Source organism: Lissotriton helveticus, chromosome 7 (genome assembly GCF_964261635.1).
Source record: "Lissotriton helveticus chromosome 7, aLisHel1.1, whole genome shotgun sequence".
In the NCBI taxonomy this organism is placed as follows: Eukaryota; Metazoa; Chordata; class Amphibia; order Caudata; family Salamandridae; genus Lissotriton; species Lissotriton helveticus.
The window spans coordinates 51,048,807-51,300,291 of NC_136068.1; the positions used below are offsets into that span (position 1 = coordinate 51,048,807).

A 251,485-nucleotide genomic window follows, 5' to 3' on the forward strand; every position below is an offset into this window, starting at 1 on the left:
AGTGTGAGCAGCGTACATAAATGTGCCTGCTGTCACTGCAGTCTGGAAAAAAACGGACTGCCTGTGCCAGGGCACAAAACATAGCCCGATAGAGACCCATTTCGAGGCCCCTTTAAAAAACTGCAGGTGCTCAGCACCGGTGAGACCCGGCCCACTTAAAGCCTGAGTGTAGGTACTCACTATCCCAGAGTACGCGTTTCCTATTGAAAGTGCTGTTACTCACGCATTAAAACCGTTGGTCCTTTTCGGAGAAGTGTCCATAATCGCCCTTCAAAATTGCAGATACTGAGTACCTGCCGTGCCTGTCCATTTAAAGCACTGAAAATGACTCTAAATATGGCAGTACTTCCTGCCAACTAAGAGACAGGACACATATCAAAACATCACCTACAAGTTTCAGTTTCAATTGAAAGCATGGCGGTTTACAAAATTCTGCATTATATAATGAGCAATTAATGCCACAATATAGATGTTCTTTACAACGCAGGGTCGTAACGTAAGGTATTATTGTATGGAAGGTAGAGTATGGAGTGAAAGCGGCTGGGCAGTGGGTGTGGAATGGGAGTGGTTGTTCATCTCCTTGTGCATCTCGGCCACGCTTGCGCTCCTTTCCGTTTAGGTCTGGCTAATTTTGGAGAGTCAGAAACATCATTACCACGGCTGCTTCCCCCACCTCCTGCTTGGGAGCCTCGCTACAACCTGCGGGAGGAGAGAAAAAAAAGGATTGATCTTGGAGTGGAGGGGACGGGTAAACAAGGCAGAGGGAGACAGTCTGAACATAAATTAAAGAACAGTGTCCCGCTAATGGTGTGCAGGTGCTGGCAAGGAAAAAAAACTATGATGTCGGAGGGGTGGTGGGGCGGGTAGACAATCATGGGAAGCACGCCTAACATACTTTAAAGAACAGCGTCCCGTGAGTAGTGTGCGCGTTGTAAAGAAAAAAAAGCACGTCGTGCCTGCCAGCACGAGAAACTCAATAAAGAAAATAGTGCTTAAACACTTAAGAACAGGTATCGTGTAACAACCAAAGTAAAGGGGTCAGTAGCCATGGAAGGTTACAGATGAAGACAAGGCGGTAGTAAGGAGGGACTAACAAGCCTCTTTACAAATCAGACGCCAACATTTCGGAAAGACACTGACACAAGCCAATGACAAACATGGGCGGAGAGTTGGCGTAGCTTCTCTTCCATACTCTAGTACAGCAGTCTCACTGAGCCGAGACCTAAAACATGAGATTAATGTGCCTTATAATGCAGACATCACAGTGTTGCATTTGTGTACCCAGGAACTGTAGTCTTGTTTTTTTTGCAAACATCATAGTGAGACTTGGACACAGGCCTCCAGGGTCAGTTTAAATTAAGTTATTTTTAGGTGGAGCATTCGAGACCTCTTGTATATACTTTAGTATATATTTATAGGTGTATGTACTTTGTGGGCTCTGGAGATCAGCCCTAGGATTTGTTTGCTTCCGCACTTATTTTTTTGTTCAACTGCCTCTATTTAACTGCCTGGATAGAAAACTACCAGCAGAGGTCATTAAAATACCATGATTGCTTTCTGCTTGTTCAACTGCATTTATTTAACTGTCTTAATAGACAACTACCAGCAGAGGTCAGTAAAGTACCAGAACCGCCTTCTGTTGAGGGACTTTCTTTTTTTTCTTTTCTGGCAACTGTCTCTGTTCAACTGTCTTGATAGAAAACGACCAGCAGAGGTCAGTAAAATACCAGAATCACTTTAGCATTCTCTAGATTCCAGTTCATAGAAATTGTCTTCCATGAGCACCCGTAAACAATAATATTTTTTTTAAATCTTGTATTTTCAGTGATATGACCACCAAAGGCCCTGATTTTATACTAAAAACAGAGCTTTGGACTATACCGTTTCCTCACTGAAAGGCAATATTTATCTCCATGTGTTCCCATACCTGGCATGTCACCAAGTTTGATGCTTAGTTTCCCTCCATGTTAAAGAACAGTAGATGTTTCAGCACCCAGGCATAGTTAAATACATATAAGGTCCCATAGGCGAGACCGATTGCATTGAAAATGCTTGTTTTATTGAGCACTCAGAAGCAAACTTCTGCCTTCCTTTATAGATGTGAATAACAGATGTCACCATTACACAATGTATTAATATCCAATGTACTGACATCTGAAGAATGTAAGGCTGAGTGGCCTAGGCTGAATTTGAAGTTGAGAATTGCTGGTCACCTCATGTCTCAGCGATGAGTGTTTAAGTGACAGAGCCACCTTAACCCAAGTCTATGCACAGCCTGGCCTCACAGAGGCGCGTCTGAACAAGCCCCACAATGCTCGTTAGGCGGAAGGCTCGCCGTGATCTGGGACACATGTCTCAGAGACTTGTTGACCCCGCCCAGTGTGGAGTGTATGCACAGCCTTCAAAGTATTCTGTAAGTGCATTTTTTCACACGTTATACAATAAGACGATGAGTGTCAGAATGCACATAAAAAGACAACTGAATAAACTACTGGTCCCCAACATAGGAGCTGTGGATTCACAGTGCTGTTTGTGCGCAGGTCTCTGGTTCTGTGTGTGAGCTACTTCGTAGGTTGGCCTCACAGCACTCACTGTGGCCCCGATTCACAGAACTAACTTAAGACAAAATCCTAAACGTACTACTTTTGGTATTCACAGAAGTTAGGATTTTGTCTTAAGTTGGTCTTAAGTCTGTCTTAAGTTTGTCTTAAGACAAAATCCTAACTTCTGTGAATACCAAACGTAGTAAGTTTATGATTTTGTCTTAAGTTAGTTCTGTGAATCGGGCCCATATTTGTGAATGTCACTGCTAAATCCTGACTTTGGAGCGCTGTTGCTGTGTGGCCTCGCAGTACTCAATATGTCACAGTACTATTATCTTATATTTCCAGTTATTTATATAGCGCTTCATGCCAGATAATGGGAACTGACACACTTGGAATTAAGTAAAATTGCCCAGAATCACAAAGTGTTGTCTGACAGGGAAGCCAGGATTTGATTTTAGGGCTAATGGGTTGGCCCTCAGACCATAATGCGCCCATAATCCCAAGAAGTTAACATGACAGTGATTAAGTAAAAAGTCTCCTAAAGTTCTCTAAGAAAAAAATCAAGAGAGCAAGTAACATTACATGGCTTTCCTATTTTTTTTTAATACATTTTTATTAGGAGATATGACATGTACAAAGAATCATACAATAAAAAAGAAATATAAGCAACATTACATGGCTTTCAATGCACTTACGTTTTTGGCTAACTGTGTGGTGCTCTTGCTGTGCGCTTCCAGCTGGAATAGCGTGCTTATGTTATGAATCACTTTATAATGATTATCACTAAGTGAAAGGCTGTGGATTGATTTCCACTGTGCGTCTGGGCAGTGCTTAATTTGAGCCGGTGGTTTCCGGTGCTCGTCACCGGCACTTACTTGTCAGAACCGAGGCCTTGTGACAGTCTGCCACAAGGTGGCACTGTCTGGCTAATTTAGAGAAGACCACAACAACAGTTCATTATTAACTCAATATACATTAAAAATGATTATTACTTGCCACCCAAGCCGCTCTTATAGCTTTGTGGGCCTGAACTAGTCTGAACTGTCATACTTGTAGGAGTGTTAATGTTAGTTTTTGTGTTGTAACTATCATTGGCGGCGCTGGCAGGGTCAATGTGTGGTACAAGGTGCAGTGGCCTCCTGATAAGAGCCCAGGCATACATTTTTTTTTACAAATTAAGCAATGGTCTGGGTCTGTTTCTGGTTAGTCTCACCTCCATGTTAAGAAACAGAGGGGCATATTATCAAGGGATTTATCTCCGCTTTTTTGGCTTTAAAAGCCAAGAAATCTGAGGTAAAATTATCTCCCTATCAGCAACAGGGTGCTAACACGCAAATTCGTATGTTAGCACCTTTTTTCTCTACGCTTCGCCTTGCATCTCTAATGAGCTGCAAAGGGGGCGTTCCAAAGAACAATAATAGGAGAAATGTTGTTAAGCGACATTTCTCCTATTATCAAGGATTTCCCTAACCCTGTTAGTGATAAAAAAGCAGCGCTAACCGCGGTTAGTGCTGCTTTTTTTACACCTGGTATTTTCCTGACTTAGCCATGATATCCTATGGAAGGTGGATATCATGGCTAAGTTTGTGAACCCCTATCATCAAGCTAACACCAAACTTCGAGAGATTATCGTTGGTTTTCCAGCGATAATCTCTCATTTGGCAGTTAGCGTGAGGATTTTTATCACTTCTGAGATAAACCTTGCTAATAGCAAGTTGTTATCTCTGCGATAATTTCCGGCGATGCTTAGCGTTAAAAAATTTGTTGCTAAGCCTCGTTAGCGATAAATATCGCTAATCGTTGGTAATATGCCCCAGACTTTCTCTCGTGTAAAAGGTTGCACCAGTTCTGTAGGCCCTGAGCCATGACTGCAAACACCGCCTTGCCCAGAAGGAGACGAGAGCTGCCTTGTTCCAAATGCGCACTCTCAAGTTTACACTGAAACTACTTTGAAGTATTAGCGCTTGGAAGACTCAGGAGCAGCTTCAGTGACGTCAGCAGGATGTTCTTTAGAAATCCGCCGCACAGCACACTTTCAACTGTAGGTTTGTTGGCATGGACACAAGACTAGTACGTGCTGGGCAAATATCCGCCCAAGAGCACACAGAGGGACCTGCAAAGAATGTGTCTGCAGAAGAAACGCGCTGATAATGAGAAGTGAGTTCAGGACAGACACAGCAGCATCTCACCGCAGCCCCCCAGCATCTCACCGCAGCCCTCCAGCATCTCACCGCAGCCCTCCAGCATCTCAACGCAGCCCTCCAGGATCTCACCGCAGCCCTCCAGCATCTCACCGCAGCCCTCCAGCATCTCACCGCAGCCCTCCTGCATCTCACCGCAGCCCTCCAGCATCTCACCGCAGCCCTCCAGCATCTCACCACAGCCCTCCAGCATCTCACCGCAGCCCTCCAGCATCTCACCGCAGCCCTCCATCATCTCACCGCAGCCCTCCAGCATCTCACCGCAGCTCTCCAGCATCTCACCGCAGCCCTCCTGCATCTCACCGCAGCCCCCCGCATCTCACCGCAGCCCTCCAGCATCTCACCGCAGCCCTCCTGCATCTCACCGCAGCCCTCCAGCATCTCACCGCAGCCCTCCAGCATCTCACCACAGCCCTCCAGCATCTCACCGCAGCCCTCCAGCATCTCACCGCAGCCCTCCATCATCTCACCGCAGCCCTCCAGCATCTCACCGCAGCTCTCCAGCATCTCACTGCAGCCCTCCTGCATCTCACTGCAGCCCTCCTGCATCTCACTGCAGCCCTCCAGCATCTGACCGCAGCTCTCCAGCATCTCACTGCAGCCCTCCAGCATCTCACGGCAGCCCTCCAGCATCTCACCTCAGCCCTCCATCATCTCACTGCAGCACTCCATCATCTCACCGCAGCCCTCCAGCATCTCACTGCTGCCCTCCAGCATCTCACCGCAGCCCTCCAGCATCTCACCGCAGCCCTCCAGCATCTCACCGCAGCCCTCCAGCATCTCACCGCAGCCCTCCAGCATCTCACCGCAGCCCTCCAGCATCTCACCACAGCCCTCCAGCATCTCACCGCAGCCCTCCAGCATCTCACCGCAGCCCTCCATCATCTCACCGCAGCCCTCCAGCATCTCACCGCAGCTCTCCAGCATCTCACTGCAGCCCTCCATCATCTCACCGCAGCCCTCCATCATCTCACCGCAGCTCTCCAGCATCTCACCGCAGCTCTCCAGCATCTCACCGCAGCCCTCCAGCATCTCACTGCAGCCCTCCAGAATCTCACTGCAGCCCTCCAGCATCTCACCGCAGCCCTCCAGCATCTCACCGCAGCCCTCCATCATCTCACTGCAGCCCTCCAGCATCTCACTGCAGCCCTCCAGCATCTCACTGCAGCCGTCCAGCATCTCACCGCAGCCCTCCTGCATCTCACTGCAGCCCTCCTGCATCTCACTGCAGCCCTCCAGCATCTGACCGCAGCTCTCCAGCATCTCACTGCAGCCCTCCAGCATCTCACGGCAGCCCTCCAGCATCTCACCTCAGCCCTCCATCATCTCACTGCAGCACTCCATCATCTCACCGCAGCCCTCCAGCATCTCACTGCTGCCCTCCAGCATCTCACCGCAGCCCTCCAGCATCTCACCGCAGCCCTCCAGCATCTCACCGCAGCCCTCCAGCATCTCACCGCAGCCCTCCAGCATCTCACCGCAGCCCTCCAGCATCTCACCGCAGCCCTCCAGCATCTCACCACAGCTCCCCAGCATCTCACCACAGCCCTCCAGCATCTCACCGCAGCTCTCCAGCATCTCACCGCAGCCCTCCAGCATATCACCGCAGCTCTCCAGCATCTCACTGCAGCCCTCCATCATCTCACGGCAGCCCTCCAGCATCTCACCGCAGCCCTCCAGCATCTCATCGCAGCCCTCCAGCATCTCACTGCAGCCCTCCAGCATCTCACCACAGCTCTCCAGCATCTCACCGCAGCCCTCCAGCATCTCACCGCAGCCTTCCAGCATCTGACCGCAGCCCTCCAGCATCTCCCCGCAGCCCTCCAGCATCTCCCCACAGCCCCCAGCATCTCCCCACAGCCCCCCAGCATCTCACCGCAGCCCTCCAGCATCTCACCGCAGCCCTCCAGCATCTCACCGCAGCCCTCCAGCATCTCACTGCAGCCCTCCAGAATCTCACCGCAGCCCTCCAGCATCTCACCACAGCTATCCAGCATCTCACCTCAGCCCTCCTGCATCTCACCGCAGCTCTCCAGCATCTCACTGCAGCCCTCCAGCATCTCACCTCAGCCCTCCAGCATCTCACCGCAGCCCTCCAGCATCTCACCGCAGCCCTCCAGCATCTCACTGCTGCCCTCCAGCATCTCACCTCAGCCCTCCAGCATCTCACCGCAGCCCTCCAGCATTTCACCGCAGCCCTCCAGCATCTCACCGCAGCCCTCCAGCATCTCACCGCAGCCCTCCAGCATCTCACCTCAGCCCTCCATCATCTCACTGCAGCACTCCATCATCTCACCACAGCCCTCCAGCATCTCACCGCAGCTCTCCAGCATCTCATTGTAGCCCTCCAGCATCTCACTGCAGCTCTCCAGCATCTCACCGCAGCCCTCCAGCATCTAACCGCAGCCCTCCAGCATCTCACCGCAGCTGTCCAGCATCTCACCGCAGCCCTCCAGCATCTCACCGCAGCTCTTCAGCATCTCACCGCAGCCCTCCAGCATCTCACCGCAGCCTTCCAGCATCTCACCGCAGCCCTCCAGCATCTCACCGCAGCCCTCCAGCATCTCACCGCAGCTCTTCAGCATCTCACCGCAGCCCTCCAGCATCTCACCGCAGCCTTCCAGCATCTCACCGCAGCTCTTCAGCATCTCACCGCAGCCCTCCAGCATCTCACCGCAGCCTTCCAGCATCTCACCGCAGCTCTTCAGCATCTCACCGCAGCCCTCGCCCCCAAGCAACGTCAGACAGAGATGCACGGTACATAAAGGTGGCAGGACACAGGGTGTATGAACAGGGCAAAATACTGACTATATTATTAATATTATAAACAAGGTGTTGTGTTGTTGTTCAACTAACACAATAAAGGAAGCCAGAAATGAAAGTAGATTTACCTCTCAGCCATGAACTACTTTTCAGAGAGATGTACACTTGTGCCAGCTGCAGTCACTCACAGTGAAGAGAGCCAACGGCTGAAGTGGGCTGAACTGTTGCTCCATGTTACATAATGTGGTGGGTGGAAGCAACGTTTGATTGGCGCTTCACTAGACCAACAGATGAAGGCTGACCAAAATCCCCTGTATGAACAAATATATCTATGTGTTTTAATTAGGAGTTGTTTTTTAAAATATGAGGCTGGCAAGATAGCTAAAGCTGTCTTCAGGCCAGACCTAAAAAGGGTCTCAATGAACAAGCTTGGTGTTGTCTCCAAGGGTCTCATCCCACGAGGTGCCCCACCCTGGGAGGTAACGACACATGTGGTGAATACCAATACTGCCAGGTGTGATATGTACCTACTGTGCAAGAATTACAATATTTCTGGTTTTGGTTCTCAGAATGGAGGCTAAAGTGCAAAAGGATGCACCTTCCGCTGTGCCAAAGGGCACATTCATAGAATATGTGCTCTTCGTGTGTACAGTTAACCACCAGGTTTACCTGCCATTAATAGCAACTCACACCTTTGGGGTGCACAAGGTGCACACTCTTGTGATCTGTATTTGGGCAGAAACTCCGGTTTCCACTGACATAGGGATTGGCACAGGCCCTGGAATTAGTACTTAATTTGATCCGGTTGTTTATGGTGCTCAGAACCAGCACTTAGTTGGTTTCCAGTGCTCTGCACTTAATTGTCAACACTACACTTATGACACTCTGCCACATGGTGGCGCTGCTCATCTAATTTAGAGAGTAGCGGAACAACAGTTATTTATGAATACAATAGACATACAAAGTTACTAATAACTGCCTCCCCAGCCATCCCTTTAGCTTTGGAGACCTGGAATAAATTGAACTGTCACACTTGCAGGCGAGAGAGATGGTTAGTAGATGTTTTGGTACTGCTATTGGTAGCGATGACAGGGGAAAAAGTTGGTGCAAGCTGGCTTGACCTCCTGGTCGGGTCCCTGGAACTTATTATTTTACATACCAAGCACTGCCAGGAATGACCCTCTAATTGTGAGGGATTCCTGCCCAGAAGTCTGTGGCCACCTGGCTTTGGACTTCTTTTTCAGGGTGTCTCTTTATTGATCAGCAGGAGGGGGCTCAATGCATGATTGGTGTGTTGAAACAAGTGTGCATGTTTAAAGGGTACATTCACAACAAATGACATTACCCTGAGTATTCCTCAACAACTTGCCATGCAGTGTTGGTGGCATCGTGATAGGCCATTAACAAGAATCTCACAGCTCAAGAGGCTGGAGGGGGTCCTGCTGCCACAGAGGACGTAAAGGGGAAGGTCCTTCTAGGCAACTGCTACAGATCTGTGAATTATGATTGGCAGAGAGAGTGGGAGCATTGATGTCTCATTTAGCACTTAAAGACTTGCCAGAAGTCCAGGGCAGGTTCACTTGTGTAGTGCCATCTGATGCTAGTCTGTATTACCATGAACGTATCCCACTTCTGACACCCCTCGCCGGCCCTGCCAGAAGTGGTCCCCAAGGCCTGGAACCATCTTGCATGGGGTGCTGCAGCCAAGGCTTCTTTGCCACGGATGTATGACGGTACGACGTGGGCTATTACCACGCGTACCATTACAACGCGTGTTTTACAATGCAAGTCGTTACCACGACTTGCGCTGTAGGGTGTGGACTTAGGAAGAGTTTAATTTACTATTCCAACACCAGTCCCCGTGGATAGTAGGGAAGGTGTTGGAATAGTAAATTAACTATTACTTGTCCTTGAGCGCCCTCCAACGCAAGTCGTGGTTACGACTTGCGTTGTAAGAGATGCGTCGTAATGGTAGCGCGGGGTAACATCCGCGTCGTAAAGGATGTTCCCCTTTTGCCACCTGTCACAGTCTGTGGACCCCCTCCTTGGCATTGTATATTTTCCTTCCAGATCTGCGTCTACTATCCATTTTTCGATCTCGCCGATAGACCACTGTAGCTGTCTGGTGAGGCCACATGTTGTCACACACCACACACTCACACATCACATGATACACATACATTCGTTTAAGTGCAGTTTGTTATACAGATGCTCCTAGAGGATCATCAGGCACATGCATCAATATTGCTTTTTGCGATTTCTCAATTGCGAAAAATAAGGAATCGCAATTAAGGAATCGCAAAATGCAATGCATCAGGAAATCACTGAAAAAAATGCGATTTCTTAATATTCCTTAATTGCGATTCGCAAATTGCGAGTTGCAATTAAGGAATACCTCCACATTTATTCCTATGGGCCAAGAGGCCCATAGGAATAAATGAGAAGACATTCTCAATTTGCGATTAGCAATTAGCGAATCGCAAATTTAGAATGCGATTTCAAGGGTACAGGGGTGTCCAAAGGACACCCTGTTGCAGCCCTGAAATCAATCTATGCACAAATGTTGTGCACACACATGCCCTAAGGGCATGTGTGTGCACAACATGAAACTTTGAAAAAGGCACAAAAGTGCATTTTTCGAAGTTTTCGCAAATTACCATGAGGTTCAACGTCATGGTAATTTGCTCCCCCTAATTGCGAAATCGCAATTTTTTAAAGTTTCATGCATTGCATTTAAGGAATCGCAAAATGCGATTCCTTAAATGCAATCGCAATTTGAGAATTTGCAAATATTTGAGAATTCTCAAATTGCGAGGGCCTTCACCCTTCATGCATTCCAAAAGCAGATTTTTCGATCGCAAAATCCTTTGATGCATGTGCCTGCAAGTGAAGTTTCTCCTCTGCACTGTTCCTCAGTGTTCCACACTACAAGAGCTGCTGTCTCAGGAGGTTCTCCGTGATCCCCATTGCCCTGAGCTAAAGTCTAGGAGCTTTGCTACCACAACCAACTGGCCTGCTCGCCAGCAGCCACCAACCACCAACCGGAGACCCCCTATCCGCCATTGGCTAACATTGGGTCTCAGCACCCTGCACCCGGCCGCCCTAGTACCGCTGAGGGCGTAACAAGAGTGCATTATTGACCCTGGGGGACCACTGAGTCTACCCCCAGAACCTCAACACCCACTACCTAATACTTACCCTAAAATCGATAATACTATATTCCTCCATAGGATAACATTGACTGTTTTTCTTGGAAGTGTTTCTAAGTGTGGAGTTTGAAAAACTAAAGGAATTATTTAAAATTGTACTGTTGAACAAAACCGATTTTTTTTACCTGTTTACAGGAAATGTCCCTGAGTAGTATCTAGGTATCGTACTCTGTGTGAGAAAAGTTATCCAAAAAGTAACTTACCTGGGGGCCGATTCACAGAACTAATTTGAGACAAAATCCTAAACTTACTACATTTGGTATTCACAGAAGGCATTTAGTAGTAGTAAAGTTAGGATTTTGTCTTAAGTTAGGATTTTGTCTTAAATTAGGATTTTGTCTTAAAACCAAAACTTAAGACAAACTTAAGTTTAATTTAAGACAAAATCCTAATTTAAAACACATTTCTAATTTAAGACAAAATCCTAACTTTACTACTGCTAAATGTCTTCTGTGAATACCAAAAGTAGTAAATTCAGGATTTTGTCTCAGATTAGTTCTGTGAATCAGCCCCCTGGTATTTTACTGAAAAGCCCATTCAAATCTATGTATTGTATTTCTCTGCAACCACACTGTAAGTCAAAACAAAGTGCATATGCAATTACAATTCAAACTGTTTACAAACGGCATTACTACTGTAAATTATTTATTGCTTACCTGTGCCCGGCTTGCTTGGTTCTAGAAAATAAAATAACTAAAAGAATATTTTTATACAAAAGCAATTGGTCTGAAGTTCAGTCTTTGAGTGTATGAATTCATTTGCAGACTGAGGGGTCGATTCCGATCCGGTAAAATGCGCTCCGAATCGTCGTACGGAGCGTTTTTTCCCCGTACGATTCGTACCCGTAAACGTCCCGTACGTACGACGAAGTACGATCCGTACCAGGAGCCGAACTCCGTACGAGTCGTACAGGACTCCGTACGACTCAAATCTCCGTACGAGTCCCACTCGGAACCCGCTGTACACGACATCACTACTGTTCGCGGCTGGTTTTTACGACCCAGCAAGTACGATTCGTGTCGGGTACGCACCGTACGACCCTTTTCCTACGGGAGCCGAAAACAGTCGTAAACGCAGAGTTTGCGCCGAAACAGGTACGGAACGCCCCCCCGGGTACGGCACGTACCCCCCATGATCGCAGGGGTACGCGCCGTACCCCTGTGATCATGCGGGGTACGTGCCGTACACCCAGCGTACGTGGGGTACGCACCGTACCCCATGTACGGTGGGTGTACGGCACGTACCCCATGTACGCTGGGTGTACGGCACGTACCCCGCATGATCACAGGGGTACGGCGCGTACCCCTGCGATCATGGGGGGTGCGCGCCGTACGGTGTGTAGGTGATCGTGCGCTTTTCCGTACGAATCGACGTGTACCGTACGAATCGCGTCCGGGTCGGCTGATCGGGATCGGAATCGTCCGGTCGTACGGCGTCCGTACAAGTCGTACGGAAACGGCTCCGGATACGAATCGTACGGACGGGGATTTTACCGGATCGGAATCGGCACCTGAGTGTGTAAAACAAATGCTTAACACTGTCCTCTGATACTGCCTTACTACCCGAACACACTACCACAAATAGAGAGTGAGGTGTATCTAACTTTATCTCTGCCTACCTTTAGGGTTCCACTGGACTCTGTGCACACTGTACCTCACTTTGGTACAGTATATACAGAGTCAGCTTCTTACAAAATTGTCTTTGTTCCTCTGGGTTAAGGAGAAGCTCGGAGAACTGGGACTTGGGAATGCACTTTTTTTCACTCAAAACTGCGGATATCAGCTGAGCAGTATTCGCTGAAACCAGAAGCCGCCGAGGGATTGGATAGAACAGCACCAAACACACTGCAGTGCACACGAGGCGGAGCGCTCATCCCATATGACTAGAATGGAACAGGGGGATGCTGCTCTCCTGCTAACATGCCTGACCATTCTTCATCTTCATCCTCGGAGGGGACATCAACATAGCTGCCAAGGTTTCACATTGCTTATATGTGACATTGCCAGAATTTCAGCGTAGTTATGAGTGACATTAAACGACTATGAGGGACACTTGCTCACAAGCAAAATGAATCAATAATGACAGGGGAAACATTTAAATATTAGAAATATTATCACCCATTTGAGCTTTGAGAAACACTCAAAAAATCTTAAAACTGCTGCAAAGCACCAGGGAACTAAGGACACTGCAGGATGGATGAGTGTGTGTACCAAGTTTGCGACACATCTCACATTAGTGTCCTTTTTCTTTTCAAACACTTTTATTAGGAATGTAAGTGACTGGTTTGGAAGGGGGACCTGGGCTTAGGGTGTACCCCTCTGAGCCACTATCATTACAGCAGATTGCAGTATAGCGTATCACAAGTGACTGGAACTTCCATGAGGTCACGGTCAACTATGAGCCAAACAGGCAGGTCTGTTTAGGGCTTCCTTTTGCAGCTGCTGGCCTGCTACTATGCTCCCCTTCTTCACTACAGGGTCTGATGGGAGCATGTAGGCTTTACCGCATGTTGGAAATTTTGTGGTCTCATGGCAAGACAGTTGAGGAAGTCTGTCTGGAGGGGAGTGGGTAGTATTATGTTTTTTTTGTCACATTCCTGCCATCCGGACGGAAAATGGGACCGCCCGCCATATGTGCGGCGGTCCCGTGGGGGACATTAGGATGCGCCCACCACACTGGCAGGCGCATCATGCATTTTTAACATTGCGGCGGGTGGGCTTTCAGCAGCACCCACAGCACTGGTAAAAATGCATGTTGTGCATGTGCATTCACAAATTGACAGGCACCGTGTGGTACCTGCTGCATTGTGCAGGCAAATGCAGGGGGGTACCCCAATGTGCACCCCCCCTCCCCTAACTACCTGGGGGACCGCAACAGGTCCACAATTGTAGACTCCGCATGGAAAGGCTTCTCTCCGTCTGCATACTAATATGGAGGGCGGTGTCTAGCAGACACCGCCACTATATTAAACTTTTTAACACCTGGGCAACTCGTCGACCGGGCAGAAAAGCGGCGGACCGTCTTCCCATCCGCCAGGGTCCCCCCAGCCATACTAATATGACGAGGGAAATGGGAGGCGGGCAGGGTAGGATGTAGGGCGGATCGTCACCGCCATGCGGGCAATGGCGATCCGCCCTACCTCCTAATGAACCCCTTAGTCTGTACCTCACATACCACTGACTGTGGGCGGTAAGGACGATGGGCTGGAGCGCTTGCGCCCTTGACCCTTCGTAGTGATTATTCTTTTACAGGTAAATGGTGCAATATACGTTTCTCACCTGGAACCATAGAGGCCTTAATGTGCCCATCAAATGCTACAAAGTCCATTCTCACTGATACGGTGGGGAGCACAGATGGTGTTCCTACAGAAAACTCACTTTACTTGCAAGGAAGAAGCCAAATTGCAGTGTCGCTGGAGGGGCTAGGTGTACTCCAAAACATATTTAGCTTTTACAAGGGTGTCTCTGGTGTGGGTGAGGGCTGAAGTCTCATTAATGGTAGAGGACAACCTGATTGATCCTGATGGCAGATATGTTTTACTCTATGGTAAACTTGATGGGTTGCAATTAAGGGCGGGCGAGATCTCTGCTCCGCCAGTTGAGTGTGCAGAGATTTCCCTGCTCTGCGCTCCTCTGGGAACGCGGTGTAGGGCAAAACTCTGACTCCGCAGCGGAGCGGAGTTAGCCAGCTCTCTCACCCTGCTAAATTTGCTCCCCACCTCCACCTTCCTAAAAAATAATACTTTTTGTGTATGATGTATGCTAGTAGATGTGTTAAAAATATATATTTGTAATGTATGTTTAATTTTTTTAAAATAATGAATGTTATGTTCTTTAATTTTTGCGTCATTTAATTCCGTAGCGGGTTGTTGGTTTATAGGGGAATAGGATGGAATCTAATTTAATTATAGTAAATATTAGTTTTTATGAATTAATAATTATTTTTAATTTAATTTTGCGTTTTAGTTCTATAGCGGGTTGTGGGTTTATAGGGGGGGAAGATATTTAATTGTAATTAAGTAAATATGTATTTTTATTTATATTTATTGATAATTACTTCATTGTTAATTAATTATTAATTGGTAATTATTTTTTATTAATCAATAATTACGTTTTAATTAATTGATTAATTGATAATTATGTTAATTGTTTTAATTTATTATTTGGAGTGGGTTGTGGGTTATCGCGGAAGAAGGTGGGAAGTAATTTAATTGTATTTAAGTAAATATGTATTTATATTTATATGTATTGATAATTAATTATTTGTTAATTAATTATTAATTGGTAATACATTTTTATTAATTGGTAATTCTTTTTATTTTATTACATTTTTGGTATTAAAAATTAAATGGTTGTTAATTATTAATAGGTAATTAATTTGTAATAAAGATCATTTATTGGAATTTATAATTAATTCATTATTAAATACTAGCTTACCCGTCGCGCGTTGCTGCGATCTCCTTAGAAAGGAAATTCAAGGAAAGTCGTCATGATAACATTCAATTTACATTGTGTCATTTTTATTGAAACATTCATTTTAATATGGAAAACATTTCAAAGTGTCGTTTTAATTCTATTTATTTATTTAAGTACTTGTGGATACACGATTTTTTGTTTTTCCGTCTGGTGCGTACATCAGTATTCGAAAGATTATGAGGGCCCTGGGGGGGGCGATATTTAAAAAAAATGTATGCCAGAAACCTTCGCGGGAGTGTACTCAACAACATCCCAAAGTTTCCTGGCGATCATATGAATGGTGTTTTAACTCTATTTATTTATTCGAGTGCTTGTGGATACACAATGTTTTGCTTTTCCGTCTTGTGCGTACATCAGTATTCGAAAGATTATGAGGGCCCTGGGGGGCCGATATTTAAAATAAAATTATGCCAGAAACTTTCGCAGGAGTGTACTCAACAACTTCCCAAAGTTTCATGGCAATCATATGAATGGTGTCTTAATTGTAATAATTTTTTCGAGTGCTTGTGGATACACGATTTTTTGTTTTTCCGTCTGGTGCGTACATCAGTATTCGAAAGATTATGAGGGCACTGGGGGGCCGATATTTAAAAAAAAATTATGCCAGAAACTTTCGCAGGAGTGTACTCAACAACTTCCCAAAGTTTCATGGCGATGGGATGAATGGTGTAGTAATGCATATGCCAGAAACCTTCGCGGGAGTGTACTCAACAACTTCCCAAAGTTTCATGGCGATCAGATGAATGGTGTAGTAATGCATAAAAGCCAAACAGACAGACAGACAGACCAACAGACATACATTTGTTTTTATATATATAGATTTTGTAATTGGTAATTCATTTTTATACATTTTAAATTGGCATTGATAATTAATGTATTCTTACTTCAATATTAAATCATTACTTTCCCTACTGTTGCTCTCTCTGGAGTGGGAATAGTCACTTTTACCCTCCTGCTGTCCAACGCTTTCCCTACTGTTGCACTCTCTGGAGTGGGAATAGTAATGTTTACCCTCCCGCTATCCAACGCTTTCCCTACTGTTGCACTCTCTGGAGTGGGAATAGTAATTTTTACCCTTCCAGTATCCAACGCTTTCCCTCCTGTTGCACTCTCTGGAGTGGGAATAGTAGTTTTTACCCTCCCGCTATCCAACGCTTTCCCTACTGTTGCACTCTTTGGAGTGCGAATAGTCATTTTTACCCTCCCGCTACCCAACGCTTTCCCTACTGTTGCACTCTCTAGAGTGGGAATAGTAATTTTTACTCTTCCGCTATCCAATCCTTTCCCTACTATTGCACTCTCTGGAGTGGGAATAGTAATTTTTACCCTCCCGCTATCGAACACTTTCCCTACTGTTGCACTCTTTGGAGTGGGAAGAGTAATTTTTACCCTCCCGCTATCCAACTCTTTCCCTACTGTTGCACTCTCTGGAATGGGAATAGTAATTTTTACCCTCCCGCTATCCAACACTTTCCCTACTGTTGCATTCTCTGGAGTGGGAATAGTAATTTTTATTCTCCCGCTATCTAACGAACGCTTTCCCTACTGTTGAACTCCCTGGAGTGGGAATAGTAATTTTTACCCTCCCGCTATCCAATGCTTTCCCTACTGTTGCACTCTCTGGAGTTGGAAGAGTAATTTTTACCCTCCCGCTATCCAACTCTTTCCCTACTGTTGCACTCTCTGGAGTAGGAATAGTAATTTTAAACCCCTGCTATCCAATGCTTTCCCTACTGTTGCATTCTCTGGAGTGGAAATAGTAATTTTTTCCTTCCCGCTATCCAACACTTTCCCTACTGTTGCATTCTCTGGAGTGGAAATAGTAATTTTTACTCTCCCGCTATCCAAGGCTTTCCCTACTGTTGCACTCCCTGGAGTGGGAATAGTCATTTTTACCCTCCCGCTATCCAATGCTTTCCCTACTGTTGCACTCTCTGGAGTGGGAAGCGTAATTTTTACCCTCCCGCTATCCAACGCTTTCCCTACTGTTGCACTCTCTGGAGTGGGAATAGTAAGTTTTACCCTCCCGCTATCCAACGCTTTCCCTACTGGTGCACTCTCTGGAGTGGGAATCGTAATTGTTACCCCTATGCTATCCAACGATTTCCCTACTGTTACACTCATTGGAGTGGGAATAGTAATTTTTACCCCTAAGCTATCCAACGCTTTCCCTACTGTTGCACTCATTGGAGTGGGAATAGTAATTTTTACCCCTTCCCTATCCAACGCTTTCCCTACTGTTGCACTCTCTGGAGTGGGAATAGTAATTTTTACCTCTACGCTATCCAACGGTTTCACTACTGTTGCACTCATTATTAATTAACATAAAATGATTACTTTAACTATTTTAATTATTATATAATATTTATTTGTATATTACATAATATGTTTATTTATATATATGTCAATATAATTTTAATAATGTTCTAAATATTTTATGATTAAGATTAATAATATTGTATAATATTATATTAACAAGTACATTGAGTACTACTGAGTAGGCACTTGTAATACCTCCTAAGTACAGCGGTAGAAACAGTATTGAACAAGTAAAAAGGCATTTGTCTATTTGGATTCCTCTTTCTTTTTTCTCCAGCCTCAGAGGAACACTGGGATTTCTCCATGTGTACAAGAGACTCTTTCATTGTTAGACCTGTCCTACCTGTATTTGACACAATCTATGACCTACAAATTCTAAGTTGCTGTCGGGACATGCTCACTCTCAACCTAGTTGGGATACCTCTGCTCTATGTGGGTGCCATGTTGTTTTGTGTGTGGCACTTGTTTTGGGAGGGTTCTGACAGTTTGAGGCCTATATACGTTCCCAGGACTGTGTTTGGTAAACAGCCACCAGAGCCTTGTGGTCATCAAATACCACACACATTTGTGTCTATTTTATTTAAGCAGGTGTACATAGTGTTGGCATTACATCTTGTGGCCACTTCAAAGCACTGGGAAGGGATAGACAGAGTCAAGATAGGTAGATTGCCAGACTTTGGGTAGAATAATGGATCGTGATTATGCACTTCAACAGTGAGGTCTAGGTGGACATCAAGTGAGAAATCCAGGTCTATGCGGGGATGTCAGATAATTCTGGAAGGGTGTCGGGAGAATAGAGCCCTATCCCTCTGATGTGGGTGGGGGAAAGTATGGAGGTTTCCCTGTGAAAGCAGAAGGGTATTTAAGGCAAATCTGAAAATATAGAATTTGATCTCTTTCTAAGATTAGGAATAATGAGAATATTATCTTGATGCCGAATGCCAACCAGTAACTATTGTTTCAGTACTTTGAGATTCCCCTTATACCTCTTCATTGGTGGATTTGTGGATTTAGGTCACGCGCTGTAGCTTGGTGAAGAGTCGGCTCACCAGCACTAGTCCCCCAGACTTGGATCACAGGGGTCTTCCGGCTGGTTGAACTGTGGGTGCAGGCACTCGGAGAGGACCAGTGAAGAGTCAGGGAGTCCGTGCAGATGAGCTATCCTGCACCATATCTTTAATAACTGACCACTCAATAGCAGGATGACTGTCTTACACAAATACTGTTAGGGAGGTCTAAATAATGCTCATTGCAGCCGGGCTGGAGAAACCTAAGTGCCCATGTGTGTTTTGGTCGGCCTGAGAGGGTCAGCCAAACCCACATGAGCACTTAGGGAGTGCACATAGCACTTCTCCTCCCCACTCTCATGCCTCAGTCCCGGCCCTCCCTACAACACTGGCTCAGAGCCGGCAAATACAAAGTAAAACAATGCAAGAGCATTGTTCTATTTTTCCTTTGCTGGCTCTGAGCCAGGCAGTGAGGCGATGCTCCTCCGCCATTGTGGAGGAGCCGCTGCTGCAGTGTATAGGATATGGTGGTGTGTGTGGGATACTTCATGTATGGCAGTGTGGTAGGTATGCTAATGTGTAGCAGTGTAGAAGATATTGTGTTGTGTGTTGGGATATTTCACGGGTAGCAGTGTGGTAGATATGCTAATGTGTAGCAGTGTTGAGGATAGCATGTTGTGTACTGGGATATTTCATGTGCAGCAGTGTGGTAATTATTTTGTTTTGCAGCAGTGTGGCAGATACGTCATTGTCTGGGAGTATATGGGATATGCCGTTGTGTAGCATTGTTGCAGTATATCTTTGGTTAGCGGTATGAGAGGTATTGCGTCACGTAGCAGTGGGTGTGATACGTCCAGTATACCACTTTGTGAGATATGTAATAGAAGCCGTGTGGCAGGTGGGCCATTAAGTATCAGTGTGGGACTGATGTTACTGTACAGCAGTGAAGGATATGCTTTCATATAGTACTGCTTGGACATGTCTTCGTGGAGCAGTGTCTCGGATATGTCATTGTGATGCAGTGTGGGTGATAGGTTACAGTGTAGCAGTGTGAGATTTATGCCATTTTGTAGAGATTTTGTAGCAATATGAGATATGATACTGTGCAGCAGTGTGAGAGATGTGACATTGTATACACTCTGCAGGTGGGAAACCAAAAGGCGGCTTTTAGACCGGTGCAATGCAGATGCAGTAACAAAAGAGGCACAGCAACCTGAGAACACGAGTAGATGAATAGGCAACTTACCCACTCATCCTACCATCCCCCGCACAGTATGTATGTGGTATTTGTACAGCAGGAGCCTAGATAAAAGGCTCACTCATCTGTCCATCCTCCCTTACTCACCTGTATGACTGTCCTAAGAAGAAAATGCCCCCCTTTTACCCGAATGCCCTCCCCAAGAAGGACCTTCCCTCTCACTCTACTACTATCTGCCCTTTCCAAGAAGGACCTGCCCTCTCACCTAGCTTCACTTTCCGAGAAGGGCCAGTTCTTTCGCTCACCTGTCTGGCCTCCACAAGAAGGCCCGCCCTCTCACCCACCTGTGTGGCCGTCCCATGAAGGACATGAGCTCTGATTCACCAGTATTTCCTCTCCAAAAAGGACCTGCCCTTTCGCTCACCTATCTGCCCTCACAGAGAAGGACCTGCCCTTTCAGCCACCTGCCTGACCTCACAGAAAAGAATCAGCACTCTCAACTGTGCGGCCTCAAAGAGAAGACCCTGGCCTCTCACTCACCTGTGTGGCCTCACAAAGAAGGACCTGACCTCTCACTCACCTGTCTGCCCTCACAGAGAATGACCTGCCCTCTGACTCACTTGTCTGGCCTCACAGAGAAGGATCTGGCCTCTCACTCACCCGTCTGCCCTCACAGAGAAGGATCTGGCCTCTCACTCACCCGTCTGCCCTCACAGAGAATGACCTGCCCTCTGACTCACTTGTCTGGCCTCACAGAGAAGGATCTGGCCTCTCACTCACCCGTCTGCCCTCACAGAGAAGGATCTGGCCTCTCACTCACCCGTCTGCCCTCACAGAGAAGGCCCTGCCCTCTCACCCACCTGTGTGGCCGTCCCACGAAGAACATGCCCTCTGACTCACCAGTCTTTCCTCTCAGCACTACATTTCAGTTTTTGATCCTGACCCCATGAGGAATCATTGGGTGATGAGAAGTAAATTACTGCAAGTTTTGAATCCAGAAACAGATTTAGATAAATAGGTTTGATGCACATCTTCATAAGCATATATATGACTATGGATGGAAAGGTGGAAAGCATACAGATAGTTTGGGATGCTGCTAAATCTTTTTAGAGGAGCTATCAATGGCTATTTAGGAAAACTAAAGACAGAAAAAGCAATGTCAAGGGTATTGTGTTTGTTTGCCAAATAAGATGAAAGAGAACCGATGAATAATTATAAGAGGAACATTTCTTACGCAAAGAGTTTTGGGAATTCTGCTCAATACTACCAGTAAAATTCAAATTTGGCATACGCTTTGTTGCTGCTAATCAAGGTTGAGGCCGATTGAACAACCCTGGAAGCCCCCCACTGAAATGTTGGGATAAATGCATAAAGTGATTATCAAAGATTAACAGAGCCAAATTTAAGGTAGGGTCATGGAAAGTCAGAAGTTGTTACAGAAGTGTTTGAAGACAAAGAAAAAGTGCAGGTAAACTAGGAGGGGAGGAAAAGAGGAAAAGAAAAGAAGAAAGGATGAAAAATGACGGGTGGTGGAAGAAAGACATACGCAAAAATAGTCAGGAAAGGGAAAAAAAGAATGTAGTATGTGAGATTGTGGTAAAGGGAGATGCAGATTGCAGCAAAGGATTTAGAGTGGAGGAAAGGTAAAGGGGAAGTGCAGAGAAGAAATGGTATTCAGTGTGAAGAAATAGATAGGAATTAGCAAACTGAGGACAAGTGCCAGGTAGATGGTATGAGAGAGGAACAAGACATAGGAGATCATGAAACTGTGAGAATAAAAGTGGAGGGGAAGGAAAGGACTTAAAGAAGGACTTTTGGAGGGTATGTGAAAGGAAGGTCAGAGAAGGGGACTAGAGAGGAAAATAAGAAATATTGCTGAAGAGGAAGTTATAGAGAATGACAAAGAGATGCATGCAGAGGCAAAGTTTACTAATGAAGGACAGTGGTGAAGAGACTGGAAGAGATGAGGGAGAAGCAGGACAAAGGGATGGAGGAAGACACAAGCGAGAGAAGTAAGAACTATGGTTAGATATAGGAGGTAGTAATAGAGAGAGGCAAAGAGAAAATAATTATGATAAACGATAGATGAGAAAAGAGAAAAAGAAGAGAGGCAATGAAGAGGGGGAAGAGTGAGCAATATACAAAGAGGGAGATGTGAGAGATACAGAAGATAAAAAAGTAGATAGAATCCTGCTAGTCTCTGGAAGTTGGGTGAACAGATAATGAGTGATAAGTACAGACATGGATGGAGATGTTTGGATGATGCTCTTACGGAGATGCAGGGGTCTCCCCATGAGTGACATGCAGGAGCAGGCAGCCGATGAGCAGACTGACCCACATCTTCCAATAACCGGTCCTTCTTTGCAGGTTTCCTAAGTCTAGAAGGGCATTCGCCCCTGGTTCCTCTCGAGGTCTTTCAAGATGACAGAGACAGAATCATGCCAGCTGCTGCCCTCCTGTCTCTACCTCCTGAGCTCTGTGGTCACTGCCTTCTCAGCCTCCCTCTGAGGTCCACCAGTTCTCTCCACTGCTGGCCTTTTATGTTTGTCTCTGAACCAATGGTTTACCTCTGATCCCTCCCTTCTCTCTCAGACTGCTCTTTCCTCCTGCCAAATGTAATTTTCTCATCCATTTTGGCATCTGGCAGATACATCTAAAGTGAGCCCAGCGAGTATCGCAAATGCTGCAATTCGAAATTGAAATTGATATTTTACCTGTTTTTTTATTTAATGTGTGAATGAATCGGATGTTTTGTACCCTTTTGGGAGGCTGAATTGGAGAATACTCTGGAACACAATCCTCGTGTTTTTAACTTATTTTAGATTCTACTACTATTTTTCTAAAGGTTGTGTTTTGTTTCCCCTGCGACCCCCCCCCCGTCCACCCCAGTCAAGAGCGGACTGTTTGTTGTGGAGGGAGGTCACAGGACAAATCTTACTTTCACCCATAACCCACTTCCGGGTTGTGCCACACGCCACCGCCATTTTGGGGAAAGGGACGCTCTAGTTGTTGCGTTTGCCTCCCAAAGCGGGCACCTCAAAGGGAGGCTGTGGTGCTCACGTGTGGCAGATACATCTAAAGGAGCCCAGCGAGTATCGCAACTGCTGCAATTCGAAATTGAAATTGATATTTTACCTGTTATTTTATTTAATGTGTGAATGAATCGGATGTTTTGTACACTATTGGGAATTGGAGAATACTCTGGAACACAATCCTCGTGTTTTTAACTTATTTTAGATTCTGCTACTATTTTTCTAAAGGTTGTGTTTTGTTCTCCAGTTACCGCTCTAAGTGTACTGGGGATGCTCAGACGTGAGTCCCAGGCACTCCACACCACTGGAATCAAGCTAGCCGGGCTGAAGAGAGGTGTTACCTCGAAACCGGGCCGGTCCTCGGATGCTTGATTCCGTTCTGGGAAGGACATGGCTTTTGTAGTTCGGACTGGGCTGTTCCCATGGGGCACAGGGTCAGCGCTGATTTGCATATCGCCATTGTCTAACCCAGGGTGGTGTGGAGTGGAAAAACGATGGATTTGGGCCCAGATCTTTGGACTGGGGTGAATGTGTGACATTGATCCACATTCTGTCCATCATTGTTGTGTTTGCAGTTACCGCTCTAAGTGTACTGGGGATGCTCAGACGTGAGTCCCAGGCACTCCACACCACTGGAATCAAGCTAGCCGGGCTGAAGAGAGGTGTTACCTCGAAACCAGGCCGGTCCTCGGATGCTTGTTTCCGTTCTGGGAAGGACATGGCTTTTGTAGTTCGGACTGGACTGTTCCCATGGGGCACAGGGTCAGCGCTGATTTGCATATCGCCATTGTCTAACCCAGGGTGGTGTGGAGTGGAAAAACGATGGATTTGGGCCCAGATCTTTGGACTGGGGTGAATGTGTGACATTGATCCACATTCTGTCCATCATTGTTGTGTTTGCAGTCACCGCTCTAAGTGTACTGGGGATGCTCAGACGTGAGTCCCAGGCACTCCACACCACTGGAATCAAGCTAGCCGGGCTGAAGAGAGGTGTTACCTCGAAACCGGGCCGGTCCTCGGATGCTTGTTTCCGTTCTGGGAAGGACATGGCTTTTGTAGTTCGGACTGAACTGTTCCCATGGGGCACAGGGTCAGCGCTGATTTGCATATCGTCATTGTCTAACCCAGGGTGGTGTGGAGTGGAAAAACGATGGATTTGGGCCCAGGTCTTTGGACTGGGGTGAATGTGTGACATTGATCCACATTCTGTCCATCATTGTTGTGTTTGCAGTTACCGCTCTAAGTGTACTGGGGATGCTCAGACGTGAGTCCCAGGCACTCCACACCACTGGAATCAAGCTAGCCGGGCTGAAGAGAGGTGTTACCTCGAAACCGGGCCGGTCCTCGGATGCTTGTTTCCGTTCTGGGAAGGACATGGCTTTTGTAGTTCGGACTGGACTGTTCCCATGGGGCACAGGGTAAGCGCTGATTTGCATATCGCCATTGTCTAACCCAGGGTGGTGTGGAGTGGAAAAACGATGGATTTGGGCCCAGATCTTTGGACTGGGGTGAATGTGTGACATTGATCCACATTCTGTCCATCATTGTTGTGTTTGCAGTTACCGCTCTAAGTGTACTGGGGATGCTCAGACGTGAGTCCCAGGCACTCCACACCACTGGAATCAAGCTAGCCGGGCTGAAGAGAGGTGTTGCCTCGAAACCGGGCCGGTCCTCGGATGCTTGTTTCCGTTCTGGGAAGGACATGGCTTTTGTAGTTCGGACTGGACTGTTCCCATGGGGCACAGGGTCAGCGCTGATTTGCATATCGCCATTGTCTAACCCAGGGTGGTGTGGAGTGGAAAAACGATGGATTTGGGCCCAGATCTTTGGACTGGGGTGAATGTGTGACATTGATCCACATTCTGTCCATCATTGTTGTGTTTGCAGTTACCGCTCTAAGTGTACTGGGGATGCTCAGACGTGAGTCCCAGGCACTCCACACCACTGGAATCAAGCTAGCCGGGCTGAAGAGAGGTGTTACCTCGAAACCGGGCCGGTCCTCGGATGCTTGTTTCCGTTCTGGGAAGGACATGGCTTTTGTAGTTCGGACTGGACTGTTCCCATGGGGCACAGGGTCAGCGCTGATTTGCATATCGCCATTGTCTAACCCAGGGTGGTGTGGAGTGGAAAAACGATGGATTTGGGCCCAGATCTTTGGACTGGGGTGAATGTGTGACATTGATCCACATTCTGTCCATCATTGTTGTGTTTGCAGTTACCGCTCTAAGTGTACTGGGGATGCTCAGACGTGAGTCCCAGGCACTCCACACCACTGGAATCAAGCTAGCCGGGCTGAAGAGAGGTGTTACCTCGAAACCGGGCCGGTCCTCGGATGCTTGTTTCCGTTCTGGGAAGGACATGGCTTTTGTAGTTCGGACTGGACTGTTCCCATGGAGCACAGGGTCAGCGCTGATTTGCATATCGCCATTGTCTAACCCAGGGTGGTGTGGAGTGGAAAAACAATGGATTTGGGCCCAGATCTTTGGACTGGGGTGAATGTGTGACATTGATCCACATTCTGTCCATCATTGTTGTGTTTGCAGTTACCGCTCTAAGTGTACTGGGGATGCTCAGACGTGAGTCCCAGGCACTCCACACCACTGGAATCAAGCTAGCCGGGCTGAAGAGAGGTGTTACCTCGAAACCGGGCCGGTCCTCTGATGCTTGTTTCCGTTCTGGGAAGGACATGGCTTTTGTAGTTCGGACTGGACTGTTCCCATGGGGCACAGGGTCAGCGCTGATTTGCATATCGCCATTGTCTAACCCAGGGTGGTGTGGAGTGGAAAAACGATGGATTTGGGCCCAGATCTTTGGACTGGGGTGAATGTGTGACATTGATCCACATTCTGTCCATCATTGTTGTGTTTGCAGACTCCACTGTGTTGGTCCGACCACTTTTTAGTGAGCTTTTCGCTCGCGGTCCCTTGTCCTTCACATAAATGGAGTGACAGCGCAAAAAAACCCAATTAGAAACTGGAAAGATTTAGACATGGCTAAACGTAATCATTTTCTTATTGTTAATGCTCCTACCTTTAAAAATATTCTTGCCCGTGACCTGGTGGCCTTTCAATGCTGGATTCATTCAGCATTGGATACCTGTCTTCTGGTTTCATCTAGGAAATTAAACAACCACCGCCCTCCCGCCCGCTGGTTTTCTGAAGAATTAAAAAGAGAAAAAAACAAATGCAAAAACATGGAAAGATGATGGCGTAAGACCTATGAACCTGATGCTAAAGCTGCCTATTTGTCAGCAAAAAGGGCGTATCATTCCCACTGTAGGTCTGTACGTGCCAATTTTGTCTCTTCTACTATTACAAGGAGTAACAACTGCCCTAAAACCCACTTCAAGATGGTCACAGATCTTGCAGGTGCAGCTACTGCGCAGGCTCCCCCCAGTCTAAATACAATGCAATGCGAGGATCTTGCCCAGTTTTTTCTTAATAAAGTGGAAACAATATACTCTGCACTGGGAGGTAACATCCCTCCGCCTAACCCTCTGTCTGCCTTGATTTTTGATCAATCTAGCCCCCTGCGCGACTGTCCAATTACCCTTGTTTCTGACCGGGGAAATTTACTCAACACCTGGTCACTCCTTGACATGACCATGCTTAAACTACTCCTTAATAAGATTCATTCTGGATCCCCGCTTGATACCCTTCCCATCTCTGTACTACAACAGCTTGAACAGCCAGCCCTTCAACGCATTCTGGAACTTCCTAATGCATCCCTTATGGAGTCTTCCGTCCCTGCTAACTGAAAGCACGCTATGGTGGTTCCTCTATTGAAAAAAACGAATACAGACCCGGCTCTTCCCTCCAACTATCGACCTATTTCTTTGCTTCCCGCCCTCTCTAAAGTTTTAGAGAGACATATCAACATCCAGTTATCTCAGTATGTCAAAACTAATGAGCTTCTCCATCCCTCCCAATCCGGTTTTAGTACCGGCTATTCGACTGAGACGACACTTCTAGGTGTTACGGAACTGCTTCGCAGGAACATGGATGCAGGCGATACGGTGGCCTTGGTACTATTGGACTTGAGCGCAGCCTTTGATACGGTTTCCCATGCCGTACTAATACAATCCCTCCAATCCATAGGAGTAACGGCCGCCGCTCTAAATTGGCTGACTTCATTTCTCACAAACCGTACATTTCAGGTTTTTTCATCTACTGCCAATTCCAAGGTCCACTCATCACCTTATGGGGTCCCACAGGGTTCGATTCTTAGTCCCCTGTTATTTAACATTTATGTTAGACCCCTATCTACTATTGTTGAGGAGTCTGGATTGTCGATTTTCCTTATGCCGAAGACACCCAGATTGTCTTCTCTCTTTCAGCAGGGAAGACCACAGAGCCCTCAGCCCTTAGGATAGGTTTAAACAAGGTGGCGTCTTGGATGAATGCAAATCTTTTAAAATTGAATGGTGAAAAAACGGAGGTGTTGGTCCTGGGCAAGGAGAAAGGACTCTGGGGCCCTCTACATTGGCCGACAGAAATGGGTCCTCTTCCTCAGCCCTCCTCACAGGTCCGCAACCTTGGCTTTATCATTGATGAATCTCTATCCATGCGTCAACAGGTCACCAAGGTGTGCGGCCACCTGCTTTACCATCTTGAGATGGCTGAGGAAGATTGTATGGATGCTGCCTGTCCCTACCCAGAGAACCGTAGTCCAGGCCCTTGTCACTTCAAGGCTGGACTACGGTAACATCCTTTACCTGGGAGCTAATAAAGATGTCATGCTCAAGTTGCAGCGCGTGCAAAACATGGCCGCAAGATTATTGTGCCAGGCCTCCAGTTTCTCCTCTGCCTCCAGTCTGCTGAACAAGCTACATTGGCTCTCAGTCGAAAAATGGACCAGGTTTAAGGCTTTAACCTATATGTTCCGTATTAAGCACAATAGAGCCCCCCGCTATCCTAAACACCTAGCTCACCCCTATGTACTCTCCCGCACTCTCCGGTCTGCCACTCAAGCTAAATTCCAGGTCCCCAAGATAAGACTTTCCCGTACGGGCGGTCGGTCCTTTTCATACTCGGGCCCTGTATTATGGAATGCTCTTCCTCTTTCTCTACGCATGCAATCCGACCTCCTCCTGTTTCGAAAGTCACTTAACCCCTTCCATGCGGCCGCGATTCTGCGCCTGTGCTGCCAAATCGCAAGTGGGCGGATTCCTGACGGCCCCCAGCCGTCATCAGCACACGAGCGCCCTAGTGCATGACGGCTGGGGGCCGTCATCAGCATGCAAGGGGTTAAAACCTGGCTATTTGGCCAGTAGATTGTTTTTACTCTGCTGCTCCTTTGATAGTGCCGGGAAACCCTTGTTGGGTAGCTGTTGCGCTCATACAAATTTAATAATAAAATAAAATAAAATAAATAAATCTGTCCCGAGTGTTGACTTCGATTTAGGATTGTGATTTATTCTAAAAACAAATATTTTGCCTGCACTAATCCCTGTCCTTCGATGAGGAAGCCTTGCACTGCTTTTGTTGGCAAAGTGGGAACATTCCCGTTAGGACAAAGTTGCTCAATCAGCCAGGCTTTAATGTCATCCTACTGGGCATAGGTTCAGGATGGGCCATTCCTTTTCTTTCCCTTTGATTCGCAGCTTTATCGAAGCAAGATAGGCCCTCGGGCAGGGACGCGCCTTATGTGGTTGCGATCTACATCTTCATTGATTCATCTGGGATCTGAGGTGTTAAATCCTGTTATCCACCTTTGGAACCCGGCAGAGTATGGCACTAGGATGCACCATATCTAATATTAAGTTTACAAAGTGAGCATTTTGAGGCCTTTCCAGCTGTGGCCATTGCTGCAAGAGTGCCTGCGAGAAAATGGTGAGAGGTTACAGTATGAGAAGTTTGCACAATGGCTCTCAGGGCCTCCTCTAGACTTACTAGCTAATTAAACTATGTCCCCATCACCAACGTGTTTGTCTTACAAAACGATGCATTCAATTTTGCTTTCACAACTTCACACATGCTAGAACTCACATTTCATCCTGAGTGCCCTGTACACATAGCAGGGATCCTGGACATATTACTACTCTCAAATGCTGACCTCTTGGGTGGCTTTGACACTGTCAGTTACAAGGTACCAATTGATGTCATTTCCTCTTCCATCAAAGTACTGTGCATACAGCTCCAGCGCAAAACAAGACTAAAGGAAAATAACATTTTGTTATTTGGGTGCTCCAGCTCTCTTTGCAACATGGTCTCATTTGAGTCCATTTGCTGCTATTGGCATAACTATTAGGCAGGTGCATACATTGCCATTAATGTAGCAAAAGCCCAGTCAAACATTGGACAAGGGACATTGACTTCACCAGCAAAACGGTGAAATACAATCTCCAAGAAATATCTTGTGTCACTGATTTTGTTTACCACTTGTATCTGCCCACAGCTAGACATCATAAGATTCTCATGCATCAGTGGTACGGGCTCCTCTACAGATGGCAGCAAGTCACACTTCAGCTTGTCAAACAGTTTCAATGGACTAAGCCTTGATAGTGACTATGCTACCATCATACACCTAGGTTTCTAAGGGCCATATGTATCAAGCAAATTCGCATTCGCAAAGGCCGAAATTCGCAGAATTTCGGCCTTTGCGAAAGCTAATTTGTTAAATAGTATGTATGAAATATTTTTGCAGCAAAATAAGGAATCGCAAAATTTGCCATCCCTTATTTTGCGATTGCACTTAAGGAGTCGCAAATTTTGCGATTCCTTAAATGCAATGTATCAAAAGAAAAAATAATTCAAAAATGCCCATAAGGATTCACAAATTACCACCAACTTCTAGTTGGTGGTAAGTTGCAAATTCTTTAAAAAAAACCATTTTTTTAAAATCCAAAGGTGCCATATGACGCTCATACATGCCCTTAGGGCATGTATGTGTGCCATATGCCCCCACATGTCATTTTCAGGGGTGCAGCAGGGTGTTCTTGAGACACCCCTGCACCCTTGAAAATATTCCTAAATTGCGATTAGCAAATTGCTAATCGTAAATTGCCCCTTCATTCCTATGGGCCTCCAGGCCCGTAGAAATGAATGGGAAATTTGCGATTAGCAATTTGCTAATCGCAATTTAGGAATGTTAAGGAATCGCTAAAAAGAAGCGATTTCCTACATACATACCATTTTGAGATTTCTAAATAGCGATTCCTTAAAAATCGCTATTTAGAATTCGCAAAACGGAACCATGATACATATGGTCCTAACTACCTAGGTGTCGAAGCAGACCAGTCTGTGAATTTGAGCAGATGAGGAGCCTACCAGTGCCCAGGACTCCTCCCCCTAGCTTACCGTTCAACAGCAACACGCTTTAAGCACACACTGTAATTTGGCTGCATGGAAAAGCCTGGACATGGAGCGTAGCAGGATCTTTCAGCTTACTTTTGATTTTGAAGTCGAGAGAGACCTGAACGTGGGTGGAGGATATTCAAACAATAAGGGGCTCATTAGTATGTCGGGCGGAAAGCCTCCGGCCAACACCGCATTGGAATCAGGACCGACCGACTTGCTGTCGGAGGTTCCAACCACCAGATTACGATTCAACAGAACACTGTTCGGTTTGTGTCCCATTGTTCCCTATGGGAGTTCGGGATCCGCCCACAACACAAGCTCCTATGGTGAAATGGGCTGTTTGCGAAAAACACTACACCTTGTCGCAGGCATCCCACGGTGCCTGCCACACACTGAGGGTTTTACAGGTGGGCGGTTTAGGTACCCACTCCAGCATTAACCGACGGCCATGGGAGTGAGGGGACCCTGCCAGGGCCCCCAAAGTCACTTTCTGACTACCTCTCTGTGTCGGACAGGCCAACGTGGAAAAGCTGTTGGAAATCGACATCGTAATCCCGAGGGTGTAAACGCCGTCCATAGGGGTGTACAATGCGATTCTGACTAACACAAATATTCCACGAGTCGCTCACAACTGATTCGGAATGACTGCGTGATTTACATTCTGACTGCGAACAACATAATTGGGCGGTTGGAATGGAAACTGACCTAGTCGGTCAGTAGGGCTCCAACGCAATCGAGGAGATTCCGACTGTCGGGAGGGGGCTTTCTGCCCGACATCGTTATCGGCCCCCATGTTTGCCAGTTGTCACTTACTACCAAGAGGAGGGACATCAGAGTAATTTTGGGAATCAACACTTTTGTGTTGCCACAGAACAAGATGTCTCCTAAGGCATTACTCAGCTTAAATCTCCAAGATGCTAAAATTACCTTGTCAGATCCAATAGAACAACTGGTACCAGGGAATCAATGTGCACGTGGAAAGCCAACAGTGATATGATTAATCGCTGTGATAATACACAGGTGGCAGATCATTGATAATTTCTTAAAGGTCACATCTGAATGAGCTGATGCTGATGGGAGAGGAATGAAGCAATCTACTGTACTGTTGGTGCAGACAGACCCACACCGGTCAAATAAAGGTTCCCTCATAGAAGATAGAGACGAGCAATGCCTAGAAACAGACCCGAAGGTCTTGGCCCCATAGGCATGCCCGCCTATGTTTTCATCTTCATCCTTGCGTACCGCACCCTCGGCTCCCCACATACCCGTCGACCGGGTCGGAAATATCACCAGTTATTAGATTCGCCCATCACCCCTATACAGCCCTGAAGAGTCACAGATATCCCCCTGTTGCCGAAACACGTGTCGGCTGGCCTTTTATGTTCAGAAAAAGAAAAAAAGCATCATAAACAAGGTGTTTGTTATACTACCGGTGTCAACTTTATTTTGTAAATCTCGCAGTACCAATACTGTCTATTCTTACAAGTGTGCACAGTACCTGCTAAATAAATGTTCAGTGTAGTCTGGACTTCAACAGTACTGAAGGCAGACAAGAGATGGAAGAGGATCAGAGGGTAAAGGTCACATTGGTCTGCTGTGAAAGGGGTGTTCTCTTGCCTACACATGAACTCCCTTCAGTTACCTTCAATGCTGCCACAGTGTGTGCCCCCTCACCCTAACCACATTCTTCCACACTGCCACCTGATGTCCCAGTGAGTATGTCTTACACAGTACAATCTTATAGTAATATAATGTCTGTGGAAATAGGATCGCTGGGCATAGAATGGCAGTGTGGTGGCACCATCTGCCTCCTTTAGTGTTCACCCCTCCTTCGCTGGTGCCTGGGGCGGGGCACTGGAACCTCTTATGTTGCTAGGTCTTAGGTATTCCTTCTGGATGCTGTGGGTTTCTTGGCCTCTGATGCTGCTGGGCCTCGCTGGCTTTTCTTTGAGGGTTGCTCCCCTCTCTCTCCTCTTTACTACATCGCTTCTCACTTCACAGTCTGCTCGGGGGGTTCTCGCAGGCCGACTCCTGGCCTAGCTGGTTATCACCAGTGAATCTCAGGGATTATATGAATCTTCCTTCTACAGCTCATGGACAAAGACACTGTGCAGGACTTGGCATGCAGAAAGAACTGATCTCCCAGCCTGACTCTAGGAGAGCAAAACAGAAAGCAAGAGCATCAACATAATAACTAAATTCAGGAAAGACCTGAAAACAATACTCTTCCCCAACAACTAAAATCGAAAGAAGCGTCAGCAACGAACAACGTCTATTAGCATTTACAGCGCGGGGACACACTTGCTGGTGTAACCAGGCGCTTTACAAAATACTAATAAATAAATAAATAAGGAGGGGGAGGGGGCCTGAATTACACAGTTCCTGAGATCTTCCCAGATGTTTGGCAGAACTCACCTCCCATATTCCTTCAGAACATCTGGATCAAACTCTCTACCTTACTTTATTACATCAACTACAGGCTGCAGTCAGTGCAATCAAGTATCACAGAAAACCAAGTAACAGACCACCTCCCACTCGTATAGAAACCAGACAAATCAGCGATTGACAAGAACGCTGACCAATCACAAGTTGAATAGTCTCATGTACCTTCAACGCTTCCTGTCATTCAGTGACCTCCAGTCAACACACTCCTTCTTCAGTCACTAATGAAGATGACATCATACACCTGATAGACTGTAAGATCACACTAGTCCACACACACCAACACTCTGCAACCACAGTGTTGTGCAGCTGTGCTCCCTGGCGAGTCCACAAATTCATGTCCAAACAGGTGTGGGAGATGACACAAATAAAATGAGTGTTTAGATAACAGCGTGGTAAATTACATAATGACATCTAAAATAACTTAACCATGTCGAATATGAGCAAAAATGTGCATGGTGGCAAAGATTTTTTTAAGCTAACCTTTATCCATAAGCAAATAATCCTTAAAGTTGTACCATTGAATTGTTATGAAAAACACATAGAAATGTCATCACTGCCATTTGAACACTTGGAGACAGATTCATGAAAGAAAAATCGTCTTGCAAAGGGCCAGATTCGCAGCGAGCGCAATTTTTGCATTTGGGATTCATCATCCCAAATGCAAAAATCGCTATTTGCGAAATCGCATATTTGCGAGGATTTGCATTTAAGGAATCTCTATTTGAGATTCCTTAAATGCAATTCATTAACCATTTTTAAATTGCGAATTCGCAATTTTTGGTCGCTATTTACCACGAAGTCTGACTTCGTGGTAAATAGCGAAAAAATAGAAAAAAGCACTTTAGTGCATTTTTCTTAATTGCATGTTACACACACACATGTCCTTTGGACATGTGTGTGCGCAACACCTGTGTAAATGTGCATTTCAGGGGTGCTACAGGGTGTCCTTTGGACACCCCTGGCACCCTTGAACTCGCATCCTTATTTGCGATTAGCAAATTGCTAGTCGCAAATTAGGAATAACTCCCCATTCATTCCTATGGGCCTTTAGGCCCATAGGAACGAATGGGGAGTTATTCCTTATTTGCGATTAGCAATTTGCTAATCACAAATAAGGAAGCTGTAGGAATCGCAATAAATATTGCGATTCCTACATGAATCTCGTTTTGCGAGTCTGTAATAGCGATTCCTTATGAATCGCTATTAAAGACTCGCAAAACGGGTCTTTGATGAATCTAGCTGAATATATAATATTAATTCACAAATGTAATAATAGTATTAGGAATGGTAGTTTTATTGTTAGACGTAATTCTATAAATGATCTCAGAAAAAAAATGTCAGTGTAAAGCCCGGCTAAGATGTAAACTTTTTATACAGATTATATTGTTATACTGTGACATTGTACATTGTTAACAGTTACCTTAAAATTTATTTTTCTTCTGAAAATGTTCCCAGTTTGCTGTTTAAAATGTTTACTGATATTAAAATTGTTGATTGACATGAAAGGTTATCATGTTTCTCAACCATGTTTTACAATGATAAGATACTCATGCTTTTAAGGTTTTGAGGCATCATGTAGCATGAAACATATTTAATCAATGCAGAGAAGGGAAATAGGTCAGCCGTCCTTAACCATTGGTGCTAGTGTGTGTCCATCACACATTATCCACTTCACGTTGATCGTCCATTGGTTGGCTTCAGTGTCATAATTATAAGTAACAAGGACCCCCTGAAAATTGGATCAAGCTCCTGGGTCAGGGTAAATAGACTATTGAAAATAACACACCCAGGCAAGCAACCTAGATGAACAGTGTGATGAGACCCAGACAACTGAAAATGACATAGAACAGCAAAATAGTATCTGTTTTTAGAAAATTCTTAACGTTTTAATAATTATCATATACATATGAATAAAAAAGTTTTACATACAAAATATTTATGCATAATAAAAGTACATTGCATGGACAACAAATTACATTAAAAAATATATATATTAAAAAATGGTGCAAATGAGGTAATGACGAATTCTTCTCTACGCGTTTCGACAACAAGTGTCTTCGCCAGGAAATTACCATCAAGGGGATTTTAAAACAATCTACAATGAAGATAAACATTATAAGAAACATGTTCCAAAATACTATTTTTTTTACATTTCAGTAAATATGGTTATCTGGGAACAACATTCACATTGCTATGGAGGATATATTCAAACCGTTTCTGTGCACCTGCGAACTGCTATATTTATAGGGTAAGATGGAAGCGAAGGAAAATGAGGAGGATAAAACAGAGAAAGAAGAATACGGAGATTTCAGACTGAAACGTGTGTGGCATAATAAAGTCTCTGAGCAAAAGGGATGGAAAAGCTATTGTGCCACGATCATATGGCATATATCTAGGTTAATAGACTAATCACACTGTTCATCTAGGTTGCTTGCCTGGGTGTGTTAGTTTCAATTGGCTTCAGTGTCAGTCATGAGGGATGGCCTTTAGCTTGATTACATCTGCTCAGGATTGGTAGAGCTGTTGTGAATTCAAGCAGCATATGTACATCAAAGGAGTTTGCTTGCACAGCCTGGTGCACAGCAGTCCACGTGAGGCATGTGGCAGGTGTGGAAGGTATCACACTCTGCCACACCCACAAACATGGGTAAAGAGTAGAGCAGCATCAAGCTGCTGCACCACATGGGGGTACTTTATGGAGAATAATGGGAGTAACATCTTCGGCGGACCAGAGAAAGGGTCCAGCAAAACTGATTACACACAATTTTGTAAGCTCTGCTGCATTAGTGACAAGTGTTGAATCAGGGCCCAAATGTACACACATGGTCATTATATTTTAAGCAAACTCCTACTGATATCTACACCCAAGCTTCGACCTACTCACGCATTCACCCTCTGCCATTCATTCATTATTTACTCACTCATACAAGGATACCCTCTCTATCTAACCCATTTGTTCCCCCACTCACTCATTCACATATTCATTCAGCCATGCACTCTCATTCTGCACTCAGTTATCTATCCATGCACTTACGCCACCATTTATTCCATGTACTCGCCGGGTTATACATTGACCATTGATGACCATTAATGCTTGGGCCATGATTGTTATTGCCACATCATCAAGGTTCATTATAGCCTGGGCCACCCTGATGTTCATTACTGTCTTTGCCCATTGATGTTTGAGTCATTGATGTTCCTTACTTCCTGGGTCTATTGTTGTTTGTTGCTGCCTAGGCTCATTGATGTTCATTGCTGCCTGGATATGGTGTTGTTCATTGCTCCTTGTTCTTTATTGCTGGCTTGGCACACTGTTGTTCATTGCTGCCTGGGCCCATTGTTGTTCATGCTGCCTAGGTCCATTGTTGTTTAGTGCTGCCTGGGCTCATTGTTGTTCATTGCTGCCTGGGCCCATTGTTGTTCATTGCTGCCTGGGCCCATTGTTGTTCATGCTGCCTAGGTCCATTGTTGTTTAGTGCTGCCTGGGCTCATTGTTGTTCATTGCTGCCTGTGCCTGTTATATTGTTCATTGCTGTCTGGGCCCATTGTTGTTCATTCTGCCTGCGCTCATTGTTGTTCATTCTGCCTGCGCTCATTGTTGTTCATTGCTCCTTGACCCTGTTGTTGTTCATTGCTGCCTGGGACCATTGATGCTCATTCCTGCCTGGGCCCATTGTTGTTCATTGCTGCCTGGGCCCATTGTTTTTCATTGCTCCCTGGGCCCGTTGTTGTTCATTGCTCCCTGGGACCATTGATGCTCATTACTGCCTGGGCACATTGATGTTCTTTGCGACCTGGGCCTGTTTATGCCCATTACTGCCTGTTGATGTTGAGGCTCTTTACTTCCTGCAGTCTTTAATATTGCCTGGGTCCATTGATGCTCATTAATCCCAGAGGCCAGTCTTTCTGCATGAATGTGTGATCAATGTCAATGTGTTCTTGGATATTGTGCACCTGAAAAAAACTGATGAATGGCAGCAGCGGATAGTGACCTTTGAAAGTGGTGGGGCTTATTACCTGCCAGGAGTTCATACTATTTTTTCAAAATTTGCCTCACTCCGACTCACCTGTTCTCACATTTATTCTCTTACCCAACACTCACTGTAACTTACATCCTCTCACTTGCTCTTTCTCACTCATACTCACTGCCCCTCACTGTTACACACAAAAATACTCATACTCACTGGATCTTGTTCTCACTCACAAACAGACTTACACACACTCAGTGACCCAGGGCCCATGTGCACCTGCCCCTGTTGAAGCATTGATAGCTCCACCCCTGACTCACTTCCACTCCCTTTCACAATCAAGCACTCACTCTTTTTAACACACTCATACTAATTCACTCACTCCCTTGTACTCACTTTCATTTATTCATACACTCAAACTCAGATTCTCACTCGCTTTCACTTTAATTAACATTCACAGACACATTTACACACATACTTTAAGTATATCCAATTTGCTATGAATATTTCACAAACTCACAAACACATGAACAAAGAAACCACATTTTTATTTACTTACAATGCTTCCTTTACCACAGAGTAGGAATCTTCTGCTGGACACGAGAAGCAGCAAGTCATGATTCCGTATGAGTTCTAGCCAGGGCCCCAAGGGCAGGTTTGAAAAGGGAAAGACCCACTATATTTCCTCTCCTGGCTTCTTGATAGGACTGGAATCACAACCCTGTGGTGTGCAATGACAGTGCCCTGTCAGACACATTTTAGCAGATATACTCTGCTGCCTGAGGCATGTGCAGTATATCTGCTTGAAAATATGGGGCCCGATTCACAGAATTAACTTAAGACAAAATCCTAAACTTACTACTTTTGGTATTCACAGAGGGCATTTAGTAGTAGAAAAGTTAGGATTGTATCTTGAGTCTGTGTTAATTCTGTGTTAAGTCTGTCTTAAGTTTGTCTTAAGTTTGTCTTAAGTCTATCTTAAGTTTGTCTTAAGTCAAACTTAAGACAAAATCCTAACTTTCCTACTACTAAATGCCTTCTGTGAATACCAAAAGTAGTAAGTTTAGGATTTTGTCTTAAGTTAGTTCTGTGAATCGGCCCCCTGGATTGTGCCTGTGTGAGGGAACTGTAGTTGAACTACACCCCTTAGACATGCACAATTCAGACATCACCTACAGAGAGTTGTGTTTTACCAGCACTCTGTAGGTGGATCATACCTCAGGGCTCTCGTCTCTCTCCTCCTCCTTCTCCTTTTATCAGGAGCCTGGAGATGAGGCCAAGAGGGCTGACCTGTGCACTGGCAGTGTTCATGAAAACCACTGCTAAATTAAATAATTTACAGTGTTGGAGAAGTAAGTTGCAGAATGTGGGGTCTCACAGGAGGCGTGGGGCTGCACACTGGAACCCCTAACAAGGAGCCGCCACTGATGAATGAATGAACATATGTATAAACGTTTTTTAAAGTCAACAAATGAAAGACTAAAGCCTTGATTTAGATCATAGCGGACGTTTTACTCCCTCACAAAGGTGATGGACTTTCAATCCGCAGAAAAATAAATCTCATTGTATCCTATGGGATTTACTTTTCTGCTGACAGAGTAACCCATCTGCCAAGATCTAAACCAGGCTTAAGTTGGCACAGGTAGTAACAATGTAGGGAGAAAAGTCCTTGCTCATTTGGGCCATTTATTTGTTTGTTTAGAGAAAATGAATTCCCATTTTACTGGTTTGCGTCTCTAAAAAAATAGGTTGCTACGGGACTGCTTTAAACATGGCAGCCAGTTATTTAACTTACACAGCTTCTTATGGGTGCTACTGGATGTACGTTGTTACAACGCATGCTTTTACTACGCATGCCTTTACAACGCAGGTTTTTCAACGCAAGTCGTTACAACGACTTGCGTTCGGGGGTGCTGGATAGTGAATAGTTTAATTTACTATTCCAACTCCAGTCCCTGTGGATAGTAGGGAAGGTGTTGGATACTAAATTAAACTATTACCTATCCTAGAGCGCCCCCAGCGCAATTTGTTGTAATGACTTGCGTTGAAAAACCTGCGTTGTAAAGGCACTGCGTGGTAAAAGTTGAGTCGTAAAGGATGTTTCCCGTGCTACTGCAGAAGGGGCTCCTCTCACAGCACAGAGATTCCTATCAAGCAGGCAGGTATATATCCAGTACTCTGCCACAGTGGCATAGGCCATGGCCGCCACTCGCCCACTCCACCCACTAGTAAGGCCTTTCAGGGTCCTAATAACTCCCTTTGTACACTAAAGAGACAGAAACCAGAGTGACCCCTATTATCCCAAAGCTTTCGATGTCCACGTGTAGGCTCTCTTGCTGAGTGCCAGCTTCCTCACTGACACACTGTGTGAGCTTGGAACTATGGGGATCTGGTAAACCTCAGAGAGGTGAACAGAGGGACATGGGGACACCGCCCTTAGCACACCATTAAAACGATGTTAAGGAGTGCACGCGTCAAAGGTTACTTATTCAGCTTGGTGGAATGCCATATGCTTTCATCATAGACTCGATACTAATTATGTTTCTCCTATCTCCCTAGCAATTAAAAGAGACATATTGTGGATCTTTCTTACTAATTATGTGTCCACTATATCTTCCACAATCTCCTCCACTGTTACTCAGGCAAATAAGTCAGATGATGTTCGCAAACCACCTTAATTAATTCTTGTCTTTTTTTTCTCTAGTTATTCCCAAACATTACTGTTACATTTAAATTCACATTTGCTTGTACTCTTACCTCCTAAGCATTTCTCCGCATACAGTGTATATACTTAAGACTATTTTTTTTACTCTGTTTATTGCTGAAATTCCATGTATCATTTTTATTTCAACCACCTTTCTTTTTTCCCTTTCCCTATTTCAGATTTTATTGTTTATTGAATCCAATTTTTTGTGCATCTTTTGTATGTATTTTTCAAGTTTCCTGTATATTTTATATTGATTGGATGCCTTGCTTTCCTTATTTCTTTGTTATGCTTGGTTTCAATAAACTTGAACTTAAAACAAAAGGAGTGCACAGAGCCCAAATCACATTGATATAAAGTGCTTTGAAGTCTTGTTTTTGAAAGGCCTGCCCAGTGCTCTGCGGTTTCCGATTCAGTGCACAGATCTGTCAACGTGAGGACTTTCCTTCTCTTTCCTGAGAAGCATTAAAAGCTCCTCTAATCCATGCCATCTTCAACATACAAACTGTCCTGGGACAGGAGCCAGGGCAGGCCCCGGATACAGGAACAAATGAACACTAGGAAGGAAATGGAATGAGAGAGAACAGAGCACCATTGTGGCCCTAGTCCATGGAGCAAGAAATGTGCACTGTGTTGCCTCACCAAAATGTACTCTTTTCATGTGGGTCTGTGATTTCCATCCACCTGTTGTCCATGGTTGTGTGTGCTTAGAAGCAAGTGGTTGAACTTTATTAATGGCTCGCATTGGATAATGTGAAAGTAAAACGAGTTTTATCCTGCCAAATATCTTTGCAGTGTATTAAGGGTATGCACGTTCAAATGAACTGCTAGCCCAAGGCTTGGCCTCAGGGCCCTTTATCTTAGTACATGCTCTGTGCTGCCCCTTGTTCATGTCTTAGTGGGAGCTTTGTGCACCATTTGCTGCGGTTTTCCATTAAATCGCTGTGGGATTGTACTGCATCCTTATGGGTCATTGGTTAGTGATGTAGTGTGATACTGGCCTGGTCCATGAAGGCAGTAATACTGCATGAGATGAGTTCTGAGTCGCGATTCTAATGTAGTGTGCTGCTGGCCCAGGCCTTGAAGGCGTCACTGCATGCGCTGAGTTCTGAGTCGCGATACTAGTGTAGTCTGCTACTGGCCCAGGCCTTGAAGGCATCACGGCATGCTCTGAGTTCTGAGTCGTGATACCAAAGTAGTGTGCTGCTGGCCCAGGCCTTGAAGGCATCACTGCATGCACTAAGTTCTGAGTCGCGATACTAAAGTAGTGTGCTACTGGCCCAGGACTTGAGGCATCACTGCATGCGCTGAGTTCTGAGTCGCGATACTAGTGTAGTATGCTACTGGCCCAGGCCTAGAAGGCATTACTGCATGCGCTGAGCTCTGAGTCGCGATACTAGTGTAGTGTGCTGCTGGCCCAGGCCTTGAAGGCATCACTGCATGCACTAAGTTCTGAGTCGCGATACTAAAGTAGTGTGCTACTGGCCCAGGCCTTGAAGGCATCACTGCATGCACTAAGTTCTGAGTCGCGATACTAAAGTAGTGTGCTACTGGCCCAGGACTTGAGGCATCACTGCATGCGCTGAGTTCTGAGTCGCGATACTAAAGTAGTGTGCTACTGGCCCAGGACTTGAGGCATCACTGCATGCGCTGAGTTCTGAGTCGCGATACTAAAGTAGTGTGCTACTGGCCCAGGACTTTAAGGCATCACTGTATGCGCTGAGTTCTGAGTCGCGATTTTAATGTAGTGTGCTACTGGCCCAGGCCTTGAAGGAATCACTACATGCGCTGAGTTCTGAGTCGCAATACTAAAGTAGTGTGCTACTGGCCCAGGCCTTGAAGGCATCACTGAAGGCATCACTGCATGCGCTGAGTTCTAAGTTGCGATACTAATGTCGTGTGCTGCTGGCCCAGGCCTTGAAGGCATCACGGCATGCGCTGAGTTCTGAATCGCGATACTAATGTAGTGCGCTACTAGCCCAGGCCTTGAAGGCGTCACTGCATGCCCTGAGTTCTGAGTCGCGATACTAATGTGGTGTGCTGCTGGCCCAGGCCTTGAAGGCATCACTGCATGCGCTGAGTTCTAAGTTGCGATACTAATGTCGTGTGCTACTAGCCCAGGCCTTGAAGGCGTCACTGCATGCCCTGAGTTCTGAGTCGCGATACTAATGTGGTGTGCTGCTGGCCCAGGCCTTGAAGGCATCACTGCATGCGCTAAGTTCTGAGTCGCGATTCTAATGTAGTGTGCTACTGGCCCAGGCCTTGAAGGCGTCACTGCATGCGCTAAGTTCTGAGTCCCGATTCTAATGTAGTGTGCTGCTGGCCCAGGCCTTGAAGGCATCACTGCATGCGCTAAGTTCTGAGTCGCGATTCTAATGTAGTGTGCTACTAGCCCAGGCCTTGAAGGCGTCACTTCATGCGCTGAGTTCTGAGTCACGATTCTAATGTAGTGTGCTACTGGCCCAGGCCTTGAAGGGATCACGGCATGCGCTGAGTTCTGAGTCGCGATTCTAATGTAGTGTGCTACTGGCCCAGGCCTTGAAGGCGTCACTGCATGCGCTGAGTTCTGAGTCGCGATTCTAGTGTAGTGTGCTGCTGGCCCAGGCCTTGAAGCCATTACTGCATGCGCTGAGTTCTCAGTCACGCTTCTAACGTAGTGTGCTACTGGCCCAGGCCTTGAAGGCCTCACTGCAGACGCTGAGCTCTGAGTCATGATACTAAAGTAGCGTGCTGCTGGCCCAGGCCAAGAAGGTATCACTGCATGCACTGAGCTCTTAGTCATGATACTAATGCAGTGTGCTGCTCGGTCAGGCCTTGAACGCATCACTGCATGCACTGAGGAGTGAGTCGCGATTCTAATGAAGTGTGATACTGGCCCAGTTCTTGAATACATCACTGCATGCCACAAGCTCTAAGTCGCGATGGCAGTGTAGTGTGCTGTCTGCCCAGTCCTCCAAGGCATCACGGCATGTGGTTAGGTCTGAGTTGTAATACTAATAACGTGTGCTGCTGACAGTGGTGTCGGTTTGTGGCATTGGACCCAAATGTGGCAGCACTGTGTGCTCTTGGTCATCTCAACATTGATCTATCTATCTTCATGGAGTGGTACAGTAAACTCTCTAACAGACATTGACATCAACATGATGACCCCTTTCCCCACCCTCTGACCCTCAACAGCTTTAGATGACAGACCATAGACGGTAGTGGAACACTGCAGGACCCCTGTTTAGTTTTTGTTCTGACCACTGCCTTCAGGGACCTTGGCACCAGGGTAGCAAGGTCAGTGCCTGTGAACCCAGGGGCAAGCCAGAGGTAGAAGCTGGTACATTGACTTCCCAGCTCAGTGTTGCGTTATAAATCATGGAACCTCCCACCACCCACCCATCAACGCCATTCTGTGAAAGTCGTGGTGAAATCAAAAGAGAACAAACATATGGGAATCTCTGTGTGATGTGTGCTGAGAGAAAATGCAGAGACAGCTGGTGCTACCTGACATGTCAAGAACCCGTAGTACAAGAAGGGTACAAAGTTCCCTAGGGAAGGTGAAGAAAACGAAGAAGAGAGGTGAGAGTGTATAGCGTAAAAAAGGGGAAATTCCCTTTTGGAACTAAAACCCTCACACACCTAGCAAGCTAGATGTCATGCTTCATCATATGGGTTCTGCTCCTCGTCAGACTGGCGCTGCAATGTCTGACGGGCACCCGTAAAGGGGCTCTTTACCGGAGATCTTTTGTTCCAGCCATATGGTGCATGTGTGTAAGGGGCCATTGAAGGTGTAGTCGTGAGAAAGTGGTGAGCTAAAAAAGGTGGGTCAGTCCACAATAAACTTTATTGATGTGGCTGACGAACAACAACCCGCTCAGATTCACACACCTGCAAAGAATACACACCCAAAATAATGTTTTTATTAAATGTACTAGGGGGAATGGACCCGTCTAATAATCCGGTGAGACACCTGAGGGTGACTTTGGCAAGCTGGCATCCTAATGAGAGGCAGGAGCACCCAGGGGCATGGCGTATGACATGGCAAGCTGTATGTTTTTGTTTCCAGTGCTCCAGAGGCCTGGAAGCAGGGGTCAGCGGGAGCCTGAGGCTGCATTAGCAGGACTGGAGCTCACACAGCAGACCTGTGGGTGAGATTGGTAAGGTGGCATTCTTATGAGAGGCAGGGGCTGCCAGGGGCTGCTCTACTCTTCACCCATGTTTGTGGGCGTGGCAGAGCGTGATGCCTTTCCACAAGTGCCACTTGCCTCACATGGGCTGCTGTGTGTCAGGCTGTGCATGCGAAATCCTTTGTTGTACATGAGCTGTTTGAACTTCACAACAGCTCTACCAATCCCGAGCAGATGTAATCAAGGTAAAGGCCGTACTTCATGACTGACACCGAAGCCAACCAATGGAGGATCAATGTGAACTGGATAATGTGTGATGGACACCCACTAGCGCCAATGGTTAAGGACGGCTGACCTATTTTCCTTCTCTGCATTGATTAAAATGTTTCAAGCACTGACTGCAGCCTGTAGTTGATGTAATAATGTAAGGTAGAGAGTTTGATCCGGATGTTCTGAAGGAATATGGGAGGTGAGTTCTGCCAAACACCTGGGAAGATCTCAAGAGCTGTGTAATTCGGCGGTCTGGGATGGACTTCTGCATGGGACTTGAACTACCAATATTTCTTGCTAGAGGGTGCCCCCGCAAACATTTTAAAATTTGGAAGAGATGGGCGGACTATAGGGGATTGTAACTCGACCCGCCGACAGATGAGGCATCCGAGGTACCTGTCTGACACGGAATGTTGACAGTGGTTGTAGGGTGCGGGCCGGACTCAGTGCACGGTAACTGGTTATGTGATTATTGAATTGAGATGGCATATACGCAATCGGGGGGTGGGGGGTAGGGGTTATGTGTTGATGTAAAAGTCTACGGCATTATTGTAACTTCACTGATGTGTGTGGCAGTCTCCGGGGTACGGAGCTATGCGTTATATGTGACCTGTGACAAATAAAATCTGTTTAAAAAAAAAAAAGTGTAATTCAGGCCTCCTTATTTCAAGCTTCAGTTGATGCTCTTGCTTTCTGTTTTGTTCTCCTAGAGTCAGGCTGGGAGATCAGTTCTTTCTGCATGCCAAGTCCTGCACAGTTCCCTTGTCCATGAACTGTAGAAGTAAGATTAATATAATCCCTGAGAATCACTGGTGGGAGGGGATTCCCTGATAACCAGCTAGGCCAGGATTCGGCCTGCGAGAACCTCCCGAGCAGACTGTGAAGTGAGAAGCGATGTATTAAAGAGGAGAGAGAGGGGAGTAAACCTCAAAGAAGAGCCAGCGAGGCCCAGCAGCATCAGAGGCCAAGAACCCCACAGCATTCAGAAGGAATACCTAGGACCTAGCAACATAAGCGGATCCAGCGCCTCTCCCCAGGCACCAGCGAAGGAGGGGTGAACACTCAAGGAGGCAGATTGGTGCCACCACATTGCCATTCTATGCCCCGTGCTCTTATTTCCACACACATCATTATTACTTATAAGATTGTACTGTGTAAGACATACTTACTGGGACATCAGGTGGAAGTGTGGAAGAATGTGGTTAGAGTGAGGGGGCACACACTGTGGCAGCATTGAAGGTAACTGAAGGGAGTTCATGTGTGGGCAAGAGAACAACTCTTTCACTGCAGACCAACCTGACCTCTACCCTCTGATCCTCTTTCATCTATAGTCTGCATTCAGTACTGTTGAAGTCCAGACTACACTGAACATTTTCTTGACCGGTGTGGGTCTGTCTGCACCAATAGTACAGTGGTTTGCTTCATTCCTCTCCCATCAGCATCAGCTCATTCAGATGTGAACTTTCAGATATGACCAATGATCTGCCAACTGTGCATTTTGCCAGTGATCTATCCTATCACTGTTGGATTTCCATGTGTACGTTGAGTCCCTGGTACCAGTTGTTTCATTGGATCTGACAAGGTAATTTTATCATCTTGGAGATTTAAGCTGGGTAATGCCTTTAGAGACATCTGGTTCGTGGAGTACTGTTCTGTGGCAACACAAAAGTGTTTGTTCCCGAAATTTCTCTTATGTCCCTCCTCTTGGTAGTAGGTGACAACTGGTGAAAATGGAGGCCGATTACGATGTCGAGTGGAAAGCCTCCTCCCGACAGTTGGAATCTACAGAGCCCTTCCGACCGACTAGGTCGGTTTCCATTCCAACCGCCCAATAATGATGTTCGCGGTCAGAATGTAAACTGTCCAATCATTCCGAATCGGTTCCGAGCGACTCGCAGAAAATTTGTGTTGGTCGGAAACAAACCGTACACCGCTATAGACAGCGTCTACGCCCTCGGGATTACAATATCGATTTCCAACCGCCTTTCCACTTCGGCCTGTCCGACACAGAAAGGCAGTCAGAAAGTGACTTTTGGGGCACCTGGCAGGGCCCCCTTGCCCCTGCGGCCTACGGGTAATGGCCAAGTGGGTATCTAAGCGGCCCACCTGTAAAACCCTGTAATGTGTGGCAGGCACCGTGGAGTGCCTGCAACTGCAAGCAGGGTTTTCCACAAAAACCCCATTTCCCCATAGGAGCCTGTGTTGTTTGGCAGAACACAAGCTTCAATAGGGAACAATGTGACTCCAACCGAACAGTGTTCTGTTGCATCGTAATCCAGTGGTCGGAACCACCAACCGCAAGTCGGTCGGTCCCGATTCAGATTTGGTGTGGGTGGAGGCTTTCCGCCCAACATCATAATGAGCCCCTTAGTGTTTGAATATCCCTCACTCACATTCAAGTCTCTCTCGACTTCAAAATCAAAATTAAGCTGAAAAATCCTGCTCCGCTCCATGTCCAGGCTTTTCCATGCAGCCAAATTACTCTGTGTGCCTAAAGCATGTTACTGTAATGTTGTAGGGTAAACTAGTGGGAGTGGGAGGAGGCGTGGGCACTGGTAGGCTCCTCATCTGCTCAAATTCACAGGCTGGTCTCCTGGGACACCTAGGTAGGTGGAAACCTAGGTGCATGATGATAACATAGTCACTATCAAGGCTTAAGCCATTGAAACTGTTTGACAGGTTGAGGTGTCACCTGATGTCATCTGTAGAAGAGTTCATACCACTGATTCATTAGAATCGTATGATGTCTAGCTGTGGGCAGATACAAGTGGTAAACATAATCAGTGACACGAGATATGCCTTGGAGATTGTATTTCACCATTTTGCTGGTGAAGTCACAGTCCCTTGTCATATGTTTGGCATGGCTGTTGCTACATTAATGGCAATGTATGCACCTGCCTAATAGTTATGCCAGTTTGTAGCAAATGGACTCAAATGAGGACATGTTGCAAAGAGAGGTGGAGTACCCACATAACAACGTTTTATTTTCCAAATTGTTTTGCGCTGGAGCTGTATGCGCAGTACTTTGATGGAAGAGGAAATGACATCAATTAGAACCTTGTAACTGACAGTGTCAAAGCCACCCAAGAGGTCAACGATTGAGAGTAGTAATATGTCTAGGAACCCTTCTATGTGTACTGGGCACTCAGGATTGAATATGAGTTCTACCATGTGTGTAGGTGTGAAAGCAAAAATTAATGCATTATTTTGCAAGACAGACAAGTGGTGATGGGGACATAGTTTAATTGGCTAGTAAGTCTAGAGAAGGCCCTGAGAGCCATTGTTCAAACTTCTCAAACTCTAACCTATCACCATTTTCTCACAGGCACTCTTGCAGTATTGGCCACAGCTGGGAAGGCCTCAGAATGCTCCCTTTGTAAACTCAATAGTAGATCGCAACCTGCCCGAGGGCCTAGCTGGCTTTGTTAATGTTGTGAATCAATGGGAAAGAAGAGGAATAGAAAATCCTGAACCTATGCCCAGTATGATGACATTCAAGCCTGACCGAAGAGCAACTTTGTCTTAACGGAAATTCTCCCTCTGCCAACGAAAGCAGTGCAAGGCTTCCTCATCGAAGGACAGGGATTAGTGCAGGCCGTGACGCCCAACATTTGTTTTTAGAATAAATTAAGCTTGGTCAATCTTTCGCAATCCTAAATTGATGTCAACACCCGGGGCAGATGCCAAAAATTGAAGAGAAAATTACATTTGGCAGGACAAAAGAGTAGGCTGAGAGGGGAGGGAGGGACCAGAGATCTTGCATTGGTTAAGAGACAACCATAAAAGGCCAGCAGTGGAGAGAACTGGTGGACCACAGAGGGAGGCTGAGAAGGCTGTGACCACTGAGCTCAGGTGGAAGAGACAAAAGGATAGCAGCTGGCATGATTCTGTCTCTGTCATCTTGAAAGATCTTGAGAGGAGCTAGGGGTGGATTCCCTTCTAGACTTGGGAAACCTGCAAAGAAGGACCGGTTATTGGAGGATGTGGGTCAGTCTGCTCATCGGCTGCCTGCTCCTGCATGTCACTCAAGGGGAAACCCCTCCATCTCCGTAAGAGCCTCATCCAAAAACCTCCATCCATGTCTTTGCTTATCACTCATTATCTGTTCACCCAACTTCCAGAGACTAGCAGGATTCTGTCTACTTTTTTCTCTTCTGTCTTTCTCACATCTCCCTCTCTGTATATTGCTCACTCTTCCCCCTCTTTATTGCCTCTCTTCTTTTCCGCTTGCTCGTCTATCTTTCATCACAATTATTTTCTCTTTGCCTCTCTCTATTACTACTTCTTATTTTTAGCAATGGTTCTTACTTCTCTCGCTTGTGTCTTCCTCCATCCTTTTGCCTCTCCCTCATCTCTTCCAGTCTCTTCAACACTGTCCTCCCTCAGTAAATGTTTCCTCTGCATGCATCTCTTTCTCATTCTCTATAAGTTCCTCTTAAGCAATATGTCTTATTTTCCTCTCTATTCCCCTTCTCAATCCTTCCTTTCACATACCCTCTAAAAGTTCATCTTTAAGTCCTTTCCTTCCCCTCCGCTTTTATTCTCACAGTTTCATGATCTCATATGTCTTTTTCCTCTCTCATACCATATACCGGTCACTTGTCCTAAGTTTGCTCATTCCTATCTATTTCTTCACACTGAATACCATTTCTTCTCTGCACTTTCCCCTTACCTTTCCTCTACTCGAAATCCCTTGCTGCAATCTGCATCTCCCTTTACCACAATCTCACATTATACATTTTTTTTCCGATTCCTGACTATTTTTGCGTATGTCTTTCTTAGACCACCCGTCATTCTTGGTCTCTTTCATCTTTTCTTTTCCTCTTTTTCTCCCCTCCTAGTTTACCTGCACTTTTTCTTTGTCTTCAAACACTCCTGGTACCCTTCTATGAGAACTACAGACTTTTCTATGACCCTACCTTCAATTTGGCACTGTTAATCTTTGATAATCACTTTCTGTATTCATCCCAAAATTTCGGTGCTGAGCTTCCAGCATTATTCAATCAGCCTCCTACCTTGATTAGCAGCAACAAAGCGTATGCCAAATTTGAATATTTACTGGTAGCATTGGGCAGAATTCCTCAAAATATTTGTGGGAGAATTTTTCGTCTTATAATTATTCATCAGTTCTCTTTCATCCTATTTGACAAAAAAACACTAAAAAACCTTGGCATTGCTTCTTCTGTCTTTAGTTTTCCAAAATATCTAAAGATAGCGCCTCTAAAATATATATGTATATATAAGCTTATGAAGATTTGCATCAAAACCTATTTATCTAAATCTGTTTCTGGATTTAAAACATGCAGTAACTTTCTTCTCATCACCTAATGATTCCTCATGGGTTCAGAATCCAAAACTGAAATGTAGTGCTGAGCACGGGCACGGTCAATGGCTCCTCAAACACAGCGGGTCTCAAGCACTGGTGAGGTACATCTTTTATTTCAATTACACCTGCATGGGAATTTGGTGGGAGAGGTCCATGCTCTTTTTCCATAGGACCTTTCTCAATCTTCTGAGAGATGTAATGCAGTTGGCATTTCTTTGAGGACTAAACTGATTTAATTGGGTAATTTTTCTGAAAATGACACTTTTGCTCAAAGAGCAGGTCTTTTTAAAAACAAATAAAAGTACACTCCAGACCTGAAGATAGTCAAGGTAGGTGCTTACTCTATCATTAGAAGAGAGATAGATCTTAAAAAATCCAGTCAAGACAATAATACCAATGAAACCTCCACCTTCAGACATCCATGGTTGTAGTTTGGTGTTCAGAGAATCCCACTTTCTTTGTTTGAGGAATTAAGAGGCCAGATGTACTAATATTCTGGTCGCAAAAAGTGGATGCAAACTGTTTATCAACCTTTTGCAACAAGAATTTTATTTTGTGACACAACCAATGGGTTGGTTGCCTAAATAGGAAACCACAAATAGTCGCTGAATGATCTGCCTATTAAATATTCATGAGGCAGGTCGCAATTTGTGACTCTTTGATTTGCTGCAATTAGAGGGAGGATGGCCTGCAAAGGACGGAAGTATATTATCCCTGTCTTTGAATTTCAAAATGGAAACCATTTTTTTTTTAAAGCAGTTCCAATTCCTGAAACGAAACAGGGCTACATTTACAAATAAAAAGATTTATATTAGATAAAACTTTAGGGAGAGTTGGCAGTGGTTCCCTGGACCACTGCCTACTCCCCCAGAAGCTGATTCCCAAAGGGGAAGGAGTACAAACGTGACCGCTTCCCCTTTGTGAATCAGTTACCACTCCAGCTTGATAGATGGTAATTGATCAATGGTTTGAAAATGGAATTACCATAAGAAAAAACCATTGGCACATAGATTTCCAAACCACAGTTCGGAAGGGACGCCCAAAAAGTGCCCCTTTCAAATGTATTTAGTAGATATGAAAGGGTTTTTGAGGTCAAAAACCCTGTATTTTACTGAATGCATGGTTTGTCGGACCGCAAAAACTCTTTGTACATCTGGCCACATGTCTCTTAATACCCAACTAACTGCTAATTCAGTCTTATAGTCTAGCTATTCTTTACTACACTGTAGCCCTCTCCTTGTGTGTTCACATTATGAGCTAGTAGGTTTCCAACAATATCTGCATTTCTATTTCTCTAAACCCTTTGGCCGCGGGGGTTATTCCCCCGCTGTGCTGGGGGGCGGGGGGCGCGCACAGAGCCCGGTGCTGATGACGAGCTCAGCTCGTCATCAGCCACGGTGCTCGTGTGCTGATGACGAGCTGAGCTCGTCACGGCCACACCCGTTTCCTTAGAACGCTCAGCACAGCGGGGGCGTTATCCCCGTGTGTGACCGTTCTAACGGCCATGACGAGCTCAGCTCGTCATGAGCACACGAGAACCGTGGCTGAGGGGTTAAGGATCACTGATAACTAAATCAGTTCATTGTTAGAGATGGCATAAAAGAACTTACTGGTGGAACTTCCTTTACATTGTGGTCATTCGGCTGTTTTTCGTCTCCAGAAACTATGCGGTGGTGGTTCCAGCTGTGCTGTTGTATCCCTCCTCGGAGAAAGTATGCGTTTACGTCAGTGAGCCCAGTAAATGCACCGTGGAGGTCAACATGACATCCAACGGCAAGGATGATATACCACTGATGAAGAGAGTTTCCAGCCTGGAACCCTGGGAATGTGTCAGCTTCCAGGTAAAGAGACTTGTTTAAGAGCGATTTAAAGGCTGATTGGCTCAGGTTCTCTCTAGGCAGGGTGTGTGTGAAAGTCAAGAAAGGATTTAAGCAGGTATACACATTTGTTGACTCAGAAGAACATGTCAACTTTTTTCTGCAAATAAATATATTGTGAAGTGCAACCTTTATTGATGGTAGGCTTGGAAGAACCTGAGTGAGTGCCTTTCCACCCATGCTTGTAGTGGAGTTAGACAGGTGATTTGGAGGGCAGGTCCTTCTTGAGGGGGGCAAAGAGGTGAGTGAGCGGGCAGTTACTTCTTGAGGGGGGCAAAGAGGTGAATGAGTGCAGTTCCTTCTTGGGGAGATCAGACAGCTAGGTGAGGGAGAGGATAGGTCCTTATAGTCATGCTTGTAGTGGTGCTAGTCTCACCTTATTCCTTGATGGATTCATATTAGTCCCAGTCTTATCCTATACGAATGGATGTATGACGGTACAACGCGGGCTATTACCACGCGTACCGTTACAAAGCATGTTTTACAACGCAAGACGTTACCACGACTTGCGCTGTAGGGTGCGGACTTAGGAATAGTTTAATTTACTATTCCAACACCAGTCCCCGTGGATAGTAGGGAAGGTGTTGGAATAGTAAATTAACTATTCCTTGTCCTTGAGTGCCCTCCAGCTCAAGTCGTGGTTACGACTTGCGTTGTAAGAGACGCGTCGTAATGGATGTTAGTACCACCTTCATATGTTGGAGTTTTTCCCTACATAGATCAACAAATACTGCTGCAGTTTCCATCCATGCTTTACTTGGCTAGAAATTGGTTCAACCGTAGTCCTATATAAAGCGCCTGGTTAGTTTCATTGTCGGCATGGATAGGGCAGCATTAGTTCCACACTATTGGATCGGAGTTAGCCCCGCAATAGTTTTGCAGAGTTAGTTTCATTCCGGTTGTGCATGTTTGCAGTTACCTTACCAGTAGTTCTGTATTTATTGGTATTGGTTCCATATTAAATGTGGATGAATTAGCATTAAGTCCACACTAGACCTGTTTCAATTGTAGTCAGTGATTTCCTATAGTTGCATAGTCTCGAGCTAATTTCCTCCCAGTTCAGTTTCATTTGAAGTTAGATCCACTCTGGTGCTTTCTGGACTTGTTTTAAATCTACACAGTCTGCAGTGCACACCTTTTTGGTTCCACAAGCTAATCTGCATGAAGAGAATACATGGGTTATTTCTACCATGAATTACTTCCCAGATAGAAAGTGAGATTGTCTTTGTTTTCAGCCTGTCCACCCTGTCTCCTGACCAGGTACCATCACCCACCAAAGGTACTGAGGAAGTGGTGTCAATTTCGCTGTCATTGGATTGTGCCGGGAGCAAGCTCATTTCAGAAAAAAAGGAGGTTCTACTCAGGACGTCCCGGAACGTCACCGTGATACAGACGGATAAGCCCATGTACAAGCCAGGACAGACCGGTGAGTAAGAGGCCAGATACATGTCTGTGAGGGCGGACAGGTGAGTGAGAGGTCAGATCCTTCTCTGTGAGGGTGGACAGGTGAGTGAGAGGCCAGGTCCTTCTCTGTGAGGCCAGACAGGTGAGTGAGACGCCATGCCCTCCTCTGTGAGGCCAGATAGGCGATTAAGAAGGCATGCGCTTTTTTGTGAGGGCAGACGAGTTGAGTGCGAGAGCAGATCTTTCTCTGGGAGGCCAGCCAGGTGAGTGCGAGAGCAGGTCCTTCTCTGTGACAGAAGACAGGTGGGTGAGAGGCTAGATCTTTCTCTGTGAGGCCACACAGGTGAGTGAGAGGCCAGGTCCTTCTCTGTGAGTCCAGACAGGTGAGTGAGAGGCCCAGTCCTTCTCTGTGAGTCCAGACAGGTGAGTGAGAGGCCCAGGTCCTTCTCTGTGAGTCCAGACAGGTGAGTGAGAGGCCAGGTCCTTCTCTGTGAGTCCAGACAGGTGAGTAAGAGCCCCGGTCCTTCTCTGTGAGAGAAGACAGGTGAGTGAGAGGCCAGGTCCTTCTCTGTGAGTCCAGACAGGTGAGTGAGAGCCCCGGTCCTTCTCTGTGAGAGAAGACAGGTGAGTGAGAGCCCCGGCCCTTCTCTGTGAGAGAAGACAGGTGAGTGAGAGCCCCGGTCCTTCTCTGTGAGAGAAGACAGGTGAGTGAGAGGCCAGGTCCTTCTCTGTGAGTCCAGACAGGTGAGTGAGAGGCCCAGTCCTTCTCTGTGAGTCCAGACAGGTGAGTGAGAGGCCCAGGTCCTTCTCTGTGAGTCCAGACAGGTGAGTGAGAGGCCAGGTCCTTCTCTGTGAGTCCAGACAGGTGAGTGAGAGCCCCGGTCCTTCTCTGTGAGAGAAGACAGGTGAGTGAGAGCCCCGGTCCTTCTCTGTGAGAGAAGACAGGTGAGTGAGAGGCCAGGTCCTTCTCTGTGAGTCCAGACAGGTGAGTGAGAGCCCCGGTCCTTCTCTGTGAGAGAAGACAGGTGAGTGAGAGGCCAGGTCCTTCTCTGTGAGTCCAGACAGGTGAGTGAGAGCCCCGGTCCTTCTCTGTGAGAGGAGACAGGTGAGTGAGAGGCCAGGTCCTTCTCTGTGAGTCCAGACAGGTGAGTGAGAGGCCCAGTCCTTCTCTGTGAGTCCAGACAGGTGAGTGAGAGGCCAGGTCCTTCTCTGTGAGTCCAGACAGGTGAGTGAGAGCCCCGGTCCTTCTCTGTGAGAGAAGACAGGTGAGTGAGAGGCCCGGTCCTTCTCTGTGAGTTCAAATAGGTGAGCAAAAGGGCAGGCCTTTTTTGGAGAGGGAAAAGTGGTGAGTCAGAGGGCATGTCCTTCATGAGACGGCCACACAGGTGGGTGAGAGGGCAGGGCCTTCTTGGGGAGGCCAGACAGGTGAGCAAAAGAACTGGCTCTTCTCGGAAAGTGAAGATAGGTGAGAGAGAAGGTCCTCCTTGTGGAGGGCGCACAGCTGAGTGAGAGGGCAGGTCCTCCTTGTGGAGGGCGCACAGCTGAGTGAGAGGGCAGGTCCTCCTTGTGGAGGGCGCACAGCTGAGTGAGAGGGAAGGTCCTTTTTGGACAGGGCAGGTAGTTGAGGGACTGGTCCTTCTTGGGGAGGGCATTTGGGTAAGAGGGGGGCATTTTCTTCTTAGGACAGTCATACAGGTGAGTAAGGGAGGATGGACAGATGAGTGAGCCTTTTATCTAGGATCCTGCTGTACACATACCACATACATACTGTGCGGGGGATGGTAGGATGAGTGGGTAAGTTGCCTATTCATCTACTCGTGTTCTCAGGTTGCTGTGCCTCTTTTGTTACTGCATCTGCATTGCACCAGTCTAAAAGCGGCCTTTTGGTTTCTCACCTGCAGAGTGTATAGAATGTCACATCTCACACTGCTGCACAGTATCATATCCCATATTGCTACAAAATCTCTACAAAATGGCATAAATCTCACACTGCTACACAGTAACCTATCACTCACACTGCATCACAATAACATATCCGAGACACTGCTCCACGAAGACATGTCCCAAGCAGTACTGTATGAAAGCATATCCTTCACTGCTCTACAGTAAAGTCAGTCCCACACTGATACTTAATGACCCGCCTGCCACACGGCTTCTATTACATATCTCACATAGTGGTATACTGGACGTATCACACCCACTGCTACGTGATGCAATATCTCTCATACCGCTAACCAAAGATACACTGCAACATTGCTACACAACGGCATATCTCATATACTCCCAAACAATGACACATCTGCCACACGGCTTCTATTACATATCTCACAAGTGGTATACTGGACGTATCACACCCACTGCTACGTGATGCAATACCTCTCATACTGCTAACCAAAGATACACTGCAACATTGCTACAGAACGGCATATCTCATATACTCACAAACAATGACATATCTGCCACACTGCTGCAAAACAAAATAATTACCACACTACTGCACATAAAATATCCCAGCACACAACATGCTATCCTCAACACTGCTATACATTTGCATATTTGCCACACTGCTACACATGAAATATCCCAACATAACACCATATCCACCACACTGCTGCACAATAGCATATCTACCACACTGCTGCACAATAGCATATCTACCACACTGCTGCACAATAGCATATCTACCACACTGCTGCACAATAGCATATCTACCACACTGCTGCACAATAGCATATCCACCACACTGCTGCACAATAGCATATCTACCACACTGCTGCACAATAGCATATCTACCACACTGCCACGCTCGAAATATCCCAACACAAAGCACAATATCCTCTACACTGGTACACATTAGCATACCTACCTCACTGCCATACATGAAGTATCCCACACACACCACCATATCCTCCACACTGCAGCAGCGGCTCCTCCACAATGGCGGAGGAGCATCGCCTCACTGCCTGGCTCAGAGCCAGCAAATGAAAAATAAAACAATGCTTTTGCATTGTTTTATTTTGTACTTGCCGGCTCTGAGCCAGTGTTGTAGGGAGGACCAGGGCTGAGGCATGGGAGTGGGGAGCAGTGCTATGTGCACTCCCTAAGTGCTCATGTGGGTTTGGCTGACCCTCTCAGGCCGACCAAAACAAACATTTGCACTTAGGTTTCTCCAGCCCGGCTGCACTGAGCATTATTAACACCTCCCTAGCAGCATTTGTGTAAGACAGTCATCCTGCTATTGAGTGGTCAGTTATTAAAGGTATGGTGCAGGATAGTTCATCATCTGCACGGACTCCCCGACTCTTCACTGGTGACTTTCTCAGCTCCTCTCCGAGTGCCTGCACCCACAGTTCAACCAGCCGGAAGACCCCTGTGATCCAAGTCTGTGGGACTAGTACTGTTGAGCCGACTCTTCACCAAGCTACAGCGCGTGACCTAAATCCACAAATCCACCAATGAAGAGGTATAAGTGGAATCTCAAAGTACTGAAACAATAGTTACTGGTTGGCATTTGGCATCAAGATAATATTCTAATTATTCCTAATCTTAGAAAGAGATCAAATTCTATATTTTCAAAGAAGCCTTAAACATTCTTCCGCTTTCACAAGGAAACCTCCATACCTTCCCCCACCCACATAAGAGGGACAGGCTCAATTCTCCTGACACCCTTCCAGACTTATCTGACATCTCCGCATAGACCTGGATTTCTCACTTGATGTCCACCTAGACCTCACTGTTGAAGTGCATAATCACGATCCATTGTTCTACCCAAAGTCTGGCAATCTACCTATCTTGACTCTGTCCATCCCTTCCTAGTGCTCTGAAGTGGCCACAAGATGGAATGCCAACACTATTTCAACCTGCTTAAATAAAATAGTCACTGATGTGTGTGGTATATGACGACTACAAGGCTCTGGTGGCTGGTTGCCAAACACATGTAGAGGCCTCAAACTGTCAGCCCCCCCCCCCCCCCAAAACAAGTGCCGCACACAAAACAACATGGCACCCACAGAGGGCAGAGGTATCCCAACTAGGTTGAGTGTGAGCATGTTCCTACAGCAACTTAGAATTTGTAGGTCATAGATTGTGTTGAATACAGGTAGGACAGGTCGAACAATGAAAGAGTCTCTTGTACACATGGAGAAATCCCAGTGTTTCTCTGAGGCTGGAGAAAAAATGAAAGAGTCATCCAAATAGACAGGTGCCTTTTTACTTGGTCAATACTGTTTCTCCCGCTGTACTTAGGAGGTATTAAAAGTGCCTACTCAGTAGTACTCAATGTACTCACCTTGGAAGGATGGAAGGTTGATTCGTCCTTGGCAGGATTTGAACTCTTGGCCTCAAACTTTCCGCATGTTACTGCAGCTGGATCCCTGTGCTTTCTCACTGGATATTCAAGGCCATGGACCTGGTCCACCACTGGGTCAGAGGATCATGAGGCAGATTCAAAGAGGGGCATTGTAAGGGGCAGTGCACAGTCATGTGTGTCTGGCAAATCCTTGACCCATTCATGAAACCAATCAGCACCACTTCTGGACAGCTGGGCGCCAGATCTTCCTGGTTTCTCATAAGGCTCGCTCCTTCAGTCGGGCCTCCACACAAGTCTCCATTACCCGGCTATATGCTCTGCCTCTCTTGGCCATGAATTCTCCTGTCCACACCATAGCGTTGAGATCTTCATCCTCCAAGCTGGAGCAGCAGCTTCTGCCATCTCTTCTGGTCCTAGGCTTAGAGGTTTAGAGAAACCAGTAATGACCGCACGAATGAGACATCTTTTAAGGACTTTAAGATATAGAAACCATTTTTTGGGATACTCCAAAGCAGGGTGCTGTCTCGAAATGCATCTCATTGCATATCAGCAAAGTTTAACATACAGGAAGATAAATGTAACAAAGTTGGTACTTATTCACAAACCAAATGTCCTCGTATAATTAGTAGTACTACTCACGTTCTACAAAATGTTATCCACTCTGGGAAATTGGGTTACTGGTTGAGGGGGGTGAAACCCTACTCGAGCAGCAAAGACAATCATTGTCATTGTCAGGGTGAGGCACAGGCAAACCCCAAATCAGCATGTGCTCAACACTCTGGTAGCTTGGCGCAGAGCAGTCAGGCTTTACTTTGAGGAAATGTGTCAAGTATTTATACAGCACTTTTAACAGTAATAAAGTGAAAACACAACACAAGAAAAATCGTACACGAATGTAGAAAGACAGAGTAACATTGAATAAGTAAAACAAGGCCTAAACGACAAAAATCTAATCAGTAGAACCAGAGTTATGAATTTCTAAAGATTTAAGTGAACAATTGCACCAAAAAGCACAAAGCGACACTCGCGGCTATCTGGTCATTCAAGACCGGGAGAAAGTCACAAGTTCAGGCTGATCACTACAGTGCGCTGGTCAGACACAAGGGCCAGAGTAGGACAGCTGAAAAGTTAGTTTTTCAGCCCAGCACCAAGAGTCCTGGTCACGGAGGAGAGAGCAGGGAAGTGATGCAGATTATCATTGCTGTAGCGAAAAGAGCAGGCTTGGTATTGCAGAAGTTCGTTGCTGTAGCACGCAGATATTTTTGTAATCGGAAGTGGCCACCAGGGATTCGTGTTGGTGCTTCATGTGAGCAGTCGGTGCTGTAGCATGAAGGGTTGGACTGACGGATCTGGCACGCCAGGCAGTTCGAGTGACAAGGATTCAGCGCAAACGGAAGAGCCCAAAAACCTCAATTCAGCCTCTCTGAGGCCACACCAAGGGTCCAGGACCTGAGGGTCACCAGTTGGGGGGCCAATGACTTGCTCCAGATGTATATGGGTGCTGGTTAAGGTGGATGGGATCCTCTTATGTCCTTGTGGCTCAGAATAGAAGGCCAGCAGACTAGCCTTTATAGTCACTCTGGGAGTCCCGGTTTCAAGTGCAGGTCCAAATCCCACTGACTCACCCGCAGGGCTGCAGGGCATCAGGGCAGAAATCCAGCAAGGCAGTAGTCCAGCAAGGCAACAGTCCAGTAGGGCAACACTCCAGCCGGTGGTATTGCTTTCAGCAGCACAACAATCCTTCTTCCTGGCCGATTATCCACATGTCCAGAAATGACTAAAAAGTTCGTGTCTGAGGTCTCATATTTATACCAGGTACCTACTTTGAAGTTGGGGAAGCTTCTAGAGGTTCCCTCCTCCCCCCATGAGGTTTCTGGCATACCCTACCTCCCTGTCCTTCCCAAGGCATGTCTGGGGTCACAATAGACTAGTGACAAGCTCTTTGTGAGAGTGCCTAGGCAGAGCCATTGTGATGTGCAAGTCTGGCAGGTGACAGCTCCTCCCCCTCGTTAACTCAGAGCGGCCCATCCTGCCAGTACCTATCTTCCCTTTGTCTCACTGTTTGAGAGCATTACACAAAGACCAACTGCCGGCTACACTCAGTCATGTGACCCAGGATCAGACTGCAGGCACTAAATGGTTAGAACAAGCGAATACCAACTTTCTAAACGAATTACAACAACAAAATTAACTTTTAGAAAGTTAACTGTTCAAGGGGTTTCGCCCGAATACCTACAGCTAGGAAAAGTCCTAACAATATTACATTAATCGTGGCCAACAGTTAAACTGGTTTTATTGCTTCCCTTCCAAACAGGTTGTGTATCCTTTCAAGTTTTGTTCTACAAACAATAAAATGAACGGTCTGAGTGATGTCACTTCTTTGAGCAATTCCCAAAAGCGCTCACATTTACGTTTTTTACACTGACTCAAAAATCTATTGAGTTACATCCTTTAAAACGACTAAATGAATAGTAAATAAATACTACAGACCATAGAATTCATTGAAGTCTGACTAAGTGAAAAGCAGCAGTTCAAATGATAGCTAGTTAATTTTTTTTTTGTAATATTGTTAGGCCCTTTCTAGCTGTCGGTATTTGGGCCAATCCCCTTGAACAGTTAACTTTCTAAAAGAGGAATTTTCAGGATTGTGATTAAAAATCCGACTTTACTATTAAAGAGGGTTCTTAATTATAATTCTTTAGACACCAAGCTCGATCGGTCCACCTGATCCCAATTGGAAGTTAAAGCTTACTAAATGTAATAAGGCAATTCTGATATTATCCTATGGGAGAGGTAGGCCTTGCTGTAGTGAAATACGAATGTGAGAGTTTTTCACTATTAGCACATTTAAAACTTACAAGTACTTGCCAAAAGTTTTAAATATACTGCACACTGCCCTCTAGGCTGTCGAGGGCCTACCATAGTACTAAATGATATGTATTAAAAAGGAAGGTTTGGGCCTGGGAAAAGGGTTTATTTTGCCAGCTCAACATGGCAGTTAAAAACACACAGCGGCTGCAATAGTAGGCCTGAGGAATGTTTAAAGGGCTACTTAAGTGGGTGGCACAATAAGTGTTGCAGACCCAATAGTAGCATTTAATTTACGGGCTCTGGCCACAGGTAGTACCACTTTACTGGGGAAATTGGCAAGTTCTTAAAAGCCAATTCTACCATGTTTAAATGAGAGAGCACAGGCACTTTAGCACGGCTTAGCAGTGGTAAAGAGTGCAGAGCTCTAAAGCCAAAATGAATTGAGCAAAAATAGGGGGAGTGAAGGCAAAAAGTTTGGGGCTGACCCTGCAGAAAGGGCCAAGTCCAACATCCAGTAACCTACGCGGAGAGGTCTCTGCCTTTTCTACCTGTTATGTGTGAAGATCTCTGCCCTAAATGTAGAGATCTTCACACACTTAGGTATACCTTTTAGCAGTGCCTGTGGGATGGACATGTAGTGTTGGTTACAACATGGGTTTTAATTACTATTAACCCCTTCGCTGCGGGGGTAATTCCCCCGCTGTAATGAGGGGCGGGGGCGCGCACAGCGCCCCCATGCTCATGACGAGCTCAGCTCATCATGAGGTGTGGCGCTCCGGTGCTCATGATGAGCTGAGCTCGTCACGGCCGCAAACGTTTTCGTGGAACGTTCAGCAGAGCAGGGGAATTATCCCCGCGTGTGAGCGTTCCAGGGCTCATGATGAGCTCAGCTCGTCATGAGCACAGGAGCACCGTGCCTCATGACGAGCTGAGCTCGTCATGAGCATGCAAGGTGTTAAAGAGGAGGGGTTTTGGAAGATTGAAGAGGCATTACGAGAGGTCTAGGGGAGGGTTTAAGGAGTGACATGCACCCACCCACACGAGAGAAAGGACGTTGCTATCACACACTGCATTTCAAAAATGACTGCATTCAAAAAGGACTCGAAATAGTAATGAATGTACCCCAGATCAAACCTGGAGTACATGCAGCCCCACACACGGCCAATGACTATTACTGCAATACCCCCCAATAGAAAATAATACAGATAGGGAGTTAAAATAGAACCCCTTAGGAATTCATTATTTTTTAAAATGAATTTTTGAAAATTAATTGAAATTTATTAAACTTGAAATAGTTAAATATTGAATTCAAAATTAACAAATTAGTGCTGTTGCACTTATTTAAAGAAGCCCAACTTTTAATAAATATATAACATGATTTACATTAACTTTTAAGATAAAAAATATATTTTTTTTAAGTTCAATAAATATTTATACATTTCTCTATACTTTACCGTGGGGAGCAGTCTGCCACATAAAGGAGGTCTCTGCCAAGTGTGCAAAATGTCAAATATGGCGACAAAGTCACAAATAATAGAGAGCATACCATGTGGTAGACTCATAAGCGCCAGTGCTGGCAATTAAGTGCTGGTGCTGAGCCCCGGAAACCACTGGCTCAAATTAAGCACTGTCAGTAATGGACTGTGAGCCCCGTCATTGTATAATCCTACGTGCCCCCCTACTATATGTGAACCAGGAACACTCTCCCTGAGCGATCACATGTATATCTTCCCAAAAACTCAATGCGACTTTCTATGACATGTTGATGGAAAGTCCCAGGGCTCTGTCCATCAGGGCATCACTCTCTGTGCCGCCAGGTCTTCGCTATCCTCAGCAGCCTTCAGTTCCGTTTCCTGTCCCCACAGGTCTGGGAGCTTATAGTGCCCTATAGGATTCTCCTACATGGTCTCCTGTCCACCTGGGATATTTGCACAGATCCTCTTCAAGTTCTTCTTGTGTGGAGGACCCTGGAAATAACCATCCTATTTCTAAGTGAGCAAATTTATATTGCAAGATTCCACCCAAAATAAACAGAGATTGCACGAGAGGAGGACATTGTGATAGAGAATAAAGCCACAGCCCATAAGAGTCAGAATTGATGGAGGTATGAGGCCAATAGACCAGGTACACTCAGGCCTTAATTTTTAATAAATAAATGAATAAACACATATGTAAATGCCTACAGGGCCAGAGAGGCCTTTTATTTTACCAGCCTTTTCCACCGGGACGTTGGAGCCCTTTTATATCTTATGTAAAAGCACTAAGCACCATAACACTAGCCTTTGTTTGCCCTGGAAATGAATACAAATGTTAGCTTTTATGCATGTTTTCCTAAATTTTACAGTTCAGAAAGCACCCTTTTTATATATACAGATATTTAAATTTGATTTTATATAAATAAAAGTTTTCCATAATTTGTTCTGATCTAAAATCCTCTTTCTTTCACAGCTTTTGCCAATACTCTTTTTAATGGGCTAAGACATGCAAACAGCAATACTGCATGCCTGCCTCTCCATGCCTGTGCTTGCAAGCACTACCGTACTAAACCCTGTCCTATTGGTTTTGCCAGTGCTTGTTAGGTTTGCATTATGGTCCGCTTTGTACTTATTTTTTCATGACTTCCCTTGCAGTGAAATTCCGGATAGTCACCCTCGACAAGAACTTCTTGGCTGCAACTGACAAGGTGAGTGATGTGTCTGCGGTGGGTTTATTTGTACAACCGGGTGCAGGAGGCCGCGTGGTCCGGTACAGCTCGCATCATACCTACTGCTGACGTCAGGTACGGAGTACCCTTCCATTGTCTTAGAGTAAAAAGGAAATCCCTATTGAGTGCACCACTGTAGAGCAATATGGATTTATTTTGAATATTTATAAAGCACATGGTTACCCGAAGGCGTCCTATCGCTAGGGGATGTATGACGTTACTACGCGATCAAAATGATCGCGGTACATCACAACGCAGCTTTTACAACGCAAGTCGTTACCACGACTTGTGCTGTAGGGTGCTGGACTTAGGAATAGTATGATTTACTATTCCAACTCCAGCCTACGTACAGTAGGGAAGGTGTTGGAATAGAAAATCACACTATTCCTTAGTCTAGAGCACCCCCCAGTGCAAGTCGTGGTAACGACTTGCGTTGTAAAATCTGCGTTGTGAAGGTATTGCGGTGTTTTGACCGTGTAGTAAAGGTTGTTTCCCATCGCTGGGGAAGGACCGAGGAACAGTTCAGCACGATGGCGGGGGGAACTGCTTCGCTTAATACGGAGAACCCTCTGCTGGGTCTACCATAGATATCTTGCCAGTGGGCCATTTCACACGTGAGGGTGAAAAGTTATCATTCAACGTTTGCACTGGTGAATGGTAAGGGTCACCGCCCTCCTTTGAGGGAGGGAAAGCGAAAGTGCCTGTGAGAGACAGGAAGTGGGAAAAAGAGGGTTTGGTGTACGCTAGAGAGGGGAACATAGCCGCGGCCCATGCAGGTAAGAGCAGCAGGTGGGGGGGGGGGATTTCGACCGACGATGACGAGGTAAAATTATTTATTTATTTAATATTCCCTCGCAGGGGAATAAAGAGCAAGGTAGTGAGTACAGCTGTGGAGAGTCACAAACAAAGCAGCAATTTTCAGTTAGTTAATCCAAAGCATTTCAATAGTAATGACAACTAGCAGGATTGTTAATAATCTAAATATTATTGAAACGTTTCCATGTGGTATCCAAACATTCTCTATCGCGCCAGAGGGATGTACCACGATATTTAACAAATATTCGGAAGATAATAATTTAAAAAGAAATAAAAGATTGGGTCAACATTTAAATGTGGTTATTTATAGGTAATATGCAACACAAATTATGGTAGGTGATATAAGGCGGTATTGGGTGGCGAAGACCACTTCGCGTTGCGCTATCTTGGCTGACCGCCAATCCTCACCCGAGAGCCCCACAGGTTCTCTCTCCATGCTCTCCAGAGAGCCTCAGAGGAGTCAGGGGTATGGATTACAAGTAGTCTTAGAATTGAGAAATGTTGTGTGCGCTGACATCACCAGACAGTAATTTCGAACTAAGTGGATTCAAATTATTTGCCTGTAATGTGCCGATAGTGCGCGGCATAATTGGAGGTACATGGTGCTCGTGCATGTGCTTATGCACGTGGTGCATAGCCTGAAGATGTGCAAAGGAGTTCATTGTATTGCCAGGTACAATATAACTTTTAAAATTTTGTATTATGTGAATATGTAAACACAAATATAGAAAAAGCTAAAACAAAATCATATATATTTGTTTTAACTCAACGTTTATGTTTCATATTTCTTGATTAGATGTCATAGTGAAGTGGCTATATGACACCTTTTACTCTTTAGGCTCAATAGAATCCAAGATGTGAGCACCCATCAAAAGTTGGATAGTCATTAGTGGGAAGCCATAGTCTAAGTGATTTTAGCAAAATTGCAAACTATAGGGGGAAATGTAATTTCCTTATAAAATGCTCTGGTTGCCAATTTGTTGTTTCATACACGTTGTCCTCTCCTTCTCTTACAGTACCCTGAAATTGAGATGCGGGTGAGTATTGCAATTCCTAAATCCTAGCCGATTTCTCCATGGGTCTTTTAGAGCAGACCAGCTTTACTTCGGGGTGATACAGCCGCTAAGTCTGGACTTTAGAGTGCTTGCCCTTGTGTTCCGTGTGAAGTCCCTTACCTAAAAAATGGTGGATTGATTAATATTCTTCCTAGATCAATGTGCTTTTTTCATCTTTCAAGTGAACTCTATTTGCTCTATGTGGTCTCTCTACTTCATGGTGTTCTATAGCCCCAGTAACCTGGATCTAAGTTCCCTTTCCTTCCCAGGGCGCTATAATGTGACTTGGTTTCAGATGGGGAGGTGAATTTCCAACTCTGCGCAATCCAAGATCAGCGATAAACACTGCATCTGAACAATTTCCCCCTGAAAAATTCTGGCCGGTCAAACCTGGTATAACTTACTAGTAGAAAACCAAGAAACAAGCAGTGAATTCTTATACAAGTGGAATTCAATACGGAAAACACAAATTCCACAATTCCTTATAATAAGAGGTATGTGCTGCACCTGCTAAATGCCCCACCCAATGGCAACGGTGTTCATTGGGTGTTGGAAATACCCCACCCTTTCTCCTGATCAAGGACTTGGGGCCTCATTTATGGAATTTTGGCGTAGGGCCTCCCCATGCCAAAGTGAAAGTGAAAGTCCATTCCTGTCCTTTCTGCTTGTACTGGTGCCTTTTGGGAGCGTAGCGCCAAAGTAGGCACACTTGCTCCATTGCAGGCAGGATTGTTTTTGTACAGGAAGGGGCACGTTCCTACATAAAAACAATCCTCAGAGGTGTCTTTCAATGTGTGCTTCACAATGCAGCACTTATAGAAAGAGGAAAAAATGAGGAGAAATAAACAATTTCTCCTCGTTATGCTTCACCTCAGGAGGTGTACCGATTTGACACTTCCCCAGGTTTGCATCACTTTGTCAATCTGCAGCAACTTCAAATTCCATGGGTGTTGGGTGGGAAAACCTACTGCAATGCCCATGAATGCCTCCCAGGTGCAGAGTAAGGTGACTCAGCAATTTGGCTAGTATCGCTTTACACATGATTTATGAGACCAGTCAAAGCTATGCAGGGTTGCTTTGCTTGGCTCATAAATCTTTATGGGAGCCCTGAATCCCTCATGTCCCACTTTACATGCTGCAAAAGTGAAGCAGGGCTCTCATAAATAAGCCCCTTGGTGTTTAGACTCATGCACCAGGATCTACTTTCCAGGTCCAGTCAATAAACCTAATTTCTCACTGTTTAGTTTGATCATGAAGTGTTTGTTTTGAGCCTTTTAGACAAGAGCTCACCCTCCCTGACAAATGACTCCCTCAGGAGAAAAGGGCTTGCTATCAGGCTGTTTTGATTCTTTCCATATTTTGAATATCTGGATACCTTCCTGAACCTGACTTAGGGGCCCTATGTATGAAGCTCGAATGGGTTCGCAAACGCCGAAATTCGCAGAATTTCGGCATTTGCGAACTCATTTTCGCTAAATGGTATGTATGTAGCAAATTTGAGTGCAAAATAAGGATTCGCAAATTTGCGATTCCTTATTTTGCGATTGCCTTTAAGGAATCGCAAATTTTGTGATTCCTTAAATGCAATGTATGAAGCACCCAAGTTGTGCGATTTCTCATTAAAAAATCGCAATTTACCACCAACTTGAAGTTGGTGGTAATTTGCGATTTCTTTCACAAAAGCACTTTTTTGCATTTGTGAAGGTGCCATGTGGCCCTTAGGGCATGTATGTGCGCCATATGCACACACATGTGAATTTCGGGGTTGCATCAGGGTGTCCTTATGACACCCTTGCACCCTTGAAATTATTCTCAATTTGCGATTCTCAAATTGCGAATCGCAAATTGAGAATAACTTCACATTCATTCCTATGGGCCTCCTGGCCCATAGAAATGAATGGGAAATTATTCCTTAATTGCGATTCGCAATTTGCTAATCGCAATTTAGGAATTTTAAGAAATCGCAAAAAAAATGTGATTTTCTACATACATACCCATTTGCAAATCTCAAATAGCGATTTCTAAAAAATCGCTATTTGAGATTCGCAAATCTCGATGTTGATACATCTGCCCCTAAGTGTGCAGTTGTTCGATCAATGGCCTCTCTGTCCGAAGGCTTTATTGCTGACCTTGTTGAAACTGCTCCTTTTGTCTGCTTCAGGACTCCAAAGGCAACCGGATTGGCCAATGGCTGAACGCTGTTCCTGAACAGGGCATCTTAGATCTCTCCCACCCACTGTCCTCTGAGCCCCCCTATGGAACATACACCATCAAATGCAAGGAACCCAGAGGGGAGCAGCCCTTTGAGGTCATGGAATATGGTAAGAGTTCAAGAAGAGGGGTGAGTGATGTGTTTGTAAATATATCTGCTGAGTTTCCATGTCTCACCCACAGCGGTCAGAGCATGACTAATACACTATAATGTTATGTATGGATGGCATAGAGAGTGCCATTACCATGAATAACTGGGGGCCATATTATCAAGAACAGGCTCTGGTGTTAACGTGGGCTTCTATGGGAATTCACTAGGGCATATTATCAAGCCCATTATCGCCGCTTTAGCGACAGTTTCCTGCCGATAAAGCGGCAATAATTTTATCGCCTGTACTTGATAATATGCCCCAGGATTCTATTTCTAGCAGTTCACTGCTATGGTGCGGTAATAGCGGGTAACATTACTTTCTACTTATTGTTACTAAGTCATAAAAGAACTTCAGGCTGCTGTGTCTGAACCCCTGAGAGGCTGTCAGAGCAGCCCTGGAATGCAGGGGCACCGCCTTTCGAGGAGAGGGAGGGAAGGCACAAGAAGTGGTGGGGATGGGTGGCAGGCAGCCAGATATAATAATATTTCTTTTATTTGGGGCAGAGGAAGAGGCCATGTTGGCACCTCCATTACTCCTTTGCTCCTGCATAGCAGTTGAAAGCAGAAGCAGATGATTTTTGGGCCATACATAACATAAAATTAGAGCTGGGTAAAAACTGAAAAAAGGGATGTTTTTGCCTCAGGCTTTTGAGTGACATCATCGACAACTTGAGCTTCGCTCTTGATCTCTGCCTGATGTCATTCAGAACCCCTCAGTGAAAAACATCCCCGTTATATACTGTGACCAATCTATAATTCTACATATTGCATTTTTGTAGCAATTTTTCTTACACTTTAGTATATATATATTTTTCAAAACAAGCTAATGTTGGCCATTGACAAAAAAGCTTCCCAATTTTCTCTGTTTCAAAGGACGTGGACAGCCTAGGAAGGTAAAAGTGAGCTGGTGACACCAACTCTGTGGTTTTGCTGAACTCCACTAGTCCTTATAAAAGCCCTTTTGTGACCATGAAGTAAATAACTTTTAATCTATTCGAGAAAAAAAATGAAAAATGTGTATGCAGCTAGGACTGCAGTTATCTGGGTGAGGGTTATAGGTGGAAATACAAAACCGTCTGGTTTCCATTTAAGGTGTCACATGATTATTTTCTGAAAGCTACAGTGAAAAGCCCTGGACAGAATCACCCCAAATCTGATATCAAACTAGTTCACAGCCCAGCCCTTCTTTCTGGTTTGGTGAAACTCCATCTAGTGTGTTTTTTTTAAATTTTTGCAATAAAATGAAATAAAGACACTTGGACAGTTTTGTTTCCAATAAAATTCATATCCCAAATGTGAGTCAGATTCAGTGTCTGCTGAAACTAAAACTCTTTTTGCCAAGTCAGCCTTTTGGTGGTTTATCAGTCAAAAGGCTGACTTGGCAGTCTCAACCCTGTGGCCAATGGGAACAGTCCGGCCGGAACTGCCAGGCCAGGTCCTCCTTGGACTGGAAACAAGCACCCTAGGACCAATTTCGGGTTTTCAGCCCTCATCAGCCAGGATAGCTTGACTCTAGTGATATGAAGAGCACGGGACCCACGTCTGGGCATACCCACCCCACTCGGGGGGACATTGCAAAAAGAACAATTGATGGACAGAATGCAGAAGAATGTTATACATTCACACCAGCATTCTATCCATCATTTGTTTGTGTAGTACTTTCACCCTACGTGGGATGAGTATGCCCAGAAGTGGGTCCTGTGCTCACTGCACCACTGGATTAAAGCTAGCCTGGCTGATGTAGGGTAATGCCCTGAAACCGGTCCCAGGATGCTTGTTTCCGGTCCAGGATAGGACCTGGATTGGCAGTTCAGTATGGGCTGTTCCATTGAGGCACAGGGTCAAGACTGACTTGCATGTGGCTGGGTCTAAAGTGGGGTGGCACGGTGAGCAAAAGAACAATGGATTTAACCCAGATCTTTTGACTGGGGTGAATGTATGATTTATTCAGCATTCCGTCCATCATTTGTTTGCGAAGCACTCTTCACCATCAGTGGGATTGGTATGTCCAGGTGTGGATTCCTTGCTCACTGTGCCACTGGATTCAAGCTACCCTGGCTGATGAAGGGTAATACCCAGAAACCCGTCCCAGGATGCTTGTTTCCAGTTTAGGGAGGACCTGGCTTGGCAGTATGGTCTGGGCTGTTCCCATGAGGCACAGGGTAAAGATTGATTTGCATGTGGCTGGGTCTGGCATGAAGAACAAAAGAACCATGGATTTAACCCAGATCTCTTGACTGGGGGTGAATGTATGATTTATTCAGCATTCCGGCCATCATTTGTTTGCGTAGCACTTATAGTTGTGAAAAAGCACTGTGCTCAGACCCCCTGCTCCGGAGCCCACGGGTCACACTCGTCCTTCATGGTCATGGTGCTCTGACACAGTGCTGGCCGGTAATGCTCTGTGCCTAGCCCCCGCTCTCACTGAACATGGCCTTCAGTTTGGCCATGCCTTGAGGGCTCTGCGCAAAGGTCATGGCCATCGGCCACACCCTAGGTCCATTTTGCATCGTGTCAGGCATTTGGCCGGGATGTATGACGTTACAACGCATACTTTTACAACGCCTACCTTTACATCACAAGTTTTACAAGCATACCATTACAACGCATAATGCTTTTGGGTGCTGGATAGTGAATAGTTTAATTTACTATTCCAACACCAGTCCCCGTGGATAGTAGGGAAGGTGTTGGATAGTACATTAAACCTGTTCCCTATCCTAGAGCGCCCCCCCAGCGCTATGCTTTGTAATGGTTTGCGTTGTAAAAGTTGCGTTGTAATGGTAGTTCGTTATAAAAGTTTCGTTGTAAAGGCTGTATACCATTTGGCCGTGGCCTGCAACCAGCCCGCTTGTTTTCAGAGCCTGTTGGTCCTGATCATCTGTCTTCTCCAAATAGCCTTTGGCCACACCCTGTAATTTCTCTCCGGGTGTCATAATCTACATGAGACACCACCCAAAGCAGGCACCAGGAAATTAAATTATACATAATTAGTTGCATGTAGGCAAAGGCCTCCATGCATTCTAGGAAGAGGGTAAGAGATGCCTTTGCTAACATTGCTTTTGAGGTTTAAAACTTTGCTTCAACTTGGTTGGTTTGATTTTTGAAGTGTAAAGAATGTACTCACTCTGAAAGGTAGCTAGCAGCTCTGCAGCTGCTTGCAACACAGAGGCAGATTTACTTCCCACAACACAACACAGCTCAGCAACATTCTGTGCTGCGATGCATGAAAGGGAGACAGCAGAAATGTGCCATATTTAAAAAAATATTCCTACTGTCTCCTAATGATAGTGCACTGTGTTGCCTAGAGCCAATGTAGGCACCCTTGCACCCTACACTATAGGCTGGATTGCTTTTGTGCAGGATGGGGCACCTTCCTGCTCAAAAACAATTCTTAGAGGCATTTTTCTCATTCTAAGTGTGCTACAAAATGCAGCACACATTGAAAGAGGAAGTAATGAGGAGAAATAAATACATTTGTTACACCTCACTGGGGAATGTGTACCATTTGAAGCAGTGGCAGGTTCACTAGATTGTGCCAAAGTTCATAGATGCGTGGGAACACCCATTATCCACCCACAAAACACCTTCTCAACTAAAAGTAACATAAGGCAGCACTATGCACTGCGCTGTGTTGTGTTACTTGGCATTCACTAAAGCACACAAAGCTAGAAAAGTGACTTTGCATGGCTTACTAAATACCAAAAACGGTTTGCGTCTGGGCTGCACCTCAAAAGTGATGCAACCCTGATGCAAAATCTTAGTAAATCTGTCCATAATCTGTAGCTTTTGGAGTATATAAAAGATAATCTAGTTAAGCGAGATCTTCAAATACTCTGGTGCTGGTACTTTCAGATCATGAACATGTGTGCTACCCACTTCCTCTTTGCTGGTAATAATACTAAAGGACCAGCTGAAGCTTTGCACATCTGCCTCACTTCTGCTGCTAACCTTACAGGTGTGGCTGTCTTAACCAGCTGCTAGTCCATAGATGTAGACTAAGGTCTTGGGTTAGAGTTCGGCCTGGGTTGGAGTTCAGCAGATGGGTTAATCCATCGCAGTTTTGACGGATATCCCCGCTCTATTACAAGTGCCATTGGATATAATGCTGAGATTAATCAGCCTGGAGGGCACCGCTTTCAAATAGCTAGTCTTTATTGTAAAAACAAGATCTTTCCAAGTTTTTTTGGCTGTTTCTCGGCCAGAGACCCATACCCTTCTATCACGATTTCCTCAGGGTTCTGCACTAAGGGCCTTATGTATCAAAATCCTCTTTTGCGATTCTCAAATAGCGATTGTTTGCAAATCGCTATTTGAGAATCGCAAAATGCTATGTATGTAGGATATGCAATACATTTTGTGAATACTACATATTCCTTAATTGTGAATCTCAAATTGCGATTCGCAATTAAGAAATACCTTCCCATTCCTTCCTATAGGCCTAGAGGCCCATAGGAATGAATGGGAAAACATTCCCAATTTGCGATTCGCAATTTGCGAATCGCAAATTGAGAATGCAATTTCAAGGGTGCAAGGGTGTCAAAAGGACGCCATGTTGCACCCCTGAAATAGGCATGGGTGCACATGTGGCGCACATACATGCCCTAAGGGCATGTATGTGCTTCACATTGCACTTTAAAAAATGCGAAAAAGCGCATTTTTCAAAGAAATCGCAAATTACCACCACTTGAAGTTGGTGGTAATTTGCGATTCCTTAAGGCCAAATTGCACTTTTTTGGTGCTTCTTACATTGCATTTAAATGCAATCGCAAAATAAGGAATCGCACGCAGATTTGCCTTCATACATACCAATTAGCAAAATTGCGAACGCAAAAGCCGAAATTCTGCAAATTTCGGCATTTGCGATTGCAACTTTGCTTGATACATCTGCCCCCACATGCATCAAGCATTTTTGTAGTCGCAAACGGTGCGATTCCTTAAAATCGGCCGTTTGCGAATGCAAAAGTGCTTTTTGGGATGCATGAAGCAATTTTAGAATTCGTAACATGTTTGCGAGTTCTAAAATTGCGGGTGCTTTTAAGAAGTCGCAGATGTGCGATTTCTTAAAAGCAATGCATCATTAAATTTAAAACTGTAAAATCGCAATTAGGGTGCCAAATTTACCGAGTGGTTGAACCACTCGGTAAATTTGGAAAAAGTGTTTAAAAAGCTGAAAATGTTTTTTTTTCAACATTCATGTTTCACACACACAGGTCCTGGGGACATGTGTGTGTGAAACATGATGCGAAAAATACATTTCAGGGGTGCATGGGGGGGTCCTTTGGACCCCCCCCCTGCACCCATGAAATTTTCTAAGTGCCACTCGCAATTTGCATTGACTCCTATGGGCCTTTTGGCCCATAGGAATCAATGGGAATTGCGAAAATTAACTTAAGGATTCGGTATTTATTTGGGATTCGGTAAAAATTGCGATTTTTACCGAATCACAAATGAATACCGAAAATAATGATGCATAGCATTTTGCACTTCTTAATTTGCGATTCCTTAATTTTTCGCAAATTAAGAAGTGCAAAATGTCACAATGATGCATGTAGGGGATGGTCCTTAGGCCTTTGTTATTCAATGTTTATGTGCGTCCATAGGCAGATATGGAGGAAAGGTGTGGTCTTACACTCTAGTCGTACGCCGATGACACCCAAATTACTTTCTTATTGACTTCCCATCAGAAACACCACACTGAGTCAATTAAGTATGGTCTCATGCTGGTTGTGCATATGGATAACAATCTGCCTAAACTGAATGGAGACAAAACTGAGGTTCTGATCATGGGAAGATATCCACAACTATGTCTATTTGTCTATGTGTCCCCAAGCAGCCATAGTTACATTATCCTACTTTGCAGTCATGAAGTGGGTGAAAACATTTAGTTGGATCATTCCTCATTCTGCAATGAGGGCACTAGTTCTGGCTCTTATTCTTTCCAGATTGGATTATGGTAATGTTTTGTACCTGGGTGTGGACAAGGCAGCTATCCATCACCTTCAAGTGGTACAGAACGCGCGGATAGGCTTCTCACTCACTCTTCTAGAAGGACCGCGGCATCCCCCTTTCGGCGGGAGTTATATTGGTTACCAATAGGAAAAAGAATCCAATTAAAAGCTCTTCTATATTTTTAAAACTAAGGCAGAGTTTAGCTCCAAATATATGCAAGAGCTGGTATCCTTGTATATTCCTTCTCAAAACTTGAGATCCGCTAACCAGAGACAATACTGCAAACCTAGAATAAATTGGGTAAGATCAGGCGTTTGCTCTATTGCGTACCTAGGTCCAAAACTGTGGAATGCCTTGCTACAGTGCATGAGGAATTGTACCTCATTAATGCAGTTCGGCAAATTCTTAAATATATGGGGCCTCATTTATGAGAAATAACGCATCGCTGCGTGAAAGCAGCGATGCGTCACTTCTCAGTGCGCACTCCTTGCGACATACCTGATGCGTCATATTGAATGTATGACGCATCACGTCGCAAGGAGGTACAGATACGTCAGTATTTCTGACGTATCTGTAAGCGCAAATGTGAGGAATTGCTGGAGTGTGTCACAAAAGTGACGCAAGTCCAGCAGTGTGTCCTTTCACATGGGGCAAGCTCCATGTGAAAGGGCTTGCGTCAGTCATACGCCTGCTGTGAGGCAGGTGCAAGATTTTGACGCAACGGCGTCCTAGAAGTGACTGCGTCACTTCTACGAGGCTCTTTGCGGGGGAACGCACCCCCTGCATACATTATACCTGACGCAGGTATAATGTAGCGCAGGGGTTTATAAAGTGACGCATCTGCTCAGATGAGTTACTTTGTAAATAGTGCACAACAGGAGGCATGTTTTACGCCACCGATGCGTCACAAAAAGTGAAGCATCGGATACGCAAAACTGACGAAAGGCCTCATAAATGAGGCCCAAGGCTCTTTTAATGGTAGTGTCTTCACTAATGCCACTGTAGTGTTTACACCGGGAATCCAGAATGGTAGCTGTATGCTTTACAAATGGCAAATATTAATAATACGATGGACAAATATTCTTCACAGTTGTGACGGAGTAACCCATCCGCCGAACTATAAAGCAGGCCATTAGTGACTTATAAGCCTGTATACCTCTCAACAGAGATGTGAGGAGGGTTGCCTTGAGAGCCAAGTGCTACAAGTTCAGAGTCAGTTGAGTGGCGACTGCCTGGTGAGCCCCTCCCTCCATACACCGACTTACTGTTTGTTTGTCTTTGGGCCTTGCTTTGTGTGCACAGATGAGGAGCCAGGATGTCGTGCACGCCAGGTGCATCAAGAAGGGCCTGAGTTGCCCGGTGTATGCCCATTCTATCTGGTGTGCCCACACTCCTTGTACTTGGGTCAGACTGTGGTCCGCCCACCTCACTAATCACCTGCGTTTATCCCCTCTGAGTGAAAAGTCACTGACCCCTGATTTACTCTAAAGTTTAGGAAGGGTTTATAAAAAGGTGTTGAATAGCCCATGGGCAAACAATGCGGCTAAGTGTAAATACAGATGAACCACAGTAGCGTTGAAAGGAGGAATAAGCAAAGCAGAACAACTGAGGAGTGAAAGGATGTCGCTAAAGAACTTCCAGTAAGGTTGATGCTAAGTCAATAAAACGGGGATACTTGAAAGCTGAAGGCAACAGAAAGAAAGACCCGTGAAGGTAAGAGCGGTTGGGCGGTGGGGCCGAGGGGGTTGGGGGGGTGATTTTTGCGACGGACAATGATAAGGGAAAATGAAATGAATTATTTATTTAATTTTCCCTCATTGTCGTCCATTGAGATTCCCCTCCACACGGCCCTAATGCTCTTACCTGCACCGGCCATGGCTGGAAAGGGTGTAGCACGGTTACAACGAATTTTTTACAACGCACTACCATTACATCGCAACTTTTACCACGCAAACCATTACAACGCAATGCGCTGGGGGGCGCTCTAGGATAGGGAATGTATTTAATATACTATCCAACACCTTCCCTGCTATCCACGGGGACTGGAGTTGGAATAGTAAATTAAATAATTCACTATCCAGCGCCTAAAAGCATTATGCGTTGTAATGGACTGCGTGGTAAAAACCGCGTTGTAAAGGCATGCGTGGTAAAAGCATGCGTTGTAGTGACACCAATCCCTGGAAAGAAGCAAAGGAAAGTCTGGAAAGTGGTGCGAAAGAATTACTTAACCAAGAAAGTGATCTTTGCCTTAGGAAAATATTCAGTGTGAAAGCTACATTTGCATATATATTACAAAGCAATTCAAAGGGGCTGGTGTTTCATGACCTGAAAGGGAATTGTCATGCTTTAGAGGAGCGTCCTGCTTACCCCCGGAGACCCCTTGAGTTGTTTGATGATCCTTTTTTGCATCTATGTTGGTGGGGGCAACAATCAGAATTGCCAAAGAAAATCTCTAATTATCTTCCCTTGTGCCTACAAAGCGCATCTTGACATGGAGCCTTAACCCCTTGCCTGCGGGGTGGATTCCCACGCTGTGCTGAGCTCGTCATGACCACACCCGTTTGTGTAGAATGCTCGCACAGCAGGATAATTAGCCCAGCGTGCAAGCGTTCCAACGGTCATGACGAGCTCAGCTCGTCATGAGCACACGAGCACCGTGGCTCATGACGAGCTCAGCTCGTCATGAGCGTCCAAGGGGTTAAACGCGTATAAGTCAACAGAATTAATATTTATTGGTCTCCTTTGTGTAACTGATCTGGGTAGGGTAATTGACCAACAATGCACACAACATAGCCAAGAGTGCTAGTTGTCAAGTCTAAACCTGAGCATTAAACATTTCTACCAGATCAGGGTCTCAGAGAGGCAGTACTAGCTTTGGAATTATCCAGACTCAACCATGGAAAAGGTGTTCTCTGGTGTATCCGAAAAGTTCTCAGTTTTCCATTTAAAGCCTTCTTCCATGCAACAGCATGCCTGATTCTGGAGTCTAGGCAACGTGGTCACACGACTCCTAAACTGAATGACCTGATCTGGCTCCCTATTGACAGAAGATTCACTTACCCACTTTCTTGTATAGTACATAAGCGTTTACTCGATGACGGATCCCACTAGCTGGCTGAAAGGTTGGAGGCCTCTCTTTGATCTCGCAAACTTCCCGTCTCTGACACTCTTTGTCTTAAAATCCCACTTTAAACAAAACATGTACCGTATAGTAATCCAATAATAACTTTATTTAGCATAAAATGCAATAAAAGTGCAAATAAAATCCCACTAAATCATGATTAGCAGTAAAATTCAGTTTAATCTTTAAACACACTAATGCAAATCTATAAAAATTTAAATAAGAGTTGCTTTAGTACGCCGCAAGGTCGGGCCAATAGTAAAATACTTTTTAAAATGTTTTAAAAAATTCAATTGTGATTCCAACAACACAAAAACACTGCAATCTAGCACATATTAATTAAAAAACGTATTCATGAGACGAAAAGAACTAAGACTCTCCTATTGATTACAAGCTACTTCTCTAATTATCCACATAGCCAATAAGAAACGAGATACAACAAAAACAATATATTGACTTACATCAGACTTCAGTATTCGAAGAGCATTTTTGTGTATTCTGGTGCCCAAACCTCAGCAAGTTGGTATCAGACACTTTTTCCTATTTGAAAGATAAGTAGAGCAGAATAAAAACATTTGCTTTATCATTTCCCTTTCTGCCCGACGAGTGGGACAAGTAAAACCTGTTGGACCAGAATTGCAGGTCCATTCACTAGTGTAAGAAGCAATTGGTAATGTTCCATGCCAAAAATGCAAAACAAGTTTGCAAGCCAATGAAGGCTTGATTTCGTCTAAAAAGCCTTCATAGTTATAAATTACTTTAGTTTGTAAAAAATGTTCTGTCATGATGCCTAAATAAGAGTCTGACAATATCTGACCCAATTTATATCAACAATAACTTTCTTTAATCTGTCATTTGCTAATGGCTAATGTGTTCTCAGGTGCTTCCCACAAATCACTACACCCAATCTTACCAAGAGTTTCTTTCACATGTCTAAACCATGGAATGTTTTGTGAACCCAATGTACTTAGCACTTGTTTGAGACCAGCCTGGTAAGATGAAAGTGCTGGTTTGGCCCATATCCACAGTCAGGTAAGTATGGGCCTTAATCCATCGCAAAGAAAGAAGTGGAGTACTACTTGGGAGACCTAATAATTGTTTTAGGAACCTAATCTCTGATACTTGTAAACGAAAGTTGTTTTTGCGTCCCCGAATTTCAGAACCATACAAAGTGGCTCCCAAAGCCTGCACCCTATAGATTTGTATAACTGGCAAAATTGGATGATATTGCTTACTTAGACGTGCTCTAAATTTTTCCCCATTGTGCTACATACGTTTAAATCTCCTTTTATCAATGTGGTGACACCAATCCATGTCCTCTGTAAGAGTCAGCCTCAGAAATTGAAAAACCTTAACTCGATCTAGGGGAACACTTAAGAGTTTAGGATTGGCTCAGGTAGCGTTACCTGGATTTATAATCATATATTTTGTTTTCCGAACATTTATTTCAAGGCTCCTCTGGTCGCAACATTTTTCAAAGCGACTTAAAATATTCTTTAAATTTGTTGGGGATTTGGAGACTAAAATGGTATCATCCACAAACATTTAGGCCAGGGAATTAATGCTAGCCAATTTAGGAGCGTCCCCATCACAGTCTTCGAGGAAAGACATCAGGTAATTCACATACAACAAAAAGAGGGTAGGAGCAAAAACACAACCCTGCCTTACCCCGTGATCCACAAAAAAAGGACCCTTTAAGTCACCTGTTAATCCACACCACACTTGTGCAAAATGATGTATGTGGAGTCTGATTAAATTGACAAAAGATCAAGGGGAAGGTGCTTAGCAGACAAAACCTGCCAAAGATTGAGTCGAGGTACCATGTCAAAGGCCGAACATAGGTCGACGAGAACGATAAACAAACTGCTGCCAGCCAGAATCACTGATTTCCAATAAATTAACACAAATCTAAAAACTTGATCAATTGTACTAATGCCCTTTCTAAAACCTGCTTGAAGATGGGTTAGATTAGAATCTTGTGCTCTACCATTCCAGGTATGGAGCGGATCTAAAAGTATAGTACAAAATAACTTCTGAGAGCAATCAATAAGGCTGATTGGTCTATAATTACGTGGATCCACTAGGGATTGATTTTATGTATAGGGATAACTTCTGCCCCTGCCCACGCAGGGGGTATAGGTTCCTCAATTAAGATTTTCTGAAACAATACCATAAAATATGGCACCCATACATCTGAATTGTGCCTAAAGAGAGCCCCAGGGATTTTATCTAGTCCAGGAGCTTTATTACTCTTTATGTTGCTAAGCGCTATGTTGACGTCCTCAACGAAAAAGGGGTTGATGGTGATTGACTAAAAATGATCACCCTCTTCCTTTTAAAAGATTTTCAAACTTCACCAATTGCAGAATGTTGTCATCATCCACGAGTGAATGCAGTGATGCAAAATGAGATACCCAGTGAGCTGCAAAGATGTTCGACAGAGTTGGGCCAGCCCCCTTGCAACCTACTGAGACCAAATTCCAGAAACTACGCGGTTAGCATGCTCTCCCAGTGTTCTGCTTCCCAAGCCTGTCTAGCTAGCCTGATGGTGTGTTTGTATATAAACCGCAGGGATTTAATTTCCCCCAATCCTACCTTTTAATCGCTAACAGTAGGACAAGTCTAACACTCTTACGCTCTCCATTTGACCACAACTGTGCAGTTGGTTGCATATGTGATTTTTTACATTCCAGTAATCACTCTTGGGGGGCAACCCACCCTCTTCCCTCCCCAAGCTAAGGAACTCTGTCCCTTCTGCTATATATTTTATGTATCTGCTTTCAAAAGTGGCCTGAAACTCTCCTCGAGCAACACCTCCCACCTTCTCTCTCAGGTGTGATCTTCAGCAGATATGAAAGGCTTAGATTGAACTCTGAAATATATAATGAATAAGAATTTTATGGGACACTAATATCGTGGACAAAATATCGAGGGACAATTTATCTAAAGGTGCGTTCATACAGGGAAGTACAGATTTAGGGGCATATGTAGGTAGGTGTTTGCGAATCGCAAACGGCCTTTTGGTATGTAGGTGCCACTTAGCAAAATAAGGAATCGCAAAAATTGCGATTCCATATTTTGCTCAAGCATTTAAGGAATTGCAATTTTGTGATTCCTTAAATGCTATGCAGAGGTGCCTTTAAAATTGCGATTTTGGCTTAAGGAATCGCAAAATACCACTTACTTCAAGAATATGGTATTTTGCGATTTCCTGTCAAAAAGCATTTTTTTTTTTTAATTCAAAGTGCCATGTGGTGCTCAGACATGCCCTTAGGGCATGTATGTGCGCCACATGTACTTTCAGGCACATTCCAGGGGTGCAACAGGTGTCCTTTGGACACCCTGGCACCCTTGGAATTGCGATTTTCAAATTGCGATTTTCTCATAGAACATCGCAATTTGAGAATGTATCCCCATTCATTCTTGGCCCATAGGAATGAATGGGACACTCATTCCTTAATTGCGATTCGCAATTTCCTAATCGCAATTAAGGAATTTTAGAGATTTGCAAAAATATTGCAATTTTTTACCTAAATTCCATTTTGCAATTCTCAAGTAGCGATTCCTTAAAAACCGCTATTTGAGAATGGCAAAATGTGAATTACCTACATATGCCCCTTACTCTTCTGACTACACATTAATGTACCTTGAAGATATGTATGCAAATATGTTGTCAATGTGAATATATGGATGGATATGGAGTTAAGTACAGAAAATCTGCACATACTTACCTTTTGATATTAGTGCCCCACGATATTCTGCAGTTGATATTCAGGCTCCACGCCCTGTTTATTACCTGGATTGAAAACGTCAATTATCCCATTGATATAGACTCCTTCTTTTTGCCTGCACAGTCTTTTTAGCGTGACCACTGCATATTTGGAGTTGTAAAGATTATTTGGATATAATTATTAAACACAATATTAGATTTTAATCTTCAGGTACTACTGAGCACCATATTAATGCTTGTGTGTTCCTGGTCTGTACATTATCTGTACATTATCTCTTATTCAAAGTGTCTGATGCTCTTGAAGCTTTAGGCACTATCTGAAAACACTAACTAAATAAATTATATTGATTTCCTCACTCGTCAATTACTTTTGTCTTAAACATCTTGGAAAAAACGTGATGTAGGCAAATTAACATCAGTAATAGATTTAGGATTCATGTTCTCCCACTGGAGTCCTTTCTCATATCAGATCTGTACCTTTTCTTCCCCTAGTGCTTCCAAAATATGAAATGAAGATCAACCTCCCTACAGTCGTTTCACACGTGGATGAACATGTCTCCGTGAGCGTGTGTGCCAGGTGAGTGCAAAGAAGATGAGAGGTTAATAGGCCCTGTCTCCAGGTTCGCCTGTGGCTAGTCACTGAAGTAGCTTCACTTCAGACAGTTCATCCTGGTCCATCTGCTAAAGAGTGGGGCTGTGTCTGACGCACACTACATCTACTTTGGTTCCACATGCAGGGGCGGCTCTAGGCTCATGGTGGCCCTGGGCAGGGAGCGTAGGTAGGGGGCCCCGGAAAAGGGGGTCCGGGCGGAGCGGAGCGTGGAGGCCAGTGAAGAGGGGGGGGTCAGGGTGTTAGGAAGTGGAACAGAGCCGGAGGCCGCCAAATCCCTGCCAGGGGCCGCCAAGCAAATATGTATCGATCGTCAGAGGATTATTATATTAAGGATATATATTGGCGTGGAGGCCCCTGGGGTTTGGTGGCCCTGTGCAAGTGCACAGCTTGCACATGCCTGAGGCCGCCCCTGCCACATGGCACTTATGAACTTGTGGCCAGAAGTTCCATGCACTTTATCTCACAGGCCAGGGGTCATATGGGCCAGTAGAAATTTAAGACAAGTAGAGTGCAACTTCATATCTAAAGCACAGCCGAAATTCTGGGGTCCTAACTCACCTTTCATGTTCCCTGTGTCCCGCTCCGCTCTACAAACACTTTCACCTGCAAGAAGTGTTACATCTCACATCGCTACAGGTCTGGGATTGAAAATGTTTAATCCCTGCCACATGCTGCACTGCACCGAGGGAGCAGACATAACCTTTTCTGAGGCGATGGTGGGGGAGGGACGGGGGAATATTTGAAATATTCAGCACTTCATGGCCTGTCACAGTGCTTAGCGCCATTATTTATTCACAGTGGATCACAGAGCGTGCCACTGGAAGAATGGCAATGTCAATCGGTCTGAATTGCCTTTACATGCAACCAATGTGGATTGACTTTACCATTACTTGTTAATAGCTTCACGTAAAGATCTATGTTGTATATAGGCCTGGGCGGTAAATTCTGTTCCGCTCGCGGAATTTGCGGTATTTGGGTAATTTCACGTTCCGCCGAGAATGCGAAATTGCCCAAAATTCTGTGTTCTGCGGTTTTGCGGAATTTTTTGCTTGTTCGCATTCTCAAAATGCGTTTTTGCGAGATATTTCTACCCGAGCACGCAAACAGCGATCGCGAACTGGGAAAAAAGCATCGCTAACAAGCAATTCCACGTGTTTGCGGAATTTCTGCGTGTTCGCAGAGATTTTTACCGCTTCGTGGAACTTTGCGTAGCGAGACTACTCAAATTCCGCCCAACCCTAGTTGTATTGTCCACATTTCTGCTGCAGTTTTTATAGTGACCACTAGGTGGTACAGAAAGACAGCAAGCTGGCGTTTAAACGTGGCTCTGTTTGTAATGCTGTGTTCAGGGCAGGAATAATGACGAAATAGCCTCTGCAGTTTATGAACAGCCTGCAGGCCCTTCCATTTGGTGGAGAAATGAAAGTTACACGTTTGGAGTGAATTTACACTTCGGACTTGTGAGCACTCAAAAGTAGTAAACTTACTCAAAAGTGTACGTTGCATTTGTGAATCAGGCCCAGTGTTAATACATTTTCCTCTGTCTGTAAAGGGTCCCTTTTCTGCTGGCAGAGGAGCAGCAGAACAAGGTTAACCGCTACCGCGCTACCGCGGTTTCCCGCTGTACGCAGGAATTTAAAAAATGGCTTGATCGTGACAAAGCCAGCTCGTCATCCGCGCACCGCAGGTAACGTTGATGACGAGCTGGCTTTGTCATCAGCATCGAAGGGGTTAATTGCACTTGGTCTGTGGCTTTAACCTAGAACCCTCAGTGTTCTTTGCTCAGACGATTATATTCAGTCACCTAGAAGATGGCTGGCAGCCATTTTGTCCATAGTATGGTATTTTACTGATTAGAAAACAAAGTTGCTAAGGAGCCCACATCCCCCTTCATTTGAACCAGGGAAGCCAGGAAATAAGGGGAGGCAAGACTAGATGGAAGGAGGCTTTGCAATAAAGTGGACAAGGGCATTCTCTTCGATTCTGCTTAAACAGATCTAGCACACCACCCAGCTGATAGTGGCAAGGGTAGTCTGTTGTCCAGTTCTGGAGGGGAGGCATTCGTGCATAGCATTCCATAGTGCAACAGGAGCGCGAGCCCTTAGGCCTAGTAGGGTCAGGAACAACTGGAATACAAATATAGCTATTCCTCCTACCAAACCACTAATCAATTAAAACTCAATCCTGACAAAACGGAGCTGATCCTGACTGTTGGTGCTGCCAACCCCCGGGACTCCAACTTTTGGCCCCCACTCCTGGGCAGCTCCCCCGCCCAGTGAATACTGTAAAAAGCCTTGGGGTCATAATCTGCAATGATCTGTCTCTGAATCCCCAAATTAACGCAGTGGTTTCTTCCTGTTTTTTCCATCTTCGCAGAACTCGCAAGATCTGCAGATTTTTGACCACTGAGGCCCTCACTCTTGTTACCCTGGCTTTAGTCATCTCCCGTATTGATTACGCAAATTCGCTCTATGTTGGTATCCCAGCATACCAACTTCATCGTCTACAGCTAGTCCAAAACCAAACAGCCAGGTTCATCTATCATCAGTCTAAGCACCAGCATGTCAGTCTTCTGATGAAGACCCTTCACTGGCTCCCGGTGGCCAAACGCGGTGTTTTCAAACTGGGCTGTACCATCTTCAAAGCGCTCGCGGGCCAGGGTCCTGCCTTCATCTCTTCTATGATCCACCGCTATGTCCCCATACGTGAACTTCGTTCCTCCCACGTCAATCTGCTCGCGATTCCTACTGTTAAATGCAAAAAACATGGCGGCCTCCGATTTTCCTTTTTGGCTCCCCATTTCTGGAACACTCTCCCGATGGAACTGAGATCTGTAACCAGTTACACCCAATTCAGAACACTCCTCAAAACCCTTCTGTTCCTACAAGCATACGAGTAACGCTTCTGCTTCCCACCGCCGTTTTCCTTCTCTCTTAGCGCCATGAAACCGCTTGGTGTAAGCGCGCTTTACAAATAATTTTAACATAACATAACAAACCACAGCATAAGGGGCCCATTGTCCTTGCTTGCATTAGGGCCCGTGGCCCTTTTGATACCCCACTGCTGGCATCGAAAGGATATGTCCTATCCTTCCCACCATGGCCAAACCCAAAAGAGAGTGTTACTGTCTCTTCTCTTCCACAGCTGAGCTCACGAAAATAGGGCTGGCTTACTAAAGCAAGCAGACAGAATATACACGCTCCATCCACCGACATTGAAGACTTGTACTTTCAGTACCTTGTAGCTACTGCCTACAATGGAACCAGATAGGACTGAAAGGTTTTCTTCTCCAATGTAGCCTTGTACACTGCACACACTGTACTGACTTGTGTGCCTGAATCCTTTCCCAGTCCTCCCTGCGTCATTGTGCTTTTTAGACCCACTCATTTTATGGTTCCATAAATAACACTTTTAGAGTCATTAAGGCTCTGTCAATGTGTTATCCGACATGCTAATGTATGCATTTAATAGACCCAGAATTCCCTGTGATCCCTAAAGCGCTAATTTAATTATTAATGTGGTTTAAATCAATAAGCTATTCTAGACCCCAGAATTCTCCAAGGTCCTCTGTAGGTCCAATCTAATTAGAAGATGTATGCCGTTTTAATTCACTACTTGTTTCCCTCACTGCATCTTTAAAGTTGTCTCAATTATGGCATTTATGAATCAATCTTACTCATGATATCCTTGACTTGAACCTGCACAAATCAGTGAACTTCCAAATTGTGCCCCGGAAATGATTATGTTTGTGGTAGCGCTGAGTGACCTCAGTAATTGTAGCCCATGATCCCACTGGAGGTATCTCTGAAATTATTACTCTCATGGTAGATCTTCAGTGATCTGACTGATGATAGGTCTGCAGTGATCTCTTTGACAGTATCTTTGCAGTGAACCAACCAGTGGTGGTTCCATAGTGAAATCAATAATTTTAAGTTATCGTTCTCTTGGAGGCTCTGCAGTGACCTCACTGACAGTAGCTCTGTTCTGATCCCCCTGATGGACGCTCTGCAGTGATCCCACTGATGGTAGATCCGAAGCGATGCCGATCTTGGTAGCTCTCAACTGATCCTGCTCAATGTATCTCTGAAGTGATCATTTCCATTGCCCTGTGGTGTCCCTCAGGGGTCATCGCTGAGCCCGAGCTCTTCAATGCAAATGTAGTTCTTCTAACTAGGCTGATCCGCTTCTTTGCCTTTCGTCAATTTCTTAAGCGGACAACACCCAAGTTGTGGTGTTGATTTCAAGCGATGTTAATTATATTTCTCAATACTTCAACAGCTGCATGAGTGAAGTAATCTGTTGGATAAGACACAACTGCCCCACATTAAATTCTGAGAGAACAAGGTTCTCCTTTTTGGAAAAGATGTTCCTTTTTGGAACCCCTCTTGGTGGCAGGAACACCTGGGCCCCCTTCCAACCCCCATCCCAAAAACAAGGATTTTAAGAGTGATATTTGATGCAAATCTTTCATTTGCATATCAGATCAATAAGCTCTCATCCACTTCTTTCCTCTTAATAAGAACTTTGAGAAACATCTTTCCATTTATCTCTTTTGACCATCATAAAACAGTAATCTTCATGCTGATACTTTCCAGGTTAGATGACTGTAACGCCCTTTAGCTGGGTATTCAACAGCGTTCCAGGAACAAACTTCAAATATTACAGAATGCAGCTGCCTTTCTCCTTAAGAGAATACCCAAAATCAAATCTGGTTCTCACAGATAAATAGCGCTCCACTGTCTGCTAGTCAAGAAGTGAGTAGCCTTTAAGGCACGTTGTATGGCTCACAAATCGTTGTACAATACAGGTCCTGAGTATCTGAGGAAGAAATGCCTATGGTACGCACCCAGGAGAGCTCTTCGCTCTGCTGCATCGAAAACTGTGATAATCCCCAGATGCAACAAAGTTTCTTTGGGAGACAGAGGTTTTTGCATACTCTACGTGTAAACTCTGGAACAAACTGCCTTTGAATCTAAAAAAAAGGCAAATTAGACCTGATTCAGGAAGCAACTTAAATGTTGGCTTTTTGCATTGCCCAATTAGTCTTTCCTTGCTGTGAATCTTGCTGACGATAGCGCAAAGACACCCTCGACCAATTGCATGCTTTATCAACTATATCAATCTCAAATACTAAGTAGCTCTGCAGTGATCTCACTATTAAAAGCTTTACTCTGATCCTACCAATGGCTGCCCTGCAGTGATCCTACTGATGGTAGTCTTGAAGTGATCCGTTGACAGTAATTCTGAAATAATCCTAATGTCGGTGCTTTGAAAAAATCATACCCTTGGCAGCCCCAAAGATTTGAAAGATTGGGGTACCAACCTGCACACCTGTAGTGCGATATATGAGCAGGATATGCTAATACAATCAGTTTATTCCAAGCATGCTGCTGTGTGTTTAAGGTCCAGCCTAAATAGACCTGTGATACTACAATGTGAAAATAAGGTACGGAAATCTCCGTATCTGCCACTCAGCGCACTGTTGTGATGTCCCTAAGGCTTCTACCAAATTATATAACAGTACAATGTATACATAAATGTTTTCATGTAATCAGCAACATATTCATTTAATTCATTATGTTCTTTTGTGAAATACACAACTTTCCTCATTATCTTTGTGTCAAACAAAGCCTGAATGTAAATGCAAACTGAAAATTAATGCAGTTAATGTACAAATCATATGCTCAATCTCAATTGTTTAAACTTCTAACATGTTTTAGCAGAGACCCAATTATTTTCGGGTACAACCCTTCGTCAGGAGAATAACATTACAAAATCATAAATTTCTATGCACGTGATTCCAAATCCTTTCTTGTAGCCACCGGCTGGAACAGAGAGAACCAATGAGAATCAATAGATCAAAGATTTGCCATTGATGCTGAATTTGAAGTTGCCCCACATCGGCATCACTGACGTGATTTCAATCATATGATGTCTGTTGTTGTATGTACCATGATGTTAGTTCAGTAATGAAGCCACTAATTGATTTGCTAAATTGTCTCACTCATGATAGCCCTGAAGTAACTGCACTCCGGGTGCTTCTGCATGGATTCCATGTGGGAATCTTCCAAAGTAGTTAGACTCATGGCATTTGTGATTGATGAAAAACCAAAGGAAATGATGGACGGAGCGTTGACAATACAAGCACTCACCCCCAGTCAACTGATCTGGGTTTAAACCATCACCGTTCTTTAGCCCACTCTGCCACCCCAGTTCAGACATGGCCATATGCAAATCAGTCTGACCCTGTGCCTCATGGGAACAGTCCAGCCCGAACTGCCAAGCCATGCCTTCCCTGGGCCGGAAACAAGCTACCGAGGACCGGTTTCAGGCATTTCAGCCGTCTTCAGCCCGGCTTGCTTGAATCCAGTGGCAAAGTGAGCAAGGGACTCACATCTGAGCATACCCTGCCAACTTATGGCGAACAAAGAAAAACCAAAGGAAATGATGGACTGTTCCCATGAGGCACAGGGTTAGACTGATTTGCATATGGCCATGTCTGAACTGGGGTGGCAGAGTGGGCAAAAGAACGGTGATGGATTAAACCCAGATCAGTTGACTGGGGGTGAGTGCTTGTATTGTTAACGCTCCGTCCATCATTTCCTTTGGTTTTTATTTGTGATTGATGCTCAGTGCATCTCAGAATGGTATTCGTGAAGTGGTTGTGCTCACCGCAGCTCTGAAGTCAACCCTCTCACTCTATCTTTACAAGTGTCCCTGACCTGGCAGCTCTTAACCAAGTGATCTCACGCACCATAGATGTAAATTGTTGTCACTCTGGGGGTGTCTCCCCCATGGTAGTGGTGAAGTGATCTTGGTCACCGTCTACTGGAGGTGCTCCACTTGTGGTAGACCAGAAATGATCCTTCTCTCAGTGTCTCTAAGGTTGTCCTTCTTAAAGTGACTCAAAAATAGTTCCACTCCTGCTATCTCTGAAGTGATGCCACTCATGCTCAATTTAAGGTGATTCCATTGAACGTACCCCTTAGATGATAACACGTGCAGTGCCTATGATAAGAGAAGAGGTGTGGCGCCGCGGCTAGGGCGAATGACTCCGGAATCTGGGGATCACGGTTTGATTCCCGGCACCGGCGGCAGATCAGCCCAGCACCATGTGACTCTGGGCAATAGCTTGCTTAATCTTCCCGACTGCCACCAGCACCTAGAGACCCTAACGGGTGATTGTGCGCTTTACAAATGTGGATTATTATTATTATTATTATGATACATGACCAGAATTGTGATGGGGAATGAGTGGCCCATACTTAGTAGCTCTCAAGAGTTGCCCGGATAGGGATCCTCCAAGTCGTAGCCCCTTGTGTTAGACATACGAATTATCTGGTTACATTTTACTTGCATGGAATTCCAACACATGAAATGTATTAGCACCAGTTGCCATCCTCAGTTAAATGTAATGTGGCATATAATGGATCTCCCGCCTGCCATTTGGGAACTTTTTCAATATAATGATCTGCTTTGCTTTGGTTTCAATCCAGGTACACGTATGGAAAGCCAGTTAATGGAAAAGTCCAGGCCACTCTTTGCAGGAAGGCCTACGGCTACAGAGTAGAAGATATCTGTAAAACCTTCAATGGCCAGGTGAGACATTGTTCAAGGGAAAGAGAAAGATGTGCTTGTATGTTACATTTGAAGTATGTGTAGACACCTTGAGCAAGCATCTAAAGAATGGTGCAACAAATGCTTTGATTGACAGCTGCGGTAGTCCGCGTAGTGCATGAAACACAGAAGGGTGTATGTACAAGCCCCTATCGCCACCACAACGTCACATATAACGACATTGTGGTGGCGATAGGTGCTGCGCCTTATTTACAAGGCAGCGTTAAGCCACTTAATGGGGCTTAACCCTGCCTTGTAAATAAGGCAGGTCAGCGTGAAAGGGGAAACATCCTTTACCACGCGGATTTTACTCCGCAAGGCTTTAACAACACGTCCATTACAATGCAAGTCGTAACCACGACTTGCCCTGGGGGGCACTAGAGGATTAAGAATAGTATATTTACTATTCCAACACCTTCCCTATTGTCCATGGGGACTGGTGTTAGAATAGTAAATTATACTATTCTCAATCCGCACCCCCAACGCAAGTCGTGGTAACGACTTGCGTTGTAAGGGACGTGTTTTTAAAGCACGCGTTGTGACGGTACGCGTCGTACCGTCATACATCCGCGTATAAGGGGTGGGCAGTGGGTGTTGCATTGGGCGTTCCAGAGCAACACCCATTGTTTTTGATGCTGCCCCCTATGTACAAGGGTGGCGTACATAGGAGGCCGCGCCAAAATTAAGACTAGGAAAAACCTGGTCTTAACTTGGCAAAACAAGGAGAAATGCATCATTTCTCCTCGTTTTTACTTTTTCCATGTGTGCTGGCTTGTGCAGCACACATGGAAAAAAACGAAATGCCTTGGATTGTTTATGTACAGGAAGGTCCCCCCTTCCTGCACATAAATAAGCTTTAAAAAAGCAATTTTGTGACTTCCAGGAGTGCTGCATTAAGCAGCACACATAGAAGTGTCGCAGTGGCATTTCAGGATTGTTTATGTGCAGGAAGGGACACCTTCCTACACATAAACAATCCTCCCCTGCACGCAGACACCCATGCACTAAGGTGCAAGGATGCCTGCGTAGCACCATTGCAGAGGGAAACATAAGTCTGCACCATATTGTTGTAAATATGGTGCAGCCTTGCGTTTCAGAAGTGGCAGAGAGAGGCATTAAGCCAGAAAGGCTAACGACTCTCTCCGCCACTTCCTTGGGCATATCCCCCAGAGTTTGCAGACAACATCTGAAAGAGAGGGTCGCAATCAGGGAGGATTTCAATGACTTCTTTCATGATGGTAGGCAGTAGATCGAAGTGAAATGAAGGAATGGTGAGTCTGTAAAGGTGGGCACATAGGTGGTTTTACAGGGGCAAGTGTTGTTTGTGGCCATGGAATGTTCCTGGATAAGTACATTCTGAGATGTTTCATTTTCGGTTATGATGTATATATTATAGCCTTATAGCCCGCCTTAGAGGGCTATTCCGGCTATTAAAGGCCCTCGGCGAGGGCCTTTAACAAGGGAGAGGGACTTTAATAGCCGGTATAGCCCATCTAGGAAGGGCTATAAGGCTATTAGAACATTCTACCACTAAAGGGCGGAATGTCCTAACAAAAAAGTATAAAGCCTTATGGGAGTGTGAAGGGATAGGAATCCCCTCAGGCTCCCTGAAGCCTTTGTTCACAGCCAGAGCTGTGAACAAAGAAGCATTGGAATGTTGGAGCTCCAGGCTTATACCAGCCATTAGAAGCCCGGAGCACTCCATTGTTTTCAATGGAGCTCCCAACGTTCCAATGTTCTAATTCAATATATGGCACCTGTAACCGTGCACAAGCAGTGGCACTCTTAACAGATATGCGTTACCTGGATGTTGCTTGTGCCCTACGGAGATTTATGGTTGCCATAAAAAGACCTTTAATGGATTACTAGGTCTGCCATTTTTAAGTTGGTTTTAACTTTTTGCATGAGGATATGCCAGTGTTGGATTTATAAGTCTATTATAAGATCTTATATATTTTTTATGATGATTACGTTTTTATGACTTTATGACTATTTTTTATGACATATATATCTAATTTTATGTATGTATTTTATGACGATCAGTTTTTGTGAGTTCTTATGCTGTTTAAAGACTTCCGTACAGATGCATCAAGCGAAATACAGTTCGCAAAGGGGCAGATTCTCAGAATCTGCCCCTCTGCGACCAGTATTTATGCATTTGGGATGCATCATCTCAAATGCATAAATCGCTATTTGCGATTGCATTTAAGGAATCTCAAATTGAGATTCCTTAAATGCAATGCATGAATGTAAAATAGCTAGCGATTTCGCTGATAGGTGTCGCTATTTACCGTGAAATCAAACTTCATGGTAAATAGAGAATACTGTGAAAAATACACTAAAGTGCATCTTTCAAAGTTGTATGTTACACACACACATGTCCTTGGGACATGTGAGTGCGCAATACCAGTGTCCAGGTCAATTTAAGGGGTGCAACAGGGTGTCCTTTGGTCACCCGTCACCCTTGAAATCGCATTCTCAAATTGCAATTAGCCAATTGCTAATCGCAAATTGAGAATTCCACCCCATTCATTCCTATGGGCCTCTTGGGCCTTAGGAATCAATGAGATGTCATTCCTTATTTGCGAATCGCACTCTGCGAGTCGCAGATAAGGAATATTTAGGAATTTCTAATATTTTAGCAAATCCTACATGCATCTGATTTTGCGAGTCCCTAAATGCGAACCCTTAAACTTCGCAATTAAGGACTCGCAAAATTGAACGTTGATGCATCTAGCAGAATATTCTCACAAGATGGTGGCACCTCCATTGGAGAGCAGGAGTTTCTTCTTACGACTCTGAGCTTGTAGTCTCTAAAAGAGTAGGCGAGAATAGACTTTTTGGGAGGATCCAGCATGATACCTTACTTTATTGATCGTCTGAGAGGTCTGTGGAAGAGAAAATCACAGGTGACATTTTCTGTTTGTCTCCAGACTGACAGTAGCGGGTGCTTCAAGACTGAAACAGAGACTGGTCACTTCGAAATGTCCTCCGATGACTACAGCTCAGAGCTGGAGGCGAAAGCTCAAATGACTGAGGATGGAACAGGTTGGAGAGGACCCATGTTCATTCATGTTTCTTGCATAGGCCATGATGGCTCCCTTTCTTTTGTGAAACATTCCTCTTGCCACACAAACTCAAAATCCACATTATCTTGTCTCCCTTACAGGTGTGGAGATGAATGCCACAAGTAGCTGTCCAATTTCTAAAGTTCTGGCCAAAGTCACCTTTGAAGATACAGACCCTCACTACAAGCCTGGCATGTTGTACCGAGGCGTGGTAAGCATGTCAATGTAACTCTGGATAGCATGATCCTTGCACTTCAGATATATTGGCTTTTTATGTGTAAGCATGATATTCCCTGGATGTATGACGCTATCAAAATGATCGCGGTACAGCACAACGCATCTTTTACAACGCAAGTCGTTACCACGATTTGCGCTGTAGGGTGCTGGGCTTAGGAATAGTAAGATTTACCTTTCCAACTCCAGCCTACGTACAGTAGGGAAGGTGTTGGAATAGTAAATCTACTATTCCTTAGTCTAGAGCGCCCTCCAGCGTAAGTCGTGGTAACGACTTGCGTTGTAAAAGACGCGTCGTAATGGCACCGCGGTGTTTTGACCGTATTGTGAAGGATGTTTGCCCATTCCCTAAGCCTAAGAGGATCTGGATGCCAGAGGTTTAGAAAAAGTGAGAGAGCTCTCATTCTACAAGCTACACTGATGCTTTGAGGATTCCCAAGGGCAGGGTTTGAGACAGGGGGCCCATAAGAATGATGGTAACAGAAGACACCATGCTCATGTCCCTTTAAAAGCATCTGCTGAAAAGAAGGTTTTTTGTAACAAGATATAGGGCCTGATTTTGGGTTTAGGGGACAGGGTATTCCATCACAAAATATAATCGAGTACAGTATACACAAACATTCGGATCACCCCCTCCTCACAGAGCCGGGCACACCATGCATTTTCCAATCTCAGTACTCACCCTGGCTTAGTTGTCAACAAATGTATTCTGCCAGTTCGACCGAGCAGGGGTTGTCAAAGTGAGTCTATCAGACTGCCTGGCCTATTCTGATGTCTATGAGTCCTGTCCATCACTGTCAGGTCACAGACAGAAAAGAAGTTATGACCCCACAACTTGGGAGTGATCTACAAAGGTGTCAAGTGATTCTTTTTTAGTTTTTTTCCAGCTTTATGAGTCTTGTTTCTGAAACAGTGGTGTGTGGGCATCAGAAACATAGTGGACATACTCCAAACTTTTCGTCCCTTCACAGGAGCCACAATGCAGCAGCTCCTGTGAAGCCACGTAGGGCACTACAGGGCTGACGGTTAGCTCTAGATACGGTGGCGGGAGTCTGGGTCTAGGGTGACGAAGGTAATGTAGCCCACAGAAAGAGAAGGACTTAGAAGAAGCCTGCCAGAGAGTTTATACTTTATATCTCTGGCCCAGGAAAGAATACAAAAACAGCAACACACAGAGTTGTGGGAAAAGAAGGAAATAGAAAGGAACATCCTTAGATTTTTCTAAATATTGCCCTCACCCACTAGTTAGTGACTTGCTTCATCATAGGGCCATTTCTACGCCCAGGTGCAGACAAACACACTGGACGGACCCTTGTTTTTTTGGGTTTGTGAGGTACAGAAAAGAAGAAGAGGGAAAAATATCCCTTCTTGAGAGATCACTTGTGCATAAAAAGTGTGTTCAAACTGCTTTAGTAGGTTCCGCCTACATTCCTTTATTGTTGGACCACCTTGGCAGGATTAAATAAGCTAAATGAGGGGTACCATGGAGGCGCTACAACTCCACACCCCACTCAAAATGTACCAATATGACGGAGGACACAGAGTGGCGTGATTTGGCAACACCGACCCTTGACGAATGTGTGACAACAGGGCGGTGTTCCCACGAAGGTCCCGGGGTTGATGAAACTTGGATAATAATGATGAATGTGTTATGGAGAAGTAAGGTTAAGTTACCCATACTGTAACAATTGATCACAGAGTAATATAGACCAAACTCTGAGAGGGATCTGCACCCTGAAGAAGGCTGGTGACTTATAGGGCATTAATATTTGGCCGAAACATGTTGGTAGATTTTGAGGGGGGTATGGAGTAGTAGCTCCTCCTTGGCACCCCTCATTTCACTTCTTTAATCCTGCCAAGGTGGTCCAACAATAAAGGAATGTAGATACAACCACCTGAGGCAGTTTTAAAACACTTTGGTGTTGGTCTGCACCTGGGTGTAGAAGCAGCTATTTGATGAAACATGCCAGTACCTAAGGGGTGAGGGCAGTATTTAAAACTCTTTCTTTCCATCCTGTTCTTTTCACTCAAATCTGTGTGATGCTGTTTTTATCTTCTTTCCTGGGCCAGAGATATAAAGTATGGTCTATTTGGCGGGCTTCATATTAGCCCTTCTCTTTTTGTGGGTTACAGTGGTTTTGTTAGGGTAGTCAGAGAAGGCTCCCGCCCTAGTCTCTCCTTTTGCGATAGCAGCTGACGAAGATAATGACCTGTGACTGGAGAGCATAATATGCTGATTACGGCAAAATGGAGTGAGGCGTAATCAGCCAAACACTGCATTTTTTACTATGAGCCAAATGTTGATGTTGAGATACCTCCTGATCTTGGTGAATATGGAAGGCGTGGAGGTCTTGGACTGACTTTGCTTGTCTCTCCTAGATGAAGCTGACAGGTCCAGGTGGCAGACCTTTGCCAATGCAGAAACTCACCATCAGTGTCAATGACCTGCAGACCGGAGAGGTCTATACCACCGACCAGGCTGGGAGGGCTGCGTTTGCCTTGAACACCTCTCCTTGGAGTGGAATATCTGTCTCTATGAGGGTAAGTAGGTCCTTATTGAAGGAAAAACGTATGGACGTGTCAGTGGAGGTTAATGGGGTCCAGGCGTGGCTAAAGGAGGCACCCAATGGCAACAGGTGTGAAAGTGAGAGGCTATTGACTTCAAAGTGTTTTCAGTGGGTGAAAGGTGTGGCTTCTTGTGTGTTAAGGTGTTATGTTCAAATGTCATGTATTCAAGATTGAGATGTATATTTCCTCTTTCCATAATAGTGAACTTTCTCTTTTCTTTGCTCTCTAGAGTGAGCTGTTTGGAGATCTCTTTGCTTGAGGATGATGGATGTTATTGGGTTTGTTTTTGATGGTGAAGTTTCTTTGAAATGATAATGAGATGTGTGGGCAGTTGGCATCTGAGGATGATGTGAGATGCCTGAGTTTTTAGTGTATGGGAGTGATGTGCCTTGATTATGAGATGACTCTGTGTGTCGTCTATGAGGGTTATGCATCTCAAAAATGAGATACGTGGGTTCTCACTCTCAGAGCGTGATGTACCTCAATAATGAGATGCCGGGGTGCTCAGTTTCTGAGGGTGACATGACTCAATATTGAGATGCATGGGTTCCTAGTTCCTGAGGATGATGTACTTCCATAATCAGATACTGCACATCCTTAGTCTATGAGGGTGATGTGCCTCAGAAACAATTTTCCTTGGTTCCTGAGTGTTGAGGATGATGTGCCTCAATAATGAGATGCTTTTGTTTCTCGCTTCTGAGGGTGATGGGCGGCAATAATGTGATGCTTGTGTCCTTAGTCTATTAGGGTGATTTACCCTGATAATGAGATGCTACAATTCTTTGTCTCTTTTTTAAAAACAATTTTTTTAGATAGTTTCAGATTTTTAATAGGCTTTGTGAAGCCACCAAGAAATTGAACCAATTCAAAAATTCACTTTTTAGGGGGAAAACCCCCCAAAAATGAGACCTTCCATAGGAGGTCTGATAGTAGTAGGACTGTAAGCACGGTCACCTGCAGTAACAGGCCCCTTTAACTATGCATAAATTGTAAAACATCAACATTGATGCACTCGTGTCTACTGGATCCACAACAGGTAACAGTAGAAGTTTATAGGCGTAAAGTAATCTGGGCCATGTAAGTCTGCTCTCGAGAAAAATACCAAGTGCGTTTACAGAACTGTTTAAGAAAACATTGCATATTTTACATGAGCAGACAAATTAATACAGTAAAAAAGGAGGTACGTGACAACAAATCAGCAAGGCTCCAAAAATCTTTATAAATACAGCCATTGGAAGGACGATCTTGAGTCGAGAAGCTTGTTATCGTTGCGAGCGTTTAGTTGTCGTAGTCGTCTCTGTAGGAGCCGCCTCTGTACCCGCTGCTTCGGCAGCCGCTGCTGCTGTAAGAGTCCCTGGAGCTGTATCCACTGCTGTATCCACCGCCTCCGTACCCGCCGCTGCTCCGGCAAATAATTTTTTGTCTCTGAAGGTGATTACCTCACTAAAGCGATGCATGGGTTCTTATTGTTCTAGGGGGATGCGCCCTGATAATGAGATGGCTCATTGTAGTGACTGAGGGTGATGTGAAATGCCTGTTGGGTTCATATACCTTTTAAGTTTATAAGGGACATACTTTCTTGGTAATGCAATACCCTGGATTTAGTGATCTTTGTGATCTTTTGCAGTATGTTTTTCAATATTGTTTGTTGTACAGCCAGTACAATGGCCTTAAAGTACTGGTCTTTTGATTGTTGTAACTAAACAAGGCTTTAAGTAGAGCTCACATTCCTGCTCTTTGCTGCAATCAACAGCTCCCATTTTTAAAGGTACCGGAGAGCTTAATAAAATGTGTCTACTTATGCCCGGCCCTTCTGGTTATGCCATGCGCAAGGAACTTGTCAGCGTATATCAGCCGCTCCCCGGTCCCACTAATGCCTCTGCTACAAAGACTGTCCCCACAAACTCCCAATACTAGGTACACATACATGGTCAGTATAGAAAAGATAACTGTACTGTACTGTAATGTTAGGTTTATAGCAAAGCACTTCATAGAGATTTGGCATCTTATCTCTTGCCATCACCCCACGTTATGTTTCTTTACTGAGTCATGGTTATGTGATACTGCTCTTCCCAATTTCTCATTAATTATACCAGAACTGTGGGCCCGGTTCACAGAACTAATTTAAGACAAAATCCTAAACTTACTACTTTTGGTATTCACAGAAGGCATTTAGTAGTAGTAAAGTTAGGATTTTGTCTTAAGTTTGACTTAAGACAAACTTAAGACAGACTTAAGACAGACTTAAGACGGACTTAAGACAGACTTAAGGCAAACTTAAGATAAAATCCTAACTTAAGTCTGCCTTAAGTCTGTCTTAAGTCTGTCTTAAGTTTGTCTTAAGTCAAACTTAAGTTTGTCTTAAGTCAAACTTAAGACAAACTTAAGACAAACTTAAGACAGGCTTAAGACAGACTTAAGACAGACTTAAGACAGACTTAAGACAGACGTAAGAAAGACTGAAGACAGACTTAAGACAAACTTAAGACAAACTTAAGACAGACTTAAGACAGACAAGACAGACTTAAGTTAGGATTTTGTCTTACGATTGTATTAAGTCTGTCTTAAGTCTGCCTTAAGTCTGTCTTAAGGCTGTCTTAAGTCTGTCTTAAGTCTGTCGTAAGTCTTTCTTAAGTCTGTCTTAAGTTTGTTATAAGTCAAACTTAAGACAAAATCCTACTACTACTAAATGCGTTCTGTGAATACCAAAAGTAGTAGGTTCAGGATTTTGTCTTAAGTTAATTATGTGAATCGGCCCCAGTATTCGTTGGTCAAACTAGATAGGGAAAAACATTGGGGGGGGGGGGCATTGCCACTGCCATCCAAGATTCTGTGCAAGTTATATTAATAATTGTCTCTCTGCTTTCAGAATGGCTTGAGATGTGCATTTGTAAACTCTCAATTACTGCAAATGAAGTCTATAGAGCAACATTGATCTACCACCCACTGGGCTCCAAGAGAGGCTTTAGCCAGATATTAACTGATTATTTGGCACCCCACATTTTACCTTCTGATACATTTCTTTTATTGGGTGGTTTTAACTACCATGGTGAGAAAACCAATGACCCTGGAGTGTCCTAGGGCCAGATGCAGGTCTCCCAATACCGGTCAGTAACGGCCGAAATTACCGAATTTCAGCCGTTACTGACCGGTATTAGGCTTTTGAGATGTAGGTGGCCATTTTCCGGATTCGGTAATTTACCGAATCGGTATTTTTACCAAATCCTTAATGTAGGGATCACTCAAATGAGTGTTTTTCCCATTTCAGGATTTGTTATTTACCACCAACTACAAGTTGGTAGTAAATATCAAAAACCCTAAAAAAAGCAAATTTTTTCAAATTATAACAGTGCCATGTTGCAGACATACATGCCCTTAGGACATGTATGTGTGCCACATGTGCACCCATTCACTATTCAGGGGTGCAACAGGGTGTCAAAGTGACACCCTGCCACCCATGAATGTGTTCCCCATTTTACCGAATCGGTATTTACCAATTCGGTAATTCCCATTCATTCCTATGGGCCTGGAGGCCCGTAGAGATGAATGGGAAATACTAAATCGGTAAATACCGATTCGGTAAAATTTACCGAATGAATACCTACAACCCATTTACCGATTCTAAAATACTGATTCGGTAAAATTCGGTATTTTAGAATCGGTAAATCCGGATTACCTACATCTGGCCCTTAGTTCCTAGCCGATATGAAGAGTCTAGGGTTCAAACAAATAGTAGCTGGCCATGCTCAGAGGTCTGGGCATATATTTGGATCTTATTGTCACAAATGTAGCAGAAGTGACAAGTAAACCTCCACTTCCTATTCCATGGTCAGACCATTATTTGATCAAGAGCTCCATTCCAAAAAGAGCATGTAGCCCCCATCACAGTTACCCCTGCCTACTTCACAGAATCTTTTACGGCTGCTCCTCTGGCATCCTCTGCAGACATTAATGCTGCTTTAGACGCTCATTATAAGTCTCTTACAGCTACATTCAATCAAATGGATCCTTTTAAGAAACCCTCAACCTTTTCTGTCCAAGGAAACCTGGCGCTTCTTCCGGAAAAATCAAAATGTAAACCCTTAGAACAGCGCTGGCGGTCCACCAAATCTCCAGAGGATAATGCACTTAATCAGATTATGCTCCGCAATTATCATGATGAGATTAGAACAAACCACAAATTCACATTACCTCTACAATTGCCCTAGCTGGCAACTCTGCAAAGGATATTTACAAAACATTAAACTGATTTGAAACCCTGTGTCTGTGCAACCACCACCCTGGCATCTTAGAATATTTGTGATTCCATAGCCGACGTTTTAGAAAATAAAATTAATATAAACTTTAAGAGCTTTTCTGTATGCCCAGAATTGGCAGACATTCAGTGGAGCAGATGCAGCAGATGCTAACTCTGGCAAAATCAGCCTACCCATTAGATCTTTATCCACCAAGGATAACTTCAAGTCTAGTAAACTATCTGGATCCTACAGTAAAAACTTTGGGTGATCTTTCTCTAACCTTTGCCAAAGTGCCAGCAGATTGCAAGATTTGCCACTTCCTAAAAAGCCCGTTGGCAATCCCGAAGATCTTGCGAATTAAAGACCAATCTCGCTACTACCTTTGCTCACAGAAACCCTAGAAAGCATTATTAATAAATTACTAACATCCTTTCTTGAGGAGCATAGGATCTTAGACCCCTCACAATTGGGTTTTTGAGCACTACATAGTACTGAGGCGGCATTGGTGGCTGACACTGATAACATCCGACTCTCTCTCTTCGATGCAGGATCCCCAGTCAAGCTGGTCTTACTGCGCCTGTCTGCTTCATTCGACACCGTCTGCCATTCCGTCTTCTCGACCGTAGGTTACATGAAGCAGGCATCCACGGCAGGGCACTGGTATGGCTAAGGCACTTCTTTGATAACCACTACCAACAAGTTTATTTGGGACCACTTAAGTCAAGAAAGATACTCTCTAACAAAGGAGTCCCTCCAGTCTCATGCCTTAGCCCAACACTATTTAACATCTATGTTGAATATAGCACTTTACTGTGCGATGTATTATTTTGTGTGCTATTACAAAGCGGTTCTTACAACGACCGCATTGTTAGTACACAATACATTTACATCGCAGGTCTTTACAACGACTTCCACTAAGTGGCGTGCTGGACTGAGAAATAGTATTATTTACTATTCCTACTCCAGTTTGCGCAACAGTAGGGAAGGTGTTGAAATTAATTTCCAATATCTCAGGACCCCCTAGTGGAAGTCGTTGTAAAGACTTTCGATGTAAATGAATCGCATACTAACAACGCGGTCGTTGAAACGACCGCGTTGTTAAGGTATCGCGGTGTAATGACCGCATTATAAAGGTTGTTTCCCATCTATGTTGCACCCCTGCCGCATGTTGTCATACCTTGCAGTGTGGAGATCATGTCAGATGCAGATGTTACCCAATTTCTCATCTCCTTTGATCCTGACCCAGATCTGGTCAAAAAACAATTAACGCACTGTATGGAGGAAATCGCTAGCTGGACGATCAATGACTCTCTCCAACTAAATAGCGAGAAATTCAAGATTGCATTGTTTAGCAAAGCACATGGGCTTTGGTCAGCTGATCGGTGGTCCCATGATCTTGGACAGCCCTCCCCCAAACTTATGGTGAGAAACATAAGAGTGAAACTTGACCGGACACTATCCAAGAGAGACCAGGTCAATGCAACATGTGGCACCTGCTTTGCCACAGTGAGACTGCTAAAAAAAAGATATTCCTTGGTGAACCTCCACCTCCAAGAAAACCCTGGTTCAATCGCTTATAGTTAGATGCCTGGATTTTGGGAATGCGTTGCAGGTCGCAGCTGATGACACCTTACTGCCTAAACTACAGGTCATGCAGAATACATGGTTCCTTGTTGATTTGCTTGGTCATCCTCGGCTCCCATCCTAAACAATTGCACTGGCTGCCCATAAAGAACTGGCAATTTCCTTAACTCTGTTGCTTGACAAACAAGGCACTGTATCAGTCTCAGCCCACTCACCTGCTTTCAAAACTGAGCTACTATCTGCCTTTCAGACAGCTAAGATCTTCTAAAAAAGCCTTTCTGCAGACCCCACACATTCGTAGTGCCAGATTTGGTGGTAGATCTTTTTCCTGTATGGCCTCGTATCATTGGAACAACCTTCCTTTCCACATTCGTACTTTCCCTAATTTCGGAATTTTAAGAACATGCTTAAAACATGGTTGTTCTAGACAGTCCTTCCAACACCTGTGCAGCGCAGCACCGAGAAACTTCTCTAGGAGTGAGCTGTGCAGGATACTAAGTACTAAAGTAAAGTAAAGAAGGAAACCAGCTTTACAAGGTACTACAAATCTGAGACCACTGTTACAAAAAGTAAAAATGTAAAAAATACGTATTTGTAAAGCGCAAACTACTCACCCTTACGGGTATAAAGGCGCTGGGGGCCATCGTGGACATTTGGGGCCAGATGTAGGTAATTCTATTTTACCGACTCTAAAATACCGAATCATACCGATTCGGTATTTTAAATTCAGAAAATGGCATGTAGGTTAAATCGTTAAGATTCGGTAATTACCATACCGATTCGGTAAAAGGGGAAAAACATTGAAGGGTGGCAGGGTGTCACTTTGACACCCTGTTGCACCCCTCAATTTATTATGGGTGCACATGTTGCAGACATACATGCCCTAAGGGCATGTATGTCTGCAACATGGCACTGTTGGAAAAGCAAAAAAAATGCTTTTTCAAAGGTTTTCATTATTTACCACCAATTTGTAGTTGGTGGTAAATAACGAATCCTAAAATGGGAATATCACTCATTTGAGTGCTCCCTAAATATCGGGATTCCGTAATTTACCGAATCGGTATTTAAGAATTTGGTAATTTACCGATTCCTTATATTACTGATTCGGTAAATTACCGAATCCTTAAAGTAGGCCCCTACATTCCAAATACCGGTCGGAAAGGGCCGAAAACGTTACCGACCTGTATTGGGCGACCTACATCTGGCCCTAAGTGAGCTATTGCCCAGAGTCACATGGTGCTGAGCTGAGCTGCCACCAGGGATCGAACCGTGAACCCTGTGCTCTGACGTCAGCTGCCCCGGCCGCTGCACCACACCTCTTCGCCTAAAGTGAACATACAGACTTCAGAGCAGGTAGTGAAGGAGATAAAACCAGATGCTTTACATTTTCAAGAAAACATAACTTAGAATTTAGTAGATAATATGGGATAAAAAGTACCTAGAAAGGACAAGATTGTGTTAGATTTATTGTCTCAGTTTCTGTAATGAGGTACGGTGTCCTCCTTGGATGAATAAACAAAGTGGGAACTAAAAAGCACTTTATAATGATCTGATATTGTCCATAGACAGTTCTGTCTGAGGCTGCTGAAAGTTTGAAGACTCCTTTCCCCCCTGTCGGCGAGCTGATTATTTGCAGTATGTAACGTCAGGGGAGTGTGTCCCTGATAGTTGTCTTGTGCCTGTTGTGTGTGGTGGAACATTTGTTTAATTGATATAGCGCTTACTACCACTGTTGTGGCATGGAGGCACTTTGCATTGGGCAGCACGATGCTTCAAAACCCAAGGTTAGAAGTTAGTCCAGTGTTTTGGGTTATTTTTTAATTTTTCTAATTGGGATTAGTCTTGTGTGCTCAGCAAACCATCCCATGCAGTTGGATTGTAACTTGGTGCTCACTTTTCTGAATGGTTCTCAATTTGAGCCCATGAACTTCCTCTATTCCTTGAGGTTTCTCAGGTAGAAGACAGTCTTCCTTATTGCTATAACCTCTGATCACCATGTCAGTCTTCTTTCCATCCTCAGTTGTGCTAATTCTCCACCGGCTTTCTAGGAGGACCTCCTTTCAGCCGAAGGTGGTCTTTCCATTTCATGTCAGGCATTCTATGACCTTTCTGGCATTCTTTCTTCCTCCACATTCTCTCAAGAATGTGAAGCAACGGCATCGCTTGGACCCTTGCCAAACTCTACCTTCAACGTTGACAGAACTCAGGACAATTGTGTTGAGGATCAGCTGTTTCATGGGCTCATGACTTTGCTTCTACCAAGGTGGGCAAAGTGTTTGTGAAGAGGATGATTTCTCCCTGGATTGTCCTATGTATTTATTTGTGTTTCGCAAGGCACTACTTCCTTAACTCCAGAGTCCATAGGGGTGGTCATTTTGCCCGACACATGCTGTAAGACTTTTTTGAGAGATCATTTCCTCAGAGCACCTCCTTGGGGGTCCTGCTTTTGTACTGATTCGCAAGGTGAGGAATCTGCATGTAGAAGTGTTCATCACAAGGAAATATTGTTTATGTTCACTAATGCTTTTTCTGGTGTGTGTCTCTATCGACATGTAGATTGCTCACCAAGCCACCCACCTCCTGGTTTTGAGGAGTAGTGTTTTTGTTATAAGCTCCTACTCACAGAGACGAGAGGAGCACCACCGAGACCCGGTACTACAAGGTCTTGGCCACACAGACTTACCCGGCTGTGTTTTTTCCTTCATCCATTCGTTCCGTACCCACGGCTCTTTTAAATACCCGTGGACCGGGTTTGGAACTATCACCGGTAACTAGATCCACTAATCATGCCTTTTCAGCCCACAGGTATCCCCCTGTTGACGAAACACGTGTCGGCTGGCGTTGTATGTTCTGAAGAATACATCCACATAAACAATGTGTTTATTACACCACCGGTGTCGACTTGTTTTTATGTAAATCTCTCAGTATCAATACTGTTTATCTCTAAACGCTTGCCCAGTACTTGTTATATGTTTTTCCAGTGTCATGGTTTCTCATCTTTGGCTCTTACAGAGGTTTAGGGCATTCCTCTATACTGGCTGCACCGTCAAAATCTGTATAATCTAACCATTCCCTAATCACTTGTGTGACTGCTAAAGGGCCAGTGTCCTGCTCTCTTTTAAACCCTACGCAGACCTTCTATAAGTTCCAAAGTTGGGCTGGGTGTATTCACTGCCGTTCATTCTCTTGATCATTGTCGATCTTGTCTTCACTTCGATGACCGCGAAGAAAGGACAGGAACCGACTTCAAAGTGTTGGGTGGCACCTTACATGGCTCCAATCTGTGACATCAGGGGAGGTCCTAGAGCCATAGCTGGAGCTCAGCCGCACCATCCTTCAGCACTGAGGAGCTGTTGCAAGAGTGCCCGGATCCAGTTTAGCGCATGGGAGGATTCGTAAGGAATCTCCTGGTAGATTCAATATTCACCCGAAAGATGAAGAATATAACCGAAGTTAAGTACATTTGTCTTTTGGTGGGGAGATGGAGATGACTCCTTGCCAGGGGAAAGTAATTGTTCATAAGTGAGCACAAATATGATAATAAACAGGAGTCAACCTTTTTCAGACATTGAAAATAGTGCTTGCTGAACAAATTATCTTACAGTTTTCCTTAACTTAAGTGTTGGAACATTTCACGACTCATCAAGAGCCCTACACCATATGCTGTCTTCTGGGTCATTTGGCCACCACCCCCATCTTCCAGACTCGTGCCCAGAAAACCAATGCATTCATTACTTTCCAGCTGGAAACCCTCTACATGCTAACATCGACTTTTACTCAAGTTCCCAATAAATCTGCAAATACTACCCAATGCAATTGACTTCTTGCATACATCTTATCAGCATCCTCAGAATTTCTTGGCCAACTGTCACATCAATACTTTTGACCCATTACCCATGGTTTCTTGGAGTAAAACTATTAAAAATTATGCGTAAAACCACACACATTAATAGCAATGTGCCTTGTTTTGCATGTGTTTTCACGCATGCGTATAACTACGCAAGTGGGAGCGATCTCAGTGTACCAGACGGGCAACTAGAGCCAAATTTCGGGGGGACTGAAAAAGATTTTTGGTGGGGGTAATTCTTCCAGCCATAGGCAGAGAGGCTCTAAGTAGGGGTGAAAACACAACAAAAACCTCATTAACAAGTAAATGATCTTTTAAAGACCTGTGAAGTACTCGGTATGGCTGCAATTAGATGGTCGCCAGTCCGCTAAGCTGTGTCGGACCGGGCTGACACACACGACGGGGGGGCTGAAGCCCGGTGAGCCCAATGGGTGTTACGCGCCTGCTCTGTACGTATGTGTGTGATGTTCACTGTGTGTGTGTGTTCACGAATGCAAGTAACTATGCTTGTAAATATTAGTGTGGGAGGGATCTCAGTGTACATATGGGTGTGATCTCCACTGTGTGTGTGCTCACGCATGCATATAACTCTGCTTGTAACTATGAGTGTCGGAGAGATCGAAGTGTACGTGTGTGATGTTCACTGTGTGTGTGTGTGTGGGACTGATGCTGCAGTACCCCAGGCATTGCAAATATACTAAGTTCAGCCTCATCCAAAGATGGATAATGTCTCCAATCTCACCACTGCAGGGTCAGTACCGGCCCCTCGGGTACCAAGATTTCTGGGAGCTCTACGAAGAAGCCGAGAAGACCGTGAAACGCTTCTGGGTGGACGGCAAGAGCTACGTGTCTATCCGCCCCCAGAGTGGGCCCCTCCAGTGTGGGCAACAGGCAGAGGTGACCGTGGACTACACCCTGGACTCTGGTGATGTGGAGGAGAAGTCCCAGGAAGTGGTGTTCAACTATCTGGTGAGTAAATACTGCCCCATTAGATAGATGCCAGAAGAGGGTGTCCCTCTGGTCACTGTGGCACCCTTAGATGGGGTGGTTGTTCCTCAGGGTGGTGAATAAGGGTAGAAAGCAGTTGTTGCCTCCTATGTAGGCTCTGTTTTGCCCAGATCAGTAGGGCATAACATCTTTATTTCTTTAGAAGTTTTGCGTAGCGCCTAGAAGAAGACCAGACGGCATCAAAAAGCAGTAATGGTTTTACAAATCAGAAAAGTGATTAGGATGAACTGTTGCATGGCTAATGATCATGAGTCAAGCTGTACTCGACACTTAACCCTTTGCGTGCGTCCAACGTCTCGGTGGGCGTGTGCAGACGACGGCCGGGGGCCGTCCTGACCACGCCCTGTCATAAACCACCCGCATCGCGGCGGAATTCCCGCCGCAGTCAACGGGTTAAAGGTTAATATAAAAGAATTTCCAAAGAAAGCTGATTCAGGGTAAAGCAACGCAGATGATGATTGGAGTACTGAAAGATGGCCTGGTGTGTTATACCGGTTGAAGCTGAAGTAGTTTACTCCTCTGTGTGGTAAATGCAGCTGCCCTCAGATAGGAAGAAGTGCACCAACATGCTCCCCATCAAGTCACAGACTACACACATTCCACTAAAATGACTACTAAATTTGCGCATACATACAGATAACTATATTACACACAAATGATACTGTGTGGAAATCGGGTATCAGTGAATATTTATCACCAATTAAAGTGTCTTGATTTGTTCTGAACCTGTTAAATTATTAGCATCCATCAGAATCACAAAACCATGGGCTTCATTTTTGCTTTCCTAACTACTGAATGTGTACAGGTCAATTCAGCTATTTACATGCTGTTGTGTGCTACAAAACGTTGACATACTACAGCCTTCCCCTTAACCCCTCTACATCTGTACCCTAGCAAGATTGCCTCATAATTCACTTTAGTTTTCTTTCCCTGACTGCAAAGTGTGAGGAGTTTGTAAACACCAATCCCCATTTTAAAAAATAAGCACCAATCTGTCAGAAGATAATACCTGACATTTGATCTCATTTGTAGCACTGAGGCCCAGAAATTTCCACCCAAACGGTTATCCACATGACATTTGATCTCTGTCATTGAAGCTCAGAAAAGGTGACATAAAATATGCAGAATTTTAAGGCATCTATATTTATTTCCTGGACTTTCACAACCCACCAACAGGTGGGTAGTGACTTACAGTTTGGGAAACACTGTGTGAAGTGGTTAGAAAAGTTTTTATTGGCAAAGATTTAGCTTCCCAAGTGGCCTCCATCTCAGAAGGCCAAGGAGGCCATCAATTGGCCAAACAAATGAAGAGCTTCATCTGAACTATATTTAGGATGGGATTGCAGAGCTGAGGATTGCACCAAGGGATCCATCTATTCAAAGGGTCTGTGTCACTGCCTCCTAATTCTGAAGGTTGGCTGATACGTTTCGGTCAGTCGCAGCGTTTGCTGGACCGGAAGCTCGTCACTGCCTTCCATTGAAGAGTGGAGACTACACGATCATCTGACTGCGAGTCTTAACAGATGACTTATTTTTGATCAAACAAAAGGGTTACAAGTTACAAGTTATTGTATCTTAGTAGAATAGAAGAGCAGTAAAACGCTCAGGTTCAAGGTGCTCAAGTCAGAGAAAACAGCTCTGGAAAAAAAATTAATTTATGCATTTAATAGAGTCACTAAGCACCATCTGGTGACCACAGAGACTTTGTATCAAACTTCAGGAAAATCCAGTCCCCTACCAGAATGATGCACAGGTCCATGCTGGGACGTCATATCCGATCACTAGTAGGGTCAACGTGCTCTGGGAAGACCCTGATTCCTTTTAGAAGCGGTGTGAGTAGTAGATTAAGGAAGAGATAAGAACTCTTGTTCAAAGAAACTTGTTTTCTGTTATTTTCTTTAATTGTCTCAGAGTTGGGAGATTACTTTAGGTAAGTAGTACCCTCACACCTGTCCTTTATATCCACATTCTGTCTTTAAAGCATTTCCTGCATTGATCAGTTCCAGCAGAATTAAAAAGACACCATTTAGCACCATTTTGAGTCAAATGTTTTGCATGGGGACAGCTTCCTCTAAAAATCATTGAGGTGAGGCTGATGTTTCGTTAGTTGATAAGATAATATTTAGGGTGTGACACATTTTTGAAGTTGAATTTTGCACACGTTTGTTTTTAACGTCACCAACTACAAAAAGTAGGGGATGTTTTTAAAATCTATTCAGTGAAAATTCCCACAAAATAGGTTTTGCAAGAGCAGAAATATAAATAAGCATTTATTAGAACTTAGCAGGCAACATTCTACCATGGCTAACCTACCGTCAGATTTCTGTCATGTATGGGCAGAACATTTCACTCTGTGGTGCATACGTCACTTGGTGTCTCTTGAGCCTGCAGAAGGTCCTCACACTTTAACACATCCTTATGTCTTCCTCAGGTCGCTGCTAAAGGAACAGTCGCTCACCATGGGCAGAAGAAGAGGGAGGTCAGCAAATCAAGTAGGTTTAAAACAGAAGCATAGCTGTCATAGTGCAGCAGGTGCAGTGCTACCAAGGCCCGAGGTCCTAAGGGGCCATTTCACCCAAATTGCAACTGGTATTTATTATCCCTCTGAAGAATGAGGGGCCTGTTTTCCTTGGTGCTTTTGCTCCGGCAGTGCGCTATATCACCCTTTTTTTCATCTTCTGTACCACAACCAGCTTATGGTAGTGTCGCTGACCCCACCTTTTCTGTGTCTTCGTGCTGTCACTATTAGGTTTCCAAAATTGAGTAAAAAATTTGCTAGCATTCGCACCAAGAATTTTCAATTCTATTAAGGACGCAAAGGCGAGGATTATGCTTTCTCTTTTTTTACTGTAAAATTTCAGCAACCAATGAAAACGTTCAACATATACAAGAAATTACATTTCCCATAGTGCTGTGGTGCATATCCACCAATCACAGTCTCTCTGTCCCTATAACTAGGACCTTCCATGTGACCATATCATCTTTATTTGCCTTTGACAAGCAATGTTTTAACATCTGCGACCGTCCAACATCGACAGCTCTGCAGGTAATCCAAATCGACTTCAACGGAAGTTCAGAAGTGAACCAGGACACAAAGTGTCAACTTAGACCAACAGCTTGGTGAAAGATCACTCTTTTTTCTGTTCTGCACCTGAAACCGAAAATCGACCCATAATAACTGTGGAAGATACCCATATTGAAGGGTGGGTAAAAGGTTACAACTGTAATGATAATTAACTATTGGGTGGGATAATCCTCACCTCCGTGTCCTTAATAGAATTGAAAATTCTTGACGTGAATGCTAGCAAATTCTTTATGCTATTAACGGACTGGAGGCTTCGGATTATGCTAGTTTAATGCTTCTCAAAAACAACAGGCGCAATATCACTCACAGTTTTGTGATAAAATTGTTTAAATGTAGAATCAGAAGACCAATCCTCTGATTTCATTATGTCCTCCACACTTGAACCCAACATATATTACTTAGACACCGTAGCGCCTCTTCCAGAGTGAGCGCTAAACATTTGTTTGTCATTGTCAGCTTCTGCCATGACTTGTCTCAACCATCTCGCAATAGTGGCAGATGCAACAGGCTTGAAAGGTTTTTGCAAGGCAATTGATACCCTTGAACAACCCTCTGGATGTATTGGCACGGTACACTCTTCAAACGCCTTCAGACAGTTAACCCCACACAATTGTAGATTGTCTGACCATCTGTCAAACAGGTTTGGGACTTTAAAAACAAACCCTAACACAGAATACCTAGCCTCAGGCAGATTTCTTTGAGCAATTTACAAATCAATGGGTGCATCCCCACCGGTCTACAGTCCACCTGTGTGTGTCCTGCCGAAATTGCGGATCTAAAGTTGTTCACAGACCTGTATGTTAACCCTTCTGAGGCTTTTTCAGAGAGAAAATTATTCACCTGGGGTAGCTCTGCCTCTACGGGATCCACGTGGTTTCCAAGCGCCAACCCAACCATCCTCACCATGCCGATGAGTACCGCTTCCTTGTGGAAGGAGCCCAGGCCTGTTGGAAGAAGTCTGAAGCTGCCAGCGAAATTCCCGGCAACATCCATTATTGCCTGAAGGCCTCCAGGCCATCAGGGAAAGCTGCCTCAACAGTACCAGAGGATGCAGCTCTCCCTGAGGGACCTGGATCATCATCGGAGACCACGGAAGAAGCAGAGGACAATTCCACCCCAACTCCAACAGCACGGGAAACCAGGGTTGAGCCTTCCAAAGGGAGGTGACCATAAGGATCCCCACCTTCTAGTGGGAGATCTTGCTCATCACCCTGGGATAAGCAAAATGGGAGGAAACCGAATAGTTCAAGTTAGTCGACCAGTCCTGTGAGAAGTATTACCAGCCATCTGTCCTTTCACCGGAACGGCAGGAAAAGCCGGTGTGGAGGAAAGATTGGCATGGTCAAGTATGCGTCCTTGAGGTCCAAACAGTCTCCTTTTCTCAACAAATCTGCCAACAGATAAATACCCTACATATTAAAATGTCTGTAACTGATAAACTGATTGAGCTCCTTCAGATTGAGAACTAATCTGTGTCCACCGCCTCTCTTCTGTAGTAGGAAGTGAGACCGATGTTACAGAAAGCCACCTTGTTTTCCTACGGAAGGTCTCCTATTTTTACATCTATAAAATCACTGTCTTGTTGGGAAAAATACATTTGTAGAGGAGGAAAAGCATGCACTGGGGTCTGATAGAAATGTATGTGGAAACCCTGAAAGGTTTGTAGGACCCAGGCATCTTGTGTAATTGTTGTCCCGTTGTGTAGGAAGTGACGGACAAGACCCCCTCCGAGAAAAGGAGGAGGAATCCTGAATTCTTACCTGAGGTAATCTGGGGCTGGAAGTCTGCTCTTTGTCTGCCCCAATGGTAACGTTGGTGGGAGAATGTTCTTGTGGGATAGAAGGTGCCACCCCTGGTATTATCTTGCCAGTCTCCTCTACCACAACCGTACCCACCTCTAGGAGGGCCTTGGTAGTATTGGCAGCCTGGCAAGCGGCCCCTGCCTCGCATGGCCCTGGTAAAAAGGCCAGCTTGGAACACATTCTTGATGATGTTTGATTGGGCTTTGTCGAGGGACGTAAAAGGTGTCTACATATTTTGAAACGTCTTGGACAAACCTATCCCCAAATAGGAGGCCTTCAGCAAGGGGACCTCCTTCCGCGGCAGCAAGTTCAGTGAGGTTGGAATCCATTCTCATGAGGAGAGATTGACATTGCTCAGCTGATATGACACAGTTGGCATTTCCTTAAAAACAAATAGCATGCCAAGTTCATCTCGCAAGGATGTCGGGGTCCACTGGGCAGTCTGCGGCTTTGGCTACCAGCGCCATATCCAGAATTTTTGCTAGAGGTCCAGTTATGTCAAGGAGTTTGTCCGGGCAGCTGCGCCAGGTGCAGTTGATTCCCTTCTTAGGATCCTTTGCGAATTCTTTGAGGAAAGCTGGCATGTTTGGGTCAATATCCGGGGTGTCAGCTACTCTGTCTGGGATATCTGGACGTGGGCATTCTGAACGCAATCTATTGTGGACTTCTTTATCGAAATCTTTTCGTAAATCTGGTGTAGGTATTCTGCAAACTCAGGGGGAGGGGCCCAGTCTGAGGACCGTGGGTGCACAATATCCTGAGGGTTCAAATCGAAAGGGGTAGAGATTTGGAAATTGGATAGAGAAGGCTGGTCTAGATGCTCCATCTTTGCCTTCTTTTTCTTTGGGGGGAGATGTGGTTTGAGGAATCAGTGTCAGTATTTGTATCTGTGACCCTCTTATGAGTCGCACTTGCAGGAACTGGAGGGGCAGAGTATTCATGATCCCCTGGAGCAGTTTGGGGAAGCTTGGCTAGAGCCGGTGCATTAGGCCATTCAGATGACTTGGCTTTGGTTTTTGCGTCCACTTGAGGGGCCGTTAGTGACCCTGCATCGTCTGGGGGGTGTAAGCTGTGGCTCTTAGTGATGTTTTCTAGCTGCACAGGTATTGGCTTGAGGGCGGCCGCTAATGCCTGCTCGAAAGCCTGTGGGAAAGCCAATTCAATGGCCCTATTGACAGACTGTTGAACAGAGGCATCTAAGGCATCCACCAACTAGTCCTCCAGATAAGCACCTTGCTGCTCCTCAGAGTACCCATACTCATCCTTCTAAAATGTAGCCCAATCCTCCATTCTGGGGATAATTAGTTGAAAATTGAAAAACTGGCCAAGTCAAATCAATGAATCAATCAGGGTGAGCAACCCTTTATACACACCAAATGTCCAATAAAAGTCATGTGCTCCTCAGCCCAGCTGTATAGATATTCTTGCAGCCCCAGGGGCATCAGGAGAAGCCACTCATCCAAAGGTCTGCACCTGGCTTGGGCCAGCCTATTTCTGCAGCCTGGGAAGGCGTAAGTCCACACAGGAAGAGATGCACACTGTGGGATTTTCCGGGTTAAAAGAACGCAGAATGAAGAGGATTAAACTATTTATGGTGACGTGCAGCCCCAAAAATAGCCCGATTGGGCTATGCGCGCCTGTTCACGCTTTACGCGCCGTGTGCGGGTCTGATCAGGAAAGGCTCCACACTGAATATTTATCTGGGACACCTGCACAATCCGCCGGAGCGGGCACCAGCCCACGTCGGCACCAGGCGGCCGCGTCCACTCGGGTTGTACCACTTAGAAGGGCTAACACCGGCAGGGGCGGGTGGCGACTCACAACCTTTTTGTGTGACGCGGTCCACTAGATGCCAGGATAACTGGCTACAAGTTAACCAAGTATCACCTCGCATATAGAAAGAGCAACTTCCCGGCTCTGCAAAACAACACAATCAATAAAAACCTTTACTCTTGCCCAACAAGGGAACAGTACAGTCAACAATATAGAATTAAGCAGAACATATAAGACAATGTGAAGAGCATTTAACTCGGCTGCAAGCAGCAAAGAAAGAGGATATGGTCAAATGGAAGGTCCTGGTTATAGGAACAGAGAGCCTGTGATTGGTGGATTCGCACCATGGCACTATGGGAAATGTAGTTTTTTGTATATGTTGAACGTTTTCATTGACTGCTGAACGTTTACAGTAAAGAAAGAGAAAGCATAATCCGAAGCCTCTGGTCCTGCAATAGAATTTAACTCCATACTTCTTTCTGCACATGCTTATGAAAACAGGAAGTGATGTAGCAGTGAAGGGTGAGAGGCAGTTTTGCATGTGCCATGGCCACATAATATTTGCAGTAGGACACAAAGTGACGGAATAGAGCTTGGGGTTGAATGCAGTATTCACTGGTGCTGAGTTATTGTTGGGGTCAGGGCAGGGATGGAAAGTACAGAAGCCGGGGTGGAATTAGTTGGTTTATGGTGGCGCACAGGGGATATGCATGGGAGGTAGGATCCTATCCCCTGTGCAGTAGCTGTGACAGAGTGAAACTAAGCTATACTGTGCTGCACAGGGTATGTTTTCTCTAATCAAGCATACCCTTCTAATACAGAGGGCATAGCTTACATTAGATAAGCAGTATGTAATTTATCTGACCTATGTATTGCATTATCTGGGCCATGAATCGTAATTAAGGCTTAGAATTTTCAGTTTTGACTGATTTTTACAGATAAATACAGACAGAAAAGAATTTGGGGCAGATTTACAAGGAACTGACGTATCTGCATAGATCCTACAGTTTCCGTGCGCCAGTGGCCAAATGTCCTTGCTCCACCATGGATGCGCTGTATTTACAATATAGTGTTCAATAGTGCAAGGATTTACAAATGCATCAGAAGTACTGATGCATCTGTTGGCACAAAAGTAACGCATCGCTGGAGTTGCTCATGAAAGTGACGCAACTCCAGCAATGTGCCACAACAGATAGGTGAGTCCCATTCAAAGAGTCCTGCGTCATTCCTTACACCTGCTTTGAGCATGCATAGGGATTTTGATGCAGTGAAGGCGTAGAGAGATGTAGTGAAATGTTGTACATTTCTCAGCATCAGTTCTACATGGCGTTTTCCGTGGGATCGCCCACCCAGCATACATTATACCTGGTGTGGGTAAAATTTGACGCAGGGCTTTACAATGTGACGCATCTCCCTAGTTGTGTCACATTGTAAATTGGCTGCATTGTTTGTGCCACTGTTGCATCAAAAAAAAGTGACACAATGGCGGTACAAGGAGGCGCAATCGGCTTGTAAATATACCCCTTTGTTTCCTGTCGGTATTTATATTTAAAAGTGGAAAAATACTGAAAATGGTGCTTCTTGTGAGAGACTGCCCATGCTGTCTTTCATGAATTCCAGGCAACAGCTGAGCAGATAGCATGTAGGGTTAAAAAACAGGATGAGATTTCCTTAAATACAGGCATATGTTAACATATAGTTGTAGTATAATGCTAATATGTACCTGTGAGTGTAGTGTTTTGTTATACGTGGCTGCTTAATTTGCTCTAAAGCTGTGGTACTCATAGTACGGCTCGCGGGTCGCCAACGGCCCGGCAGGCCTTCATTGGTGGCCCACGGATCTTGCCTTGCCGTTTCTACGTTTCAAGTTAGGGCGGCCGTAAACACAGAAGATGATCGCAGGAGCATACGTAGTGAATTCGTATTAAATAGGTATTCACTATGTATACTCCTCCGGCCATCTTCTGTGTTTACTGCCGGCCTCTGTGACTTCACAGCACCCTAAGAAAGCTTCCCAAAAGGCCCTTTAAAAATCAGCTGTAAGCGCTTTCACAGCTGACTTTTAAAGGGCCTTTTGGGAAGCTTCCTGTTTGGACAAAGAGATAGAGACAGAGACGGGCAGAGACAGAGACGGATAGAGACATAAACAGATAGAGATGGAGACAGACAGAGACAGACAGAGACAGAGACAGATTGAGACAACAACAGATAGATAGAGACAGATAGAGACAGAGACAGACAGAGAGTAAGAGAAAGATAGAGACATAGAGAGAGACAGAACGAGATAGAGAGAGAGATAGAGAGATGGAGAGATAGAGAGAGAGAGAAAGATAGATAGATAGATAGATAGATAGATAGATAGATAGATAGATAGATAGATAGATAGATAGATAGATACAGAAAGATAGATAGATAGATAGATAGATAGATAGATAGATAGATAGATAGATAGATAGATAGATAGATAGATAGATAGATAGATAGATAGATAGATAGATAGATAGAGAAAGATAGATAGATAGATAGATAGATAGATAGATAGATAGATAGATAGATAGATAGATAGATAGATAGATAGATAGATAGATAGATAGATAGATAGATAGAGTGAGGGTGATAGATAGATAGATAGATAGATAGATAGATAGATAGATAGATAGATAGATAGAGTGAGATAGATAGATAGATAGATAGATAGATAGATAGATAGATAGATAGATAGATAGATAGATAGATAGATAGATAGATAGATAGAGTGAGATAGATAGATAGATAGATAGATAGATAGATAGATAGATAGATAGATAGATAGATAGATAGATAGATAGAGTGAGATAGATAGATAGATAGATAGATAGATAGATAGATAGATAGATAGATAGATAGATAGATAGATAGATAGATAGATAGATAGATAGAGTGAGATAGATAGATAGATAGATAGATAGATAGATAGATAGATAGATAGATAGATAGATAGATTGAGATAGATAGATAGATAGATAGATTTAGATAGATAGATAGATAGATAGATAGATAGATAGATAGATAGATAGATTTAGATAGATAGATAGATAGATAGATAGAGTGAGATAGATAGATAGATAGATAGATAGATAGAGTGAGATAGATAGATAGATAGATAGATAGATAGATAGATAGATAGATAGATAGATAGATAGATAGATAGATAGATAGATAGATAGATAGATAGATAGATAGATAGATAGATAGATAGATAGATAGATAGATAGATAGATAGATAGATAGATAGATAGATAGATAGATAGATAGATAGATAGATGTGTGTATACCGGCACTGGTGGCTCAGTGGACTAATGCATCCTCTGCAGGGGCCTGTGTTCACCCTGATGGTCACAGTTTTTTTCTTTTTGCTCTATCCCCACCACCCACTGACCCCGCCCCACTGGTGCGGCCCTCGGCCACAAACCACACTGTAAATTTGGCCCCTGAGAGAAAGTTTGTGAGTACCCATGCTCTAAAGCCTGACAGGCATCCATGTATGAGTGCACGTCCAAGAGTTAAATAAACCTAGAAATATACTATGTTACGGCTCCATTTATTCTCAAAATAAACATGGATAATTACAAATAGGATGGCCAAAAAATAAATATGGATAAATACAGACGGAAATGTTGAAAAAAAAATACCGTAAAACGGGGAGCCCAAATTGGAATGCATTTGAGAAGCTACATACAAAACACATGGATAGAGGTAAGGAGAGGTAGGTCTAGACTCAGATCAACCACCAGACACCCCTACAGCACCACAGCAGGCCAGTAGTTGGTATTTCACCCATCCCTCTCAATAGGTGGGGAATTTGGAGGGACGCAACAGGGAAATGGCCATGTTTCAGTTAACACTTTGGCTGCGGGGCTCATTCCCCCATGTTCATGACGAGCTGCACAGTGTTCAGGTGCTCATGACGAGCTGAGCTCGTCACAGCCACACCCGTTTCCGTGGAACGTTCAGCACAGCAGGGGAATTATCCCCGCTTGTGAGCATTCCACGGCGGAAGGGGTTAAAAGTGAGTGTAAAACGCTAGTACTTTCCTCTCAGTTGTCAAGAAAGACTGGCCATTCATCAGCCATGTCCTTGTGAATTATTCCTTGAGTTGTAGTTGATGGAAGTCTTATGCAGACCACAGAATGATTGTCCACCTTATAATGGCAGTGGGTGGATTTTCCTGAAATCTCTTCGCTTTGTGCTCCTCCCAGACCTGGCAGGTTCCTTCTCCTTCCTGATGCCTATCAGTGCCGACCTGGCCCCCTCTGCCACCCTCCTGGTCTACGCCGCACTGGCCGATAAGAAAATGGCTGCTGAGAGCACCACCTTTGCCATCGACAAATGTTTTAAGAATGAGGTAAGTATATTCCTGTATAAAAAAAAGTAGAACTCCAGTTCTCAGAAAAGTAGTCCACGTTCTGTCTGATTCAGGTGCGGCCGGCACAAGTAACAGCGGTGGGGCGGTGGGGCAGGGTGAAGTGGACTGATGACTGGATAGGGAAAGTAAAATTTAAAAAAAAATTAAAAACACCTTGCCCTCAGCGATTGGGTAAGCGCAAGGTAAGTGGTTTTATTCTTTTTTTTTATTTTACTTTCCCTATCCCGTCATCTATACACTTAACCCCCATCTACCCCTGCCCCCCACCGCTGGTACCTGTGCCGGCTGTGCCTGGTCTGACTCTTTCAGGTTATCTTTACATTGTCCTCTTTCTTTGGTTAATTATTTCTTTATTTCTTACACGCTTTCTTTCCCCATAAATTATATTTTCCTCTTTTCATTGTTTTCTACTCTTCCCTCTTTGCTTTTCTTCCTTCGTTTAATTCTTCCTTCATTTTAATTTTGCATCAACTCTTTCCCACTTTCTATTTGTTTTTACTTTGTTTTTCTCAAACTACTTCTTTTCTTTTCCTCCTCCCTCTTTCTATTTAATCGCTTTGCTCAGTCTCAACCCAAATGTTCTCATTTCTTCCTTTCATCCGTCACTCTTCACTTTTCTTTTTCTGTCTCATTTCTCTTCTCTAGCTTCTCCCTAACTAGGGCTCATCACTGATTCTAATTTCCTTGCACTAGCTCGTTCTCTTTTATTGTGTCTTTCTGAATCACGTACAATATTTCTCATATCAAAGCCCGTCAAATTGTTCAACCTGTTAAGGTCTTGCTGCTGAGGTCACAGGTTCACTTCCTGGAAGCTACCCATAGTAAATAGAATACCAGTATTTTGTGAAATAATAATAACGTGAACAAAAACCATAATGCTAAAACCAGGTATGTGCAGTACAACTTAAAAACACCAGCTCTGATAGCAAGCTCTATATCAAACAACATTTCAGATTCTCAGTTCCTTGGTGACCCTTGCCTTCTTCTCCTTGTGTTTTTTCCCAGGTTTCCCTGAGCTTCTCTGAGGAGGAGACCCTTCCTGGGTCAGAGGTCACCATGCACCTTCAGGCATCCCCTGGGTCCTTGTGCTCCATCCGTGCGGTGGACAAGAGCGTCCTGCTCCTAAAACCAGAGGCTGAGCTTTCTAGCAGCAGTGTAAGTAAGACAGGCGTCAATTCACCAAAATGCCAGGGGAAGCGGAAGTGACATTGCACGCCATTTGACCTTTACTTTGACTCACACATGCATGCTTACACATACTAACACATTCACACACATAAGCAGACTCACCACAAGCATGCATACAACATTTTCTACTTACCATAGTTTCCAGATAGTGTCATATTCCATCTAATGTACTTCATTTTTTATTACAGTGATAGTGAATAATATTCACTATTTTTTTCACTATTTGTATATAAAAAAATTGACAGAAACTAGACAAGTGGAGCTCCAACCAGTCTTCATTGGGAAGAGCTGCTTCTGTGTTCCAGGCACTGATGTTGCCACCTCTGAGGCCAGGGGTTGCAAAAGCAATGCCAGGGGTAGCAAGGGGCAAGCCAGAGGTCGCAGCTGCGACCGCTGGCAACACGTAAATGACGTCCACAGGCGTCGCTTTAGGGTAATCGGTGTATGGAAACAAATTGGACCATAAAGTTTTCTTCTGCACCCAAGTTAGTTCACACTATGGCCATCGTTACACAAGCCCTAAAATTGAGATTAAGATAAAAAAGCTATCGTTTACATCCAAGTTAGCAAGTCTGAGGTTAAACCTTTACCTTGGGTCTGCCCACAGTCATATTTTGCCTGTTAAAAGCAGGCAGAATTTCTCAAGGGAAACGCTTTCAGAATATTCACAAAATCTTCAGGAATTGATGCTCATACACCAAGTGCACTTGCCATTTTTTTGTCATTCTGCATGGGAAGACTGGTGATGATGTGGTGATGCTGCACCTGGTAACAATGATTGTCCCCTTCTGTATTGGTCATACTAGATGCAGTTTTGTCGTTTTGGTTTTCCTTCGTAATTCGCAACAATGGCCGACATACGGTGTTAATCAACTTTTCAGTTCACATTGAACTGGTGTACCTTTTTCAGCAGGGATTCATTTGGTGATCACATTCAAATCTAATTGGAAGGAAACTGCTTTTGGGAGCGATTATCCTACACAGTCTGGCAACACTCACATTTACCTCATTTTCGGCTGAATCTCCTTACAAGAGCATGCCATAAACAGGAAACATATATCTCTTAATCCCTACACCATCCCTGCTGCCTCTAAGGACAAATCAACCCATCCCCATTGGACTCAGTGCATTATCCCCTTCACCTCATTTTCATATCTATAACTTATGGTTTCCTAACTCTACCCCAGACCTCTCAAACAAGCCTCATGCTGACATCACTCATTGCTAAACTGATGGGCATCTTTCTTATCCAATGAACTCTAAGCCCACAATCTTAGCCACAGGGCAGGGCTGACTGATTCATCTTTTTGATATCATTATAGTATAACTTCTAATGGTTGAGCAACACCATCTGGAGATATTCTTAGGGCTCCTCAACGACAATGCAACTCTCTACTGGTCATGCACAAGAATCCCCAACCATCATCTCCAAAGTTCACATATTCTTGCCCCACCTGACCCTAGCCTTGCGGTGAGGCAAATCCAGTGAAGAACAGAAGAAGGGAGGCTAGGATGAGCCTCCTCTTGCTGCACAGCACCTCCAACACCGGTGCTGTTGCAGGAGTGTCACGCGACCTTTGACACGGTAGTCCATGATATTTGTAGTGCAGATGCTTTGCCAGCTGGTAAACAAGGGACCCACTGCATATGTCCACAACCCCAAAAAATTAGGGAGAGATCCCCACCATCCGAGGCCATCTTGGGCAGACAAAATGACACAGAGCATGCTATAAAGAGCATCCTAGTTTATCTTATTTCCCCCCACGTTATACAACAATGTGTTCTTTGCCTGAATCCCATCCACTTACCACATGTTCACTCTCAAAGGTCACAGCTCTCACTCTCCTTCTCAGCCTCCTGGTCCCCACTCCAGCATCATGTCCAGATTCTCTCATTTTGATCCTACTGTCCTTATTCTTAAATAAAGGACCCTGAAGCCACCTTTTACACCCTAGGGTAGGGCTCACTTTAGTGTCTTCTAACTTTAACAACTTTGAACTCCGAAATTAAAGTGACGCAAAACCCCAACACATGACCATTCTGGCATCCAGAATCCCCCAGGCCCCTCCCAAAGATGTTTTTTCTGGCCTCCTGCCCCCCACTAAACCATACCCTTCTCTAATTTATCAAAAAAGTCCTTCAACTATTCAAGATGAATATCCGTGCCATAAAAGACAAGTGTACTCCTAATTGGCTACAAAATAGAGCACCCCTCCCATATTTAACTTATATAACTCCATGTTTACTTCTTTTCTCTTCCTACGTATGACTGCGGCTTACATGCACCCATCCATTCTCATAGCCGCAACAACATACTCCAAAGCAGTCTTGTGTCCATCTTTACAGGTCCCCATCCACCCATTGATGCAGCCAGAGCCTTAGTTCTGCTTTAGGGTCTTCTTACCCCATGTGAACAAATAACTAGTAATGAGGCTAAGGCTGCGCCCCAGCTATTAGTGTGGGGAGATATCACCCCTACTATTTCCCTTATATCTAACAAGAGAGCCTCCATTTCCTCCTAAATTCATTCCAGTTATGGTGTGCATTGCATATGTTAATAGGCATAGGATTCAGATGTTTTCCACTCATACAGGGTGGGGGTTGGCCAAAAAGCCTGATGTTTAGCCAGACCTGAGTCCTTCCAAAGAATTTATTCAGCCATGGTATTTTTTTGATGAAAATGATTTCACGTATATGACAATTTTGTGACAAAATGTATACTTTTTTATACATTACAAAATGGCAGCCGTGTGATAACATTTTCACAAAAATCACAACTTTTTGTAGCAAACTCATTTTTTTGGCTCTTATCCCAGACAGAGAGAAGACCAATATTATTTTTCCCCAAGGCTGCACTGCAACCGAGCATTGGCAAAATCAACTGATCTGAGCTTGCTTATTACAGACAAGACAGATTGGCTTTGACAGTGCTTGTTTAGAATGAGTGGAATTTTATACCTGGATTGAGTGTAAAATGACAAAGAGCTCTCTTTTTTCATACAGGGAATATACAGCATGAATAACCGCAGTGTGAATTTAAAATGTAACTGTCTACAAAGCATTGCTTCTGCGCTAATATGCTTACTGACATGTAACATTTAAAGATATATAATATTTATGCAGGCCTAATTGCGCCAAGAAGTAAAAATAGGTGACAGATGCAATAACTTAGTCATTACATACCTGAATTTTAAAAAAAACTTCTGTGGTATAGTTTTTTTCAGTTAAATCATTTTTTATTGAGAATTCAAACCGCAATAACAAGATACATAACATTCTTATTATTAGCTGTAAATTAAAAGTATTGCATGTATTTGAGAAAAACATATGTAACTATGTAATTTAGTCATTTTATATATAAAAAAGAAAACAGATAGGAAAGGGAACAAGGAAGAAAATAATCACTAGAAAAAAGGAAGAGATATATAAGAAAATGAGTGAGTTATGAGACTGATCAGTGCAAGGAAAGAAAATAAGTAAAAAAAACATAAATCAGATCTAATCTTCTGATGTAAAGTTAGAGAGGATAAAGTATGTATTCTATGTTCATTATATATAAAACGTCACCATGTGAACACAGATAGGGTAGGAAAGTCTTTCCAACTTGAAAGTATAATTTTAAAAGCAATTGCAATAAAAAAGATCAAGTAACATTGGTTTGGGAGATAAATTATCAACATTAGGAGATAAATGTCTGAAGAAAACCTTCTGCAGTGTAAGTGGTACATTACATTGAAATATATTTACACATTTAGACTAAACCAAAGTCCAAACAAATTTAATATGAGAACAGTTGTATAACATATGAATTTAAAAACAGGTATATTTAGAACATGATCAGGATAAAGGGGAAGCAGATAAGTCAAATTTGGTGACAGTTTTTGGGTTTATAACAGATCTATCATAAATAAACAAGAGGAACTGTGTAATATAAGCAGCTTTAAAGGTAGCGAATAGTCTAAGGCAGATTGTGTCCCAGAATTGTGTAGAACACAAGATGGATAGATCGGCTTCCCACATCAGTTCCAGAGAATTTTAATTCTAATGGAGATAGAGGACATTAGGTGTCTTTTGCATAAGGGCAGCTTCGGGAATAGTGTCCTGTACAACTAAATCTAAAGATGTAACAGGAAGAGGTGCTAAAGAGTCAGGTTGCATTTGTTTTTTGGAAAAGAAACTATGAATAGAAGAGGAAATCATCTAATAGTCTTCTGCATAGATTAGTTCTTGGCCTCCTTTGGATTTGCCTTCCTTGAAGCTGTTACTGAGATCTATAAAGTCTGGTTCACCTCTTGATCCTCTCCCCACGTCCAAACTCATTCTCCTGGACAACTCGATTCTTTCTGTGATTCTTAACCTTCTCAATACTTCACTTAGCACAGGTCTGATTCCCCAGCAGTGGAAACATGCACTTGTTTTCCCTCTTTTAAAAAAGGAAGGTCTTCACCCCCTCTGTTGGTCTAATTTTCATCCTATCTCTCTTTTGCCTGTGTTTTCTAAAATTTTGGCGCAACACATTAATACTCTACTATCTTCCTATGTTAATACTCACAATTTGTTGCATTCTTCTCAGTATGGCTTTAGTACAGAGTCTGCTGTTCTTGGGGTTACAGAACACCTCAGGCTACAACTTGACTCCGGAGGTACCTCTGCCTTCATCCTACTGGATTTGAGCACAGCTTTAAATATGGTGTCTCATTCCATTCTGTTAGACCGTCTCGAAGCCTCAGGCATTAAAGGTCTGAGGTGGCTGGGCTCCTTCTTAAAGGACCGTACATTTCAGATCTTTTTGAACAAAGGGAGGTCTAACACTCGAGCCTTAACCGCCGGAGTTCCTATTCTGAGCCCATTATTTTTCATTACTTTTCAATATATATGTCCGCCCTTTGGCCGACATTGGTGAGAAGTGAGGTTTGTCTATATTGTCCTATGACGACGATACCCAGATTGTTTTCTCCTTTTCTACTGCCCAACATCAAGATCCTTCTTTGCTGCAGCTTGATTTGAGGAATGTTTCTTCGTGGCTGTCTAGTAATGCTCTTAAGCTTAATAGCACCAGAACTGAGGTGCTCATTCTGAGTAATAACCCGTAGCTTTCGGGAATTAAACATTGGCCTGATAATCTGGGCCCGGTACCTGCCTCTTTCCCCAAAGTCAAAAACCCGGGTTTTGTCATTGATAAAAAGCTCTCCCTCAAGCCTCAGGTCTCCAGTGTAGCGGCATCTTGCTTTACTACTCTTAGGTGGATTAAAAAATTCCTCTGGTTAATTCCATCCCAAGCTCAGAGAATGGTTCTGCAGGCTTTAGTAATCTCCAGGCTAGACTACGGCAATGTGCTGTACCTGGGCGCTGAGAAAGCCTCAATACATTGCTTGCAAGTCCTAAAAATGCTGCTGCTTGGCTCTTTTCCATCCGCCCTATATGCTTCTGTGTCCCCACTGCTCCACAAACTCGACTGGCTTGGTGTTAACAAGTGTATTGAGTTGAAGGCCCTATGTTATATATTTTGTACCAAATATGGCCTTGCCATTTCTTATATTCAAAGTCTGGTTACACCTTACGTTCTGATTTGACAGTTGAGATCTTCTAGCCTCTCACTGTTTTCAGTTCTAAGATTTCAACTTGTCCGTATGAGAGGTCGTTCATTTGTCTGTCATGGCCCAAGGCTCTGGAATTCTCTTCCAATTGCCTTTCAGGACTGTCAATCTCTGTTATCTTTTCATAGAGGCTTAAAGATATTTCTGTTTAGTGACTAAGCTTGATCTCTGTGCTCCCTTTTGTCTGCTGCTTTATTTAGTTTTTGCCTCCACATGTTCTCAGCGCTGGGAAACCCTTTCGGGTAGCAGCGCGCTTTATAAGTGCAATAAATAAATAAATAAATAAATAAATCTTCCATCAAGAAGGAGTCAGGTAATTGATAATGTAATCATAAATATTCAAAAGATGCAATAGAATTATCTGTCACACATTTGTGGGCAAATATTATACACGTTTCCTTCCAATGTTTAAAGTAAAAAGATCTGTGAAGTAATTTAACCCCTTCGACGCTCATGACGAGCTCAGCTCGTCATGAGGTACACCTCTCGTACGCTCATGACGAGCTGAGCTCGTCATGAACCGCGGGTTTTTAAAAACTTCAGCGCACAGCGGGAAAATGCGCCGCACGCATGGTGTTAAGAAATGTATTGTGCCAAATAGAGGAATATAAAAAAAACTGTCAGAAATTAAAGTTAGCAAAATATATTTTAAGAAGTAAATGGTGTGAATATTTTAAAATGAGGTCTTTAAAGATAAAAGTACAATTTAACATATAAACAACATCTTTGAAGGAAATCCGTCTTGCAATGGGTTGATCTTGAAAACCATTATTCAAAAACCTTAAATTGTCGAAACAAAAGAGCAGAATGGTAAAGTTTAAAATCTGGGAATCATATACCCCCTTTTCACTTTGGACATTTGAGTTCAGAGCAGGCAATACATGGGTGTTTTTTACTGTATAGTAATTCAATGCACATAGTCGATTTATTTGAAATAGTAGATAGAGATTTTAAAGTGTAACATAGAAATGGTATAAAGGAGGTGTTGTACAATCATCATTTAATGATATTGAATCTTCCCCACCATGATAAATGCAATGGAGGCCAAGTTAAAAGTAATGATTGTCTTCTGGATTTTTAATGTCCTGAAATTGTGATTTAGCGTATCCGATGTGGAGGGAGAAAAGCCAAATTCCAAGATATTTAATTTTTTCAGGGAAACTAATCAACATTTGTATCGGCAAACATATATTGATAGCAAAGAGAGTTCCATGGTAACATTTCAGTTTTAGTCAAATTAAGTTTATAATCAGAGACATTAGAATATAATGACATCTCTTGTTGGAAAGGATCCAAGGAGGTCAGAGGATTGGACATATAAATGAGAATGTCTTCCACATAGGTGGATAATTCAACCTCTAGGAAACCCTGTCTAAAGCCAGAGATAAGTTTATTGCATCAAAACCTTTATATAAAGGGTATTAAGTAGAGGACAAATAACAGGGGAAAGTGGATATCCTTACCTAGCACCCCTGTGGAAAAGAAAGTAAAGAGAAAAGCATCTGTTAACAAAAACAATAGCACAAGCCGACGAAGAGTAGTAAACAAAAATTGTCAATTAATGTGGTCTAAAACTTTATCAGCATCCAGAGATGAGGCCACAAGAGGAGTATCAGTCTTCCCGGCCAGACTAAGAATATTGAAAAACATTCTGGCAGCGCCTGCAGCACGTCTTAAGAAAGCCACATTGGTGACGCCATGCTCTGTGTTGAGCCCTCTACCATTTAGACAGAAAAAAATAAATTTAATATCATATAAGCACTCGTAGAGTCTATCCACAGAAAAAGCAAGAAAACATTGGACATGGAATACATAAAAAGCAGAAAAAGAAACAGATCATGGATAAGTATCGAAATCTCAAAGGTACGAGACTTGTTGATACCATAACAAGAAAAACAGCAAATATCAGGTCCAATAAAATATGGATTAACAGCCACTATGCATAAAAGTAGAAAAAAGACAAAAATGTCAAACTAATTGTATGCGAGTCCTTTAAGATTTCTGAACAGTGGTGCCCATAACTTAAGATGTAATCTTCTGGAGAAACATTTTTAATTTAACTGGGTTATCAAAGGATTTAAAAAGCCTTTATAAATGTATCTTGCATAAGCAAGGGTGTAGGATAAAATAATAGATCTTCAGCTGTCGCATTTGAGGTCTAAAAGCAAGAAATTCCTTCCGTTTTGCATTGGTCACATTGGAAATGTCTTGAGATATGAATATATTATGGCTCGAGCAAACAAGATGGAGTTTATCCTTGGCAGCTTTCAGGAAGCGTGGAAGATCCAGAAATTCAAGAAAAAGTATCATTATTGCTCTAGGTTTAGAAAAATTAGGCTTAAGTCTGCCCAGGTGATGTGCATGCTGCAAATTGAGAGGAGAAGCAGTAGGAAGGTCAAGAAGCTCTGGAAGTAACTTCTTCAGAAAGTCAAGAAGACTAGAACCCTCGAGTGCTTCAGGGAGAACATTTAAGCCAAGATTATTGCGATGATTTCTGTTCTCCAAATCTTCTGTGTGGAGTTTACATTTCTGGATCTCTCCTTTAAGCAAAATTATTTTAAGGCCATAGCTTGAAGAGAGCTAAAGCATTGTTCCATTTCAACCATGTAACACCCTACATAATAATCCATTGAACCTCAATTTGTTTAAGTTTCAATTGGTGGTACACATAAAAGGTTGGCAGCATTTCACCTAATCTAATATAATATCCAGAGCTGGGTAAGAGAAGACATGTTGGGTGAAGGAGGGTCGCTTCTTACCCTCTTAAATGTTGTGCTAGAGGAGGTGTGTGAAAGGTTGGCTCAGTATATGCTGAACACTTATGTAAGTGGACACCTTGCACTTGATTTCTTATAGGTCACTCACTAACACATACAGACATCTCCTAGCCAGTGAATTACACAATGCACACAACATCTTACGATAAAAACAGGTAAGTGGCAAGTAAAACACTGTGGTCACCAGGGGGAGACCAAACCATATACTAAATTAGTTGTATGCGAACCATGACTTGAGTCATTACTATACCCAGAAGACGTAGAAGTGCAGGGGAACCAAGGAACCACCCAAGGTAAGTAACCAGGAGCCCCACGGAGGCCTTGTGCGAAGTGGGAACACGACCGCGGGATCAATGCAAGTCAGTGGGTAAGTCGCGGTTGCAATTTTAAAGAAGGACCCTTGCCAGTGGACCCTGAAGAAACCCCTTAAAAGACAAAAGGTTAGAGAGACTCAACACCCATAGATACCTTAGGAACCAGGATACCTGCACCAGGGAAGCTGGGTGCATAGGTTTGAAGTTGCGTCAGAAAACGCTGTCAACCCCAATGGAGATGGAGGACTTCAGGAAGATGCCACTGATGGGGAAGGTGAAAGTGTCCAGTGGAACCCAAAGATGGATTCAAGATGTGAAGAACCTGCAAGCAGAGAGGACAGAGTCTATGCCACTCAGGAGTGACCAGGAGGCCTGGAAGAAGAATGTCCACCAATGTCGGGTGTTGCAGGAGAGCTGACGGTGAACTTGAAACTGCAGCTGTGTGGATAAGGTGACGCTGTGGAAGACCAGGAATGTACCCAAGCTGTCCCACGTCGGATGTCGAGAGTTGAGGAGTCGGTGTCTGGCAGGAGCACTAACAAGCCTTAGCAACTGCAACCAACATGAAAGTTGAAGAAGGTACGATGTCGGGATCAGCAAGGTCCAGGAGACTCACCACAAGCAGGGGAGTCAGGGCAGGCACCGAGCAATCAGGGTAGCCCAAAGAGTTCAAATATGACCCTCAAGAGGACCTAAAGGCCGGAGTCACTGGAGTCGCAAGAGGACCTCAAGCAGCTCAACAAAGATGCAGGCCCACCATGCAAGTGATGTGGTGAGGACAAAGATCTTTGTTACTGGAGATGCTTGATGTTGTGGCTACTTGGAGCCCGAAAATCTTGGTGGAAGGAAGCCATCAAGCCTTTGCAACTGCAAGTTGATGCAGTGAACAGGGTTCGGTTCCTGCGGCTCCAACGATGGATACTCACTCAAACTTGGTGAAAAACAGGTCACATCCATCATAGGTCTCGATGGATGTGAAGAATCACCACCTGTGTTGCTGAGCCTTTCGGAGTCTGCGGGAGACCAGGATCAGCAGACCGGTCAGCTACGTTGCGGTGCCTGCAGATGCAGGGAAGTGACTCCTTCACTTCAAGGGAGATTCCTTCAGGTGTCTTGGATGCCCACAGGCCTTGGAAGGTTTCCTGTATGGAGCACCGGCATGGGCGTTGCAGCAGACGAGCAGGGCGAAGAGATCAGGAGCAGCAAGAGTCCTCCTCTTGATGCCCAAAGTGAAGTCCAGCAAAGTCCAGAATGCCCAGAAGGTCGAAGTTGAAGTGGTTTCTAAATTGAATTGTGTCCCACAACGAATCTAGGGACCCACCCTCAGGTAAGCCCTGGGGAGGAATTGCACAGTGGGGAGGATACTCCTATGTCCTTTGTCCAGTTTTGCACCAGAGCTGGTTTGAACTGGACTATGCGAGGAGGCACCAAATGTGCCCTTGAAGCAGACTGAGTGGCGCTGGCATGTGCTCCCACCTGGCTCCAATACACTAAACCCTGTCTGGGAGATGGTCACACCTCCCTGTGAAAGGATACCTATTGTTCTGCCTTCCGCTGCTCGAGCTTGGCTGAGCAGCAAGAGGGCAGAATCATGTCTCTGGTCGGCAGCAGCTGTGTTGTGCTGTTCGGGTCTAGAAGACTGGTCATGGGAGCACTAGTGCTTGGAATTATACCTTCCACACCGTTTACGGTGTGGGAGGTATGATGCCAACATGTTTGATACCAAACATGACAGGGTTCGTTGCAGCCAGTTTTTAGATGGTCATCGCGTACTGACACGGTGCCCCTCTATATGTTATATGGCTGTCTCACTTACAACCCGGGAGAATGGACTCCGAAGGCTGTAGGGGTGTCCTGCTCATGCAGGGGCACCCTCACACTTAGAACCAAGCACCCTGCCTTCAGGATTGAAAAGGCTTGCAGTAGAGGTGACTTATAGATTTTAAGTGCAGTGACCCTAGAAATAGGAAACCTATATCTGTCGTAAGTGTTGCATGCACCAGCTCACACAGGTTGTAATGGCAGGCCTGTAGTGACAATTTGAATGGCCTCCCATAGGTGGCATAATCCATGCTTCAACCTATGGGGGACCCCTAGGGTTCCTATGCCCTTGGTACCTTAATGCCATATACTAGGGACTTATAAGGGTACCCCAGTTTCAAATCTGGGATGTACCTAGGTACTTACCATAACAATTTAGAGGAGAAAACAGAGAGACTGGGGTCCTGATTAGGAGGATCCCAGTCAGACTAGTCAGAAACAGCGTAGCACCTAGCAAAAAGTGGGGTTAACTATGAAAGCAGACCCTACTTTCCTACATGGGGACTTTAGAACCAGCAAGTATGTCACTGGCCAGCTTGACGTGGTGAGCAGTTTGATGAAGAATCTTCTGAAAGGCTTTTACTCTGCCCATACAGTAAATTAGGACTTAGGCAAAGCTTGAAGGCCAGCTACTTAGGGACAGTACCACATAGACTAAGAACCAAAAGTGAATTTCCCACTTGAACATAGTAAATAGATCAAAAGGAGATTCACAGCCTCAAAGGACAGGACAATCTATAGTAGTGACAAATTGAGGTTCCCAGAACTCCAAACCACCTAGGAAAGGTGTCTTGTGAGATACAGAAATGTAAAGGTGGACACAATGATGTGTCCAACTTGCATGGGACACGCTCCCTCCCTGAAGAAAGAAATAAAAAGCCTGGGTGTCTGGCTTGACCAGGACCTTACTTTTCAAACCCAAGCTAGGAAAACTGTGGGACTCTGCTTTGGTCTTCCACGCACCACACGGAAAATTCTCCCCCTTTTACACCCCCCCCCAACCCCCCCCTCCAGAAAACTCCTCATTCAGGGTCTTATTCTCTCCAGACTGGATTAAGGGAACGCCCTCTATCTTGGCACCCCGAAATCAGTCATAAACAAACTCCAACTTGTCCAGAACTCGGCAGCTAGGCTGCTAACAGGCACAAAAAAACGATGCTCCGCCAAGCCTGCCCTAAGCTCACTACACTGGCTCCCAACCCAAGAGAGAATTAATTTCAAATCGCTCTGCATAACACATAAAATTCTCCAGGACAAGGGTCCCCCAATTCTGAAAACCTTGATCAAACCATATAAAGCCAACAGGAAGCTAAGATCCGATCACCTCTCTCTGGCAAACGTCCCCAGAATCAAGAAGGCGCGGGCAGGAGGACGCATTTTTTCGTACAATGCCCCCAAGCTTTGGAACCCCCTCTCCCTTAACATGCGTAGGAAAACCAACCGATCAAAATTCCGTAAGTTCCTGAAAACCTGGCTCTTCCCCTAGGTCAAATCCGTTCCCTAGCTAACTCTTCGAGCTCAGCGCTGGGACGCCCCTGGGTAGACACGCGCTTTACAAATCCACTTCCAATTCCAATGAGGATTTACATTGTTAAATTGCAGTGAGAGACACAACAGTGTCTAATGGCAGAGTCTTGAGAGCTCCTGAGCACCCAAAGCAGGTATTTAGTAAAGAGAATGCATGCAAAACGAGATGCGAGCAGCATGCTGAGAAGATGGTGGCCGCTCGCGTATTACCAGAAATCCCCACCAGAGCACCACGGCATGTAGCAGACCCGGAGGGGGGCAACCAGAAAATGTTTACAATGAGGAGATCAAATGTCTGAAGCACGTTTTGTCATACTAGAACCAGATGCTTTTACAAAGACAGCGCCTCACATTGCCAGAGCTCATAGGACGGCCGCCATCTTGCACGACGCACAAGCCACACCCCTTCTGTGGTATATCTAATCACAAACATAACTTCTAAGATGACTGTATATGAACAGACTTGACAACTAAAACAAACTGCCATTGTGGGAGAAAGTGGCAAGTGGTTGTGCTGAGAACTGCAAAAAACCCACTTCTACCCCCCTTCCAACAACCTAAAAAAAAGACTAATTATTGCTAAGGCATTTTGATCATGCATAATGGATATCGGATGGTCAGAGCTTCCAACTACGACCTTGGAACTCACTCTATACAGGGGTTTCCTGCCGGACTTCCCTTCCACCGTGTGATATCAGCTCTTCACCAGGTGACCGTGTGAAGGGAGACAACGTGTGACACACGGTGGCTCCATGTGAGTTGGCAGGTCTGATATTTGCAAGGTGTGGAAGTTACATCTAGTTGTGTATACAAATGTGACCCTCTCAGTTTTAGAATGGCACTGACTGCAAGGAAGTGCAGTGGCTCAGGGACCTAGCTGACCAGAGGCAACTAGTGACCGGTAAAGGCTAGGTGTCTCAGCTTTGTAGCTATTTTCATTCTTGAGGCTCATGTAAAATTAATCAGTTTTTCCTGAACACATGAATAGGAGCAGTGCTTAACTTGTAAAAGAATAAGTGCTGGGGTGTCACCACCTGTACTATTGAATATCAGTGTGTTGAATACTAAGGGCCCGATTCACAGAACTAACTTAAGACAAAATCCTAAACTTACTACCATTTCGGTATTCACAGAAGGCACTTACTCATTTCTGTATTCACAGAAGTTAGGACTCCTAACTTTAGGACTCCTAAATGCCTTCTGTGAATACCGAAAGTCTTAAAGTTAGGACTTTTCTCAGTTTAGGAGTCCTAAAGTTAGGAGTCCTAACTTCTGTGAATACCAAAATGGTAGTAAGTTTAGGATTTTGTCTTAAGTTAGTTCTGTGAGTCGGGCCCTCAGGCTGTGTAATGTTATTCCACAGTATGCCTGTTTAATCACCACCAGACTCGCCCTCCTTTCTCTCACTCTTCTATGTCCCTGCTCTCTTCTTTTGTCACGTTTTACGTCTTCCTCTTTCCTTTGCGTGTCTTTCACTCACTTGCTCTGCGTCAAAGTCTATGAAGGAAAAATAAGTGCTGGTGTCCAAAAATGAGAGCCGCTGGACCCCACCTGCAACCACCGGTAGAAATTTAGCATTGAAAAGGAGGGAGAAGGGAGGCCGGATTAAATATCCAATCAATTTCATTTTATGCTAGTCACAACATTCACAAGAAATTGCTCCCTGTGAGGGTATATACAATCAAACCAACATCTGTAATGTAACTGTATATTTGAATATATCTGTTTTTACATGTTTCTAACTTCCAATGTTTTAAAAAAAGAACACTTTCTCTCCAGGAAGACATTCCAGCCTTGCCTTTTTCACTGCCTATGGACTAGATATAAAGTTGTCTTCCTCTTTATTGGGCCACACTTTGGGCCATATTATCAAGAAAGGGCGATACATTATCGCCGCTTTTATCGGCAGGAAACTACCGCTAAAGCGGCGATAATGAACTTGATAATATGCCCTTGTGAATTCCCATAGAAGCCCAGGTTCTGGTGTATCGCCCTTTCTTGATAATATGGCCCCTTGTGCTTCTTTCTCGCGCTCTTCTCATAATAGTCTTTCGGCGTGCCGCTGCAGCAAAGGGTCACTCTCCTCATTGTCCTTCCTCTGTTTCATTCTGCACGTGATTTAACATGCCACTTGCATCCTCTTAGCTTCAAGATCTGACCTTCTTCGAGCACCTCCTGTTTCCCCCTCCTATTTTTTTCAGGGTGATGGGTACCCTCTGATGTGCGTTCCTAGCTCACTGTGCTACATGATTCAAGCTGTATCTCACTGCCCAGGTCTGAGTTGGCCAGACGGTTATTGGGTTTCCTATCTGGAGGGGATCTGTTCTTCCAGTCTGAGCTGGACTGTTCCAATTTGAGCATGACCAAGACTGATTTGCATATGATTGGTCTCTTCCTAATGTGGCACAGTGGGCAAAATACCATGTACTAACTGCAATGTGACCCGAGCAATCACTGGTGGGTGAAATGCATTCAAGCATTTCTTTTAACACTGTGTTGTTTATTTCAGTAGATGCCATGGGTGTGACAGGTATGCCCTGTGGTGGGTGCCATGCTCACTGTGCCCCAGGACTCAAAATAGGCCTCACTGATGAGGCCTAAGTAGGTCAACATTTTTCTGTGGTTGACTGTGGGCTTGTCTGGATGGAGCCAGAATCAGCAGTTATGGATGGACTGGTCCTATTGGAGCAGATCAAAAAGGAATGGCATATGGCTAGGCTTTGTCTGGCATAACAAAGGGGATGCAAAATAATAGACTAGAATGTTGTCTCAAGTAAAAGCCAACAGTTAAGTTTCAGTCACACCCTACTTCCAATAGGAGGTTGGTTGTTTCAGTGGATGCCCAAGGTGTAAGGAGTAGGCCCAGATGTTGGTTTTGTGTTTTCTGTCCCAAAGAACTCAAGCTACACCTTATCAACAAGGCCTAGGTATGCTGAAACCATTCTGGGGAAGCATGCTTGTTTTACTGTTTGTAGGGGTATGGCCTTTTGCATATGACTGATCTTTATCTAAATTGGATCTGTGGGTGAAAGATTATGGACTGGAATATGATCCCAAAAGGTCATCAGTAGCCAAGTATATGCATTGGAAAGAACCCCATGCTTGCTGTGCCACAGGTCTTAAGCTGTACCTCACAGATGATGCCTAAGGAAGCTGAAACCAGTCTGGGGCTGCTTGTGTTCCCCTGTGGAGTAGACCCGGCCTGGTTGTTTGATATAGACTGTTTCTATTAGAGCAGGGCCAAGATTGATTTGTGTATTGATTGCAGCGCCAGGATGCCCGTAGGGTTGCAGCGCGCTTTAGAAATGATATAAATAAATAAATAAATATTGTTGGTCTCTGTCTAGAGCTGCACTGTGGACTAAAAACTATGGTCGGGAATGCAGCTTGAAGTATATGCAAGAGGCTGTGATTAGTTAATGCATTCCATTTATCAATTGGTTATTTGATGCATTAGACGTTCAAGATGCAATGGGTACCACTGCTATTTTTACATGAGTTTGCCACATTAAGGTGAGATTTATTGATTTATTTGCTGCACACAAACATACAATGGCTCTCACACGAACGCCCACATCAGGCATCCTCTTACACGTACTTGCAACTATCCAGCACGCAATTCTGAAACACACACAGATGTTGTGGTGGTAGGAGTAAGAGTAGAGGCGTTTGTAGTACTGATGGTGGTGGTGGTAAATGGTCATAGTGTTAATGATAGTAGTAATGTTGGTGGTAGGGGTTATGATGATGATGGTAAATACAGTGGTGGTAATGGTGGCGGTAGTAATGGTGGTGATGGTAATGGTGCAGCAGGATTGTGGCAATGATGATGATGTTGATGGCAATGGTGGTAATAATGGTAATTTGTGGTAATGGTGGCATTAGCAATGGTGGTGCTTGTGGTAATGATGGTGGCGGAAGTGGTAATGGTTTTATTTATTTATTTGAGGTTTTATAGAGCACGAACGTGACCTGTTAGGGTATCTGAGCGCTTTACAGGGAGTACATGTTATGTACAGGTTAGGCACAAGCAAAACACAAGGATGGGGATTAGGGAATTGACTACATTAGGGCAAAAGGCAGAGTTATATACAATAAGCAGTACAGTACCATAATCAGCAGAGCGACATGTCAGCGATAAAAAGAGAAAACCAGCAATTGTAATAGAGGGGAGATATGAAAGCAAAAGGTAGAGAGAACCAGCAGATCATTTGAAGGAGTGAGAATTGGTACAGGGAAAAAGGCCAAGCAGTACTGGAGATTATGCACAGAAACAAAGGACATGACGAAAGGCGGTATGCGCGACAAAGGAGAGTTATTGGAGGATTTTGCTCATTAGGAAGGTTTTAGCTTCCTTTTTTAATATTGACAGAGAAGGTATTCTCCTGATGGAGGATGGTAGCGAGTTCCAGATTCTTGGTGCAGCCCCAGAGAACGCTTGGTTATATGTTTTTTCCTTTCGGAAGTGGGGTGGCTGGAGTACACGGTCTCTGGCAGACCGGGAGTTTCTGAATCTCCCAGATACCACGATTTTCTGGGCGAGATATGCTGGGGAGTTCGTGTACAAGGCCTTATGTGTGATACAGGCCAGCTTGAGCTGGATTCTGGCTTCAAAAGGAAGCCAGTTGAAGGCTTTCAGATGTGGTGAAATGTGGTCAAATTTTTTTGAGCCAGATAAGAGTCTAGCTGCTGCGTTGAGGCAACCTTTTAGAGGGGACGTGGTAGTCTTTTGTAGGCTAGATAGAGTATAGCAGCCATATTCAATTCTGGAGATAACTAACGCCTGAACTGCAGTTTTTAGGTCGGCTGTTTCAAGGAAGGGTTTTAGTTTTTTCAAGTAGCTCAGGTGGAACCTGGCAGTTTTGTCCATGGAGTTGAAGTGTTCACGCATATTCAGGTTGCTGTCCAAGGTTATACCGAGAGATTTGGCAGAATCCAATATGGTCGGTGTGCAGTTGAGTGCTGTGATCGAGTTAATCCATTCCAGGATGTCATTGGAGTTTTTAGGGGGAGATGAGAAGGAACTCCATTGTTTGGGCATTCAGTTTGAGCTAGTTGTTGGCGAGCTATTGAACAGTCAGTATCAGGGTGTCATTCAGATAGGTAATCTCTAGAGAAGAGATTTTAATGTAAATCTGGGTATCATCGGCATACATGTGGAAGGAGATGTTGGCCATGTGAAGAATTTGAGCTAATGGTTCAAGATAGAGATTGAAGATTTTAATTGTGTAATGATGCGTATCCTAATGTTAGTGGTAATTGCTCTGGTGGCAGTGGTAACGATGATGTAAAGGTGGAACTGATGCTCATGGTGATGCTAGTGGACCTAATGGTGGTGATAGTAATGATAGGAGTGGTTGGTGGCAGTGGTGTTAGTGGTAATTGTGGTGGTGGCAAAGGAGTGGTGGTGGTAATAGCAGTCAGGTACTGTGTAACCTTTTCATAAACATAACCATTCAGGAGAGCAGACGGGTGCGTTGTATACCACTGCATAGGCAAGCACAAGTGGATCTCAGGGGCTGCTGAGTGCTCAGGACTGAAATGAAATGAGTGGCCTGGCACGCGTGTCAAATGAGCAGGCACGGGCGGCTGGGGTAGAGCAGCAGTGAAGTCATGGTAAGTCGAATCATGATGTGGAGTGAGGCAGGATTGTGATGTTACAGTGAAGCAGTGGCAAAGGGGGAGGGAGGCAGGGCAGTGGAAGAGCCGCCAGTGAAGCAGCATCAAGGGGTGCAGAGCACAGCAAAGAGGGGCTGCAATGATCCACAGTATTAAGAAAGCATGGTAGAATAGGACCCAGATTGCTGAGTCTCAGTGATGTTGCAACAACTATGGTGTGGCTGAACAGAAGCAGTGACCACTCTGAGTCACAGTAACAAATCTGGGATAATGCAGGGTATTGTAAAGTTTCAGGACAGCCATTTTGAAGTTAGTCCATCCCATGCAATAAAAAAGCAACTATTAAGGTCATATAAAAGTCAGGGTCAGTAAGACTTGTTTTAAAGTCACACGGAAACAGGACAATTTGTTCAATACAAGTATGCGATCAATAGTTTAATATGATTGAACACACTTTTCAGATATAAAATAGTCCTGCAAGTATTGTAATGGAACTACTTTTTAGGAGGCACAAAGATACACCCAGTGGCCAATAACAAGAAGGTAAAATGGACTAAAAACTTGGATATTCGATAAGTAAAGTACCCCCCCTCCCTCAAGCGCCTTGAGACCCTCTGGGTGAGTAGTGCGCTATACAAATTTTAAACTTGAACTTGAACTTGAAAGACTTCTCTAGGCTGATCCAAGATGTGATTGACCGTGTCTCAAACCTAGAGAGGAAAAAAATCATACAACACAACTGCCGAAGGGGGCTAAGCCAAAGTCCACTATGTATATTGGAAACATTAACCCCTTGGCCGCTGCGGTAATTTCGGAGCGGTCCTGGGGGGAGGGGGGATCACGCGGCGCCTCCATGCTTGTGACGGAACCACTCCGTCACGAGCCACGGGCGCGCTGTGCTCATGACGGAGTGGTTCCGTCACGGCCCCGCCTGCTCATCAATTCAGCCGCGTAGGCGCCGAATTGATGCAGCGTGGGCGGAGCGGCAGCGGCGTGATGGAACCTCTCCGTCTGATACCTAATACTAGTACTTTGACGCTTGATGAAGGGAGTACACCTCTCTGGAAAGAATCCAGTAAGATAAACTGAGATGTTTAGCAAGCTGTGTTAGACCATGGTCCGGTATAGAACATCCTTCTGAACTCCCTAACCTCCAGAACCTAAGCAGGTGAGTTTGTAAGTTGGCCCAACTAACACTATCCCTTGAAGTGGCCTGGTCAAGCAGTCAACAGGAATCCCTGTTGTCACATGCATGTATGCTTCTTTGGCAGACCGTCTCCTGAAGAATTTGAAATATCCTTTGCAAAGCGACTACTTCCTTCTGAATCTGAGGGGAATTTTGTAAACATCTGTTGCAGTACGCTCCAGTCCAAGTTTAATAAATAATCTAACAACATATGCAGAATTGTAACTTGTGGCAAACATTGCTACCCATTAACAGCTGCCTGTCTCTTCCCACATCTGTATTTAGGTGTACAGCCTGTTCTCTTTCCTCAACCAAAGAGGATACCCAAGCCGCGTGAGTGAATATTCACGACCCTGCAAGCCTCGCCCCCTGCCTCGACCAATCCCCGTATTACCTGTTCCCTTGGAACCTGTGATCGAGCCTCCGCCGTGGGCGCTCACTCGCAGCAGACGCTCATTCAGGCCATACCCTCGACCGTACCCCCGCAACCAAGACCAGCCAGATGCCTTCAGCCTGTTCATGGTAAGTTCTTCTGAGCATCCTCAGCATATCAGTTTACTCATTAACATACTTATCCGCTCATCCATCCACTGATTTATGATCAACTCTGTTAGTTTGACTCTAGGGCGTGGCAAATGTACACCAATATTTACTCCCTCAGTCCATCTAACCCTTGAACTAGGTGCTGTCCTACCAGCTGCCTCACAGTCCTGGTTACCTTCTCTACAATTCCCCCTTTTGCTTCCACTCTTCACGGTCTTGTGGGTCTTGTTCATTTAAAGCTTTATACATCTGTAAACCTTTAAGATATCCTTGTGCTCTGTACATGCATTATAGATGTAGACGTCTTGAATGTATTCCTCTACTTGTCTGTGCTCTCAGCATCCATGAATCCACCTCTAAGTCCACACACTTACTCCCTCATGTATCCCAGTCATCCACTTAGCATACATTGATGCTCATATTTTAACCTTTCCCGCCACTCACATATCTCCATACTGAAGTTTTCAGTTCATCCATTTGTCCATCCCCGCATTCCTCAGCACTCTCAGGGCCCGATTCACAGAACTAACTTAAGACAAAATCCTGAACGTACTACTTTTGGTATTCACAGAAGGCATTTAGTAGTAGTAAAGTTAGGATTTTGTCTTAATTTTGACTTAAGTCTGTCTTAAATCTGTCTTAAGTCTGTCCTAAGTCAAACTTAAGACAAAATTCTAACTTTACTACTACTAAATGCCTTCTGTGAATACCAAAAGTAGTAAGTTTAGGATTTTGTCTTAAGTTAGTTTTGTGAATCCGCCCCTCAGACATTCCCTATCTATGCTTGTCGGCCTGTTTGTCCCCTATCTATAACAGCCCCATTTGTTCTTGGACACCCCCCACCTCTGCGCACACTAGTAATAACCATGTGTACAGCCATTGTTCCATCACTACATGAATCTGTTGTATCCATAACACTAGGTATTCAGTCTGCCAGTTTCCTCGCTTCTTCTGTCTATCTGTCTATCTATCTGTCTGTCTGTCTATCTATCTATCTATCTATCTATCTATCTATCTATCTATCTATCTATCTATCTATCTGTCTGTCTGTCTGTCTGCCTATCTATCTATCTGTCTATCTATCTATCTATCTAGGATTTCCTGTATTTTCCCATTGTCGTCCTCTTTTTTCTTTTTCTCATCTCTATCACACTTTTCTAACTTCCTTTCTCTATTTATCATTCTGAATTGCCACTCTCTGCCTCTCCCTCACTTTTTCTTCCACTCTTATTTATCTATCAATCTCTTTTTCTTTATGTTTTTGGTTGTCTCCTCTTATCGCTTTCTCTCTCTTTCTCTCTCTCTCTCTCTTTCGCTCTTTCTTCCTCTTTTTTGACAATCCAACAGCAAAAGCAGAATTTTTTTTTTGCCCTTCCTTTGATGTTTGTACTTAAAACACAATATCAGAACACAAATATCCATCACTTGCCTATCTCTTCGGTTTCAAGAATGCAGGTTTAAAGGTATTGACCAATCTGAATGTAAGACAACCGCAGGACTGTTTATATCGTGACAATGGCAGGTTTGGAGTAATGCCAATTATGGTAAAAAGTATGGCAAGACAGGCCCCAGGTAAGGATCTTTTTAAGCCTTTATAATTGTGATTGGTTTTGCTGGGTGTGCTTTGGGGCAGATTTGTTTGATTGATTTTGCGAACAGCTGTTTTTTAGGTCTCATCTGCGACAGCGCATCATGCGCATGGGATACGTGCGCTCTTGCTTGCAAGGGATACAGCTTGCACTAAAGGACTTGGAGCCCGCCAATTACTTGCTATTCGTTGGCTTCATCATCACTCTTCTTTCTTGCCCCCTAATTGGCCTAATGGTCTTTAAGTAATACCTGTTGAGACATTGCTGTTTGCTAAACCCTAATTGGCCAGCGCACGCCAGGCATCATTTTCTTTTCTTTCTGTGGAGCATGGACCAAGCACAGATTACTTTCTCTTGATTAGTGTCTGCCAACTTATAGCTCTGTGATTGAGGTACATGTTCCAGGGCACTTCCTCTGTTTCCAGTTCTCATGCTGCTTTCTCCATTCATTCTGTTTTCAAACTCAACTCCCTCATGTATTGATTTTAAATGTGGGTCCTTGTTTAAGGTACTTACACCCACAACTGTACTACTCTATGCCACTTCGTTCAACACTGCTCCCTTCTATGCTACTCCATTCCACATTACGCCACTTCAGCCGGTGCAACGCTTCTCAGCGCCACTCAACTATACTCTGCCACTCTATTCTGTGCCACTCCACTCTATGCCACTCTACGCCATGCCACTCCACTCTACTCCACTCCACCTAATGCCCTTCTACTCTACTCTACGCCACTCAACTATTCTATTCTCCACTGTACATCACTCCATGCAACTCTAACCCACTCTACTCTACGCAATTCTGCCAAATTCCATTCCACCCAATTCAATGCCACTCCACTCCACTATATGCCACATCACTCTATGCCTTTCTTATCTACTCTACGCCACTCAATTGTATGCCACTCCACTCTTCTGTACTCCACTGTACGCCACTCCATGCAACTCTAACTCACTCTACTCTACGCCGCTCTGCCTAACGCCACTCCACCCTATTCAGTGCCACTCCCCTCCACTATACACCACTTCATTCTATGCCACTTTACTCTATGACACTCTATGCCACTTTAGCCACTCTACTCTACCCTACTCCATGTCACTGTACTCTACACCACTACACTCTATGCTATTTCACTCTACGCCTCTCTACTTTATGCCACTCTATGCCATTTTATGCCACTACACACCACTCTACTCTAAGCCACTCTTCTCCAGTCCACTCTCCGCCACACTACTATATGGCACTCCATGCCACTCCATTCCACTCTATACCACTCCACTCAATGCCACTCCACTCCACTCCACTCCACTCCACTCCACTCTAACCTTTGCCACTTTACGTTTTGCCAGTCCACTCTATGCCATGCACTCTAATCTGCACCACTCCGTGCCATTCTTTGCAACTCTACGCCACTCTACTCCACATTAGCGCTGGGATGCCTCCGGGTAGCTACGCGCTTTACAAAAACGCAATACAATACAATACAATACAATACTGGCACTCTACTCTAGGGCACTACACGCCACTCTACGCAACATGACTCCACTCCGCTCTATGCCACTCCACTTAATTCCACTCTACTCTGCACCACTCCGATCTATACCGCTCCACTCTATGCCACTCCACTCAATGCCGCTCTACTCTACGCCACACCACTCTTTGCTACTCCACTCCATCAACTCATCAACATACTTAAAGTTTAGTGCCAAACTCTAAATCAAGCCCAATAGACAGTCACTTGTTTATCTCTTTCCAGAGTCATTAGAAGGCTATGTTAAAAGACTAACAATTGGCTATGCAGTATAAGTGTATATACTGGGGAGCAGGAATGTCTAGTTTCTGGAGTACCCCACACCAAATTACAACTTTTGTTGAATTATCATGGTTGTTGCTATAGGTGAAATTTCACATCTTCTAATGAGGGACTCAGCATAGTAATGTTAACTGTTGATACATCTGACGTTCCACGTCAGAAGATTTATCATTGACACCTACCTATGATATTCCATTGATCAAAGTTCTTCATGGTGGTGTGTCCCATTGCTCAACCAAGTTCTTCCTTCAAACACCACTGGGATACAATGACTTTTGAAGTTACTTTAACCCTACCCAGGCTCATGCTCTGCAACCCAGTCCCTTACAGTCTTCTCCAGTCTCTTACAGCCCATCTCCTTCCATCCCATAAGGAGGACGTAAAGCTTTCAAGACCAGAAGAGTTTGCATCTAGGAACTAAGAATGAACATACTTATTGTAGACAACACTTGTCTTGTGCAATTATCTGAATTTAAGCTCAGTGTTTTTCTAAGCAGTATTAGGAGCCCGCCAGTTGCTATACACAGTAATAAAGAAGTAGTATGCCTGGTGCATGCTTTGGCACCTGAGACTGACAATAAAGTGAAAGGCTTCTGTTTAGTCTTGTTTGGAAATGTATTTTTGACTCAATATAATACCTTCCTCTCCCTTAGAGGTGTGAGGGTGAATGCACAAACCAACCAGAAGCACCCTAGCAGCACCATCTCACCTGCGTTGAGAAGAAGTGTTCATGAGTAACAATTAATTCTGGTATTGTTTTTCGTCTTCTAGCTTTCCGCGTGGCTCTCGCTGGTCCACGGGTGTTTGATGAGGTAGTGGAGATGAATGAGTTTGCTATGCCTACTGAGGACGAACCAGAAGAGAACATTCGAAAGGATTTCCCAGAAACCTGGCTGTGGAAGCTGGTGCTGACAGGGTGAGTTGACACACGGTATGCGTTGGTGGTATATGAGAGCTGGAGTTCGTGTCCTATTGGTTGTCGGACATCGATGAAGTATACTCCGGGGCAGTAGATCAGTGTCCAGCGCTAACAAAGCTCCAACCACCGATTGGGAACAGTGAACCTGGAGAATACATCCCCATCGCCCCTAGTACATGATCTCACTCTGGTGTCATGGGATTGCAACACATACCAGTGCCCTTCGACTAGATGTGTGCTATATCAATACCACAGCCATACAGACCATGCATAGTCGATCCACCGATGGGCGAATGAGAAGTTTATATGACTTTAAGTGGGCTGACCAGTTGGTATAACCACTAGGGAAATGACAAACCTTCATATGGGCTGTTGGTGATGGAGGGGGCCAAGCAACTTTGTCAAATAGTGCTACCATTTTAATAGTTGTGTTCAGTGGGAGCAAGTGTGGCGTATGCAGAGATTTCAGAAGTCATATACCCCAGAGAGGAAATAACAGCCCTTCTATACTGAATAGAGGGATTACAGCACTCAGACAGTGTATAAGGGGTTTGCAGCAGCCCTAAACTGCATAACAGGACTACAGAGTGCAGATACTGCAAAGAGGGATTAAAGCAACAGTGTACTGTATACATGGATTGCAGCACTCCTATACTACAAAGAATGAATACAGCACTCCTATACTGCAAAGAAGAATTACACCACTCATATACTGCACAGAGGGTTTACAACACTTCTATTTGGTATAGAGCGTTTACAGAACTCCTACGCTGCATTAGGGATTAGAGCACTGCTGTACTACAAGGAGAGATTGTCGCACCAGTTTACTATAAACAGGAATTACAGCACTTCTATAGTGCATTATGGGATTACAGCACCCCTGTACCGCAAAGAGGCATTACACCACTCATATGCTGCATAGAGGATTTACAGCACTTCCATATTGTATAGAGCATTTACAGCAGTCCTGTACAGTGTGAAGTGATTAGAGCACCCCTCTACTGCAAATTGGGATTACAACACCAGTATACTGTATACAGCACTTCCATACTGCATGATGGGATTACACCACTCCTGAACCACAAAGAGGGGTTACAGTACTCATATAGTGCATAGAGGGTTTACATCACTTCTATATTGTACAGAGCTTTTACAGCACTCCTCTACAGCATGAAGTGATTATAGCACTCCTGTACTGCACAGAGGGATTACAGTGCTCATATAGGGCCAGATGTAGGTAAATCTGATTTACCGACTCTAGAATACCGAATTTTACCGATTCGGTATTCCAGATTCGGTTAATCAGATGTAGGTAAAAATTCGGTAATTTTTACCGAATCTGTATGATTCGGTAATTACTGAATTGGTATTTACCGATTCGGTAATTGCCATTGATTCCTATGGGCCTACCGGTAAATACCGATTCGGTAAAATTACCGATTTTGCAAGGGGAACAGGGTGTCACTTTGACACCCTGTTGCACCCCTGAATTTGGCTTGTGTGCCATGTGACACACATACATGCCCTTAGAGCATGTATGTGTGCCACATGGCACAGGTGTACATGCACAGATGTGCATGTACACAGGAATTCGTTATTTACCATGACATAGTATTACATGGTAAATAAGTAATCGGTAATGGCCTGTGGCACTGTTTGAAGTGCCACCTACATCTGGATTTACCGATTCGGTATGTTACAGAATCGGTGAATATACGGATTCTGTAAATATGAGGCCCCCTACATGTCAAACACCGACCGGTATTTGGTGTCCTACATCTGGCCCATAGTGCACAGGGGGATTTTAGCACTTTTGTGACAGTACTCCTATGGTGCACAGAGGAATTCCTGTACTCTTACACTGCATGGAGAGAATATAGAACCCACATACTGATGGAGAACTGTGAAACCTTTCTGACCACCTCTTGTGAAGGAAATCTAGGGCTGTATTTGGATTAACAATGCTAATGGTAGTGGGTGAATCCGGATGGAAGAACGGGCGCCTGTCACCACTTATTCCTCTGCTGATCCAGGTTTCTAGGAGCTTGTTGGTTCTTCTTCAGTCTTCTGGTTCCATCTAATTTGGGGTGTCCAGACATGTGTTCTCACCATCATATCCTACCTGTCCAATAGCAGACTATTTGGTTAATCGACCTCCATTTCTATCAACTATTCTGCGACTGTTCTGTATCCTTTCCTTAAAGTGCTCAAGGCTACAAAGTGGTAGCACTTCACTAAAAACCCCCAGGCCAAATAAATGACCACAAATAGGCTTTCTTTGTTAGTGGTACTGTCTGTATCTGCCATCACTTGCTTTGCAGCAAACATACTGATAATAAAATGTGCTGTTTTCAAACTAGAAATCCTCATCCTTCAAATAACCTGACACAGGGCATTTGACCATTGCGTAGATGGTGCTTATTAGTGCACGTTAAGCTTAAAATCCATGGGCCTCATTTATGAAAAGTGACGCATCGCTGCATGAAAACAGCGATGCGTCACTTTTCATTGTGCTTTCCTTGCGACACCAATGATGCATCATATTTACAGTATGACGCATCATGTCGCAAGGAGGTACAGATACGTCAGTATTTCTGATGTATCTGTAGGCGCAAAAGTGACGCATTGCTGGAGTGTGTCACAAAAGTGACGCAACTCAAGCACCTTGTCCTTTCACATGGGGCAAGCCCCATGTGAAAGGGTCTGCGTCAGTCTTACGCCTGCTGTGAGGCAGGCGTAAGAAATTGACGCATTAGTGGCCAAGAAATGGCGCAGTGAAATCTTATAGATTTCACTGCGTCACTTCCATGCCCCTTTCTTGTGTCAAAACGCCCCCCTTGCATACATTATACCTGGTGCAGGTATAATGTGGCGCAGGGGTTTACAAAGTGACGCATCTACCTAGATGCGTCACTTTGTAAATATGGCGCAACAAGGCACATTTTTTACGCCACTGATGTGTCAGAAAAAGTGACACACCGGCGGCGTAAAAGTGGCGCACAGCCTCATAAATGAGGCCCCTTGCATTTCCAGGTCTACCCTAAAAGCACAACAGATGCAAAGAATGTTCCATGATTCCATACATTTACCCTTCACCAGATGGAAAAGGTTATCAGAACCAGAGGTGCTGTGAACGGTGCACTCAGTTGTTGTTTGGGATAAATTCACCTTGACCATCAGGAGGCAAAGGATAAGAGAGATGCAATGATTGATTATTGAAGTCATACTGAGGCAGGGACCTTGACTGATGGATCCATTCATATCCAGGGACATCCCAAGAACATTTAAGAGCAGCAGCGGCACCTCCGCAAAGGTGTGGGGTCATCGCCCCACTGCCTCTGAGCCAGCAAGTGAAAAATAAACCAATATCGTAGTATCACTTTAATTTTCATTTGCCAGCTCTAAGCCAGTTTGTACGGAGAGGGGCGGGCCGTGGTATGGGAGGGGATAGCTGGAGTGCTATGTTCACTTTTAAGTGCATATGTGTGTTTGGCTGGCTATCTCGGGCGACCAAACGCACATGCTCACTTAGGTTTCTCCAGACCAGCTGTCTTGAACAGCCAGGCCGGAGAAACCCCACAGTCTCCCTGTCCTGAGCAGAGCACCTTTTTGGCTCGCTCTGGCCAGTCCCTACACTGCTCTCATATGAGAGCAGCATGGGAATTGGATGGGAGTTGTGATGCTTTCCCACAGACTCCTGGGATAGGAACTGCAGCAGAGGAGCGTGAGGCGGGCGGCAGCAGGAGGTAAGCGATTATTTTTATTTTGATCATTTACGACCCCCACCACACGCTCCTCCTGTCAGCTTCCCGCTGGCCCGCACTTCCCCCCACCCCACATCCCCTCCATCCACCCCGCCAGTATTTTTTTGTGTCAGCCCCCATTGTCTGAGGGAGGTCCCATAATCCTGTGACCTCGCCCGGTGTAAATTACGGATGTATGACATTACAACGCATACTTTTACATCGCATGCTTTTACAACGCAGTTTTTACAACGCATACCATTACAACGCATAGTGCTTTGGGGCGCTGGATAGTGAATACTTTAATTTACTATTCCAACTCCAGTCCCCGTGCATAGTAGGGAAGGCGTTGGACAGTAAATGAAACCTATTCCCTATCCTAGAGCGCCCCCAAGCGCAATGCGTTGTAATGGTTTGCATTGTAAAAGTTGCATTGTAAAGGCACTGCCTGGTAAAAGTTGCGTTGTAAAGGACGTTTCCCGTAAATTACACAGGATAGAGCCACCAGGGAGAGCAGCTCCTCCAGACACACTTGCAGGAGTCACAGATTGATCAGAATACTCCAGAACTGATCACACAATGCTAGTTTGTAATGAATAAGGGTTAAGGTTGTTCCCCATTGATACCATGCCCTGTCCTAGTTCTGCTGGAACAGATCAATAAATCAATAACAGCAACGCTTCACACAATGATGATCCTGCGGAAGCGTTGGGGGATCTTTGTCAGCTATCTATCCACACCAACCACTATACCATAATCAGAAGCGTGACTCTAATGACGGGCCCTTAAGTCATTGTCACACAGTTAGCCATATCAAAGGTCCTCCGATGAATCTTTGGTAGAGCTAAAAGGGACCTGGGGCCAGATGTAGGAGCCAAAATACCGGTCGGTAACGGCCGATTTCGGCACTTACCGACCGGTATTTAAGAATTGACATGTAGGGGGCATATTTTACCAATTCGGTAAATTTACTGAATCGGTAAATTTACCGAATCGGTAAAATACCGAATCGGTATTTTTACCAATTCGGAAACTTTCAGATGTAGGTGGGACTCTTCAGAGTCCCAAAGGCCCTACAAATTCGGTATTTTACCACCCAATCCAATTGGGTGTTAAAATACCGAATTCAGGTGTGCATGCACATGTGTGCATGCACACCTAGCCATGTGACAGACAGACATGCCCTTAAGGCATGTCTGTGTGCCACATGGCGCACATGCCTATTTTTGGGGTGCCAGAGGGTGTCAAAGAGACACCCCCGGCACCCTTGCAGAATTCGGTATTTACCGATTCGGTATTTACCGAATCGGTATTTCCCATTGATTCCTATGGGCTTCACAGCCCATAGGAATCAATAGGAAATACCAATTCGGTATTTACCGAATCGGTAAATACCGAATATTACCGATTCGGTATTTCCACATCTGGAAATACCTACATGTCACACCTTCATATTTACCGATTCATAAATACCGAATCGGTAAAATTCGGTATTTATGAATCGGTAAATACAACTTACCTACATCTAGCCCTAAATAATGAAAAACAGAATGCTATTTCTCCACAAGGACCTACAATGAAGAAATAAGCTAAACACTTCTCATTATAATCATATCCAAATAACTCAATAACAATGTGATAAAGACAGACACTATTCTGTCTGTTAGTTTTCTTGTTATTTCACAATATGAATGGTCAATCACAAAATAAGATAAAACTATATTGTAACACATTGGTTCATAATATAAAGAATAGATTCACAACAATCATCACAGATCATTCAATTAACTTCAGAACATCAGGTATAGAGGAGTGAGAGAGAGGAAAACAAGAGTGAAACAACAGTTCACTTACAAGATGAAATACTAATGCACAGGTGCAAATAGTTTGAGTATAGCAAAGGCAGCAACATCAGCCGATGATGTGCAAGGTCTCCAGGAAAGTCTCTTAGGAGCTGTAGGATCTGCTAGTCAGAGAATCAGGAATAAGCACAGCATGCAGCATACCACAAACACAGGACAGGTCACCATTGTGTGAACGAGTCGAGGAGCATTTTCCCATTGGAAACTTTATAGTATGCTACTTTCTTTCTTCAGCTAAAATGTTGTTTTCTCTACCATCTACAAACTTTTGCATTGGCTAAACACAATGGTGTGGCTGTCTTCTGACAATGACTTAACTCTTATTTCTAAACACTATGGGTCCGATTCACAGAACTAACTTAAGACAAAATCCTAAACTTACTACTATTTTGGTATTCACAAAAGTCACTTACTCATGTTGGTATTCACAGAAGGTACTTACTAATTTCGGTATTCACAGACGTTAGGAGTCCTAACTTTAGGACTCATAACCTGAGAAAAATCTGAACTTTAAGACTTTCGGTATTCACAGAAGTTAGGAGTCCTAACTTTAGGACTTTCGGTATTCACAGAAGGCATTCAGGAGTCCTAAAGTTAGGACTCCTAACTTCTGTGATTACCAAAATAAGTAAGTGCCTTCTGTGAATACCAAAATGGTAGTAAGTTTAGGATTTTGTCTTAAGTTAGTTCTATGAATCTGCCCCTAATTGTCTAAAATTTGCACAACTTTCAAGAGAGGTAGAAGGAAGAACCTAGATACATTTGTATAGTAAATTTAGCAATAGTTACTTCCATGCTATCTACAATTCTCACCCAGACAGGAAAGAACTATACAGTTTTCTACATTCTAAGGAGGTATTAGTTACTTTTTCGTCAAAGGCAGAAAGCACAGGAGCACGTTAGCACATCCCCTACCAAACATTCGCTGAGGCCTACATTTAGCAAAAGAGAGAATTATTCTAAAAACCTACACTACTTTCACGAAGAATAAAAGCTGTTTCTTTGTGGTTTATTTTTCTGCAGCTAGGAAGACAGAATAACATTCAGTTATATGTATTCTCATCATTGTTCAACTAAGAAAATCAACTTTTGTGCCTTATGCATATTTCTCATTGTTATACACTCTTGTGTTATATTAGTAGTTTTGTGTATATTATTAAAATACATGCATTTGAGGGGAATTCTTCAAGCAGATTATGTATTCAAAAATCGTGCTCCATCAATGATATGTAGTTCTCTGCTTTTTCCGTACTCATTAAAGTTTCCATCTCACTATCTTTGTAGCCCTTCTGGTAAGACGGACATGTCTTTACCTGTCCCGGACACCATAACAGACTGGAAGGCAAACTGCTTCTGCATGGCAAGAGACGGATTTGGCATCTCTCAAGTCACCTCCCTCAAGACCTACAAGCCTTTCTTTGTGGATACGACGATGCCCTACTCTGTCGTTCGAGGAGAGTCTTTTACCATGAAGGCCACTGTCTTCAACTACCTCAAGAACTGCATTGCGGTAAGAGTGTTCTTGCATCTCACTAGCTCAGACAATAACTGTATTCTGTTTTAATATCCGTAGAGGGCAGGTAGATCACTGGTGGCTTATATCTCTCTGACAAATGAACTCTGACTACTGCAACGCACTCTACGCAGGAATCCCAGCCAAACATCTACGACGACTACAACGCATCCAAAACGCCTCCGCCCGACTGATCATCAACATCCCCCGCCACAGCCACATCACCCCCCACCTAAGAGACCTACACTGGCTCCCCGTCTACAAGAGGATCGCCTTCAAGCTCCTCACCCACGCGCACAAAGCTCTCCAAAACGCCGGACCCGCCTACCTTAACAGCAGACTCAGCTACCACATCCCCACCCGCCAGCTCCGCTGCGCCAGCCTCGCCCTCGCTGCTGTCCCCCGCATCCAACGAACAACCTCTGGCGGCAGATCCTTCACCTCCTTCGCCGCCAAGACCTAGAACACCTGCCCTACCCACATACGGCAGACCCAAGACCTACTCGCCTTCAGAAGACTCCTCAAAAGCAGGCTCTTTGAGCAGTAGTAGCACCCCCCTCCCCTCAGCGCCTTGAGACCCTCACGGGTAAGTAGCGCGCTCTAGAAGTACATTGATTGATTGATTGATTGATTTGCAGGCTATTAAATACATAATTTCTGAGAGTTTTTGAGTAATTTCTTCATTTGGTAGAAATGGGGATTATCATCAGGAAGAGGTGTGGAGATGACTGCATTCACAGATGTAGTATGTGAACCTCACTTTTGAGACCTCACTGAAAAGGTGAAGAGGGAATAAAACCTACCAAAAGATGGTTTCTTTACCGAAAGACTGTCGCCCAAAGGCAAGAGCAACGGAACACAAAATTGACCAAAAAGATTGCCAGTGACTAAAGAACGAGTAATGTTTACCAGAATTTGAATGGGACCAGAGATGAATGGGGTGCCAGGGTTGAATATCTGACCCCTTCTCTACCGAGTCCATTCTTTGGCATTTCCCTGGACAACAAAACAATCTGGAAGATGCTCGTTGCAGAGTAGCAAAGGAATGACACCGCGCTGATCAGGACCACAACTCAGTCATTGCATTCTTGTCTAGCGCCCGTAGATTTCGCGATGAAGAACAACTCGCTGAAATCTAAAGGAGAAAAAACTGAGGTGTTAGAGCTTAGTAAGAATCCATCTGGCTGGGGACCTCAGAATTGTCCGGATGCTTTGGGTGATATTCTTGTCCCTGCTGCCAAAGTTTAAAAACTTGGGGCCATATTATCAAGAAAGGGAGGTACATTATCGCCGCTTTTATCGGCAGGAAACTGCCGCTAATGCGGCGATAATGGGCTTGATACTATGACCTTGTGAATTCCCATAGAAGCCCAGGTTAACACCAGAACCTGGGCTTCTATGGGAATTTATAAGGGCATATTATCAAGCCCATTATCGCCACTTTAGCGGCAGTTTTCTGCCGCTAAAACGGCGATAATTTTATCCCTTGGTTTCTTAGTGGACTCCAAGATTTCTACGAAGCCTCAGTTGGTGAAGGTGTCAGCGGTCTGCTTCACCACCTTGAAATGGCTTCCGAAATTCATCTCGATTCTTCGTATAACAGCTCAAAGAAAGGTCCTCCAGGCATTCATTCTGTCCCACCTGGATTATGGTAACATTCTGTATCTGTGGGTTGATAAAGCCTCTGTGAAACACATGTAGGAGGAGCCGAATGCCAAAATATGCTTTGGCCATTCCATGAGCTGCACAGGCTAAGGGTGGAGAAGCATATGCAGTTTAAGGCTGTTTGTTATGTTTTTAAAGCAATGGCTAAGGTTGCCCCCTCAACATATCATCAGCCTGATAAAACTGCATAAGCCTGTGTGTCTTCTGCCCTCTAGCAGCCTCTCTCTCTGTCCAGCTCCCAGGATGAACCCACATAGGAGGTTTCTCCTTTGTGTACCTCAGCCCAAAACTCTGGAACGCCCTACCGGAACATCTGAGATTCTGCCCTTCATTGACCATCTTTCGTAGACAATTAAAGACGTGGTTGTTCTGAGCTAGCTGGGCCGGGAGCACCCTTGCCTGTTATTGAAAGTGCTGGGAAACCCCGAGCGGGTAGCTGTTGCACTATATAACTTTCTTAGTCTAATCTAATCTTAGTGCCCAAAAAGGTTTTCTGAATATCTTCAGCCTTCATTCACTTTAGCCGTAACATATCAGGACTAGAAACTTAGGGGCACATGCATCAATATTGCTTTTTGCGATTCCTTAATTGCGAAAAATAAGGAATCGCAATGAAGGAATTGCAAACTGCAATGCATCAAGAAATCGCAAAAAAAATAGCGATTTCTTAAAATTCCTTAATTGCGATTCTATAATTGAGAATCGCAATTAAGGAATACCTCCCCATTCATTCCTATGGGCCTAGAGGCCCATAGGAATAAATGGGATGACATTCTCAATTTGCGATTCTCCATTAGAGAATCGCAAATTGAGAATGCAATTTCAAGGGTGCAGGGGTGTCCAAAGGACACCCTGTTGCACCCCTGAAATCTGCCTATAAGTACATCTTGCACAGACACATGCCCCAAGGAAATGTGTGTGTGTAAAACATGGACCTTTGAAAAATGCATTTTAATGGTAATTTGCTCCCCTTATTAGCGAAATCGCTAATTTTTTAAGTTTGATGCATTGCATTTAAGGAATCTCAATTTGAGATTCCTTAAATGCATTTGCAATTTAAGAAACCGCAATTTTGCAAAAAGTACAAAAATGATGATGCATCCCAAAAGTTGAAATTGCATTCGCAAACGGCCGAATTTTGCGATTCGCACCATTTGTGAATGCAATTTACAATGATGCATGTGCCCCTTAATGTACTAGTGACATAAAGTCCTACTTTGACCCTACAGTTAGCTGAATCATGGCTGAAGGCGGAAGCTACTGCACTGTACAGAGGTAGGATGGCTTGGCTGAATCTTGGACAGACAAGATTTAGGTTTACACCAATACGCAAAAGACCACGGCAAGCCAAAGATACAAAGCATTTTCATTGGTCTACTTGTAGCCGAACTATCTCATTGAGCACACGTTGACTGATTGTAGAACCAGCAAGCAATGCTCACTGGTGTTCCTTAAGAACATTACAGAGATCAAATATATAAAAATGTTCTGCTGCGTGTTGAAGAGATATTGGGAGGTGATGGGCAGGACCATATAGGAAGACCTTTAATGCCCATCCATCATCCTCAACCCATGCATAGCATCACCAAACATATTACATGGACTTGATATTTATTGATATATAAAATACTCCAAGGTCTGAAAATAGATAAAAACATATAGGGCAGCCGTGGCCCCACAACTATAGAGGGCGGCCCAGACCCCAATCATAGCTAAATGGAGAGTGGGACTTGGCCACTGAGGAATCTTGGAGATACAAATTTACGAACTAGGAGGTGGTCCCCGTAAGCACAATAAAAGTGAGTATTATAAACGTATTAGGTGGCCTGCATGAGATGGGATATCCCTACATTCAATATGTCACCATAAGGCATTGTCATCCACTGGCACTGACCTTTCCCACCACTTAGGAAAAGATGGCGACCATGCTTAATTAGAGCCCCCTTTTTTAAATGCATGCCTTTCCAGCACCAGGACACCAGGTCATAAATGTTAAAAATAGCAGATAAACATGGCACGGGGGTGCCCCCGAAAATGGGTAGCGGTGTGGCCAAGTGGAACGAATACAGAGGTAACATGTGTGAGTCCCCCCAAATTACTCCTGTTGGCGAGCTGCTCACACTGTGAACTGACTTTGTGAACACTGCTGTGAATATTCTGATAACGAAAACGCTTTGTATGCTCTGTATTTTCCTAAGGTACAAATGTGATTATTGTATTCTATGATTGTGATGACCACCACTTTTTCTAAGTTGCTAATAAAAAGAATTAAAAAAAAAAATTTGCAGATAAAGTTCTAGGAGAATGAGTGCTGTTTTATTTGTGTTGCGGCGAGAAGTTTAATTGCGGGTTCTCCGAATCTTGGTTACAGATCGTGGTGACCCTCGTTGAATCTCAAGACTTTGAAGTGGAACCATGCGTGGACTGCTCCTACTCCAGTTGTCTCTGTGAAAATGACGTCAAAACCTTCTCCTGGAACATGAAACCCAAAGCACTTGGTAAGTAGAACCCATAACGGTGTGCGGAATTCAAGTAATTTGTTTTTGCATAACTGAGAAATTTCAGGAAAAGCATGTTAAATTATCTGCATTTACGTAATAAGCAAATCCATCATTTTGCACTATATTTTAGCACAACATGAATCTTTGTGTCAAGTTTTGGTGCAAGGACCCTTTTAACCCCTTCCATGCGTCGGCCGTCCGGCGGCCGTCCGACGTCATGGTGGGCGTGGGCGGAGGACGGCCGGGGGCCGTCCGAACACGCCCACATCGTAAATCACCCGCACCGCGGCAGAATTTTCGCCGCGGTCAAGGGGTTAAACAAAGCACCGTGAACAACAGCCACTCATGCTCTGTTGTTCTCATACATTTGCTATTTTTTTTATCGAGAATGGCACATACGCGTGCAAAGTGGAGTAATAGCTTCATTTCGGGAAGTTTGTGTAACAAGCAAAATGCAAAAGTCCCAAAGTTATGCTGATGTAAATAACATTTCGCCCGGACCATGAGGCATAGAAACCCAGATCTCTCAAATTTTCCACCTTCACTTCAGATACCAAAGGCTTGTTCAGCACAAAAAAAATGGTTCAGCTTCCTCTCCTCCTCCAAGAATTTGCTTTCCAAGAGCCTATTCCATGACCAATGAAATCCAGCGTGGAGGTTATGTACATGTATCCAGGGCTAGCATAGCTGGGTCAGTCAGTCAAATATACTTTATTCGGTTCATGTTAAAACCATAAAAGCATACCAAACACTTCATATTTAACAAATCTTTATAAAAACCATAAAATTACAATCAGACTACACAACCTTAAAATACATACAGTATCAATAATCAATTCACTTAAATATTTTCTAAAATCCACATTGCCAGTTTAGAACATTCTTAAATTCAGTCAAATCAGGCTAATTCATAAAGTTGACTATACCCATCTTATTTTCTTCTTTAATCTGACAGCCGCAGTGAGAAAATTAGCAATATTAAAAGTCTCCCACACATTCGAAAGCAGCTGCAGATAAAGGAGGGCTGGTTTAACTTGCAGAAAGCCTTTGTCTTTTAAAATTGGAATAATAAAATGTTTCCGAATTTGAAGAAAGTGCTCGCAGAAAAAAATAAAGTTCATTGTGTCTTGAGCATAGCTGGGTCAATTCCAGATGGACGTGAACATATCATCAGGTTCTTATTTTCATAGGATGTGGTTGGAAGGAGTCAATTGCACAATAAAATTGACTTTAAGTTCTAGGGCCTCATTTATGAAAAGTGACGCATCGCTGCGTGAAAACAGCGATGCGTCACTTTCCACTGCGCTCTCCCTGCGACACTAATGATGCGTCATATTTACAGTATGACGCATCATGTCGCAAGGAGTTACAGATACGTCAGTATTTCTGACGTATCTGTAGGCGCAAAAGTGACGCATTGCTGGAGTGTGTCACAAAAGTGACGCAACTCCAACAATGCTTCCTTTCACATGGGGAAAGCCCCATGTGAAAGGGCTTGCGTCAGTCTTACACCTGCTGTGAGGCAGACGCAAGACTTTGACGCAACAGCATCCTAAAAGTGAAGCAGTGAAATCTCATAGATTTCACTGCGTCACTATTACGAGGCTTTTTGCGGGTGAACGCCCCCTCTGCATACATTATACCTGACGCAGGTATAATGTAGCGCAGGGGTTTACAAAGTGACGCATCTGCTTAGATGCGTCACTCTGTAAATAGTGCGCATCAGGAGGCATGTTTTACGCCGCCGAAGCGTCACAAAAAGTGACGCATCAGAAGCGCAAAACTCACGCAAGGCCTCATAAATGAGGCCCCTAGTTCTTAACCCACAATCAGTTTTCACTTACCCAGAGCCCATTCATTGTACTCGTCCAGTGCTGTTTTTTTCTCATTTCTCCTCCCATGCTTTTCTTACCCCAGTCAAAAGTACATTCAACACAGACAAAAACCTTGATCTAAGGTTTTCTTGTCCCAAGGCTTGTTTTAGCAAAAGCCAGTTCCAGGTTGCACAGAACCAGTCCAGATTCTCGTCCTTACATGTCTGTTTTACAAGTTTCTGTTTCAGAAGTATAAGCAAATATGTTTGAAGGATTTGTCCATTTGAGATCTGGACTAAAAACCAATGGCAGGGCAGAGATATTCAGTGCATGTCCTGTTCATCCTATGCATAAAACCACAAGCTAGATTACACGTGCTGTGCCAGGTGGGGATTTCATTCCCTATAAAATGATGTGAGGTGGTGGTTTTATCCTTTTGCCATGATTTGCAGGGCCAATAATATTTAATTTAAATCTCTATCGTTGTAGTTCGACTTAAAGAGCCATGCTTCGGCCTACAATTTGTGAATGTTGTACTGTGCCTTTTTCAGGACGCCAAGCACTGTTGACGTCACAGTAAGGCCTTCATCACCTGCAATCTTTTGGCCTAAGGTTACAGCCCTTGAGGCTTTGAATGTGGCTTGTTCCACCCAAAATATCTCTCTGGGGCATTCTTATCAAAAGGTGCCTCCCTCTATCATGTGGCCTTTAAGATCTACCTTTCACCTCCATTCCATATTTTAAGCACAGGCTAGTAGGGTTTGCTGATGATAATCTGGTCCATATAAAATGTTCAATCAATGCTTTACCTGTCAGATATCTGGAGTGAACCCTGGAGAAAACCAAAGGCTGGAGGAATATCAGTGACCTCCAACTAAACAGTAGGGGTGGGCGGAATTTGCGTAGTCGCGCTACGCAAAGTTTCCGCGAAACGGTAAAAAATCTCCGCGCACACTCAGAAATTTCGTAAATATGCAGAATTGCTTGTTTGCGATGCTTTTTTCCTGTTCGCAATCACTTTTTGCGTGCTCGGGGAGAAACATCTAGCAAACACACATTTTGAGAATGCAAACAAGCAAAAAATTCAGCGGAACGCAGAATTTTGGGCAATTTTACGTTCTCCGCGGAACGTGAAATTCCGCAAATTACGCGAGCAGAACGGAATTTACCGCCCAGGCCTACTAAACAGTGAAAAAACAAGGTTATCATCATTGAGACAAAGTAAAGATTCAAGCTCAGTCCCTCCCTCTGCTTACTATTTTTTAACACAACATCAATACTGTCTTCAAAGCCTAGGTGTCATTTTGATGCCAGCATGACATTATGCAAGCAGGTGGGAGCAGTGGTCAGCAGTTGTCTGTATCCAGTAGCCAAATTGAGGCCTATTATGGCCTTCCTATTCCTCAAGCACAGCCCTTCATGGTTGGTGCAGCCATTAACTTGAGGCAGGGTCAGTACAATTACCTAAAGGCTGGTTTTGTTGTATTGAAAACCAGCCAAGCACAAACCACTGCGGTCAGACCTGTCAATGGCTTAAGCAAAAGACAAAGCACATCCAAGACCAGAAAAGCTCTACATTTCCTTCCAGTTCAGGGCAGAATTCTTAACAAGGCCTGCTGGATGTTTCACTGACTAAACAATTTAACTCCTCAGTATCCATCCAGCCTCATCTCTATATACTTTTCTGGGAGATCACCCAGTAGTTCAGACAAAACCCACTCAACCATCCCTTGTTCAAGGTCCAGCATGTTGGGCATTTCTCCTGGACACGTGAGGTGCTTGTGCAGTTCCTTTCAGAAGCCATTTAAGTGATACATGTTCTAGACAAATGGAACTAAGACTAGTGCCAGGAAAGTGTAGAATAGGGATTGTTACACAAATTCTATGATGATTATGTCCATCCAGCAAAACCCAGGGTATGCTCAGACGTGAGTCCCTTGCTCACTTTGCCACTGGGTTCAATCAAGCCTGGCTGAAGACGGCTGGAATGCCAGAAACCGGTCCTCGGAAGCTTGTTTCCGGTCCAGGGAAGGCATGGCTTGGCAGTTCGGGGCTGGACTGTTCCCATGAGGCACAGGGTCAGACTGATTTGCATATGGCCATGTCTGAACTGGGGTGGCAGAGTGGGCTAAAGAACGGTGATGGATCAAACCCAGATCTTTTGACTGGGTGTGAGTGTTTGATTGGTTCAGATGCTTCATCCACCACCACCCCCTTTTGTACCATCCAGCAAAACCCATCATCATTGATCTGGTCCCAGTTTGGAGTACGACATGGGCTAGACATAGCACACTTTGCGGGCTCAACACTTGCGAGATTCAGGACCATTATTGGGGCCACCTCTAGCTGTAACTGTCATGGTTGCCAGGCTTCTTTCAAAGATGGCTGCCAAGCGTTAGCTCTTTTGAGTGCATTTGTGTATTTCCCAGCTGACATGTTTTGTCCTACTTGTGCTCTTTAGGTGAAATTAACATCACGGTCAGTGCCCACGCTGTTGCAGACTCTAAAATCTGTGGGGAGCGCAAGTCCATCGTCCCCGAGAAAGGAAGCAAAGACACGCTTAGGAAGGTCCTTCTTGTGAAGGTGAGTTCAGTACCGACATGGCTGCCTCGAGTTAGGGGAAACAAGCAGGTATGTGCACGCCTGTATTCCTATGTGGCATGTGTCCCACCTATGCAAGTTGCTTGGGTGCCACTGGATTGGGAGATGGCTGGCAGCCTCACTGGTAGTAAGGTCTGGCTGTGGGTCAGGAGTATAAACTCTGCCTCTCTCCTTGAGATGAACTCTGCAGAGAGAAGCTAAATATCATATGGGCATTTAAATATTAAAAGCTAGTTGACATGGCCGACGACCTTGCTTGGTTCAGCTCTATGGCCTATAAGTGGGATGTATGTCACTACAACGCACACTTTTACAACGCATACCTTTACAACGCATTTTGTACAACGCAACATCCATTACAACGCATGCCATTACAACAAAAATGAAAAAACTACATTTACAACGCATTCCATTACAACGCATAATACCTTTGCAACGCATACCATTCCAACGCATAACATTACATTGCATGTTTTGGTAAGTATTGGATAGTGTAGGGGTATTATTTACTATTCTAACTCCAGGGGGTGCAACAGTAGGGTAAGTGTTGGATAGTGTAGGGGTAACAATTACTATTCTAACTCCAGGGGGTGCAACAGTAGGGTAAGTGTTGGATAGTGTAGGGGTAAAAATTACTATTCTAACTCCAGGGGGTGCAACAGTAGGGTAAGTGTTGGATGGTAATGTTATGCGTTGTAATGGTATGCGTTGTAATGACTGCGTTGTAAAGACATGGTTGTAGTGGTGTGCGTTGTAGTGTCATGCGTTGTAATGGTTGCGTTGTAATGGCATGCAATGTAATGGATGTTGCGTTGTAAAAGTTTAGTTGTAATGGTAGTGCGTTGTAAAAGTTGCGTTGTAAAGGTTGTTTCCCCTATAAGTGGTACCAACGTGGCAGGATGCCCCTTACAAGAGCAATCCACCACTGCTTACAAAGTATTACTGGGGTGATTGTGTCTCTAGTCCATTGGTTTAATATGACCCTCTCTCTCCTGATTGTGTGTGTCCCGTGTGCAGGCTGAAGGTGTCCCGGAGGAGAAGACTCACAGCTCCCTCATGTGTAATGGTGGTAGGTGGACTTTTGTTTTCTTAGGGTGGCCTATCAGGTGTGTGAAAGGTTTCTATTGACTGATAAGAATTGCTGTCCAGAGCCAGCTGGTTTAATGGTGAACTGATGATTCAAACTCCCGTTGGATCACCAGGTGGTGTCAATGTCTGATAGGTTCACCAAGGGGTGCCGCTCACCGCTCAGAAAATTTGATTAAGTGAGATATACTTACCTGGCAATGACCCACATGTGAAAAATTCAGTCGTTATAAATCAAAGCTCAGTTGCACAACTGCACACGTGTTGTGATTGAGTCCATCTTTGATTGACATCCCAAGAATAGAAATTGAGACAGTGTCCAGATCTCAGATCCCACCCAGCATTGATCCTGTCCCAGCTAATGGACTGTCCATAGATCACATCATTGGTTTTACCCCAATAAGGGGCAGTGAATAGACACGTGTTATATCTCTGCCATAAATCCCATCTGCCCTAGGATTGGATCTCCACCTAAAACTAGGCATTCACTTCTGTCCCAGTGGATGACTTGTGAATGGACTGCACTCCACAGCTCTTCCTTAGATCTGATATTCATTACTCTCTAACAAGTGGGCAGAGATTTGGCCATGCAAATATTTATTTATGTCCCATCATAACCATTGAAAGAGAAAGTTTTTACTATACATCAGTGATGTTTATAGCACTTTAGGCAGATGAGTGATTAATGACCACCTATGTTGAGAGTCCACAAAGTGAACACAGGCAGAAATACGAATTCACAAGTGCTGAAGAATACTTACAAATAGATCAAATACAGGCAGGCATACACATGAAAGCAAAACCATTAACCTCATAATATTTGCAGTGTATTGTGGGTAGGAGGAGGTGGCATTTTAAATTGCTGCATGGATGACCCGGATGACTGGACCAAATGAGTTCCAGGGGAAGGGACTGGGTAGGCAGAGGGGCCAGTGCCTAGAGCTACTGAGGGGGTAAGTAGGTGGACCCAGAGATTCTGGTTTGCAGATCTTAGGATGCAGGTAAGGTTTTAGAGAGTCAGAGTGGTTGAAAGGGAGTCAGATGCATGAGTAACCTTCAATATATGATTAGGACCTTGTAAAGAGACCTCTTCTTGGGAGAGCCATCCAGTCTGGTGGTAATAAGGTGAGATAGGAGTGTGCCTGGGAGCAAAGCTTGGGACTAGATCTTTGGGGGCAAGCGTGTAGTGAGGGAGCCCCACTAGGAATCTGTTTCAATAATCCTATTTAGTAAGAACAAGATCATCTAACAATGCTTTGGCTGCATGGAATAATATGAATGGCCAGATATTCGGTGTATTTATTATTTGATAGCAGTTGTAGTGATGAAAAGTTCCAAACCCATCCTAGTTCTAAAGAGAGCATGACATTTCTGGCAAAGGGGAAATGTTCAGGATGCCAGGAGGCACTTTATAGGACATGGCAAAGAGATGGGTGCAGTAGAGGATGGAAAGTATATGACATCTGTCTTGAAAGAGTTACGCATGAAGATCTGAAATGCATTTACGTAATTACACGTAATGTTGGAAAATTAGGTGAAATTATGATTAATTATGTGTAATTCCAAAACTACATTCAGTGCTGTATTTTAGAACGAAATGCGTTTTGGCTTCTATTATTGGGCACAAGGGCACATTCTGCACTGAACAAAATAGCACAAGAGTCCTTTATATTCTGTTGATCGCATTGTTTCCAAGCTCTCAATGTAAACTCTTTACTGTGTACGGTGTATGGTTAGGAAACGTGGCATAATTGCATAGTATTTGCAATTTCGCTGAATAAGAGTGATGCAAAATTACTGAAATCATGCAAGATAATGCCGGGATAGCAAATTTCTTGTAGGCCTTGAAGTAAATCCCAGCATTGATTTTTTTGAGGACTTTAGCCATGAATGAATGGTGCCTTAGAATGGATCATCCGAGGTGATTCATTTCTCAAAATATGATCCAACTAGAGTATAGATTGAAGACAAATCTCAAGTGATATCTCTATCTTTATCTCTTACTCATTTACATTTTTTGAATCTTTGCAGCTTCTGAGAAGATATCACTGAAGCTCCCTTCTCATGCAGTGCCCAACTCAGAGAGAGCCGAGATCACTGTCGTAGGTGAGTACCCGCAAGCTCTTCAGGCCTCCGCGTCTGGACGCTTCATCGAACATAGAGACAGAGTAAAACAGCAAACCCAACTAGGATCCAGCTCTGTCGAAGTAGAGAAGAGCTTTGCTCTAAGACATCAACAGGTTCTCTTAGGATCATCTTAGAGCCTTAGTCAGAGGAACATTGGTAAGTAGATGGCAGGCTTGTTGGACTCATGTGTTCAGGAACAATGCAGAAGCTATGAAGAATCAAGGGTTGCACAACAGCTCAACCATCTAAGTTCTAAATCAAGTTCCTTTGATACACAATTTTGTAATTACTAGGGGCTGAATTAGAGGTTGGAATGGCCACATAAAACAGTTTAAGAGCTTCAGTTCCTTCAGAAACTAGCATTCAATGACAACATTTTTAGATTAGTTGGAAAGAAAAATCTGAGAAGTCTTTTAAGATTGTTTCCAGCGCCATTTAAGAGGAATAACACAAACTTCCAGGAGTGTTAGTGGATGGTCAAGTGAGAGACAGACCAAGCACCAGATTTACTTACATTTGACGCAATGGCGCACTGCAATGCAACAGTTGCTGCTCTGCATTGAGTCAAAGGAAGTGAGCAGACAGAACAGCACCATATATACTAAGATACGGTGCGGATTCTCTCTTCCCCGTGTTGGGACACTTTAGGCAGCCTTGCACTACAGTACAAGAGTTTGTAGGCGATGGTGCATATGTTTTTTACAGGAAGGCTACCTTTCCAGTATAAAATACTACTCCTAGACATACTTTCCAAATTTTCCAAGTGTTTTTTTTGTACAGTACATAAAATGTCTTGCAGTGATGCATTTGATGGTGTGTTAGATACCTTTGACAGGGATCCAGGAGTTACCTGGATGCAGTGGAGACGTCCAGGATCAAAGGGCCCGATTCACATAACTAACTTAAGACAAAATCCTAAACTTACTACCGTTTTGGTATTCACAGAAGGCACTTACTCATTTTGGTATTCACAGAAGGCACTTACTCATTTTGGGATTCAAAGAAGTTAGGACTCCTACTTCAGGACTCCTAAATGCCTTCTGTGAGTACTGAAAGTCTTAAAGTTAGGATTTTTCTCAGTTTAGGAGTAGTAAAAATAGGAAGGACTCCTAACTTTAGGAGTCCCAAATGCTTACTGTGAATACCGAAAGTCTTAAAGTTAGGCTTTTTGTCAGTTTAGGAGTAGTAAAGTTAGGACTCCTAACTTTACTACTCCTAAACTGAGAAAAATCCTAACTTTAAGATTTTCGGTATTCACAGAAGGCATTTAGGAGTCCTAAAGTTAGGACTCCTAACTTCTGTGAATACCGAAATGAGTAAGTGCCTTCTGCGAATACCAAAATGGTAGTAAGTTTAGGATTTTGTCTTAAGTTAGTTCTGTGAATCGGGCCCAAAGGTTTTGACTCTAAGGCGCATGTGATTTTCTCAACCATCATAGGTGAAAGATTTGGTATTGTGGTAGGCCTGTGGCAGTGGACGTACCACAATTGAGGAGGCAGATGTTGACAGTAGCAGTCACAGCTATGAATAGCCCTGTGCGTTATGAATGTGCTGTTGTCTTCAAGTACACGGGAGTAAGAGTGGAGGGTGTTGTTTGATGATCTATTCTGGGTTTCATTGTTCTTTAGGAGTTCTGGGGAACTCCTGAGCTGTTGACCATATACTATTGGAGATTCTTTGACATTTTATAGTAAGGAGTTTAGCTGGTGGTGCTGTTGATGTGAGTTTATTATTAAATAAGACAAATCCTTTTTGAGAGTGGTCTAGCTTGGGTAGGTTTTTAGGTACTAAGGCTTAGATGTATCAAGCCGTGTGCGAATCGCAAAGGCCAAAATTCCCAGAATTTCGGCCTTTGCGAATCGCAAACGGTCTATTTGCATGTTTTGGCATGCATCAAAAATTCGCAACTTAAGGAATTGCAAAAATGTGCGATTCCTTATTTTGCCATAGCATTTAAGGAATCACAATTTTGCGATACCTTAAATGCTATCAGCCACATGCATGAAGCTTTTTTGCATTCGCAAACGGTGCGAATCGCAAAATTCGGCCGTTTGCAAATGCAAAAACCTTTTTTGGGATGCATCATTTTTTTTTCATTTTTCGCAATTTAAGAAATTGCAATATTTTGCGATTTCTTAAATTGCGATAGCATTTAAGAAATCGCAAATTTTGCGATTTCTTAAATGCTATGCATGATTTTTTTTAAATTGCGAATGGGAAAATTACCATGAAGTAAACCTTCATGGTAATTTGCGAAAAGTTTCAAAAATGCACAAAAGTTCATTTTTGAAACTTATATTTTACACACACACATGCCCTTGTGACGTGTGTGAGTAAAATGTACATCGTGACATTTCAGGTGTGCAGGGGGGGGTCCTTTGGACCCCCCCCTGCACCCTTGAAATTGCATTCTCATTTTGCGATTCCTTAATTGCGAATTCGCAAAATGAGAATGCCTTCCCATTGATTCCTACGGGCCTCTAGGCCCATAGAAATCAATGTAAAGCGATTCCTTAATTGCGATTCGCAATTAAGGAATCGCAAATTAGGAAAATTAAGAAATCGCAAAAACTTTTGCGATTTTCTAATGCATAGAAATTTGCGATTCCTAAATTGCGATTCCTTAATTTTCGCAATTTAGGAATCGCAAATTCCTACAATGATGCATTTGGCTGTAAGTATGTAGCATTTTTCAATTGCGAATTTTGGTTAAGAAATCGCAATAACCACCAACTTGTAGTTGAAGTTAATTTGCGAATTCTTTTCAAAATGCACAATTTGGCATTTTTTAAGGTGGCATGTGACGCACACACATGCCCATAGGGCATGTTTGTGCGCCATATGCACACATATGTACATTTCAGGGGTGCAGCATGGTGTCCTTGAGACACCCCTGCACCCTTGAAATGATTCTCAATTTGCGATTAGCAAATTGCGAATCGCAAATTGAGATTCATTTCACAATCATTCCTATGGGCCTCCTGGCCCATAGGAATGAATGGGAAATTATTCCTTATTTGCGAATTCGCAAATAAGGAAGATTAAGAAATCGCTAAAAAATAGCGATTTTTTACATACATACCATTTTGCGATTTCTAAATAGCGATTCCTTAAAAATCGCTATTTAGAAATTGCAAAGGGGTATGTTGATACATCTACCCCTTAGTATGTGATGACTTTCACCAAAGGGTCTGAGTGTTGATAGTGGGGTTTCTTGCTGCTGCTGTAAAGGTAAAATGTGTGAAATAACCATTTGATGATAGAGAAGGTTCTGGTCTAAAGTTTTCTTCATCTGGAAATGGAGTAGGAAGATTGTGCTGCAAAGTAACAATTATAGTAGACATGTTGGGAGTACTATGGGCAAAACCTGATACAAATTTGTCATGGATGGAAAACGTTTGTGCTACTGAGGTTGGGTGGTAGGGTGGAGGCAAACCAGTAGAGAAGGGACTTCCTGCTTATTTAGATAGATGGTGTACAGAGTCAAAGGTCACACTAGGATTAAAAAAGACAAACAGCTAGATTCATCAAAGACCCGTTTTGCGAGTCTTTAATAGCGATTCATAAGCAATCGCTATAAAGGACTTGCAAAACGGGATTCATGTAGGAATTGCAAAAAATATTGCGACTCCTACATTTTCCTTAATTGCGATTAGCGAAATTGCTAATCGCAAATAAGGAATAACTCCCCATTCATTCCTATGGGCCTTTAGGCCTAAAGGCCCATAGGAATGAATGGGGAGTTATTCCTTATTTGCGATTAGCAATTTGCTAATCGCAAATAAGGATGCGATTTCAAGGGTGCAGTGGTGTCCAAAGGACACCCTGTAGCACCCCTGAAATTCAAATGTAAACAGGTGTTGCGCACACACATGTCCAAAGGACATGTGTGTGTGTAACATGCAATTGAGAAAAATGCACTAAAGTTCTTTTTTCTATTTTTTCGCTATTCACCACGAAGTCTAACTTTGTGGTAAATAGCGGCCAAATATTGCGAATTCGCAATTTAAAATTAGTTAATGAATTGCATTTAAGGAATCTCAAATAGAGATTCCTTAAATGCAACTCCTCGCAAATATGCGATTTCGCAAATAGCGATTTTTGCATTTGGGATGATGAATCCCAAATGCAAATATTGCGCTCGCAAAGGGCCAGATTCTCAGAATCTGGCCCTTTGCGAGCGCAATTTCCTTTCATGAATCTAGCTGAAAGCTACCTGCCTTTCCATTTCCGTAAGCATTAAGTATGCCTTCAAAGATTTTGAGTTGTGGTTCTTCGCTTTAGGGCCCAGTGATGGATGGTACTGTAGTGAGTCGATGTGAGCTTGTGGATTCGAAACCACGTTTTCCCAAGGTTCTTGAATTTGAGCTTAAAGTTTGAAGTGGAAATTAAATATGTTTGTTAGAATGAAAGTGGACTTTTGAGAAGGGACATGACAGGACCCAACAGAGAAAAGAGGGAGGAAAAAAGCAATTCAAGAGGGGAAATACAATGGGGAATAAAGAATGGGAGGAAGTGAGAGAGCACAAGTGAGAAAGAGCTGGAAAGAAAGGGGGGAGGTATGAGAACCGGTCACAGAAAAGAACATATTAAGAGTGGATGATAAAGGGAGATGGAGAGAGAAACATACAAGGAAAAGGATGAAGGGCAAAGGGTCTCAGAGAGGCAATATATAAAAATAAATAAAGAGATTGGGGTTAAGAGAAACGGATGACGAAAAAAATGGAACAGGCAAGTGAGCAGACAAAGAATTTGGGATGTATGACATTACAACGCATGCTATCACAACGCATGCCTTTACGACGCAAGTTTTACAACGCAACTTTTACAACGACTTGCGTTGGGGGGCGCTGGATAGTGAATAGTTTAATTTACTATTCCAACTCCAGTACCCGTGGATAGTAGGGAAGGTGTTGGAAACTATTCCCTATCCTAGAGCGCCCCCCAGCACAAGTCGTTGCAAAAGTTGCGTTTTAATGGTTACGTCGTAAAGGTACTTCGTTGTAACAGTTGCGTTGTAAAGGGTGTTTACCAAGAATTTGCTATCCATTGGCTGTTTTAGCCTTAGGACTTGTTGTGTATCAAGGGTAAGCACCCCAGAACAGATGGCTTTAATGTTTGAGAGGACAAGAGTTATAGAAATCTTGAGGTCCATTGGAATTTTTACATACAATCCTGAAAAGATTGTCATCTGTAGAACAGAACGTCGACTTTCTATGTGCCCGTCCTTCTTTTCCCCGTTTCACGTGCCGCTCCCGCTGTTCCCAGGTGACATTATGGGGACGGCCATGAACAACATTGCCAAGCTGCTGGCTAGGCCCTCTGGCTGTGGAGAGCAAAATATGATCAAGTTTGCTCCCATCACCGTCATCCTTCAGTACTTGAAGAACACTGACCAGATGACAGACGAAACCAAAGCCAAAGCCAATGAGTTCATGATTTCAGGTAAGTGACAGAGTGACCTTTCTTTAACACCATTTCCTGTGACTTCACTACAAGGGACCTTATGTATTATGATGGTATTCCATGTAACACCGCTTCCAGTGATATCACCCTCTGGGTCATCTTTTCCTGTGTCTTCGCTCTCTGTAATTAGTTCTATTGATCCCACTTCGATTTGATTCCATATAGTTCAGAAGTGAATTTTGCGCTGTTATCTTTCCAGGAGAACATTACCAATCACATACTGCCCAGTATTCAATGTCAGTTGGAGTGTTAAGTTTGTGTTAACCATCTCGGTGCACTCCACAAAGCTCCTTATTCATTTTAGACCACACCTGCCCTAATACAACAGCACAACAATCAAGACACGGATGTATGACGGTACAACGCGTGCTTTTACAACGTGTACCGTTACAACGACTTCCGTTGGGGGGCGCTGGATAGTGAATAGTTTAATTTACTATTCCAACTCCAGTCCCCGTGGATAGTAGGGAAGGTGTTGGATAGTAAATTAAACTATTACCTATCCTAGAGCGCCCTCCAGCGAAAGTCGACGTAATGACTTTCATTGTTAAACCTGCGTCGTAATGGTACTTCGTTGTAAAAGTTCGGTTGTAAAGGACGTTCCCCCACGACACTGTTACAAAAACAGCGGCCTGCTGTTTTGCGATCATCAGATCCTTGCGGAAAATCTTTCCTTTGCTTCCCCCTCAGGCGCGTGCGCTAGTGGCAAGTAGTATGATTCTCAGTAGGCTGGAGTATTGTAATGCCCCGCTGCTTGACTCTCCGAAGTTCCTATTGGATAGACTTCAGATGATCCAGTCAGCGGCGGCCAAGTTAGTTCTAGCATTACCCAGAAGGTCCTCCTCATCCGCGGCCTTGGCAGAATTGCACTGGCTCCCTTTCAGACAGAGAGTTCAGTTCAAGTCTCTCTACCTTCTTTTCAAAGCCCTTCATGGGCTGGGTCCTGCGCTCATGCGGAAAAAATTTGATTGGTATGTCCCGATGAGAAGGCTTTGCTCCTCATCAGCGAGACTGGTGAAGGTACCGAGGGTTAGAAAAGTCAGGTCAGGTGGTAGATCTTTTGGAGTGGCATCGACCAAACTTTGGAATGAACTCCCATGGGAGATCGGACAAATCAAGGAGCTCCTCTCGTTTAGAAGGAGTTTGAAAACCTGGTTGTTCCCCAAGACATAGTTGTCTGTCTTGTATCCGACACATTTCTTTTCTGTTCTCTGAGATGCCTAGCGCCAGGATGCCTGCAAGGTGACAGCATGCTTTATAAGTTAAATAAATGCATAAATTCTCTTTACCACAAGTCCATTCCAGCCAGATGAGAAATCAAGGCAAGAATCCTGTGTTTATTTATGTATTAGTTTTATAAAGCGCTGCTTAATTTTTCTAATTACATAGGAGTGCTAGAGGATCTGACAACTTATGTTGTAATGAAGAGACGGGTGAGATTAGAGTCCATTCAAAAGAGAAGAGTCTTTATCCATTGTTTTTTGTTGTAACCACTGATCTGAGAGTTCAATTATTAAGTGAGTCTCAATAGGGATATTTAAATTGTACATGATTAGGTTCAGTTCTCAAGGAGGAATTGAAGGCATTCCAAAATCTAGGGCCCGGTACTCCCTTAGATGTGCCACCTTCATAAGAGCACACTGTTTGTTCGGATCAAAGGTTGACGATGAGCTTCTGTTTCTGTTGGGTTACGGGGTAGAGCCAGTTGCTGCAGGTATTCTTGGCCATTCGCTCAGGAGGCTTTATGGATGGTGCACAGACCTATGAATTTGTATCTACCTTCTTCTGAAGACCAGTGGCAAGCTTTCAGGGAAGGCTTGATGTGGTCATGGGTGCAGATGTTGAATGGTTCTGCAGAATTTGTGGGCTGTCAGTCAGGTTCTTGAGGTTCCATTACAGATGTTGTTTGCACTTACAGGCTTGTATTTTTCTTTCCACTTGGTGATAAAGATTGATCCTCTGAGTCCTCTTCTATAGATCCCGGAGCCTTTCTGGATGTTTTCCTCTTGTATGACTGCTGCATAAGCTTTTTGAAGAAGGTTGATAGGCACACCACTTCTAGTGATTCTTGAGAACGTATTAGTCAACTGAATAGGGCATTGTTCCTTAGTTTAGATGTTTGAACTACCCTTTTCATCCTGCGTTGGACTTTGGGAGGTGATTGCCCTCCTCATAAATGAAGTTCCCTCCTTCCTCCACTTTTTCATCACTTGCATCACTGCTGCTCTGGTTTCAGTTTAAGCTTGGACCTGGTCAAGGGTGGTTTGTGTGACCATTTGCACTGTCGTCAGTGGGTATCGGCTACTTTCTTCAGAATGGTGCTCTTTTCCACCTCCCCCTTAGACATGGATGCCTTGTAGTAATCACTCCAGTGTACAGAAAGAAGGGGAGCAGCAAATTTCTCATCGGAGTAGCTTTTCTTCTGGAGTCCATGGCCTCCCTCTAGGCAGAAATAAGGAATGGGGGGCATATTATTATCAAGGGGAGCAATAGGCAATTTTCGCCGCCTGGCCGCTAAGCGGCGATAATACTATCGCCCTATTAGCAAGCTGTCGCTAACAGCAGTTAGCGACAGCTTGTAGGCGATAGCGAGCGGTTTGGGGCCTGCTTTGCATGTCAGCGATATTTATCGCTAATGACATGCAAAGTGGGCGTACCCAACCTGTTAGCGACTGAAAGCAGCCGCTAACATCGCTATCGCCTATTACCAACACAGGCGTAGCAATGGAAATATTTGCGCTAAGCGTGAATATCTCCAAAAACTAACACCTGCTCAGACCAGTTCTTAGCCATTGTATCCAATGGGAGGTGGATATAATGGCTAAGACCCTGTTAGCGATAAAGTGTGAATATCGCTGTATTCTCAGCGATATTGAAGGATTTTGCCGCTATCGCCGGGAATTTTATCACTTTTGAGATAAACGTTGATAATAGCAGGTTATCTCAGCGGTAAAATCCCGTTATGCGCGGCGATAAAAATATTGCCGCTAACCCTACATAGCGATAAATATCGCTATTTGTTGATAATATGCCCCGAGGATCGAAATCTGCCACATGTACTCATTCATCTACCATTGTAACCTATTCGGAGCTGGACAAATGTCATCTCTGGCTGTAGCCTAACAGCAGGAGATTCCATGGAATTTGAAGCAATTGGGACAATAGGCTAGCGGTACAAATGTCTCTATAGTGCCATGTGTGGGCCCCATAAACAATCTCTTACAGGTATTTTCGAATCTGTTTTAGATGTGTCTGCCGAGGGCAGCACCTAAAGTCCATTGACAGAGACTTAGAAATTCAGATATGGGCTATACACAAAGGAGAACACACACATAAGTAGATCTACACATGTAAGTTTACTCTTACAATTTGCAGTAAAATGAGTACATTTGGCTGGTCACCAATTGCAAGTTTGAATGTACAACAAAGTGTAGACTTAGATGTGCCCACCCCCAGATATCATTGGGGTACAGACTCATTTGTAAGTGTGATGTTACTACTTGTAACTTTTCACATGTGGGGTAAAGAACGTGCTGTGATAAGGTATAGAAAGATCTTAAAAAGTATATTAAATGTTTAAAAACATTAGAACAAATATTTTAATGTTAAATATTAACGGCAATTCATTTTAGTAATATATTTTAAATATAGAACAATACAAGAAAATTGTCACAGCACTAACAACTTGATATTAAAATAAAACTATAATTATTTTGAATATAATATATTTAAATACAATTATTCTTTGAAGTATAACTTAAAAAAAATCCCACCTATTTAAAATAATTATAGTTTTAATTATGTATGAAACATTATTAAAAACCAATGTGCAGAATGTATTAAAAGGAATATAATTAATTATTAATAAATAATAATGTTACATTACTTTTTAAATTAAGAAAGTTTGTTACATGTATTACAACTAAATAATTATTATTTGTATAGACTTTTTGACATTAAATCAAATGTATTTATATTTTTACACATTTAATGAATTTATTTTCTAATTAAGTCCCATTAAATTATAGACCTTTATCATTATCTGTAGGAGTGTGTTGCAGTACCAGGTGTTAGTCATGGGCGGTGCAGCACTAACTCCAGCTCTGAGCTGGAGTACAATTACCACTGTTTAGGTCCTTTTTGGTTGTAAAAACTGTAGGAGGGCAGTTTGTGAATAGCAATGGGCCTACTCTTCTGTGGTTTGGCACAAGTCCCTCCCAAACCCAACCTTATTCCTACCTTAAACTCACCCCTTTAATCATAAGTATTCCCCATTTCTCATAAACGTCCCTCTTTCCCTCCCACATGTACTAGTAAAACGTACACTTCCATGTGTGGAGATCTCTACAGTAGGGGCCGAGATCTCCGTACACGAAAAGATAGGAGAGGCGGAGACCACCGCATGCAGGTATATGAATTGCATTTTGTAGTACTTTACTACTATAGTACGGCTAAGTGTACTAAAAAAATCCATCCCAAGGATAAAGTACAAGGGGACATAGTAGCAAGGGCAAATATGCCGCTTTAGCGGCACTTTCTGCCGCTAAAGCGGCGTTATTTCTATCACCCAATCAACAAGCTGACGCTAACAGCTTACTGCCAATAGCGCCCGTTTCCGTACTGCTTCGCATTTCAGCGATAAACATTGCTAATCACATGCAAAGTGGGCGTTCTCAAAATCAAAGCGACTGAAAACAGTCGGTAATTCACATTCCCCTATTACCCGCAGAGCGAAACAATAACTCGAGCTAACCGCGAATATCGCCTGAAAGTTAGACCTGCTAAAATCCCTACTTAGGCATGCATATAATGGGAGTTGGATTATGGGGTTACAGCCACATGGCCGTATCAGCAAGCATTTCGCCATATTGCCAGGATAATCGCAGGTTTTTCTGCAATGTCTGGCTGTTTTTCAAGCTATTGCTGGAATATTTAACGCCATAGCGCTATTCGTTGCTAATACAGCGTTAGCGTGGCGAAATATTCCAGCGACAGCCGGCGATAAAATTATTTGCGCTAAGCTCGCTCTGCGAAGTTTATCGCAGTTTGTTGATAAAATGGCCCATGGTCTCCTCTTCCAAAACGCTGCCGCAAGAGTACAAGAATGCATTCTAGAAATCCAGCTTTCTGTTCTTTCTCCATGGGCTGCCTGTGCCAGCACTTCCTACTCCTGTATCCCCTGCTCTCACCAGGCCTTGACACAAACCTCTCAATGCCTCTTGCAAATCACAAAATGAGTGTGAGATTACTCAAAGAATATTGGCTGGAGATCACTAGCATTACATGGGAAACAACCTTTACAACCCAACTTTTACAAGGCACTACCATTACAACGAAACTTTTACAACGCAACATCCATTACAACGCATGCCATTACAACACAACCAATCCAATGCATGACACTACAACGCACACCACTACAACGCATGTCTTTACAATGCAGTCATTACAACGCATATCATTACAACGCATAACATTACAATCCAACACTTACCCTACTGTTGCACCCCCTGGAGTTAGAATAGTCAATTTTACCCCTACACTATCCAACACTTACCCTACTGTTGCACCCCCTGGAGTTAGAATAGTAAATTTTACCCCTACACTATCCAATACTTACCTAAACATGCAATGTAATGGTATGCGTTGTAATGGTATGCGTTGTAAAGGTATTATGCGTTGTAATGGAATGCGTTGTAAATGTAGTTGTTTAATTTTCGTTGTAATGGTATGCGTTATATTGGAATGCGTTGTAATGGATGTTGCGTTGTAAAAAATGTGTTGTAAAGGTATGCGTTGTAAAAGTGTGCGTTGTAGTGACATACAACCGCATTACATATCTCCTTTCACCAAAACAAGCTCTTCAATAAATTGACAGGACCAGCTCTGTGCACTTGTCCCTTATTTACTAGAAATGACTGTCTGACCCTTGTCTTTGTGCCCTCAGGTTATCAACAGGAGCTCAACTACAAGCATCCTGATGGCTCCTACAGCGCCTTCGGTAGCCGCGACGCATCAGGGAATACATGGTAAGCTATACATTGATTTGTTTATTTTATTAGGGGTGGGGGGGCAATCAACGAACCTAGCCCCAAACTTGAGTACAATGATATATGTGGTAACCAAATATGTATCCAGCAAGTGAGGATGGGCAGTACCTTTAGAATTAGGGCTGAGAAGATAGTTTTGCACAAATAGAGAAAGTATCAGAAACAGTGGGCCGCAGTGGGGGGTGTGGTGTAAAGAGGGAAGGGACAAAGTCTAGGACTGTAGAAAGATTGTGAAAAAGAGTATTTTGAGACTATTCTTGCATTGGGGGAACAGATCTGTTGTTAAAGGAAGGTTGTTCCAGAGTCTCTTTCCATGTGTAGTGAAGTTTTCTTTGGTGTGTGCATCCTTTGGGACTCTTTTGGACTGCCAGACTGACCACAGAAGTGTTTCTGAGAGCTTAGGCACCTCCAGAAAGGTTGAGTTTAGAAGCAGGGTTGTCAGCTTTACTCAAGTGTCCCATAGGTCACACAACAGACATTCAAGGAGGTTATAGTTGTTACATGGAGCCAATACCATTTTTCAGGGTAGAGGAGTATGCTAGACCTTTAGTTCGTTGTTTATTTAGTTAATACAGCTTTGAGACCAGCTTTAATTATCTTCAGTAATGAGTCTGGAACCCCAGTGAGCAGAGTGTTGCCTTCCTCTCTGTGTGATAAGATGAGGTCCTGGACAGCGGTCCAGAGTACGTAGGAGAAATTAGGACTTGATTGTACAGTTATGACAGGGGCGGCTCTAGGCTCATGGCGGCCCTGGGCAGGGAGCGTAGGTAGGGGGCCCCGGAAGAGGGGGTCCGGGCGGGGCGGAGACCCCCAGAGCTCAGGAAGGCGTTTTAATAAAACGTCCAGAAAAGGCGTTAGATGACCAATTCCGGCGACTACTCTTACCCTTCCGAATTCGTCTCAGAACGATAACATTTGGGAGGAGGATCCAGATTGCTCCTTCCTGTGACGCTACGAAAGCCTGCTGAGCCACCTTTCTCTTTCGTTTCGAATAACCAGATTTGTGTACTCGAATTCCCTTCATTTTGTTTTCAATGTTATATACGCCTGTACCAGCGGGCCAGCAGTGGGTAGGGAAAACAAGAAGCCAATCAGGAACCAGGAGGAACGCAGGCGCGGAGGCCAGTGAAGAGGGGGGAGTCAGGGTGTTTGGAAGTGGAACAGAGCCGGATCCCTGCCAGGGGCCGCCACGCAAATATGTATCCATCCTCAGAGGATTAATATATTAGGGATATATATTGGCGTGGCGGCCCCTGGGGTTTGGCGGCCCTGTGCAGGTGCACAGCTTGCACATGCCTAAGGCCGCCCCAGGTTATGTACACTGGAACTATTCTTTATTTCCTCTTTGCTTGATATAGTCCTTTATGCACAGAGAAAGGGCAATGAGAAGGCCCAAAATTAGAGGTTGATGATAGATTCTGGAGGCGAAGCCATGTATATCCATAAACATGAGTGGCTCTTTCATAAGACGGCATCATTGTCACTCCACGATTGTACTATGGAATGTCGAATCTAGGAATATCGTAATACACTGATATCATGGAGAGAATATTATGGGACAAGATATTGAAAGGTAAGTACCTATAGAGAAAGTATAGATTAACTTTCTTAACTCCACTTCTATGCACGTTCATGGTGTATATATCTTCAAGGTACATATATGTGGAGCTAGGTACAGAAAATCTAATCTTACTTTTTGATATTTTGAACTTCAGTATTGTGCCCACGATACTCTGTGCCATTGAGATTCCTACCTTGATTTTCCGGGACGTACCTCCCTCTGTTAGTCTTAACAAATCGGTGGTAGAGCTTTAGATACACTTCTGCTATCCACGTTTGAAGTACTTAGAAGCAAGGGTGTAACCAAGTTGTTAGCCAATGTAATGGGTGTAGTGAGTGTATTGGAAGGTAGTAATGTCTTATTAACTGACTAGTACTTCCTAAGGATCCATGTGCAAGCTAAAAATGATATGGACAATTATACAGCCATGTGTAGCTCCCAAGGTGAGAGTTTCAAGTAGAACATGGTGTCAAAAGCTTTTAACAGATCAACCATCATCTAAAAATGTCCCAAGACAATAATAGTAAGTCTTGAAGAAATGGATTGCTGGATTGGTAATCCTTCATTCATCTACATAAAATAAGTAGTTGCAAGGCAACCGTTCCAGCTTTGAGCTTTGTACTCCCCCCCCCCCCACCTTCTATGGAGGGCGCATGCAGCCTTAGTGCGCATTTTGGGCCAGATATAGGAAGGCAAATACTGGTCGGTAACAGACGATTTCGGCCGTTACCGACCGGTATTTGCAGATGGAGATGCAGGGGCCTGAAAATGTGACAAATCGGTATATTTACCGATTCTGTAAATTTACCGATTCGGTAAAATACCGAATCGGTATATTTCCCAAAAACGGTAAATCTGCATGTAGGTGGCACTGTAATCAGTGCCACAGGCCCTTACCGAATCGTTATTTACCATTGAATACTATTCCATGGTAAATAACGAATTCATGTGTACATGCACATCTGTTCATGTACACCTGTGCCATGTGGCACACAGACATGCCCTAAGGGCATGTATGTGTGTCACATGCATGCATGGCCAGAAACAGGGGTGCAACAGGGTGTCAAAGTGACACCCTGTCCCCCTTGGCAATTCGGTAATTTTACCAATTCGGTAATTACCGAATCGTTATTTGCCATTGAATCCTCTGGGCTTCAAGGCCCATAAGAATCAATGACAAATACTGATTCGGTAATTACCGAATTGGTAAATACCGAATCCTACCGATTCGGTATTTTTTACCGATTAATTAACTACATTAGATTTACCGATTCATGAATACCGAATCTTTATAATTCGGTATTTATGAATCGGTAAATCTAATTTACCTACATCTAGCCCCTAGTCTTCTCTTTGTGACTACCCAGGCCCAAAGTGATGCAATATTCTCTTGAGATGAAATTCCTCATTCTTGCATTATAATATCTGGGTAGAGTGCAGGGGCATAATTGCTGTGACCTACCCTTCAGTGACAAAATGTCCTGCACTTATTACAACAGTGCTGTGGCTTTGCAGCTTTCTTAATATCAATATTCTTATTGTCAGCTGAGGAAGCAGAAGGACTGAGCTAGCACAATTGTCTTTGCACCTTGAAAATATTTTCCTTTATTAAGTCAATCAGTGTAGGTATATTTATGAAATTGGGCTCTTGCTTCATATACGAATTGCACTGGTGTGGCAATAAACAAAATAAAATGACAGAAAATTGATTTTTATACGAATTAGGTAGTAAATATCTCTTGGGATCACCTACATCCATGAGGCCCTTGCAGCCGGGAGACAGCCATGATAACGCGGGCTTTACACCGCGCTGCCATTACGACGCTGCCATCACAACGCAAGTCGTTACAACGACTTGCGCTGGAGGGCGCTCTTGGTAAAGGAATTGTTTTATTTTCTATTCCAACACCTTCCCTACTGTTACGTGGGCTGGAGTTGGCATAGAAAATTAAACTATTCCGCAATCCAGCGCCTACAGCGCAAGTCGTTGTAACGACTTGCGTTGTGATGGATGCGTCGTAATGGCAGCGCGGGGTAAAGCACGCGTTGTCATGACATACATCCCTTGCAGCCGCTAGGAAGACCCTAATAATACAAACTCTTTACTCTCCCTTGCTTACTGTCAATCACTCTCATCCCTCTGTTTTCATTCCCTCACCCTCTTCCCTTACTTCATCTTTGTCTCTCTCACTTCTCTCTCATCTCCTTCTCTCAACAGTGTCCCTCTCTGTCTTTCCTTTTGCCCTCATCTCATCCCTTGAAATGGTCTCAATCTTCTCATTCTTTTCCTCCACAGGCTCACGGCCTTTGTCGTTAAGTGCTTTCACGCAGCCAAGGCTCACATCCCCATTGACGAGAAGCATATCAACGAAGGTGTAAGGTGGCTGAAGAAAATCCAGAAGCCTAATGGCAGCTTCAGCAATGAGGGCAAACTCCTGCACCAAGAGCTAAAGGTAAGAAACTCTGGGCCATATGTAGGTAGCTTAATGCCGGGTGGTAACGGCCGAAAATCGGTAAATTTGCCATTACCTACCGGTATTTAGCTTTTTCTAATGTAGGTGGCTTGATTTTAGGATTCGGTAATTTACGGATTCGGTAATTTAAGGATGCAGTAAATTACCGAATCCTTAAAATACTGAATCGGTAAATTACCGAATCCTAAAATCCTATGTAGGGAGCATTCAACTGAGTGCATTTATGATTTAAGGATTCGTTATTTATCACCAACTACAAGTGCTTTTTTAAAAGTGCCATGTGGCAGACATATATGCCCTTAGGGCATGGATGTGTGCCACATGTGCACACATGCACTATTCAGGGGGGCAACAGGGTGTCAATGTGACACCCTGCTACCCTTGAATATTTAATGGTGAATGGCTTCCCATTCATTCCTATGGGCCTCCAGGCCCATAGGAATTAATGGAAATTACCGAATCAGTATTTACCGAATCGATAATACCGAATTTTACCGATTCTGTATATATTACCGAATTTTTAACTACATCCCAAATACTGAATTTTTATTACCGATTCGGTAAGATTCGGTAATAATCGGTATTTAAGATTTGGTATTTGGGATTTACCTACATATGGCCCTCTGACTCCATGTTTTGCCCCTAAGGCCTTATAGACGGAGAGTCATGTATCTTTACTCCAGAAGGTGGTCTTTTTCTTCTTCATTCAGGTTCAATCTACTGCTCGCTTATCAGTACTGCAGCTCAATTTACTGATGTTATAGCATCCTCCTCTCATTCGGTGCTGAAAAAGCCTCATAGAGAGCGACCATAAGAGCCACTCTTTTCTAAATCTTGAGCAGGTTTTAAGTCATGCAAAGTCCACACTCATTGAAGGACATGAAGGAAAGGATAGCTTGGCTCACAGATGGAATAGTCATGGCACAACCTAAATTCTTATGTCCTGTATTTTTGCATATGTATGTCTTTAGCACACAAATTGCTGAAATGCTGCTGAAGCACTATACATGGTCAAATGCTGATGTACATTTATTGACTGGTTGTAGGATACCTGGTTTCTGAAAGCGTGAATGGGAGGTTACTGCATTGCTATGTAGTTATCTTTACAGAGGTATCCCTTCAGCTCTTTCCTAAGCACCACCAGAAATGGTGCACTTGGTGGATAGACGGGCAGGGTCCAGTTGTAATTTCCTTACAGAGGATGAAGATGATTGTGAAAATAGTGTTGGCCAGCAGGGTCAGCCAGTGGACCACCATCTTGATGGAGGTTATGTGTTCATGTCCTAGATGAGCATGCTGAGGCATCTACGATGACCTCAAGATGGGAGAGAGAAGATTCTGTGGAACAGGGTGCAGCCACCATGCACATGCAACTGTATAAGGTCTTCAATGGCAGTGCTGGAGTCTCATAATGGAAAAAAACACATTCTCTTGTCGAGAGAACTGGTATAGGTTTCATTCATTTTCACAGCAATGTGTTCCTTGAGTGGGAAGTTGGTGTCTTCGATGATTCTAAGTGACTTGGTGTTGGGTGAAAAATTGGTTTAGAATCTGAGCAGCTCCATGTCACTAAGCCAGGTTTAGACTAGTTGTTGCTTGTTGCTGCCGCCTCCCTCGCTCACAAGGGGGTGGTAGACTCTTTGACTCACTTCCGGTTTACTTCCTGGTCCACTGGGAGCGGTTAGCGCTCTAGTGGATCCTCACAGCGCTATATAGGCAGAGCGCCGGAGGTGCTCGCTGTGGGAAGGAGACAGTGGCAGTGTCTCTAACCTGCTTGCCGGTTACATCGACCAGGAGAGCATTCACGTAATGGTAGATTTTTAAACAGAATAGGAGCAACATTTTATTTGAATTTAAATTCACTGTATTGTACTTGTGTGTTTTTAAAATTGGAGCGCATTACCTGCACCCACGCATCCACTAAAAGCAGCTTTGCTTCCAGCCCTCCTCGCTTGGGGAAACGCTAGGCTGCCGCCTCCCTCGCTCACAAGGGGGTGGTAGACTCTTTGACTCACTTCCGGTTTACTTCCTGGTCCACTGGGAGCGGTTAGCGCTCTAGTGGATCCTCACAGCGCTATATAGCCCTCGCGCCCTCCTGAGCGCGCAGCGATCGCGCGCAGCCCCGCCGAAGACCCGCCAAAGAGCTGCCCGTCTGCGCCCGTCCGCGACAGGACGGGCACAGGGGCCAGGGACACTGCTCTCACTATCTTATTCCGCTCAGGTATGTGTCCACATCGTATTACCTATACCACTCAGGCTCTACTAGACTTAAAACCATACACAGCATGTAGTTCTAAAATACCATGGCACACCGTAGAGGGAGCATTCTCATGTTTCCAATGTCATCATCGATTACTTGGTAACAACGCCCCGCCCAAGGTAGGAGCCCTTGTTACCGGGCTGAAGGCTTTTCTCCTAAATGTAAGATCCCTGCCTAAACACCAGCATGAGGTATGGGACCTGGTTAACTCTATCCAACCAGACATATGTTTCCTCACTGAAACTTGGATGAAACCCCACACCATCACAGCTGTAACAATAGGGATCCCAACCGGATACAAATTGAAACACCTAGACAGAGAAGGGAAGACAGGCGGTGGCCTAGCAATCATACATAAGGATGATTTAAAGGTCACCATATTTTCACAATATCAAAGTCTGCAATTAGAAGTTATGTTTTTTAAAATTGCCCTTCCTAGCCACACTTTCTGGAAAGGAGCCCTTGTTTACCGCCCACCAGGACCAAACCCTGATTTTTCTCTCCTTCTCCAAGAACTATTAGCCCCCCAACTCAAATCAAATGAAGACTTCATTCTTCTTGGAGACTTCAACATTCATGTAGATTTACCAACTTTACCTGAATCTCATACCCTAACCACTGACTTGCTAAACATAGGTCTAGAGATCAAAAACACTGGACCCACGCATAATGGTGGCCACACGTTAGACCTTGTTCTCTCTAATGGTCCTAAGGTCATCTGTCTTCCAGCCAGAGAGATATTATGGACAGACCACTTTCTTCTAGAATTTACACTCTCAACTCCCAAAAGACCGACAAATAAAGGACCCTCCCTTCCTTCCTGGCGCCGTCAATGGCACAAAATTTCCCTAAGCAATCTACAGGAAACGTGGGTAATACCCACCATATCAGTAGAAGATACAGTAGATGCAGCATTGGCTAAGCTTACAGGCTCAATCAAACAAGCCATCGACATCTTGGCCCCCTTAAAACTATATAAAGAACACCCTGCCTCCAAACAAGAAAGTTGGTACACTAAGGAGTTAAGGGAGGAAAAACAAAAATGTAGGCAAGCCGAAAAAAAATGGAGGAAACATAAGACCAAGGAAACAAGAGCGGTCTTTCATCATGTTCAATCCCAGTACTATAAAAACATCAGACAGGCTAGGAAAAATCGTCTTCTGCAACAATTAGAAGAAGCCACAAACTGTCCCAAGGAGCTTTTCAAAATTCTCCAAAACTTTGTAAACCCTGCCGCATGTGAAAGCTCAGAGGAGTTCTCACAGACTTTATGTGACGATATATCGTCCTTTTTTGAGAGTAAAATTGATATTATATACGAGAAAATAGTGGCTGCCAATAACAGCACGAATGGTGCTAGCAGGATTATACCTCTAGACCTGCCCAAAGACAAAGACAGTGGAAGTCCTATATCACACTTCCCCCTTATTGAAAGTGCAGATCTCCCTCACCTCATTACCCACATCAAATCAGGGTCTCCAAATGACCTTCTCCCAGCTAAGATGGTTCCTCCCCTGCTCCCTCTCCTGGGCCCCTTCATACAGGTTGTCATTAATACATCTCTTACGAAAGGACAAGTCCCAGCAGAGTGGAAGAGGGCGGTAGTAAACCCAATACGCAAGAAAGCTGCTTCCCCATGGACCGACCTTTCCAACCTGCGTCCCATTTCACTCTTGCCATACATCAGTAAGATAGCTGAGAAGCATGTGAACACCTATCTGTCACAACATCTAGAAGCGACGGAGGGCCTGGACTATTCTCAATCTGGGTTCAGGCCAAACCACAGCACCGAATCTGCCCTCCAAACAGTGACCAATAACATCAGAATGGCACTGGATGGGGGCAATTCCATGATTCTGGTGCTGTTGGATCTCTCCGCCGCTTTTGATACGGTGTCTCACAAAGTGCTTCTTGAGCGACTAAAAGACGTAGGTTTGGAGGGTACGGCATTGGCATGGATGGAAAGCTTTCTGTCAGGACGCTCTCAAGAGGTTAGGCTGGGCTCCCACAAATCCATCCATAGGGAGCTCAATAAGGGAGTGCCACAGGGCTCTTGCTTAAGCCCTACACTTTTCAACGTGTATGTGGCTCCCCTAGCCAACCTAGCAAGATCATTTGGGTTTACTCCAGTGTCGTACGCTGACGACACCCAACTCCTCTTCCCCTTTAAAGATCTGACACCTGCGATAAAAAAATCTTTCGCAGAGGGAATGAGAGCAATATCTGCTTGGATGTCAGCAAATTGCCTCCAATGCAATATAGGAAAAACGGAGGTCATGTTGTTTGGGCAAGCAATAACGCACTGGACACCGGACTGGTGGCCCCTGGAATTAGGCCCCGTTCCTAGCCCCAAAAACACAGTGAGAAACTTAGGAGTGTTAATAGATCAAACACTTACCTACAAGGACCACGTAAACCAGGTGGCAAGCACCTGTTTTCGAGCCATCGGCATGTTAAGGAGAGTGTTTCCCTACCTGCCAGACTGCCATAGAAAAACTCTTGTGGCAGGCATTAATTATCAGCAGAGTAGATTACTGCAACGGCCTTCTTTTGGGAGCAAATGAAGGGCAGTTAAAAAAACTGCAAGTAATCCAAAATACGGCAGCTAGGATAGTCCTCAACGCCCCTCCCAGGACTCCCTCCCTTCCCCTGCTAACCAAACTTCATTGGTTACCAGTGAAGAAACGAGTGCACTTTAAGACCCTATGCACAATTCACAAGAGTGTGATAGGTAAAGGCCCTAAATATCTGGCCAACATCTTCCTACCTTATGCCCCTGGGCGCATCTTGCGCTCACTGAACCAACAGCTTCTGCAGGTGCCCAGAATAAAAAAGGCCAGACAAGGGGGGCGAGCCCTGGCCCACCTTGGACCAAAGCTCTGGAATTCTCTGCCTCTTGAGATAAGGATTCTAACCAATCATCTGACCTTTCGTAAGGTCTTGAAAACATATCTATTTCCCAGTAACTGATCTCTCTCTCTAAATGCTCCATTTTCCTCCCCAATTAACATCTGAGGACTTATTCACTGGCAAAGCGCGGAGATACCCCTCCGGGGGTCTATTCTTGCGCTATAGAAGAATATAAAAAAAATAAAATAAAAAAAAAAATTGTTCCTGATTATTAGAAGGGAATTAATTGTTTTGATGGGGGGGATTTTGAGCTAGGTGCAGGACATCTGGGTGAGGTCCAGGCATTGTTTGAAGTTTTGAATGTCTGAATTGCAAGAAGCTTTCAAGCAGAGTTGTGTGCCAACACTATGTTAGTGAATTGTGATGTTTTATAGGTGAATAAGGGCCTCCATGTAAAGGCTGAAGAATGATGTAAACATAGTGTATCTCTTTAAGACTCAGCAGGTGAAGTTGAATTTATTTTTGAAAGCTTGCAGGATTTTTCTGCTCAAGCCTTTACGTTTAGGGGGCTTATGCCCTGAATGTGATTGAGTGATAGCAGCTGGTTTGATGCCACTTCTGATTGACTGCAGTGTTTTTCAGACAAATGTTTCTGGTTTATAGATTGAAGGAGAGATTATTGACTTGTGTTTTGTGGGTAGCAGTGGATCATCTGAACAGCCTGTATGCCAAAATATAGCATTTTGTCATTGTCATATACCCCACTGTCTGCATGGAGTTTTCAAAAACAGTATGAGTTTGCTATGAATCATGTGTCTGATGAATACTGTAAACAACCATAAATGCCTCTTGCAAAAATGTTCAAACCAGCCCCACTCTGCAGGAGTGCTATACTAGCAGATGCCTTTGGGGGACCTGCATGGTTGTGTCATAGCACCCCATCCAGCTGTGAAATCAGCCCCTTAGTCTGCAGTCTACCAGGGAAATACCAGAGAGACAGAATGACCAGTCTGGCCCTGGCTTGTTGCTGGACTGCCCCGGTCACTTATACCTTGCTCTTCTACCTTGTTGGTGCCGAATAGACTCCAGGAGTCAAGGGTTGTTAGTTATAGAGAAATGGAGCTGATACATATTTGGATGGGTGGAGTTCACTTTACTGTGAGGAAACCCATGGGACCAATTTGCACAAATAATCCTTGTGTCAGTGAATTTGCTCCTCCTCCGTACAAGATCTCAACCTCTCTTGCTTTCCTCTTCACAGGGCGGTGTGGCTGATGAAATCAGCCTCTCAGTTTACGTTATGATGGCACTTCTGGAAACAGGGATGCCTGCAAGTGTAAGTATGACTTGTGGGACCTCTGTTCTCCTGTGGCTGCGGACCTACTGTTTTTTCTACTTATACACCATACTACTTGCTACCATGTTGTCAAGGGCTGTACAATGACCTTTCCAGATTGTGTAGTGCAATGTAGAGATGAAGGTCCATTCACGCAGTTTGTGTATTGTCCTGGGACAAAAGCAAATAGCCACTGCCCCATATTCAACTAGAGTTCACAGAATTTTTTATGAAGAGGTGAAAAAAACAAATGACCACCGGGGTCCTGACCTCAGGCTTCCCTCTCTGCCTTTCATCTCAGGTTTTTACTTCATCAAGGTTTGCTTCCATGTGGGTAATTGAAACCTGCTTCCTTCTTTACATAATCAGCCACAGTGAACTCACCACAGGGCCAAAACAATCCTCTTACCTTTTTTCTTACTAATTAGAGACAGGCAGACTTTTTCTGGCTTACTGGAGAGTCACATCTCCTTTTGCTTCCTAGTTCCACATGAATATAGCATGTTGCTAGGCATGCTTTCACATCGCGTTCCTTTACAATGCTGTCGTTTCAATGACTGTGTTGTTAGAACGCGATACCTTTACAATGCAAGTCATTAGATCGACTTGCTGTAGGGGGCGCGCCGGATTTAGGAATAGTATAATTTACTATTCCAACTCCAGCCTGTGCAACTGTAGGGAAGGTGTTGAAATAGTTATGTTATGTTATGTTATGTTACTGGGGGTTTTGTAAAGCTGCTCAAAGAGCGTCCCGGCGCTATAGATCCTCACACAAACACCAGCAACTAACAAATACAGCCCTACGGCACAAAAAAACCACAAAACAGCTTACAGGGCAAAGAGATAGGTTTTAAGTCCCTTTCTAAAAGCAGACAAATTGGAGCACGTGCGCAACGTCAGGGGCAGAGTGTTCCAGAGACGGGGGCAAGGTAGCTAAAAGAGCGACCTCCACAGCGCACATGACTCACTGCCGGCACGATGGCATTGGCCTGGGCAGTCGACCTCAAGGGTCTAGATGGAAGATAGAAGTGAAGCGCCTTAAAGGCTGTGGTTAAGGTCTTAAAAGAGATGCGCTTACGAATCGGCAGCCAGTGCAGAGTCACAAGGAGGTTGTTCGCCCTGGCCCTTCTGGTAAGACCAAAGATTGCCCTGGCTGCCGAATTTTGGACTATCTGCAGGCGGGTCAGCAGATATTCAGGAAGACCCAGGTAAAGGATGTTGGCATAGTCTAGGCGTGACCCTATCAGAGCCTGCACCGTAATCTTCTTGTGCTCCAACGATAGATACGGCAGAAACTTTCTCAACATCCTTAAGATGGCAAAGCACTTCCCCGTCAGGCCAGCTACCTGGGCCGTGAAGGAAAGAGTGTTATCAACCAACATGCCCAGGTTCTATGCTGTAACAGAATCGCTGGCAGGGGGGAACATGGTCGAAGGCCACCAGTGCCTCCATCTTGGGTCTGCAGGACAACCAAAAAACAATATCTCGGATTTGTCTGAGTTGCATTTGAGGCCGCTTTTCCAGAACCAATCAAACACAAACTCCAGACACTTCCGGATGGCCACTCCGTCGAAATCGCAGCCCCTTGCACAAGTGAACAGGAGCTGTGTATCGTCCGCATAGGACACGATCTGAGCCCCTAGCTCCTCCACCCGTGCCGCCAAAGGTGTCATAAAGATGTTAAAAAGGGAGGGGCTAAGTATGGAGCCCTGCGGGACCCCAACCTCAAGCTGCGGCATAGGGGCGGCTTAAGGGGGGCCCAGATCGTTTGTCTGCGGTCGGCCAGAAAGGATTGAAACCATTCGAACACCGTTCCCCTCAGGCCAATCTCCCAGAGTCTTATCAGGAGAAGGTCGTGGGGAACGGTGTCGAAGGCCGCCGACAGATCAAGCATGATGAGCAAGGCCTTTCCACCCCTGTCTAGAGTTTCCTTCACAGCCTCCGTCACCTCGAGTAGAGCGGTTTCTGTACTCAGGTTAGATCTAAACCCAGACTGAGACTGATGTAATAAGGAATTAACCTCTAGAAAGCTGGTTAGGGTGGTATGTACATGCTTTTCCGCTATTTTGTCCAGAGCGGGCAACAAGGAGATTGGCCTATAGTTGGAGTGCAATTTGGCATCTGCATTCGGCTTTTTAATAAGGGGGAGAACTAGGGCCTGCTTCCAAGATGAGGGGACTTTTCCCGAGCTCAAAGATGGATTAATCATAGGATTGATAATAGAGTTAAGAGCAGGCGCCAAGGTCGCAAGACACTTGGCAGGGCAAGGGTAAAGTGGAGAGCCGGATTTCAAGTTGGACAAAAGGTCAAGCGAAGCCTGAAGCTCTAAAACAGGGAAGCAGTCAAGAATAGGAGTATTTGTGTTCGATACAGATGAATATGTCCAGGGATTAAGAGAGCCATCAGCCACAGAGCCACAGTCCGAGATGTTATGGGCTCCTTGCAAGGCCGACTGGATGGTACGAATTTTATTAGAAAAGAATGCTGCAAGCTCCGTAATCCATTGTTCCGAAAAGACTGACGTCGGCGTACAGCAGGAGGGAGAGATAAATTCTTTTACAATCTTAAAGATCTCTTTGCAGGAGTTGTCTGCTTCCTTAATCCTTTTAGCTAAAAAGGATTTTTTCTCTCCAGTAATCTCCCTATGATATTCCTTCACTGCTTCTCTATAAGACTGCTTCGCAGATGTGTCATACTGCCTCCGCCAGATTCTCTCCAACTTCTTGCAGTGCCTTCTCTTACCAGCCAGTGTAACAGAGAACCACGGAGCGGATGCTCTTGCCAGTTCTGATCTGACCTGGCGAGATGGTGCCAGGGCTTCTAGACGTGCGGTGAGCCAGTTCTGAAAACACACTACATCGTCCTCCAACCTGCCTGTGAGAACACAAGGATAGGTTTCTAAGTCCCGGGTAATCATAGCTGGGGTGACTTTGTGAAAGGCTCTAGGCATACGTGCTGTTTGCCGCTGCACATTGCGATCGGCCACTAGATGATGTACTATCACAAAGTCCGCTAGGAAATGATCCGACCAAAGGACTGGGTCAAGGGAGGAAAGGGACACTGGCACGGTCGAGAAAATTTGATCTAAAGTGTGCCCTTTCTCATGTGTAGGAGCTTGCAAGTGCATATGAAATCCCACCGAGGATGTCCTATCCAGGAATTTTTGCACTTCAGGATCCTCGCCCTTATCCATGTGGATGTTAAAATCCCCTAGGATTAGGCAGTGTTTTGCCCTGAGACTGAGTGTGGAAATAATCGAAAACAAATCCTCGGTAAAAGAGCCGAGAGGGCCAGGGGGTCTGTAAAGCAAGATCCCCAGCAGGATTGATGAGGGGAAAGGGCCAAGGAAAAGGCAAGGGTCTCGCAGCCTGATAGGTTTTCCACGGGCAAGATAGTGCAAGGAATGTGCCTCTTAATAATGAGCGCCACTCCACCTCCCCTGCCCTTACTTCTGTCACGCCGGAAAATAGCGTACGAGGGAGGGATGGCAATAGCCAGATCAGGTTCTGATCCCTCACCAAGCCATGTCTCCGTAAGAAAGAGACAGTCCGTTTCATCATGTGTTAAAAGATTATGAATGTCAAGAGCGTGTTGGGGGAGGGACCTAGTGTTTAACAATGCACATTTACTGCCTGAAGGGGGGAGCTTGCACTGGAGGGTTTCAGTGGAACCAGGAATCCACCCGCACGTGAAACACTTAGTAATAGCCCCTGCATAGTAGGGAATGACTCGCTGACATGGGGCCGTGTGTACATTATAGGACAAAAGTTCCTCTCTAGTGTACATCCTACTGGGAGCTCAAAGAAAACCACCAGGCTCGCGCCCCGTGCGCCTCCGGGACGCTGACGGGCGCAGACGGGCTGACTCAGGCGAGACTCCGGCGCAGGGACGGCGCCCCGCAAACGCGACCGCTAGCGCGGGAGACAACCGTTTCCTTTTATATGGGACACTAGAGCGCTCTCACCACTCTAGCCCACACTCAAAATGGCCGCCGAAGGCGGAAATCCCTGGCCCCGGTCTAAAGCCCTAACGGCAGCTAGAGCCGTGAAAGAGTGGCGAAAATGCGTGTAGGTGGGCTAAAAGTATGCTGTATGCATTACAGTGTGAAAATACACAAATTTACACAATTTTAAAAATCCAATAAAAACGAGCCGTTTTACTCGTACAATTCGTAATTAAGGAAAGCGTGCTCAGCGCTACACAAGTAACAATGCTAGCTGGTATGAGTGAAAAGATCTCGCGAGCGCTGTCCCTGGGCTCCTTTTATATGGGACACTAGAGCGCTCTCACCACTCTAGCCACACTCAAAATGGCCGCCGAAGGCGGAAATCCCTGGCCCCGGTCTAAAGCCCTAACGGCAGCTAGAGCCGTGAAAGAGTGGCGAAAATGCGTGTAGGTGGGCTAAAAGTATGCTGTATGCATTACAATGTGAAAATACACACATTTACACAATTTTAAAAATCCAATAAAAACGAGCCGTTTTACTCGTACAATTCGTAATTAAGGAAAGCGTGCTCAGCGCTACACAAGTAACAATGCTAGCTGGTATGAGTGAAAAGTAAATTATACTATTCCTTATGTTAGAGCACCCCCTACAGCAAGTCAATCTAATGACTTTGAGTTGTAAGGCATCGCGTTCTAACAACGCGGTCGTTCTAACGACCAAGTTGTAAAGGAACTGCGATGTGATGACTGCATTGTAAACACTGTCTCCCCTTCCTTCCACACCAGTTCTGTATACCCTGTAGGTGAACTACATTTGCCACCATGACTCCTGGAAAATTTTTGATGTGTCTATTGTACTTCAGTAATGTGTACATAGCTTGCTGGCATCTTTTGCTGGCTCCATGAGTGGGAAGATCTTTTTACAATGTCTTCCTTCCTTCCTTAATATTGCTCTATGCTTAAACCTATTCCTATTTCTCTATTCACTTTCTTCTCATGCTTTTTTTTACGGAGTTTTATATAGCGCAAACTTGACCCGAAGGTATCAGGTATCAGAGCGCTTTACATAGCACCCGTTACGTTACATGAGGACACATTCATTTTTGTTAGGCACAGGGAGATTAAGTAATTTGCCCAGAATCACAGGGTGTTAGCATTGTTGCCGTGACTCGAACCCAGTTCCCCAGATTTGAGGTCGACCGCCCTAGCCGTTAGGCCAACTCCTCTCTCACTTTCTTAGACGACAGTGTCTTTATCTCTAGATATGCTGCTCTTTCCGTTGGTCCAACAATTTTATAACTTATTCCTCTCATATTTCCTAGTGTATCCTTTCCCTCACTAATTTGCCACCAGTATATTTGCAACCAGTAAACAATGTAACAAGCTGACCTCTATACTAACAGGTGGGTTTGCTAAATGCCAGTTTGGAGTGAGTCACAATCCGACCTACCTCAGGAATATTAATGAGGTAGGTCACAAGTTGAGACTCACCCTGAATGGTGTCCACCATTGTGGTTCCCTTGTATCAGTAAACCACTCTGTCTGTGATTACCTTTTAATAAAATAAACTTTTTTTTAAAAATGCAGGTCGTTTTCCTTTTTTTTAAACTGTGCTAAGTTTAAAAAGAAAGGTTTTGTGGTATGTTTGTTTGAAATTTGGCAGTGGTTCACTCCCCACCAGACTTTTTGTTTACATTCACAGAGGATCTCTTCTTTTTTTTGTTAACCCCTTGCATGCGTCGGATGGCCCTGGCCGTCCGACGCCACGGTGCTCGTGTGCGTTGGATGGCCGGAGGCCGTCCGATCTGTGCACGCATGGAATTTTGCCGCATCGGCCACGCCCAAGGGTTTAATACATCACATGAGTCAGTAATTTTTCAATATTTTGCAACCAGATTTTGGTCAAACATTGATACATCATATACCAGATCGCTATTTGGAATAAACACCTACAACACGCCGCTTCCAAACAGCGATTCACAATGGAGTTGTACCGCTATCTTAAGAGTTGGTAAAAATGTAAGGACTCCTAAAATAGCTTAAATACATAGTAAAACTAGTTTTTGCAGTCACAAGCAGCGTTTCGGACTGTTTCCAATCATAAAGAAGTTAGTACACATGGCCCTATTTGAGATTCTCTCACCTAGGCACAACTTAGATAGAGCATTCCAGTTTTAGTTGCAGAAGAACAATTAAATACTTCGGGGCAGATGTAGGTAGCCTAATACCGGTCGGTAACGGTCGAAATTACCGAATTTCGGCAGTTACTGACCGGTATTAGGCTTTCCAGATGTAGGAAGCCAAAAAAAAAGGATTCAGTAATTTACTGAATCGGTAATTTAAGGAATCAGAAACCTACAGAATTCTTAAATGCCGGTTCGGTAAATTACCAAATCCTGATATGTAGGGAGCACTCAAATGAGTAATTTTCCCATTTTAGGATTTGTTATTTACCACCAACTACAAGTTGGTGGTAAATAATGAAAACCTTTGAAAAAGCATTTTTTTTTGCTTTTCCAACAGTGCCATGTTGCAGACATACACGCCCTTAGGGCATGTATGTCTGCAACATGTGCACCCATACACAATTGAGGGGTGCAACAGTGTGTCAAAGTGACACCCTGCCACCCTTCAATGTTTTCCCCCTTTTACCGAATCGGTATTTACCGATTCGGTAATTGAAATTCATTCATCTGGGCCTCCAGGTCCATAGGAATGAATGGCAATTACCGAATCGGTATTTACCGAATCGGTAATTACCGAATCTTAACGATTCGGAAATTTTTAACCTACATACCATTTTCCGAATTTAAAATGCCGAATCGGTATGATTTGGTATTTTAGAGTCGGTAAAATGGAATTACCTACATCTGGCCCTTCATGTCTTGTTTGTGAACAAATATTTCACATCAGCGTTATCACTTCTAAATACATTTTATTCGCCCTGTTACAGGATCCAGTTATGGACAAAGCTATGCAGTTCCTGGAGAGCCAAGATGTGATGAATTCAACTCTCTACAATAAAGCTCTGGTGGCAGTGGTCTACTCCATGCAGGGAAATATTGAGAAAAGGGATCAGTTACTCAATGACCTACAGAAACATGCTATCAAAAAAGGTATGTTACTTTCACTTCTTGCTTTGGGGGAGATCTTCTTTGTAAGAACTGGGACCGCCAGTTCTCCGGGGGGTAGCATGGCTCGAGCAGGAAGGCGGCCAGGGGCTTATGTGTAAAGCAGCCACTTAACACTCACGTCCAGTAAAACACACAGTGGCGCAATAATGGAGACCACACTAGGTGTTGTATTTGAAAAATCAAGATCTTTTATATAGGCTTTCAATCAGAGCAAGGCATTGGTAATTCATTAGCATTTCAAATAAGCATTTCATTAAGACATTTCATGTATCATGTGCAGATTGCATTTCTTTTGAAGAGTAAGCATTTCAGTAAGGCTTTGCATTAAAATTACAGCTAGTTCATCTATGCAATGAAACATTACCTGACCCCGCCTGTCACATCCAACTCTTTGACAGGCAAAGGGGTAATGGTATAAACCTGGAGGATCCTACAAGAAGCGACAATTATAATGCATTTAAATAACACATCAAACCTCTCATGGTCGCTTCTCCTAGATAGGAATAAAACACATCAGCGAGTACTTTTCAGGTTAACAAAGAACTTCAAAGAACACAGCCTCTAGTCATTTGTGACAAGCCTTTCTTCTTGTGTATGCGGGTCGGCTGCGACCCAGATCAGATCATCAGAATACCAAGGAAGCCCACCTCTGCAAGAAAATTCAGTACAGTGAAGTGAATCTCCCTCGCATTTCCGGCTTGTACATATGGTGCACTAGGAGCAAATCAGGCTTGTAAATACGGTGCACGCTAAACACTTCAGGCTTGTAAATACGATTCATGAAGAGTAATTTAGGCTGGTAATTATGCAGCACGTTGAATAATGCAGGATGGTAAATTTGTAGGCAAAACGATAAAATGAGTCACATTCAGAACAGAGGGGCCAACAAGACCCAGTCACAGTTAACCCCGGGGGAGGGGAGACCTCGGGCCTCTCTTGGCCTACCGCCCTCCTCCCCAGGGGGTTACCTCACTCGTCGGCCCTCCGGGGCCCTTGCGCAGACTCAGGGGACCGGAGTAGGAGTTCCAGCACGTCCGGGGCCTCACCTGTCCCTGCACGACGCGGGGGCAGTTCAGGAGGCCCGGCGCTGGGGCGAGGCTGAATTAGCTTTTGGGGACAACCGGAGGGGGCTCTCAGGCTCCACGGCCCCCTCCGCATCGATCTTGGGATTCCCTCGAAGGTAGGCAGGGGCGCGGGGCAGCAGCCAATTGCGGCCCGGCTTTGGCGGGGGTGCGGCCGATGACGCGGTCGCGTCTCCCGTCACGTGATGAGGGACCAAGGAGGCTTCAGGCCTAGCGCGGCCTGTTAGTTTCGGTGCGGCGGCCCTCTTCTGGTATACGGGGGCCGCCGTGGGGATCAGGCCAGAGCGGCGCTCCAGCCGGAGGGTACTTCCAGGCCCAGCGCGGCCTATTGAGAATTCCGGCGGCCCTTTCCTGGCATACGGGGGCCGCCGAGGGGGAATACACGCTCCCTCTGAGGAGATTCCTGCGGTGAGTTGGCCGGGCAATAGGCGCTTCCGTGCACAGCGCGGTGACGGCGGGTAGCGTTTGGGAGTGCTTCTCAGCGCTAGGGGCCGGCAGGGCAGGGAGGCAATTTCGATGATCCCTGACAGGGCAGGCAGCCTCAAACACAGCGCTGGGCAGGAGGGCAAATTACAGCGCTCCACAATTTAGTCAGTCAGAACTGTGGCAGGATGGGGCAAATTATAGCGCTTATCACACAGTTCAGTCAGGGGAAGACAGATAGGCCCAGCTGAAGGCAGGGGATGCGCAGGGCAGGTCAGTCCAGTACCTTGTCTCATGAAGTAAGTCTCTTGGCGCTTGGATGATTCTGCGCCCTTGGTTGCTTGTTGCTTGAAGTTGCAGAAGAGGGGGGGAATGAGTTGAGGGCCTGAAGAATTCCTCCTCAGTCACTGCAGATGGGCCCTGGGGTTCCCTACCACTGGGCCAGATCAGGGGGATAGCTTTGGCACCTCACTGAGCTTAAGAGGCAGCACCTAAATCCTGTCACTCCCAGTAGCATAGGTTCCTCACTAGGCCCACCCGCCTAAAACTCCTGCGTGGGTTCCCCAGGTCAGTGATGCCCCAACTGACTAGAAAGTTTCCCTCCTTTTCCTTATATAGTGTCAGTTGGCAGTTGGCAGTGGCAGTTGGTACCTCCCCTATTCTGGAAGGTTCCAGGAGCTTCCCTCATTCTAACTATGGACAGGGGCTGGGTGGCTGGTGTTGCAACATTGTATGGGGACCCAGCCTGCTCCTGGCAACTAGGGTGCTACACTAAAAAAAACACGCTGCAGTAGCAGGGGCCAGTGGCAGCCATGTTGAAAGTAGAGAGCACCTGCACCCTAACACAGGTTAGCTGTAAAAAGGTGCCCGAAGACCTAAGAACCAACAAAAAATAGGTGGAAAAAATGAGGCTAGGGTGAAAAGTCACGGGGAAAATCACCCCAAGGCTGACAGGTCTAACATTCTTATAGCCTGTTGGCAGAGATATATTGAGGAGACCTGGGACCTGATTCAAAACATGGCAGGCGGGCAGGCAGCTCTCTGTTCATCAGGTTGATGAGGTAATTTCCTGGTGACTGGTGGCCATTTTTAGAGATCTCTGCCACATAGATGTCCACTGGCCCTGTGAAGATCTCGGTGAGTTGCTGCACTGATGAAGGCTCTGAAAATGTGGTGGGCAGCTGCCATTTTTCATACAGCTGTTCATCAAAAATTTTGTTTTCCAAAGTTTGGCCAACATAGAAATAAATATGTTGTTGGTCAGGTGGAGGCTACAAAGCAAATTCTAAGTACTTTGGATAGACCGGAGTGGTTCCTTTTTAGGTCTCGCCTATGCAGTGCGCATGCGCTTCATAGGAGGACCTTTAGCCATCGCTCTGCACATTTTCAAGCCCACACTCATGCTTGTGGCAGCATCCACCTTGCGGGAGCGAGCAGGGGCGTGCCACAAGCACGGTTGCAGTGCTTGAAAATGAGCATACTGCTCTCCCAAGCATGTGTGCATGCACCTCTCTCCTCGCCTACAAGCAGGGCCGGACTGGCTACCGGGCATTTTGGCATTCTGCAGAGCTGGGGGCTGATTTTACTGCGGTGGGGGCTAATTTCGTAGATGGAGACCTGTGTGTGCTTCGAAATCAACAATGCAAAACGAATTTCGTTTTGCACACGCAGGTCCCCATCAACGAAATCAGCCCCCAGCTCTGTAGAATGTCAAAATGCCCGGTAGCCAGTCCGGCCCTGCCTACAAGTCCCGGCCACTCAATCGCTCCGCCTTCTCCGTCTCCTTTTTGCTTGCACTTGTTTGTTTTTGTCTTCTTACTCTAGGCGAACCATTGCTCTTCGCTAGCTTCATTTCCATCCCTGTCTTTTCACTTTCTCCATTCCTCCCTACGATCGAACCTCTCACTCCATTCATTTCTATTTTTATCACTGCTTTCATTTAAATTCTCTCATTTTGCTCTCTTCCATCTCCCCGCCTTTATAACATTTTCTCTTCCTTTGTATCTTTCTCCCATCTCTCACCTTCCCTCTTTCTACTTACGACCCCCAACCCTCTTCACATGTTTCCACGTTTCTTTCCTTATTTCTCTCCTCCCTCTGATTTCCCCCTCTCCAATCCCTATCTGTCGTCCCTCTTTCCCTTCTTCCCTATCTCCTTTCAACCACTCTCATGTCTACTTCCCTCTGTAACCTCTTTCATGACTGCAACTTTCCCTATTTTCCTAACTCCCACACCCGGCCCTCCCCGTGTGCTATTTTCCCTTTCACTATTACCGACTCCCTAACCCTCTTCCCCGACCGCCACTTCAATCTTCTTTCTTCCCCACTACCACATCTTCCCCTTCTCATTTCACTCTACGCTTTCTCATCGCTCGTACCCACCTACCCCGACACGTATTTTTCATCCCTCAAACTCCACCCCTTTCTCCCTGGCCCTAAATGTTGTACTTTCGCTCCTCGCACACTATGCCTCTCTCTCGTGCGCGTGCCTCCCTCCCGCCTGTCTGGGTTTGGAACGAAGACGCCGCTTGGCTGGTGGATTCCCCTTTGAAACTAGAGCCCAGATAAAGGGCCACACTTACCACATCTCCTTTTATCATAGGATAAAACACAGCAGCGCTCAGGGAGGGGCCGCCCCTTACCTTACCAATCACTTTGAACAGTTTAAGGGGGCAGATGAGAGCACCGAGTAAGTACAGAAAAATCACTAAAATTGGGCCAAGAAAAGGTGGTTTTGCATTAAAAAAAGGTACATGTTGGACCTAAAGAAGTATGCGCTGGGTCTAGGAAGGTACGTGTTTTTTTGTCAATGTCCAGACCCTGGCAAGACAATATAGAACAAGCATTTGCAATGCAATATGTCTCGCAGTTACGCAAGTTTGAGCTATTGGCATTGTAAATGGCTATGCCTTTTATTTTGGTATTGGTTTTTAAAACATAAATAAATGACTGTCATTTACAATGGCAATAGCTTAAACTCGGGTCAATGCGAGACCTATTGCATTGCAAATGCTTGTTCTATATTGTCTTGCCAGGGTCTCAGACTGCTGCAAAACTATCGTGTGCTTTTTGCTATTTCATGCTTTCCAGGGTGGATGGGTGGGTCGAAAGCCAGGTTTCTTTATAAGTGCATGAAACACCCAGAACCAAAGGGACTTTCAGGAAAATGTTTGATATTATTAAATGTATTTTCTCAAAGCTGGGTCAAACCTTTATTTTTCTTTGAAAGATGGTGAAATGTACTGGACAGAACGACCACAAAAGGCCGAAAAGGAAAGTTACTGGTCCAAGCCCGTATCAGTGGATGTTGAATTGACGTCTTACGCCCTGAAGGCCTACTTGTCTGGAAAGAACGTGTCTGATCAAGACAAGAAAACAGCTGTGCCTGTTGTTAAGTGGCTCACCAAGCAGCAGAACGCCCAAGGAGGCTTCGCTTCCACTCAGGTACCTCTCGTGCTTATAGACAGGGCTTCTAGAACCAGGGGGCATATTACCAACAAGTAGCGATATTTATTGCTAAATAGGCTTAGCAACGATTTTTTTATCGCTGCCTATCGCTGGATATGTTAGCGGAGAAAACATGCTATTAGCAAAGCTTTTCTCCATTGTGCTAAAATATCCAGCGATAGCGGCGAAATGCGTGAATATGGCTGAGAATACAGCGGTATTCACGCATTAGCGACAAAATGCTCTTAGCCATGTTATCCACCTCCCATTGGATAACATGGCTAAGAACTGGTCTGGGCAGGTGTTAGTATTTGGAAATATTCGTGTTTAGCGCGAATATTTTCATCGTTACGCCTGCCTTGCAAATAGGCGATAGCGACGTTAGTGACTGCTTTCAGTCGCTAACTGGTTGGGTACGCCCACTTTGCATGTCATTAGCGATAAAAATCGCTGACATGCAAAGCGGGCCCCAAAGCGCTCGCTATCAGCTGTCACTAACATCAGTTAGCGACAGCTTGCTAAAAGGGCGATAGAATTGCCTATCGCCCCCTTGGTAATATGCCCCCAAGTGATTCTGCAATGTAACGTTCATACCTCCAGCATAGGTCAAAAATATGAACAATAAAACGAAATGTGTTTTTAGGTTAAACCTAACTCAGAACATTACACATTGGAGAAGATGTACAGTCCCTGACACTTCATACATGTCACCTTTCACTTGCTACATTTAACCACTAAAGAAATCATACTTTTGCCCAGATGGTGTTATTATGCTTAGTTGATGGACTGGAGGTAATTGCTTTTGTCTACAATAGGAATACAAAATGACACGTATTTAATTATCCTGCACATATGGTTTGCAGAATACTTTCTTTTTATCATGAAAACATGTTTTTCACTCATAACACAGTCATGTTTAGTTCAAAGGGTTCCTGAAGCGACTGTTACTTCTCTAGGGCACTCTGATTTTAGAAGAATTTCCCACATTTTATCACTTTTTTCAATGTCTGATGTTTGAGCCTTAAAATATGTCGCCATTAGATAATTATGTAAAAGCCTAATGCACAGTTTGTTTACGGGACTAATTCCTGTTAAAATAAGGTTATTCCACAGATTAAACTAAAACTGCGCTTGAGAAAACGTGTTTTAAAACACAGCTAGAATGCCCAGATTAATAGTGCTATCTTTCTTACAAGAAGAATGTGCAGGGGGGCTGTTTTCTGCTCAATTTGATGTTGTATAAATTGTACAAAAACTATTTTACTATGGAAGGTACAGTGAACAGTGTTAGTAAAATGCTGTATCTGTGCTTCTATGAGAGACAAAATCATGAATTGTTGGGTAACAGAATTATAAACCCAGTTTTCAGAATGAGTATAACCTTCTTCCTTAAAGAAACTGTATTAGATATATTTATTTTTATTTTGGTAATTTACCTTTAAACATTTAGGGAGACATTTATTATAATTGCACACAATATGGTGCAGCAAGGGAACTTGCTTTGTTGTGTTGCGTGAAAGGAAGAGAGCAGAAGTGATCTATATTTACAATGTTAGGGACTAATTTACCAGGTTTGGGCTCAGGTCAGTGCCGCAAGGAATCTTGCAGCGCTGCCCTGCGTCAAAAGAAAAGGGCAGGAATGCACCGTATCTATGAGATACGGCACATTCCTGTCCGTTTCCCCTGAGCTGGCGCACAACGGGCAGCCACGCGCCAATGCAGGCACCGTTGCACCATGGTGCAAAGGTGTCTACGTTGTAGGGGTGATTGTTTTTGTGCAGGAAGGAGCACCTTCCTGCACAAAAACAATCATAAGAGGTGACTTCCTCTTTCTATGTGTGCTGCAAAATGCAGCACACCTAGCAAGAGGAAACAAACAAGTAGATATAAGGATATTCCTCCTTGTTGCCCCTCCCTAACGCCACACCTGGCACGGCTTTAGAATCTGATTCTTTCCTCGTAAACCTGGGAATGCTTCAGAGTTCATGGGTGTTGCTTGGAAACACCCACAGCAACACCCATGGAACACCCTTTTCACACTGTGTCCTGCCTGAAAGGGGCACATATATACAAGGCCATGACAAACCTCGCAAAGTGGCTTTGCGTGGCCTTGTAAACATGCTGCGGCCCATTGCGCCACGGGAGCATCACAAAAGTGACGCTCCGGTTTGTGATGTGCCGGGGGCTCAAAAGTGCTGCTAGGGGCTTCGTAACTGAGGCCCTTATGGAGCATTTCTGCTCTCCTCTAGCGCACTGAGTGCTGCCTAGCGCCATCGCAGCACCCTTGCACCATAGTGCCACGTTCCAGACTTAGGGAAAGATTGTTTCTGTGCGGAAGGGAAACCTTCCTGCTCAATAACAAACCTGAGAGGCATATTTCTCTTTCCATGTGTGCTACATGGAGAGGTAGTAATGAGGAGCAATAAAGACATTTCTCCTTGTGACACATCTGTCGCGTAGGTACACTGTTTTGGTGCAAACCCAGGTTTAAGGTCTATGTATATTTAGGTTTGTGTTAAAATACATGGTTGGAAGCACTGGAGCGCCTTTGCTCCACCCATGAAATATTTATCCGACGCAATGTAACATCAGCAACTGCCTTGCAGTACTGTGCATTTGCTAAGCCAGGCAAAGCCCCACAAAGTGGCTTTTTGTCGCTTAGCAAATGTCAAAAGTAATTAAGCGTCAGGGCTTCGCCACAAAAGTGACAGTACACTGACTCAAAACCTCAGTGAATCTGGTCCCCAATCACTGAAAATGTAAAGCACAATCACAATGAAACTAAATTAACAGCGGTCTAGGCAAATGCCAATTCTTGTATGTTGGTTACCGTCAATATTTACATTATTTTCACTTTTCCACGTTTGATTGACAATATAAACCGTAGAGCAACATCAGAGCAACTCAAGTTCAAAGACTGTTTTACGGCTATGACACAATTTACAACACCACATGTGATGAACAGCAGGTTAATACAAAGGCAACTGAAATCAATAAACTTGGGACAATCTAATAACAGATGTAACTCATGAAAGATTGTATTAAGCTGTGGCGGCCATGCAGGTAAGGGCGGTGGGGTGGGGCAAGGGTGGGGTGGGCTGTGGGTGGGACTGGATGTGACAAACGACAGAATAGGGAAAATAAAATAAATAAATAAAATCACTTACCTTGAGCTCACAAGCGCTAGTTATGCAGCTTTATTTAGTTTCTTTCTTTATTTTTCCTTATTCCGTTGTTTTTTCACTTTCACCCCTCCCACCCCGCTTACCTGCATGAGCCACAACTTCTATTAAGTGGCGAAATACACTCAATTATGTCAGTCTTTACTTGAAGCATAAACCCCTTATGTCCCTACCCTGGATTGATACCACATCTCAAATGGAGTACATATCCTTCTTGAATCTATCTGAAACTGATACAACACACCAAAATACACCCTTGGCAGTGCAAGACCTCCATGCATCTAACTTCCACTGTAAACACACCAGAGTGTGGTCCATCCTTCAACAGGACCAGGCCATCAGTGTAGGACATCTTGAATGAGTGAAAAGCACCCTTGGAGAAAGAAGAGGGTTTCTGACACCTGATACCTGATAAGGAATATCTGACAGAAACAAACCTAAGAGAGGCTGGACCAGGAAACATCCCTGCGTATGTGCTAAGGTAGCCTACCTGATTTATCAGCCTCTACGTGAGCCCAGTTATTGGTATGCACCGCCTATAGAATGGAATATTCCATTCCCACAATTTATTCCACATAATGGTTTGATCAACCAAGAGGGAGGCTGCACTGAAGTCAGTAAAGCAACAAGATAACTGACCTGTTTTCTCCATCACTTTCCCTGTGATTTCCTGCAGAGCAATTGTGGAATAAGTTTTAAAAGGACCACACCATACCAAAGTCCACTTGTTCCATCGTACATCTGTGACCACTCATTGTTGTGCAGCAAGATAGATTTTGATTAAACTTTAGCAAAACATCCACATATGACATCAACATCTAGATTAAAGATTGCCTTGATTGTAGTCCCTTGCACCAATCCATATTTCCACTTTGAGTGGTTCAGTGAAATATTTGCTTGTATTATCACCAACAATAACAGATGCCATATTGTCAGGGTCTGAGGCTTAACACAATTTCATTGATGGAATCACTTTACTGATATTAAACTACTCTGGTTGACATAGAAGACCACCCAAAGAATAAAGCAGGCACTCGAGGGCAGATCTGAGCCACAGTAGTTGAATCGGGTTTTATGCCCATGCAGCTTTCTATAACATGCCTGCTTACCTGCTTTTCACAAAGACAAAAAAGAGGAAAATTGTAAAGAGGTGGATGAGCATTTGAGAAAAAAATTTGAGGCAAATACAAACAAAAATACAAATGGAGTGCAGAAATTATTGTTGCCATTCACTTTGTTGACAAAATATGATATGGAGAACAGGCACATTAGAGCCTGACCATTTATATCTACTAAAAAATAATTGTAGACAAGTGTCAGGACACCAACCGCCTTATTGAATATACCATAAAAGAAGCTAAATTAAAATATGGGGGTTCTGTAAGGGGAAACAGCCCTCTTCTGTGTGTATCAGGGGGCAAAAGCAGTATCATTTTAAATAATGAGCCACTGTTTCTAAAAAGGGTAATATTAGGACTGGTGAACTAACTGCTTGTGTCCCACTTGCCAGGACACCATGGTGGCCCTTGATGCCCTTGCCAAGTTCGCAGAGCTCACGTACAGCCCGGCTGGACAAATGACCGTGTCCGTGACATCAGCAAAAGGCTTTCAGCATGAATTTGCAGTGGGGAGCAGCAACCGACTCCTGCTACAGCAGAAAACTCTCCCGGAGATCCCTGGGGAATACACCGCCACATCAACAGGAAATGGATGTGCCTATGTACATGTGAGTTAAAGGGAAACAATATCACAGACAAAAATATTGTATAGCCAAAATATCATGGCAAAAATATAGAGGACAGGAATATTGAGAAGGCAAGTGCAAATAGGGAAGTAGGAATTTACTCTTCTTAACTCCACTTAAACACACCTTGAAGATGGGAAACAACCTTTACAACGCAACTTTTACAACGCACTACCATTACAACGAAACTTTTACAACGCAACATCCATTACATCGCATGCCATTACAACGCATACCACTACAACGCATGTCATTACAACGCAGTCATTACAACGCATACCATTACAACGCATACCATTACCATCCAACACTTACCCTACTGTTGCACCCCCTGGAGTTAGAATAGTAATTTTTACCCCTACACTATCCAATACTTACCATACATGCAATGTAATGTTATGCGTTGTAATGGTATGCGTTGTAAAGGTAGTATGCGTTGTAATGGAATGCGTTGTAAAGGTAGTTTTTAAAGATTTGTTGTTATGGTATGCGTTGTAATGGAATGCGTTGTAATGGATATTGCGTTGTAAAAAATGCATTGTAAAGGTATGCGTTGTAAAAGTATGCGTTGTAACGTCATACAACCCTTGAAGATATATGTGCAGTTAAACACAGTGTTTACCCATAGGAACTTCTCTTCACAATATTCTTCTCCTCCATATTCTTACCACAAGATTTTGGCCACAACATATTATATATTCAATATTTTTGTCACTCACTTTTACTTTGAAATCACTAGTGGGATTTACACAAGCAAACTCTTTTAGCTTTGAGCTGATTTTAGATATTCTGGGGCATATTACCAACAAATAGCGATATTTATCGCTAAGTAGGGTTAGCGGCAATATTTTTATCGCCGCGCATCACCGGTTTTTATCGCTGAGATAACTTGCTATTAGCAAGGTTTATCTCAAAAGCGATAAAAATCCCGGTGATAGCAGCGAAATGCTCGAATATCGCTGAGAAAACAGCGATATTCACGCATTAGCGACGAAATGCTCTTAGCCATGTTAATCACCTCACAATGGATAACATGGCTAAGAACTGGTCTGGGCAAGTGTTAGTATTTGGATATATTCGCGCTTAGCGCGAATATTTCCATCACTACGCCTGCCTTGCTAATAGTCGATAGCGACGTTAGCGACTGCTGTCAGTTGCTAACGGGTTGGGTACGCCCACTTTGGATGTCATTAGTGCTAAATATCGCTGACATGCAAAGCGGGCCCCAAACCGCTCGATATCGCCTACAAGCTGTCGCTAACTGCTGTTAGCGACAGTTTGTTAATAGGGCAATAGAATTATCGCCGCTTAGCGGCTGAAAACGACCGCTAACGCGGCGATATTCGCCTATCGCCCTCCTTGGTAATATGCCCCTGAATTCTTCAAGGTAGCGAGAGCAGAGGATCTCACAAAGTAACCCCTTCTTGCTTCTAGATCTGCTATGTTTATTGACATGTAGGAAAAGCTTGCATCAGACAGGGTCGAAAGGATTTTGATAAAGGATGAGGAAGTCTTGGTGTGGTCTAGGATAGGTCAGGCAATGAAGTACATCTATTCTCTTGGTCACAGAGCTGCAGAAGAGCGATGCGGCATAGATGGGGCCCGACCATCGCCAAACCAACAGGGGGTCAGTTCACGACAAAGCTTCTGCAGAGAGGGGAAAAGTCACAAGAATAGTGTTTAAAGATATATTGTGCAATCAATATAGATAGGAAAGTTGAGATGCTTCTATAGAAATCATCGGGGACACTTTGATAGGAGCGCTGTGTCCAAGGCTGCCCATCATTCCTTCAGAGATGGTGTTAAGTTAGATAGAACCAATAGGAAAGGCTAGCAACATGGTTGGGGTGGTGTTCTCATTTTCAGTTTATTTCATGCTGGTGCAAAGAACACAAAGCTGTCAAGGTGTGAGCACCAGCTCTGTGTGTACTACGGATGTATGACGTTACAATGCACACTTTTACAACGCATACCTTTACAACGCATTTTTTACAACGCAACATCCATTACAACGCATTCCATTACAACGCATGCCATTACAACAAAATTTTAAAAACTACATTTACAACACATTCCATTACAAAGCATAATACCTTTACAACGCATACCATTACAACGCATTACATTACATTGCATGTTTGGTAAGGATTGGATAGTGTAGGGGTAAAATGTACTATTCTAACTCCAGGGGGTGCAACAGTAGGGTAAGTGTTGGATAGTGTAGGGGTAAAATTTACTATTCTAACTCCAGGTTGGTGCAACAGTAGGGTAAGTGTTGGATAGTGTAGGGGTAAAATTTACTATTCTTACTCCAGGGGGTGCAACAGTAGGGTAAGTGTTGGATAGTGTAGGGGTAAAAATTACTATTCTAACTCAAGGGGGTGCAACAGTAGGGTAAGTGTTGGATGGTAATGTTATGCGTTGTAATGGTGTGCGTTGTAATGACTGAGTTGTAATGGCATGCGTTGTAGTGGTGTGCGTTGTAGTGTCATACGTTGTAATGGTTGCGTTGTAAATGCATGCATTGTAATGGATGTTGCGTTGTAAAAGTTTTGTTGTAATGGTAGTGCGTTGTAAAAGTTGTGTTGTAAAGGTTGTTTCCCGTGTACTACGCAATAGCATTTCCTAACATGTTATTGTAGTGAAGAAGGAAAGATGGTCTGGTGTTCTAGTCATTCAGAAGGTCAGTTTACAGACACTTCTGTAAGTTGAACATTAAAAGTAATTCTCTGTAACCATGAGGTGTGGCTAGGTCTGGTTAAGATACACTTCTCCTATATGTAATTCCAGCACCTCCTCTCACCCCATCAGTTTGTTTCCACTCACTTTGTGTGCACATCTCCCAACAGACAATACTGAGGTACAATGTCCCTCCACCGAAGAGCGTCGAGGCCTTCAGCCTCGAGGTGATGACAGACCCAAAGGAGTGCACCGAGAAATCTGGCAAACGCGTCAAGCTTTCCATCCGGCTGAGGTAAGGGAAGTCGTCGGGGTCTTCAGAGCAACTAATGCTGAAATTGAGCAATTGAGGCTGACCAATGGACTCCTTTAAAGGAGCAGAGGAGACACCATTTCCCTGAGCTGTCAAATGCAGTCTGTTCAACAATGTGCATATTATCTTCTATATGATCATTAATGTATACAAGGTCTGCTTGGCACTCCTATACCATAGCTGACCCCACTAACACATCCTATGATAGATGCTTTTATTGAAGGAGATCCAGTACCCGCTCCGCTTGAGTAGACTTGCTCCACATAAAAAGATGAAATAAATGATCAATTACAGATTGTCTTTGATGCTATGTACATTTAATTCATTTCATCTGTGCATGTATATCTTGGTAAAGGCCCTGTGCTCGCTTATTCTCTGACTAATATATGTATATATATATATATATATATATATATATATATATATATATATATATATATATATATATATATATATATATATATATATATATGGATATATATATATTTATATATCCTTTCAAATTGACCTGTAAACATGGTGCTCGCTGGAAAGTTAGACCTGCTTCTTGTACAGACGTTCACTTATAGGTATTACAGTCAGGAGATAAATATATATATATATATATATATATATATATATATATATATATATATATATATTTCTTTTATATATATTACCTACTGGCAGTCGTCAGTAGGTAGTTATAGTTAGAACCTAGTTTCCATAGGAAAATCATTGTTATTGATTTGCTAATAACTTTGGCGTCGTTTGATGAATCTTTGCGAAATTCTCCCAAACAAAGTCTATCCAGGTCAGCTCCAATCCTGAAAGTTTGGGGGTGATTCATCAAGCGGGGGCTGAGAAAAAAGGGGGGTCCTAAAACGCGTTTTCCCCATGATCATTTCCATAGGAAATTTTGAGATGGGCTACAGCCTGAACTGCTGAACGGAATAACCCCAATTTTGGCAAAAAGGTAGCGCTTGGTTCAGAAAGCGACCTTTTTTTACATGGTGTAAATCCATTCAGTAGTTTTTGAGAAATTCAAAAAATAAGAATCAAAAAATCAATTTCCCATAGGAAACTTTGGGCAAGGCTACAGCCGAAACTACTGAACGGAATTACCCCAAATTTGGGAAACAGATAGTGCTTGGATCAGAAAGCATCCTTTTTTTTAAATGGTGTAAATCCGTTCAATAGTTGCTGACAAATTAAAAAAATAAAAGTTTAGATATCAGGGCGGAGCCTAACTCCCGAGCACGAGCTTCACTGTGATTGGCTGCCAACGCTCCAAACCAGGAAGTGTTGGCAGCCATCTTGTGACTCGGTAGAAGCGAGTCACCCGAAAACAGAGAAACAAAGATATAAAACAAGAGAAGGGGGCAGGGTAGAAACACCCTGGACCCCTAGGCCTGCCCAAGGGGTCGCAGTAGGACTTTTTTTTTATTTTTTATTTCGGTGCGTTTGCACAGTGGTGCAGAGAGGGAGCGGGGCCTGACATTGCAAGTGTGCAAACGCACCCCCTGGTACATTATAAATTGGGGAATGAAGCCCCCTTCAATCCTGAGCGTCCCTGGGGTGAACTAGCCCACCAGGTACCTCCAGTATGCGCCAGGGAGCTGTGTTGCAGAGAGGTGTTGAGAGGCCATGCCCCTTTTTTACACCTCTCTGCAACACCTCTCTGTGGCGCTTCATGGAGGTTGCTGGTGGGCTAGTTGGCCCCCGGGACTCTCAGGACTCAAGGGGATTTTATCCCCCAATTTACAATGCACCAGGGCGCACATTTGCACAGTGGTGCAGGGAGGGGGCGTGGCCTGATGTGACAAGTGTGCAAACACACCCTGTGGCACGTTTTAAGTTGAGGGATTAAGTCCCCTTGAATCCTGAGTGTCCCTGAGGGCCCATTAGCCCACCAGATACGTCCAGTAAGCGCCACAGAGTTGCGTTGCAGAGAGGTGTAAAAAGGGGCGTGGCCCCAGACCACCTCACTGCAACGCAGCTCTGTGGCGCTTACTGGAGGTACCTGGTGGGATAGTTGGCCCCCAGGGACCCTCAGGATTCAAGGGGAATTAATCCCCCAACTTAGAACCCGCCAGGGGGCACGTTTGCACAGTGGTGAAGGGAGGGGGCAGGGCCTGATGTGACACGTGTGTACTTGTCCAATCAGTCTGCTAAAACCCAAGCACTTATAAATTCACCGTGCACTCTCCTTGCAGTACTCTAATCATCCAGTCACTACCTATGCACTCATGCAATGAACCATGCACTAACACATGCACTGCTACAATACACTGAGCAGTACCCATGCAGTCCAGCCATCGCTCTGTCAGTACCCATGCACTCTTTCAATCACCCAGCCAGCACCATGTACTTATCCAATCACTCCACCAAAACCCAAGCACTTATAAATTCACTATGCACTCTCCTTGCAGTACTCTAATCTTCAAGTCAGTACCCATGTACTCATGGAATGACCCAGGCACTAACATGCACTGCTACAATCCCCTGTGCACTACCCATGCAGACCTCTAAACACCTACACAGTACTGATTCACTCCTCCAAATACCCAGGTTGTACCCATGCAGTCCAGAAATCCCTCTGTCACTACCCATGCACTCCTCAAATCACCCATCCAGCATCCTGGGTATTCTTTATTTACCACCAACTTATAGTTGTTGGTAAATAAAAAATCCTAAAATGGGAAAAGCACTAATTTGAGTACTCCCTACATTGCAAATTCGGTAATTTACCGATTCGGTATTTTAAGGAATCGGTAATTTACCGATTCGGTATTTTAAGGAATCGGTAATTTACCAATTCCTTAATATACCGAATCGGTAAATTACCGAATTTGCAATTTAGGCCACCTACATCTCAGCAGCCTAATTCCGGTCAATAATGGCCGAAATTCGGTAATTTCGGCTATTACCGACCGGAATTAGGCTTCCTACATCTGGCCCAAAATGTCAAATTATATTACTATATGGACGTGTTCGTCAAGGTTTGCACAAAAGCTACTAGAAGGTCGCCATCATATTTTGGCGTAAAGACACAGCTTCAGTGCAGGTGCCATTTCTAGCTTCAGGTAGCAAAGTAGCCAACAGTTTTTTTAAGAAAATGATGAAATAGGGTAAAAAATGTAGGAAAAATGTCATATGTGCCCCCAAACTGAAAACTTGAAACTAGCTGGTCATCTGATTGCCTGTAAAGATATGATGGGCCTTTTGCTCTGGAAGCTAATGTGAGCTCTGCTTGGACAAGGGTATCAGGAGATGGACAAGGCGACAGGTCTCCCATGTGTCCCATTGCCTCCAGCAACAGCGGTCTTACATACTGAGCACAGGCGGTCACTAGACTGTACCTTTGTGGCAAGTGTCAGTAGGAGATGGCTACTGGATACTCGACACAGGGCGTAATATCCTGAAAAACATAATAAAATATCCCCATGCACTGGGAGAAAACCCACAGCAAATGGCAGATATTAGTTGTGTATATATTTTTTAATGGACACCAACGTTAGAGGGCTAACTTCAAAATAGCATGAGCGACAAAAGGTCCGCCATGTTGACATGGCAGAGTAGATGATTTGTATTTTTTAGTGGCTTGTGCCATGCACATGTATAAATTGTCTGGTGAGTTGGCAACTCCCTTTTTTGGCAGGGGAGCTGCTACCACCACACACAAACCAACATACGTGGGGACACACACACACACAAATACATACGTGCACACCAACACGATGTGATCTGAAGTGCTCTGTTGTAGACATTCTTACCAGCTCATCACTGTTTCCACCCCTTCTATTGCAGCTACACCGGGGGTCGCTCGTCGACCAACATGGTTTTGGTTGAAGTTAAAATGGTCTCAGGATTCTCCCCCGATAAAGACACTGTGAAAGCGGTAAGGAACCATCTACTCCCTCTGTGTCCTGTGGCAGACGTCAAACTGTTTGTTACTTGCAGGTGATATGGCATGAACGTACATCCATTCCAGGTGTGGCCACCTATACGCTCCGTCCTTTCCTTCTCACTGCGCTGTGACACTTGATCGAAGCTAAGGACCTTAGGGCCATATGATCAAGAAAGGGTGATACATTATTGCCGCTTTTATCGGCAGGAAACTGCTGCTACAGCGGCGATAATGGGCTTGATAATAGGCCATTGTGAATTCCCATAGAAGCCCAGGTTCTGGTGTTAACCTGAGCTTCTGTGGGAGTTCACAAGGGCATATTATCAAGCCCATTAGAACTTGGGCTTCTATGGGAATTCACAAGGGCGTATTATCAAGCCCATTATCGCCGCCTTAGCGGCAGTTTCCTGCCGATAAAAGCGGCAATAATGTATCGCCTTTTCTTGATAATATGGCCCTTAGTGTGGAGGGCGGGATACTCCATCATAAATGTGGTGGATATTAAACGTGCCATGGGCTATAATGCACATGAAATACAGCAGATGGAATTTCCCACTTGTTTTTGACAGAGTCTACTGTCCACCAAAGTTTAAATAAGGCTCTAAATTGTGTACCTGACAGATGTTGCCTGTCACTGTCTTTGGGAAATAAATGGAAGTTAATTTCCATCTGAGAAGACCCTTGGATCCAGTCTAGGCTTTCTCTCGGAATGTATTATTGGACATGGTGCAAAGTGCTGTCTGCTCTGGAAAGTGCAAGGACTCCAGTCTGGATTCCTCCTTTCCATCTCCAAGGGGATGATGTGATCTTCTGTCATTCCAAACTGGCTCAGATTTCCACTGTGCTACTACCGCACTTTGAACAGGTGTTGATTCCAGATGAATCAAGAATCCTGTCCATGGGCCATATTACAGAAAGTTCTCACTGATGCAAAAAATAGCAGAGCAAATCCATTTGTACATTTGTTTTGTGTAATAGACAATGAAGCAAACATTATTTGCCCCCTGCTAAAGTTTGCACCAGGGCAAAACTTAAAGCAGATTGATTTCACCTAGAATTGCAATGTTTATATTTTAGGAAAGTGAGAAAGTCCATGAAGATGGCACTGAGTTTCCAGCAAAAGTAGTCTGTATATTTTGTTATAATATTCATCACAAAACCAGATTGCTCATTTCCAAAGACATGGGTAATGATTTACAAAGTGCACTTTGAAGTAAGTTTTGTAGTACTACAGTAGTACTACAAGACGTACTACCAAGTGGAGTTCACAAATACCTTCTCATTCATTCCTATGGGCTAGAAGGCCCATAGGAATGAATGGGAAGACATTCTCAATTTGCGATTCTCAATTAGAGAATTGCACTTTTGTGATATACTTTTGGTATTTTGCGATTTCTTTGAAAAATGCTCTTTTTTGCATTTTTCAAAGTGCCATGTGGGTCACATACATGCCCTTAGGGCATGTATATGGGCCACATGAGGACACATGTTAATTTCAAGGGTGCACCCTTGAAATTAACATGTGTGCTCATGTGGCGCACATACATGCCCTAAGGGCATGTATGTGACCCACATGGCACTTTGAAAAATGCCAAAAAGTGCATTTTTCAAAGAAATTGCAAAATACCACCAACCTGAAGTTGGTGGTATTTTGTGATTCCTTAAGCCAAAATTTGCACAACTTGGGTGCTTCCTACATTGCATTTAAGGAATCGCAATTTACGATTCCTTAAATGCAATAGCAAAATAAGGAATCGCAAATTTTGCGATTCCTTATTTTGCATGTGGGTTTTTGTGTGCTACATAGCACACTGCCCTAATTGCGATAGCAAATGCTGAAATTCGCCGAATCTCAGCATTTGCGAGCGCAATTAGGCTTCCTACATAAGGCCCCAAGTTACTACAAAAGTGCAGTTTGTGAATACTGAACAGCAGTAAACTTACTAAAAAGAATAAACTTACTCAAAAGGGTAAGAAACCTTTGTGAATCAGGCCCATGAAGTTCCCTGATCCCCATACCCAGGGGACTCCAGTCCAGGATCCTGGTGACCTGTCAGTGTGACTATCTTTAACCATGACCCTCTCTTTGTCTCCCATATAGCTACAAAAGAATCCTTTGGTGAAGAGAACAGAAATCTCCGAGGACAAGACTGTTTCTGTCTATCTGGATGAGGTGAGAACTGGCTGGGACTCCTATGTAAACCTCCCATTATGTCCTGATTGTGAATATCAATAGGTCATGCCTTGTATCGAATACCGATTGTAGACCGTCTTCTCCCTCACGCCGGCCAATGTCGATGCTATCCCTTTGTTTGTGGTACATTGCTCCCTCACACACTGCCTTAAATGGGGAATCCTGCCCCTTCGCATTCAGTCGTGAATGTGTGACCCTGCTTTCTCACACACTGTCCTGAATATAGCAAGACGACCCTCTATGTGGGACAGCACTCCTCCGCATCCTGTCCAAAGAGAGGAACACCGCTCTTTCATACCTTGGCCCAGATTTAGAAAAGTTTTTTTTGCATTGGTTTGTGTTACTTTTTTAATGCAGACCTGGTGCAAAATCTTTTTAGGATTTGCAAACCAATGCAACTTAGTATTTGGGTTGGTTTGTAAGAAAAAGTAATGCAAACCAGTTACTCAGAGTCAAGGGGGCATTCCATGGGCGGTACATCGGTGTTCCAAAGATGCCACCCATCTTTTTCTACGTTTAACGATATCTGCTAACAATAGTAGACAGGGTTGTGCACCCAATATTAACCCCTTGTGTGCTTCGGACGTCCCTCGGCCCTCCGACGTCACAGTGGGCCTGTGCTGACGACGGCCAGGGGCGGTCCGAATCCCACCCACTCAATAAGCGCGAAAATTCACACAACGAGGAAGGGGTTAATGCCTCTTGAAAGCAGGTGTTAAAAGGAGAAATATTTACATTTCTCCTTTATTTTCCAACTTTGTATGTGTGCAGCAGTGTACTGCACACAAAGTAGGAAAAGTAATGAAAGTAGTCTTGACATAGTATTTTGTATTGGAAGGGTATCCTTTCAGTACAAAACCTATGCTAGACTCACGCACACACACCCTTGCACTATGATGCAAAGTTGTGTGTGTGGTGCTCTGCAGCCAACCTCTGCAACCACGCTAGGGGGAGGGGAGGAGAGAGCAATATCTCTGTAGGGGGAACATCCTTTACAACGCAACTTTTACAACGAAGTACCTTTACGACGCAACCATTACAACGCAACTTTTACAACGTCCTGCGCTGGGGGGCGCTCTAGGATAGGGAATAGTTTCCAACTCCTTCCCTACTATCCACGGGGACTGGAGTTGGAATAGTAAATTAAACTAGTCACTATCCAGCGCCCCCAACGCAAGTCGTTGTAACGACTTGCGTTGTAAAACTTGCTTTGTAAAGGCATGCGTTGTAATAGCATGCGTTGTAACGTCATACATCCTCTCTGTAGATATGGCGCTCTCCTGCTCTCTTCCTATCATGCAACGCAGTGCAGTATTTTTGGCTGCTGCACTGTGTTGGGTGACTTTTTCGTAAATCTGGACTCCGGTCTGGAATCTTCAACTCTGCTCCCTCACACCATGTGCAGAAAGTAAGGATGAGAGGATATCTGTCACGTTTGAGACGGAGTACGTGTCCGCCAAAAGTATAAAGTTACTCAAAAGTGTAGACGTACAAGTCTCCACCCCCCGAATCAGGGGGTGGAATCAATTTTTTTAATGTACGTTACTACAGCCGAACAGGAGCAGTAGTAAGTCAAGCACCACACATGTCCATCCACTGTTACTGCAACACCCTCCCATAGAAATTAATGGAGGCAGGGAGTTAATACAGAACTCTATAGGAAATAATGGTAAATTTATATAACTACTTTCAATATATTAAAAATCTATACAAATTAAATTAATATATATATCACTTTTCCCTCAATCCTTACAAATGTGCTTTTTTCACAACATTGATGCAGGCTGCCAGGTACGATGCTCCAACCTAATTTTATTACATCAACATGCACGGCACAATGCGTTTTGGCTGCAGTAGCGGCCTTGATCACATGAAAAATATATATAACATATCATTTAGTGCTAAACTATTTTAATAATCATCTATTATGTTAAAAGAAATTCAAGATTTTATATACATAACCTATGTAATTTTCAATACACAATAAATAAATTCAAGCATGTTACTTTAGATAGGATTCTTTTGGTATGGTAAAGTAGAGAGAAAAATAAAATTATTAAGTAAACTTTCAAAAACAATAGTAAAAGTAATTTTATGTTGAGTAGTAATTTAAATTAGTTTATATACTTATTTTAAATGTAGAACAAAATGTCAAAAAGTGACAGCACTATTAACTTAATTTTAGATGGCATAATTTATTTAATTAAATATATTACATTAAAAATATTTTAACTTTAAATTAAAATCAAAATTCCTACCCAAATTAAAAAACATATCTTTATTATGTAGTAATAATTATTAAAAGTGATTTATAAAAAATAATTAGGAGTGATGTATTTATATTTTAATACAAATAATGTTACCTTAATTTGTAAATATAAAGATTATTGCAATTTTGAAATAAATGATAATTATGGTATATGTTTCTATTTTTTTAAACATTAAATGAAATGTATTTATATTTTTAACTATTTTAAATATGTTAATTTAATGTAACATTATTTGCAATGATTTTTTATTTTAAGACCCTCCATTGATGTGTATGAGCAGGTATTGCAGGACCAGTGTTTGGCCATGTGTGGTATTCGACTTACTCCAGCACTGAGCTGGAGTACGTTTAGTACTGTTTTGGGACCTTTTTGGCTGTAGTAACTTTAGAACTGCAGATTTGTGAATAGAAATAGGTTTACTCTTTTGTGAGTGGGTGGAATCCCTCTCCGAACCCCTCAATAACCCTCCTTTAACATTCGCCTCAACATCCACATATCCCCATCCTGTCAAATTACAGCTCCACTCTGTCTCCCTCACATAACTCACCTCATGTTTAGTATTCAATTTTTTTCCCTCCCCACCCTCTCTCTCTTACATACAAAATCCAATAGAGGTTTCGGGGGGCCATGCCCCACATCCAGGGAAGACATGCGAAAACAGTGTTACATTTAGGGGGATTGGGAGGGGAATATGGCAACTGTCCCATACACAGGAAAGGTGGATGTACTATTTTTAGATGAGTGGCAAGTGAATTGCTACAGAGTCAAAGATTCAGGAAAGAACAAAAGTTGTGAGTGGCCAGTGTTTCACATACAGGAGGCTGTAAATGGATGTTGAATGCCCCATTCAGGACAGGGTCTGAGGGATACGTGTGTGACATTCCAGGCAGAGTGTGGTGGAGTATTGTCAAGGTGAAGAATGTTTTGTGATAAAGAGGGTTGTTAAGGAGTTACCAAGAAGAAGGGGAGAGCGTCAGAGTGGAAAGAGCAAAGGAGAAAGGAGTGGCACAATTAGAACAGGAAAAGTCACAACCAAACAAGAGGGCATGAGGAAAAAATGAAACTGATGGGAGGAAAGGAAAAGGGAATATAGAGAAAAGGGAGAGTAGAAGAGGTGAGGCAAGAAGTAGAGAGATAGAAAAGTTGGAGTAAAAGGCAAGGGAAAGAGTGGAAAAATAAGAATATGAGAGTGAAAGAGGAAAGGACAAGTAAAGTGTTAGACATAAGGAGAATGAAGGGAGAAGTAAAAGAAGCAAAGAGATACAAAAATGAGAGTGGAGGATGGCATGGAATGAGTAGTAGAGAGATAGAAATATGAGAATGAAAGAGATTAAAGGAATGAGAAGTAGAGATGTACATATACGAGAGCAAAGGATGGCATGAGAGCAGAAGTAGGACAGAAATATGACAGGAAAAGAGGAGAAGAGGTCCAAAATGTGAGTGAAAGAGAGGAAGGGAAGTAGAATTGAAGAGAGAGAAATATGAGTGAAAAGGGTGAGGGAGTGAGAAGTCGAGGGATGAACATAGGGGACATTCAAGGGTTGGCAGTGAAGTGAAGGGAGGAACCAGGAGTTCAGTGTACATAATAGAAGAATTTGGAGTTGAAAAAGAGAGCAGTTGAGTTGGAATGTGGATTGGAGTTTGCAGCTGCTCTAATTGAGGCATCCAGAAGCTAAGCTATTATTGGTGCAGCAGGTGCCGTGGCACCGCGTCTCAAAATTGGTGCTCTCTGGTATGAGTTGGCTCAGAAGCTCCTACACTGTACAGAAACTTGATTAATATTACCTTGTACCTCCTAACACCTCAGGTCACTCGTGAACCCCAGGAGCATTCCTTCTACATTGAGCAGGAGGTGGCGGTGTCCAACCTGCAGCCGGCTGTAGTGAAAGCCTACGACTACTATGAAATCGGTGAGCTCTCTGTGATGATATCTGCACCCATGCAATTATATGCACACAAAACCGGGTAAAGGTTCTATAGGCATGGTATCTACTCTAACATGTCAAGTGTTTACAAAAGTAAAGTCAATGTAGCATTTGTACAGCTGACATAGATGGGGAGCTAAGAAGATTGTAAGGTAGCTGGCTGCTGGCTCTGGCTGCCTGGGTTCAGTAAAGTCTGTCCCCTTTAAACTTCGTTCTCACATGAGGGCACCAAACATCACCCGAGCTGAGGTCTGACGCGTGCAAGATGATACTTAAAGAATTAGGTCTTTCCATCACTAGATCCCAACAATTGAAACCATAATTTGACTTTTTAAATGGAGCAGGCTGCTTGACACCACACAATAAAGTGATTTGTTATCCGCAGTAATATGTGGCCAGATATACTAAACTCTGGTTGTAAAATACTGGTCACAATACTGGTCTTTTTTGTTCCCGGCCACTGGTCGCATTTAGTGTGGATGGGTGCAGATGGGCTTGCCTTTGGCATGGCTTTCAATGAGCCGCTCTGCTTCGTGATTAAGCTCAGCAGTAACTTTACGGCGACACAATGCAAAAGCACTTTTCACACATGCCCTCTCTAAACCCATAGTCTACCAAGCACAAGAAACCGAGAAGACACTTATCCAAAGATAATTATACACAAAGACTACTCTATACCTCCACATCTCTCTGCTTCATTCCATGCTTCCCCCATCAACAAGTTTGCTTGACCATATTTGGAGCAGCCCTTCGAGCATCACTGTGGTACCCAAGCTATTCCCTCGTTGGTTGCTCTAAATGACCACATACTACCAACCATGCAAGACAAACGGACAAGCCTCCAACTCAACAACCCACGCAACCTAGGAGTCTTGTCAGGGGCAGGAGGAACTACTCATGTTAGTTAACCCCTTCCATGCTGATGACGGCCCCCAGCCGTCATGCACTACAGTGCTCGTGTGCTGATGACAGCTGGGGGCCGTCATGACCGCACCCGCGCTGAAATCATCAGCACAGGAGCAGAATCGGCCCAGCATGGAAGGGGTTAAGTTAAGCCTTGTCACTATACTGAGTGTATTACGTTACAATGCATACATTTACAATGCATGCCTTTACAACGCAGTTTTTACATCGCAACATCCTTTACAACGCATTCTTTTACATTGCATGCCATTACATTGCATTTTCAGAAACTACCTTTACAACGCATTCCAGAACATCACATTATACCTTTACAATGCATACCATTACATCGCATTTAAGGAAAGTGTTAGTTAGTGTAGGGGTAATAATTACTATTCTAACTCCAGTGAGTGCAATAGTAGGGTAAGTGTTGGATAGTGTAGGGGTAAAAATTACTATTCTAACTCCAGTGAGTGCAACAGTAGGGTAAGTGTTGGATAGTGTAAGGGTACTATGCATTGGAATGGTATGCATTGTAATGACTTCCGATGTAATGCCTGCTTTGTAGTGACATACGTTGTAATGACATGCGCTGTAGTGACATGCAATGTAATGGCTGCGTTGTAATGACATGCTATGTAAAGGATGTTGCGATGTAATGACTGCTATGTGAAGGTAGTGCAATGTAATGACTGAGTTGGAAAGGTTGTTTCCAGATTTGTATGCATGTAGAGTAAGGCTTTGTCAGGTGAGTAGTCACAGAGTTTTGCTTTCTTTGGCTGCCTGGACAGATATGTTTAACTTTGTAGTGCTTAAAGAGTTGAAGGCTCGTAGGGGTAAGTCGAAATGCCGGTCTTTCTACAATATCCAGATCTTGAATCTCGAACTCCAATTGCGTCTGATTTACACTATTTGTCCTGCATATCCAACAATGGAATGTTCATATATATTTAGGAAGAGGACGCCATCTTTACTTGAGGGGTTTTATCCTCCTAGAACTTGGTTCCAAGTGAATGGAAAGACAAGTATCTTTCCCATAGTATTTTCAATGTATGTTTGTTTGGAAGTATTCCTTTCATCTCAAACATTGTATTCCAAAGTCATAACTCAGCCAACACCGGGCAAATTTATAGAGGACTCCTGCAACACAGTGCAGGAACCAAAGTAGTCTTGAAGTCAATTTAGTATAAAGTACATTAAGACTACTAGGTGAAAAGAATGATACCGTGTTTGTGCTGTGGCAGTGACTAACCAAGATGGCAATAAAAGAGACTAATCTACATCTTAAACTGGTTTCTGGGGTCTGTTCTCTAGCTTGACAAAGCCTTGAATTCTGTCCATAGTCACAGAGGCTGGTGACAGTGGTTCCCCAAATTGTCTCCTCAATACACTAGTATCTTGAAGTCACAAATAATGTACCCAACTTAGTAGTGAAGTATGATGTGTGTCTACCAGAACTCAATCTATTTATTTATAAGCTGGTTCTTTAGAACGGATCTCATCTGGTTTTGAAGAGGGTGGCAGTTGTGAGAAGCTATTATACTCCCCTTGATTGTCCTGGTTTCTGCAACAGTGTCCCCAGCTGCTACAGATAGAACTGATTCTAGATTGGGTCAAGCTCTGCAGCTCTCCAGGAGCTCACCCAGCCTAGATTTGAAGGTGATGGCAGTGACTTTCACTAGAACTGATTTCTTAGACTACTAAAATTAGGAAACCACTAAAAACTCATCCAACCCCGACATCTCCCAAGACATTATGAGTGGAGATAGGGTCTCAACTCAAGAACTATCTGCCGTGTTAAGAACCGCTAAGCAAATGCACACATGGCGTTAACACATTGAAAACCTTTTCTCTTTCCCAAGGACTATTAACACAAATTCAGACCGTTCCTACTCCCAAGGACTATCTCACTTCACCTGCTGCACCATATCCCTCACCTAAGCAATTGCTGCTAAAAAATTGACTGACTGGCTGTTATGTACCAACGTGCCTGTGATTGTTTGAGTCTGTAGAGTGTGTAGCATCAGAGCTCTAAAAGTGTATCAGCATACATATTCTGTGCATTTGGGCTTCTAGACAGCTGAAATACTTACACTTCATCCATTATCTGAGATCAGCCTGCACACCCTTCAACAGAACAATCAGCTGGGACCTGCTGGGGAAAAATTAGACTCTATCCCTGAAGGGGAAACAACCTTTACAACGCAACTTTTACAACGCACTACCATTACAACGAAACTTTTACAACGCAACATCCATTACAACGCATGCATTTACAACGCAGTCATTACAACGCATGACACTACAACGCACACCACTACAACGCATGTCATTACAACGCAGTCATTACAACGCATACCATTACAACGCATAGCATTACAACATATAGTACCCTTACACTATCCTACACTTACCCTACTGTTGCACCCCCTGGAGTTAGAATAGTAATTTTTACCCCTACACTATCCAAGACTTACCCTACTGTTGCACCCCCTGGAGTTAGAATAGTAATTTTTACCCCTACACTATCCAACACTTACCCTACTGTTGCACCCCCTGGAGTTAGAATAGTAATTATTACCCCTACACTATCCAACACTTACCCTACTGTTGCACCCCCTGGAGTTAGAATAGTAAATATTACCCCTACACTATCCAATACTTACCTTACATGCAAAGTAATGGTATGCGTTGTAATGGTATGCATTGTAAAGGTAGTATGCAATGTATTGGAATGCGTTGTAAAGGTAGTTTTTAAAAATTCGTTGTAAATGCATGCGTTGTAATGGAATGCGTTGTAATGGATGTTGCGTTGTAAAAAATGCGTTGTAAAGGTAGGCGTTGTAAAAGTATGCGTTGTAACATCATACATCCTCCCTGAAATGTACCTTTTTCTTTCTGCAGATGAGGAAGCACAGGTGGAGTACAACGCACCATGCCACTGAGGTAAGGCTGTGTAACATCGCAACTACTCTACTCAAAAGGTACTTACCAGGGCATACATAATGTCTACGACATTCCCCTCCATAGCGTAGCCAGACTGGGAACCATATTCAGCCTGGCAAAAATGTTCAAACCAGCCCTGTTCCCGCCCATCTCTCTCGCTCTCCTTTTGTCTTTCTTTTTCTTCTCCTTTTGTCTTTCTTCTCTTCCTCTCTTTCTCCTCTCTTTTTTCTCTCTTTTCCCGGAAGCATCGCTGTGCCTGCTTCAATACACCGCGGGAAATGAAGAAAGAAGCAGAGGCACCATGATGGACCTCTACCTTCAAAAACCGACCTCCAATCACTCCAGCCCACTGGGGAAATGCCCGGAGGAAAAATAGGCAGTCCGGCCCTGCTCCTTCCTCAGCCTAACTGGCAAGTTTTGTTTCGGACTTCTTGCCGCCACTGTGAAAGAAGAAAAGAAAAGCAAATACAGGCGGTGTGTGGTAATGCTTGAGCCTGATGTAGCATTGGAGAGCCCCTTTTCTTTCCTGAATTCCACTATTCAGAATTTAAAAAAAAATCTTTGATTTTCAGTAAGTGGACCGCAGGCTATTGATACCCTTTAAAATACCAGTAATTTATTTTGGATCATTTCGATTGGGCATGTTAACAAAGCATGCATATAGAATGAGATTGTTGTTTTAAGAAAATGATTATTCATTAGTTTTGGTTTTATTAAGCAATGTATCTCTCTGCAAGTGGGGCTAAATGTTTCACACTTTTTTAACAAGACATTAACTCCAGAGGTAAAGTAGGAGCAGTTTTTCAGGAGGATTTGCGGTGGTTTCAACTGTGAAATGCACTTTGTGTGCAACAAAAATAAATAGTCACTGGATGGATGTGTACAGATGTGTGTAATAAACCTTGTATACTGAAATACTGTCATCAGCAGCCAGTAAGGAAATTTAAAAATAATGCACATACCATGCACCCTCCTACCACGTTTATTACTATCTAGGATAAAATAAATGAAGATACATTAAATACCTCTTTGGGAATATATCTTTTGCTTTCCTCTATTTTTCTTTCAAAAATTGTGAATGTCCAGGTTGCTATTAAAAAAAATAACCCCTTGCCAACCTCTCCTCCCGCCCCCCAAAGGATTGTGTAGAAACTTGCTAGATTGCACCATGGTATTCTTTTCCATTGTTGCCTATTTCACAAACCTATATGTTGCCATTGTTCCCTCAGTGAATAGTAATGATGCCACAACAGCGGCCATTTTGAAAGCATTGATTCATCTTTCGCCATCTGTACCATTTCTGTTGTAGATACATCCACAGAGCATGACTTCGTTCATGACTATTCCACTTAAGAAAATGTAATATTTATTTGTAAAGTATTTTGTAGTTTCACGCCATGCTACAAAAGTACTTAAGATTAATATAGGAATGATTCTTGCCTTTCTGTTTTCTAGCGTATCATTAAGAAGTCTGAACACTTTACACCAGACCCAATTAACTTTCCAGTTGAAGACCAACACTCCGAAAAGCCCTTCTGTTTTCTTCTTCTTCTTGTGCAGAAGATGTAGTGTCTGTTTTTGCCAAAGAAGATTTTTTTAGACCACAACTAATGTGTCTCATGCTTGTCCTGAAATGACAAAAATATAATAAATTGATGGACAAAGGTGTTGACAAATGGGAACTGGGATGTCTCAAAACTACATATAAGAGGTCGACAGAGCCTAATGTCCTTTTATATATGTGACAGGAATACGGAGGTCTTTGGCCGCGAGGATTTAGGATGTATATTGGAGGGAAGTCAGGGTCTGAGGGTATTGTCTTACTTCTATTTACTGAACTGTTTCTGATGTACAGGTTACCAATGGAAAGCAATAAACATTGTTAAATGCAAATTAAGGACGGTGTGTGTTATATTTATGAGAAATGTGGTACACAATTGCATACAAGTAAAGTGAAGTCATAGAGGAGTGCTGGCCCTCCACATATAGAAGTATGGAGGTACCACTGCCAAAAAAGCCTCTGTATGTGTAACACAGGGTTCTTACCTTTCCATAGAAAGCTGTATAGCCTGTCTGATCATTTTTTCCCCACTTTATATCTTATAAAATCCTGGAGTAAACACAAAGGGTTTTTGGTCACAGAAGTGAGAGAGGTGGAGCAAGAGAAAACATCACTAGAGCAAGGACATGGCTAATGACATCACCTGCTGGGAGAGGGGGATTTTCAAACATTTGCAATACCTTCTGTCTCTCTCAATGTGGAGATTCCAGGGAAAGGAGTGCCCAAGCGAGCAATCTTATGGAGGGCATGCTGTAAGTTTTGTATTCTGAGCAGCTGCAAGTTGACGCCCGTAGGGAGGGAGGGAGCACCTGTTTTTGGAGTTTCCCAGGTGCAAAACTGGGAAAGGCCTTCTAAATAAAAGGGGCAAAACTAAAGATTTTGAATTTGACCTTCATCTTGACCACCAGCCAATGTTGAAACATGAGAGCAGACAAGACAGAGTCAATCTTTCTCAAGCTGATGAAGACGCTGTTCTGCTGTCCTTGGCACTTGCATAATCTTTTGGCTGGGCTTGCTACACATGCTCTGTTGTGATGGTCTGTAATGGAAAGTGCCAAACTAAGTTTGTTCCCATGAGGCACAGGGTCAGACTGATTTGCATATGGCCATGTCTGAACTGGGGTGGCAGAGTGCGCTAAAGAATGGTGATGGATTAAACCCAGATCAGTTGACTGGGGGTGAGTGTTTGATTTGCTCAAGCGCTCCGTCCATCATCCCCTTTTGTATAAACTGCTTTTTATGGCAACACCTTCAAAAGATGGCGGACCACTTGTTGCATTTCAGGTGATGGAAATCTTTCCTGCTTACCTCTTTTACTTTTGAGGTGAAAGACACCTTGGAACGGAAGATAACTTCTGCTTTTTTGACCTTGCAGCTGGATGGAGTTGAAGGAGTTCCCAGGGTGTGTGGCTAATTTAAAGGATGTGTTTAATCCTTTGAAGATCCTGGGAGTATGATCTTAGTTGTAGCTCTGTTGAGGAAGAAATGATTTTGACTCCTCTGTTGATGTCCCTAGGGGAGGTGGTCTTTGCTACGGTTGCTGTTAATTGACAAATCGAAAACCTTGTAGTGTAGTTCCTATCATCCCAATAGGCTCTGCGCATTGGAATAATACCTACAGCAGTAAAGGCCTAGACCAGACGTTAACTAGGTCTACTACTGTCGATACTAGACTTAAAGTTTTGGGTTTGCCAGCTTAGCTCAGAGTTCACTAGAAACTTTCTCGAATGTTCAAGGAGGACTTAACTTCCCTGATTAGACAAGAAGGGATTTCGTTTCTGACAACCATAGAACATGACAACTTTGCTCTCCCCTAATCAAGAGTATATCTCGAGAGTCGTGTGAACAAAAGGCAATTTATTTTACTCAGTCAGTACGTGCATTCTTAGTCTCATCAGATTGTAGAGAAAAGGAAGAGACGGGCGTGTTCAATAAAAGGGTGTTATTTATTGATCAGTCTCTTTTCTCATACAAGAGAAAAGGATCGATATTATTGCAATACTTATAGTTAAGTAAAGTGCATACATTAAAAGCAGCAGTATAAAATAATACTGTAAAAACATTGATATGGTTTCTAAGCCATAAGATGTTTAAAATGAATAAAATATATTACATACACATATACATTTGACTAAACGTACTCAACTGGTGTTTCTAGATACGCCTACCCCGTGTACCTGACCTAAGTCTAATGCGTGGGCGGGAATAGATAGTTACAGTTTAAGTTAAGTTTGTTTTTGCCAAGTGAATAACTTAAGAATTCTCTGTGAGGGGTTATTCAGTTCTGTACCTGGAATCTAGGTTGAATGAGGGATGGTATCTCTCGTCTCTGGTCTCGATATTCCAGGCTGCCTGCGAGGGCTACCCAGAAACGCCGGTGCTGGATTTCTCGGCAGGAGAAAGCAGCTTCTCTCAGCGCGTCAGAAAGGCGGGGCTGCGCCAGCGGGGTCTGCTCTGCTCTTCGCTTCGGCAAGTATGGCTGCTCCGTCTCGTCACCACGCGTGTGTTTGCATAGGGCAATATCGGTAATATTTATACCTTTAAGGTGCCGAGATTGACGTAAGGATGGACATAGATACGTCAATAAGGATGTCATACGACTTGCTCGTTAGCACATTCTTTTGCTGAAGTTCTCGGTGAAATCAAAACAATGGCCGCAGGGTTTTGCCCAGGTTGTCATAGGTTTGATTTGTTATGAGAACTCCGTATGCCTTATCAGGGGCTGGAGGAATATCGCTTGTCTAATTAGATCGCAAGCGTTATGACCTAATCAGATAACACGTTCCTGTGCCGTAGTGTGACTGCGTCAGATAACGGTATCTGCATCATGGGGGTTTTCTGCCTCATGGGCTGATTACTTAGTTAACTTGTTAGTTCGCTAACCAGAATAGGGTCAGGAATAGGGGGATCGATTCAGAACCTATAGGAATACATCACACCCACTCCACGCTAACTATGGTCATATTTACTAATCTATGCATAGTATAACATAGTACAACATACTATAGAGTATAGTGTATACCTTACCACCCCAAAATACATAAACGTATTTGGAAATTTTCAAATATACGGAAAAATATTGCAGTCATATGTATTGTATGCACTCAAGCTGTAGAATAATGCCAAAGTAATCACATTTGTATACATTATTGCTATTCGGTATATGAGAATTTACACATGAAATGGCTCTTAATACAGAAAAAAGTTCGAGACCATTCCATCACAGAATAAAATATATATATGTGAACATACCAGCGGGCAGCTAATGTCTATAAACTATCTAAAATTTAGAAACCTTAGTTCTCTAAGAATAGTTCTTACTTTAAGCAGAAGATAGTGTCCCGGAAAATATGCAAAAATATTTTGGGGCTGCTGAAAAACTTGCTGTCCGTGAACTGGAGGGAAAATTGTTCATGTGACTTTATTTTTAAAGTTGAAGGCCGAATTCAGGGAACGCCGTGTGCGAGCTTGCTCAAAAGTCTCTATTTCTGCTCTGGTGAGAACATCATATCATTTAGGCTTTCGAAAAAGCTGTCAACAGCTTCCTGGGAAAGTTCCACTAACTCGGAAATAGGTGTAACCATGCATTCGTGCGCATGATTTTCTCCATTGACATTCTGATTTGCATTGCTGACAGAAGGTCGTACCTGATCGATGCTGCTTTCATCTTGAACTTCACTACCCATCAATCGTAGTGGTGAAGCTTCCACGAATGCCGTCATCAGGATTGGTAGCCTTTGAAGGCAGCACAAAGCATGAACCTTGATCGGGCTCAACAATGTTTCTGCATCCATTGGCGCATCCGATTGTAGCGTCAGACAGGTGTCTAACACGCATTCTTCTCCGCATAGCAGACATCTTAATACAGGTAAAACACATCTTTGCCACATTGGTCGAAATGATAGAAACCAAGTCATGTTCAGGTCTCTAAGCCGGGAGAGTCCCAGGATTTTTGATATCCGGTCCCGGTATCCAATGGCTAGGATTGTTTCTTCCCTTGTCGCAAGAGTTTTGTCTGTGACATGGGTTGCCATACCGAAAAATAAGGACCAAGAATAGGATTCCTGCAATTAGTCCCAAGATCAGTGGAAGTCCGCCAAAAATCGAATGGACGAAATCTGGAAAAATACCCAGTATGGCTTTGAATGGTGTTAATGCCATCGAAAATACTGTCTTAAATACCTTTGAGACCCCATTGGTATCAGAAATATTTAAGATTTCGTTTAGAATTCACGCGAAATGTATGGGGGAATTAGTTGATAACAATGAATGTATCTCTGCAGTCGTCCTTGCGACTTGTAGATCATATGTTTCTTTTGATGACGAGAGCCTTGTAGGCGTCTGAAGAAGCACTGTTTTCATTCTGCTTAAAGTATCTATTCGAATAGAAGTAATTTTCAAATTGGGCCATGCCCTTGCCTCCCTGTCTGGAAAGGAGCTGGGGAACAACGAGCGTCCACAGCACTTGACCTTCGCAGTCGTAGTTACTAGATAAGGAGTCCCGGGCATAAGACTACAACATCTGCGGTCTACAATTAGAATGTAACTCCCATTATAGAGTCTTTGAAAGAATGGTTCTATTTCTGTTGCAGGTGCGCCTTGCTGGTGACATGAAAGGTTGTATGAATTCCCTTCACAGGCTCCATGCAAACTAATACCGTTACACAGAAGTGTGCCACTTAGTGACATCGCACAATTGTTGCCACTAAGAAACACTTTCTGTCCTTTATTACTGACACATGCATGTGAATAGGGCAGGTTCCATGTTGTTTTAAGGTACCCCTTTCCCAATTTCTCGTACATGCCAGCCTGTATATATTTTTGGCAGTATTGAAACCTGAAGGTTGAGATTGGAATATTTATTATCCCATGTATTATCCATTCACTGACAGGTCGTTCTGACATTGTCACTGGTAATCTTTCGAGTTTCTCAATGCTCAGGATTGTATAATCAGCACCCTTTTGTGCCATACTGATTTGTCTATCAGTAAGGTTAAAGATTTGGAATAGTGACGTTGTGTTGATTAAACGCCAAGGCACATAGCCTGAACGCAGATTTTGTAACGTCCAGCCAAGCTGTACAATAGAGCGCAATTGTGACTGACCGTGTTGTAATAACAGTAAGTCTTGCGACAATATGTCGATTGCTGAAGACACAATGCTGTCCAAAGAAAAAATTCTGGAGGACAGAGTCATTAACCCATTGTCCACTACAGAAAGTGATTTTTCCAAATTAATACGGTCAATTTCCCGTATTCTCTCTGCTGTTTCAATTTGAGTAACCTTCCAGGCCTCATTGTATGCTGCATATACAGAGGCTGCTATGAAACGTTTTTGACGCTGTTTGCGTGGTCCCATTATGAAATCACGCAAGTCAGCACCATCAGTAAGTAAAGTTAGGTGTTGCTTAATTTCTGCCAGTGTGGAAGTTTGTAGCCATTGGAGGCATAATTTGCCCACACTGTAGGTGGTTATTATCCCTGGGTGATGTCTTTGGGGATATCTAGGGTCTGGCCTGGTCATTTTTGAACCCCTGTGTTTTGTTCAGGAATCTGTCTTGACAGTTATTAGTATCTGTGGGCCAGATCAACCACTGTTTCCAATCAGGATGTGTTCTGTTTGTGTTCTGCCATGTAGTGTAGTTCCTATCATCCCAATAGGCTCTGCGCATTGGAATAATACCTACAGCAGTAAAGGCCTAGACCAGACGTTAACTAGGTCTACTACTGTCGATACTAGACTTAAAGTTTTGGGTTTGGTTTAATACATTGTTTACGTCTATTTCTTCATCTGTAGAAGTGTTGCTAAACATTGTTGGCTTTGGAATAGACGGTTTATTTAAATCTTTGATTTTGGCTAGGCTAAGACAGGTAGTTTGTTGAACAGTGTCATTTAAAAATATCATTTGTTCTGGGATCATGCAGGCTCTAAACAAAGATTCTATGCCCTGCACTTGCCAATCTTTTGTACCCCAAACACTTTTCAATTCAACATTTTTGTCCCAATAATCAAAACCAAAAGTATTCATTTGTTCAAAGAATGAGTCTGAATATATCAATTTTGTGTTGGTTATCATTGTTTTTGTTCCCGTCTTGTTTGATAATTTAAAATAGAATGCTTCAGCATCACTTGTGTTAAAACCTGAAAAGTATGAATATTTGTCATAGAAGGTCCTTGAGCTTCCTTTTGGAGGTGTTGCACAATGTTCCCATTGATTATAATTTAAAACATTTCTAGGTTGTGCAGATCTATGTAAAAATGGTTACCATAGTGGTTATAACAGTACATACTATCATAATTTGTAGAACCCTGCAAATAATCATGTTTGGTAAATTTAGCAGACATTACTAAGTCAGACATCATATTATTAATGCTTTCGAAGTCCCAATCATCAGCAAATGAGCTTGGTTTTGCAAAGTCACTCAAGGAGATCTTAATTTGGTGTGGATATTTCAGGATTTCGACCGGACCATAAATTTCATAGTCAGTGTTGTCCCATGCTACCCCACCCGGTATAGGATTGGCTTTGAAGTTGGCTGAAGAAAGTTCTCTTTTCTCGACGTGTGAAGATGTGTGTGGTTTGAGGATCAAGTTGATTTTCTGACTTGCTGTGTCCATTTTTGCATATTTTCCCTCAATGAAGCTGCCCAAAGTTAGTATCATGATGAGCCAAAGTATGAGGATAAATGCACCCAAACCCACCCAAAATTCAATCCATGGGGAAATCAGATATGTTTCTTTCAGTTGTTTCAAAAGTTCTTTAGCTTTATCTTTAAAGGTTTTTGATGATGGCTGTGTCTTTGATTCACTGAAGCCTTCAGAGGAATCATCGAAGTTTATGAAGTAGCCGGATGCAGTTCTGTCAATTGTTCCAATTGGTTCAGGATTTCTGTTTCTTGCATTTTCACTTGGTACTTCATTATAGATTGGTGTGTCTCTGCTAAATGTTTTTATTTGGGTTTTCAGAGGTCTGAGTTCTATTGCATTGCTGCATAGTCCTTGTTGTTTTTCTGTAGGCGTTTCGAATGTGATGAGCCTCTTCGTTAGGACCTCTGTACTGGTAGCAAACCTTGGTGTTCTGCTACTTATTGGGAGTCCACTTGGCCTACTGTTTGTTATCGGCCACATGTTGTGGTTTTACCAGGTCGATGGATACAACTCGGTTCTCCTTTTTTCCAGCAAGTGGCGGTAGCACAACTGATCTTGTCCCGTTGACAGACAAGACAGGAACTGCTTTTCTTTAAGAAGGCCCAAATTCCTTCTTTACCGCGAACTTCTCCCTGACTAGATCCCCGACTTTTGGAATCCAGACAGGTCTTGCTGGGACAGGTGGTGGTTCTTCAGTGGTTGTTGGCTGTTGTTTCAACTTTATGTTGCTCAGGTCTTTTCTTGTTTTGTTTAAGTCCTGCAAAATAGCCAAACGGTCTTTGATATCAAAGCTTTTTTCTTCTACCACTGAAGTCTGACTATCAATGTCAGAGATCAACATCCTAGTTCCAAATAATAATTCGTACGCACTGAATCCCTTCAGAGAATTTCTTGGCAAGTTATTTAGACTACGTTGGACACTTATTAGATGTTTGACTCACCCAGCTCCCGAACCTAATATCCTTTCCGCTATAGATTGCTTTATGCCTTGGTTTTTTCTTTACACCATCCCGTACCCTCAGGAAGGAAGTGAGAAGATTCCCGCTGGGCTATGCTCATTTGGTCATGTTTCCCATCAGGCTGTTCGGCTAGAGTGAAGACAATGGTCAAACGTAGCATGCTCTTAGCGTATATGCCATTTAGACTCGCAAATCTTTGTATAACAGTCCAGACGTCAGCCGAGTGCTGGTGATCTACATTATAAGTGGAAACTAGCCTGTATATGTTAATCGCAAGCCTTCTTTTTTACTCTTGCTTTTTTCTGGAGTAAAACGACGAGGTATTAAACAGTTTTTCTCCCCACTGCGATCTCTGTTGCAGTTTGGGCAGTTTTTTACAAACATGGTGTGACGCAGGCTCATGCCTGGCCACCAGTACCGTGATTGTAATTCTTCCAGAGAATCTTTTAGTTTGAGGTGTCTGAGACCCTCGCCCATATGTGCGTCTGCGATTAACAAGTTTCTCCTGTCCATGTTTGGAATCACCCTATCCCCCACTCCAGGGATTCGAGCAAAAGGGACGGAGTTTGCATCGATTATGTATGTATAATTGAGTGGATAATTGATCGGTAACGCTGAGCAGTCGCCTTTTGATGACGTTTTCACTGCCAGCACTGTTTCACCGTCAATGTATTTTAATGTACGCTTTTCTCGAACTACGGGAGCCGACTTAGTGGCTGCCGCTGTGGCTGTCTCAGCCAATGAATTCCCTGCAACGTGAACGCCATCACGCTGATGACTCAGTGAGTGTGTCACGTGAGTCTTTGGTAGTTCTTTTTGTAAAAGAGCTATTTGTTCCCAGAGCAATTTCTGCTTTATTGGTGCATCTGTATCATCTTTGTAACCGTTTCGAATCCATGTCTGCAAATCCTTGTTATATGATTTGACGCAGTAATATGAATCTGACACTATAAGTGTCGGGAATTCGCGATCCGCATTATCTAGCGCCATTTTCAAAGCTAATATTTCAGTTTTTTGTTCTGAATTAGTTTCTACTGAGTGTGTTTTTGTTAATAGAGGTTTTAGTTTACCTCCGCGCCACACTTCTTTTGTAATCCCACATGTGGGGTTGTATGCCTGTTCGCCCCAAACGGGGGGTTGAGCATGTCCGTCTGTATAAATTACACAGGCGTAATGTCGTAAAGGCAGAATATCGATTGGCAGAGGATATGTCTTTTCATAATCTAGATTTTTTAATTCTTCTAGTTCTGGATCAAAGTAGTAGTACACTTTGTCCGTTGTGATTGAATTCACCCATTGTATCCATTCTGGATTCAATGTTGTTGTCGGTAAATTACACGGTGTTGTTAGTGCCTCAAAGGCTGATTCTGCTGTTCTGACTGTGATATGTCTACCGTCAGCTTGATCTTTTTCTCTAGCTATTGCGGTTTGAACTGCATGAACAATTTTTTCTTTGTTGCTGAATTTCTGTTCAGCTTCTGTGTACAAGTGTGATTTGAATGCAATTGGTACCTTTTCTCCCTCATTAGAGGTCAGGTATGTGAATCCGCATCTCCCTGGGATGACTCGAATCACAAGATTGCGTGTGTTATCACGTGTTTCTAATTTTGTTTTAATTAGCATGTCTGTTTGTAGAGATCTCAAAATTTCTGTGTGTATTTGAGTCCAATTAGATCTTTTAAAATCTGGTTTTATCAGATCATAAAGGGGTTTGACCCTTTCTGCGTAATTTGCAATGTATGTTCTTCCGAAGTTTAGGAAGCCTAGAATTGACTGTAAGTTTTTTAGTGTTCTAGGTGCTTGGAGTACGGCACATTTCTCTAGGAAATTGTCAGCCAGGCTTTTACCTTCACTTGATAATTCATATCCTAAGAACAGGACTGTCAGATGGGCAATTCTGGATTTTTTAAAGTTGAATTTGTAACCCTCTGCAGCGAACCCAAGTATTATGGTGTTCACTCTTTTCAAGTGAGTCTCCAAGTCATCATCTGTTAAATAAATGTCATCGACATAAGATAATGCTTCATCATCATATAGTTGTAGTAATTCTGTTACTCTCGCTGAGAATACTCCCGGGCTGTTCTTGTACCCCTGGGCTAACCGACAGAATTGTTTTTGAGTGCCATTTATTGAGAATGCAGTTAAATATCTGCTCTCTGGTGCTATGTTTTGACAAAAGAATCCATTAGAGATGTCCAATGTTGTTTTGTATTTTTTGCGCACTATGTTATTCATTAGTGCAGCACTATGTGAGTTTTGCACTGCAAAGGTCTTGCAACATGTGTTAAGGTGTCGGTAATCCAAAACTAGACGATATGAATTGTCTGGTTTGGAGACCGGAAACAAAGGGTTGTTCATTTGTGAGGTGCAAGTTTCAATCACCCCCTGGTATTCTAGCTGATCTAGTATTTCATTTACCTGTTTTTTAGCTTCTTGCTTAATTGGGTACTGCCTTTGTGCAGTAGGTTGTGATTTTAACTGGATTTTGTGAGGAGGAGAGTCCTCATCCCATCCCACGTGATTTTTATATAAAGCAGGAGCTAGAGCTACTGCCCACTTTCTGGCAAGTGTGTATTTTTTATGAATTGGGATATGATTTGAGAAGGCAGGCATAATTACTTCTTCGCCATGAGGGCACTCCCTTACAAACTCTGGTGGCCAGTCTTTTTCAGCTAGAAGGATATCATAGCCCTTGGAGAGATTATCCCAAAATAGTCCCCTTATTTTCCTAGTCTTATCTCCCTCTATACGCAATGTTATTTCGTATATTTTGTGAGGTTTGCTAACTCTAGAGTCCGCAGTTTCCACTTGAAGATATTCATTCGTGTCCACTGTCTCCAGATGATTCATAAGGACTTTGCGAGCTATGCTCACTTCTGCTGCGCTGTCTAGCATTGTCTGAGCCCATTCTCCGTTTTTCAGTTGTGTCCTCAGTATTCTCGGCATTGTTAACTACCTTGATACTCGCTACCTTCTTTTTTGGAAATTGTAATTTCTTTTTTTAGCTGAGCAGGTTCCTTGTCTTTGGACTTGGTGTGCTCTTCTCTTTGTTCTGATCGTCCTCTTCTTTCCGATTTCTGCGAGGAAGTCTGAAAAGATTGAGAGGGACGTGTATCAATGTCTTGATATCTATCAGGCTTTTTAATATTATCCCTATTTCTAAGGTTATATCTTTTCCCAGAGGGGTCACTCTGAGGTGACCTGTGTCTTTGGTTCGGAGATTTTCCTCTTCGCCTAGGAGACCTTCCTCGGGACTGGAATTTCTTTTCTTTAGGATTGGATTGTTTGTTTCCATCCCAGTTCTTTTTTGGTGATGTAGAATTATTATTAAAAAATATTTTTTCAGGACTTTCAATCAGTTGCGGTTTTACTGGTATTCCACCTAAACTATCTCTACCTAGTTCCTCATAGGATTTTTCTATGATTCTGGCAATTTCAGCTGGTTGGTCTGCTATATCTGTCTCCTTTAACCTCTGGCGGATCGCCACATTTGCTGCTTCTCCCTTTATGTTGGCTAATAATATAGCCGAGACCTGCTTGAAGTCTTTTAGTAATTTCATACCAAGAGTTAAAGCGGGTTCAGGACCATATTCATCTTGAATTTGTTTTAGCACATCTGGTATTACCGAAATGGATGGAACACCGTGCGTTTTTGTGTAGATGGAAGCAAAGACTGTACCCCAAGTGTCACAGTCCTCAATGTGTGGTGCGATTCCCATTGGAAGACAGATAGTCAGAATCCTGTGCTTTTCTAGCGGGGTGGTGTCTGGAAACACCGCCTCTATTTGGGTGATTTTCTGCGCTAGCCAAAATGGTATTTGTTCCCGTTTAGCCGGTACTTTACCTAGGCAGGATTGGATGTTCTGTGGTGTAATTTTATTTGTGTTCCCCTGGTGAGGGGTCAGCTGTGGAAGTTTAATCGCTGGCTGAATTGTTGAAGTCCGCATCACATATTGGACTAATTGTCTGTGTATTTTTATTAGTTGTTTTAGCTGTGTTAACAGCTCTGCTGCAGACATCCCATTGATGTCTGGATGTGGTGTGTATCCGGCTAGGACCGGCCACGTTGCTCCTGGTCTTCCTAAGGGACCGAGCCTGGTGATGTGATTGTTATGTTTTAGGGCGCCATCAAATAAGAGCAAATGCTCTTGAAATTTGAGTGGTACTTCCACCTCCTCGAAAGGAGTGTACTCATTAGGAGGTTCCTCTATTTTGTAATAGTGGAAGTACTTTGTTACAGCGTTTGCTGCTGGAAAATGTATCCATGAATAGTATACCTCTGTCTGCCGATATTCGTGTGCCTCAATTACGAATATGACTGTACCACCCCTAGGTGTCAGTCCATTTTCTATAAGTTTTAAAGTTATAGATTTCCTTTTGATGACCGGGATGAGTATTATCTCCGGGTCTGCATCTTGCATGGTAGCATCAGCTGCTGCGAGTTCAGTTGCTAATCTAACTGCCTCTCTTTCTTCATCACTGTCCATTTTACCGACAGGATGGTTATTTCTTTTGTTTGCAGATCAGGTTTCTTATGGAAACGAAAGATTAGATGCACAATATTTTGGAACAGTGTATCCTTCAACGTTGACTTGTACCAAGAACCATACATAGGAGTTCCCTCCTGCGAGGTCTGGCGGATATAACCTTTCACCCACTCCAGACGTCTTTGGAGTATTTGGGAAAAGGGGTCTGAATGAGAAAGCACGACTGAGTTACTCTAAATATCTTACGTTAGTTTTATCGCCCTTTCCAAACGCGTTGGGCGCCATGTAGTGTAGTTCCTATCATCCTAATAGGCTCTGCGCATTGGAATAATACCTACAGCAGTAAAGGCCTAGACCAGACGTTAACTAGGTCTACTACTGTCGATACTAGACTTAAAGTTTTGGGTTTGCCAGCTTAGCTCAGAATTCACTAGAAACTTTCTCGAATGTTCAAGGAGGACTTAACTTCCCTGATTAGACAAGAAGGGATTTAGTTTCTGACAACCATAGAACATGACAACTTTGCTCTCCCCTAATCAAGAGTATATCTCGAGAGTCGTGTGAACAAAAGGCAATTTATTTTACTCAGTCAGTACGTGCATTCTTAGTCTCATCAGATTGTAGAGAAAAGGAAGAGACGGGCGTGTTCAATAAAAGGGTGTTATTTATTGATCAGTCTCTTTTCTCATACAAGAGAAATGGATCGATATTATTGCAATACTTATAGTTAAGTAAAGTGCATACATTAAAAGCAGCAGTATAAAATAATACTGTAAAAACATTGATATGGTTTCTAAGCCATAAGATGTTTAAAATGAATAAAATATATTACATACACATATACATTTGACTAAACGTACTCAACTGGTGTTTCTAGATACGCCTACCCCGTGTACCTGACCTAAGTCTAATGCGTGGGCGGGAATAGATAGTTACAGTTTAAGTTAAGTTTGTTTTTGCCAAGTGAATAACTTAAGAATTCTCTGTGAGGGGTTATTCAGTTCTGTACCTGGAATCTAGGTTGAATGAGGGATGGTATCTCTCGTCTCTGATCTCGATATTCCAGGCTGCCTGCGAGGGCTACCCAGAAACGCCGGTGCTGGATTTCTCGGCAGGAGAAAGCAGCTTCTCTCAGCGCGTCAGAAAGGCGGGGCTGCGCCAGCGGGGTCTGCTCTGCTCTTCGCTTCGGCAAGTATGGCTGCTCCGTCTCGTCACCACGCGTGTGTTTGCATAGGGCAATATCGGTAATATTTATACCTTTAAGGTGCCGAGATTGACGTAAGGATGGACATAGATACGTCAATAAGGATGTCATACGACTTGCTCGTTAGCACATTCTTTTGCTGAAGTTCTCGGTGAAATCAAAACAATGGCCGCAGGGTTTTGCCCAGGTTGTCATAGGTTTGATTTGTTATGAGAACTCCGTATGCCTTATCAGGGGCTGGAGGAATATCGCTTGTCTAATTAGATCGCAAGCGTTATGACCTAATCAGATAACACGTTCCTGTGCCGTAGTGTGACTGCGTCAGATAACGGTATCTGCATCATGGGGGTTTTCTGCCTCATGGGCTGATTACTTAGTTAACTTGTTAGTTTGCTAACCAGAATAGGGTCAGGAATAGGGGGATCGATTCAGAACCTATAGGAATACATCACAACCTTAAGGTAGAGGTGTCAGTGCCTATTTTCATCAGGCGGTTACCGGTGGTGGCCACAGGTGCATGGTTTTGGGTACTGGGAGTAATGTTTCACCATCAGACTTTGACTTGGTAGCTTGGGAGACAATGGGAGAAAAAAAAGGAAGACACTATAGGAAATTAGAGAGGCTGTTTTGAGTCCTTTTTAGCTGTAGTAACTATAGAGAAGTAGTTTGTGAATGGCAATGGGCTTTCTCTATTGTGGGTGTGTTCATGCCCCCCCCCCACAAACCCTCCCTAGACCTCCCTAAACCCCTCATTCTTCCCTCCTTCTAACCCCTCCTATTTTGTAGTTGACCAGGGAGAGGTGTGGTGCCGCAGCCAGGGCGACTGATGCTGGAATCTAGGGATCAGGGTTCGATCCCCGGGACCGGCGGCAGATTAGTCCAGCACCATGCGACTCTGGGCAATAGCTTGCTTAATCTTCCCGATGGCCCCCAGCGCCTGGAGACACTTACGGGTGATTGTTCGCGCTTTACAAATGTGGATTATTATTATATTCCCCATTTTCCATCCAATTTCCACCCACTCCCCTGTACCTCCCACATTTACTATTAAACCGTACGTGTACCTGTATAGAGATGTCTGCACATAAAAGATAAGAGATGCAGAAGCCGAGACCTCCATAGATACCTTTGTGAATAGCATTTCGTAGTATTTTTAGTAGTACCTTTGAAGAGCTACTAAACGTACTACAAAATGCAATTTGTGAATAGGGTCCTTTGGCTGCAACTAGATGAAAGTGGAACAAGCATTTGCAATGCTACAGGTCTCGCATTTGAGAGAGTTTGAGCTATTGGCATTATAAATGACAATGCCTTTTATTTATTCAAATGCAACTATATACTCCCGCAAATGGGTTGAAATGAGTTGTGCAGTCAGTGGGACCAAGGTGTCTGCTGCTCATAGGTAATACAGCGTGGTCGGACCCATGTGCAGTGCCTGCTACTGCTTAGATGTGAGGTGACCTTTGTGGCCTAGACAGATGTGACGTAAAAAAACAATCCGAAATATCAGACCAAAAGAACCTAGCTTACGAAAATGAGTCACTCTCAGCGTTGGATGTGGCTCGAAAGAAAAAGGGGGAAAATATCCTTTTTCTTTAGTCCCCTCGAGGGATGCCGATTAGGTTTTACAGCGAGGAAGAGCTCCGTATCAAATGGTTTCGCGGACTTCCCTTTCTTTCCCTCGAATGACCAGAGGCCCATTAGAGCCTCGAAAAAACATATGCCACTGAATTGCAAAAGAGTCGTATGTATATATAGACTCATGCTCATTGATAGGCATATATTTCACTTTTTTGGAGTGGTACTCACAGGGCTGGACCCTGTGACGTCCTGAAGAAGAGCTGAGGGGTACAGCTCGAAACTAGTTGGCTTTCTACTAGGGTCCTATTCTCATAATAGAATCAGCTCACCTAGAGAACCACTCCACTTTTAATATATCCGCTAGGAGCACGAATAAAGTTTTTTCCCGCCCACTAGTAGGATACTTTTAATTTACACCACTCCACTCACTTTCCCTTTTTTCACATGACACGACACATAGTCTACAATTAAAAAGTGCTCCTATGTAGTGACGTTAGTTGTAGCACGCCTCAACCCGCAGCGGGTTGGGAAGCCCCTATGATGAAGCATGTCATCGTGAGGAAACTCTGGTGAGTGAGGGGACTAAAGAAAAAGGATATTTTTCCCCCTTTTTCTTTCGAGCCACATCCAACGCTGAAAGTGACTCATTTTTGTAAGCTAGGTTCTTTTGATCTGATATTTCAGATTGTTTTTTTACGTATACTTGGCTGTGGAGGGCGAACCTAGCTGCTCTTTCCTCTACCTCCCCCCCTCTTTTTTTGAATTTCTAGACAGATGTGAGCCACTCATCTCCTTTCAACCCCCCCAAAAGAGAACTAATATACAGTCCTGCGTGCCCCAATTCTACGGGTGCCCTACCTACCTCTCACATGGTAGAACCAGCACTCGAAAGGCGGCCTGGTGTGTTTGTACTGCACTTGACAGAAAACAATCCTCTGTGCCCAGAAAAAATAGACAAGAATGCATATACACATCTGCTGGTTAAGTTATCTTTTTTTTTAACCATCGCTGCTTTAGTCTCGTTTTCACCTCACTTGGCTGGAAGATCCTCCGATTACTACCGACTGAAGTGCATTTCATGTTTAAATGTTGAGACTTATCACCTTGACAAGGGCATCCCTTAATTACAAAGCCCTCCCCAAATACGAACTCATTTTTGTCGACAAGGTCACCCACTGTCAGTAATTACTACTAAGGAACCATCTGAGATTATACTTCCTTTGTTTAAAAAAGAAAAATAATAATAGCTAAAAAAATAAAGAGGCAGATTTACAATTACTGGCGCATCCCTGCATATCAGCAGGGATGCGCCAGTAATTATGCGCCGCAGCTCCGCCACCCTGGATGCGCCGCATTTACAATGCGGCGCACCATGGGGCAAAAACAGCACAGATGCGTCATGCATCTGTGCCGTAAAAGCTGCACAAGCACGATGCAGCTCCAGCAATGCTCTAGGGGGCTCTATCTCCACAAGGATGTACGTCATTACGACGCACACTTTTACAACGCGTTCCATTACAACGCGGTTGTTACAACGCAAGTCGTTACACCGTGCCTCATTCATTGGTCACCGTGCCTCATTCACTGGTCACTGTGCCTCATTCACTGGTCACCGTGCCTCATTCACTGGTCACCGTGCATCATTCACTGGTCACCGTGCCTCAGTCACTGGTCACTGTGCCTCATTCACTGGTCACCGTGCCTCATTCACTGGTCACTGTGCCTCATTCACTGGTCACCGTGCATCATTCACTGGTCACCGTGCCTCATTCACTGGTCACCGTGCCTCATTCACTGGTCACCGTGCCTCATTCACTGGTCACAGTGCCTCATTCACTGGTCACTGTGCCTCATTCACTGGTCACTGTGCCTCATTCACTGGTCACTGTGCCTCATTCACTGGTCACAGTGCCTCATTCACTGGTCACCGTGCATCATTCACTTGTCACCGTGCCTCATTCACTGGTCACAGTGCCTCATTCACTGGTCACATTGCCTCATTCACTGGTCGCTGTGCTTCATTAACTGGTCACAGTGCCTCATTCACTGGTCACAGTGCCTCATTCACTGGTCACTGTGCTTCATTCACTGGTCACAGTGCCTCAGTCACTGATCACGATACCTCATTCACTGGTCACCCTGCCTCATTCATTGGTCACTGTGCCTCATTCACTGGTCACAGTGCCTCATTCACTGGTCACTGTGCCTCATTCACTGGTCACCGTGCCTCATTCACTGGTCACTGTGCCTCCTTCACTGGTCACCTTGCATCATTCACTGGTCACCGTGCCTCATTCACTGGTCACTGTGCCTCATTCACTGGTCACCGTGCTTCATTCACTGGTCACTGTGCCTCATTCACTGGTCACCGTGCCTCATTCACTGGTCACCGTGCATCATTCACTGGTCATCGTGCCTCATTCACTGGTCACTGTGCCTCATTCACTGGTCACCGTGCCTCATTCACTGGTCACCGTGCATCATTCACTGGTCACCGTGCCTCATTCACTGGTCACATTGCCTCATTCACTGGTCACTGTGCCTCATTCACTGGTCACCGTGCCTCATTCACTGGTCACTGTGCCTCATTCACTGATCACCATGCCTCATTCACTAGACATTGTGCATCATTCACTGGTCACCGTGCCTCATTCACTGGTGCCTCAAAGACCTGTTGATGAATCAAACTCAATTTAGCAGTCAGATCATAAAGATAGTCAATCAACATTGGATATTCAATCCTATCAAACTCTTTAGGCCTCGGAACCCCCCAAACATTAGCAGGTCGACCGAACACAATTTCATATGGGCTAAGCCCTACTCGAGAGTGCACGGTCGCCCTTGTCGATAAAAGAGCTAGGGGCAGAGCGTCAGGCCATGATAAGCCAGTAGTTGCCTGAATTTTTGCAAGTTTTAGTTTCAGGGTACCGTTGTATCCTTCTACCAAACCCGCTGATTGTGGATGATTGGCACTGTGGAATTTTTGATTGATACCAAGACCACGTCACACACTCTTCATCACACTTCCCACAAACTCACTTCCGTTGTCCGACCATACAACCCGAGGCATTCCATACCTAGTACAATACTCTTTGAGCAGAACTTTTGCTGTGGATAGGGCAGTATTATCCTTAAGAGGGTAAGCTTCAATCCATCTGGAGAATGCACAAACCACAACTAAGACATATTTCAAATTGTTGCATCTCTCCATGTGGATGAAATCTAACTGAATAACCTCAAATGGATACGTAGGGGGAGCGAAATGACCAGGTGGAGTGGGAGTGCCCTTACCAGGGTTATACATCAGACACACCATACAATTCTTGACCACTCTTTCCGCACACTTACTGATCCCATCATTCTTCCATACAGGAGACAACAACTTACATATGCCTTTCGAGCTAATATGTGCTGTGCCATGAGCCATCGTAACAACAGCAAGTACATACGCATCCGGTAACATCCATCTCTGTTTCTCTGACAAATCAACCCAACATCCAGTCTCGTCTAATTTCCCAGTGCTTTCTTTCCATCGAGTCTTTTCCATTTCAGTAGCCTCATTCTGTATCTCCTTCACACTCTCAACTGTGTCCTCACGAATACTAGATTCTGCCGGCCATCTCACTGGACTTGCAACATACATTCGGTTTGTCAAATCTCTAGCAGTCTTCTTGGCAGTCTCATCCGCAAACGCATTACCACGGCCAACATCATCCGTCACTTTCCGATGCGCACTACATTTAACTATTGCCACTTCTGTTGGCAACGTAAGTGCTTCCAAAAGATCTTTCACAAGTTGTCCATGCTGAATCTTCGTGCCATGTGACGTAAAGAATCCACGTTCTCTCCACAAACGCCCAAAACTATGCGCCACACCAAATGCATACTGGCTGTCGGTAAACACATTCACCCGTTTTCCCCTAGACAGCACACACGCTCTCGTCAATGCAATTAACTCGGCCGCTTGGGCCGAATTCTGACTCAATCTCGCAATTTCCACAACCGTACTCAACGTCACTACAGCATACGCAGTCGTTACATCACCATTTGGCAACTTAAAACACGAACCATCCACATACAAAGTACCATCGGGATCTACCAACGGAGTGTTTTTCAGGTCGACACGACCTTTTGTCTCCTCCTCGGTTCTTAAATAACAGTCATGCGGTGCTACATCATCTGATTCCATGCCACTCGGTAGCAAAGTTGCTGGATTTAACACATTACAACGTTTTATCCATATATGACTTGCCAAGAGCGTCAGCTCGTAGCCAGACAACCTTGCACTCGTCAAGTGCTGAGTTTTTGTCCGGTTCAAGAGAGTATCGACTGCGTGTGGAACCATTACCGTAAGCATGTTATTCATGACCAAACCAGCAGACTGTCGAATGGATACCGCAGCTGCTGTCGCTTTTAAACAACTCGGCAATGCTCTAGCCACTGGATCTAAGGTTGAGGAAAAATATGAACATGGTTGTTGCTTATCGCCAAAGTGTTGCGTCAAAACACTCAACGCGCAACCATCCCTTTCGTGAACGTATAGTGTAAACGGCTTACTGTAGTCAGGAGTCCCTAACACAGGAGCCGAACACAACGCATCACGTAATTCAGAAAACCCTTTCTGACACTCTTCAGTCCAAGGCAAAGGAGTCGGGACGTCTTTGCACGTGAGAGCTAACAATGGTTTCGCCAATAATGAAAAATTTGGAATCCATTGTCTGCAGTATGACGTAATACCTAAAAAGGCACGTACATCTCTCTGAGTTCTTGGCACAGTCATTCGAGCAATCGCTGCAATTCTCTCTGGGGTGAACCTTCTCCCTTCTTTTGACAATAAGTGACCTAAGTAGGTTACTTCTTGACAACAATATTGCAGCTTAGAAGGTGACACCTTATGATGTAAGTCACACAAATGGTGTAACAACGAAACGGTAGCAGTTCTGCAAATAATCTCAGTATCTGCAGCTACTAATAGGTCATCAACATACTGAATCAAAGCCGCACCTGCTGGTAACACAAAGGCATCAAGCTGACTTTTAAGTGCTTGACTGTATATTGACGGACTCTCACAGTAGCCCTGTGGAGCGCGTTTTAGCCTAAAACTGCGACCACCTAATGTGAATCCGAATAGGTCTCTGCTTTCCTCAGCGATTGGGATGCTAAAGAAAGCATTCTTTAGATCGATCACCGTGAACCAGGAGGCAGAGGCTGGAATCAGGGTCAACAAAGCCGTGATATCAGGGACCACGGGAAACTGTGGAATCACAATTTTATTCACTTCTCTTAGATCGATTATGAAACGATACACAGGAGGTTTAGATGGATCAGTTCGTTTTAGAATTGGTAGCACAGGACTGTTACACACATTTCCCCGAGTCTTTTCAATGACATCCTTTTGGATCAAGTCGTGAACAATCGCCAATAGCGCTCGCTCACCATCAAGAGAGATACGATATTGAGGTATACGTGGCAGTCGTACATTCGGTTTCAATTGGATCACATAAGGAGGGATGTCCAGTAGGCCCACGTCATTGGGACCCGTGGCCCATAGAGACGCAGGAAGGGAGCTCAATTCCGGTGGGAATTTATCGATCGATAAGTACATAGGAGAAATTACTCTCCGACCTAATGTAAGCTCCACTCCCTCAGGAGAGCAATACAAAGTCGCATATAACCGTTTTAACAAATCCAGACCCAAGAGATTCTCACCACAACCAGTAGATAGAATCAATGGAGCCTCCAGCTCACGAGGACCAATAGTAAGGGGCAAAGGGCTGGAGACAGGATTGCTAACCGGGGCGCCAGAGAATCCAATGGAAACATTTGTTAAGCCGGACAAAGGTGCGCCAGGGAGTTTTGAATGCATGATGGAACTTTTCATTGCACCAGTGTCTAACAGAAAAGGCTCAACGACGCCAGATGTGGCAACTGCAACGTAAGGCCCTCTCTGATCAACCGGAACTGACACTACTCCCTCTCTTTGTCGATGGCTGTCCTAGTAACGGTCGTCTGACACAATCTCATGTTCCGTGTAATAATCGTCCACATGGTACTGTGCCGATCTATCGAACTTCACATTGCGCTGATCAAAACAATTATTTGCATCCGATGAAGTAAGAGGGCGCTCGTTCTGACTTTGAGCGTTACCACGGCCTCTACCTCGAGATGACTGTTGGGGGTCACCACGACCCCCTCTAGTCGACACACCATTAAGGCGATCACGTAGAGCAGGACAATCATACTTGATATGGCCCTCCCGCCTACAATATGCGCACTGATTATACCCAAGTGAAGATCTATAGTCAAAATTGTCAGAGCGTGGCTGCATCCTATTGGGCTGTGCTCGTGGTCGATACGGCTGTTGCGAATCATTTTGATTTGATCGCGGAGGATACGCTTGCTGCAACAAAACCTTTGTTTTGAGCTCCTTCGTTTTCTTATCTGCACGATCACTGTCTTCCTTTTCCCTATTCTCGTAGTATTGAGCCGTCGCTAATATCTGTGCGGTGGTTGAAACAGCCCATGCACTTTCTGAATTCTTCAATTTGTTGCATAGCTCAGGCAACAAATTCGACACGAACTTGTCGACAAATAACCGCTGACCTCCCTCGGAGCCCATGTCCTGACCGCTGTGGTCGACAAACGCTTCCTCAAACCTTGTAAAGAAATCCGAGACACTCTCGTCTTTCTTTTGCTTACAGGCTGATAATTTATCCCAGTTCACCCTCATCGCTGGCATGAGAGTTTTCATAAGTGTAATGATTTTCTGAGGTAAATCTAAAATCAACTGCTCAGGCTTAGCCCCGCCAACTTGTAATGCATCAGCCGCTATTAGTGCAGCCCAATCACCACCTAACTCATTTGCGTGATTTGCTTGGCGAATTTTCGCCCAAACTGGTTGTGGTACAACATTACCAAACAACATGTCGATGTCGGCAAGGTTCATAACAGAAGCTTCCACCAATTGGGATAGTTCCTTATAATAACCAGCCGGATTCTTACGTGGATCAGGTAAAGATTGCTTTACTTGCAAAACTTCTGATCGTTTCCATGGGAGGTGTATCCAAACTCTTCGAAAGTGCGGTAAGACCGGAGGGTGAGCACCAGGATCACCAGGCACCCAAAGTGGCGGAACCTCTCTCATAGGATACTGACCAGGAGCCGCTTTCCAATTCTCAGAGTCGTCATCAAACGATACTTGAGAAGGCACTGTCGACCTATGAGCTAACAATCGCTCTAAGGCACGTCGTACATCTCCACCTACAATCATACCATTCGAAAATTGACTCTGAAGCTCAGTTATATCGGGCGGTACATTATCTACATCATTATTATACCATTCTTCCCTCAAAAAGTTACACATTTCTTCAAACACGAATCTCTGCGTAGGCTCATTAAACTGAGAAAACGTGTCGAAAACCATGCGTGGAATGTAGTTAGCAGGGTGTCTTATCCATCTATGTGCCATAGTCACTAAAGTCTCTTTCTCCCTTCCACTAGGGATCTGACTCCGTCTCTGGGGAGTTTCGGAAAGATCAGACGGAAATAACTGGCCAGTGAGCGGTGAATAAAGGGTAGCAACAGCGTTAGGGATTCGATTACGAACAGAAGGAGAAGAAGAAAGAAGGACAGGAGCAACAATATTAGAAGTGAAGGTAGGCATAGTAGGAGCAGGCAAGGTAGTCGGGGTGGCAGTGATAAGAGGCTGAGGAGGTAAAGGCACGGGAGCTGTAGGAGGAACGAATGCAGGACTGGCAACAGGCTGGCCAGTAGCCGCCGGAACAACAGGAGGGACTACTGGAGGAACTACAGGAGGAACGACAGGAGCCGTAGCACCCTGTGCATATGGAGGTGGCGAGTTCATGAAATACGTTAACAGGGGATCCTCCTTAGGGTCCTCCTCTTTCTTATCAGGACTGGCTGGTAAAGCCGGATAACATTTGTCTATCCTCATGTGGTGTAATCTAGTAGAAACTTCAATTTCTGATTCTTCTCTATCTCGCTGACATTGTCGTACAAGTTGCATTATCGGAGCCATACCATCTCTTTTATTCTTTTTAGACTGTTTGATTTCTTTCTGTTTGGCCTCTTTACGCCACAACCGGAAGGAATCAAACATAGCTGGCCTAGCTTTCTTTTTAAACAATTTAGCTTCAAGATTATCTAAGATCGTGAGATCAAAACTTCCATGTGGTGGCCAACTAAGGACACCATCCTTTTTCGTGTAACGGACCCAGTATTTATTATATATAATAGGGCCCACACCGTGTCGACTGTAGAGCTCATATATCGGAGTTCCAACTGGAGGTATCGGACACGAGTCCTCCAACCGGGAATCCATAGCGCAACATTTGAAGAAACCAAGAAAACCACTATGGCTAGGCATCGTGCACACTAACCTAGTATCAAACTTCAAGGGTTACCGAAGTGCTAAATCTTCGTGAAACACAAAACCCTCGGTTTTTGGCAATTGCAACTGTCAAATAACCACTAAGAACCACAACTAAGAACCACAAATGCAATGGAACCATGCATACAACAAAGCTTCAATAAGCTCAACAACAACTAAGGACACTGGGAGCGACCCACCAAAATACTTAACTGAGAGCACAATGGCGTCACCAGGAAGGCCCGTCTATCGTCTCGCTTGTACGAAAGGTCTACGCCGGGCACCGAAACAGGTCGACAGTCAGGGCATCGGTCCGTCGCAGCCGTCAGGAGGCGGGAATCTTCGCGGGAAAAATCTTCGGACCACTTATTTCGACAACAGGATCGATGAAGCGGGGTGCACCTTTTCGTCGGAGATTTCACACGAAGTTCCTCACGATCGTCAGGCTTTGGACCGGTACCGCTGATGTCGCCCCACGTTGGGCGCCAACTGAAGGACTGGACTTTTAACAGACCAGCGGTGCCAGGGAACAACACCTATAACCTTCATGGGATACCTGTTCGGCGCACAAGTGACAGAGACACGGGACACTTCCTTCGGCGTCAAAGATCAGCGTTTATTACTGCAGGGAGGCAAAAGTCACAAGAAGTACAACGAATTGTAAGTTCTGAGAGTCTGCTTCAAATTGCATATGTGGGTCGCTCCTTTTATACTAGTTTTCGACATAGACTAACATTACGAACTAAAGGTTACAACTCAGTTCCCACAGTAAACTTCAAAGGCTTCATTCATGGCATCGGAAACCCGGAACAAACTGATAATACCGTTTGCCGGTTCCCAATTGTAAATGCACATCTTCTCACCATTAGGCACATTCCACTATAGTTGTAAAAGGATGAGGGTAGAGACAAGAACAGCTGCAAGGAACTCAGACAACAGTAGAGGAGAGAGTGTGAGGGTAATATCGGAAGGCATAATCACAGGATCAAAGGATTCAAGCCGAGCGCATGCAAGGCTGAAACAATAGGCCTCCGTGGGAAGATTACCCTTAAGCGGAGCCATCTGCCTTCGCAGTGTCATTTCCCCCAGTCATAGAAGATGCATGAAAGGAACATGCATCTTCCGTAAGGCTTGGGACCTAAAGGGTCACGAGGCGGACAGTTTCCTGCTCGCTGACTACGTGAGGGCAAGAAACAAAATGGATGCCGTATCTAAAATGGAACCCAAAGGTTCAGATGAAGAAACACGTAAATAAGGCGAACCCCGCCAAGTAGTGTAGCGAAAACGCGTACACTTACTGAACTCGTCATTTACGGTTCTTAGATACCTTACTTGCCCATATTGGTTCATGGTCGAAACATCGTAATGATTCTCACGGAACCTCAACTGTGCCTCATTCACTGGTCACCGTGCCTCATTCACTGGTCACTGTGCCTCATTCACTGGTCACAGTGCCTCATTCACTGGTCACTGTGCCTCATTCACTGGTCACTATGCCTCATTCACTGATCACTGTGCCTCATTCACTGGTCACCGTGCCTCATTCACTGGTCACCGTGCATCATTCACTGGTCACCGTGCCTCATTCACTGGTCACAGTGCCTCATTCACTGGTCACATTGCCTCATTCACTGGTCGCTGTGCTTCATTAACTGTTCACAGTGCCTCATTCACTGGTCACAGTGCCTCATTCACTGGTCACTGTGCTTCATTCACTGGTCACAGTGCCTCAGTCACTGATCACCATGCCTCATTCACTGGTCACCCTGCCGCATTCATTGGTCACTGTGCCTCATTCACTGGTCACAGTGCCTCATTCACTGGTCACTGTGCCTCATTCACTGGTCACCGTGCCTCATTCACTGGTCACTGTGCCTCATTCACTGGTCACCGTGCATCATTCACTGGTCACCGTGCCTCATTCACTAGTCACTGTGCCTCATTCACTGGTCACCGTGCCTCATTCACTGGTCACTGTGCCTCATTCACTGGTCACTGTGCCTCATTCACTGGTCACCGTGCATCATTCACTGGTCACCGTGCCTCATTCACTGGTCACTGTGCCTCATTCACTGGTCACCGTGCCTCATTCACTGGTCACCGTGCATCATTCACTGGTCACCGTGCCTCATTCACTGGTCACTGTGCCTCATTCACTGGTCACTGTGCCTAATTCACTGGTCACTGTGCCTCATTCACTGGTCACAGTGCCTCATTCACTGGTCACAGTGCCTCATTCACTGGTCACTGTGCCTCATTCACTGGTCACAGTGCCTCATTCATTGGTCACAGTGCCTCATTCACTGGTCGCTGTGCTTCATTAACTGGTCACAGTGCCTCATTCACTGGTCACAGTGCCTCATTCACTGGTCACAGTGCCTCATTCACTGGTCACTGTGCTTCATTCACTGGTCACAGTGCCTCAGTCACTGACCACCATGCCTCATTCACTGGTCACCCTGCCTCATTCATTGGTCACTGTGCCTTATTCACTGATCACCATGCATCATTCACTGGTCATTGTGCCTCATTCATTGGTCACTGTGCCTCATTCACTGATCACCATGCCTCATTAACTAGACATTGTGCCTCATTCACTGGTCATTGTGCTCATTCATTGGTCACTGTGCCTTATTCACTGATCACCATGCCTCATTCACTAGACATTGTGCCTCATTCACTGGTCATTGTGCCTCATTCACTGATCTCCATGCCTCATTCACCGATCACTGTGCCTCATTCATTGGTTACTGTGCCTCATTCACTGATCACTGTGCCTCATTTACTGGTCACTCTGCCTCATTCACTGGTCATCGGCCTTAGTTCACTGGCCCCCTGACTTATTTAAGGGTCACTGTGCATCATTCAGTGGTCATCAGCCCTCACTTACTGGTCACCATGCCTCAGTTACTGGTCACCCTACCTCATTCACTGGTCATCGTTCCTCATTCACTGGTCATCGTTTCTCATTCACTGGTCATCGTTCCTCATTCACTGGTCATCGTTTCTCATTCACTGGTCATCGTTCCTCATTCCCCGTTCATCGTTTCTCATTCACTGGTCATCGTTTCTCATTCACTGGTCATCAGCTATCATTCACTGGCCACCGTGCCTCATTCACTGGTCACCGTGCTTCATTCACTGGTCACCATGCCTCATTCACCTGTCACCGTGCCTCATTCACTGGTCATCAGCTATCATTCACTGGCCGCCGTGCCTCATTCACTGGTCACCGTGCTTCATTCACTGGTCACCGTGCCTCATTCACTGGTCACTGTGCCTCATTCACTGGTCACATTGCCTCATTCACTGGTCGGTGTGCTTCATTAACTGGTTACCCTGCCTTAGTCACTAGACTTTGTACCTCATTCACTGGACTTTGTGCCTCATTCACTGGTCACCATGCCTCATTCACTGGTCACCGTGCCTCATTCACTGGTCACTGTGCCTCATTCACTGGTCACCGTGCCTCATTGACTGGTCACCGTGCATCATTCACTGGTCACCGTGCCTCATTCACTGGTCAACGTGCCTCATTCACTGGTCACCGTGCCTCATTCACTGGTCAACCTGCCTCATTCACTGGTCACTGTGCCTCATTCACTGGTCAATGTGCCTCATTCACTGGTCACCATGCCTCATTCACTGGTCACTGTCCCTCATTCACTGGTCACAGTGCCTCATTCACTGGTCACAGTGCCTCATTCACTGGTCACCGTGCCTCATTCATTGGTCACCGTGCCTCATTCACTGGTCACAGTGCCTCATTCACTGGTCACAGTGCCTCATTCACTGGTCACTGTGCTTCATTCACTGGTCACAGTGCCTCAGTCACTGATCACCCTGCCTCATTCATTGGTCACTGTGCCTCATTCACTGATCACCATGCCTCATTCACTGGTCATTGTGCCTCATTCATTGGTCACTGTGCCTCATTCACTGATCTCCATGCCTCATTCACCGATCACTGTGCCTCATTCATTGGTCATTGTGCCTCATTCACTGATCACTGTGCCTCATTCACTTGGCATCGTGCCTCATTCAGTGGCCATCAGCTGTTATTTTCTGGTCACCCAGCCTCTTTCACTGGTCACCCTACCTTATTCACTGGTCGTTGTGCCTCAGTCCCTGATCACCATGCCTCATTCACTGATCACTGTGCCTCATTTACCGGTCACTCTGCCTCATTCACTGGTCATCGGCCTTAGTTCACTGGCCCCCTGACTTATTTAAGGGTCACTGTGCATCATTCAGTGGTCATCAGCCCTCACTTACTGGTCACCATGCCTCAGTTACTGGTCACCCTACCTCATTCACTGGTCATCGTTCCTCATTCACTGGTCATCGATTCTCATTCGCTGGTCATCGTTCCTCATTCACTGGTCATCGTTTCTCATTCGCTGGTCATCGTTCCTCATTCGCTGGTCATCGTTCCTCATTCACTGGTCATCGTTTCTCATTCACTCGTCATCGTTTCTCATTCGCTGGTCATCGTTCCTCATTCGCTGGTCATCGTTCCTCATTCACTGGTCATCGTTTCTCATTCGCTGGTCATCGTTCCTCATTCACTGGTCACTCTACCCATTGACTGATCACCCGGCATTAACCGGTCTCTATTCCTCTTACACTGGCCACCATGCCCTATCCACTCCTCAGACTGCCTCAGAGCCTTGGCAATGAGCCCCATGTAATGAGCAGCCTGCCCCAGTCATTTGCTATGTTTCTGTAGTATCTTCCCTCACTCACTGGCAGTACTGTCCTATTAACGGCTCGCTCGGGCTCACTCACTGCTGGTCTTACCACATTCACTGCTGAGGCTGTCCCTGATTGGTCACTATGGCGCATGCCCACTGCCCCTCAAGCCTTTCATTGCTTCCTGTCTCATATTTTGCTGCTTAAAATGGTTCTCATTTTTCAGGCAAATCTATGCTTTTCTCCTCATCGACTCGTATCGTATTAATGGTCAATGTATGATGGACATATTAATGAATATAAATTAAAGGGGTCTTATTTATGGGGTTTTGCCATAGGGCAGCACCGCAGGACTCCCTGCTGCACTCCCCTACGGCAAAAGGAAAGGTCGGGAATGCGCTGTATCTATATGATATGGTGGTACAAAAGGGGGTGGTGATGGACGGAGCATCTGAACCAATCAAACACTCACACCCAGTCAACAGATCTGTGTTTAATCCATCATTGTTCTTTACCTCACTCTGCCACCCCAGTTCAGACATGGCCATATGCAAATCAGTCTGACCCTGTGCCTCATGGGAACAGTCCAGCCCGAACTGCCAAGCCATGCCTTCCCTGGACCATAAACAAGCTTCCGAGGACCGGTTTCTGGCATTTCAGCCGTCTTCAGCCTGGCTTGCTTGAATCCAGTGGCAAAGTGAGCAAGGGACTCACGTCTGAGCATACCCTGACAACTTATGGCGAACAAAGTGGTACAAAAGGGGGTGGTGATGGACGGAGCATCTGAACCAATCAAACACTCACCCCCAGTCAACTGATCTGGGTTTAATCCATCACCGTTATTTAGCCCACTCTGCCACCCCAGTTCTGACATGGCTATATGCAAATCAGTCTGACCCTGTCCCTCATGGGAACAGTCCAGCCCGAACTGCCAAGCCATGCCTTCCCTGGACCGGAAACAAATAAAGGAAGTTGACGAGAAAAAAAGTTCCTAAGCGGACCCCCAGAGCCCATAAAGTACGTACACATCTAAGTATATACTAATATATAAGTGCATATACTAAAGTATATTCAACAGGTCCTGAATGCCTGACCTAAAAATGAAAGCGCGAGGAGAAGTGTTTTCAGTTCTCTTCATTGTGTCTCCCTAACGCCACCCCTGGGGTGGCGTTAGGTTCTGAGGCCTTCTCAAACTTACGATGCCTCGTAAATCTGGGAATGTGTCTGATTCCATAGGTGTTGTGCGGGAACACCCACAGCAACACCCATGGAATCTCCCTTTCACGCAGTTATCTGCATGAAAGGGGCACATATATATAAGCCCATTAAAAGCCACGTAAAGTGGCTTTACATGGCCTTATAAATATGCGGTGGCACATTGCGCCACCGGAACGTCAAAAAAGTGATGTTGCGGTGGCGCAAAAGTGCTGATAGGGCCTCATAAATGAGGCTCAACGTGTTCATTTTGGGTGAAAGAAAGTGGAATGGGGTAACTGCAGGTTATCGCTTCAAAAATGCAAGAGTTTTATCAAATGTTATCTCTGGTTAGAATAGATGTCAATATATTCCAACAATATCGTAATATTTTTGCAGATTATCTACTGCTGCTCTACCCTACGTCAAAACAGAAGGGCAGGAATGTGCTGTATCTATAAGATACAGCGCATTTCTGCTCTTTTCCCCTGCGCCGAAGGGGCACCTTCCTGCACAACATCACAAAATCACAAGTGGTGATTTCCTCTTTCTATGTGGGCTGCATTCAAAAGGAAATATGAGGAGAAATGAAAACATTTCTCTTCGCTGCGCCTTCCTAACGCCGCCAGCGGGTGGTGTTGGGTTCTGACGCTTTCCCAAGTTTACCATAACTCATAAATCCGGGAATGCTTCAGATTCCATGGGTGTTGCGTGGGAACACCCGCAGAAACACCCATGGAACGCCGCTTTCATGTCGTTTTCTGCGTGAAAGGGGCACACATTTAGAAGGCCATGAAAAGCCACGTAAAGGGGCTCTACGTGACCGTGTAAATATGCCATGGCACATTGTGCCAACAGAACATCAAAAAGTGAACGGGCATATTAACAACGGCCAGCGATAATCATCTCTGGCCGTTCTTAGCGATAATTATATTATTGCAGGCTATCTCCGGTATTTATCTCCCTCGTAGCGCTTAATTAACAATGCCTTACTCCAGGGCGATAACAAATCCAGAGATAGCGAGGTTATCTCCCTTTTGCGGGGAAAATTGCTGGTTTTCCAGCATTGTTCCCGGCAAAAGGGTGATAACCTTGCTGATACGACCCACAGGGTCGTATCAGCATAATCCACCCCCTATGTTAGGGATGGCTAAGTCAGGATATTAGCAGACGTTAGGTTTTGGCGAAAACTGCAGTTTTCGCCCAAATCTTACGTGTGCTAAAATCCTGTGGGCTGCCTTGTAAATATTGCGATGTGAACATCAGCGATATTTGCAAGGTAGTCCATCTGGGGTACGCCCAGTGACGCCCACTTTGCATCTCATTGGAGATGCAAAGGGAGGCGTTGGGGAAAGGGGTGCTAACATGCGATTATGCATGTTAGCACCCTCTTGTAAATAGAACGCTGGTTTTATCTCCGCTTTTTTGGCTTTGTGAGCCAAAAAAGCGGAGATAAAGTCTTTGTAAATATGCCCCAAAGTTCCTAAGGCGCAAAAGTGCTGCCAGGGCCTCGTAAATGAGGCCCAATCCTGGCGTACGATATGAGACAGGACAGTCAGGAGAGTTGAAGCATCTAGACGTGTTATTGACTCTGCCCCAGCCCCGCCAGCCTTTCCAAGCGCCTGGAAGCCTCCCAGTGCCCTGCCTGCCTCGGCGCTCACACGTCATGGCCGCCAGTTCTGCTCCACCGCCCTTAATGGCCGCCTGGTTAATACCTCACCAGAGTAATGGCCGCAGCCTCTGGTGGAACACGCAGGAACAAGGCCTCATTACCGCCGCTGGAAACCTTTCACCCTCCCCGTGACACAGGTGAGCTGCCAGCCCCCCCCAGCCCCGGGCACCGGGTGACCCGCCGCCTGTTGAACACGAAAACAAGCGCTGCTGCGGCACTTACCGTGCGCTCGGCCTGCGTGGGCGGCCGTGGCAGTGGCATATGTGCAGTCGCTTTCATGAACCCCCACACCCCCACCACCCCTGCCTCCGTGGAAGCAATGCCTCTAGAGGGGCCCCGCGCGTTCATGGCTGTGCTGTGACTGATGGGGACCAGTTAAATGACAGTGCTGTGGGCCTCTCATGGGGACCAGGTTCATGGCAGCGCCGCAGCTCGTGTGGATCCTGTGCTGTGGCTATGCTGTGGCTTATGGGGTCCACCTTCGGTGGTTGAGCTGTGGTTCATAGGATCCAGTTTCTGTAGGAGTGCTGTGGTTCACCGGGGTCCACGTTGAGTGGCAGTGCTGTACCAGTGCTGTGGCTCATGGGGTCCAGTTTCTGTGGCAGTGCTGTGGCTCATGGGGTCCAGTTTCTGTGTCAGTGCTGTGGTTCAAGGGGGCCCTGGTACAGTAGCAGTGCTGTTGTCGATCATTGTCCAAGTCCTGTGGCAGTGCTGTGGCAAGTGGGGTCCACGCGCTGTGGCAGTGCTGTGGCTCGTGTGGATCAGGTTCATGGCAGTGCTGTGGCTCATGGGGACCAGGTTCTGTGGCTCGTGGGGTCCACGTCCTGTGGCAGTGCTGTGGCTCGTGGTGTCCTGGTTCTGTAGCAGTGCTGTGGTTCACCGTGGTCCACGTCCTGTGGCAGTGCTGTGGCTCGTGGGGTCCACGTCCTCTGGCAGTGCTGTGGCTCATGGGGTCCAGGTTCTGTGGCAGTGCTGTGGTTCACCGTGGTCCACGTCCTGTGGCAGTGCTGTGGCTCGTGGGGTCCACGTCCTCTGGCAGTGCTGTGGCTCATGGGGTCCAGGTTCTGTGGCAGTGCTGTGGCTCAAGGAGGCCCTGGTACTGTAGCAGTGCTGTGGCTCATGTGGATCAGGTTCATGGCAGTGCTGTGGCTCGTGTGGACCAGGTTCTGTGGCTCGTGGGGTCCATGTCCTGTGGCAGTGCTGTGGCTCGTGGTGTCCTGGTTCTGTAGCGGTGCTGTGGTTCACCGTGGTCCACGTCCTGTGGCAGTGCTGTGGCTCGTGGGGATCAGGTTCATGGCAGTGCTGTGGCTCATGGGGACCAGGTTCTGTGGCTCGTGGGGACCACGTCCTGTGGCAGTGCTGTGGCTCGTGGTGTCCTGGTTCTGTAGCAGTGCTGTGGTTCACCGTGGTCCACGTCCTGTGGCAGTGCTGTGGCTCGTGGGGTCCACGTCCTGTGGCAGTGCTGTGGCTCATGGGGTCCACGTCCTCTGGCAGTGCTGTGGCTCATGGGGTCCAGGTTCTGTGGCAGTGCTGTGGTTCACCGTGGTCCACGTCCTGTGGCAGTGCTGTGGCTCGTGGGGTCCACGTCCTCTGGCAGTGCTGTGGCTCATGGGGTCCAGGTTCTGTGGCAGTGCTGTGGCTCAAGGAGGCCCTGGTACTGTAGCAGTGCTGTGGCTCATGTGGATCAGGTTCATGGCAGTGCTGTGGCTCGTGTGGACCAGGTTCTGTGGCTCGTGGGGTCCACGTCCTGTGGCAGTGCTGTGGCTCGTGGTGTCCTGGTTCTGTAGCGGTGCTGTGGTTCACCGTGGTCCACGTCCTGTGGCAGTGCTGTGGCTCGTGGGGTCCACGTCCTGTGGCAGTGCTGTGGCACAAGGGGACCAGGCCCTGTGGCAGTGCTGTGACTCATGGGGTCCAGGTTCTGTGGCAGTGCTGTGGCTCAAGGAGGCCCTGGTACTGTAGCAGTGCTGTGGCTCGTGTGGATCAGGTTCATGGCAGTGCTGTGGCTTATGGGGACCAGGTTCTGTAGCAGTGCTGTGGTTCAAGGAGGCCCTGGTACTGTAGCAGTGCTGTGGCTCGTGTGGATCAGGTTCTGTGGATCGTGGGGTCCACGTCCTGTGGCAGTGCTGTGGCTCGTGGTGTCCTGGTTCTGTAGCGGTGCTGTGGTTCACCGTGGTCCACGTCCTGTGGCAGTGCTGTGGCTCGTGGGGTCCACGTCCTGTGGCAGTGTTGTGGCTCGTGGGGTCCACGTCCTGTGGCAGTGCTGTGGCTCGTGGGGTCCACGTCCTGTGGCAGTGTTGTGGCTCGTGGGGTCCACGTCCTGTGGCAGTGCTGTGGCTCGTGGGGTCCACGTCCTGTGGCAGTGTTGTGACTCATGGGGTCCAGGTTCTGTGGCACTTTAGTGGCTCAAAGGGATAGAGTTTGATCTGCACCGAAAATGACATTTGTCTTGCAATGTCTCTAGTCAATACACCGTTGGCTTCTGCCCGCTGTTTTCACACCTACCTCACAGCGCTCTGAAACCCTGCTGAGTGAAGTCGGCGCTATATAAACAACCCACCGTTCTATTCTTCGCGGTGACGCGCTCCGGTGGCTGTGCAGAGCCTCGCGCCCGTGCTTTGATGGCAGAGTTCTGGTTCCTGTGGCCCGTGTGGTGTTGGCACTATGGTGGATACGGGACCCGTGCTGTGACCCATGCCATCTGTGGCCCTTTATTCGATGCCAGCGGTTCCCGTGGCCCCTGCTTTGCTTGCTCCCTCGCGCCCACAGGGCCCCTGCTTTTATTGGCAGCTGTGCCTTCCACTGACGATTGTGCCTCGTGGTCTCTTGAGTGAACCATATTATTAGTAGCCGAAGTAGAAATATGGCAAACTAAACAAAAGCATGAATGGCTTTCACAGAAAGGCGGTTACAAGCACCAAAATGTTGCTAGTCACCGTAGAAATCTGGCGACATGAAGCAGAACATCGCTAGTAATGGCAGAAATATGGCTAGGTGCACCAAAACACTACTAGAGGGCATTCTAGTAACAAAACGACCAGAACTAAAAGGCTTATTATCAACAACTAGCGATATTTATCGCTAAAGAAGCTTAGCAAAAACTTTTTATCGCCAAGCATCACCGGATTTTATCGCAGAGATAACGTGCTATTAGCAACGTTTATCTCTAATGCGATAAAATATCCGGCGATAGCGTCGAAATGCGTGAATATTGCTGGAAAACCAGCGATATTCACGCATCATCACCAATAGGGTCTTAACCTGAATATCCACCTCCCGTTGGATATACAGGTTAAGAACTGGTCTGATCAGGCGTTTGTTTGTAACGATATTCGCGCTTAGCGTGAATTTTTTTATCACTACGCCTGCCTTGCTAATAGGCGATAGCGACGTTAGCGACTGCTAACTGGTTGGGTATGCCCACTTTGCATGTCATTAGCGATAAATATTGCTGACATGCAAGGTGGGCCCCAAACCGCTCGCTCTCACCTAAAAGCTGTCGCTAACTGATGTTAGCGACAGCTTGCTAATAGGGCGATTAAATTATCGCCGCTTTGCGGCCGAAAACGGCCGCAAAAGCGATGATAATTTCATTTCACCTGCCTTGATAATATGCCCCCAAAAACCTACAAGCCACCTCAGAAACTTACCGGCATGAAACAGCCCATCCCTACAACACACAGAAAAAAGGCTGACTGAAGAGAAACAATACAACCTATTACAGAATTATAGTTGCATGATTGAAAACTTAACTTGCCATTACAGAAATGTGTCTAACATATTACTAGCTGCCGTGGGAATATGGCTAAGTGAAAAAAACTACTACTAGCCACAATAGATATAAGGCTAAGAGAAATTAAATGTTACTAGCCAATACACGCATATGACCACAGGAAGCAAAACATTACTGGGTGCCATGAGAACAGGGCTCAGAGAACCAAATTATTGCTAGCCATCATAGGGCTAGGGCTACCATAACCACAATATTACTAGACAACATAGAAATATGGCTAAGTTTGCCAAAATATTACTCTCTGCCATAGCAATATAGCAAAGTTAATCAGAGTGTGACTGGCCAATTCAGAAATATGGCTATGTAATAGAAACATTACTGGTTGCCACAGGGCTTGGAACGATTAACCCAAAATAGGCAATGCGATTTTTAGCCTTCTCCACACGCTCATCATGGCAACACTTCCCGCCAATGCAAAATTAAAGATTTTTAACTCTTTTTTTTTAAATCCGTTAGTGGCTTTTAACTTTTCCAAATGATTTCAGAATTAAAACAGTGAACACACATCCTGGACTATTTGGGGGATATTGCATTTATTCTAGGACTGGGAGTAGGACAGTATATTTGCCTTCCTGG

The 251,485-nt window shown here is 44.4% G+C and overlaps 1 protein-coding gene across 1 annotated transcript; it reads left to right on the plus strand.

Annotated features, from left to right (window-relative positions):
* Nucleotides 1-47,415: 47,415 nt before the first annotated feature.
* On the plus strand, nt 47,416-216,629 carry LOC144768912 (alpha-2-macroglobulin-like protein 1). Its single transcript, XM_078652922.1, has 35 exons — nt 47,416-47,596; nt 50,534-50,714; nt 52,011-52,176; nt 61,905-61,957; nt 63,811-63,831; nt 66,011-66,170; nt 79,504-79,588; nt 87,121-87,223; nt 90,175-90,289; nt 90,411-90,520; nt 103,531-103,749; nt 106,220-106,280; nt 114,687-114,832; nt 115,859-116,008; nt 135,168-135,404; nt 136,874-136,997; nt 139,600-139,744; nt 146,637-146,862; nt 150,902-151,028; nt 155,307-155,428; nt 156,464-156,515; nt 158,564-158,638; nt 163,928-164,104; nt 170,073-170,154; nt 174,033-174,189; nt 180,582-180,656; nt 187,555-187,717; nt 192,470-192,684; nt 197,380-197,595; nt 200,463-200,587; nt 204,395-204,485; nt 206,596-206,667; nt 210,766-210,868; nt 214,691-214,732; nt 216,188-216,629. The coding sequence occupies exons 1-34, from the start codon at nt 47,529-47,531 to the stop codon at nt 214,729-214,731; spliced, it is 4,263 nt and encodes a 1,420-aa protein (XP_078509048.1). The 5' UTR covers nt 47,416-47,528; the 3' UTR covers nt 214,732; nt 216,188-216,629.
* The last annotated feature ends 34,856 nt before the right edge of the window (nt 216,630-251,485 follow it).

Excerpts from the sequence above, each read along its gene's own strand:
- LOC144768912 (XM_078652922.1), top strand. The coding sequence starts at position 47,529 with ATGTGGGTCAGTCTGCTCATCGGCTGCCTGCTCCTGCATGTCACTCAA. Across the intron at positions 61,958-63,810 it reads TCTTGGCTGCAACTGACAAG|TACCCTGAAATTGAGATGCG; the intron begins GTGAGTGATGTG and ends CTTCTCTTACAG. Across the intron at positions 116,009-135,167 it reads CTGAGCTTTCTAGCAGCAGT|GTGTACAGCCTGTTCTCTTT; the intron begins GTAAGTAAGACA and ends ATCTGTATTTAG.